The 288,358-nt window shown below is 38.1% G+C and overlaps 1 protein-coding gene across 2 annotated transcripts; it reads right to left on the minus strand.

Annotated features, from left to right (window-relative positions):
* Positions 1–48,839: 48,839 nt before the first annotated feature.
* Positions 48,840–223,516, minus strand: PARP8 (poly(ADP-ribose) polymerase family member 8). Of its 2 annotated transcripts, XM_026716400.2 has the most exons (27): positions 223,375–223,516; positions 222,460–222,561; positions 221,474–221,528; positions 134,479–134,516; positions 129,692–129,781; positions 126,974–127,044; positions 122,380–122,457; positions 115,004–115,098; positions 108,463–108,523; positions 106,110–106,200; positions 96,661–96,727; positions 95,430–95,555; positions 90,219–90,804; positions 87,657–87,710; positions 87,459–87,554; positions 76,366–76,458; positions 68,056–68,181; positions 66,544–66,609; positions 63,829–63,896; positions 63,079–63,127; positions 58,541–58,653; positions 58,309–58,381; positions 57,274–57,343; positions 55,769–55,845; positions 54,007–54,076; positions 51,288–51,372; positions 48,840–49,253 (listed from the first exon to the last, which is right to left on the minus strand). In XM_026716400.2, the coding sequence occupies exons 2-27, from the start codon at positions 222,548–222,550 to the stop codon at positions 49,151–49,153; spliced, it is 2,592 nt and encodes an 863-aa protein (XP_026572185.1). In that variant the 5' UTR covers positions 222,551–222,561; positions 223,375–223,516; the 3' UTR covers positions 48,840–49,150. The 2 variants fall into 2 exon arrangements, with proteins under 2 accessions (XP_026572185.1, XP_026572192.1); XM_026716407.2 differs by lacking the exon at positions 223,375–223,516 and having other exon boundaries at positions 90,240–90,804; positions 222,460–223,270.
* Positions 223,517–288,358: the final 64,842 nt, after the last annotated feature.

Raw genomic sequence — 288,358 nt, forward strand, 5'->3', positions numbered from 1 at the left:
CAGGGTGGGAGGATGGGCCAAACAGCAGCAAACACAGAACCGCTTCGGTGTCTGCTGCTCTTCAGAGCTACCGGTTCTACAGAGCTGGGCAGAACCAGTAGCATCCCACCCCTGGTTCCAAATGCAATACACAAGCAGAAGAGAGGAGTTTCAGTTTTAGTTTCACAATACCAAGCAGCTTTAGTACAGAACAGTTGAGCTAAGCCCCGCCCAGGCTCCTTACTGTCTCCTTGCTCACACAGTAAATACTGTTTTACTCTTCAAACAGCCCTCAGCTCTCTCACACACTGACAAGATGCTAGCCAGATGAATACTGATGGATGCCGGTAGGCAGATGCACAATTTTTTCCCCTTATTTTCCTCCCAAAAAACTAAGCCCAATCACATGGTTTCATCATGAAGCATGCGTAATGGAATTAGTTATATAATAATATCATTTGCTAAGAGTCATTTGCTAAGAGATGGGTGGCAAATAAGTTCAATAAAAAAATTATCAGATTTGTTGACATCACAAAGATAGGAGGGAATAACAAATGCTTCAACTGATAGCATTGTGATCCAGGAAGAACTCAATTCGTTGGAACAATAGGCAGAAATCAGAAAGAGGAATTTAATCAAGGACAAAATTGAGTAGAATCATACTGGTCAGCAGGACGTGGGAAAAGGATCTGAGGGCTTTGGCAGATCATAAGATATGTCAACAATGTGATACAGCTGCAAAAAATATCAAGATCAATAATAGTCACTGTTCCTTTCTATTCTGCATTGGTCAAAATATCTCTGTTTTACTGCATTCAATTTCTGGGAAAAGATAGTGACAAACTGGATGAGTGGGGTGCTGTGGTCTAAAGGTGGAGCTCTCGCCTCACAATCAGGAGGCTGTGAGTTCAATCCTAGGTAGTGGCAGATATTTCTCGCTCTGGGCACGATGAGAATATATCTGCTAAATATAACTCTGCGTTGGCGATAGGAACACTCAGGGCCAGTGAACACTCAGCTCCATTCAGTTGCCCACACTCCACCCTGCAAGGGATTATGGGGTCATTAAAAGATGATGATGATGATGATAGTGACAAACTGGAGTATGTCCAGATTCAAATAACAGAGTTGGAAGGAATCTTGGAGACACTCAAAAAAAAAGTTCTGGTTTTTTTATCTTGTTTTCTGATTGCTGGATAATTTTTTTTTTTTAGAATCTTTTGGAATCTTCATGGGAGTTTTGAGCTGACTTGATTGTTTGCGGGAAAAAGCAATTCTACTAAGGATGACTTTGATTTCAGTGATATCTCTTTCCATTGAACTGGGGGGGGGGGAGTTTCATTCCCTGGTGTCCCACATTTCCCCAACTAAAAGAACTAGAAGGATGGAGTATTCTTGTACAAGGTAATCCTTGGCTTACAATAACTTGCCTGCCAGGAAAGTTGATGACCTTTTGCAATCTTCTGACAAGCCAAGTCAATGGGGAAAGCAGATTCACTTAACTGTGTTACTAACTTAACAAGTGCAGAAAAAACAATTACTACCAACCAGCCTTCAATCGAGGACCTGTATACTGCATGAGTCAAAAAGAGGGCTGTGAAAATATTTACAGACCCCTCACATCCCAGACATCAACTGTCTCAATTCCTACCCTCAAAAGGATGCTATAGAGCACTGCACACCAGAACAACTAGACAAAAGGACAGTTTTTCCCCCGAATGCCATCACTCTGCTAAACAAATAATTCCCTCAACACTGTTCAACTATTTACAAAGTCTGCAGTACTATTACTAGTTATCCTCCCATTCTTCCTAATCATCCATCCCCTCCCACTCATGACTATATAACTGTAACTTTGTCACTTGATTTATACTGACTGTTTCTTAGTATGATTTGATTGCTTATTGTACCTATTATTAACCTGATGATTCTTGACTCTTGATGAATGTATGTTTTCTTTTATGTACACAGAGAGCATATGCACCAAGACAAATTCCTTGTGTGTCCAATCACACTTGGCCAATAAAGAATTCTATTCGATTCTATTCTAAGTGCATGATTCACTTAGCAACTTTGGCAAGAAGGGTGATAAAATGGGGCAAAATTCACTTAAAAATTATGAAATTAAAAATAATTTTAAAAAATTAAGATGTTATGTTTCAGAATACTGCAGAAGTAAGAAGAAGTTTGGTCCTGGAATGATAAAGCGAAAGGAGCTGGGAATAAATAATTGTGCAAAAAAGGAGGATGAAAGAAATACATTATATAATGTATATAAAGAAAAAAAGTGACAAGCAGGTTGTCCAACAGAGCAAGCAACAGTTAAACGATCTGAGAAAATGCTAAGCCAGATTGATTAAAAAAATGTTTGGAAGTCAAGAGGGCAAATCAAAGGAAATGGGATTGAAAAGAAAAGTAATGATGTTATTTGGGATGAAAATGAAATGGAATTCTAGAAGGAGTATTTTACAAGTTTGTAAAAGATTTGAGAGGTAGATTATATATTGGATTTTTTTTAAAGACCACAAATGTTAATCCCCAAGAAAAAATGTTGATGAAGGGTAAGTCCCAAATGCTATGAGAATGGTGAAAAATAATAAGGCTGCAATGGTAGGTAGATGATGTGACTGAGAAATATTGAAACACAGATCTAGCTGTTTATGGAATGTCTGTGACTTGCTTAATATGTGAGTGAAATCCCTGACTTTTGATTGGAGAATTATTGATATTGCTCTACCAAACAAAAGGAAAGGCACAAACTACAGAAGGACAACTTTGTTAAGAGCATCTGGGAAGGTACTTATCAGACTTCTTAATGAAAAGGTACAGGAAGGAGCAAGAAATAACAATTTGCAAAGAGCAATATGTTTCATACTTAGAAAGGATGTTCAGAATACATTTTTGGCGTTCAGGTCAAAACACACACACACACACACACACATGCTGGTTGATTTAGTAGACACATGATAAAATGAAAGGGCTTCAGTCATGAAATGTTTTGCGCAAACAGTGAGCTGGAATGTCTTACGTTTTTGATGAATGTGGTAAGATTGCTATATAATGAAAAACATGCATGTGTGAGAATAAACAAAATGCTTTGTAGATAGTTAACATTGAGTAAGGAAAAAGATGAAGATCTATAAAGACCTCTTGGTCCTCTTATTTAATTAATTTTTAATCCTACCTTTATTATGTAACTGAAGATGGTGAGCATACTTAATACTCCTTCCTCTTCTTTATGGACAAACACTTGAACTTATCAGCTGGGTACATGAATACACACATGCGCGCGTACACACACACACACACACACACACACACACACACTTCTGTAAGGAGATGATGACACCTTATTAGCTAGCAACCCAAATGATGCCACCAGTTTCACGTGGATTATATACTGCAATAATTGATACAAATCTATAAATCAATGCAGCAAAATTTGGAGCATCAGGAAAATCTAATGTAATAACTGCATGTTATATATAAAAGCTTCAACTAAAGCAAGGGCATACATTTGTGTACCTTGCTTACTAAGTATAGGCAAAAGAAGGGAGACTTTTTAGGATGCTGGTGGGTAGGTAGTGAATGGTATATGGTCTGTGGTGAGGAATGGGTGTAAAAAAAACCCCGAAAGTGGCTGTATGGGACAGCTTCTCTGCCACTTTGTTTTATTGAAGTTGATCGAGTTGATTATACCAAGAGATACATAAATATGAATGGAATTTAGCAGTCATGTTAGATAGAGCAGATAAGTCAGATAGAAAGGTATGGTGAATGTGTTCTGTCCTCATTACACATTAGTCTGTGTGCAGCTCGACATGCAGCTAAACACACCTATCCTCCAATAAAATAGACTGTGTGCATAGATCTGAATGTTTATTGAAAGAACAGGCTGTTCAAACTGGGGAAAATAGGAATGCATATAAAGAGAACCAAATACAAGATAGACAGTTATGAGTTACTGCTGAACATAACAGTTAATAAATACAACTAATCTAAATCTCACCAGCCATGCTCTGTGAGTAAGATGTAGGTTTGTCCTTGGATGACCATGTGCCACAAATTAAGATGGAGTCTTCTTTGCGCTTCTGCCTTCTCCAAATGCTAAAGGAAAAGGAGTCTGGCCAGTGGTGGGATTCAAAATTTTTTTCTACTGGTTCTGTGGATGTGGCTTGGTGAGTGTGGTGTGTGGCTTGGTGGGCATGGTTTGGTGGGCGTGGCAGGGGAAGGATACTGTAAAATCTCCATTCCCACCCCATCCCACTAACCCGCTTTCCAGCTCCATTCTCTTCTACAGGGCAACAAGATCAGCTGGGACTTGGGAGGTGGAGAATAGATGGGGCGGGGCCAGTCAGAGGTGGTATTTGCTGGTTCTCCGAACTACTATCACCTCTGAGTCTAGCTTCCCAGCATGCACTTGTTTGAGAGTGTAGGCTGATGGGTAAAGGGGTTGGGTCAGCTTCAAACAATATAATTGGTATTTGACCCTATCTGACCACTAGATGGGGCTAGAGAGCAACAACAATATATAAGAGTTAGATAGATAAATTTATTGTCATTGTACTCAGAAACCTGAGAACAACTAAATATATGCTGGGGCATGACAGAATAATATAAATGGGCTTGTATTTTCTTTTTCTTCTCTTTTCTATGTCTCATGACTTTAATTACTTTGGCCTATTACTTCTTACTCCATTTCTGAATTTAATGAAGTTTCCTTACCAGAAAGGAAAAGAGAGGGACAGGAATGTATGAAAAAGAAAAGGAATATCCCAGATGCTCAATGGATGAGCCTCTGAAAGCACTGGAATCTTGAAGGGAGCTGTCTTACCAAATAAAATGATCAGACCAGCACTTACCAAAATGAACAAATCCTCAAGTAATCCAATCCTAAGCCATTTAAAGGTGGAGTAGTTAAATCCAATTGTGTGGAAGGCATTGGTTACAGAAATAGATTTTTCCAGCCTGGGCAAAACATCTTTTCACTAGTATGCAAGGATCACTATGGTACCAGCTGAAATGTTTCAGAGCTTTCAAGGGTACACAAGCTCTGTGTAGTGTGATTGCACACAAAATGCATGATCAGCTCTGTTAGACAAATTAGCTGCATTTAAAGAATGTCAATATTGACTGGTTTTAATCTCCCTCCCTCCCTCCCTCTCTTAATCTAAACAAATTAGTTCAGGATTCACTGCAATGTGTAAACTTTGAAAGTGAGTTGATTCAGAAAGCAAACTAAGTTAAATTAGATAAATACACCCAATAAGTGTGATACTAATTGAAATGGTAGAATCCAAAACTTAGTTTTTCCTGGCAAGGCTCTTTTATTTTAACACCACAAAGATACTTATGATACAGGTGGAACTCACAAGTCCTCCATGGAAGAAAAACCTCACCTGTTAAATTTCAGCCTGCTTTATCTGTTATTAAAGGCACAATAGACTGTCACAATAGCTTCTTGAACTGTACCATTGTGGATTCTAACTGAAGGGTGATAGGAATAATAGGAAAAGGAAAGAAAGGAAGACAGAACTTCATCTGAAGAAAATGTCAGTTTATTGTAACATATGCAGCTCTACAAAATTAAGGTTTTTGAACTTCTCAAATACAATTGTGTTTTCAAGGGTCTTTTTATGATTGAGAGTTACAAGAAAATCTTTGATTCTCCAGATTGTAACATGCTCAAAGGGAGAGATGCCTTCCCTTGATTGCCTGTTGTGAAGTTAGGTCGTTATCCTTCAGAAATCACTCCGAGGGCAGCCCTGATTAATAGACTGATCCATCAAAATTGCTGGCTTTGGGTCAATGTCACATGGCCAGGCAGGGAGAAGGCCATGCATTATTCACTCCTCTTGCAAGAAGGGCTTCAGCCACAAAACATGAATGCATGATGGATGGAAAGGATTGAGATCTACAAGAGGACAAAAGACCCGACTTCCAGCTACATATATCCTAGCAGGTCAGAGGAAGAACTGACTTTCTGTCCCGACAAAAATCCATTCAGGTTTTTCCCAGGTTTATGTGGACATGGAATGGGTGACCCTTGCAAATTGGGCATCTGATTTCCTGGGCTGTTGTTCAAGAGCTGGAGCCTGAAAGACATTCCATGCCACTTTATGTATGTAAGGCAGAGGTGGGATTCAGCCAGTTCTGATCAGTTCTGGGGAACCAGTAGTGGAAATTTTGAGTGGTTCGGAGAACCGGCAAACACCACCTCTGACTTCTCCTGCCCCCATCTATTCTCTGCTTCCAAGTCCCAGCTGATCGCCTGGGTCTTCTTTTGTTGTCCTGCATAGGATAACAGAGCTGGAAAACAGGTCAGTCGGGAGGTGAGGGAATGGGATTTTGCAGTAACCTTCCTCCAGGAATGGGAAGGGAATGAAGATTTTGCAGTATCCTTCCCATGCCATGCCCGCCAAGCCACATCCACCAAGCCACACCATGCCCACAGAACCGGTAGTAAAAAAAATTGAATATCACCAGTGATGTAAGGATGTATGCCTGTACTACAGATCAACAAAATCATTTCACTTCCAAATGAATAGATCCTGTGATATGAAAATGATTCTGAAGCCAGATAGAGGAGATTAGCTGGACCTGATGAACAGACAGCCTGTCCAAATTGAAGCTGGCTTCTAACTGATCTCATGTCAATGCCGTAAGCTGCCTAGAGTAGCCCCTTGGTGAGATAGGTGGCAAATAAATGTAACAAATAAAATAAATATCCCATCTTGCTGAAATCTTGCTGGGTAGTTGGCAAATCCGGCAGAAATTTTTGCATCAGTTCTTCCAGCTTCACTCATTTGTTAGCTATTTTGGACAATCATACCATCTGCTATCAAGAAAAAACTTCCCAGCCATGAGATATGTAATTTCTACATGCTTCAAAATTCCAAGAGATTTATTAAAAGAGTTCTGCATGCCATCTGTTGGCTCATATCTTATCTGCAATTAGGATTATAGACCTACTTTGAAAGACAAGGTAGGTTCAAAATGACTAATGTTACATAGCACATGGAAAAAATGATAAAATATTTGCACGGATTGTCCCACCCATTTTTTATTGGTCCCTATCCACCTTTGGGGAGTGTGTGAGTAGAGCCTTTAGCTTTATATCTAAGACTGGATGAAAATTTCAACTCTAAGAAAAGTCACCCACCCCTGATCTGAAGCTGACGGTAAGCAAGGCACACAAGTGGGATCCAGAATTATTTCCTGTCCATAATAGATCCAATAAATTTTTCTGCTTTTAAAACTAATAGTACTGCAATATACTTTTCCTGTTACCAAGAGCTACAGCAGCTCAAGTTCACCTTGCAGCCTGTTGAATCAACATAAAACCTTGAAAAGGACAAGATACCATATATATTACCATCTCCTGCTATAGTCACTGTCATCAGTGCTGAGTGGCAATTAAAGCACCCTGCCAGGGCCAGACTGAATGAACAAACAATTCAAGCTGTCACAACAATTGTATTGTTGCCAAAGAAGTAACTGTGCAGTCTGAAAGGTGTGTCCTCCTGTGATGTCTTCTGTGACATTGGAAAGACAATTTGTTTACTTGCTTCTTTATCCTAAAACTTGTTTGTCAATTTTTTTCTTGGACAATTTTCAAAAGTGACCTATAAGCAAAACTAAAGCATTACGATAACTCTATAAATCAAAGAGAGGAATGGTTGCAACAACTGTGTGATAATTAAGAAGAAAAAGTGTTTCCATAATGCCTTCATTAGAAGATTCAGCAAGTGAACTGCTAATTAATTGTTTTTAAGCTGAAAGTTGAAAATTCCATTGTGAGATGTATTTATTTTTTTGGTATGCTGAAAAACAAATTGAGGAAACTGGAGGCTAGTTTATAAAGTCACCCACCAGTGCCTTATACAATTCCTTTAGCTTCAGTCTGCCAATTATTATTCCACTTGAACTCAGTCATCATCATATGTTTATCTGTTTAACCATGACAGATTAAATCCACTTTCTGGACCTTTAAAGTCACAGCAGATAGCAGTACCTAGCTAACCTTGGATGTTCTCGAAAGATCTAAGCATATAAACCTGTTAAAAAAGAGAGTGACTTCTAATTTGATGATAAAAACCAGCTCATTGATATTTATTACATCATCGAATACTGGTTTATATTGTAGCCATCCAATCAACGGATTTGATTGGATGTTCTAGAGACTCAGTCTTCAATGCAGGTGAATCTATGGGGTGAGGTAGGAGGGTCAAGAAATCAAGATGCTAACCATGATTGCATAATTAACCCTGACTTCTTTTTTACATGCTTTGTATGTGCAATGACATGTACAGTATATCAAAAGAAGTGTGGCTTTGATCATGATGTCATAGGGGCCATATTAATGTTTTTGATTCCTTCAATGGGCTATTTTTTGAGAAGTTCCTTTCTTTAGCAGTACAGCCTCAAAGGGTTTATCTTGCTTTATTTTGTTTTGATAGCTCTGGAGGTTTTGAAAATTGTTTCTTATGTATGGAGGCTGTACAGTTTGGTTTCATAAGCCACAGTTCTTCAGATTTGAATTTTGAAAATGGAAAGCAGCATAAAAATAAAACAAAGATATTCACTATGAATGTTGAGAGCCCACAGATCAGATGTTCTTTTCAACCCTTAGGAAAAGAAATGAGATCACTAGTTTTAATTTTCATTGTGTATGCATTAAATCTAGGCAATTGACCAAAAATATGGGTTTAATTAATGCTTGGACAGAGACTGGAGCCTCAATAACTATTGCTCATCATTCCTGTTAATATCCCTTTTTTAAAAGTACCTGTGTACATATCATTTGTATATGTGGAATCTCTGAGGAGGTCATAAGAACAGGTGAGGATGGGTAGCAATTATAGAAGCCCCAATATTGCCTTCTTCTCCATATGTCCCACAAACATTTGGTATCTGAAAAAGACAATTGGGTTTCTTCTCCCCAGGTTTTATGTAGTGAAAAATAAAGTGTTTTGTATGAAGTGAGTACTGGTGCAGATGTTAGAAAGTGTGAGCCAAACTCACTGTAGGCCATATGGCTGGTATTCTGTTCAACTTAATTCCCACTGGTTACATTTGTTAGCATATGTGTACTTGTTACTGCCTTTGTTACTTGTTATGTTAGACAGAAAAGGAGATAGGAAAATGGAAAACTTGTGAGATTTTCAATCTGATTTCCAGAGAATGCAATGTGCCATGTGCCGGCAGAAGAACTAGGCTTTTGATGATTATCTGCACTAACTCCCAAATATTTGGAAAACTGCCCAGGGAATAATCAACATATGAATTGTGCATGTACTGAATATATAAATAATGAAATGAATTTGTTTTCATGTTAGCAGAATTATTTGTTGTCTGGTTTGCATGTGTACAAATAAATAGAGAGGAATTAGTTCTGCTACAAAACTAAAAAGAAAGGATTGAGGAAAGCTATTTTAGCCCTGGGGTGAAATTGGCTGCCAACAAGCCTGTCTTGAGCATCCTGAGAGGAGTAACACAGCCACATGTCAAAATAGGAAGAAATACTCTCTGAACCATGAGGCCTTTGAAGGACTTATGTCCACAACAAACAATGGATTCAGCCAGCATCCACTCAAAAACCATTTATTAAGCATTAGGAGTTAAGCAGGGTCAGCTATGGTTAGTATTTGGAGCAGAGGTCACCAACCTTTTGGACCACAGGGACCACCAAACTCATAATTTTAAATCCCTCAGACCACTAATATGAATTTTGACTGATGGTGGCTTGCTGACATTGGTGGGAAAGTTGGTCCCATATTCCAGAGCAGCAGTAGTCACAGATCATCCCGGTGCAATGGCCTGCCATGGACTGGAGGAGCTGCTCTGGGATGACCAAAGGGCCAGTCCTGTGACAACTGCAGCTCTGGAATATGGGACTGACCTTCCCGCCAACATCAGCAAGCCACCCCGGGACGGATTTCCCTCCCCTGCCGTTGGTCTTACCTTCCAGTTCCAGCTTGCATGGCTCTACTCAATGTAAGGTTTGTGCTCAGCTGAAGGGTGTGAGCCAGCAGGTGGGCAGGCCATGTGTTCCAATGCAGCCTGGATTAATTACTTTGGGGGGGACTGCTTTGGGGGGACATTTCTCGGCCGATCACCAAAATTTTCTCACGGTGGTTTTCCCACCAGTGGCCCCCGACCCACCAGTTGGCAAGCACTGGTTTGGAGCTTGCCTGTGAATTCTAGCATTGTTGAGTAAACTTGGAAAATTCTGGAAAATAAGCAATGGTCAATCACTGAGATAGCACTACAGCATTGCAGTATGCAGTATTGCAGGCTAATTCTGCTAATTCTGCCAACTGCCATCAATCCGATTCTCACTGGCTCAAGGTTGACTCAGCCTTCCATTCTTCCAAGGTCTGTAAAATGAGGACAAAGATTGTTGTGGGCAGTATGCCAGCCCTGTAAACTGCTTAGAGAGGACTTTAAAGCATTGTGAAGTCTAAGTGCTATTGCTATTGTACTGTATGTAGGTAATCCTCAAAACTTACGAGCATTTGTTTCACAACCCAAAGTTACAACTATGCTGAGAAATGACTTACAATTAGTCATTGGATTTAGGATCATTATATCATCCTCACAGTCACATGATTATAATTTGAGTACTTGCATTTATGATAGTTACAGCATCCCGGGGTCAAATGATTAGCATTTGCAACCTTCCCAGCCAGCTTCTAACAAAGTCAAGGGGGAAGCTGGAACAGAAAGTGGCAAGTCCCAGTCACGTGATGTCCCACATAATGACCACACTGCTTAATAATGAATTTAACAGTCCCAATTGAGGTCATAAGTCAAGGACCATATTTATGAGTGTTTATTGAATGGTGTACATCCCTGCACTTATAAATCCATTATATAAATTATAAAATATATGCACTTACATACACACTAGCACATATACACATATACAGACACATACATTGGCTGTTTAATAAAATATAATATCAGTTTTTTGCCAATTCTATTCCTCTAAGTACACAGGCAAGGTTCCATTCCTTACCATAGTTATGCTTTGAATTAAAAGTAATAAAATGCAATTCAGTTTTTACTTTAAGAGTTCTAACCAAGATTGTGATGGTACCTACCTCTAGACCTTTTTCTTTCCAAAAGGAATTAATTTAAAACTATGCGCCTAATTGTTCTCTTATTTCCTTTATTTTATTTTATTTTTTTCTTTCTTTTTGTTGAAGTAGGGAGAAATCTGACAAATTTAACAAGAAGCTGCAAATTTTACTGTGGTATTTATGTGGTTTTTACTGTAGCCAAACAATGGACAATGCATCTGCCTAAAGTGATTTGGTTTTTAATTTGGTTTTATTTTATCTCTTTGTTCTCTTTCTTGTTAATGAGACTTTGATCTAAAATGAATGAAAACAGGACTATTGTGGTTGCTGATGGATGGCCTAGTAGTTACAGACTCCTAAAACAGAACCCTAAGGCCAAAGCTTAAATATTTGTCTGCAAATCCTGTTTTGAAATGGCTAGCATTAGTAGAGTCCTGAAAGATGGGTCACCCATGTTAAATATTCATGTGAACTGTATGTTAAGTGGAGTCTGATGTTAGACTCCACTCATTAATCCAGCCACTGGTGGGAAGAATGAAGATCCGTCAGTGGTTGGAGTATTGGACAATGCTGGCTATAAAAAGCCGGCGGTGGCTGTGGCTTACTGCTTTTTGACCATGCTTGAATAAAAAGTTTTGCTGGAAACCCGGGTCCTGATCCTTCCTTTCACGCCCATCTAACAACCCAGTTCTTCTAGAGTTAGGGGTGTCAAACTCAATTTCATTGAGGGCCGTATCAAGGTTGTATTTGATCCCAAGAGGCTGAGGGGCATGGCCAGGGGGTGTCACCAGCTCTATGTCACTCATTGAGGCTCCATTTTTGGCCACAATGACCTCCTGCAGCCCTTTGCCAGTAAAATGGAGCTCGTGGAGGCTGCATGCAGCCTGCCCAGGCTCCGTTTTCATTGGCAGAGACACCATGGGCCAGTCCATTGCTGTTTCCAGGGCAGGCCCGCGGGCCAGATCTAAGCGCCCTGCAGGCTGTATTTCACCCTACAGGCCTTGAGTTTGACACCCCTTTTCTAGATAGTGTACCAAGTGTTTGGGACATCAAGAATTGGATGCCCATCTTACAGGACTCTGCTAACACTAGCTAAACAGGATTTGCAGACCAATTCAACCAGTAAACAGGTTTGTAATTTTATTTCCCTTTTGGTGAATGCGGGAAGCTAAAGGACATAAAGGGAACAGTAATAAATAAATTCTAACACCTTAAGAAAACTCCCAAATCCATCCGAGGGAAGATAATAGAGGTGGAAAAAATGATCAATATGTTCTAGTGGAATTTGGGATGCAGGATTTTGGAACCTATTGTCATTCGAGGTGACTATTCGGGCATTCTCCATCTAGCAGTATGCAGCCTCTGGACTCCCTAATTGCAGTTAAATGCCAGAGGAGAAATCAAAGAAGAATTCCTTCTGTGGGGCTCATTCAGTGAAGGCAGTCAGGCACTGTGAATAAAAGAGATATAAAACAGGAGAAAGGCAACAACACAACCTCCTGTCCTCTTCCATCAACAGGACAATGTTAAAAAGAAGGGCAGTCTCGGAGATGGGAGGAGCTTGCGCCGTGGCGATACGGTCTGCAATCGAGCTCCTCGATTGCAGCCGATATCTCCGCCACTGGCCGGTCCAACGGACCTACGCTGTCCCGTAGGGACAGCCATCGTGAAGAGCATATCCTGAGGATTCCGGGGATACCGCAAAATCCCTGGAGAGCCCGGGTGAAGCTCTTCTTGCCAGCGGGCGGAGAGGCAGCCCCCATGCTGCTGAGGCCGGGCGACTCCAGACGGAAAGAGTTTGAGAAAGAGTTTGTCGGTTGGGTGAGAACTTCTTTTTTTTATTTAATTTTTTGAATTTGGAAAGTTTACTCTAATTATCTGAAGAAACCTGTGTGATTTTTGTTTTGTTTTTTGACAAAATTGATTTAGCGGCGTTTTTTTAGGGAAACGTCAAAGAGAGAATCCATTTTTTTTCTTTTCTTTGCTTTCGGACTCTATTGTTACTTATTGGATAACTGGACTGTTTTTCTTTTTTCTATATATTCATATGTTTTATTCTTTTTCTGGACTTTTTATTTTTATTTTTCTGGGCTAGAGGCTTCTCTTGATTTTGTTTGATTTTTCGGTGTTTGTTTTGTGTATTGCAAGACGGCTTTCCCTTAAGAGAGGAGGGGGGAAAGTGAGAACTATGATACTTTGTAACACTGCCACCTAGAGGCTCGGAAATATTTAAAAAAAAGAAAAATAGACTCTTCTTCTCAAGGACATCCCCTGATAAGATAGAGGAAAGCACTTTGTGGAATATTATTACAGGTGTCTTTCTGGATATACATGGCTCAGCTTTGAAGCTTGTGGGAAAGAGAAGGGAGTTATAATTAGAGCCTTGGATAATTAAATAGAGTGCAGTGTTGTTGTTTTTTTTTTGAGTTCTGCCAACCCCTTCACTAACATCAAGGTCTTGACTTTTAAGCTTGATTTATTTGCAAAGGGAAGCCTCTGAATTTCTTTTTTCTACTTATATTTTATTTTGATTTAACTGATTTTATTTTTTCTTTTGTCTATTTGGATCCTGTTTTCTCTTTTTTCCTTTTTTTTTTTTAATGTACATTAGCGGACTATTTCTTTTTCCTTTTTTAATTGAGGTTTTTTCTTTTTTCTTTTTTTTTCTGGCTGGACTAAGGTGTGGAATCTGAAGAAACTTATTTTTCTTGGTTTTTGTTTTGTTTTTTGTTTTTTCTCTTTTTCTTTTTCCCTTCTTCCTTTTTGGCTTTGTCTTGTTTATTATTATTATTGGGTTTTTATTTTTACTGTTACTTTTTTTTTTTTTTTTTTTTTGGTTTTTTTTTTTTTTTTTTTTTATTGAACTAAGGTCAGGAAGAATTTGAAGAATTTTCTTTTTCTTTTTTTCTTTTTCTCTCTCACTTTTGGCTTTTTTATTGTTGGCCTTCTTACCTTGGATTAAAATTTCATATTTCTTTCTCTTTTTTTTGTGGACTAAAATTTGAAAAAACTTGAAGAGTTGGAACCACTTAAAATGAGTAAGAAATTTATATCTTCGGGTGCCTCTATGTCTGCTTCTGCCTCCCCACCATCTGGACAGCGTTCAATTCAGACACTGTTAAAGCAAGATAAGGAGAAAGAAAAAGAACAAGAAAGAGTATCCTTCCAGATGATTATGCAAGGAATTCAAGATCTTAAGGTAAAAATGGATACTATTGAACAAAGAACAGGTAGGATGGAACAGATGATGGAAAAATATGAAGAGAGACTCCAAAATGTTGAAGAGGGAGGCAAACAAAGAGAGGAGAAAAATTGGAAATATCGACAATAGATTAATAGCGATTGAACAAGAAAAAAGTGAGATGTTGAAGTGGGAGTTGGATAGATCAGAATTTTATCTTAGATTCCAAAATATAGAAGAAGAAAAAGGACAAGATTTGGTTGCGATAATGGTAGGAATCTTGGCGGAGGCACTCGAGATAACAGAAGAGAAGATGATGGATGGAATTGATGAGATATATCGAGTTTTTACAAGATATGCGATGAGAAATAACCTACCCAGAGAAGTTCATATTAGATTTATTAAAAATCTTTGAAGACACAAATATTGCAAGTAGCAAGAGAGAAGCCACTGAAATACAAAAGTAAAGAAATTTTGGTTTTAAAACAAATACCTAGAAGAGTGAGAGAGATGAGAAGAGAATACCGATTCCTGACTAAAAGGTTATTGGAAAAAGAGGTGTCTTACAGGTGGTTGATTCCAGAAGGATTGATGTTTACGTGGCAGGAACAGAGACATAGAATTGATTCAATTGAGAAAGCAGAACTGTTTTGCGCAGAGGTTTTTGGAGGCAGAGAAGGAGGAGCAGGAAAGGAGGTCCCATCAATTGAATCTCAAGAGGAACAAATGGAGGTTGGAAAAGAAGAAGGTGCAGTAGGTGGACAAGTTGATATTAAAGATCAACGTGAGGCAAGACCCACGAGAGTGGTTAAATCTAAATATAAAACATAATTATGGAAGAAAAAAAATTGATTACAATGAATATAAATGGACTGAACTTAGCTGCTAAGAGAAGGAAGATTTTCCATAAATTAATGAAATTAAGGTTCGACATAATTTGTTTACAAGAAGTTCATATTAAAAAGCAACATGAACAATTGTTATTACAACCAAAATTAGGAAATTGTATACCTCTTTGACACAATCCAAGAAAAGAGGGGTGGTTTTATATATTAAAGAGGCCATTCCAGCAAAAATGATTTATACAGATGATGATGGGAGAATATTAATGGTAGAAATAATGGACAATAATAGAAAGATACTTTTGATTGCAATTTATGCATCGAATGATAAACAGGAAGAATTCTATAGAAAATTACATACTAAGACTGCCGAACTTGACTATGCTAATGTAATTATGATGGGAGACTTTAATGGAATTGTGGATAATAGACTTGACTATATTGCAACAACAGTAAAGCATAACAGGAAAACTCTTCCTAAATCCTTTTTTAAAATGATAGATGAATTAACTTTAAAGGACATATGGAGAGAAAGAAATGATAAATCTAAGCAATTTACGTTCTATTCAAATAGGCATTTATCATGGTCCAGACTGGATATGATTTGGATCTCAACAGATTTAATGTCTAGTATTCAAGAAGTAAATATTGAAACAAGTACTTGGGCTGACCATAACCCATTGACAATTGAATGGAAGGGACAAAGGAAAAGATCGAGATGGACATTAAATAATTCTATTTTAAAGGATAAGGAATTTATACAATGGATGGAGAAAGAATTGGCCTTCTTCTTTAAAGAGAACAGAAAAGAAGACACCTCAATACAGAATGTTTGGGACACAATGAAGGCCTATGTTAGAGGCTTGATAATAGACTATACAAGAAAAAAGAACAACAGGAAAAGGCGAACTCTTAAAGCCTTGGATGATGAATATAAGGGACTTGAAAAAGAATTACAGAAAATGCCACACAGAAAAGATGTTAAAATGAAACTGGATATAACTAAACATAAAATGGATTTAATAGAGAAAGAAGAACTGGCACAGAAAATTAGGAATGCTAAACAGAATTATTTTGAGGATGCAAATAAGCCAGGTAGATGGCTAGCATACAAATTGAGAAAGGAGAAAGAGTCGAGGAAAATACCGCAGTTAATAGACGACCAAGGTAAAATTTGTTATGGCAGCAAAGAAAAAAAGAGATTATTTATGATTTTTATAAGCATTTGTATAAGAAAGAAGACATTGACGAGGAGAAAGTTAAACAATACCTACAGAATGCAAATCTACCTAAGATACCCAAAGAGATTGAAGAAATGCTAGAAAGTAATATAACAATGATGGAGTTAAGTCAAGCACTTAAGAAACAAAATAATGGAAAGGCACCAGGTCCAGACGGGTTTCCTGTAGAATTTTATAAAATCTTTCAAGAATCACTGTGTATTCCACTGTTAGAAGTTATGAATGAAGTTATGTTAAAAAAGATGATACCTAAAACATGGTCAGAGGCTTACATTACACTTATTCCAAAAGAGGAGGCGGACCTACTGCAAATCAAGAATTATAGACCGATTTCTTTACTAAATGTAGATTATAAAATTTTTGCTTCAATATTAGCAGAAAGACTTAAAAGTACTTGAATAACTTTATCCACTCAGACCAAAATGGGTTTTGCCAAAGCGACAAATCAGAGACAATATGAGAGTAATTCTGGACACCCTGGAATACTATGAGGCACATCCTGAAAAGCAAATGGCCTTGATATTTTTAGATGCTCAAAAGGCATTTGATAACGTGAATTGAGATTTATGTTACTTTTAATGGAACAGATGGGCTTTGCTAGAAGATTTATTCAGGCAATAGAAGCAATTTATAATGAACAAACAGCTAAGGTAATGATGGAGGGAGAACTTACAGATCCTATTAATATAAGAAAAGGCACAAGACAAGGTTGTCCTCTTTCTCCCTTGATATTTGTATTGACTTTGGAAGTGTTGAATAGAAATATCAGAGAAGATAAAACTATAAAAGGAATGAAAATTAAAAAGGAAGAATTTAAACTACAAGCCTTTGCAGATGACCTAGTCTTTATCTTGAAGACCCTATAGAAACAGCCTTGAAACTGTTGGAAAAGATAGAGGTCTATGGGGAGGTGGCTGGTTTGAAAATAAATAGAGATAAAACAAAGATTTTGTCAAAGAATATGTTGCTGAAACAAAGGGAAGAGTTGTCAGAACTGTTAAAAATTCAAGTTACAAACAAGGTTAAGTATCTGGGGATATATTTGACATCAAGATGTAGTACATTGAAGGAGAATAATTATATTAAACTTAAACAACAGATAGCTCAAGACTTGAAAAATGGGAGAACTTACAATTGTCATTAATAGGAAGGATTTCAACAATTAAGATGAACATTTTACCCAGAGTCTTATTTTTGTTTCAAACAATACCAATTAGGCTTGGAAAAGAATATTTTGAGGATTTAAATAAAATTGTTTTGAAGTATATATGGCAAGGTAAGAAAGCAAGAATAAAGTTAAAGCTTTTACAGGATGCTAGATTTAGAGGAGGGTTTGGACTGCCTAATTGGGAGTTGTACTACCAAGCTGCAAACTTGACGTGGGTTAAAGAATGGATAACATTAAGGAAAACCAGATTGTTGACATTAGAAGGTCATGATTTGTTGTTGGGCTGGCATGCTTTTTATGGTACAAGGAACTAAAACACAGGGTATTTTAGAAGGCATTATATAATGGGAGTCTCTGTGGTTGAATTGGGAGAAGATAAAAAAACAGTGTTATTTGAAAATTCCAGTTTGGTTATCGACGATAGAAGCGTTTTCTTATCCTATAATCTATAAAAAGGAACAAACAGTTAACTATGGGGAATTATTAGATGAAAAGGGTGAACTTAAATCGATGCAAAAATTGGAAGAACAAGGTATACGGATGAATTGGTTTTCATATTTGCAAATATATTCAAAGTACCATGAGGATTCCAAAGCAGAGGGATTTTATGATAAGCAAACTGACTTGGATAAGATTTTGATGGGTACTGATGAAAAGGTGATTAAAAAATTGTATGGTTATTTATTGCAAATTAAGCTTGAGGAAGAACAAGTTAAAGAAACTATGATTGCGTGGGGGAGGAATTTTGGATATGGGATTGATTTAGAGAAATGGCAGAAATTATGGTCGCAAAATTATAAAATGACAATGTCTACAGCCTATAAAGAAAACTTGTATAAGATGTTTTACAGGTGGCATTTTCCCCGACAAGGATAGCAAGAATGTTTAAGAACAAATCCGAAAAATGCTGGAAATGTCATCAGAAACCTGGTTCATACTATCACATGTGGTGGACTTGTGAGGATGCTAGAAAATATTGGACTAAAATCCACATGTGGCTGGAAAAATGACAAAGAAGCATATAGACTTGAAACCGGAGTTTTTTCTATTGGGAATACTACCAGATACTTATAGTAAAGAGTTGAAATATTTGATTGTAAATGTATTGACTGCTGCTAGGATTGTATTTGCAAAAAATTGGAAAAATGAGAAAATTCCATTGCAAGAAGAAGTTGTAAAGAAAATTTTGGAATGTGCTGAGATGAGTAGATTGACTTTTGAAATTAGAGAGCAAGAAGATAAACAATTTTATTTAGTTTGGGATCTTTTCTATCAATGGTTGAATGATGAAATATTAAAATATAAAAGTTAGATAATAAGGAATAATAATGACTTTATTTTCCTTTCCTTTTATTGGTTTTTGATACTATATTTATATAATAGCTTTCTTTGTTTCTTTCTTTTTCATATTTGGGATAGAATTGGTATGATTATAAGATTTGTTTTAGAATAAAATATTTAAAATATAGTTATCTCATAAAGGCATGACCGAATAAAAGTTTAGTCAAATTTTTTCTTTTTTTTCTTTAATAGAGATACTAGGATTTATAAATTTGTATTGATAAGAGTATTATATAAAGTAACTGTAATTGTGACTATGAGGTGAATGCACAAAACCGATGGACCAACCGACTTACGGTGTGTACAAAAATATGGGGGAGCTGATACTTTTATGCTTTGTTGTTGTGTTTTTTATGTTAAAAAAATAATAAAAATTTATATATAAAAAAAAAAAAAAAAAGAAGGGCAGTCTCAGGTAGTTTGAGAATGAGATTTTTAAAAAAACCAAAGCCATTTTCACAAGGGAAGAAAAAAAGAATTCAAGAAAGAGCAGCACAGACATGTTAAATTTCCAGCTTGTTGGCTGTTTAGTATTCTAAATGATAAATTTTGAAGTGGGCAATGTGGAAAGCGCACAAAAAGAGAATTTATCCAAGAGGCAGAAGATATGTGACATGGATAAGAAAAAAAATCAATGAAGTTTTATATCCTTGGGTTGGAAAAAGAGGTTGAATGAACAGAAGAGAACTTTCCTGAGCAGTTCATGTATTCAGTTTATGTATATATGTTTTTAATATCTGGGTATATCCTGTGTATCTCTCTCTGTATATAATACCTGTATATTCATATACATAATCTCTCTCTCACACACACACAAAACCACACACAAATAGAATTTCAAGATACATGTAAAAGTCAAAATATATAATACCAAAATAAATGTATTGTCAACCTCTGTTCTCCTAGCTGTTTGGATGCATGGCAATTTTTGTTTTTTTTTAGTGAAACGAGTCAAGTCATTGTAGAGTATTAAATGCTTAATGCAGAATTCAGAATTCTGTTTTTTTAATATTTAATATTTTTTTATATTTACTTTTTCATATATGTATGGAACTATCAATTCACATTACCTTTTCTTCCCCATAGCTATATATTAATAGCCTGAGATTTTTACTCTGCATTTCAACTTCTTGTCCTTTTCCTTCACTTTAAACTTTTTGTGCAAAAGCTCCAGGAAAGAAAATTGATTTTGAGACTTTGAAGTGTTTCCCAGAAAATTAAAGTATTCCTTCCAATGTTTTAATTTCTCAATATTTATATTTAACAGCATTTTATAGGTAGCAGCCTAATAAAATCAGTAAAACAAATTGACTCCAACAAGCAAAGTAATAATGCCGCTAATAAATATATTTTTTATATTGCCTGGCACAGCTATCCATTAAAAAAAATCTGTTACCACCCACTGATAAACTTGCTGAGGAGTAGATTTTGTTGATTTTTTTTGTAGCAGTCAATAAACATGCAAAAGTGATTTAAACCAAAGTGTCGTAGATGGCTGTTTCCTGGCTTGGGAATCCTGTCTCTCCCAGAGCAGACAACCAATATTTTTTTCTTCTGACAGGCTTGTGAAAATTTTAATTTAGCGGATGGAAGCTCTTAAATTATTTATTGATGGCCATTTCTCGGATGATTTTTTTTTTTTAAAAAAAGGTCAAAGCTGTGGAAGTTGGCAGACTCAAAAATCTACTTTCCATTTCTAGAATTATCTTTATTATGAATAAGTTAATGTCCCAAATCTTGAAAGTCTGCCAAAGCAATTCTCCAGATCAACTTATACCTAACAAAATTAAAGCAGCATTACCTTGAGTCTCTTTCTCATACTTGTTTCCCCATTCCAACCCTACTCCAACCCCTACATCTTTTCTACAACAATCCTAAATTCTCTTCTATATTTCCAAGGTCTGCTAGACTTGCCATTACAAAATCTTTACTTTAGAAAGTGATTGACTACTGGGGAAGGGAGAAACACACACACAGAGTGTGTGTGTATTTCACTGGAGAGAGAGAGACAGAAAGAGAGAAAGGGAGGGAGGGAAGGCGAGAGAGAGTTGTACCATGATAATATGTTGTTTTGTGCTTGTTTGTGATTTTTTTCTGAATTTCTTTTAAGATTCTTGTCTGTTTTGTCTATTTCAGTAGAGTTCACTCTATTTCCTAGAGTTATTCAATAATTGCCATATATTTTCAGCCTATGCGGCTGTGAACAAGTAAAGTGGGATTGGTATCTGAAGTTGGGAATGGCAACTGCAGCCAGGCAGAAATGCTTCCCACCTCATTTCCTTCAGATGGTCATTCATTTACTCACAACTTCACCCACAAACATCCACACCAGAGGTTCCAACTGCCTGGCTAATTGAGTGTTTTCCAAGACATGCTGATGTCCAGATGCAGTGTCACTCCAGTCAGCTTACAAAAGCAAAGCTAAGACAGAGTGTGTGTAGGCATGTAGAAAAAAAGGGGGTAGGAGGTGGATGAGACCTCTGGAGATTGACAGATATTACAAGCAAGCAAGAGGACTATACCACAGGGCCACAAGCTACAGTAAGTAGCGTAACCTGGTGGGATTCCTGACTGGAGCATGACTTCAGAGATTAGCTGGAGGGCTGAAACCAGCAATGCTTAAGAGTGGAGTTTGGTGCTCGACTTGGAGCTGGGTAGCAACTAGAAAAGAAAAAAACACAGGAGATAGCACCTCATCCCAACTATTTTCAAGAACCTTTGGAAAAGGGCAAAGGTTGTATGCTTACCTTATCAACGTAGACTTTTGTCTGAGCTGAGTATTAAAAGATTGACTACAAAGGATTGAGTATTAAAGATGTATTTATATGGCAACAACAACTTTCAAGTCTTAGAAGGATAGGGTTGATGATGAGTTGCTGGTCCCAGTGCCGGGATGAGGAGTCAGCTGGTAGCCACCAGTTGATGAGTTGCTGGTCCCACTGCAGGGATGAGGAGTCAGCTGGTAGCCCACGCCTGGACTGACTGCCCAGACGGGCTTCTCTCGCAGAGGCAATGAAGACAAGGACACAAAGGCATGTTCTTGGGGAGGAAGCCCAGAGCAAACTTTGCCCCTCTCTTTTATTGTGCAAGTTTAGGGTGGCTGGTCCCAGTGCCGGGATGAGGAGTCAGCTGGTAGCCACCAGTTGATGAGTTGCTGGTCCCACTGCAGGGATGAGGAGTCAGCTGGTAGCCCACGCCTGGACTGACTGCCCAGACGGGCTTCTCTCGCAGAGGCAATGAAGACAAGGACACAAAGGCATGTTCTTGGGGAGGAAGCCCAGAGCAAACTTTGCCCCTCTCTTTTATTGTGCAAGTTTAGGGTGGGGTTTAGGGTGTGTGAGGAAACATTCCTTTTGGGTACATTTGACCATATAAGGCTATGTATTTGCATATTTGACCATATAAGGAAACTGACCATATAAGGCATACTGACCATATAAGGTAATACCTATGTTGACCAATCATAGCTTTACACGTGTTGTTGGTTGTTTTGTTACCTGCCTCACTATGTTGACCAATCATAGCTTTACACGTGTTACCTGGCAGGTATGGTATCATTGGATCATTGGGTGATATTGCAACATCTCCCCTGTTTTTATTTTGTTTTTGGGGCTATTTACTCACTATCCTCACTGTTATGTCCAGTCTAGGTCCTCCGACTCATCCTGTCATAGGTTCATGAGAATTTCGTGGTTCCCCTTTGGCAGCATCTTTGGTGAACTCGTTATCAGAGTCATCGGAATCTGAGGAGAATTGCAAGAGGGCCTTTTTCTCTATTAGCGCATTAATTTGTTTTTGTTTTGAGTATAAATCCAAATCAATTTGGCCAAATTTTCTTTTAAGGATTTCTAAGAATTTACCTATCACACATGGTCCAATGGTACATGCCAACAAGAGAAGGATAAGTGGACCAGCTATAGCAGATAACAATGTTGTTAACCATGGGGAAAGGTTAAATAGTCCTTGATACCAAGTATGTTGTGAAGCTCGTTCCCTAATCTGGTGTCTAGTTCTTTCATGGAATCTAGGACAACTCCTGAGCTATCAGCATAGAAACAACACTCTTCTTTAAGAGCAGCACATAGTCCCCCTTGTTTCAAAAACAAGAGGTCTAGGCCTCTGCGGTTTTGTAAGACCACCTCAGATAAAGAGGTAAGAGAAGTTTGCAAGGCAAGAATGGATTTTTCGACCCTTCTAAGATCTTCATCTATGGTGGCACTTAACTGGCGAAGATGCTGATCAGAAGTAACAAGGCCAGCTATACCTGTGGCCGTCCCAGAAGCCCCAATCCCAGCAGTACAGTTAGCATCAAAGCAGTTACTACTTCTCTTTTTGCCCTAAGGTTACATTGTCTAGGTTCTAGTAAAGAAACAAAATCTTCTGAGTTATATACATCAATTTTGGGAAACAATTGTACCTGAATACAAAATGATTTTTTGTCAATAATACATAATCATTTCAGCAAAGTCAAAATGTAATTTGGGGAAATAGGAAGAAATCATGGTGTAATTAGTTGTAGAGTTGAGTATTTGTCCATAAGCGTCCTTGATGACCCATGTGATGTTGTGTGGTTTGTGGGCGTTAAGGCTGGTGGATGTCCCATCAGTCCAGCGAAACGAACAGCCAAGCAGGAAGAAAGAGGAGTGCTGTCATCTTTTTCGGATGATGGCTCCGCTGGTTGTGGGCGGTGATATGGGCGGACACACCTTGCAGGAACCCAAAGAGTTCTGTCAGGAAGCTGGACTGCTGCGTAGCCTCGACCCCAGGTGATCAATTCGGCAGGTCCTTTCCATGCAGGAAAGTGGTCTCGAAGTGGGAACAGGTGGTTTAGTAAAGTGTCGAGACGCAGCAGACGGGGGGTGCCAGTGAGATTGAGGGGAAGTTAAGCGTATACAGACAAACATTCAAAATATTTTGTAATGCTGGGAGGCTAGGGGGCCCTTAAGGCCATTTGACCCCATGTATGGTTGCAATGCCAATTTTAAGGTTTGATGAGCCCTTTCAACAATAGCTTGCCCCTGGCTATTGTAGGCAATCCCAAACTTGTGGATAATGGACCAGTGATAGCAGAACTCAGAGAATTGAGAGCTGATATAGGCTGGTGCATTATCTGTTTTTAGATTTTTGGCAGTCCCAGTACTACGAAGGTCCGAATACAATGATTAATAACATGCTTTGACTTTTCTCCCCTTTGAGGGGTTGCCATGATGAAACCTGAATAGGTGTCAATAGACACATGAAGGTATTTCCAAGGGGCAAAGGTGAGAATTGAGTGACATCCATTTGCCATGTCTCACAAGCCTCTATGCCCTGGGATTAATCCCTTGAGAAAAGTTTTTGCTTGCAAACTGCAGAGAAATGCCAAATTGTTTAACCAGAGCCTTTTTTGTTTTGATGAAAATAACTATGACTTTCCCCTGCTAATAGAGGGAAGGTTGAGGCATCTTAATTGTCAGTTGCTTGTGCCAGTTCATACCAAACACAAGCACCATGAGTTTTAGAGCCATCAGTTAAAACTGTGATGGCTAGGAGTGTGAGGGAGGTGAAGCCATTCGATGATGCACAGCTTCTTTGTTTTGGGGGCTGTTTGGAAGAGAATAGCTGGTGTGGGCAAGATAGCCAAAGATAGCAGACAGTTAGGAATGATGCGATCAAGCCCTTGAGGGCATGGAATAGAGGGAAAGGGTTGCAATAACAAGAGTGGCTACTGTAGTGTTAACAGGAAATGAAAAGATCTTTCACCTCTGAGAGAGGCAATTAAGAGTGGATGAGTCATAAAGAAAGGGGCAGCGACCACCCCTTCCATGATCAAAGAGGAGTTTGGGATGATAGAAGTTGAAAGCAGAACAGGAAAAGCTGTTTGTGTGGAGCGGGCAAGTTGGGGAGATGTCAGGAGCATTGAAGCCATTGTTTGCCATTCAGAAAAGAGAATATTATGGTTGTTAGAGATATTCTCCAGCATGGCACGCACATAGGGTGACTTTAGACCCGTAGTTGGTGGTGGCAGATTTAAGATCTTTCATAAGATTCCATTCCATGGGGGCATACTGAGCAACTGGATTGCCTCCTGCCACTGGGGCTTGAAGGATCATGGGGAAGCAAGAAAGATCTTCTGCATTAATCTTCCATTAGCTAAAGCTTCCTGAAAGGTGTTACGAAGCAAGGGGAGGGGTATTAGAGGGAAGGAGTCAGGTTTTGTAAAGGAAGATTTTGAGGCTGAAATGCTGTAGAGGAGGGGAGGGGAAGGGGGAGAGGAATGCGAGGAATGTAAGGCTTTTGTTGAAGGGGAAGAGGAGGGGAGCGGGGGGTGTTTGAAGACAAAGAGTAGATGGGTGGAGTTTCTGTTGGAAGAGGAGATGGGGATTAAGGGGGAGGGATGAGAGGAATGTAAGGCTTTTGTTGAAGGGGAGGAGGGGGCGGGGGTGTTTGAAGACAAAGAGGAGATGGGTGAAGTTTCTGCTGGAAGAGCAGGGGGAATTAGACAAAGGAGCTGCTGAAAGAGCAGGGGGAATTAGGCAAAGGAGCTGAAAGAGCAGTGGGGGATTTGAAGAAGGAGGAGGGAATCTTGTTGATTCAAAGTTGAATCAGGAGAAGGATAAAAAATATCAATCGCAGCCATGAGCGCTCTCCAGGTACAGAGAATATGTGTGGCGCTGCCCGAGGAGGTTGATGGATCCATTTCCCAATTTTCTCCCATGTGGAGCGTTTAAGAGTGCCATCCTCGGAATAAGCTGGGCAATGTTTTTGAAGATAGAGGAGAAAAGATATTATAGCTTTCCTTGAAAGAGGAAAGACTGTCATGCCATTAGTTCTTTGCAGAGCATTGGCCTTCCTGACTAAAAAATGAAGTTCATCCACATGCTTGGACAGAACTTTGGAAAGTGGGGAGCCCATACTTACGAATGCGCTTTGCTGTTGCCCAGTGGCGTAGTACAGGAGTCAGGGCGACGCCTCCCTAGAAAAGGAGCACGTTGTGAAGGGGACGTGAAGGCGATCACGTCGGGGTCACCAGTTGATGAGTTGCTGGTCCCAGTGCCGGGATGAGGAGTCAGCTGGTAGCCACCAGTTGATGAGTTGCTGGTCCCACTGCAGGGATGAGGAGTCAGCTGGTAGCCCACGCCTGGACTGACTGCCCAGGCGGGCTTCTCTCGCAGAGGCAATGAAGACAAGGACACAAAGGCATGTTCTTGGGGAGGAAGCCCAGAGCAAACTTTGCCCCCTCTCTTTTATTGTGCAAGTTTAGGGTGGGGTTTAGGGTGTGTGAGAAACATTCCTTTTGGGTACATTTGACCATATAAGGCTATGTATTTGCATATTTGACCATATAAGGAAACTGACCATATAAGGCATACTGACCATATAAGGTAATACCTATGTTGACCAATCATAGCTTTACACGTGTTGTTGGTTGTTTTGTTACCTGCCTCACTATGTTGACCAATCATAGCTTTACACGTGTTACCTGGCAGGTATGGTATCATTGGATCATTGGGTGATATTGCAACAGGTTGACCCAGAGCAATAGGCATGTGCTGCAATAAAACATTTTGTAGAGATTTGCTATGCTGTGTTGTGTTAACTTCCTAGAAATCAAAGAACCTTCATACTGTTGTGAAGATTCTTTGAACAGAAAGTCTGAAATTCACTGGAGAAGTTAAAGATGGCTATAAAGAGTCAGGTGGAGCTATTGTGATTCTTGGACCCTGTGTCCAGCCAGCGGATAGGAATTGGATAGTTAGTTAGCAATTTGAGCTGTCCCCTTAAGGGAATGCATCATGGTAAATGTAGTTAAGGTATCCTGGGAAATGTAGTTCATGTCATGTGACCACATCCGTAATCCTGATTGGTCACTAAATTAACCCTCCATGGGTGGGGGAGGTTTCTTCACCCTTGCCTGAACTCATGGACTCCTGGTAACTGCTCTACGTCTACCGCTACAAGATGGGAGGAAAGGGATAAGGAGATAACCATCTTTTAACCTACGAGTCAGATGTGCAAAGCATTTGACATTAAGAAGAACTTCATCACAAATGTGAGTTATGAGGATACCTGATGAACCAATAATAAAGACTTTGTATGAATGTTTTGTTGAGTTTATCTAACTGCATCTGTACAGAAAACAAAATCTACCACTGTACAGAATACAGAACAGACCCTGTGAATAGGTCCCTTGTTTTGTGACTGGCTCATACTTCACTAGACCTGGATACAATATACTAGGAGAAAGACATCTTCCTGATGCAATAGGCTACCTTTTATATTTTGGAGAAATCCAAGGGAACAGAAAAGAGGCTACCACCAAGCAGGCCTCCTTTTCCTTGACTTTCTTATGGGAAAAAGTGTTTAGCTCACTCCCTTGGCCAATGAGAGTAGATCTGTGATTCTGTCCAGTTCAGATGGTCCCAAAGGTAATAAGGACTCAAGCCATAAAGGGTTTTTATAGGTAAGAATTGATGTCTCATACTGGAAGCATATGGGTAAACCTCGACTTAAGGCAGTCATTTAATAACCATTCAAAATTGAGACAGGTCTAGAACAGGTGCTTTACGGTAAGAGCTGCAGTGGCGCAGTGGTTAGAATGCAGTACTGCAGGCTATTTCTGCTGATTGCCAGATGACTGCAATCTGGCAGTTCAAATCTCACCGGACTCAAGGTTGAATCAGCCTTCCATCCTTCTGAGGTCAGTAAACAGGGACCCAGATTGTTAGAAGCAATATGCTAACTCTGTAAACTGTTTAGGGTGGGCTGCCGCATGAAATGTTATATAAATCTAAGTGCTATTGCTGTTTAAAGACCCAAAAGCTCTTCTGGTCATTGTAAAAATACACTCCTTCGTGGTCATGTGACACATTTCAGCTGTTTGGCATCAGACTTGCCAAACTTCCATGAGCCATGAGAGTTTTTTCTTGGTGATCTGTCATATGCAAGCAGTGACTACAGGAAATATCTCCAAGTGTGAAAGAACTGGATAATACCAAGAAAATGAATTATCCTGGAAAGACAACCTGGAAGTTGGATGGGTGAAGGAAGCTAATAGGTTAGAGAAGCAGCAGGACCAGAGGTGGTAATCAGCAGGTTCTGACCAGTTCTGGAAATTTTGAGTAGTTCAGAGAACTAGCAAACACCACCTCTGACTGGAGATTTTACAGTATCCTTCTCCTGCCAGGCTCATCAAGCCACGCCCATAGAAACAGTAGTAATTTTTTTTTGAATCCCATCACTGAGCAGGACCCATGTGCTAAATTTCCAGAAGGACTTGAAAATGCTCCCCGTTTGTAGAATTTTAAGTCAGTAAAGTGGATATAATCATGCTGTTTTTAAACTGCTTTTTAAGGAGTCAGGAGTAGAAAGAGGGACAACGTGAACGGACTTTCATTCTGATATGTTCTGATTCAGTCTGGGAATCAGGAATTGGATAAACATAAGGCATACACAGTAGCACAAGATGAGGGTTAATCTGAAATCAGATCATGCTTTTGCAGTCTTGAGTGCAGCTGACTAAGTTTGCCTGAGTTGAGAAACTAAGCAGGATCAGGCCTTGATAACACAGATAATACCAAGAGGGCATGTTAGGGTCGGAAATGAGAAAACAGCCCAGAAGAAGACAGTGCAAATCATTTCCATATGATTGCTTACATCAGGGGTCTTCAAACTTGACAGCTTTAAGACCTGTGGACTTCAACTCTCAGATTTCTTCCTCCAGTCATGTTAGCTTGGGAATTCTGGGAGTTGAAGTCCACAAGTCTTAAACTTGCCAGGTTTGAAGACCCTTGCCCTACATGGCGTGTCCATTAAATCACCAGAAGTCAAACCTGAGACCCTATGTTTTGTTATACTACTGTTATGTGTGGAAAGAACCTTTTTTTGGGGGGGGGGACTCATCATTCTCTTCTAACTGCAATTTCATTCCCCCTGGAGGATTTGTTTTTAGCTGAGAAAATCCTATAAATATCTATATACTGCACTACAGTAAAATCATATCCAATTTAGCAAAATATTCTATTTTCCTCTACCTTTGGCCTAAGTTGGTAGAATCCAAATGGTGTCAAACTATTAATGTAGGAAGGAAAGAGGGAAGGAGGGAAGGAAGGAAGAAATCATTAAAATAGAGGAAGGATTAAAATAGGAAGAAAGAGAAAACCATAAAATAACAGTACATTGATGCTCCATGATGGCTGTGCAGAAAAGAAAACCAACGGTTAACCTTTCATTGGTTGCCATCCATTCTCATGACCCCCTAATCATGGTGCTTATCATCAAGCTCTTTTGTTTCTCACTTTTCCTTTTCCTCCCAAAGAGCACCTTGTGCTTCAGGTCAAGATCATTCAACAATCTCACGTTTCAAATTCGCCAGCTGAAGGCAAGTGTCATGTTGTGTTAGATTTGAAGAATAGGAGGGTGCTCATCAATCAACGGTTTTGCAGGGTGCTAATCCTCGCCCCAGTTAGCTGATTTGGCACTCTGAATTTTGACCACTGCTCTGGTCAATCACTAAGCAGTTCTTTTCGACTTCATCACCTCCCTATTCTTGTCAAAGTCTCCCTTCCCCCCACAGACACCTAGATAAATAAAAGAAAGAGGTGGTGAGGGGAGGGAGGGAGAACAATGCCATCACGGTTATAACTACTGTGAAAAATAACATAGGCTCATTCATCCGTGAACTAAGTTAATGCAACACTTCTTATAACTCCATCTTTTCAACTTGCCTTTCTATTCGACGATCTTTTTCAAACAGATCCTTTCCGTAAAACTTTAGTAGTTAATAGGAACAATATAATCAACGGGGGAGGGGAAATATAATCATTTGGGGATATATGTGGCTATTCCCCCACCCCACGAGTATGTGTTTGTGAAGTTACTGTTGAATTAAGTTTTGTAATTTGGAAAAGAACTCCTTTGATGTATTTGTATATGTAAATTTGAAAAAGGGTTTAAGTCTCCAAGTCATTTTTCTCTTTAGGTACCAGAGTGAGAATCTGGGGGTGGTAATTGGTCATTTCTTTGTAAAGCTCCCTTGTGAAAAAATATTGATGTTGTTTCCTGATTATGATTTCCATAAGGAATTTTGGGTTGACTAATGCAAATGCATAAGTAAATAGATATGCCACACCGGGCTTTCTTTTATATTTTCACATTTGTTTGCACCAACTGACTTGATAGTTTATGACTGAAATCTATATATCATCACAAAATCTCCAGAACCATAAAGCCTACAAACTTGGAATTTGTCATGTATGTTCCTCTTGGCTTCTAGGTGCTCACTAAGAAAGGATTTTTCAAAGTGACCATCAAAGCATTAGTATTTCATATATTATTATTAACATGCTCTGATGCTAAGGAGTTCTGTGCCCCCTCCACACCTGAAAAGAAATCTGTTCCAAATGCAAAACACAAGCAGAGGAGTTTCAGTTTCACAGCACCAAGCAGCTTTAGTACAAAACATTGAGCTAAGCCACACCCAGGCTCCTTGCTGTCTCCATCTTGCTCACACAGCAAATACTGCTTCAGTTTTCAAATAGCCCTCAACTCTTACACACTGACAGGACGCTAGCGAGAGGAATACCGATGGATGCTGGTAGGCAGAATATTTTTTTCCTTAATTTCCTCCTCAAAAACTAAGCCTGACCTCATCGTTTCACAGCGAAGCACGGGTATAGAGCTAGTAGATTAATCAGTTGAAATAGATGATTCTTTAACAAGAATACTTTTATCATTCCATGACTATTCATTCGAGTAGGCAGGTAGTTCTTGACTAACCACCACAATTGCAACTGGAATTTCTATTGCTGAGCAATGTGGTTATTAAGCGAGTTGCACTTGATTGTATGGCCATAAGTGTTAAGTGAATCACCATGGTTGTTAAGCAAATTATGCAGTTATTAAATGAATCTGGATTCTCCCATTGATTTTGTTTGTCAGAAAACCCTTGTGAAGGTCATGAATGGCAATCACATGACCTTCAGGGAGCTCCAACTATTGTAAATATATGGCAGTTGCCAAACATTCAAATTTTGAACATGTGATCATAGGGACATGATGACAGTTGAACTGACAGTTGGCCATTAAATGAATGGTCATAAGTCAAGGAGTACTAGTAAAGCCAAGGGATTATCAGCTAACTAATATGTTCATAATATATCCTATTCTGCTAAGATTTTTGTTGTTTAAATTCTGTCCTGATTCAGGAGTATCCAGGAGGAGGAGGAGGAGGAGGAGGAGGAGGAGGAGGAGGAGGAGGAGGAGGAAGAAGAAGAAGAAGAAGAAGAAGAAGAAGAAGAAGAAGAAGAAGAAGAAGAAGAAGAAGAAGAAGAAGAAGAAGTAGTAGTAATACCACTCTATAAAGCCTTAGTAAGACCACACCTAGAGTACTGCATCCAGTTTTGGTCACCACATTATAAAAAAGATGTTAAGACTCTAGAAGTAGTACAGAGAAGATCAATCAGGATGATTAGGGGACTGGAAACAAAAACATATGAAGAATGGTTACAGGAACTGGGTTTGGCTAGTCTAGTAAAGAGAAGGACCAGGGGAGACATGATAGAGGTCTTCCAATATTTGAGGGGCTGCCGCAGGGAGGAGGGGGTCAAGCTATTTTCTAAAGCTCCCATAGGCCAGACAAGGAATAACAGATGGAAACTGAACAAGGAGAGATTTAACCTGGAAACAAGGAGAAACTTTCTGACAGTGAGAACAATCAACTAATGGAACAGCTTGCCCTGGGAAGTTGTGGGAGCACCCTCACTTAAGACTTTCAAAAGAGATTGAACTGCCATTTGTCAGAAATGGTGTAGGGTCTCCTGCTTGGGTGGGAGGTTGGACTAGATGATCTACAAGGTTCCTTCCAACTCTGATTATCTGTAATCTGGAAGAAGGAGAAGGAGAAGGAGAAGGAGAAGGAGAAGGAGAAGAAGAAGAAGAAGAAGAAGAAGAAGAAGAAGAAGAAGAAGAAGAAGAAGAAGAAGAAGAAGAAGAGGAGGAGGAGGAGGAGGAGGAGGAGGAGGAGGAGGAGGAGGAGGAGGAGGAGGAGGAGGAGGAGGAGGAGGAGGAGGAGGCATAGCGACCATGTGATCAAAAGCCCACCTTTTTTAACACCTTTAAAAAGGGGGCAGACTTTGATCAAGTGGTTGAAACTGCCATCTTAACCTCTGGATCTCCGCCCCTGGGAATTTCCTGTTCTTTTTCCTTTGCTGTTAAACTACTATCTATTAAGTCATATTTGTAATTATGTCAACAGCCACTACGTGTTAAATCAACTTAACTGAACCAAAGTATGTTTAGCAGTGTACATTTACATTATTAAGCAAGAATAAATCAATCACTCCTGTACTTCCGTGAAGTATAAGAGAGGCTACAGTAATTCAGCTTTAGCAATAAAAATGAAGGAGCACAGTGAAAAGAGGGGGGTAAGATTATATATAAAATTATATATAAATTAATAATAACAACAACAACCATCTTTAGAATTAACAATGAAGATACTGAAGATGTGCTATAAAGGTTCTGCCTTTTAGGATCAAACTTCCACAGTAAGCAAATAAACTGCCAAGAAATATGCCAACCAATGGGACCATCAGACAAATCAACCAGGAATTCTTACTCGAGGCACAAATGACCAAGCTGTAATTATCTGATTTTAAACACATTATGCAAAACTCAATTCTCTGGTGAAGATTTTAGTGCTGGGAAAGGGGGAAGGGAAGAGAAGAAGAGGATGGCCAGCAATAAGGTGGATGGACTGTATTATAGTGATGATGGGTGCCCAGATGGAATTGACCTGGGGGCTGGACTAGAAGACCTCCAAGGTCCATTCCAGCTTATTCTATTCTATTTCTATATTACTATACTTTTGAGATTGTTAAGAACAAAAAGTCAGATTTAGTTTGGTCAAAAAATAAGAAATATATGGAGTATAGTGACCTCTTGTGGACATTTAATTGAATGAAACTATTTCTTACTGGAGCCCAGCAAAGTTTGAAGAAATACTTTGGAGTTTGACCCACATAAGTACAGTCTCTCTTTGCTGATGATTAAATCAACCATTTTTTTTGCAGGCTTCTTGGGGGAATGTTGCTATTTTAAGAAGCTGTTCCTTAAAGTGGCCCTTAAATAAATAGCATCTTTGGAACCAAATTAATGTTGCATGTACAAGATCCAAAACATTTGTAATGAATAATTTTTGAAGTGCATACAGATGTGGAAAGTTTATTTGCTGTGTATTTAAATAACTAATTTTTGTTTGGTTTCAGTTGAGTTTTGCCACTAAATGGAGAATGTTGAACAAACAGGATGCCTTTGGGGATATATAATATTTTTGGAGGCAGTTCTAGAATTGTTGATAGTACAATCCACCATTCAATCTTCACCAATCTGTTGTTTTTAAGGTGAGTTGCATCACAGGCCCAAGCATTCACACCACTATTAGCTTAGACAACTTCAAAATATGGACTTCAATTCCCAGAATTCTTTAGCTATCCATCCATGCTGCTGGAGAATTCTGAAGTTGGAGTTTGCACAGTTAAAGTTGTCAAGGTTGAGAAACACTGCATTAAATAGTTACTGGTGTGCTGGAGTTACAGGAGTTGTATTAGGAGAGATAGTGGTTGATAGTTCCTCAGCTTTGTTGTTGCTGTAGCTGGAATTCCATGAGATCAGGAATGATTGCATTTTTGCCACAGTTAAAGCTTGACCTAAAAAGAAGCCAAAACCCAAATCTTAGAAAAACTATCCCACAATGATTTTGCTCTCATGGTCTGATATTTTTTCTTTTCTTTCTTTTTTCTTTTTTTCCTGGCTTCATCACACCAAACATGGTCATGGTCTGTTCACCTTGGGTAACAACTTGAGTAAAAACTGTAACAGAGGTTTATGTTGATGGATGGATCCTCCCCTCCATAACTTCTTCCCATCATTCATCTAGGTTCAAAAAAGGAACACAGTAGAGAAAGCCTACAGAACGCTGCTTCTGGAATTCTATCCATTTAACAGCAGTGACACTAGGAAGCATCTGTGTATGGAACAAAGTGGGGCCTGTGATGTGTGCATGTGTCTGCGCACAAATATATGAATTTTCTCCCCAGAAATTAATCAGGGTGTATTCATATGTGTGTTGTCCCTCCTACAGATTTGTGTGTGTATGTGTGTCTGTGTCTGTCTGTCTGTGGGTTTGTGTATATTTAAGATATACATATTGCAAGTTAATGCAAGTTAAAAGCTGATGAAATATCTAAAAAGTAACAATATGTCATCTGTCACCTTATGCATGCTATGCTTTGCTATTATGCAGTAACAGACTGCCATGAACTGTGGTGAGGAGGATGAGGAAGGTGAGGCTTGGGGAAAAATCAATGCAAAGATATAGCTTACTGATATAAAGCAAGAACTTTCTGTGGTTACACCTTCTTTTCCATGTGAAGATTTTCATTCTTTTTCTAAAGAAACATTTCATAATGTAGGATTCTAGACTACAATGGTCCTGTCTGAAGTTTCAGTGCCTATTAGATGCACGTTTATTTCATAAACAGAAGTAGGCCGCAAATATCCTGTCCTGCCGCAAATGCTACAAATATCACATTGCTCTCTTGCACTGATTTTTTAAAAAATGAAAATTGTTGTAGTGTGGGAAAGGAAACTATGACCTATAAGTACAAAATGTACACTTAATGAGCCACTAGAAGGTTGGTGTAATTTATTGCAGGAGTATGACAGCTGAAAATCGCCAGAATGAACAATCACCATTAGGCTGCTTTTGCACAATATTTAGCTAATCAGTTTGTGGTTTAACCAACCATGCAAATATAATTCAGTGTGACATGTAAATGACTGGTAAATATGCCATGTAAAGACAGCCCACAGTTTGTGGACTTCACTTGTTCTCTGAATATCTGCTGGGGAGAGTGATGGTCCAAAACATCAAGATGGCAACCATGACTACACAAGCAAAGCTGCCATCTTAACTTTTTTGACCCTCCTTGGAGATGTCATTGCTTGTTGCTGATCATATTCGTGAAGGATCTAAATATGGAAAATCCACCAAAACTCAAATTCTCTATGGATTTCTAATGAATCCCTAACCACTGGTAGTAGTTTTAATGCATCCTGAATGTCTCTGGTATTATTTCAAAGCCATTAAAAGTTTTTTTTTTTAAAAAAACTTGTGACTACACCTTATGTCAATGATTTTTTATTTTATTTTGCAGAGGACCTTTCTTTATTTTTCCTTACATTCTGTTTATAGATGTCCATATAGAGCAGTGGTGGGATTCAAAAATTTTTATTCCTGGTTCTGTGGGTGTGGTTTAGTGGGCTTGGCAGGGGAAGGATACTATAAAATCTCCAGTCAGAGGTGGCATTTGCCAGTTCTCCTAATTACTCAAATTACCGTTTCTCCAGAATTGGTTGGAACCTGCTGAATACCACCTCTGATATAGAGCCAATATATTAAAACACCCCTAATTTCTTCAATGATCTTGCATCCATCAAAATACATGGTCATAAACAGAATTTGGTGCTTCTCGTCCCTTGTAAGCTGGATCCCATAATAATAAAATACAAGCAAAATTTTGGCTTACAAGAGATTTAAGTAGTATAGTCAGATTTCAAGATTAAAATCAAGCAAAAATGAAGCAGCAGCAACAATTGAATAAATGCCAAAATCAGGAAAACTAGTTAAGATAATAATAATAATGCATTGCACATATGAACACTTCTCTTTTTTGCTTTTGTAATTTAGCTGTCATCATCTTCTATCCACAGAAGACTCTAACATTGCAAAGGAACTGAAAAAAATAAATAAAGCATAAGATACAGGATGGGAATCCCAAGAGACTATTAGAAATGACTGGAAGAAGCTCACAGCAGGTGTACCTCATAGATTCATTTCCCATCTTTGGAAATTTGCTTCTTTGGTCCAACAAATGAAAGCATAATGGAAGCTGAAAATGTAATGGAACTTCAAAAAGCCACGGAACACAATATATTAAAAAATAAATGAGGGTTTCTGAAGCAGAAAAATAAGTCTTAGCGACATGATAAAAAGAACAGCTTGATAAAAGGTAAGCTTGTAGAAACAAAACTTGCGTGAGGCCTTAGTGGACTAAAAATCTCACACAAAATGGTAACAAAGTGGATCCTAAGGGAAACAGTTTCTACTGAGTAGGAAAGTCATATTCTGGATAATCAGCAAATTTAAAGGACGCTCATGGACAGAAATTTAAATTCCAGCTACGAGAAGTTCCCTGAAGATCTGCTCCACCAGGAGTCCAAACAAGCAGAAGACAAAATCTCTGGTGTCAGTATCTGACCCAGATTGGATCCTGCAGAATTATCCTGGGACACATATCCTCACCATCTTCTGTTAAATTCCAAATCCCCATTAATTAGAGGTGGTATTTAGCAGGTTCTGACCAATTCTGGAGAACTGGTAGCAGAAATTTTGAGTAATTCAGAGAACCAGCAACTTCCATCTCTGACTGGCCCCGCCCCCATCTATTCTCTGCCTCCCGAGTCCCAGCTGATCACTGGCTTTTCTTTTGTTGCCCTGCACAGGAGAATGGAACTGGAAAGCAGGTTGGTGGATTAAGGAGCAGAGGTGGTATTCAGCAGGTTCTGACCTGTTTTGGAGAACCAGTAGCAGGAATTTTGAGTAGTTCAGAGAACTGGCAAATACCACCTCTGACTGGAGATTTTACAGTATCCTTCCCCTGCCACGCCCACCAAGCCACGCCCACAGAACCGGTAGTAAAAAAAAATTGAATCCCACCATTGGTGGGGAGGGAATAGGATTTTGCAGTAATCTTCCCCTGCCACGCCCACCAAGCCACACTATGCCCACCAAGTCATGTCCACAGAACTGGTAGTAAAAACTTTTTAATCCCACCACTGTCAATAATCCATTCATCTGCCATTATTCACATTTAGATTGTGGTTTTTAGATTTCTGACAGGCAGTTGTGGTTTCACAATTCCAGGGTCCATGGGATTCCTCAGAATTGGAAGTTATAAGACATCTGATCATAATATACCAGTCTGGGGAAGAATGATTTAAAATAAAAATTAAAATAAAACTTGGAAAGGAGAGGAGATGTAAGATGTTTCCATTTTAGAAACAAGCTCTAGTCATTCAAAACATGAATGTTTAGAATTCCCTAGGGCCTCACCTCCTGGCAAAAGCACAAATAACTGTTTGGTCACAGTTACATTTTCAGCACAACTACTAGGCACATTATACAGCATTAATTATGATGCTGCATATTTAATTAATATGATTAGTCTGCTCCAGCAATTAACCTATATATCCAATAAAGGATTTTGGTGTATGGAACAAATGTTTTACCTCTGCAAAAGAAAAACCAGAATAGACTGTAATTGACTAAAATTTATACAGGTAGATTATGCAGACAAACAGGTAGACTGCAAGTTATAAATAGTGCATAAGATTACTACTAGTAGTCCTTTCCCTAATTTCTGTTTCTGCCTAAATGCAAAACATTACGTTGGTTAATACTCATCTGCATATTGGTGGCTATGACCCAATGCTCAAATATTTCAAAATCCATCATAATGAGTCTCTTTTTTGAAGTTTCTCTTCCTCCCGAACTCCCATATTGTCCCTCTCCTCCTTAAATTGTGTTGTCTGAAAATTGGATGCATTTTTTTGTAATATCTTGTATACAAGTTGAGTCATGGCAACTGGACTTCTTTTCTTTTTGGTCCAGTTGCCATGACTTTACTTCCAGATTCTCAATTCTACTTGGATGACTTACTTTCTTCATAGACTTATGCCTTGTTTAAGTACAGGCAGTCCTCAGTTTGCAACAGTTCATTTAGTGATCATTTGAACTTACAAAGGCACTGGAAAAAGTGGCTTAGGAATGTTTTTCACATTTATGACCATTGCAGCATATGGTCACGCGATCAAAATTCACGTGCTTGGTATGTATTTATGACAGTTGTAGTGTCCTGGAGGCATACGGTCACTTTTTATGACCTTCTGTCAAGCAAAGTTATTGGGGAAGCCAGATTAACTAAATAATCATGTTATTAACTTAATAACTGCAATAATTTACTTAACAACTTTAGCAAGAAAGGTCATAAAATGGGGGGGGGGGAATCATTTAATAATTGTCTTGCTTAGCGACTGAAATTTTGGGCTTAATTATGATCGTAGATGGAAAATCCACATTGTTTAGGAGAACTGATTCAGATTTTTTTGAAAAAAGTTTTAGCTGTGTAGAAAGTCAACACTCACTCCCCCTCCTAGAAGAATGAAATATTTTGAGGAATATTTTAAAAAGGTAGGATAAAATTTTTCCCCTAAAAGAGAAATAAAAAAATCTGAAGAGAGACAGAATGAAAATATATAATGAAAATGTTAAAGAACATTAGCTAAGACAGATACCTGGGCTATCTACTTCCTTTCCATCCTTTTAAATACAATGTGTTTCATCATTTTATATTTGTGAATGTTACATCTTTGCATACCTGCTCACCATTTGGGGGCAGACTGAATTTAGAAAGATTCAAATGACATAAAGCTTACTAGATGACCTCAGAAGAACATCATAAAAAATTAATCTGAGAAATTTTCCATATGCTTTTTAAAGAAAAAACTGGGATTTAAATGTATTTCAGTGCTTTTTGTGCTATTCCTGCCTGTTATGAAATACTTACCCTATCAGCGGCTCTATGATTATATTTTATAGTGTGATTGCAAAGATGCTAGATTAAGTACCTGTTGGTCTGATCAAAGTAAATCTAAACTGATTTACTTCAGGTTGGCTTAAGGAAACTATTTTATCACCTTTCTCTGCTGCCAATGTGTTTTGTTTTATATAGCAATACAAAATAATGCTTTCCATATTGTCATGGTAAGATGAAGGGTAGTATAAATAAGTTTTCAGATAAATGAATAAGTGAAATGATCAACGTAATTATTACAATAGGTATTTACTTATCCCCAACTGTGCATGGTGAGCCTACCTTTGCAGAATATATTCATAGAGTTTGATAATGGCCAAGAGATTCAATCCCACTAGAAGCAGAACACCAGAAGATTCAATCTCACGCCCCATGCATTCAAATCTTTAGGTATGTCATGGGAACAGATTAATTGGCTGTTTAATAGGAAAGGAGCTGTATTGCAGTATCAAAGCATCTAACTTGTATGAAAAATATCCTGAGTTCTCTCTCCAACTTCTCCCAGTAGGATTGTCTTTAAAAATATTTTCTTTCTTTTTTTTTTAGAAAGGAGCAAAAAGGAAAAAGAGAGAAAAGCAGAACCTTTCACCTTTGATCACATGGAGTAGTACTGTACTGATCAGTCTTTCCATTACATTGGTAGAGATCAATTCATAAGAGGAGAGTGAACATCTATCATCAATTCAAGAGTATAAAACTGGAATGTTGCTATAATTTTATTATAAAACTATTGTTTTGTTTTGTTGTGTTCCATGGTGATTAAATACAGTTGTTCATAAAATGATAGATACCAAAATTTTGGGATATAATTCAGAATCACATTTCCATTTTAAATCTTTCCTCAAAACTGTATTAACAAACACCTAAATATTAAAGCAAAATGCAACAATCGTGAGATAAGAAGCCCATATCACAGATTAACTATTCCGTCCATTATTTTGCACTTCCTCCAAGTAGCTGACAACTAACCGTTTCTAAACATTCTCTATGGTATCCAATAAACGATGAAAAAACAGTTTCATCCTAAAATCATAAAAATCATAAAAAACCATAATTATAAAAAAACACAGTAGTAGTCTTTAAGACTATTCTAATTCTTTATTCCACAATTCTTATAACCCATATCCACTAATTCCTTTTAGTTTTGTGTGTCCACATGCATGTGAGTATATAAATTCTACACAGCGAAGAAAACCACACACACACTCAATTTCTGTACAGTTATTAGGAGGTTTTGGTGCTGTTAATATTTCTAGAGCCAACTGAGAATCAAAAGATGTGTTATTGAATATACGATCATATTACATTTAGAGACAATCCACATTCCTCTGATTGAAGTCCACAAGTCATAAAGAGTCCATATGTTGCGGTCCACCAGCAGCCTGCATAGACAACAACAGAATCAGACAGTGGGGAAGAATATGGGCAAGTCCAGAAGTCTGGGGAGGACTTGGATATTGGTCCTGCATCTGATACAGAGATGGGTCCAGGGCCATCTGGGAGTTATGTGCTGATTCCAGAGCCTCCAGAATCTGACAGCAGCGAGGCAGAGGAACAAGGGGAGCCTGTTCCCAGTTCACATGTACACAGAGCTGACAGAAGGAAAGAGCAGTTAAGACAAAAGGGGTGACTTGGGAGTAAGGCTTGAAGGCCTCTCCCATAAGATATAAAGAAAGTGCAAAGGGACAGGAACCTTTGGTGGAGGCAATATTGTTTGCTCTGCTCGGTTTGGAACCTGAAAGCTCTGTGGTGAATTTGTGTTCCATTTGGTTTTGAAAGACTAATTGGTACTTTAGTTGTTGGCAGCACTTCAAGAAAGATAAAGGTGCATTCTTATCAGACTTCTCCCCAAAGACTTTGGCAGAGTTCCATGGGACTATTTATAACTGGTTGAGACTCATTATGACGATAATTCAGTGTGAATGACGATAATTCACAGCCGTTAAACTAAAATAAAAGGGTTTTGGATTTAACATGTGTTTGTTGGTGCCTCAGGAAGCCTTAGTCAGAACACCATAGTTCCCCATCTTCAACTTAGTAGAATGGGAAAAAGATCTCTTTATGGAAACCTGAAAAAACAGTTATTGTCCGTTGGGACTATGCTGAGCCAGACTAACCAACCATTTCCTTTGGAATGAGGCAACTTCCTATATTAAGAAAGGGGGAAGTAATAATACAAAGGTATAAAAATTAAGAAGTAATGGTAAGGATGATAAGAGCCTTGGTGGCAAAGTGGTTAGAGTGCTGTACTGCAGGCTACTTCTGCTGCCTACTTGCAATTTGGCAGTTCAATTCTCACTAGGCTCAAGGTTGACTCAGTCTTCCATCCTTCTGAGGTGGGAAGACCCAGATTGTTGGAGGCAAATATGCTGACTCTGTAAACCGCTTACAGAGGGCTGTAAAGCAATATAAAGTGGTATATAAGTCTAAGTGCTATTGCTATGATAGACATACATTCAGAACTGATGTCTCAAGGTTTTTAAACTATTATCTCAAGTGTAAAAAGAGAACATTTGGGAGCAGCAGGGTAGAAGTTAAGCTAATGAAATGGGCTGTGTTCCACAGTATGCTAATGCATGCACACACACTCAAACTAATTAAGGTTAAAATTAACCTAGCATAGCATATTGTGCACAGCTTGCTTTGAATATGCAGTGCCTCTCTCTCTCTCTCTCTTTTTTTTTTCCTCAGGAGCTGGCATACATTGGGGTGGGAATTGGGTGGGTTGATGAGGCTGAGCAAATTTCTCAAAATAATCCTGAAAGATCCATGAGAGTAATTTGAACCTGTCCAGAGGTCCAGATTGACATATCACAACTCATTGAATTCCTTCAATTTGTTTTTCTTGCTGTGAATGAAACCGTTTTAGACTTCAGAATGTCTAAAACAATTTCTCAACCTTGGAAACTTTAAGATGTCTGGACTTCAACTGCTAGCTTAAGCATTCTTTGAGTTGAAGTTCAGTTCCTCTTAAAGTTGACAAGGATGAGAAATAATGGTCTAAAATCAGGCTTGCTTATTAAATAATTTGCTATGTTTATCTTATAGAACCAGATAAACAGCACATTAGAACAAAGTTATGATTTACTGAAAGTAGAATCTGCCTTGATTACAACATTATAATTGCTACACAGCTGAATAAATGACCTTAAATAGTTATAAAAAGTTAGTGCTGCAGAAAGTAAATATAGAAAATATTTGACTTATTTCCTTTCTTTGGAAAGAATTTTAGTTTGTATAAACTGTTAAATATCTGTAATAATTTGATGGCACCGTGGGCTAAAATTGGAAATTGCAATATATGTTAAGCACAAAATTCAATACAAGTTTGCTATTGGTTTTTTGTTGTTTGTTTTGTTTTTAGGAAATAAAAAGAAAGGAATTGTAACAGAAAGTAGCTACAATCTCTACTGTAAGCCATATCAAACCTCCACTATTTTATGGCTCTTAATTACTGAGTCTAGCCAGTGTAAACTCTGTAGGAATTGCAATCATAAATTTGAATGTTTACAAACCATTTCAATGTGTGAAAACCACCAACCTTGGAACAGTCCTGTAATTAATATATTATTTTAAGCAAATCTATTTAGAGCAGGGACTAACAATTTTGCCTTGCTAAAAAGGCTACAATTGACCTTAAAATTTCATGTTCAAAGCTGTACTCCAAATGTAAACTGAAGCTAAATGTAACTTGGGTTTAATATAGTTAGTAAAACACTATTAATATAGTTACTTGCCATGCCTTTATTTGATATTCTTATTGTAAGAATTATGTTACAGATTTTTTGAAAAGACTTGTGGAGCTGCTTACAAAATGCTTACTTCTGAACTTAAGATAGCTGTACCAAATCTAGGCTGAAAAAAATCTAAAATTCATAATGAACTGGTAGCAAAAGGATATGGAAAACTCTTAATTATTTGCTTTCATGTAGTGGTTGTTCAGATTTTTGCAATACAAATGCAGTTGGTCTTTTTTTGGATGATATTTCATAGTAATAAACACTGGGAAAACTCCTATTTCTTGAATTTTTAATTCAAGAAAGGTCAGAGATGCCAGCTAAGCAAGCAAGGATAAACATCCAAAAATAGCACTACACAATTCAGTACTATTTTCAGAAGCCTCTGCAAGTACTTCATGACAAGGAAGTCCATTGAAATACACTATTTAAAAGGCCTATTAAAATCATTCAACCAGGGCTAGACTATTTGCTTACTCAAACAGATCATGCAAGACAACCTAGCCCCAACTGCATATTCTTCAGATCTAAGCAACTTTCTCTACCTGCTTAGATTCGGACTAGATCAGTTCACTGGCAAGTGCAGGTGGCAGTCCAAATCTCAGACTGTTTTTCATCCAGAACAAGAGAAGCAAAAATGTGATTTTTATGTCCTCTGGTATCTTCCAGATTGCATAGGATCAACAGCTTGAGCTGTTTGTGTGTATAGCAGCCACCAAAAATTCAGTACTTGGAGGGCCATTATAAGGTTGTTGATGCTTCTAAGTTGTCAGTAGCCCAGTACGTTCAATTTAAATTGCAAAGTGTTCCTTGTATGGAATTCTTATCACTGGGTTTGCTATGCTTCTATACAAAAATTGAAAACATTCAAAATTGAAACATTTTTCTTCCTCCCATTCTAACTCCATTGCCATTTGTTTCATTAAAGATTACAACTGAGAAGTCCTTCAAAAATCTGTTTGACGATTCCATAAGCTGCTGGTGCACTTATTGACCTGATACACTTCTCTTGACATAACATATCTGTAAAAATATCACTTCATAATGCACAACATGAAATTGCTTTTTTCTGCATGTGAAAAATAATTCTTTACTGAAAAGGCCATGCTCAGTCAGGGGTGTCCCTGCTGAGATGATACACTTGTGAGATGACTGGAATACATATAGCATATTACAGATGGATTGAAGCATCTTTGTGGAGCAGAGGGGCAACTTCCATTAGTTTGAAGACTGACTAAAGCTATAATAGTAATCAGAATAGAGCTGGAAGGGAAGGCAAACTGTTCCACTGGTTAATTGGGTTAGGTGAAATGTCAATGCCATATTCCAAGAGTGAGTGAAACTAGTGGCTCTTCAGAGTTTTCAGAAGGCACAAGAAGAAAAGTTTAAGGTGCCAAATTTTACTCCTTCTCTTTCTCCAGTACAAAGAAACATAATTAGCAGAATATCAGAGTTGGAAGGGGCCTTATAGGTCATCTAGTCCAACCCACAGCTCAAGCAGGAGACCATATACAATTTCTGACAAGTGGCTTTCTGACAGTCTCTTCTTGAAAGCCTCCAGTGATGAAGCACCCACAACTTCTGAGGTAAGCTGTTCCATTGGTTGATTGTTCTCACTGTCAGAAAATTTCTCCTTATTTCTAGGTTAAATCTCTCCTTAATCAGTTTCAATCATTGCTCTTTGTCTGGCCTTTGGGTGCTTTGGAAAATGGTTTGTCCCACTCCTCTTTGACAGCCTCTCAAATATTGTAACATTACTATCATGTCATCTCTGGTCCTTCTCTTCACTAGACTAGCCATGCCCAGTTCTTGCAACCATTCTTCATATGTCTGAGCCTCCAGGCCCCTTATCATCTTGGTTGCTCTTCTCTGCACTCTTTCTAGAGTCTCAAGATCTTTTTTAGGGGGTGGTGACCAGAACTGGAAGCTGCATTCTAGGTGCGGCCTTACTAAGGCTTTATAGAGTGGTACTAGTACCTCACATGATCTTGATTCACTTCAGAGGTGGTATTCAGCAGGTTCTGACCAGTTCTGAAGAACCAGTAGCAGAAATTTTGAGTAGTTCAGAGAACCGGCAAATACCACCTCTGACTAGAGATTTTACAGTATCCTTCTCCTGCCATGCCCACCAAGCCATGCCCACAGAACCGGTAGTAAAAAAAATTGAATCCCACCACTGATTCAGTTCCTCTAGTAATGCAGTTTAGGATTACATTGGCTTTTCTCATCAGCTGGACATTTTGAGATAGAATCTGTAAACAGTGTTTCTGCTATTAAACTGCCTTAGTAATTTTAAGCTATGCAAACTTCAATTCCCAGAATTCCCCAGCTTAAAGTCCCCAGGTTTGAGAAACATTGATGTATAGTAAATGAAAAAAGCTCTACAACATTCTAAAAATGTCAGCAGATTTGTCATAATTTCCGGGCTCGTGTAATTTAAATATGCTGAATGACAATTGCAAATTCAATAAAATTTCCTTCCCAGCGGAGGTGCTGCCCATCTTGAATTTATGCCTGACATGAAATTGCAGAAAGCATTTAAGCCTGAAGGATACTTCCAATCCTTCTTATCTTTGGTAAAAAAAAATCCCTAGGTGTTTTAAAATCCCTTTACAAATTTGCTCCAGATTTCAATTTCTATTTGTCTTACACACAGGCATATATAATCTGTGTATCTGTAACTATGGGAAAACAGTAATTGCCATTTTCTGTACAGTTTATTAGTCTTCAAACTTGGCCATGTTGTACAAAACTGGAAACTGGGACACAGAAGCTGCAATATGTAATGCAGCACTGGTATAGGTCAGAGAAAATTTTAGCTCCTGGTGATAGGAACAGAAGCAGAGTCCCCCTGGATCATCAAATCCCCTGGTCATCTTTTTTCTACCACAAAGCAAATGCTTTTGGAATGTCCATAAATAGGATGCAGGCTGGAATCTTGTCTGACTTTTGGTCCACAGCATAAAAGCATCATGATGGTATAAAACATATAGCAGAGGCATAATGAGGCATATTATGTTTGCTCCAGAGAGACAAGTTATATATAGAAGACACATTTTAACAATGAACTAGAATGGGGTCCTAGACAGATGAACTGAGTTGATTTACAGAACACAACTAATTAAGGTTCTCACTTTTGAAATGCCATTGAGATCTGTGTTCTAAGAAGTCCTTGAAGATTGAAGAAAGGTGGCCCTCCTTCAGTGATTGTTTATATGGCTGATGGTTTATGTGGTACATCAATATGTATTATCATCATCTATATTTTGCATTGTTTTAATCTCTGTTATGAGAATTTTGCCAATAGTCCACTACTATTGAAAGTAGTAATGGCTAAACAATGAAATAAATAATCTGTTGCCCAGCTAATTTCTTCCATCATAGCTGTAAAATTGGTTGATCCTGCCAGGTATAGTAGTGTCACTTATCCCAAATGTGCTTTTTCAGGAGGCAACTGGACTTTGTTTTTTCTTTGAAGACATTTTGCTTCTCACCCAAGAAGCTTCTTCAACTCTGACAAGATAATGGGGAATGGAAGGATTTCTATTCCTTGCAGACAGCTGGTCATTTGCATCAATGGACATATAGGCCTATTCATGAATCTCAACTGCTTATAAAGATACTTTAGCACTGAATGTGTAGAATTTGAAATGTGTCCTCTTATATGCTATGTCGATATTTGCAATCCAGATAGAACTATAAGCCTGAATATGTCTACTGTTCACATACACACCTAACAGAACTACACGTGATGGTGCAGTGGTTAGAGTGCAGTACTGCAGGCTGCTTCTGCTGACTGCTGGCTGACTGCAATTTGACGGTCGATTTTCATGGGCTCAAGGTTGACTCAGCCTTCCATCCTTCCGAGGTTAGTAAAATGAGGACCCAGATTGTTGGGGGCAAAATGCTGACTCTCTAAACCACTTAGAGAGGGCTGCAAAGCACTGTGGAGTGGTATATAAGTCTAAGTGCTATTGCTACAAGTAGTCCTTACTTATTGATGGTATTTGGGATCAGAATTCCCATCACTTTATACATCATGTGACAGCACCACTTAAAATGCCAGTTCCAGTTACCATATTATCCTTCTTTCCTGTTAGCTTCTCTTATTGATATCTTATGATTATTATATCATTTTGTTGTTTGTTATGTACACTGAGAGCTCATGAACTTGAGACAAATTCCTTATGTGTCCAATCACACTTGGCCAATAAAGATTATTCTGTAGCCAATCTATATCATTGTTAAGCAAATCACCATAGGTCATTAAGCAGGGACCTTACATGATTGTGATTTCAGATTCTTTGTTGGCTTTCCCATTGACTTTGCTTGTGGGGAACCTGCTGGGAAAGTCACAAATCATGTGACTGCAAGACCCTGATATGGTCAGAAATTGTGGCCAATTGCCAAGCACCCAGATCATAAACATGTGCCCACAGGAGTGTTGTAGCAGCCAAAACTTTGAGGACTCGTCATAAGTATCGATTTATTGAGTGCCCTCACAAGTTTGAATGGTCACCGAGGGAATGGATGTTAAACAAGGAGCGCTTCCATTTAGATAGTTTCTGCTACAATAGTTATGTTCATCTTGTTTCTTCAACAATTACTATAAACATCAACTGAATCAGCAAACTTACTATCTTCCTGTCTAAATGTTCCTTTTATTTGACCAATATTTTTTTAAATATCACAATACATATTGCAAAATAACTATTTCCATGGGTACCAGTCAATAGAGGAGCACTGTCCTATTTATTGCACTGGTTAGAGGTTTACTCCCATTTTAAGTCACTTAAAATTTAAATATGTTAAATTAACCCTGTTGTTGTTTTTAAGAAAATAAATGGCAATGATGCTTCAAAGAAATTTCTCGTTACAGATTTGCCAACTAATTATTACAGGGTTTACTAGATGAAAGACGTTTTAGACGTTTCACTAGGCAACAATGATACTGGGTTTCTTATTTGCATTAGGAAAACTTCATTTTGTTTCCCATTAGGATAAAATTTTGTAGACAAGAATCACTGATAGTTCATGGGTGTCCAGACAAAATAGATAATAAGAACAAACACCCTCAGGATGAATGAGAAAAAGATGCTCACCATCCTATTGAGTTGACCTTTAGGTGTGATTGTTTTACGCAATTCAGTAACAAGACAGCAAATTCAGCTCTTAATGTGATAGAAGTTATATGTTGTTTCTCACATTCTTCAGAAATACATGTAATGCATGCAATGAGTAGTAGCCTTGGGCATAGATTCTTCTTTTGTGTATCAAGATCATTGCAAGTAGCCACAAATTGTTCTCTATCCTGAGAAATGCAATGAATCAATACAAACTGCTCTGTGTATGTATGGGTATAGTTCACACAGAGATTAAAAAATGGTGGGGAAAGGGGCACATATCGAAGGCTCACTAGCTGCCCCACTGTACAAATATATGCACAAACTACATGTTCCATGTGAAACAGCTCTGCAAATAGGATGTGATTTTTACCGTTTATGTGTGCACTGTGAAATTGAAAAGATTGCACAACCAAAAGCATGTTTTCATTGGGGGAAATAAAGAAAAAAATGGTAAAAGTTTTGCAATTAGGTTTTAGAACACTTGCACATTTTTGGTCACATGAATATTGCTACATATTTGAGGCAAAAATTCAGAATATTTTGAGCTGTAAAAAACTCAGCGCTTTGCCTATAATAATTTGAAATTTTCCTAAGGGTAGCACGGACAAGATTAGACATTAACTAAACTCTTATGCACTTACAGGGGGCAAAAAATGTCTTCCCAAGAATTTAAGAGAGATGCATTGATGGAATCCACCAGGAATGTTTTCTGTAAAAGATCCTTCATCTAAATTGGAAGTGTCAAATGCAAGGCCCAGGGGCCAAATCTGGCCCATGGGGTGCTTAGATCTGGCCTGTGGGGCTGCCCTGGAAACAGCAAAGGACCAGCCCGGGGTCAGCAAAAATGGAGATCGGGAGGGCCGTGGGTGGTCCTCCCAAGCTCCGTTTTTGCTAGCAGAGGGTTGCAGCTGAAAATGGAGCTCAGGCACTTATTTTTGCTATCAGAGTGCTCAGGAGCACAAAGGCACCCCTGACACGAGAGACATCAAGTTGGCCACATACCCCCATGGCCACACACCCCATGGGCCCCCAAAGTCAAACACTACCCAGATGCGGCCCTCAATGAAATCGAATTTGACACCCCTCTAAATGAATAAAACCTGTACAGCTTCAGATACATGCTGTTATACCACAATTAATAAAATAATTTTAAGCTAGGACACATATATATTAGGTCAACAGAACAGAAAGGTATTTTTTCTGTAATGTTCTGGATCCCATACATCTTTTGCAGTTAACCTTTCCCATCTTATTTATTAAATTTCAAGCAACTGATTTCTATGGTATATTAAAATGCAAATATTTTGGTAATTCCCGTCAGGTAGGATTCTACTTTTTAAAAAGTAGTAGATGCCTTTCTGTAGTCATCACGCATTTAGAAATATAGATATACAATAGTAAAATGATCCAATTCAAATCTTTAATATAAAAATAGCAGCACAAAAGTCCTTTTCAAAGAATGTTTATTGTGAACAATCAAAATTTCTGTTCAATTATCACCTGCATTGTATCAACATATCTCCCTACTTTTGGTGTATATATATATACTCCCTACTTTTGGTGTGTATATATATATATATATATATTCATAAATTTTTGTGATAAGAAAAACTAAGTAAGAAAAAAGTATTCAAAGGGTTAATTTGTTCAAGAAAAAAAAAAGAAATATTTTTTTACACTATGTCTTCTTCAGTTCAAAATCCAGCTTTGAGACTGAGGAAGGCTCCCAAAACACAAGAAGTAATTAAGAGGTCCTTTCAACCAGTAGCAGTTTGATTACCAATGACTCGGAGGATCTCTTTATGGATGCTTGGCTCTTGAGTGTTTATGCTTGTATCACCTACTTGGCCATCTTCATAGCTAAACAAAAACAGAAAGTTTATAGGAAAAAAGTGTTTAATAGTTTGAACTCATCCATATTATGATAGGCAAATTTAAAATTTCATCCTTTTTCTATGTAGCTTTCATTTTTGTTATCTTCTCTTAGCAAAGAAAAGAGAAGATGTAACATCAGATTTCTACATACATTGGTGAAAATAGAACAGAGAAGCAAGGTATTATTACATCACAAATTTGTGTCATATTCTGTAAAGAATGTTGCAGTAGAGCTGGGCTGTCAAACTCCCAGCCCATAGGTCGGATACGTCACGTGCTGGCCACGCCCCCGCTGAGTTTAGTGAAGGGGGAAAAGTCCAGATATGTCATGTGACACCGCTGTGATGACACGAGTTTGACATTCCTGCAGTAATGTCTGCAGGTTTTATCATGAAGAAGTTAAGTGAAGGGAGAAATTATCATCAGTTATCCCAAAGGCTGTTCCAATGATTCTTGCCTTGACAATAAAGCAATGCTGGAGTAACAGTTCTAGTACAAATGGGGTACCTTTATAGACTTATAGTTTCCTATCATTCTGGTCAATGTTACTGGGGATATTTCCCAGGTTTCTCTCTGTTGCTTCCTGACCAGTATGATTCTATGGAGATCTTTGATTGCTCCTGGTCTTAACCAGGAAGATAGAAGATGATCAGAGTAACAATGTTTTAATAGCATATGATGATAAACTTTTTTTTCCTTAAAGACAAATATTAATCTATATCCTGGACTAATAGCAAGGTAGCTCTGGTGGTTAGGATATTGGGTTGACAAACATTCAAGATCTAAGTGCTACTATATGGTGGGGTGAGCTCCTGTTCGCTCCAGCTCCTGCCAACCTAGCAGTTTGAAAGCATGTAATTGCAGGTAGATTGATAGGTCTTCAGTGGGCACATTAATGGGGACCTGAAAGGAGTCCCCAATTGGGCATCTTCTGGGCAATGGAGATGTCACTGGCTAATCCTTTTAACTAGAAGTGCTTCTGACATGAACACGAGCAAGCAACTGGACTTATCGCTACTAACATTATGTACATTCTATGTAAATATATGGATTTTTAGTCCTGGGGCACTTCTTTTAAAATGTATTAAACTTCCAAGAAACTTGTAAAAATTCAGAGAATTGATATTGTAGTTGTTGTAGTTTTGTAATTGTTACTGTATTGTTATTTTAGTTCTAACTGGGTTCTAATGATCCATATTTTGTCTCATTCCATATTCACTGAAAAATATTCTGCATTTAATATTGCCAAGAAAGATTATTTAGTGGTAGCTATGTCAATTAAAAATTATTGAAAAGTTTCTGAAATAATTGAGTCTTCTGAGAAAGTTTAAGTTAAATTAAAAGTATGGGGGAGGGGGACTGGAAGATTCTTAGTAGAGCTGTACATCAAATTTAGATGCACTCTTGAGATCTTGTATTACCATTAGCATTTTTAATCCTACCATAAATCTGAGAGCTCAGAGCAGCTTGCACAAGCATATCCTCAGTACAGTAACCTTGCAAAATATGTTAGCAGAGAGAGAGAGAATGACAGAGCAACTGAGGTTCATATATAAATGAGAACACGAAGGAACCTCTTGATCCAAGTCAGTATCTTAATCATTAAAAGTTATAAGTAATTTCTTTCTTTTAAAGAATCAAAATATAAAGGAGAACCTAACTAACATTTTCTGTACCATTTTCCATTCAATTGGACTTTAATTCAATACATGGAAATTTCTCTTATTCTGCAGTTATAGTTATTTGGTATTTTCCCAAGGGGGGGAACGACTCAAATTTCAGATTGGACTCTTGCTCAGTCAAACCAGAAGCATCTCTTTAGGTTAATTTTTTCTAAATACAATATTGGCTCAATGAAAAATTTGGCTAACTTTTTTTTCGTAGGCAGTTTTTAAACAGAAAGCAGTGTGGCTAGATATTAGAATATAATGAAAAGAATGATAGCATTCTGTACATTTTAGCATAATAATAAACTTCAATTCAGTAAAAATAATTCAACTGAAAAACCGCAGTACGTACACAAAGAAGAATCTCGTACACACATGATCAGTGTTGGGAACTACCCATATCTCCCCATGTTTGTGCAGATCCGGTGAAGTTATCACTAAAAGAGAGAGAGAGATTTGGGGAATGGTTCATATGTGATGATTTGATGCACTCAAAATAAAATGTATTCTAAATTCGAATAAGCAGGTTGATTATCAGAATCTGACATTCATTCACTTTATTAATTGCAGCCAAAACTCTTATGGGTGAATGTCAACTTTGTAAACATCAGCATTAAGGGCCAATGTAATTTATTACTTACTTCATTACATAGTGTAAAAAGCCCATCTGGTATAATGGTTAAGGCACCAGACTGAAAATGGGAAAACAATAAGTTCTAAGCCCATTTGAGGAACAAAGCTAGCTGGGTCACCTTGGGCCAGTCACTCTCTGTCAACCATAGGAATAAGGCTATGACAAACCACTTCTAAAATCTTGCCAAGAAAACTGCAGGGTATTGTCCAGGCAGTCACAAGGACTCCACACTGACTCAAAGGCAATAATAATAATAGCAACAATGGCTACACCTAACAGACCTGAATTAATCCCAAAAAGCTAAACAGGACTAGAACTGGTTGGTGCTTGATTCAGAGATCACTAGGAAATGCCATGGTAACAGACCAGGCTGGGAAGTTGAAAAAAGAAAGGAATGATAAACCACTATTATTAAAAACAACTATAAAGAAATGTTTAGATAATCCATAGGGATTATGATTTGATGAAGTTATTACTATTCACACTACATATCAGAATGAAAATAATAAATCAGATGACAAAAAGGACCTAATTCTAAATGATTGCTTTATTTTTATTGTCTCAGAATATTGGTGTGGTCTACATAGTTTCAGAGAAAATCATTGGAATTAAAAATAGGAAGATACTCTGCAGGATGCCAGCCATCTAGTTAATATTTGTAATTAAATAAACTTCAACAAATGAGGACAGGCAGACAGCATGGAAGAATAAAAGGATTAATGTTTCCATTAATGCTCAGATGTACCATGCTGGAGACCTCAAAACTAACAGCCAGATAGGTTACTGAATACAGTATTTCCTGTGAAATAATAAAATCTTTAACAGAAGTCTTCATCTAAAGATTAAAATAGCATAAAGAAAGTAATAAAAATTAATCTGCTACAGAATCATAGATGTGGAAGGGCCACAGAGTCCCATCATCAGTTCAGTGCAAGAACTGAAATCAAAGTTTCCCAGGATTCCACTTGAAGAAACTGAGTCAAGACTCTGGGGAATGGATTCTACAACTTGCAGTTATGAAGTTTTTTTCTTCTTTTTTTAAAAAAAGATTTTCAATTAGTTATCTGCTGTCTTGCATTTAAATCCTTTATTCCATGTCTTGCCTTCTGGAATGGAATGCCTCCTGGAATGAGTTTGATGTTTGTGTGTGTGTGTGTGAGACATACTGTGTATTTTTTTTTTTTCATTTTATTTCAAGCAATGCAATTAATTTTTCCCTATTCCATATCCAGGCCTAAATCTGCATTGTAATGAATCTAAATTTTTAAGTTTTTAAGAAGAGATTGGATAGCCATTTGTTTGAAGTAGTGTAGCGTTTCCTGCCTAAGCAGGGGGTTGGACTAGAAGACCTCCAAGGTCCCTTCCAACTATTCAATTCAATTCAATTCAATTCTATTCTATTCTATTCTATTCTATTTCTATTCCTATTCCTATTCCTATTCCTATTCCATCCCATTCCATTCCATTCCACTTTCAGGTATTTGAAAAAAAGCTATATAGCTGACTTTTTGTTCTGGTGGCTCAGAAATGCCCCAATCCCTCAGTCTCTTTTCATGGGCCATACTACAGTTTTAAGTTTCCAACTGCAGACATTCCTTGACTTAACAGCTGGTCAGAGTTACAGTAGATCCTCCCCCCAAAAGATATTCACAACCCAATATTGCAATGTCCCGTGTGTTCACATTGGGCACTTGGCTCACCATTATAGCTACCATATCTGTAGCATCCCAAAGTCGTGTGACCACAATTTTCAATGTTTTGTGCTAGTTTTTGGCATTTATGCCCAGTTTCCAGCAAAAAAAAGTCCATTGGGTATAATGACTTTGCTTAATGACAATGGGGATTTGCTTAATGACCAATGCAAAAGTGACGTAAAATCAGGTCCAGTTGCAGTTTAATGACTGCAACAACCAACAACCATAATTTTGGGCTCAGTTTGCAATTGTAACATGAGGACTACCTGAATTATCAATTTCTATGAATCTTAAAAAGTGTGGTGCTCAGAATTGGTAGAATATTGAGGCAATATATTAAAAGAAAGCAATAACTTGTTAAAGAGTACATTAATAATGTGTTTATGAGCACCTCTTTGATATTGCACCTGACCATCCTGGTTAGATCAAACATTACTGTAAACCTTTCCCTAATTCCACCTCTACTTTCTGTCCTGCATTTTCCTTTCTTCTTTTCCTGGTATGTAGGATGTAATAGATATACAGAAACACAAGTATAAATAAAAGATTTGTAAACCTAGAATAAGTTATACATAAAAATACAATCAACTAATTTTTTTTTTAAAAAATACGTGTTTTAAAACAAGTAAGTTAAAATCAGCAACATCAACAGATCATTTTTTATATAGTTTGAGATAACCGCAAGGAAACCAAATATAATTCAGCTATTTATTTTTCTTTTCTTTTTTTCCAGAAATGCTTACCTTCACATAAGGCTATGCATTTTAAATTTCGGCTTTGCAAAAATTGGGACTGCTGCCCCTTTTTTTGTAACTGTGAAAGAAAAGAAATATTGGAAGCATTATATTAAATATTTTTAAAATGCTTTGGTTCATGAATTATTATTGCTGGAATACTGATATAATCTCTGTAGTCAAAACCACAATCATTTGTTATATTAGTCATAACTGTCTATTCAAGACCTTGCTCCAATAATACAGATAATTTCTGCAGACATTATAGGGGCTGAATAGTTTCCTTTAAGGAATCTTTTTTCATCTGATGGGCCAGTGAAAGCTTCTGAAATGAGATTGTATCTGCTAGGACCATTTATATGTATGTAAATAAAATTCCCTTCTCCTGTCCTCTACCAGAGGCCTGGGAATATGGGGGTTCTTCATTGTATCTTAGATTTCCTAGTATTGCATTCTTCTGGATGTTCGAAGTTATTCCTGGGATCTGTTGGAGCCACTCTCCCACTTTAGAAGTCCAAATCCTGAGAATTCATACCACCACAGGAATCACTTAGGCCTTAACTCTGTATATCCACTTTAGTTCCTCCTTCAGACCATGGTACTTCTCTACCTTCTCATACTCCTTCAGCCTATGTTGCTGTCACTAGGCACCATTACATCTATCATCACTGTTGTCCTTTGGTCCTTTTATCTACTGCCACAATTGTGTGGTCAGTACCTGCCTGCCTGCCTGGAGCTTTTTATCCTTCGTGACTTTCTGGACTTAAGAAAACCTAGCCTGTACACTGTGCAGATGTTCCTCTACATAATGCCACCTGCTTGGTTGTGCTGTTCAGTGCCTTTATCTTATGTCTCCAAGACCTCTCTGCAGCTTAATCCTGTTCAAGCACCAAATCCACAGAAGACCCCTGCTTCTTTGGTGCTTAGTGCCTGTTCTTGTGTTCTATAATCAGAACCTCAGTGTGCCTTTTAGTCCAGTCCTTTCCAGCCACTGATTAGATTTCCCAATGTCTGCCTCCTTAGCTATCTATTGATGGTTCGTTCCATGAAGGGTCTTGCCATTGTACTTCATTTGCTTCCTCCCATGTCTGCTGCTACCTCAGGCATTTTCTCAGCAGCTCATTTTCGGGCGCCATTTCACCGATATGCTCCAGGATGCTCTGGGTTTTGTCCAGAATACTGGTTTTGATACTCATCAGACTGTGCCAGCTCCAGTCTTTGGGTGTTGGACTTGGGGTGGGAACTTATATGCATTACGAGGCAGCCCCCCTGTCCTCCTCTGGCCATCTCTCACTATAGAAACAGGGAATCTGATGACTGAGAGGGCCTATGTTTGATGGCATGGATCTTGTTCTTCCCACTAAGCTGGTCCTTCAAAATGTTTTCTCTTTCTCTCCCTCTCTCCTTCATCTATATATATAGCCTGCCACCCAAACACAGGATAAGTGAACTTTAATTATCTATGGAATTGTATGAATGAATGTGTCAGCTGCATCACTAGCTGCCAAATGTCTTTCTAAATCAAAATATATTAGTAGGTAGAATAAGAATAGAAGGACAGCACACACACAAAAAATTATGATATGTCCTTGTCAAATATTAATGTATTGGCTTTCTAGATCTGTCCTTCCTGGATGAGTCACCCTATGTGAACAAGGATGCTCTGGGGGTAGATTACCACTGTATCTGGCACCTGCCTTGAGCAAGGAGAACCATAAAAAAGGGGAAAAAAGAAAATTCCTTTTTTGAAGTGCTTCACATATTTCTTTACCTGTAATACACTGCTGCTTTTACTGCTTGAAGCAGGCTCATCTTTAGCTGATACCTTCTGCTGTTTCTTGTTCATCCCTAAAGACATTGGATTTACATCAGATATAGTGGTGCATAAAATACTGTATGAGAAGTTCTACTTCATATAGAGAATGCAGACAGGTATGAATGCCATTGATGATTCTCATTTCCAGCAGCCTATAGTTTAGTAGTTAAGTACGTTTATGTAGGCAACAATGATGACCCAATCATAACAGCGTTCTAAAACCCACTTCTGTTCCCCATAAATAATGGGAAGTTGCATGCTAAGCTCAGGTTAAAAATCAGTCAAAACCGAATTTCATATCAGCTGAGCCTTTATATAGTTTATATATAAAGATGGTTAAACTGTAGGATACCATACAATGCTAGTCTAGCTAATATATTTTTTTTTGTTGGAACCTGAATGAAATTTACTACTTGCCTTAAAAGACAAATGCTATTACTGCCCACTGCATCAGAAAGGCCTCCCTCCCCAGATTTTGCACCTGGTTGGGTCTCCTGTAGGAGCTAAATATAACATTTTTAGAGAGGGGTGTATTTCTGTCTCTTGTCTTTTGTATCAAACGTGTCAGGAGTCTTGGGAGTAAATACCTCCTCAGACATTGAGAACTACAGTTTCTAGCTAAAATGGCCAATAGTGAGGGATGTTGGAAATTGTAATCCAGCAAACATTTGGAATTTCAAAAATTCCTCATTTCTGCTGATATTCTTGGGACAGTAGAAAACAATTTGACATTTCTTAATTACAGCTGGAAGGTTAAATGTAATTAGTAAGGAAGTAAAACTTGTATGAGCAGACCCCTTGAGGAATCTTGATCTTAATTTATCCAAGCAGCTCATGGGAATATAGAGGGCAAATAGAATAACAAATGAATAATGTTGATGTGTGTAGATAAAATGACACGGCTCATGAAAACTGAGAGTTTAGCTACTGCCTGCTCTGTTAACTTCAGACTTCTGTTAGATTAATAACGAACAGCCTTGTATCAATTTATATTTTACCTGCTGTATTTATTTCAGTACATTCTCTGTATGAAAGATACCACCTACAGAACAAGAAATAGTTTCTGCATTCCACTTTGGAATTCAGCTACTTTGTTTCTTGCTCTCAGCAATTTTAAGATGTGTAGATATCAACTTCCAGAATTCTCCAGCCAGCAATACGCTGAATTCTAGGAATTGAAGCCTACACATTTAAAGTTGCTAAAGCTGAGAAACATTCAGCTACTTGACCTACTTTCTTCTACCCTATGCACGTTTTTTTCTCCTAAACTTTGGCATGATGCATATGTAGAATAAAGCCAGAATGGCCTTATTCAACAGATAAAATTTAGAAATGTAGGCATTTATTTATTTTTATTTATTAAATTTATATGCCTCCCATCTTGTCCAGAGGTGACTATTATTTACTTCCCCACTCACTGTAGTATTCCCCCAATGAACAAAGGGATTAATATACATCACCTGAGTAACCAAAAGATATGCTTGATAATGGACTAAGGTAAATACCACTTCCAAACATTGCACCATGGAGCTGAAAATTGAAATAAACAAAAAGCTAGTAAATTCTTCAATTGTTCCATTTTATGAAAGATAAACTCAGAATGTGGTTCTTCTGCTAATCTAAGACCAGTTTTGGCTGGTGGATATATTTGAATTTACAAAAGGCTTGCTATGGTGATTACGGCCAATCACAAAGCCTCTATTTATCAGAAAGCAAGGATGATGAGGTGCTACTCACACACACACACACACACACACACACACACACACACCCCATCTGACATCTTGATCGCCTCAAATTTTACAGCACAAGATGCTGGAAATGATGGCTACTCTATATGTTATTCGTTGAATGTGTTTTTACTTTACCATACTATGTTGAGATGTTAATATTGTATGTTTTAGTGTTTTGTGCTTTTGTTTGATTATACTGAATTGCCTAAAATATTGATGAAATAATAAATAAATAATAGAGGAACAGGGAGGCCATTTTTACTTTCTGTTACTTTTCCAGATGGTTCTCTAATCCATAACAAAACTCAAGAGAGTGAAAAGAGTTATCAGTTCAGTTCCTGGCAAGTTGTGCTCCTGTTAGTATAAGCAAATTCAAGGATTCCAGGTAATAATAACAGTGGTGATAATGTCAACCTGATAGTCATCTTTTCATTCTATGATATTCTACAAAACTGAAGATTATGTGGGAGATCAGGCTGAGCATGAGGGAGAGGTCAAATGTGTCATCAGTCATGAGTCTCTTTGTGCCCCCAAGAAATCCATCTAAGTCCAGTCCACCTTGAATTCCTTCTATTCTTATATCCTGCTAATTTCCCTTGGCCATTAGTTGTTCAGATTCTTGTAGGGAGCTTAAGCTTACAATTAATATTTATATCCATTTCAACTGCCTGGATCTCCTGATTTTCCTGGAGCTTGACAAGTTAGGCCTCTATGCCTTTCAAAATATTTTGATATATTTGCTACTTCTTCTTACTTCTTTACCTGCAGCCTTGTATTGGAAGCAACCACTAAGCCATTCCTCAGGATCGAGTGCCAGTTTTCAATGTGCGATCCACTTAAATACAAAAGACAAGAGAAGCAGAAATCAAAGGAAGGAAAGCAGTATGATTAAAAAGCGCTATCAATGAAATTAGGATGGATCTGTGTTGCTATCTCTGTTACTTGGTGAGATGAGGATTCAGAGATATATTTAGTTCTATTTTTTAATACTTACTGAAATGCAAAGGTACTTCCATAAAGAGTTTTAGCAGCTCTGAAATTGGACTCTTTGGCTGGTGGACTGCTAAGCAGAAGAAACTGGTGTGGGGTGTGCATAAATTTCAATTGCTATACAAGAACAAAAGCAGAAGAGGGTAGTTTTATATCAGTTTTGACATTCTCATGAACTTGTTAATTTTTTCGTTATTCTGTGGTTCAAGAATAATGTCCCTAACTACCTCAATTCCAACTACTGCTGGCCTTAAATGCAAGCTACTCAATGCAAGAAGCCTTGCGAATAAAATACCTGATTTTTTTCCTCTTACTAAATATGGCTAAATTTGACATCATATTTGTTTGTGAAACATGGCTCAACGCATCTCTCCCTGACTCCATTACCACAGTAAGAGACTATCATGTTTACCCATCAGATCATGAAATTCGTAGAGGAGGTGGTGTTGCTATCTTCTATAAAAAGTCCTTACATCTAAAAAACATCCAAGTTACTCAGGAGCTTGCTCTTCCTGAGACCATAATCAGTGAACTATCCTTAAATATCACATTTCGATTCTTACTATGTTACAGAGCACCTGATTATGACATCGAACATGTAAACAAGCTAAATACACTACTAACATGGGCAGCATCCTGCCCACACGCTTTTATCTTTCTTGGTGACTTCAATCTACCTCATATTGACCGGACCCTAAATGAAAGTACAACTGAACCCATACACGCAACCTTCTACAATGCTGTTACAAATCTGGGACTGGAACAACTAGTAACCAACAACACTAGACTAAACAACTGCTTCGATCTCATCTTCTGCAATAGTTTGAATTTAATTTATGGAATACAAACTAAAGAACCCTTTTCCAGCAGTGACCACAATATGATTGACTTTTGTCTCAACATACGCCCACACAAAAATCATCACCATGATGTAATCCCAATTATAACTTCAAAAAAGGCAACTATGATCTTATAGACAACGATTTCTCATCCCTTGATTGGCTATCTCTATTCACTGGATGCAATACTGTTGAAGACCATTACAACATATTTTTTACTTGAAGTCAAAAGAGCAATCAAACTATATGTACCAACAACAACTCCCAAAACAACAACAACAACAAAAACAGATTACCCATAACAATAAGGAAACTTCAATCCAAAAAGAGATCACTTTGGCGGAAAAACAAAACTGGTCACGTTGCCAACTTCAAAAGCCGATACAAAAATTTATGCCACCAGATAAAGACTGAATGCACCAATTATCACATTAAACAAGAGGAAAACCTTCTATGCACCAATTCTACCCACACTTTTTACAATTTTGTAAACAACAAACTAAAAGACTCAAGGTCCATCCCACCCCTGAAAGGACCTAATGGTAAAGACTGCAACGACGACACCATTAAAGCCAACATCTTTAACACATTCTTCAGCTCAGTATTTGTAAACAGCAATGGATCATGCCCAGTATTTCCTAGCCGAACCACAGATAACTACAATGATCTAATACATATCGATTTTACAGAAGACAATGGTGAAAAAGCACTACGCAATTTAAAACCATCTCTATCAATTGGACCGGATGGAATATGTGCCAACTTCTTAAAAAAGCTATCCACTGCTATAGCCGAACCACTAAGCATAATCTTTGAAAAATCTTTCAGGACCAGCTCCTTGCCTAACCTATGGTCACAAGCCACGGTCATCCCAATCTTTAAAAAGGGAGACCCCAGCCAAGTTGAAAATTACAGACCAATCTCTTTATGCTGGGTCACCTGTAAAGTCATGGAATCAATTATTAACCAATCCATTATCCTCCACTTAGAGACAAACAACCTACTCTCCAATAAACAATTTGGTTTCAGGAAAAAACTATCCTGTAATCTGCAACTCTTACACTGCAAAAACATATGGACTACACAACTCGATCAGGGCAAAGCAATAGACGCAATCTACATAGACTTCTGTAAAGCCTTTGATTCAGTGGTACACGACAAACTACTCCTAAAACTAAAATCTTATGGTATCTCTGGACAACTGCATAACTGGATAGAAGCATTCCTGTCAAACAGACAACAAATAGTCAAAATTGGGAGTGCCCTATCAAATTCTGTACCTGTCAATAGTGGTGTCCCCCAAGGCAGTGTTCTAGGACCAACTCTCTTCATACTCTACATAAATGACCTCTGTGATCATATTAAGAGCAACTGCGTTCTTTTCGCTGATGATGTAAAGCTGTTCAATACCACAGACAATACTGCTACCCTTCAAAAAGATCTTGACTATGTATCAGAATGGTCAAACAAATGGCAACTTCAAATCTCAACAAATAAATACTCTGTCTTACATATTGGCAAAAAAATCAGAAAATAAAATATAAGCTGAATAGTCAAGATCTTGTTGATGATCCAAGCTCTGTAAAGGACCTTGGAATACTCATCTCTAATGATCTAAGTGCTAGAGCCCACTGTAACTACATAGCCAAAAAGGCATTAAGAGTTGTTAACCTAATCCTACGTAGCTTTTTCTCTGGTAATATCACATTACTAGCTAGGGCATACAAAACATTTGCTAGACCAATACTTGAATACAGCTCATCAGTCTGGAACCCACATTACGTATCTGATATTAGCACAGTTGAGAAAGTCCGGAAATATTTCACAAGAAGAGTTCTCCACTCCTCTACTCGTTGTAGAATACCTTATGCCACCAGACTTAAAGTTCTAGACCTAGAAAACCTAGAACTATGCCGCCTTCGGTCTGATCTAAGTATGGTATATAAAATCATATGTTGCAATGTCCTACCTGTCAATGAATACTTCAGCTTCAACCATAACAACACAAGGGCACACAATAGATACAAACTCAAGGTTAACCACACCAAACTTGATTGCAGGAAATACGACTTCAGCAAGAGTGGTCAATGTCTGGAATACTCTACCTGACTCTATGGTTTCTTCCCTAAACCCCAAAAACTTTAACCTTAGTCTGTCTACTATTGACCTCACCCCTTTCCTAAGATGTCTGTAGTGGGCATGCATAAGTGCACCAACGTACCTACCGTCCCTGTCCTATTGTTTCTTTTATTTTTCTTATATGTACCCATTTCATGTATTCATAACTACGTATATACTTATACCTATTATCTTGTAAGCAATTGACAAATCAAATAAGTAAATAAATAAAATAAAATAAAAAGATAGAGAATAATGGATTTAAATCAAAGGTAAGAAGATTACATTTCAGTTTTTAGAAAAACTTTGACAGTGGAACCAATCAGAGAAAAAGAGGGTTATAAACCCCCTTTCCCTGGGCATGTTCAAAAAGCATCTCTCTTGGACATTTAATTTGGATCCTACACTGAGCAAGGGCTTTGCTTAAGTAGCCTCTTCCAACTCTAATTCTATGATACTATTCATTAGCCACAGACTTTGATGTGCCAAGGCCAAACTGTGTAAAAATTATGTTTGAAAACTACACAGTCTTAAATTGATCTTGAAAAAATAAAGAGTTAATCCTTCCTATCCCATACATTTACCTGGACTGAACTCTGACTCTGCACAGATACTGTTTGCTCCAAAGGATCAAAAATATTATAAATACTAATAAAAGACATGTTTTAAATATGGGGTTAAAAATTGAAATTGTCTTCAAACCAATAAGAGATGCTAATGGTTTTAAACAGATTGCAACTAAAAATCAGAGAGAACATTTTTTTTTCCTATATGTGATCATATTAACCTGGTTGTTCCAATAGAATGAATGAATAAATAAATAAATGAATGATGTTATAGAATCTGGTGACAAAACATCCATAGGAAAACCACAAGCTCTGAGAACAATGAATCCAATGAGCAACAATCTAAGGATGCTTCTAAGGAATCAACCAGAAAAGTGACTTTCTGGTTGCTATCTCCTTTTCTCTGGAATAATGTATCCCCAGAATTAAATCAGCACCAATACTGTTCTAGTTTAGATGTATATTGGGGAAAAGAAATGCCTCAACACTGAAAAATAATAATATACTTTCATTGATGATCAATACTTATGCTATAGTTTTTGTTTTCTCTTAATTTACAATGTATAATTTATACTGGTTTTATTACTTTGTACCAACTGCATATATTGGGAAGTTAAGGCATATTTTTCTAGACTTAAAGGATTTCCTATACTGAACAGTTCATTCTTAAAATCTGATATCATTGATATATTCAGCCAATCTTATTTTATATATAATCAAAGGCTGAGCCAATCGTATATTAGATAATCCAGCAGCACTGAAACACAGAAAAAGTTAAGAATGTAAATCCCTATAATTGTTTGTAGGGAAATTTGCTTCCTTTGAAAAAGCATACTATCCTAATTTTGACCATCTTTTATAGCCTGATGATCTCCACATAAAACTACCCCCATTACCTCTAGCTAATGAATAGAACCACAATTGAATAGTTGCAATTTTTTAAAAGATAAAGCACAGAAAAGCAAAATCTACTGACGCATATTCTTCCAAAATCCAACTTTTTCTAACATTAAACTTACCCTGTTCACAGGTAGCTTCACAATATGTGATCTATTACTGGAAATAACCCTGAAATAGAGAATATGTGAAACAAAATAAATCACAGTTTTTCAGGCTAGCCCTGAACACCAAAAAAGTACTGTTGGGAGTCTTTATTCCATTTCCCTTGTGAAGCTCAACTATTGCAAGATATATTTTCTCCCCCATGGTAAGCCTAGTTATTTGTATCAATCAAGTAAAAATTGAGAGTTTACCAAATCTATAGTAAGTCACAAAATAAAATGTACCTTATTGAATTCAAGGAACCTATCTTAGAGTTCAAAATAAAATGTATTTTGTACTCTGCTGAATTCAAGGAATCATTTTAATTATTTTTAATCAATATTTATAAAGGAAGGGCACAATCCATCTTCAATTAGCTCAGTGTAAATTTGATCCTTTCTGCCTATCCCCATCCAAGAAATAATGTTCTGAAACCCTATTTTGTGTTACAATGTCCACATGATCATTCAATGCCCCCAGTCCCTCATACAGACCATTTAATGCCCCTAGCCCCTCTTAAAGGCAAGAATGCTAAATGATTTTCCTATTACACCATATAATATCATAATGCATTGGGCTGATACTTATTATCTTAGATAGTAAGGAAATGGCACATTAAGGAAACTGCCCATCTTGTTAACAAGGTATACGAAGGGCTTATCAAAATATTTCAAAAGTACTCTGAATGTATTAAGCAGACAGCATATACATCTATGTAAGATCTTTACCACTGTAGTAGAGGATGCGCAAGAGGGTCTTGTTTGTCCATCTGCTTCTTTATTTCTAAATAAGGTGCCTATGAAATAATAACAGTACAATTATCAGCTAAGAGAATGCTGGAAACTAGATACAAACTAGTGTTGATCTTGATAATTCTACTAATCCAAGAAACTGTAGATCAGTTTAGCAAGTCACCTAAAGAAAAAGCTATCACTTTCCAAGCAGCTTCTTAAAAACTAGTGCCAAAACTCAGGGATCAATAAAATACAATACGTTCTATCCAGGTATACATCTTTGTAAAGCTCAGCTTCTAGGGACCCTCCATGGGCACATTCATGTAGTTTCTTTGGTAACAAGAAAAAATAAATAAATGGATTGTCACCGTCATCTTCTGGGATTTTTTTCCTGCCTTCTTAAGGTTTTTTTGGTAATTCCCCACTCAAATACTAAGTAGTATTCAACTGATTTTTTTTTTCAAAATTCAGCTGAATGTTTTGTGATTGATAGGCTTTGGATGAACTGTAGTTCAAAACTCTAGCAACAGTAGCATGTTTCCTTATAAAATTGCATCCCGTCACTGGTTTCTGGGATTCTTTTCCAACCTGTTCTCTGTAGGTGTTTTAAGAAATTTTCTTGAACCTGCTAATGCCATCCTTATTTTTCAGTGGTTCATTAAAAGTCAGAGATCGACCACTCCCGAGTTGCAATCCACTACCAGGCCATGGCCTGTTTGAAATCTGCCAGTGGAAGAGATAATCAAGCATGCATGCATAAAGCTCCACTTGTGCGAGTGGAAAGTGCTCAAGCATGAAGTTCCACTCGCGTGAATGGAGCTTCACACGCTAGCTCCCTCCCCTTGTGTTAGTGGAGCTTTTGAGTTGAAATTTGATCTTCACTATGCCTTTTATGAGTATAATTCACCCTTACCTACAAACGTCAGTGAAATATTACTTCATTTTAAAAATTACATTACTGAATGTAATAATGATTGAACATCCTCCTTGAGAAGCCCATCTTAGTGATTCGTTCGCAGGGATACCCCATAACTTTCTCACTTTATTAATCTTTGTAAAAAGACATTTTACAGTTGAACTGACTGATACCCCTTCACAAAAGCTTTAATAAAAAAAGTAGAGATAGTACTGACAGTAAACAAAATATGTTTACTTAAAGAGAAACATCTGATGGAATGAATGACTGCAATGTTTGCCAGTCAATACAATGTATACATCTTATGTTTTTATGAGCACAATGTTGCATGTCCTCAAGTCTGCTCTTCCTCCTTGGAGGCCATGAGTTCAGAGTTTTTGCTTTCTATTTTATAGTAAAAAGACTTCTTTTTATTGAGAAGAATAATTATTTGCACAAGCAATTGTTAAACATAGCTTGTTTGATCCTGGTATATTTCCAAAATAGTATCCCTATTCCTCAGTTATCTGACAAAGATATCCTCAGATGGTGAAAACCCTTGGTTAGTTTAAGATCAGATGTTGATTATCTTTTTGTCCTATCTGTGCTGAAACAAGGAAGAGATGCTTAATGTTGCTCATAAACTGCTAAAACCAAGATTGAGGTAAATTGGCGCATTGTGGAGATAAATTGGCGCATTGTGGAGACTATTCAAAGCAATTTTATATAGAATGCTTTCCAAGCAGCTAATATATACGTCTTAAAAACTGGTGCCAAAACGCAGGGATCAATAAAATACAATACGTTCTATCCAGGTATACATCTTTGTAAGTGTCACCAATAATACGATCTCAAAATCCTCTAAAATGGTATTTAGTGTGTTCCTGAATAGGATAAACTGGGGAATGGGTAGACAGAGAAAGAGAAGATAAATTTCTATCACATTGGGAAGAAGAATTTTATGCATAGCTTCTGTAGTACCAGCAGACTTATAAAGTTTCTTCTTGTTCCAACTCAAAATATTCTGTTCAAGGAATGTGCCTCTTCCTCTAATTTTCAAAGTATTGTCCATCCCCTTGCAGCTCCTGAGCTGTAAGCTACTGTATTCAGAGGGGGGTGCTTTTTTAGGGAATTGGGGTTTACTGTGGCAAGAAGGGCCAATAAATCGGCACATTCACAGTTATGTACTGTGGCCCAATTTTAAACCTTGAGTGAATGTCACCACATCTTAGTACATCATTTTGATTGCCCAATCTGAAGAGACACATCAAATTTAGCTTCAGCAGAACTTTCGGTAGAGTCACAATGTAACCCTCTTCCATCTCCAAATGCTCTTCTCCTGTTTCACTTAAGTGAACAAGCTTTTACTTGCAAAACCATCACTGTCGTTGCAGCAGATTGTCACAAATCTGTATTTTTCCCTTGACAGTTTGCTTTGGCTTGTTCCTAAGAATGCACACAAATAAAGAAATAAACACACAAAAATGCAGGAAGGGCTGCTGGCCAGTGCCATATTCCCCAGACAGCGAAACAATTTATTTACTCAGAGGCAGTCCTGTCCCTATTTTGAATGAAAAGTTCCTTGTAATGGCATATGATATCAATGGCAATTTTCAAGCTTGATCTGTCCATGTTCTGGTTCACTGATTTTATCTTGCAACTTGTTATCTACACAAAGATTATTTTGATAGGCTTTCCTATCATGCATGGCTCTAGTAAAACAATAACCACACAATGCTAAAACTAATCAACAGATGTATCATGTAATAGCAATTTAGAGCACAACAATTCATTTACATATTTATTTTGCCTACCTGTGTCATTTCTCTTATAGATGTAATGCTATCCAATGCTTTCATGACCCGGTCATAATTCTTCTTCTATGGTGAAAGAAATGAAATATTACTTTTCCCCATTGCATGTTTTAAATATATTAACTTTTAGATATACCTCTTATAATCATAGAATTGGAAAGATCCATTTAGTTCCTGAATCTAAGCCTCCACTGTATGCAGGCATTCAAATCAAGGAATCCATAGCAGATAGCTAATCTAAACCCCTGCTGGAATATATCTTGTGAAAGGAAGCCCATGACTTTTCTGAATAATTGGTTTCACTGTCACTGTAGCTAACATAATAATTATCTATAATTTTATATAGAATATAAAACTTATACACCATTAAAAGCCCTTAACTATATCAAAATGTTGTACACGTAACATCATCATGCAAATAATGCAACTGACATATTCGTGTCAACTGTTGTCATGATATCAGAAACAAACACCTCCATTGCACCATTTACACAAGGACTAATGAGGATACATTTCCCCAACCTTGCTCTCCCTACAAATAGTAAGATACTGCTTGAAACCACATGTGGAGATACTACTACTTTCCAATGGTTTAAAATCCATTGCTGATTATATATCAAAAACCTATCTGGAAAAAAATTGCTGATTATATATCAAAAACCTATCTGAAACTCAACCTGCTAACAGTATGTCTATCAACCAATTGTTGTAGCCCAAAACATCTGAAGATTATCCTCCTCTCCCAAACAGATGATATTTAGATGTTTTGAACTGAAACTCACACTATTCCTAACAACTGGTAATGTGAACTTGGGCTGCTGGAAATTCTAGTGTGAAACAACTAAAACCAGACTGGGGAAAACAAATAAACAATTGGGAACTAAAATTAGTGATAACAAATAATACGTGTTTGGTTTAGAAATAAAAATGAATGGGAGTATGTATAAAGTCATTTTTCCTGTATCCAAAACTCTATCTTGAAATAATTATTTCAGTATTTAATTATTCGGAACTAGATTACTATAGGCGTATGTTTGAAAACATCCAAATAGCTCGGACATAAGACATATTTTTGCTCCGAAATTTTACTTAGAAAGATTTTATGTCTTACAAAGGCCTTTGCTTGATATTTTAAAGTGCAGACGTAAGAATGAACTACGCCATAATGTGGTTTGCTTGGTTTTGGTTTACTGTATTATATGAACACAGTTACTGAGATCTGTAAACTATGGCTTAATACAAATCAGAAAAGATCTAGTTTAAGCAGCAAACACCTTTATAGCTTTGCCATAATGTGTGAATTGAATGTTTATGACATTTGATTAATAAATTGATACCACCTAAATCTACTGGTTTCCATAAGGAGTGATGCCATTGTAAGTAACCTCACAGGGTACATAATTTTTATCTAAGCCTTGATCTCAGTCATCTTCCAAGGATGTGAAAAAAGAAGAAAGCAGTATTCTTTGCCCATAACAATACCCCTTCCCTCCAAATACAAATGATACATACCCTGGGATTAAAGGCTAGCATCTGAGAGTCATTAGGATCTACTACTGAAGGATATGGCTCAAAAATGACAACTTTTCTTGGGGATTCTAATGCAGAACGGCACATAGATACTAGTAAGTCTACAACCTAGAAAAAAGAAAAGACAAAAGAAAGTTCAAAATGAAGACTCCCTCCCTCCAAAAAGTATGTAAATGATTCACCAATAGATCTGGACCAGAACCTTGTTAAAATTTAACAGGGTTTCAAATACAATTTGTACCAGCAGGACTGAGATAATTTATATAGAAGTTCTGGATCTGTTCTCCTGTAATCAGGGGTGGGATTCTACCAGTTCACACCTATTCACTAGAACCAGTTGTTAACATTCTAAGCAGTTTGGAGAACCAGCTGTTAGAAGAAATTACTAGCCTAATCCTGCAAGTAAGGCAGGAAGTAAAGACTCTGGTGTTGCTTACAGAAACTTCCTCTCCGTTAACCCTTATTACGTTCTTCGAAGGACTAGACTTCCTGTCTCAGGAACTTCTCTGGAGTTTTTTTCCCCTCCTTTGCTGGTACTTTGCTTGTGTGGAGTGACCATTCATAGTTACAATGGCACTGAAAAAAGTGACTTATGACCATTTTTCACACTTATGACTGTTGCAGTCATGAAAGGCCAGGGGAGGAGATGCGTGCCTCGATGTGAGTGATATTGAGTTGGCCATGCCCAGCCAATAACATGACCACCAAGCCATGTCCACCCAGTCACATGACCACCAAGCCACACCCACAAAACCGGTTATTAAAAAATTTGAATCCCACCTCTGGCTGTAATGTCCCCACTTTAACAGCAATTCAATAAGAGTGTCAAATGATGTGCAGGGGCCACAGGGCAGTGTCTGATTTTGTAGAACTTGCTTTGGTTCCTTTATTTGAGCAACTTCTCTTCTGGGAGCAACACACTTACTTCTTCAAATTATTAAAGGCGTGGTTCTGAACATCTATTCAAGGATTCAGATTATTCATTCCATAAAGGTACAAGGTGTATACCAACTGGTTTTCTTTCCTTCCATGTACACATATGACAAATTTTGGACTCCACCAAAATGTGTATAAAATGTACGTTTTGGACTCCACCAAAATGTATATAGTTAAAAATATGGGAGCTTCTGTTTATGAAATTGTGACTCAATGAATGGCATTGGATACAAAGTCTCTGTGAATGTTGAAAGGCCACCTGATCTGAGGCAGGATCTGGAGTCCAGTAATGGACGGATTGATCCACCAGAGAGAATCCAGGCCAACTCAACACTGGTAGTCCTCAACTTACAACTACAATTGAGCTTTTGTCCCATTTTACGACTTTCCTCATCACATTTGTTAAGTGACTCACTGCAGTTCTTAGTCACATGGTTGTTAATTGAATCTGGCTTCCCCATTGGCTCTGCTTGTCAGAAGGTCACAAAAGGGGATCCCATGACTCCGGGACACTGCAACCGTCATAAATGTCAGTCGGTTGTCAAGCATCCCAATGTAAATAATGTGATCATGGGAATGCTGCAACATCATAAGTGTGAAAAATGGTCATAAGTCACATTTTTCAGTGCTGTTGTCACTTTGAATGGTCACTAAATGAACTGTTGTAAGTCAAGGACTACCTATACACAGAACTGAAGTGAGATTGAGAAAAATGTTCAGTTCTCCCATAGTCAAGCATAGGAAATATGTAGATGACAAAAATAGTTTTCTCCAATCAAAATGGATGGAAACCTTATAAAATGTTTGAAAAATTATTTAGGCTAAAATTTAATAGGTATAAGTGATAGAGATCTGCTTTTTTAAATGGGATACACACACACACACACACACACCTTCTCATAAAATCATTATTCCACACCTTAACAAAAATTCCTAAATATGCTTGATACTATTGCTGCCCTTTAATAATAATTTCCTTTAAAAATGGTTTTATCTTAACATATACTAATCCGGTATACTTGCAATCTCAGACTATATGAGGTTGCCTTTGAAGATAATCTACAAATTTCAGTTGGTCTGGAATGCATTGCATGTGCGCTCAGAGGTCAGTTACAGTACTACTATGGTAGGTTAAACCAATGCTGCATGAGATGCACAGTTTAGCAATAAGTTTCAATTCAAGATGCTACTTGCTAGCTACTAAATCCCCTGTGGATGGAGGGGAATATCTTTCTCAGTATGTTTTGCCTGTCCTTTTCAGATAACCAGGGACTATTTGCTTAGCCATTCTCTTATGGCGGGAAATGGGCCAGTGTTGGATGTTCTCTATAGCAGGGGTCTCCAACCTTGGCAACTTTAAGACTTGTGGATTTCAACTCCCAGAATTACTCAGCCAGCTGGCTGAAGAACTCTGGGAGTTGAAGCCCACAAGTCTTAAAGTTGCCAAGGTTGGAGACCTCTGCTCTATAGCAGCTCCTGTCTACTGCAGTAGCCAGTATGTGTGAAAAAATAATTGCATTTTTAAAAAATATGAGTTATTTATTTTTGGAATCACTGAATATGCCAAATAAAAACAGCGTGTACCCATCTTTTTTTGAATGTAATAACTCCACGAATTTGGTATTTTATTTTCCATTGGTATTCCCACTATGGCATATCAATTGACCTCTTTAAATTCTGCATTAGAGTTTAATCGTACAGTCTTTTATTTGATCATATTTCAAAAGAAGTTAAAACAAGTCACAACAGATGTTTGGCATTTTGTGCTATATGTTTTTCAAATTTGTCCAAATTCCTGAGCATTCCACTTCGTTTTTGTGATTTAAAAAAAAACACTATACTACTTATTTGAAGATACTGAAATCAATGAATTTCTGAATGTTCTATAGAAACTGTCTTGAAAGATTTCACCTTAGTTTTAATCTTGCTCTCTATACAAATTATTATCTCTTCAACTGATTCCAATCTGTATTCCAAATTAAACTGCTTTATAATTGTATATTCCAATTCCAGTTGGAAGATAATGGACACTGTAAATGGAGCCGAGTTGGGTGTCCTGGAGTGAGGAGGATTGCCGGAGAACTAATAACTCCTTAAAAAACCTTGGTCCGGCTGGTAGCACCTTGTCAGGGCCCCTTTCCAGGGTTACAGAAGAAGATGGTCAACAGTTTTGAAGGCAGAAGAGAGCTTTATGCCCCAACAACAGATAAAATGGTAGAACCATCTTTTAGGAGAAGAGAAACTCTGATTTCAAATCTCCACTGGCTTGTAGCTATATCTATTATTGGAAAAGGCTTCAGGAGCCAACCTCGCTCCAGGAGTCAAAATCCAGAGCTGGAGTCCCGGAAGCAGTTTGTGACTGTGTACAAGCATGTTCTGGTAACTCCTGCGACGAAGCTGGAACTAATCGTATCGACTCTGCCATTCCATTAGACTATAACAGTGACGTGGAGAGGGGGGATCTGCTGCTTGGGTAACAGTTTATCCTCCATATTAAATTACCCAGCCCTCGTGCTCTGGAGAGGACACTCCAACTTTGCATACAGCATTGAAACAACACGAGAAGTGGCAGTTACTGGTTTCATAGCACGATACCATAGTCTCTTGAGACTGAAGGGTGCCAATTCAATTCAATAATATAATTGGAAATGTGCGGTATAGCTAGTTCTCTTTGTGCTTTTATATCTTGCAAAACCTTAAATTTAATCCTTAGTTCGGTTTCATCAAATAAAGTTAGTTGACCTTGCCCATTCATTTAATATCTTTTTTTTTCAATTCTTATTGAAATCATATGAAAGCTGATCTTTGTAAAAAATATTCATTTTTACTGACTATATTCTTCCCAATTTGAACAAGTCTAACTTCTGTCTTAAGGTATCAGCCATTGTATTTTTCCAAGTCTGTTAATAATTTTTCTTGAATTAGTTATTATATTTTGCTAAATAATTTCCCAGGTATTTAATTGGTTTAACAAAGATACTGAATCTTGTTATTTTCTGCAAATGTTGTTTTTCTTCTTCAGGTAAATCCCATGCTATCATTTGGGCCTTTTTATTGATCTCCCAATCCATATTTCTGTATATGCTCTATTATTGATTCTAAAAAAAAATCTTTGGATGGGTAACTCTTGAGAACAACACCATCAGCATATAATTTAAGTTTTATTTTTGATTTGCCAATTTTATTCTCTTGTCACTTTTTCTTGCAATATTTCTAAAGTGAACAGAAATAAAGGTGAGAGAATACAACTCTGTCTTGTCCCTTTCATTATAAAACATGTTGCTGTACATATTAATTGAATTTATCTGGTGGATAAACTACAGCCCTAAGAAATTAATTTGCTATACCAGGTCAGCAGTCAATGCACCTTGAAAAGCCCAATCATACAATTGTTCAGGATAAAAGATTGAGCAATAACATGACACAAATGACCAAACAGTCCATCTCTTCTCTCTTGCCTACATAAAACCATTCCTTTCCCATGCCATTCTGACTGGGATGATAAATGATAATACCGATTGGAGAGAAAGCCTGTCTATCTACCCTCACAACCCAGTAATTATGTAAAACTGTTTTAATTCTCTCTCTGGCTGCTTTGAGAAACAGATAGGACCTTCAGCTTTGTAAAAGCTGAGAAATAAAAGGCTCGCATCTTCATGTAGGTTTAAATATGATCTGATATGCACCATTATACATTCAATAAATATTTTGATGTGAAGAAGGGGAGAGGCTTCTGGCCTTCCCAGATGCATGCTTATTGATGGAATGATTCCCAGAAAAATTAATTAAACCACCATCTTCAGTTGGGTGCTTTCCAGATAGCCGGGGCAAGAATGGGTAATCTGTTGCCTATGGGCTCTTTTATCTTCTCTTTTGCTTTCCACATGTGTCCCCCAAAATGCTTTAAACCAGCAGTTTTCTCCCTTTTGTTCTTAGCAGGATTTGGTAGAGAAGAGGGTGAAAGGAGGGTTTTAGTCCCAGAGAAACACAGAAACCTCGAACATAAATCAGACAATTTCAACCTTAGGGTTTTAGAGTCAAAAAGAATGCAGATTTCCTAATATTATTTTCTTTGAACTTTGCTTTTTTGTCATAATACTGCTTAGTGAGGAAATCTGAAGCTCATAAAACGGTGCATACATCTGTAATCTTGAGAGGGTGTAAATAATAGTTTTGGTCTACAGTTAATTTTGCAATATGCTTTTTTGGTTAGTCATTTGTTTATCAAATTTATTTGCTACCCAGTTTGTGATTCAGGTGATTTTGCTTTTCCCTATGTAACAATGTGTGCATCATAAAATGGAATAAATGATCCCCCCCCCCCCCAACAGGATGACAGCAAAACTTTCTGCAACAGAAACAGTTAACACTTAAACTATTGTTGTTCAGTGTTGGCATTGTCCATATATTTTGATTTCAATTCCCAGAACTTCCAGCAATGACTATGTAGGCTAAAGAATAATAGGAGCTGGAGGCCCTACATCTGGAAGGTGCACTGTTGGGAAAGGCAAATATTAAAAATGTCAAAAAAAGCAACCTCCAGTGGATAACTATGAGAACTTATGTGTACTTTTGTGTCATCAGGAAAGACCTGTTGTTCTTGTTCTTATGCCTCCCCTTTTCTCAAAAAATGATAACGCTAATTAAGATTTGAGAGCTACATGGAACTCATAATAATTTATGACTTTTCTCCCAAGTATTCAGATGGGTTTTCAGAAGACAATGGCAAACCATTGCTGTATCACCAATGGATGAATAGGATGAAACCACATTGCCTGGATGCGGGGCAATGTTGTAAGCAAGGTTGCACTGTTAGTTTCTATTTGAGGACTTCAATTCCAGTGTTGAAGCAGCAAACCATGTTCCAGATATTGCATGCGGGAGTGATACAACACTTCTCCTATAGAGTGAGTGAACTGGATTGGGAGCTCAGGAATTGGTTTCAGCTTTTCTAATTTCTTTAGTGTAAGTTAACTGAATAGTCCTAAATATATTGTGCCTTCAAAATGGGGGCCCGAATTTAACAAGAATACTTACAAATCATTTCTTGTTCTGAACAAACCACTTCCAGAAAAAAGCATGAGCCAGAAATGGATGAATTTTCCCCGCGATGATTGGACATAAGGAGCCTGACAGAACTAGATTAGTCCTGTGAAGGACGGTGCTGCAGAAATCCATGTCTTTGTTTCTGTTTCCAAACTCCTGGTCTTCAAAAGTATTAGCTGTTCTCCTGGTTTCTAACCCCTTATTAGTAGCCTGCCTTTGTTTTGCCTGATTGACAATTTTCTGGTGTTTTGTTATTCATTTGATTTCATTTCATGAAACAAACTAGTGCCTGACCTTCAGCTACACAATCTGCCAACTGCCTTTAAACAACACCTTAATGCATCGTTGGATAATGCATTGGGGAAAAAAACCATCCCACTGAAAAAGCATCTGATTTACTTTATAAATGTTCAGACAATAGCCATGTTTCTGATATTCACTGTCTTTAAAAAGAACAATGTTAAAGTATTCCCTTTAATGTTATTAATAGTCCTTTTTGTTGGAGTCAATGATAAAATCCTGAACAAGCAATTTTGAATATTTCAGAATGCAAATGAAAGTTATTTATTTCTGAAATAAGTAAGAAAATCAGCAACAACCTATGAACAAAGATTACATTTAAAAATTATTTGTCGTGATATTTACTGTAGCACAGAAACACCTTAAAAGGACCGTTCAACAACTATTCAAACACTTGAAGTAGTAAACATATTTTTACTTCACGGAGTGCTGTGAAATGAATTATATAGTTTGCAACCCTTCCATCTTTCTGATAACACGTCTTTGATTTAAAATGATTCATTCAGGGATAACATTAAAAAAAAAGGGATTTGATTAATGCAACCCTCTGATTCCTCCTACAGTCCCAGATGGGCTCTGACTCATACCAAGGTTAGTTCTGAAATCTTTATATTCAGTCCCCTGGAGGGAAATAAAAAAGAGGATTCATTCAAAAAGGTCAGTGAGAAAGAAACATCAGGGAGCAAAATATATTTAGGCTGCCTTCCCTTCTCTCCTTTTCTCACACTTGGCATGAATGGGCAATCTTAATGCCAGTGAGCAAGTGTGGTTCAGCGAATTTGAGCATTGGATTACTTGCTCCTCCTACCCACAACACAAGGATACACAAGTATCTGTCTAGCCATAATATCATTGCTAGAAGGCAGCAGTGTGGAACTTGCAGCCCTTGCCAGGGTCTAATTCCAGTTGGTGGGAATTGTGGTAAAAGCAGCCCTAGAAAGAAACTGACTTCTCATTCCTGCCATCAGCATAGGTTGAGGTTGTCCTAAAGCTTACTCATCTGAAGGCTGCCTATCTACATACTTTTGATTCCTTGACAAAATTGGCTTTGGAGAACAAAGACATGGAAGAACTAGCACGGGGAGGAATGAAGAAGTTTCTGTGTGGTGTTGTAAAGGGAAGCTTGGATGGAATAGTTTTAGAATAAAGTTCTGACATACTGCGAGTGCACAGTACAATGATCTCCAGATCATTTTTGTTTGCTGAACAAAAGGAATACGAATGGAAAGCTTGATTGCAACACCTTATGGTAGCTGGGTCATTTTCCAGGATCATTCAGCATCTCAGGAAAAGGCACAGATGCTTCCAGGCAGTGAACTTTCATCGCTACATGCCCTTTGTAGCACCTTTTGGAGACTGAATTGCTGCACAGAACTAATGTATACATACAGTAGTCTTTGACTTACAACCAGTCAAAGTTATACCAGATCTGAGCCCCCTGCAAAAGGTACTTACAAACTCATTCCTAAGTTCTGATAGGCAGGCTCGGATAGGCATTCCCCACAGTGGAGTCAGCAACCGCTCCACATTTATGGCCATTTGCAGCATCCCATGGTCACATGACTTCGATTGATTACCATTTTTGCAGAAAACTGGCATTTACTTCTGCTCTTAAGCAAAATTCCCCATTGTAGACAATGGGTTCACTTAACAGCTACACTATTTGCTTAACAAAATTCACAAAATAGGTCATAAAGTAAGGTCTAGTTATTTGATGACCTGCTTTATGACCATCACAACTTACGACCTATAATCATGTATCTAATATGGATTATCTGTTACTGACAGAATACAGTTCTGTAATAAAAACATGAAAAGTTGTTTTACTCTAATTTTCATCTGCTGTATCATAAAAGTTTGGTGTTTTTGAAAAATGCCAGCTATCCTGTAAAACTAAGTACAATGAATATTTTGTACTAATCAAGAGACAATAAAATGAAACAAAATGATATACAAATTTTCTCTACAAAAGCAATTCATTCTGGTACAAGTAAATTATTTGAATTTTACCTGAGCCCCTGTTGCAATTTCATCTGCGGCTTCATTCATCACGCCTAGAGTTTGGAAAGCAAATACACACAGTTCCCGTTCACAGACAGTTGGCTAAAAGCAAAGGGGGAAAAAATGGTTATTCTTATATTTAGCAATCTTCACCAACCATAACATTCTACCCATATTGAGAGCATCGTTCCTAGAACGTCTATGTAATTTGTCCAAAGTCTAGTTGGGGCTCTGGGTGATGTAATTCCAACCAAGAAACTGATGTCTCGTACGTGTAGAACTGCCCCCTCCCATCCCCCCCTCTCTCTCCTAATTTCATGTGAAAAAATATTCAGTTTACTTTTTTTTTGCCTCTGAATTCTCATTCAGTTTAATGCAAGAAAATTAGCTTTCATCCGTTATTTCAAAAGGGACTAAAAGTTTGGTGTTATTCTTGTATTTTTACATTTATTTGCAGATTAGGTAGCTAAGAGCTGTTCTTGAATGTCCCATCTCTTATTGGACAATCACATTTGCAGTGGTCTGCGCACTCCCTGACTTTCTCTATTTCAATCCAATCCCAAGAGAAGAAATCACGAGGACATTTCTCCCACTGACGCTTTTGGAAATTGGAAATATGAAGAGTCAAGGAAGCCTCAAAATGTTTGGGAAAATGTGTAATTCTCCCCCTAGCAATTACTGGAAAGAGTATCCTTATCTTACACCAGCAACACTTTCAAGAAGTTTTTTGAGAATAAGATATAAAATTCAAAGCCTACTGTGCAAAAAGATTCGTAAAAAATGTTTGCAAAATTGTAAGGCAGATCTGAGCACACATACATACATAAAGTAAATCTCTGCCTTTGGGCTTCTCTCACTTTATTTCATCATGTGAGTAGGGGATAAAGCTTTTATCAGATAGCCATACCCATGCCTTTCTTGTGCCCTCATTGCTATCTTCTAAAAACTTAGAGGATGGAAGTCTGAGCGAGCAGTTTATTATTTCAGTTTGTGCTTCTGGTAACATTTAATGTCTAGGAACCCTAAATAGATAGTGCAGGCTCTCTGTTTTAGATATTTGCCATCCTAACTACTGGGTAAAGATTGTAGGAGAAAGTTAGAAAACACAGTTTACTTCTCCCCTTAATTATGGAAATGACTAAACACACAATTCTATCTTCTCTGACCCATTAATAAAGACTAATGACAAAAGAAATGAAAGGATAATCTTATAAATAAATGAAGTTGCTGCTCCTCACATTATTTGCTTCCAAGCTCATGATTGGAAGTGAAGACCGCTAGGAATTCTATAAGACTCTAATAGGCACAAATACTTTTCTGAGCAATATTCTTGGCATCAGGAACATTGAGAAATACAGAACCTGGTCAGGGTTCCAATTGTCAGTAAAGAGCTGAAGTTTAGAATAAATGTAGACTTCATTTACATCTTTCACTGTTGTTGCTACATAAAACTAGTAAAAAAGACACGGTCAAAGCAAGAAAGATTGCTAGCATTCAATAAATAAAGTCTAAGTAGGACACAATTCTACATTTGGCATACAGAAGTACAGTTCCAACTTTTGAGTTGATAGACATTCCTTGTGATGCTGAAAGAGCATTCCCCATCATCTCTACCAACATTTTTCAAATCAAAATGAATTTCAGCTAAAGTGTGTGATTTTCAAAAAGATGCCATTTTAAGAATCTTAGAAAGAGAGAGAGAGAGAGAGAGAGAGAGAGAGAGAGAGAGAGAGAGACTGCTCTTGAAGTTCACTTTATCCACAGAATAAAACAGAGACACAGATAATCCTGCTGAGTTCAGGTTGGGCTACTGCTGCTCATCTTATTTCTCTGCCATTTTTTTAAAAAAAGAACTATATTATATCTTATATACAAAACTGAATAGTCTACCATCATGAAGTTTTCTATGTTTTCACGTTACAAAGATAACCAGTGAATCAATCTTCCTTTTCTCTTTGGGTTATTTTTTTCTAAAGAAATGAAAGCTAAACAATAGTTTGTCCTTAGCACCATAGGAAATACAAAAAAATATATAGAAGGAATTTTCTTTCCTTTTTTTCTTTTAAAAAATGCTTCACTGGGCATGTACTTGCATCAACAACTTTTCCATCCATTTTGTTGGGAACATTATCCTGCTCCTCTTCCTCTACTTGTAGTCTCAGTGATTATATGATGATTACAAGACTTGAAATATTTTTGCAGTGATGGTTTTAGAAGGTCCATTTTCTTTCAAGTCCAATACAGCATTGCTCATTTGATATATCTCATCTGCTATGTTACATTGAATTAGGCAGCAGATGAGGCCTAACACTATCTAATTCACTGTACCATGGCCACTCTAGACCAAATGAAATAATGTATAATAACTTCACTGGCTCTCTTGTGGGCACATTTTAGGAAAGTTTGACTGATGCACTTCAGTGGTTCGGTCTTGAAGTTGTCAGCTAGAGAGCTGTCCACTTAATAGGGAAATGAATCCAGTATGTTTTACAGGCATGAAAGACAAAACAGGCACCGAGATTCACAATATTTTGGGGGAAAGTTACAGTGAGATGTAGAACATGGTATTTGAAAACCGAATGATCCTATTTCCAATTCTAGGTCCAACTTTGCACAACATACTGAAGAACAACTATGCATAGCTCCCTCGCTAGATAGAACTAGTTCTCATAGGACCTAATATCATCTGCAATTAGACTGCAGCCTGTGGGACATACTTAATTTATGGAGACTTTCCATTCAGAAAGATACTGTGTGTACACAAACTACTATTATAAACTATTTTTTTATTTCCCAAATCCTTATGCTCCTACATGGATTGTCATATAGTTGGACAAACCAATACCAGTTTGATTTGCCTAAGAAAGGTACTCAAGGGAGACTCTCCACCACCTACAGCACGGGTGTCCAACTTGATCATGTCATGTGATGTATCACAGTGTTTTTCGGCCTTTGAAGAGCCAGGGTGGGCATGGCCTGTGCGTGGAGTATATGGCCTGGGGTCCACCAGTTTGATAGGCCTGAACTACACCTTCAGCACCTTCCTTGCTTTCTTTAACATGCTCCAATCAAGCCACCAAACAGCCTTTGGGTAGGCTTGCGCAGGTGTATTCAGTTGGAGAATGGTATGTACTGAAGTTTTACCCATGTGAACATATCCTTGGGAAAAATTAGGGAAGCATACCGGGAATTTTTTTTGCCAAATTAAAGTACACTACTTACAGTCTTACACCATTAAACAATACTCTTGAGAACTCCTAGGATAGGCTGTTTCTCTTCGTCCCGCACAAACTTTGCGTTCTTTTGATACTCTAGAACAGGGGTGTCAAACTCGCATCATCACGGTGGCTCCACGTGATGTATTGGGACTTCCCCCCTTTTCGCTAAACCAGGTGTGGGTATGGCCAGTGTGTGATGTATCTGGTCCGCCGGCCACGAATTTGACAGCCCTACTCTAGAATGTACTCCAGTTGTACATTCCACAACTGTCATCTAAACAGGTTGTGTGAACCAGAATCCTATTGAAATCATAGCAGGCAATAATGTGATTTATTATGTGTGTATTATGTGTATTATAGTGTGTTTGCTTTATGTATGGAGAATATCCCTAACTTAAAGAGGAGAAATGCAACTCCCTTCCATAGGTTTTATTCTGGCTGGATTATGACTTCAAAATTTCTTGTTTTGTCCTCATTTCTGCCCTTGGAAGAAAAGGTATATATGCCTCTTCCTAGCTATGGAAGAGCAGATGCATGGCAGAGATTTTGAAAGAGAAATGGGGAGGGAGATTATGAAACTGCTTTTTGACTTCTTCCATTTTTTTCTTCATTCCAAAGATTAAGAAATGGAATAAAGGGACTCAGGCAAATCTTGTCACTATTGTCACCTCATGCAGGTGACAGGGGGACAGCTCCTGGTTTTCTATTTATTTTATATAATCTTTTAATCTAGTAGATTTTAGATCTGAGGACATAGAGTTTTGTACACAATTTCAAATGATAACAGAAAATGGTAAAACTTTAAAGCAGGACTAAGAAATAAGTTGAAAAGATATCCAAAAGGGAAAAGTAAGTCTGACATGCAACAGAAGTAAAATTCCAAATAAGATAAGGTTGTGATGACTTCTAGGCAACCAAGGGTAAAGGACTTATTCCAGTTTTAAGCATGCTACAGGGCATATAGAATTTTTCAATTTTCAATTTCCAAACATTAGGGGTGCTCAAAAGTTGTGACATGCCTTGGAGATTGTAAAGATATTTTGATTTACTTTAATATAATTTAGATATGCTTGGTGAATAACTGCATAAATATCATAACTTTTTAACATTTTGTTTGTTTCACTGCTATATGAAAGTCTGTCCTGCCTTCTCCTTCCCTCCCTGTAACCTCAGTTAATAATTCTCATCCATCATTAGACTGGGATGATTGCCCTTTCTATGAAGATGGGACTCTAATAGGCAGGATGGTGTCATTTTATATTAGGAGTAATTTAAATGAAGACTCGGATTTGGTTGCTAAGAATTGCCTTTTAACAGATCAAATCATTGCTATATATGATCAGTTTCTGAGTGCCAATTAAAAAAAAAGAGATGAATTAAAGTCTTCAGCGGAAAACTACATTTCCCAATCGGTTATGGAACTAAACAGCAATTTATATGTTTCCAAACCTACCTCTAAACCCATGTTTTGTACAGCATACATACTGTACAAAAATTCTCAGAAAAAAAAAATGAGGAAAAACTGATTTTGTAGAGACAGGAGATCCTAATTCAGGTTGCTGGTGGTTTTTCAAATGAGGGCAGATAACAGAACGAAGAAGCAATGAAAGAGAAAATTCCCTTTCATAGCTTCTTTGTTCTACAAGTATACTCAAATAAGCTTAAAGAAATTTCCTGGCTTCCCAGCAGGCATAGATCTAAAAGGATACTGTTAACTTTCAGGCAGTTTATTTTTCCCTCAAGTTTTCAAACTTAAGAACTTTTTAAGGAGGCTTTACATTCTGCCAATATGTGTAATTTAACAACAGCTGTATCCAGCCCTTGCTAATTTCTGGAAGGAAAGCCAAGCCACGGAGGATGGTACAAGCTCTAGAGCTCCTAAACATAACTATCCACTATCTGTAAGGTGGATAACTCCTTCAATTTCAAGGTCAGAATAGGAAGAACACAAGGAAAGAAATATCTTAGATGCAATTAAAGGAAAGATACAGGTTTCAGATGAGTTTTTGGAAGCTGAGGAAGATTTAACTCAGTTGTTTGACACTTTCTCCCCAAGGAGTGACAATTGATCTTAAAGCAAGCTTGAAACAGATACATCTATCTTGCAGCCAGTCACTGCTGTAATGGAGTTCTTAACATCTTACTTCTCTGTTGTTGTTCCTCCATGAAAATGTTGGTAAACCCAATCTCTGAAACCACAAAACTCCCCATAAACGAATAAAAAGTGTTCTAGTTGAAAACTATATTTAAAAAATTACAAATTAGAAAATGTCCAGATGATCAAGGTAGCGCAAATGTCACATAACTATTCAGAGAATAAGTCTGTACCTGATGATTTATTACAGCTAGCTTCCTAGGATCAGTCTGAACAACTATAGACACAATTTTCATCCGCTGTCTGTCAACCATGAAACTGAATGAAGCATAGGTTCTATGCTGGAGACACTGTCTCCAGCATAAACCCTAACCCTGGCTCCATTCCACAAGGAGCTATGACTTGCCGTTCCTTATCGCAAGTTAACTCTACCCACGGGAGCCTTGAATTGACTCTCTCTTATCAGCTCTCTGTAATCAACTTGGTGCTATTTGCCCTCAAGCCCAGCAATTAGAAAATGAGAGGGAGGGACTGAGTTTATTGCCACTGGCAGTAGCTTACAGATATGAAGTTTCCAGTATCAGATCGGAATTTTAGAATGAAGAAGAGCAGCAGTCACTATTTAGAGAGAGGAAAGCTGAATTTTGAATTTGAAATTTGAATTAATAGCTGTCTATATTGGAAGCATTAACAATGAAGTTCCAATTCCAGGAACAATTAACTGCCTAAATCTTCATCTTCTACTTTATTTCAGGCAGACTTATACAAACTAGACTTGGAAAATAGCTGTCTGGAAAGAGTCTACAGAAAGTGATTTGGTGAATTTGAGATAATAGCTTTACAAAAAGCCCAGCCAGCAGGAGAGGATGGTTTAGCTAAACTTGTGCTGGTATACCTATGCCCCAAAGTTAAAGAATAAAGGGCAAGCCACTGGGGCAAAAGGACGCAGTGACTCAGTGACTAAGCTTGTCAATCAGAAAGGTAGGCGCTGCGTAATGGAGTGATCTCCTGTTACTTGTCCCGGCTTCTGCCAACCTAGTAGTTAGAAAGCATGTAAAAATGCAAGTAGAGAAATAGGGACCACTTTGGTAGGGAGGTAACAGCGTTCTGTGCGCCTTCAGCATTTAGTCATGCTGACCACATGGCCATGGAGATGTCTTCGGACAGTGCTGGATCTTCAGCTTTGTAACGGAGATGAGCACCACTCCCTGGAGCAGGAAACAAGTAACATGTATGTATGAGGGGAACCTTTACCTTTACCTTTACCTTACACTGGGGCTTAAAGAAGAACTCAATGGCAAACTGAGAAATTATATCATGGGAATAAGGTATCTCATACTGGCAGTCTCTGACTTATGACTTCTAGTTTAATGATGTTTTGGAGTTGTAACAGAAAAGGTGATTTATGACCTATATTTGCACATATAACTGTTGCACCATCCCCATGGTTATGTGCTTGCAATTCAGGCACCTGGACATTGGTTCACATTTACTACCAATTGCTGCATCTTTTGACCATGATTTGTGATCCTTTTTACTGATCTCTATTTCTAAATTTCCAGCAAAAAATAGCAAAAAAATGCCCATTGGGGAAGTTGGATTTATTTAATGACATGACTCACTTAATGACCATGGTGATTCTTTTAACAACCACCGTAAAAATCTTAATAAAATCAGGTTGGACTTGATTTATAACCACAATGACGTACAATGGAAATTCCAATCCCATTGTGGTCATATATCATGGACTATTTATATACTGGCCATGAAATTCAAGATATAAAGATTTTGAACTTGCTTATATTTCATCCAATTCATCCTTTTATTTCTGTTCTGACTATTAGATATATTTAAAAATAATAATATTGGAAGAAATAATTACTTTGCATACCCAACTCATAATTACTTGGTGAGTTTAATGCTGAACTAGACCAATCCCTATATGTCCCCACCAGTTTTTCATTGCTGGCACTTGATAATATTTACAGATGTTCCAGTGAATCATTTGGACAGCTGATGTATAGTATCATTTAAAACCAGTTTGTGCAATCTGCTTGCAAAAGCCGAGTGTTATTATAATGGCTGGTTGCATGATCAGTCAGATGTTTAGTCTGGGTTTGACATTTTTATCTATCTCTCAAGTCCTTCCCAAGGACCTAGAATACAGATGTTTGTTGTATCGTGTTAAAGCTATACTAGCTTCAGTAGTAATATTCTACAATTATTCAATTCCTTCAGATATTTTTCCAATGCTCTTTTTTGGTCTTCAACTCTCTGGTGTACTTGCAACATTCCACACTGGCCTGTATTCCTTGATAAGTACTCTGTCAATATTGCTGCATCAATGAAGGACATGATTGATTGCCATTATTTTTCTGGTTTTCCTAACCTTAGCTTTTAGTACTGCTTGAACCTAGTCCACTACTCTAGCTGTGTATCTAATACCTGGAATTGCTCAGGTATTAATTACCTTGATGATATAACCTCCATTGAAATTGGACTTTAAGATGTTCTTTACTCTCATAATACATTCACTTCTAACTTTCTTCTTGACTTCAGTGTGCTTGATGTTGTCAGCTTGAAGGATGCCTAGGGATTTTCTTCATCCAAATTCTTGGTATTATTTCCTTAGGACATTTTATTTTCTTCATTTTCACTATTTTTTCCCATGTTGATAAGAGTGCCACATTTATCCAGTTCAAAATTTCATTGCAATATCTTGGCTGCTTTTACAGATAGCATTGAGCAGCAATTCGATTTTCCAAATACTTCAGAACATTCATATAAAGGAAGTGGGATTGCCTGGCAGATGTTTTTGATAGTCATGGGCTGACTTGTTCAGTACTGTTGACAAAGGAAATAGTGCAACAATAAACAGTAGTGGTGATAATGAATCTCCCTGAATGATTCCTTTCTTGTTAACCTTGTCTAGTCTGACGCCATTTATCAGGAACAGTGTCTTCCATTGTGCCAATGATCTCTGCACAAAACTTCTGATGTTTCTTCTGACTCCTGTTATTTTTAAATACATCTTTATCCAATCATATGTCTATTATTATTATTATCATTAAAAATAAGTCACATTAGTCATATAGACAGCCAGATGCCAAATCTTGCCAAGCTTTTTTTTGTGATACAACAATTCAGCAAGTGGGAATTAAGGGTGTGCATTCATTGAATCCAAAAGGAGACTGGAAAATAATAATGGGATTCATTTTTATTTAGTATAGATCTATTACAATTAGTCATTAAGGTCTAATCTTCAAATTCTCTTATGTTTGTAAGGTTATTTTATAAGGGGTCCTTGGTACTCTCTGAGCTTGATTGTTTTCTTGCACACTTTCATTACCTAAACTAGGTAACATTATCAGTGCACATCAGTGATGTTACCTAGTTTGGGTAATGAAAGTCTGTAAGAAAACAGTCAAACTCAGAGAGCACCAAGGACCTTTCATTTCAACTCTGAGCTACAGATATTATCCTTTATTTTATTTTATGCAGAACAGAGAGGGAAATCTTCCAACCCCATGCTTCTATGAAATTATGAAAGGCATGAAGTCAAGTTTCCTGCTCAATGCTAGAATCGAAATTACACCATGCATTATAGAAAACCATCCTATTATTTTTCCTAATTTGAAGGTAACGAGGGAGTGGAAGAGTAACTAAATCCCCCTCCCCCCAAAAAAATATCTTCAAAGCATAGGCCACTAGGCTTGTCCAAATCCAAATCTATTGTAATGGATGGAAATCCACTATCCATCAATGGTCTTTATTTGTTTTCTTCCTTCCTTAGATCTAGCTGTGAACTCTCAGGTCTTCAATTCCTAATCTCCTTCATTCTTATTCTGGGATTCCTTTGAAGCTGTTTATCTAAAGAGAAGGCAACAAGTAGCTCACTCTCTCTGTGATGTGCTAAGAAGCTGAAATAAAGCTCTGGCCTCCCTGAAGTTTCACACAAAAAGGTGTTCCCAATGGGCAGAAATGAAATGACTATAGCTCAGAAAGGTATGCTTGAACAGAGATGGAAAATGGCAGGAGAAGGTTGACAACACAACTGCTGTAAGTCTAGGTGGCTTTTCTTTGGAATAAAAGAGAAGTGAGAGATTTGTGGCAGGTTAGTTATGAAGGGGAATGCGGCGGCTCAGTGGCTAACATGCTAAGCTTGTCGATCAGAAAGGTCGGCAGTTAGGCGGTTTGAATCCCTAGTGCCGCATAATGGAATGAGCTTCTGTTACTTGTCCCAGCTTCTGCCAACCTAGCAGTTCTAAAGCATGTCAAAATGCAAGTAGAAAAATAGGGACCACTTTGGTGGGAAGGTTCCGTACGCCTTCAGCATTTAGTCATGCCAGCCACATGGCCACGGAGACATCTTCGGACAGCACTAGCTCTTTGGCTTTGTAATGGAGATGAGCACCGCCTCCTAGAGCCAGAAACTACTAGCACATAAGACCTTTTACTTATGAAGACCTTAAGATGCGTTATGGCTTCACCAAATCTTTCTTTTCCTCTGAAAGAAAACTTGAAAGCATTCCCCCCTTCCCCATTTAAGTGAAGGAACAAAATTGCAGAAGAAATTTTCAACAAAGCATTAGTGTTGAAATGTTATAATATTAATATTATAGTATTAATATAGAATTCTGAAACAGCCATCCATAATGCCAGGCCTGTCAAACTGGCAGAAAGGCAAAAAAAACCTATCCTGATATGTCACAATATGGCCCAATGTGTCATTATAAGGCCTGTGATGTGATCGGGTTTGATACCCTTGGATAATGCATTAACTGACTGAATGTGAGAATTCTGAACATCATATAGCTATCCCTGTTGATCATTATTTTTCCTTCTCTGAAAAACCATCATTTAATTTTCTTCAAAGACTTGAACCAAAAGGCAGGACTTCTTGCCCTCTCCAATTCTTTCAGTACCCGTAGAAATGCCTCATTTCTCTTTTCCATAGCATGTACCAAAGATACAATTTGAGGAGCGGGGATTTCACAGCATTTTTCAAGGCTGATCCAGTGCCTGTCTATGGTGCATCTATCTACATTTTCAGAAAGAGGGGCCACATACTGAGATTCAATGAATAAGTCATCTTGATAGATGGACTGAAACAGATGTCAAACTAGAGTTATGCTTCTACCAGCCCATCACACAAAACAGCCACCTAAGATGCACAGGCTCTCCTATCAGTACCACTTTGAGAAGATCCTGGGAATGATAGCTTGTGAGATGCCCTCAATCCTTCAATCCAAGTATTAATCAAATAGGACACTGCTTAATCCTCCCCACACACATTCATCTGCAAAGTTGCTAAACTACCTACCTATACACTATCTCAACTTGCGGTAAGTTATTACCACAGCAGAATGAACAAACTAGCTTAAGAGTTGGCAGTGATCGTTACTCGCACACACTAAAGTTCCAGGCTTATTCCATGCAATCTGAAATCCACAATAAAAAAGACTATAGCTGATACATAGGGGCATACATGCCTGCTTACTTCACTGTCCAATGTTCCTATACCTAATACTAAACTGACGCAAAAAAAATCTGATCTTACCTGTTTCAACCATAATTTTATTTCATTTTTAAATATACATTATCTTCTTTGCCTCAAATAAGAAGAATCACAGAATCCAAATGAAGAACATGACAAGCTTGCTAAATCAAACTTTAAATCACAGTGACAGACGAGATGAATTATAATTCTACTCTATCCTCCCCTGGAAATTTCTAAAAGGAGCACATGCATGTATATCACGCCATATTGCATAGTTTATTGAACTTACCCTGAGCATGGGTCCATTCTGGAATACATGTGGTTCATCACAAACTACACAATATTCATTTAGCACAGGTATCCGCTGCTCAGCAAATTCAATTGTCTGAGAACAACAGAAAAGAGAATAATACAATCTGCTTAAAATAATTAATAAGCAGCTCAACCTCCTCCAAGTTTGTAAAACTCATCAGGCATTCTGACCTACCTGCACAAGAAAGCCGTGGTCTCTTATTGGAACACATTTTGCACCATAATTTGGCTGTTTAAAAACAAAAGAAAAAACTAACATCAGGAATGCTGTAAATTGAATATACATAAGCCTTGATATAATTTAGTATTACCTATAATATAACGATTCAAACTAAATAGTATTCAGTTCCTGGAGGACATTCAGAACTATTTGCTATTTCACTGGAATTCAGTTGCATCTTTTTAAATAGTTCTCTACCCAGTGCATTCATTTATCAATGCACATGGGGAAGAAGTGCAAAATAATTCATTTGCAAGAGAGAAAAAAAGTGAAAACAATATGTCCTTTTCAAAATGCCACTTCAATATTCATAAATAATAAAACCCCAAGAGAAACTTAAGACCAACAGGCTGGCGTTTCTGTTGCCTGGTCTCCTATTGATACAGAGCTATCAAAAAAAATAAAGTCCTATGCTAATACAGTACCTGCTGTGAACAGCTTTGAATACATAAAATCCCATTTCATTACCACCATTGTTAATTAAAAAATTCTTGGACTTATTGAGAGTTTGGAGTTTGGTGAAAAGAACCAGTGTCTTAATACAGAATAATTTCCTGTCCTCTCCTGTCCTGTCCTGTCCTGTCCTGTCCTCTCTTTTCCTTTCCTCTCTTTTCCTTTCCTTCTTTATATTGGAACAACACAACCTGAAAGAAACCTGAAAAGCAAGGAGATATCAACGTGTTCAAAGAAAACCAAATGCAGAAATGATGACAACCTACAAATACAGAATGAGGAGGTATATCCCAATCACCTTAAAATGGTCTATAAGATCACTTGGGGGTGGGCAGAGGAACCACAAAAGAATTTGTGGAGGACATTATTAGGATAAGAACACTCCTGTTAGGAAGTGGAACACTTTAAGGTTCTTGTGGTATTCTCTCATTTCAGCTTTTCAAACTAATGTACTACCTCAAGTTTGCCCTGACATTACTATTCTGACTTTATGGAATAGTAATACGTATATATTATTGGGCCACAGTTGAATTAGAAGCTGTCAATATTCTATTAGGGATACAAAGACACTATTCCCTGTATACCAACATCTTGGTTTGTTTTATTTATTTATTTATTATTTATTATTTAACATGTTAGCCAGGGATCACCGAGGTGGCTGGCTGCCTCTGTGAAAGGAATTTTTCCGCGTGGTGTTATCTGTATGCATGGGACGCCTGAATGCTGGTAGGCAATCAGGGAAGCTGCTTTCTTGTCCCTTTTGCGGTTTATTTGCTCACTGGAATCGAACTGCTGAGCTGCTTACCTCAGCAGTATGCAGGCCCAGCATCTTACCACATGAGCTCCCATGGTCCCTCATCTTAGTAGTAATTAGTAGTGATTCTAGTATGGATTACCCAGCAATAATGTATTTCTAGAGAGATCCTTCTATTATAATTGAATACAGATTCCTGAAGTTCCCTCCAAGGCTAAATTGCTTTCTCTTAGCTGACTGCCTTCCAGAATAGTATTTCTCAACCTTAGCAAATTTAAGCAGTCTTAATTTCAACTCCCAGAATTCAGGGAGTTGGAAGTCCAGATGTCTTAAATGTTGCCATGGTTGAGAAACATTGCTCCAGAAGAATGACGTTTCCATTCACATATCCTATACACACTAATTGCCACAAAGAAGTAATAGTTTAGATCATGGGAATTTAAAATTGGATTGTTTAGTGTAAGACATGATACAGATTATTCAATGATCATTTCTGCTTTTATTGTAGGAAAGGTGGGCCATTTTATTTTTAGTACTAAACATTTTCCATTATATCCCATTATTCCCAAGAATTATAGTTTAATTCAGCAAAATTAGGAGTATCAAACTCAAGGCCTGTGGGCCAGATTTGGCCTGTGAGGTGCATAGAACTGGCCCATGAGGCCACCCTTCAAACAGCGAAGGACCTGCCCGCGGTGCCTCTGCCAGCGAAAACGGAGCTTGTGAGGGTCGCATGTGACCCACCTGAGCTCTGTTTTCACTGGTAGAATGCTTGTGCCATCACAGGCGCCCTGACACGACTGATGTCAAGCTGGCTGCGCCCCCTGTCCATGTCCCTGGCCCTCTGAGGTCAAACACAACCCTGATGCGGCCCTCAATGAAATCGAGTTTGACACCCCTGGTATAGATCAAGGACTGGTAATTCAGGGAAGGTTATCTATCAATCCTGAAAGTAATAATCAAATAATTTTCAATGAAATTAAAATGAAGTTTTAAAATGTGCAAAAAAAACCTCATAAACCAGCCTCTCCCATAAAATCTCAGGTCATTCATCAGCAAAAGTAAACTGGGCCATCATACTGAATTCTACAGTAATGCTTAAGGCTTACAATGTTTACCAAGTCTGTGGATATGTAGAAGGAAAAAAACATTTCTACTTTTCTAAAAGTTTCAACTTTTTTTAACGTGGTGAAGTTCCCTGAGCTTTAGCGGAATTGGTTCACACACCAAATTTATGAGCAAAGACACTCTGACTTCCTAGACGCTTGTGCATTTAACCATTCTATGTGGGAAGAAAAGAAAAAGCTCACAGAAGAAAACCGTTTACGCACAGCAGATGGCGATGGCGAAGATGTGGATGGTGTTAAGATACCAATAAGCCCTGAGGTAAGAGAGAGTCTCCTGCCCTCTGTTATTGTGGGTTCTTTGAAAAGTTCCATTTTAGATGATTTGGGGGCACTGGAATAACTCTTGCTGAGTAACTTGTGGTTCTTCAACCCATCTAATTCATCCATCCTAAGATTACTGGAATAAGACCTGCTTAAAAGTTTGTGGGGCTTCAAAGTACTGTTGTGCTCACATCGCATATCCCCAGAGCATGGTCTATTCAGCAGTTTGTGGGACTTTAACGTGATGCTTTCATCCTGCTTGATGGTTGCCGAGCAAGAGTGGTTCAACAGTTTGTGTGACTTAATGGTCATTGTATGTTCAGCCCTAGGATCACTGGACAGGGAGCGACCAAAGGTTCTGTGAGATTTTGCCACACAGGAGTCCTCAGATTTAACTGTGCTAGAACAAGTCCTCCTCAATAACTTGTGGGTTTTTGAGATACCATCTTGTTCAGGTTTCAGCTTTGATTTGTTTTTCCCACAGCCTGGTGGAGGATAACTTGGCGACCTTAAAGACAATCAGAGAGAAGAATTAATTAAGCGTACATGTAGGCCCTAGATAACTATGAGAAACTCCAACATGAACATGCTTTTCTTCAGCTTCAAACTGTAGGTTTTCCATATAACCAGTGTCACCAATTAAATCAGCGGCCCCCAACCTTTTGGGCACCAGGGAAAGGTTCCAGTGAGAGAGGTTTTTCCGCTGACAAGAAGCAGGTTGGTTTCGCATGCTGCCTACATCCCATGGATAGGGTGTCACTTGTTTGTGCGGCCCAGTTTCTGGTATGCCATGGTCTGGTGCTGGTTCATGGACTGGGGGTTGGGGACCCCTGAATTAAATGATAAAATTAGAAGCACTGGCTTTGATGCAGGTTTAAAACATATAGCAATGAACACATATACACACATCTCTTAATTTTTGATAAATTTGTGGAGCTAATTGTTATCGGATTTGGCAAGAATATAAACCTAGGAACATCAAAAATTCATTCAGTTGCATGCACTGAGTGGAAAATATTTCCCCAAATTTAAGATAGTTTTTTTGCATTATTTGTTTGGAACTTGCTGCATATAAAGTAGATGGAAGGTCCTCTGATTGGCTTATGATTGGTTGTGATGATAATGAGATCAATTAAAATAACTCTACGAGCAGCAAATAAGTTGGCAGTCCCAAAACTATAATAGGTGCCAGATTGTAGAAAGCCAAGCAGCGGACTAACTAAATAGCTTGCAATTGTTTTAAATATTTGTGTGTGTGTGTGTGTGTGTGTGTGTGTGTGTGTTCACATGTGCATGTGCGTGAGTCTTCAACTCAGTTTTAACTTTTAGTGGCTGCCTGGACTCTTTCCTGCAGTTTTCTTGGCAAGATTTTTGGAAGTGATTTCCATTACCTTATATTCCTTGAGCTGACAAGAGAGTGACTAGCCCAAAGTCACTCAGTTGACTTCAAACCAAAGGCAGGATTAGATCTCAAGGTCTCCCAGTTTCTAGTTTAGTGCCTTAACCATTACACCAAATTGGCTCTCAAATATTTGATAGTGAATACTCACCAAGCCTCTAACTGCAGTTTGTTACTTCAACTAATTTATTAAATAATAGAAATGAGACTTAGTCTTCCTAAGTCAAACCAATCACTCATTTAAATCAATGATAGTAGAACGGATAACATTAAAAAAGTTCTATCTGCTCCTGTCCTTTGTAAGCTATATTGATTATTTTGTCCAATGCCTTTTTTCTAAAATTGATGTTGAAACATTGGCTCTACAATATATCTTACATAAAGTCAGTGGTGGGATTAGTGCCTTGTGAGAAAACCAAAAAGGATTTAATTGTCCAATTAACTATCGTATAGGGATGGAATTTCACCTAAAATACATGCAGGCATACATACAAATTCCACCTGGTTAATCAATTCATAAGACCATCTAAAATAGCCCTACTACCCCAAAATAAAATGTTAACAGAATAACAGAAAGGGACCTTGGAGTTGGAAGGGACCTTTGAAGTCTTCTAGTTCAACCCTATACTCAAGCAGAAGACCCTATACCATTACAGATAAGTGGCTGTCTAGTCTCTTCTTAAAAGCCTCCAGTGATGTAGCATCCACAACTTCTGAGGGTAAGCCATTTCACTGGTTAATTGTTCTCTTTTAGGAAATTTCTCCTTAGTTCCTCGTTCTCACCTAGATTAGTTTCCATCCATTGTTTCTTGCCTTGCCTTCTGGTACTTTGGAAAATAGATTGATCTATTTTCCAAATTTTAATTTTAATTCTAAATTTGTTAAAGGTGAAAAGCTGAAAAATCTAGCTTGTGGTGGAGCTGTAATGGAATTCTGAGACTAGGTGCTTTTGAAATCTGGCACAACCAGAAGAGATTAACATTATTTGTTATATCTTCTAATGGGAAATAACCTTCTCCAAGGCAAGAGAGTATTAGAAAGAGGATCAAAGGCATCAAGGAAGTCCTGCCTTATCTTACTCACTGACTAATGAGAGCTAAAATATAAATTCGATAATCTAATCTTTCTCTTGACCTGATTAATGAGACTATGAAAAACTACCCTTTTGAGTTATATACTGCAGTTGGGAGACTGGCACAAACTGTTGGGGTTTGATACCAATGAACATCTCTCTCAAAAACTGATTGACTGCAGTGGTTGCTTTTATAGAGAGAAGCTAATGATATTTTTGCTAATGATATTTTTTCAATATTTTGGTGACACAAAAAAATCATACAAAATCAAAATCCTAGAGAAAGTGTATAGGGCTCTCCACATTTTCAAACTAGCAAGCCTTTTTAAACTGAAACAGTATGATTGAGTGTTGTAGAACCACTGATAAATTAATTTGACCAAGTTAGTGACTGTGTTGTGGAAAGAAAAGTCACTAAGGATTCCAAATAACATTACAATTGTCTGACTTTCAGTTAATCGGTGGAAAATGATGTTTATAAATTATCATATAGATAATATAGTAATTTCAAAAACATGTTTTCAATGTTTACTTTGTAGGAGGCAGAAAAGAATTTTTTTTTAAACTCTGTAAAATAGAGAGAAGTGATGCAACTTCTAAAACAGGGGTGTCAAATTAACATCTTCACGGCGGTGTCACCTGATGTATCAGGGCTTCTTTCCCCTTCACTAAACTGGGCATGGGCATGGGAAGTTTGACAGCCCTGTTATAAAAAATCCTTAAAAAAAAAGAATGGGTTGCCTGATTAATTGAAAACAGCTTTTCAGTTGGATGGTATTCAATTCATTAAACAATTAAATTACACAGCTGCCTTAAAAGTTTGTTAAATTGAACGAACAAAAGAGTAGAAACGAGGTGCTTCACCAATTATACAAATATCTATGTTCAAATATGAACACAGCTTAATAATTATTTCATGGTTCTGTGAATTTTCTCCATCAAGACACTAAGCAGATCAGCAACCCCCCTAGCAGTAAGATCTTACCAGATACAACTGAAAAATTACAAGTGTATTTTTTGTAGTGTCTACTATATTTATTGTGCTACTAATAGATCTCTGCAAGGCAGTGAGTGAAGGCCAGGGAAGAAAATCGCATGATGTGGATCTGCAGAACTTATTCTACAAAAAAAACAAACAAACCTATATTTCTCTTTAGTTGATGTGTCACATCTCTAGACAGTGTAAATTATTCAGGGACACACACACACATTGGTGAACACACATTTAAAATAAAGGGAACTACTGAGATATTTTGGACACACAAAATTGCATATTTTTTGAGATCTGTGAATATAATGAATATTAAAGGCTATTTTAAATTGGCCTAGAATTTCTAATAGCATAGGGAATTCCATTACAGGTATACTTTTAAAATCAAAGAGTTAGAATCTAAATGAAATCAGCTACAAAAACTGCATGTAAATCAATTTCTTTGGTTGCAGATTGTGTGTCTTGTGGGTGGGAGATGGCTGGTAGGTATTAAAAAAAAACCTGCAACATCTTCGCAGAGTAAATAAAGGTAAAGGTAAAGGTTCCCCTTGAACATACATGCTAGTCATTTCCGGTTCTAGGGGGCGGTGCTCTCATCTCTGTTACAAAGCCGAAGAGCCAGCGCTGTCCGAAGACGTCTCCGTGGTCATGTGGCTGGCATGACTAAACACCACAGGCACACGAAATGCTGCTACCTTCCCACCAAAGTGGTCTCTATTTTTCTACTTGCATTTTTACATGCTTTCAAACTCCTAGGTTGGCAGAAACTAGGACAAGTAACGGGAGCTCACTCCATTATGCGGTTCTAGGGATTCAAACCACTGAACTGCCGACCTTTCTGATTGACAAGCTCAGTGGCTTAACCACCGAGCCACCGCGTCCCTACAGAGTAAAAAGGAATGGACAAATGATTATTTTCTGTGCGGCATCAGTTCAGCCTTTGAATATAAATGATCTCGCACTAGGAAGTGTCAAGTGGAAGATACCAAGAAGAATGAGATTTTAGCTGTGATCCCCTCCAAATTATCCCAATCTATTAATAGAGACTCCAATTTGGGGTGCAGAAGTGAGATTACATCACCTTTCTAATACTGCTAATATTTATTTTCTTTGGAAACAACATCCAGAGAAATATTCACTAAATCAGAGAAGAACAGATAGAGGTGCTTCTTACTTCTCATTCACCCCAAACATACTAGTCTTCTACATTCTGGAGGCATTATCCAGGTTTGATCAATGGACATGAACTGTCACATTCTCATGTAGCAATTTCAGGATACGTCAAGGAATGAGCCTCTATTTTGCAAAGAAACTGGCAGTGCTTTTATCATATATAAAGAAGAGACGTTTTGGCAAACATCAAAACTGTTCAGAAATAAACACAACTACCAATCACTCCCGTTACACTTTCTTTTTCAAAAAAAAAATCAACAGACTAAGTGAACTATATTCCTTTTCTTTATCTGGGAGGCCTTGGGAGCAAAAAAATGCAAAATTAATTGCTAACAGAATGCATGGCAAAAGTTTTTTTAAATCCCAAGTTGGAAAAAAAAAGTCATCATGCTTGCGCTGAAAGTATGTAACAAGATTTCATTAAACCGTACAGCACAACTATCTCTCTTTTTTGACAAGGCAACAAGGTACACACATATCTGTATCACTTCCTCCTACCTGCGCAATGTAGAAAAGATGTGCAGGGGAGATTTCACTTTCTTTTCTGACAGTTTTTTGTTGTGCGTACTGTTTGATTTTTCTTTGCCATTTTTCCATTGCTGTGTAACAAATGTTTGCATAATTCTGCAAAATATGAAACAAACAAGTACTCTGAGAATCTGACTGGATAAAACAACCAATCAATCAATCTATGTAGTGCATGCATACCTTACCCAGAATGGAAATTTAAGTCTAAATTGACAATGGGAGTCCTAGAAATCTATGTTCTGTTTCAAACTGGATTAGGTTGATTGAACTGAAATGTTCTCACTGTTATACTTTCCTAGCAACCACTATATTTAGCTTTTATACTAGAAGCTAGTATAATAGTCTAGAATATCAGAAGGTATTTTAACACATCTACTGTATGCTCAAAGCTATCTGCAACTCTTTCAGCAGTTGGAGAAACAAGGAGAGAATTCAGAAAGGAGGATGCAACTTGCATTGTAGTCCATTTAATCACCCTTAATTTATCTCCCATGCTGCTGAATATAATCTATGGATAGCATTCTTGCAAATGATAAGGAATGGATTTTTCACTTTTGTAATCTATTCTGCAGGATATCACTATACTGATATTTCCTACAGCTTTCCATTCAAATCCTCACAGTTAAAATATCCGAAACCCCCATTCCAAAAAGTAAGAGGGTTCCTGTTTTAGGTCGATAAATAAGACAGGATTCTTCAGATCTACTTTTCTGTCTAAAGCATAAAATTCATAAATTTATCTCAAAGTGGCCTAAAAGTCTTGGCTTCTTAAATTTTTCAAGAGACCAACTCTAAGAAATACAATTTACGAATCGCCGATTTAGCTTTTGGGTTTGTTCATGCCCAAAACATTTGTATAAGATTGACCTTAAATATCCATTCATAAATTCTGAAAAAATAAAAAGACAAAATTATTCCAATTTGTTACAGTCATGCAAGGCATTATAATAGTCAAAGATAACTATTGTTAATATGGTTTATCTAACTGGAAAAAACTGCAAAAGAGTAATTTTTTTTACATAGATTATAAAACGAAATGGTAAATCTTGGTGCATTTTTAAGGGCTGTCAGAAACATTGCTAGAGTTGTTAATAATTCAAAGTGCATTTACTAGAAAATACTGTAGCCAGAAACAATACCTTGCAACTAGAAGCTAATACTTATGCATAACACATTCATGTCTCTCTTTGGGAAAACTTACTTCTTTAGCTGATGCCCCAGTCCAAATCTTTCTTTAGTAGAGATCTGAAATACATCAATGGTGGGCACTGTAGAATAAAAGATATTGTTGAAAAAACAGGGGCAAACATGTTGTTTAAAGGTTATTATTAATTGTAGTTTATGCTATAGTTGGGCAATCAAGGGCTCTAAAACACGAGGTGCTCCAATTCTCATTCAAAGATGCCCAGAGTACTCCAAGATTATAGTTCTAAATTTGGCAGCAAATATATATATATTTTCAGTAGAATTTTTAATCTTATTGGGGAGAAATTGATTGGCGGTTGAACTAGCCTCCCAGAATAATGCCGATTTGCTGTTCCAGGCTGCAGGGATTGGTGCTGCCCATCGCTGCTGCCGCCTCTGTGTGCCCCTTTTTCGGCCTCTGCGCATCCCGTTTTCGGCCTCCACGCATCCCGTTTTCGGCCTCCACACACCCCATTTTAGGCTTCTGCACATCCTGTTTTTGGCTCGTTCCAGGCACTGCCTGGAATGGGATGAAAACAGGGATGCGCGGAGGCCAAAAATGGGGTATGCAGAGGCACACTGATCCCCGCAGCCTGGAACAGCTAATTGGCGGTATTCTGGGAGGCCGATCCAACCGCAAATCAGCTGCTCGTGCTAAATCAGGCTGAGGCTGAAGCTGAGCAGGCTGTTTGCTGTTTGCTGCAAGAAGGCAAATTGCTGGGAGGCAGAAGCAGACTTTTTTTGTTTGTTTGTTTTTTTCCCCCAAAGCTAGGTGCGTCTTATGGTCTGGAGCATCTTATAGTGAAAAATATACGTCTCTGTAAGACAAAACATTATTTTCCAATCTGAACTCCTGCTGAGCCATTTCCAAATACTGAAAACCTTTTAACCTTGCCCTTCTGATGAAATTGCTACATCATCAGAGACATTTTCCTCATTGCTCCCAGAAGCTGTTAAAAAAGCAACCACCACCAAAAAAGGAAAAACCCCTAAAGCCTCTAATGTTTTCCCACTGCTGTTATATGAGCAGAATGAAGTACTAGATACGATTAAGGTAAATGATGTATTAGAAAAAATACTTAGAGCTGTGCATAACAATGGATTAAAAAAATTCCTGTAGCTTCCATGCTAGCAACTTTTTCCAGTAGTAACCACAACACATCTAGACAGCTCCAGTAATTTCTGGAACTGATTTGGAATAAGTTGCTTAATTGGACTCCACTCAGACAGGTGCTGAATCTCATACCCATTTTATACCCATTCCAATCAAATGAGAAACTCCAATTCCTACAATCTTAGTGCTCACAAAGCAATACCTCCTCTTCTCACTTTATTTGTAGGATAAAGCTTAAGAATGAGTGATGAGAATAATTTGCAATGATGTGTCCAATTCAAATTTGCTACTGAAACCAAGCAAATTATTCTAAGTTGAAATTTTGATCATAACTGGAATTCAGTTGTCCTAAAGGTGCTTTTTCAAGAACTCTGAAGAAGCTTCTTGGATGAGAAGCAAAATGTCTTCAAAGAAAAACCAGAAAGTCCAGTTGCCTCTTGGGACAACCATAACTTGGATGACTAGGAATCTCCATGGAATTCAGTTGGTTGTTTATCTAGGAAAGTTGTGGTCCACAACATCCTCAAATCTGACCACATTATTGTAGAGGAGAATCACTGGTCCTACCACAATACTGAACTCCTTAACTATGTCATTAAGTCAGGTTCTGATTCAAAGAAGAAAGAATGGCCCATAGAAACGTCCTGACATTTATCCTACATGGACCAGATTCTCCAGGCAGATTGATTTACAACCACAATTGGGGTGAATTCTTCTGTCCTTAAGCAATGCAATCATGAAGTGAGATGTGCCCAATTTAATGTTCTTTTTTGCATAATCATTAAGCAAACCACCCCAGTTGTTAAGCAAATCCAGCAGCTTCTCTTGACTTTGTCAGAAGCCCCAGGGAAGACCTGTAAATGGCAATCATATCATCATGGGACACTGCAACGTTCGTAAATATATGCAGGTTGCCAAACAGCCAAATTTTGACCAAAGGCACACTGCAACAGTAATATGTGTGAAGACCCTGTTGTAACATTGAGTGTTCATCAAATAAATGGAAATGAGTTGAGGATTACCTGCAGTTGACAAGTCTCACCAATTATGGAAGTCTTGTTCATCAGAGCAGAAATTCCAAAAGTGCTTCTTCAAGAGGCAACTGGACTTTCTGATTTTTCTTTGAAGACATTTCTCTTTTCATCCAAGAAGCTTCTTCTTGGATGAGAAGTGAACCGTCTTCAAGGAAAAACCAGAAAGTCCTGTTGCCTCTTGAAAAAGCACTTTGGGGGCAACCATGACCTGGATGACTCAGAATCTCCATAGACAGAGGCACAAATGATGATGCAGAAGAACTTGATTTTAATGATTGTTAACACTATTAAGTGCAGCAGCTCTTTAATAATGTTTTAACCTGAACTCCATATGGGATTTTCCACAGCAGCTCATTTATCAATTCACCTTACTGGCTTTTCTCTTCCCACACTGGAATCAGATCCTCTTTTCACTAAAGAGTTTTACTTTGCTGACTATACCACTCCCTTCATACCTGGACAAAAACCCTACCTGCCTGAGATGTTTGCTTGATGTAGAATAAAGCATCAAGACTTCTGCTTGTATTTCTCCAAAGCCTTTTTCAAGATCATTCCTATTTGACCAATGTGGAACAGGGGATGGGGCAATTACTTTTCGGACCTGTGGCAAGTTGTGGAGCAGGAAAGAAATGGTTGGCCCTTCTTGCATTTTTTCTTGCCATCCTCTGAATGTGTCTGCAAGATTGAAACTATTTCCTGTTCTTGGGCAATCATCGGGCTTGGAAGAGACATGGGGATATTTATTCCCTTGAAGATAAAGTGATACGATACCAACTGAGAAAAAGAGAGCAGCTTGGTTGATGAATCAGCCTATTCAGTGATGACAAGTTAGGCCGAAATGATTTGTATGAATGAGGGTAAATATATATGTCCCAGGTTAATGTGGCAGGATCCAGTCTGGGTTCATCACCTGGACCAGAAGTTTAGTCTTCTGAGCTTTTGCATGCATGCTGGAGTCCATCCTCGGGGAACTTCTCTCTCACTCAAATATATCACAAATTCTGGTGACAGAGAAGTTCTTTGAGGATGGGATTCAGCATGAGTCTGAAACCTCAGAAGACTAAACTTCTGGTTCCGGTAGGATGATCTATACATCTTACCATTCTGTATTTCAACTCTGCTACTGGATACAATTCAAAATCCACAGTTATGGGGTGGATGAAAACATCTGCAAGTTCTGTAAATTATGCAGATTCCAAACACTGGAACAGTTTCATATTCTTTCACTGAATAAGGAGTTAAATGAAACAGGAACATGATACGTGTGGTGACTGCCATTTTTAGTAGTTGGCAGGTTTGTACTTTTTGTGCCTATCAGATATATCTGACATTGGACGTTGTAGAATTTTATTTCAAGCCTTACTTGGCAATAAAATGAGTCTGACTTGCAGGGACATTGCCTGAAAACTTAATGCAGCTGTTGGAGAAATGAAAGCAAAGAAAGCAGAGAATACAGAAAGAGAGATAACAATGCACAAAGGCAATGCATAATTTATAAAACAGGCCATCTGAAGCAGAAACTTTTTTTTTTTTTGCTATCCTTTTGTGAGTATTTCATTGCCCATTTATGGTGTGTGCGATTATTATTAAAATTGGAAAAAGTATTAAAGGAAAAAAGAGCCCCTGGTTTGTTTTTAAGAAAAAGAAGGCTCTTCTTTTGGTGGTGGTGAAGTATTAATACTGCTAGAGAAAATTAGAAATCTGGGCTGAAAAGAGGCTTAGGAAAGTATGAAGTTTTAGGAAAGTATAAAGTTTCTAAAAGGAAAAAGAGCTGGTGTTGGAGCTGGTGGAGCTGGTGTTATGGAAGTCCTCTCTTTGAATACTTTTAAGGCTAGTATTGTATTTTTATGCAGATGTTTTTTTGAATTTCTATATTTGTGCAATAAAGTATGTTATATAACGATGGCATGTACGTATATATGTTATATAACTAAGTGCATGACCACGGTGATAACAATGAGCTCTTGTCCCTTGAAAAAAGTGTCCAATTATGAAAACAAGAGACAGGTTAGACTTATCACAAGAACACAGCTGATTTCTTTAATACAAGGGAGGTTTGTTTGGAAATCATAGCTAGATACTTTTAGAGGAACAGCATTGAATCAGCACTTGGATGTAAACAAAAACAACCTTCAGGGTTACATTTCAAAAATACTTGCATTAGTATAATTAGATACTGCAAATTATAACAGCTGGTTTAGAAAAAATTAAAAAAATGAAAATTAGTAAAAGCAGAAGGAACCATTTTATCAAGTCACAGAACCAATTATGATATTGAAATTTTGGTTTACTGCAATTAAAATAATAGCGTATCAAAATGTAAAACTGAGTGAAGAACAATCCTCTATAAAAGGCTTATAATGACTTTTATCTCAGCAAATATTTAAAGTGTTACTTAATTGGACCTAGTTTACTGAACCTCTAATGCCATATATTGCTATTAATGGAGAACTATAATTTTGTCTATTCTTTTGTTCTTCCTTGAAATATTAATATTTATAAATATATCTGTATACAAGTATTATTTGCATTCTTAATTGCTTGGCTATAATCCAAATCACCATAACAGCCACTGGAATAATCATATAAGAAAAGAAAATACTAGAGGGTTATATGCAGCCTTTTTGAAGTTTTGTTGTTGTTAAGGAACAGTATCAAAGAATACAATCATTTTTGCTGAAGTATCTAGTGATTAACCCTAATTTTTGCCTCCAGTAATCATACTGTACTAATTGGACAAATTACTTGCAGCCTCAGATGATCTAATGTTATACATTAACACAATAATTTAATATGTACCATCATAAGTGAATTATTTACTAAAAAATAGAAACAATTAGTCAAATCTTTATCACCAATTTCCAAACTTGACTCATGGCAATAGACCAATAGACCTCCTTGAGACAAGCTTGACTTCTAATTACTATATCCATGTAGTTCTCTTGGCAGGATCCATTTGCTGTCTTCAGGGAGGGTTTGGTTTTGTTTCAGTTTCCAAATCTAAATCCATTGCTCTAGAATTTTCATCCAAGCACTAACCAGGGTCAATCTTTATTAACTTCCAAGATTAGTGAAGGTCTATAAAGATCTTACTTAGGAGGAAGACTACCAGAGAATATCAGGCAGTTGATTAGACTGAGAAAATGAAATATGTCTTGGCAACCTTTGTGTGCACATGCCATGTAGTCCCCAGAACTTACTTACTTAAGTTATTTACTTAGATTTATATGCCACACTAATCCAAAAGGACTCTGAGTAGTTTACATTCCTCTCTTATAATAAGAAGGCTAAAAATCAGAGTAAACAAATGAAGCCATTTACATTTGGAACTGAAATTGTAGCTATGGACCAAGCACCAAACAAAACTCTTTAGCCTTCCATACTATGTTCCCATATAACACTTTGCCCAGTTCCCAATTTCTATAGATCAAATCTGTTTCAAAATCTCTAGTCTCTAAAATAGTATATGTGCTGGCAAATATATTTAATTGTGGGAGCAGCAGGGCTCAGACAAACTGGGAAATCTAAAACTCTTGGGCATAACCTCTGCCAAAGATATTCCAAGGCCTGACACCATCTGGCAGAAGGTCACCCCAGCCATTTTTGCAAATGTCTCTTGTCCTCTGGTTGCTACAAATCTGTTGACAGGCTCTTTGGTAGTTCCTGGAATGTCTTCATCTAAGCTGGGTGGCCCATGCACTGCTGTTAACTCAGGCTGCTTCTCATGTTGCCCAAACTTTGAAAACATCTCATGGACATCTAACACCACCATCCATTCAGTCCAAGGCTTCAAGCACTTTCCACACGTCATGTGGCCCAGATCTCAATCAATCTTCTCCTCTTTTCTCTCTTTTTTTCTTCTGCCATCCAATATACACCAAGCCCTCAAAAATCCCTACCTCATAGTTCCTTCATTTCCTGTTGCATCCAATCTGTTCCAGTAACTTTTACTGCACATTCATTTCCCTTTCAATAATTTTCACTATTCTGTTTTGTCTAGCTTCCCCTTCCAACGCTCCATACTATTGAGCTCAAAGAATATTTTCCTTTTAGATACCCACAATATTTTAGAAATCTTTGTATTACTAAGAAATATTGGATATCCTTTAAGCTGAAGTTATGTATAATGGAAAGCATAGCTTGTATTCACATAAGCACCCTGATTATTATTTTGGTTTTCATCTTCTCTTCTAGGATGGTGTAAAGTTTGAAGAAAAGGACATGGATGGGAGAGAGACATAGGTTCAATTTATATCACTCCTTGACCACTTTCACTCTCAGCCAACCTATTTCACAGGCTATCATTGTGGGGATAATATGTGGAGAAAATCTATGGAAAACTCCTTAAGCTCTTATAGGAATGAAGGGAATACCAATAAAATATTTATTACTGGCTGTACATTCATACCAATAGTTACTTCAAAAGCAAGCAAACAGGGATCAGGAAGACACTCCCGCATCAAATAAGTCCTTGAAGTAACAACCGTTGGTTTAGTGACCATTCTTATCACTTATATCTTTTATGTACACTGAACAGCTTATGCAATGAAGGCAAATTCCTTGTGTGTCCAATCAACTTGGCCAATAAAGAATTCTATTCTATTCTATTCTATTCTATTCTATTCTATTCTGTTCTGTTCTGTTCTGTTCTGTTCTGTTCTGTTCTGTTCTGTTCTGTTCTGTTCTGTTCTGTTCTGTTTTCTGTTCTGTTCTATTCTATTCTATTCTATTCTATTCTATTCTATTCTATTCTATTCTATGTCTGTGTCTATTTCTATTATCTGATAGCATTACACAAAAGCATTTAAATGATGTTCCCAGGACCCCTAGAGCTGTCAGGCCATCTTCAGGGACCATAATGAAGAAAACTCCTCCCTGACTCTTATTTAGTTCATTTCTATAGCCACCCATCTCACCCATTTCTATAGCTCCCCCATCTGGGAGGTAAAAATTCTAAAATTTGGAATATCAAATTAGAATTCTTACTGCAAATGGGGAACATGCTATTGCCCATAATTCATGGCTCCACTGGCCTTAGAAAAACACACAAGCTTGTAAAGTTCAGAACAAAACAAACAAACAAACACCAGTGGAACTGTTGACCTTTCATTAAACACACTTGCTAGGGATGAAGCCAAACAGGGGGCAATGTCCTTTCTCTGTTATTCTGAGATATATATGCAACCAATAGCTAAGTTCTTAAAGTTCCCTGCATGACTCAACTATTCCCAAGAAGACAAATTAAAATAGAAAAAGTCTTCTGGAGGGTCAGAAGCTAGAAATTGTTTGTCGCATTATTTTATAGGAAGACAATGTGGTGAAGGGAAAACAGCAGCTTCCTTGTAAGTAAGCCACAATTCCTGACTGTAAGTCTCTGCAGATTCAGGGATAGCTACGTGTAAAGGCTTCTCTGTAAAAAGGGCATGTGTGTGGCCTGGAGAAAAAGGTAGAAGAAACAAGAGATACCAGCAAACAACAACAATAACCACAAGAAGCCTGTGGAGGAAGCAAGACCTATATAAATAGACCGGCCTACCTTTCTATGCTATCTGGCTGAGATTCAGTTTATTTCACAGGCATAGAATAGAACTAATCCCTCATATTGGAAAACATTATTTAAGAGGAAGGAACCAGATGGGCTTTTTCAAACTTTTGAGTCTAGAGGAACTCTTGGAATATTTTTGGCCTCAAGGAACCTATACACCTTCAGGTTCAAATATAGGCCCAACATTACAAAATTATTTAGTTTTTACATTTGTGATCTGTCCATCTCTCTCAAATTGGGAGGTGTACAAAATAATGTTAAAATTTGAAACAGTACCTATAAATGTTAAAAATTTAGGAGGAGGCAAGAGTGATTGAATATTTTTAAAATTATTTAAAAGGTGAGGGGGTGGGCTGTTTAAACAGCCCCTTGGCTGCATGCTCCTTTGGGCTCCCCACATGAGGCTATGGAGCCATGTTTTAACTTCTTTTCAGAAGGCCAGGACAGTGGAAGCTTTCAAGAAGATATTGGACTGCCATCTGTTAGAAATGGTATAGGGTCTCCTGTTTGAGCAGGGAGTTGGACTAGATGACCTACAAGGTCGCTTCCAACTATTCTATTCTATTCTATTCTATTCTATTCTATTCTATTCTATTCTATTCTATTCTATTCTACTCTGTTCTGTTCTGTTCTGTTCTGTTGTTCTGTTCTGTTCTACTCTACTTTCATGTGTAGACTAATGCATACACACAAACACACACACAATTAACAGAGTTCTTAAAAATAAATAACTTTTTTCTTACTCTTGCTTCCTTACACCCTTCCCCCTGGCCTTTGTTGTGGCTCCAGCCACCACTGGTGCCCAAGCCAGGCAAACCCTGTGCACACACTGGACATGAAATGTCTCCTGTGCACACATTGGACATGAAACCCCTAAGCTGCTGCACCTGCAGAAAGGCTGGCATACACTGTTAAGGAGAGCTCCAGCATGAAGACCCTGTGATGTCTTTCTTCCATGCAGTCTCTCACTCCCTGTTACTCATCTCTCCTTCCCTCCTCCTTTATTCCTTAGCTCATGCACATTCCAGAGAGCCTCCAGAGGGTGGAGGCTTTTTGTTTGGTTTCTACCTTTTTCAAAAATAAGTTGTCTTCTTCCAGTAAACCTCTAGTGACCTCTCATTGAACTCCAGGGTTCACTGAAACCCTAGTTGAGAAATCTTGGGCCAAAGATTTCCAAAGAAGCAAATGCTTTTATGACAAGAGTTGAATGTCCACTGAGTCTGTTGGTGTGTGAGTATAACAAGCTTCAAACTGCTGCATTTTCTTTTTGGCATGATTTCTTTCTTTTTTAAAAAATGAATTTACTTTTGAGTTGGTGGTTAGAATTGCTGACACTCTAAGAGTCTGCCTTCTTTTCAAACCCAACATTGAATTCTTAAGATCTCAGGAGAATAAACTATAGCTCTACATTTTTGCAGAGTCTACTGTTTGTTTTCTTTCACTAATAAGACAGATCCACACTTCCTTCTCTACAAGGGACTTCCAATGACAAGGGACTGCCATTGAAATTTAATCAGAAGACAGCAAAAATTAATGAAGTTACCACTTTTCTTTATTAACAATCTGTTCTAATCGCTAACTATCCACACTGATTGGCTTTGGAGTATTGCTTATCTACCCATACAAGTTTTACATATTAAATAATTCTTAACAATTCAATGTATCTTTTTCAAAGAGTACAGTTATGTACCACCTTAGTGAAGAAAGCTCATCATAAACACTTAGAAATCATTATGAAGATATTATACAGGAAAAAGACAAATGTAACTTACCAGGTCCATTTAAATATTGTGTAAGTGAACAGTGCAAACGCACAATTATAGGCTCTGTGCGGATTACATCCCAGGCCACTGCAATCTCTTCCTGAATGAAGACACAACAAAACCTGTTAGCCATTATCCGCAAATTTACACTGGACTTTTTTTTAAAAAAAATTCACAGCTGGCAAAGGAATTGAAGGTCTCCACCTAAGTTCTTTTCTAAACTGACTGGCCAAGACAAATGTTGTATCAGCTACTATCTAATATAACCTTTTGGTCAGTAGTAGAACTAAAATGGGTCTTGAATGTGAACTAGCTCTATAAGTGGAAAGAAATGCCAAATTTGCATAGTTGTAACAGCATCTAAACTTTGTTCTGGAAGATTTGGTTCTCTCAGCTTCCAGAAATGAAACCAAACTCAACAACCATCTTTTGCACTTGGGAAGAGATAAGCTTTACAGAAAAAAACCACATGTTTGTGACAGTATAAATCACTGTAAACTGGGAATGTGCAACTTTTCTGAATCAGTAGTAACTTAATATTTGGGAGATAATAGAAGAACATCCAACCACACTTAGGGATTTCATTTTCCTCTGGGAAAAGAATTTTTTAAATGTTATGTTTGGTCTATCTGAAGGAATTAATATAGTTTGTGTATACTTTCCACCTGGCTAATTGAGAATACAGGATCCTACCACAGATCTTTAGTCATCACCTTCAGAGGTGGGTCTGAGGGCCACAAAATATGGGGTCAGGGACTACACTAGAGATTGGCCATCTGTGATGTAAGCAGCTGAGGAGATCAGTGTTCTAATTTAGATAATACAACTTCCATCAGGAATGGTTGAATCAGTACAAATCCATTCTGTTTTGAAGTCCATGTTTTCATTTGCATGGTTCTGACCTAGGCTTCCCCCAAAAGCACGAACCCTTTGTTTTATTAAACAAAGTTGAATTTCTTGCATTCACATTCAGCCAAAGGCCTGGTAAACAGTCTTTCAAGGGTATAACTCGAGGTTAACCACACCAAATTTGATTGCAGGAAATACGACTTCAGCAACAGAGTGGTCAATGTCTGGAATATTCTACCTGACTCTATGGTTTCTTCCCCAAACCCCAAAAACTTTAACCTTAGACTGTCTACTATTGACCTCACCCCTTTCCTAAGAGGTCTGTTGGTGCATAAGCGCACCAACGTGCCTACTGTCCCTGTCCTATTGTTTTTTTATTTTTCTTATATGTACCCATTTCATGTATTCATAACTATGTATATACTTATACCTATTATCTTGTAAGCGATTGACAAATCAAATCAAATAAAAATAAAAATAAATAAATATAATTAGGAGTACAGACCTTATCTAGCTTGGATAGCTGCCAAGTAAATATTTTCAAAGACAGTGCTGACAAGGAAGGACTCAGCACAGAGTCTCTGAGATGCACAGACAGATCTTCACATTGTTGCAATGAACAAATTGTTTCCTGCAAAAGGCCCCTCTCCTTTTGCTCCTCTTTTAATCTCTAGGGAGGGGCCATTCACCATCCACCTGTGGCTTTACTCCCATGTCGATTCTTAGTTCGTAATTGTTCTTTTCTTTTGGTAGCTCTGCACATGTGCAGGTTGGGAACTGGCTCCAGCTGCTCCCTCGCCTCACTGCTGTCCGACTCCGAAGGCAGCTGGCCACTGCCAGACTACCCTAGCCCCATCTCTTCCTCTGATGCAGAGCCCTCACCCAAGCTTTCCTCAGCCTCCAGGACTGGCCCATGTTCCTTCCCAACCTCCTCATTGTCCGACTCAGTTGCCAGCTCTATTAGCGGCCAGCAGGCCACAACATGCATAAGGAGCTTTTGTACAAATTTTTGCCTAATGTAGCATTCTTAAAATCAATTCTCTACTATATCTTCTTAATAAGGATAATGCAAAACTCTTATTTTTTACCACATACATTTTCCAAGCACGTTTTTTCTTCTCAAGAACACAACTATCCTGTTTTTGTATAGAACTTTCAGAAACCTTCAGGGATGTGTTCTTTTTCAGACACAACTGGGATAATGTTTTTATCCAATGAAATTAGTTCATTGTAATTCCAGATGTGTCACATAGGGCTTAGTTTAGCCAGATCTCACAAATGTTATTCCAAAGAAATCTAGGGCAGATTGCTTTTATAGGCATTTACCTTTGGAAATCATTCTGCAAATATTTACACTGAAAATAGAAACACATTCTCTCCATTCAAGAAAGGTTTATGAATTTTAAAAAAGAAGTGTTATCTGCCTATGAACAATTGACTTCATATCCTACTGAAAGACAGAGACAGCTGCTTTTCAAACTTCATTATACAACCTTGTTATTAGATTACTTACATCAAGAAAGCTAACATCAATATGCAGATCAATATCTACATCATCAATGGCTCCATATTCCCTGAAAGGAAAGAACATTACATTATATGTAAGTCTGATATTTTTGATCATACTTCTCAAGCTAACTGACTATGAAGAGCAGTTTAAACAGAAAAAGTGTGCTCTTATAGTGAAAGGGTTTTGGTTTGCCAATGGATTAGGATAAATAATTCTTTAGTGATAGAATAAATGTTCTATATGCTGCAACTCCCCTATTCATAGTTCAGCAAAACCATGAAGAGTGCATGCTAGTGAAAATAGACATAATTTGACTGGACGAAAAAATTGTCAACACTAAAGTGCACAAAGAATGAATGTGCTAATAAAATAGCATCTCTTCCAATAAAGAAGCTTTGAAAAAATATAGCCAATGAATATTTGCAAGTCCCATCCCTGAGGGAGATACACCTAGTGGGACCCAAAAGAAGGGCCTTTTCTGTGGTGGCTCCCTCTCTCTGGAACATCATTCCCCCAGAGATTAGAATGGCCCCCACTCTAGCATTCTTCTCAAAGGCACTGAAGATCTGGTTCTGCCAGAAGGCGAGGGACCCAGAGCAGGATGGAGCCCATCAAATGGCTCATGTGATCTGCTGTCGTCGGGGTGGAGGGTGGGAGTTGGGGGGTAAATTATTCATTTATTCCAGATTTTGTGTTATTGTACTTTATTAATTTGATACTTTTTGTTAGTTTTATTGTTTTTTAAATTTTTTTAAATATGGTTTAAATATGGTTTTTTGTAAAAAAAAAAAAAAAACCTCTCGAGTCGCCATGGGTGAATAGGCGGCAATATAAATTCAATAAATAAATAAAATAATAAATAAATTTGGAAATGTCATTTCACTGAATTCAATATTTGCTTAATAATAAAAGTTATGCCTACGGAATATTTGTAGCTCATGGTTTAATGTACGGTCCTTCATGCTGTGTGAGCTTATTAGATTTTTTGCAGACATTTCATTCCTAAACTAGGTAATATCACTGCACTGATGATGTTATCTAGTTTGGTAGTGAAAGGTTAATAATAAACATCAAGCAAACATAACTATTTTTTCAAGCTCATCAATTATAAATATTGTTTAAGCTCATCTGAAGAATCAATACTATATTCCCACAGACTTCATATACTACATAAGAAAACTAGAATTTATCTTCTAGAATGAATCTGGGTGAAACCAAGAGTTTTGTTATTTCTTCAAAAGAAAGAAATATTAAGTTTTCTAACTTCTTTGACAAAAAATTTACCTATCATTTTCCAAGGTAAAGGTATTCTCCTATGGATGCTGTCCAGTATTCAACAATTGCTATAAAAGCTATCTTTTATATGTAAGAAAAAGCTCAAGCTCTGGATAAAAATCCATATAACAGTAATTAGGCTGCAAATTTCTTAAGCTGTTAAACTCATTTAGAATAACAATGTTCAGCAAACACATTCTCTTTTCATCTACAACTTATGAAAGAGACACTGCTTTTGACATTTCATTTCAAGAAGGAAGGAACTTTGGTAAAAAAAATTCATGGGTGGTCTTCTTGCACTTATTCTAGTTAAAAGGCCAAATTGTGTGTGTGTGTGTGTGTGTGTTTGTGCAAGGGGAGGAGACAGTTTAAGTGTCCAATTCATCTCTGTGCAATCAGCCCTCTGGAAAGCTGCAGCCTTCCTGGATTCCTCATGTTCACTCATAGCCAAGAGAAGACACCATAAGCAGAGTCCCCTCCAATTTGTGTGTGTTGGGGGGAGGGGATTTATGATGTGTTGATAGATAGGCAATATTCAGAAAAGAACACCAGCAGCAGTTGCCTCTGCTATCATTTCTAAAAACAACAACAACCCCAAACAACATCATCAAGAGAATTTTAAAAGAAATTCTCAAGCTCCGGCAAATTAGGTAGAAAAGCAGACACCTCCATAAAATTTTTAAAAGTTGCAGGGCACTGCAACTTGTTTGGCACGGTATTAATTTTTGAATCTTCTTAAGAGTGTTACAGGAGTTTCCAAAACACACCAATCAAAAACTGGCTCACCTATTCCCAAATATCAGCCCCAGTTACAAAATATTCATAAACCAAAACTGGTTAAGTAGAGAGCATACACTATCATTTTCTCCCCAGAATTTTCCTTATTATCCTAGATTACTTTGGTTTTCTAAACATACTTCCAAATCGATCTCTGTCAAAGAAGACTTGCAAAGCCCATGAGTCATTCTTGTAAATACAAGTAGTCTTTGACTTAGGACCACAATTGACCCCAAAATTTATGTTGCTAAATGAAACATTCGTTAAGTGAGTTTTATGACCTTTCTTGCCACAATTGTTAAGTGAATCATTGCAGCTGTTAAGTTAGTAACACAACTGTTTAAAGTGAACCTGGCTTTCCCATTGATTTTGCTTGTCAGAAGATCGTAAGAGGTGATGACCCCAGGATACCGTAACTATCATAAATATGAACTGGTTGCCAAGCTTCTGAATTTTGATCACATCCAATGGGGATGCTACAACATGCATACATGTGAAAACTAATAATAAGTCACTTTTTTCAGTGCCGTTGTAACAGTCACTAAATGAACTGTTGTAAATCAAGGACTACCTGTACAGAAGTTGCTAGAAACTGGCCTTTTGTTTTGGAACATTTCAGCTTCTCATTTGTTTCTTGCAATAATAAAAGAAGTGCAGAGAGTCTGAGAAGCCTCAAGAAACAGCAGTTCCTTGCCCATCTCTTGTCTAAATAGAAATATCTTTATGTTACAGGGCTATGTCATGGCAGCTTGAAAAAGCACTGCATGTTATTGATGGATGAGTTGGAATGGAAAGCGGAAACGAGGCCTCCGATGAAGGTGACCCTGGTTTAATTTACAGTGATGTCCCAGTTGCCAGACTAGGTTATGGAAGTTGGAGACTAGCCATAAAACAGAATAAAAATCAATCAGTATTCAAGGGAGCATTTTTTTTTGACCACCAAGGAAGTTAAAACACATTCAACAGTTTGCACACAAGAGATGACTTCTTTTTTAAAAGAAGAAAGAAAGTGATGCTTCCTCATTTATTTGTTCCAAGCCAGAAGCAGTCAGCTTCTTAATGAATTGAGTCTCAAAAGACACTAAAGCTGGTACTGAAGAAGTTAAGCATGGTGTTTTTTTTTAAAAAAAGTTAAATTTACTTTCGTAACTGCAAACCCAATGGGAGCTTATTATGAAGCTATGTACAGTTTTTCAACCATAGCAGTTATCAGGATATGCAATTAAATGATTATCTTATTCATTTCCTCCTTGGACTTTAATCTCCAACATTCTGTATACTCAATGAATTTCCACTTAATTCAAACAGCATGTAATGAAAATATTTTCCCCCTGTCCATATTGTCTAAGGAGCTGGAATGTACACTCAATTTGCACGTCACAGAGCAAATGAAACAAATGAATGTTAAGGTAACTTTTGGTTCATTGAGGATCTGGATAACTGGAGTGAGTACCAATGAAATAGTCTTGGAAGGTTATGCTCAAAAACGGACAAATCATTCAGATTAGGAGAAAGACAAAGGCCATAATCTGCAATGATGTTATACAGCATGATTCTGGAATTCTGATGAGGACTACTCCATTGTAAGGTACACTATAAACCTGATCCATAAAGATTAAGTGCCATATAAAGCAAGTGGAAGAAGTAGGGTGGGCATTATTCAAGGGAGTTTTTGCAATCACAGTGACCATTTTTCCCCTTGGCAGTGATTTATTTTGGTTGATTCATGAGGAATACAAGTGTGCAATTATGTTTATAAATAAATGAATGTACTATATTATCAAAATTCTGGGCCAGCCTTTACATGAGAGTTACCAATTGCTGCAATCATGTGAAATAACCACTTGGCTAAAGAAGAAAGCCAGTTATATATAAGTCTGTTGACTTATACCGTGTTTCTCACAAAATAAGTCCAGGCCTTTTTTTTTTTTTTTTTTTGAGCCCCGAAAAAATGGCTATGACGTCTTTTCGTGGGTGAATTAACTTCTCCCCCGGCGCACTAGCTCCGTCTCCAACAACAGCATCTGAGTTGCTCCCGCTTTTCCCCCATCTCCGTAACAACAGGAAAAAAACGATTTTGAGGTACCTGGGAGCGCTGTGCGCTGTGTTTTGGTTTAATCCTGAGCGGCTGGGTGGGCGTGAGAAGAGCCAAGCGAGCGTCTCTGCTGCTGCTACCCTTGGTGCTCCAGCCTCAGGCTCTGCAAGTTTGCAAAAGTAAGGGTGCGCAGCCCGTTCCTGCATTCCAAGTGCCCAGGCCGAGCTGCAGCTGTCCCTCTCTCACCAGTGCCATCTCCAATAACAGCAGCAGCAGCGGCGGAAACCGTGGAAGTTACGGAGGTGGCTCCCCCACCCAAGAAGTGGCTAAAACGCTACCATGGTTCCCGCTGCTGCTGCTGCTGCTGTTATTGGAGATGGCACTGGCGAGAGAGGGACAGTTGCAGCTCAGCCTGGGCGTTTGGAATGCAGGAACAGGCTGCGCACCGGTACTTTTGCAAACTTGCAGAGCCCGAGACTGGAGCACCAAGGGTAGCAGCAGCAGAGACGATTGCTCGGCTCTTCTCACGCCCACCCAGCCACTCAGGATTAAACCAAAACACAGTGCACAGCGCTCCCAGGTACCTCAAAATCTTTTTTTTTCTGTTGTTACAGGGATGGGGGGAAAGCGGGAGCAACTCAGATGCTGTTGTTGGAGATGGCGCTGCTGAGAAAGGCGCCAGCATAGGTGGGAACCATGGAAGCTACAGAGGCCTGAGAAGCAGCTGAAATGCTGCCGGACATCCACACCAATGCCACCCGCCTGCTGACCCAGGTAAGGGAGCCCTCTGTGCTCCACCATGGTGTTAGGAGCGGCTGATGGTGAGGCGTAGCTGCCCAAGGGGCACTCCTAATGGCAAGTTCCCCTCCGTCTTCCCCCCCAATTTCACATGTTTTAAACTAGGCCTAAATTTGGGGGGAGGGGCTTAATTTCATTTTATGCCTAGAAAACATGCTGGGTCTTCCTATGTGGGGGGGGCGTATTGTTGGAGAAACAGGTATAGGTCTATTGACTGTCTATTGACAGTATGCTGAAGATGTTAGGCAGGAACTGAAACTGTGGGTGCAATCCTAGCCACGCATTTTGCAGGGAGGGAAAATAAAGGTCATTTTTAGACTCTATATTTATGATTTTTGAACTGCAGCCTCTAATAGGTCCAGGAAATGTTACCAGTTTCATGAAATGTTGGTCAGCCTCATTTACAGGAACAGAACTTCCCTTTCTGTCTAAATCTATTTAGGATTGTGGCTTTAAGATAATCATTTAACTGCAGTTAATATATTTAGAAAAAATAAACTGACTCACCTAAGATGGCAGTGAAATTAAAAAACATTTTAAATATAGATAGTCTTAACAATTACAATTTAAAAAGTTACTATACTCATCACCCAATTCAACTTTTGCTCTTTAAATAATCTCATCACTCCAGTAAATAATCTAAGGAACAGATTTCTCATAGGAGGCTAGAGTCAGCAAATAGGACTTTTGTGTAGTTACTTTCAAATTAGTCTCCTATTTTTAAAACAAAAATGAAGAAAAATGCCAATTTTTTTTAAGCAGCAATGAGTATCTAGATCTTGTTACTATAATTGCTTCCCACAATGCTTTGATGCACAAACAGTTTGAGGCATTGTGGGACATTTAAGTGGATTTTAGAAATGTTCTGATTTTTGCCCAGAATTTCTTCAAGCCTGCAACCAACTCTGCCTATATTGATTTGACTATTTTCCATTATAATGTCCAAATAGAAAACATTCTGTTTGAATGACTGCCTGGTTCAATCCCAGTGTAATTTAAAAGAAATTCAGTGCTTTGAGATGTGTCTCAAGTCAGCCTTTATATCACCTAGTTAGAATTATCACTATGAAGTAAAGAGAATTATATTTCTATTTAATTATAATTACATTTCTTTTGGGGGATGGATTGTTTAATACAAATGGCTGCCATCTCATAGCTAGAGTTGTATGTTCATTCTTTTGTTCTCATCAGGTTTCTGATGAAATGCTTTTTCTTTTTTGTTAAAATGTAATTGTCCGCAAAAATTTACTTTTCCTTGCTTGCATAGATATTCTTTCATATTGAAAGAAAAAAAATGAAAAAGCAAACATTTAACACCCTGAACTGACTGAAAGAATGAAGTCATTTAACAAAGGAAACCAAAGGACTGAACTCATTAGTCAAACCGATCATATTTGAATTTATTGCATGGGATTGGGACAATATAGCATATGTACTATGATTGGGACAACATAACATATGTACTCATATTTTAATGATTTAAACTAGCCCAAATTGAATCAGGTTTGGAGATTTGGACAGAATTGATTCAGATTTCTGAACCAGAAAAATTTTGGAGATTCTTCTGAATCAATTTGAACAAACCAATTTGGACACCCCTGATAGGAATGTAGGTAATTCATTGGATAGGTGATTAAATAGCAAAACAGACAAACCAACCTGAGAGATACTGCATTTGGCCCATAGATTTCTCTTACTGCTGCCAAGTCAGCTTCCAATTGTGGATGTTTGTGAAGTTCTCCATCATAACTAACCTGCAGAGGAGTGGGGAATAAGAAATATTTACTTTTAAGGTATCACAAATTCAGTAGCAAAGCTTTCCTTCTCCGATGTCTCATTTTTCTTTTGAGTGTCTAGTCCAAACATAAAGTTGCCTTATCTCAAAAAGTGTATCTATAAAAAGGGAAGACACTTAATTCTGCTGAATTAAATGAATGTTCATTTCCCCCCTCGGGAACTCATTTTGCTATATGGTGTCTTAGAATTCTGCTCCTACCTCCTGTATGGGAAACTCCAATGGATTCCTTAGTAGATGAAGCCAAAATTTTAACTGTTTCCATCAGCAACAGGAAGAGTATAAAAAGAACATCCCTTTACTATTGCTGCTCCTGGCAAAACTGTTATTCAGACTTACACGATCTGTCAACATGGCCATTGTGCTTAGTCCTCATGACAAACAAGATCATGTAATCTTTGATTGACTGTCTTCATGTAATAGGTGTAAACCAAGATAGCATTTAAGAACTCATTGTTAAAAAATAATCCTACATGGAGATGCTATATAAATGGTCCAAAAATTATTGTATTTCTTTATTAAAAAGACCAGAACTGAAAATATTGGTATCACAAATACAATACTAAGAATATTTTTATTATTTCATTCAGTACTGAACATGCATAACACTGTTCTAAATTGTCGTTCAGCTAGGCACAGTACATCACATGGATTCTTTTAATTTGTATTTACTGAACAACTACATCTAAGTTATTAAATTTGTTTATACTTGTGAAGAATGTTGGAAGTCACTTTTTAAGCATTTCTTTATTATATTATCTTTTTCTTTTTTCTGCACTTTTTTGTGTCTAAGTTTAGTTTGCTTAATATTAATAAATTGCATACTCCACAATAAACTGTCATATATCCACAGTATCCCAGGCAGTCGTTCATACTTCTAGTTTGTGTAATATTACTTAGGTCTAATACATTTATTTCATAAATATGCTGTTAGCCAGTGCTAAATTACCATTCATAATTTCATCTTAGAATTGACCTTCAGGATGTATGATGTTCTTTGTTTTTGTTTTGTCCTTATATATAAATAAAATAAACTTTTTTTTAAAAAAAAGGATGTATGATGCCAAGAAAACTTGAATAAGATTTCTTTAAATACCAATCTATTGGCATCTGAGTAGGAGACCTATATGATATACAGGTAATCCCCAGGTTACAAGTATTCCGAGTGAATATTCAAAGTAATGCAATAAGCACCCCCTAATGTTTACGAACAAGTTCCATAATTACAAATGTTGCAGCACCACAGCAGTTATTCGCTCTTACGACAACCGCAGAGGCTCTGCAGCACTCGCCCTGCTTATTCATGCTCCCGCTGGGTCTTCACAGGCACTCCACTTACCTTGCAAAGATCTCCTCTCTGGTTTTTTTGCCTACTTTGTTACTTCAGGCTTTTGGTGCATTTCTTGAGAAGAGAGGTATAACGTACTGCAAAATCATGCAAGATCAGTAGCATGAGATCTCGTGCTACTGATTTTGTATGGTCTCACACTTTAGGCCTCTATTCTCTTATGAATTGAGGTCTGGACATTTACAAATGGAAGGAAGGCGTCGGTCCTTCAGGCCTTCCCTCTGTTTGTTGCTTCCTTGCGGAAACCTGCAGGGAAATTACATCCCATTAGGCTTCAGCAGACCTTTGCAAAAAGCCTTTGTCGGCACCAGCGAAGCTTGGGAAGGGCAGACCCATCCTTCCAAAGTTCTGTTCCTACTAGCAAAGGCATTTTTCAAAAGGGCTGCCGAAGCCTATAGGGACATAATTCTCAAGCGCTTTGCCGATGAGAAAGGAGGCCCAGAATGGTTCAAACGGCCCTCTGGGCCTCCTTTTTTGTTGCAGAAGCCATCTTCAAGCAGTTTGGCAGTGAGGAAGAAGGCACGAAGGTGCACCATTCCGGGCCTTGTTTCCTGCCCCTGAACTGCTTGAGGAAGGCTTCGGCAATGAAAAAGGAGGCAGGGAAGGGCTGTGTGCACACCCCCGGGCTGCCTTTTTTGCCGCCAAACTGCTTGAGGAAGGCTTCAGTGACAAAAGGAGAGAACAGGAAAAGAAACAGGCTGGAGAGGAGACAGATCTTCATCAGGTAAGTGATCCGGAATGGCAGGATTGGGTAGCAGTGGTGAGAATGAGGTACTGTGGGTCAGTTGTCTGAAGCAGGTGGCCTGTTCCATCACCAGGCTCCCTTACCCATCCCAAGATACCTCAAGTGTACTTAACAAGCCATGCATTCGATTAGTGGATGTGTGAGCAAAAGGAGGGAGTAATTGCGTTCAAGGTATGAGATTCACTCCCCCAAATCCTTTGGTTATGAATGGAATGGGCAGGCTCCATTTGTAACCCAAGGCCTACCTGTAAATGGTTCTGACTGAAGGCAAAGACTATCAAATGCTGAAGTTGTTATCTGATGGTAGACTTAAGCATTAGCACTATGCTGGTCCAGTTTTCCCCTAGATAAGGGACCATTTCTTCCCATTTACTCTAGCAATATTAAAAATTTGCATTGATTTTATTGGAGTCTGAATGTTTAGCTTTTAGATTCATTTGCAAATTCCTTTAGGCTTTGTTGAAGCACTAGGTATAATGAAAGGTCTATACAGTTGAATGGTAAATTGCAACATTCCAGACTGGAATGGGAACTCTGTGTGTGCATGTGTGTGGTGTGTGTGTGTGTGAACTAGCAAGCTATCTGAAGAATTAAATAGCTGTAAACACCTGACAGCTGTCGACAATCCTGCAGTATCATATTTTACAAAGCAACTCAGTTTACTCAAGGCCACGGAACTCAAGAGAATGTATCTGTCCTATTAAAAGATTTCTCTATGGGTATAGCTTATCTGGTTTTATTCACATTGAATTCTGATTGCCAAGGACACCTACACAGAAAGATATATTACCAGATTTTAATATATTTTCCTCCCTATTCATGTTTAAATCATTGTTTCTGTTGAGTGTTTCTAATCTTTATATCTTGCCTCTTCAGAAGATGGTATCTGCCTAACAATCTGCATATTTCCTCTCCCTCCACCAAAACCAATAACCCTACAGAGAAGACGGGGCAAGAGAAAGCAATTAGATTAAAGTATCTAATCATCCAGGTATTAGCTGTCCCAAAGATATTTTTCCAAAAGGTAACTGAACTATCTTGATTTTTTTTTTAAAACATTTCACTGAAATGTTCTTTCAAGGAAAAAAAAAAAGCAAATGCAGTTTTGCTTTCATTTCCAGAAACATTATCATAATGAAAAGTGAAGTACTCAAAAAGATAAAAAATATCTCTTTTTTTGTGCCTGAAAAAATTGTACTTAAAAGTGATGTGCCATTAAATTGAGGCATGATATAGATTTCTGGTTGTTGTTTGTGAAGAACAAGGCATTTTTCTCTGTAAAACTCTGTACAGGTTTCTAGCAAGAGAAACAAAACTATCAGAGCTCAAAGCTCTTTTCTTTCTTACCGTCTCTGCCTTCTAATCTTTCAACTGATCGCAACCATTCATCTCTGATTAAATAAGCACAACACTTTAGTCAGAAAGATTGATGGAGCCATCTTATTTCCGTTCCTTATCACTTTTACTTGGCTTTGTTCTTATATCCATTTAAACCCATTTCTACATTAATTACAATTTTTAGAATATGTTTAAATTCATGATTATTTATGTCCATTGGTCAATACGTTTCACAGAATCCAATAGTATAAATGTTACCAGAATGATTATTAAAAACATATTACAGGAATTAATTTGAAAAGTGAGCCTAGAAAGCTGTTTGGCAGAACTCTGATTCAAAGGGCACAAGAGGTGATAGTGAAATATTGGAAATACGACCAGGCTTTATTTTGTGAAATGCAGACAAGAATTTTGCATTTTAGTGGATCATTGAGAAATGTATGAATATGAGAAAATATACTGAACATTTGCTGAACAGAACAAAATGCATGACAAACTTGATAGCCTTGGAGTACTGAATGCTTGGTGTGAATAAAGAATTGACATTTCTTACTGAATTCAATAAGAGAAATGGAGGTGTGTGTTTACAAATTAAATGCAAATGTTTCACACAGAAATAAGCCAAAGCTGTCTGGTGTCTCTTTGGTTGTTTATTAATGGGTAATTGTGAAGGAATGTTCACAATGATGTTAGACATATGTTGGTTGGGACTTGAATGAGCATGTACTTTTATATATAAATCATGACGTTGTTGCATGAAAATATGAATATTTTGCACTGAATGTTAGAGTACATGACACTATGAGCAATATGGGTCTAAAAATGAATATATCAAATATCAAAGTAGTTATGACTGCAAGGGAAAATGGAGTGAAAGTTATGGGAAAAAACAGCCAAGTAACTAAGTTTTATATGCTTTGATAAAATGGTTACAAAGGTGGGAAAATGGATGGATAATAGAATAGATTAATAGACTGTCTTGTTGAAAATGATAGCTATGCATAAGACTGTACTTTATTAAATGGAAGTGGAAATTTGGTGTGCCAGGAGAAATTTAAATGCAGCAGGAAGTGGTTATTTCAGAAGTGTGTGTGATAGGGCAAGAAGAGGTAGGGTCAAGAATGAATAGGATGATAAATGAAGGTAGATCAAATACAAAAATCAGTTTCAAAGAAGTACTCTGAGGTGGTTTGGTCACATAGGCAAAATGAATTATGATCAGATTTTAAAAGTAAACGTATGAAGAACACTGAATGGTGTATCAATGGCAAAAGACGACTAAGAAAATTGTGGTTTGATTAAGTTATAGAATAGAATAGAATAGAATAGAATAGAATAGAATAGAATAGAATAGAATAGAATAGAATAGAATAGAATTCTTTATTGGCCAAGAAATTTAAGGACAAAGGCAATGAGGTGCATGGTAGAGAACCTCAGGATGATGTGCAAGGATAGACAGGCTTAGAGAGTGCAATAATGAATGATGTTGGTGTAAACTAGATTTAACCAGATTTCTTTTCCTTTTATCTCTTACGTTCATTAATTTTGCTCATTACTTATGTTTTTTCTGGATTTTATATAACATTACTCACCCTGAAAAGGAGTAGCATGAATATGCACGCAAGTCTCTGCCTAATCAAGAATCTTTATGAATTTAATGGAACTAACTTCCACATAAGTAAATATTATTGGCATGTAAATGTACTTTAATAATAATATAATATTTGGTAATAAAATGGAGCAGGATTTCTACAACACTGTTTGAAAATAGAAGACACTTCTAAGTTACATACTTATAAAATGTATATATGACATCACAATTTTGGGAAAGTTAAGGAGCCCAAAATACAATTAAGTATGTTTTTATTTTATTATATTCCATTTGCATACAATCCTGAGAGGATTAAATCCAATTAATTCATACAAAAATTCCTCAATCATTATTAGAGATAAGCATACATTTAATTTAATTTCTTTCTTTTGGCAATTGTTTTGTTCTTTTAATCTCAATTTTTTTTAATTGATGAATTACCTTGGTAGGTAAGTTCATTAATAACCTATGTATACCACAACTTTCCCAAAAGTATTCCTAAATAGAATTAGCAGAAAGGTCAGCTCAAACAGCAGCTTACTAAGAAAAAAAATCTACCAGAATATTGTTTAAATTGACTTCTGAAGACTTCAAGTAAGATGAATCTCTTGAAATGGACAAAGCCTTCAATATTTAATTCCACTATTGAAAACTATGTTTACAAACATGTCCATGCAAAGTACAAGACAGAATCGATTTTCTTCTAGAAAATGAAATATATTCAGGAATTTGTAGGGATAGAGCAGTGGTGGGATTCAAATAATTTAACAACTGGTTTGCCCAGGGTCAGGTTGGCTGTCGTGGGAGGCATAGCCCATCCCTGTCCTCCAGCTCCACCGCACATGCGGGATGAGCCTCCCACGATGACCAACCTGACCCTGGGAAAACTGGTTGTTAAATTACCTCTACCCTACCTCCGCTATCAAAGTGGATCCTGAGTGCTGTGCTGCAATGGAGAAATGGGCAACAAAGCAGCCGCACGAGGGAAGGAAGGGGATCAGAGAGAAGAAAGAGGGAAAGCAGCCTTCTCCTTCCCTCATGCCAGCCTCTCCATTGCCTGTTTCTCCATTGCAGCACAGCGGCCAGGTTGCATTGTGATAGCCAGGTGGGGGTGTTGTTTAACAAATAGTTCAGTTGAACCAGTGTGAACTGGCTGAATCCCACCACTGGTCTAGGAATAGTCCTGGAGATATCCAGGTCATGAAAGTCATGCTTCTCTGAATGTTATTTATCGTTCTTCGATTCTTTGCATATAATATCTATATAAAATGTTGAAATTTGTTCCTAAGCTGAAATATCAGACACATATACTGACATTTTAAGGTTCACATTAATGAAGGATAGGCTAAAACACCTTTGGCTGACTTTTGATGAATAAATATTATTTAAATGGAAAGTAGGCTTTCCTAATTTTTGATCATGTACATACTTAAATTCCAAACATGCACATATTTTAACAGTAAAGATCAAAAGCACTCTAAAGCGTAAATATCACAACAGGAATCCAATTCACACTATCAACACTCTACCCTTTAGAAAGCAACTTGAGGACCACAAGTGCTTGGAACGGTAGAGGGCTGAAGTATAGATTTTCTTTCACTGCCCTAAGCAAACATACATAAAAATGCAATTCTGTAATATGGAATAAAAATCTAAATATGAACTAAGAACCTAGTTTATAATAAAATCAAGACAACAGTTTTGTACAAACTGCATAGTCCCCATTAGTGATGAACAATAACAATCTGGATATTGCAGTGATGAAATTAATTTTAAATGATAATTGATATCTAACTTGGATTCCCTAAAAGTTGATCTTTAACATTTAACTGATTGGGGGGAGGGGGGGTTCTTATGGCCACAAAACGACAGTTGCTTTTAGTATTTGGAGACAATCTCTAACAGCTGGAAATTCTACTAAATTGCGACAGCTGTTTTCAGAAACACTTTCTAATATAAATGCTTCTTCCTAAAACATGAATAAGCAATGCACATTCATTTGAATTATGAATCTGAACAGTTCTGAAGTGGTAGAATATTGTGAGCTATTATGGAAGTTAAGAGTCCACCTTCATTGGGAAGATTACATGTTATTGTGTAATGGTAAGAGGGAAAAAAAGAGAACTGCAGAGTAGGATATGAAGACTGTCCAACTTATTATGTGTAGATTCGATATTATATTTAAATTCCATCTAGGTGACTGATAACTCTTGTTTACCTGCCCTCCATAGTAAAACTCTTCAGAGTCATTGTCTCCTTCTGAATCTTCTTCAACCACAGTACCGTGTCTTGATTCCTGATTAGAAAAAAAAAGAAAGAAGAGGAACTGAGAGTTTTTATTTGATTGTGTTATTCCAGGCTACAGAATACTCCAGTTTCAAAAAGAAAGAAAAAACATTTCAGAGTATGCAGCACTATAGCTGTAGTCCTAAAATCGAACATATTTCTCTCCAGAATTGCGTGGCAGCTGCTCTATCTATAAATTGCTTAAATTTTTCCAGTAATTTTCACATTCTATAATCTAAGAGGTAGGTAGAGACAGAAGAAAAGACAAATAGTGGTACATAATTCTAAATCAAAGTTAGTTCATAAGCTATACCAGTTTTACACCCAATTAAAAGTAAAAGTTTATAACTTCCCCCACTGTCACCAGTCACATGATCCAATCACCACACAATCTAGTTATTGGGTGACTTCATTCTCCACCTTCCAAACGTCTGCAGCAATGTCCTTGATTCCCAGGAGAAATAATTTTATTTTGGCTACAGCAACCCAGTTATCACTACACCCCTCCCCTCCCTGGCCCTCAGCTCCAGGCTGTGTCAAGCCTGAAGCCATGTGAAGAAAAATTCCTCTAGAAAAGGCTACAGAAAAGAAAATGGCCACAGCCAGGTCAATTTTAGTGTTGACAGTAATGTAGTAATGACTGGCAGTAATGCAGTCATTCAGATGGTTATGTGTGATGTATACAGGAATGACTTTGAGGAACAAGGGGAAGAGATGCAACCTAGCGACTGAAGAGACAAGAAGGGGCAGAGTCTGCAATTGCTTAATGGTCAGAGAAAAAAACTTAAGAAGGACTCCTCCTATTTAATCAGGCTGTTAAAGGAGACAACTTGCAAGATTCTTTTAATGTAGCCCTACATTAAAGTAGAATTGGCTTATCTGGTTATGTTATTTATCTGGTTTACCTGGAGGGCTGATACTGTGTTATTACTTATGTGTCAATTCTTTGAACTATTAGATCAGGAGTTATATAAATTGTTTATGGCAATGCAAGAACAAGTGAGCATTGTTCGGTTATGAAATGACATCATTAAATGAGAAGCTTGACAGGTACGGAATTGTGGGACTGCACTTTATAAAGGTGATAATAGATATTGTAAGACTCAACATATTCATTTGGACCAGTTATGCTGGCAAAATTGGATATTTACTACTTTTAACTAAGTAATCTAAGAATAGTTTGGGACATGCAAATAAAGTGCTTGCGGCCACATATGTCCCACGGATTACCCACCCCTTGTTTAAATGTCCCCACCTTTCAAGCAGTTGAGATTAAGCAGTATGTCCCATCAAAAACTTGTCTGGGTTACCACTGCACACCAGCACAAAGTGTATTTTAATGTAGGAGAAATAGGGAAAAAGTTTGTGTTGGGAAAAAAAATCAAAGATCTTCAGATCCATTACTTGATAGGGCAGTTTGGATCTAAAGACTAAAATGAATGGCTATGAAATCCAGATTAAACCAAAGCTCTTTAACATGCTAAAGTTCTGACTTGCAGGAATGGTCTGAATGCACTGAGGAATAAAGTCATTGCAAATGTTTTGCTGTAGTTCCTGGATCTGTTTCAAAAGTTGTGCCCAAATTATAAATTTTAATGTTAAGAACCATGAGATCATTAAATATATGAAGACATTCATATAATTCAATTTGAATTAATTTAAGACAGATTTAATATTTGTCCAGAGACTCTGCCAACTTTCTTGAATACTGTGACCAGCATGTCAACGACAAAGACTAAAAGCTCAAAGTATTTTATTTTTTTTACCACAGGGGTCTCCAAACTTGGCAACTTTAAGATTTGTGGACTTCAACTCCCCAGACAGCATGGCTGGCTGAGGAATTCTGGAACTTGAAGTCCACAAGTCCTAAAGTTGCCAAGTTTGGAGACTCCTATTTTACCAGGACAGAAGGAAAAGATCTGTAAAATCAGAGTTGAATTGTGAAGTCCTTAGTGCACTCTGAACTTGGTTGTTTCCTTGCAGGTGCTTTGTTACTTGAATAGGTAACATTAGCACCACAAACACCCCTGATTTGATTTTAACTATATTTGCTTTTGATTAAATTTAAATTTAATTATCCTGCTTGTATACATTTTTTTCAGAATGGAGCCTTGGCAAATTATTCAAAGGTCAAATCTAAAAAGACTCTGGCCTAGAATGACTTTTGGAAAACATTATTTATACTACTGGCTATTAAATTAGAAAGCAACATATTCTGGGTCTACGATGTTCCTTCCATTACTGAATACATGTACAGGAAATGTTCATCTGTTGGTGTCCATGAACACAACTAACATGAGACAGCTATAAAAAGCTGTATTGCAAAAACATGAGCAATCTCATTTCTTCTGAAATTCTTTGGTAGGAATAATATACAATGTAACCACAGGCCTTCAAGAAAAGCTTTAAGGCTCATTTATTTTCCATGGCCTTCTGCTGAGTTGTGCTTTTTATAGAATTGTTAATGGTTGTGACTGCAACATTTTGGGTTCTTAAAATATTTTAGGCATGACAAGTTTGTTTTCTTGTTACATCTGTATTTTTGTTACATCTGTATGCTCTAATCTTCATATTTGCATAATTTTTAATCTTCCGAGGGCTTTTTTATGACAAAAGATGGCTTAATTTTAATAAATGAAAACTTACAAAATTAAAATAGCCAAGTAAAATATTTTGCATACTTAATGGGAAAATCTTGGAAGGAAAATATGTTTCTATTTATTTCTATTGAAATATTACTAATTAGCCTGTTTTCAGATTCTTTCAGATGAAATGACTGTTACACCCTAACAAATAATACGTAAAATGAAATTTGCTGGCAGAGGTTGATGATGGCCACCAGTATAGATTCTTTCAGAAAGAAATTTAATGAATTTGTGCAGAAAAGTTTAAGCAAGCAAGGATTAATTTCTACACTCAAGATCATAGATGCCTTTCATTACCAGTGGATAGGTAATATGAACTTGTCTCTAGCTGAATTGCAGGCACTTAGTTGAGTCTAGACCTTTGATGTTCAATTTCAATGACTTTGTAACACTGTTTCCATTTATGTTTAGATCATGGAGCCTTACTTACAACAAAGTGTCAAGCATGGATGTTGTCAAGCATTTCCCATCCCCCTGGCTATGGCAACTCGAGAACAGGTCAGGAAAGCTTTGCGAGTTGACAATGTTCTCGGATAGTGGTAAATGATGACTTGGGTGGCATCACATCAAATGGTGTGACTTATGTAGCAGATGTGTGTCCATCAGTACATAATAAATCTCATACTATAATTCTGGCATCATTGTAGTTTATTACAAATGCTACTATTAGGAGGATTTCTTAGTCATAGGAATTAAGACATATACAGATTCCAACAAGCATAAAAGTAGTCTGTTCACATCACAGAAGTAGCTTGGATATGATTAAAGTGGGTGTCATGCCCCTGGTAGAGACTGACTCTGAGGAAGAGGAGGAACAGCCAACAGGGAGTGAGAGTGTGGTTCCAGAGGTGGTGGAGAAGTCTGGGGAAGAGCAGAGGCCGGCTGAGCAGTCAGAGGAGGATCCAGGCCCATCCCCTATCCATCCTAGGTCACGCAGGGAGTAGAGGATAGGGAAAGTGAGGTCTACTCAAGAGGAGATTACCATGATCCTTCTTGTGGCTTGCAGGTGGGAGCTATGTATGTAAGTTTGCAACTGCGCAGTTAGAATTTGCAGGAGTCAATTTAGTGTTCACCTTGAAAAAGGTTTATCTTTGCTGCCATTCTTCTCATGGACTTTTCTCTCGGTTATTTTCTTGGAGTTTATGATTAGTTATCTTGGCTTGCTTCGGAACTCTCATCAATGTGGTTTGTTTTGGTTTTCTGTTTGCCTCATTATTTACTTTTGTGACTTTAAACTGTGCCTAATGAAACAGTGAAGTTAAGTTGAAGGCCTTACCAGACTTTTAATATATGTTTTGGGTTTTGGGTTATTTTGAGAGACTACGGTTCATCACAGTGGGATACATGTAATTCCTCACTGATGATGGTAATAGAGCCTGCCTTAAGTCATGACTTTCATAAAATGGATCATTCATGTGACCAACCTGATTTTACTACCTTTATTTTGTGGCAGTCATTAAGCAAACCACCATGGTCATTAAACGAATCTGTAGTTCTTAAACAAACCCATTGTTCGCAGTTGGGGGTTACGGAAAACCAGAAGTAAATGACAATTTTCAGCAAAAAAAACATTGTAAGTTGTGGTCACATCACTGTGGCATGATGCAAACAGTCATAGATACAGGATATTTGCCAAGTCCCCCAAAATGTGGTCATGTGACTACAAGAAGGAGGGGGTAGAAACCAGTACATTGGAACCAGATCTAAGTTCCTTTAGGGAAGCGCCTTTTGGGAGAGGGAGTCTGCCAGAACTTTAAACTGTCATTAAGTGACTAATCATAAATTGAGGACCATCTGTATCTTGGAAGAACCCAGTGTTGATTCCCTTTTTGTCCTGGCACTTGGAAACAAGTATTATCAATTTTTAAAAAGATACTGTACCTCTCCATTTTCTCTTTGTAACTTTGACTTTATAAACAAACAACAGTTGACATCATTGGTTTTTCGCAATTCTAAAGAAAAGTAAGAAAAACAATAAAATTAGCAAGCTAAAGCATTTCTGAAATGTATGTAAATACTTGTTATCCATTAGCACAGGGATGTCAAACTTGATTTCATTGAGGGCTGCATCAGGATTGTGTTTGACCTTGCAGAACCTCTGTGTGTGTGTGTGTGTGTGTGTGTGAGAGAGAGAGAGAGAGAGAGAGAGTGAGTGTGTGTGTCTGTGTGTTCCCGGGATGTGTGTGGCCATTGTGGGTATGACATGTGACTCTTGTCGGGACCACCTGGGCAATTTCCTGATGCCTCAGACAGTGAAAATGGAGCCCGGAGGTAGGCTTGAGTTTGACAATTCTGTGTTAGAAGCTCTACTCTGTTTGCCCTGGAATTGTCAGAAATTCGGGACATTAGACAAAATGGGTCTAATGATGATCTCTGTGACAGTGTATTCAAAATGTCACAACAAAGAAGGTTCCAATGATCTACCTCAGGCCTGTCAAACTGGCAGCCCATGGGCCAGATACGACACAGGCAGGCCACACCCATGCCAGCTCCATGAAAACAAAAAACATCATGATACGGCCCGCAATGCGAACGGGTTTGGCACCCCCGATCTAGCTAGATAATGTCATCTGACATGTATGTCAGTTGCCCTAAAAAATGTTAATCTTGTATTTTTGCAAAAATCTCTCCTTTCCTTGCACCACCAGTTTCTGCTGTGTTATTTAATAAATTACTTCTAAGAAAAGTTGCCATCTCATCCAAGTTGCATATTTTAACTCCCATTCATGTAAGAGTTAAATTAAACAAATGTAACATGACCTTTTATTTATGAGAAAAATACTGGTTATTTATTTACTTGTATCCCATTATTTTTTACAAAATGTCAAGGCAGAGAACATATCCAAAACACCTTCCTTCTCCTATTTCCCCACAATAACCTTGTGAGGTGAGTTGGGCTGAGACAAAGTGACAAAGCCACCCAGCTGGCTTTCATGGCTAAGGTAGGTCTTGAACTCAACAGCTCTTGCTTACTAGCATGACGCCTTAGCCATTGGATCACCCTTGATAAGAAGTCCAAATAAAACAAATAAACTTGCAAATAAAGAGCAGTCTATGTTTACTGGGGATAGACTGAGTTCTCTGAAATCATTTAGCATCATTTAGCGACTGTAAGTATCTGTAAGTATCAAGTGATCAAAGGACCATTTTACTATAAAGATGCTGCATTTCTCTGAAGCCATTCTCTTGAAAGAGAAAGACGAAGCCTAAATGTATGCTTACATATGGATAACTAAAAAAGCTACTTCTCAACAGTCCAGTCAAGGTTTGATGTTTTAGTGGTTAACATTCTTAAATTTGATTGTTTTTTTTGGCCAGGACCATAAGTACAGCTTAGTTGAGGGCAGAGGAAATGATGAGAAAGATCATGCCATCCTTTGTTTTCCTCACTGTGCCAGTCTTACATCGCATGAAGGTCTCCCCCCACTCTCCTTAGGCACCCAAAGCATCTCTTTCCCACTCCAGCTTGAGCTTCTGCACCCATCCACCTTCCTCGGAAAATTCCCTGTTTCTTAGCAGCAGTGCAAGTAAAAACAGCTCTAGCTCATATAATGATCATCTGGACTTTTCGGTTTGGGTAATGTGCCTCTTCTTGACCCTTCGTTCCTCCACAAGCTAAAAGGAAGATGTCAAAAGACAAAAAAGACTGTCCAGCTTGATCTCTGGGGAAACTTCCAGAGCATCTGAGGCCTTTGTTTCTACTGCGTATTGTTGGCACTTCTGATTACAGGCCACAGAAACACCCCTTGGGAATTACCAAATAATGGTTGGCTTTAAAAGGAACTACTACAACATCACTTCCACGAACAAAAAACTAGTGCTAAATTAGGCAAGATTAGAAAAGAAAACAAGTTAAAAGCTATGCCTACATCCTGGCCAAAACGATAAGAAAAAATAGTCCACATTTCCATCCTTAACCCGACCATGTTTGGTGACATATGTAATGATGTTGCCTGTAAAAATTTAAAATATGTAATTTTAGCCACCAAAATATTAGTCATCTTTGTCCATTCCATATAGATCATAAAACATTCTACGCAGTGGTTGGATTAAAATAATTCAACAACTGGTTTGTGTGAACCGGTGCGAATCAGCTGAATCCCGCCATTGGTTCTAAGGAGTCTAGCAGAATGTAAGACCCTAATGACTATTTTCTGTTTCTAGTTGTTCTATTTATTCTTAAGCTTTTTTCTAAGCCACACCTGCCAATAGCGACCATGTGCCTTGCTAGAACATAGGAATACATAAATTCAGTCTTTTTGAAAATCATACAAACCAATGGGCAGAAAGAATAGTTAACATGCTTTCCCCATTCTGGTTCTGCAGATCTATTAAGATTACAACTCTGAGGTCTCTTAGCATTGCTGAGATTTGATATACAAGGGAAACAGAAGGATGTTGACAGTTTTGTAGCTTAACAATCCATTTTTACTGTGGTATTAGGTGTGATTTCTTCTGCACTGATCAGCCTTAGGAAATAGTCAACATAACTTCCTTGGCTTCAGAAATGTCTGTTGGTGAAATCAGGTGTAGTCCAGCTGTAGGAGAAATACACTACATTCTGCCCGGTATAATAAATTAAATAATATAAAACATCACCTGTAGAAATTCGGTGGAAAATTACTGGAATTGGCTCTGTTGTTACTAGTACATCTTCATCATTATCTGAGCTGGACACATAAGTGTTATCTGCAATAAGGCAAAGAAAACACCACATTTAACTTACACAGAAACCTCTAAATCTTAGAGTGACAACAAGCTGAAAAAGCAAGCAACCAACAAATATCAATATTCACTGGTCTCATGGAGACCAGATTGTGGCACAGCATTAATAAGCCAGAGTCAAAAGGGCAAGTGTTGCTTTGCCTGTGATGAATTAATGATAAAAATGTATTCAATAATCAGTTTTATGGGTCTAGGCTGTAATCCATAATCCACTTAGCCAAGGCCTTAAACTATTTTTTTAACTGCTCATTGATTTTCAGTCCCATTTGGAAACCTGAACATGCTTTTTCCTAGCCTATTTCTCTTTCATTTGGCAACCATTAATTTGCTTAACCCTTCAACAGGCTGTAAAAAAAACCCAGAGATGCTGATTACCTTTTATTTACTTTATCTCATCTCCATCTCCGTGACCAATAGTGGGCAAGTGGCCATTATTCATCATTTGAACCTGGTTGTTGAACAAGAAAGTTGTATCCGCTTCCACCCGAACCAGAGGCTGATCAATTGGGGCTTTATTGTGGGGCATAGAAAGCTAAGTAGGCTTTGTTATAGCTTTAAGGTGTGTGTATTTCAATTCCCAGAATTCCCCAACCAGCATTGCTGGTTGGGGATTTCTGGGAATTAAAGTCCGCAGAACCTTAAAGTTCCCAAGTTTGAGAAGCACTAAACAGTTCTTCTTTGTAACTCAGTAAGCTCAGATAGACTATTTATTGGCTAGCCATTACTTCATGCTGTTACTCATTGAAACATACTCCTTAAGCTATAATGTCTCCTAAAGGAGTCATTGTGTTGTGTATTGTATTGATTCCCAGTAATGGAACTTTTAATCTTTGCACTGTGTATTGGAAAGCTTTTTAACTTTTTTTTTTAGAACATTGGCTTCTTTATCAAGCATATATTCAGTCAAGAGATGCAATAAGAATTCTAGAATATGCCTGCAGTGTGTATTGGAAGAAGGGTTTGGTGGCCATGGAAATGACTCCAAGGCCATTTTAATGCAAGCTTTGCCAGGAAAATCCCTTCAATGGGGGATAAAGCAAAGTGACTCCCATTCATAGAAATCACTATCATAAAACAGAGATAAGGAATCACCGTGCCTCAACTTTTAGTAGAGGCAGAGATCATCATCATTTTGCAATCTACCTTGACTATATTCACAGACAACATACAACACACATGCATTTTATGCAGAAGGATAGAACACATGTGTGTCTCCCTATTTTTACCTGCAGTGATAATGATATAGATCAGTGGTCTCCAAACTTTGCGGCTTGGCACCCCAGCTAGGAGGCAGAGGGAAACCAGGCCATCTGAGTGGCAGGCTGGTGCACGTGTGCATGTGCAGCTCAAATTGTGTGAGTGGTGGACCAGTGCGCATGCATATGTACCTGCAGCTTCACTGCAAGTGGAGCTGCACATATATGCACATGGCCCCACTGCTCATGCAAGTTGAGCTGAAAGAACATGCACATGTACAATGAACCACTGCGCACATGGCCTGGTTGTGAACAGGCCACGGCCCAATGGTGGCCCGCAGTCTGAGACCCTTGATATAGGTGGTATTTGATCTAAGGGTATGGTTATTTTAGCTGTATATTTATTTAAATGATTTATACAGCTGTCCATCACAAAATCATTGGTTATCATTTCCCCATCTGCAGCATCAAGAAAACCCAAATTTGGTGCAAATTTGGTGCGTAAGGAGCCTCTGAGGCGCAGTGGTTAGAGTGCAGTACTGTAAGCTACTTCTGCAGCCAGCTGCCTACAATTTGGCAGTTCAAATCCCACCAGGCTCAAGGTTGACTCAGCCTTCCATCCTTCCAAAGTGGGTAAAATGAGGACCCAAATTGTTGGGGGAAATATGCTGACTCTGTAAACCACTTAGAGTGGGCTGCAAAGCACTATAAAGCAGTATATAAGTCTAACCACTGTGCCATAGAGGCTCTTTATGCACCAAATTTGCACTATAAAGTGGTATATAAGTCTAAGTGCTATTGCTATATTAATTGAATGTATAGGCTTGTTGTTCACTCATTTATTCTTCCTCGTAGGTATACTTTCAGCTGACTTGGGAACACATACATCATTCTCTATTTAGCATGTTTTCTAAAGCCTATCCTTGATAAAACAGTATTCCTGCACAAGTAAAGCTGTCATTTGGGGGGCAATTATTGATCTATTGACCTGCTTAATATGATTAGTTAGTTTTTGGCTGAATATTTATTGAAGGACAGGACTGAACAGAAGAACCATTTGGCAGGGGATGTTGGATTTAGGAAGGCTGACATTACCACAGATCTGTTTCTGGTGCCATAATATCTGATGAATTAATCGCTTATTAATATCTGATAGTTAATCTCTATTTATGGTAACTACACTTTTTCATGAACCCATCAAAAGAAAACCAAGCACAATGACCTCTTAGTCCCACTGTTATTTAATCATTATTTAAACAATTAGGTAAACTATTTAAGCAATCTGAACTTTCCTTCTCCTAAAGGAAGGAAAGATGAAGGATAAATTTGCTAACATCTTATTATACACAGATAATGCAGCTCTCCTGCATCCTGTAAGTCTCAGAAGTGCCTTCAGGGCCCTCATGTAGTTCTTACAAAGAAGGAAGTTGGAAATTAATTGTCAAAACCCCCAAAATTATGACATTCTTTAGGAGACCTAAATTTCATGCTGGTAAATATATGGGCATAATTGAACAGGTGACATGTTTTAAGTAACTGAGAGTAATGTTTCATTCATCTGTCAGCAAGTCAATATATATTATATGTTCTGTTCATAATGCCCACATTCCCTGTTCTCATATTTTTTTATGAATCAAAGATGGTAATTACATTCCTGCTGCCATAAGGTTTTTCATGTAAAAACATTCCTATGCATGCACCAAGGACATGCTTATTATTTGTTTGGTTATTATTTGTTTGGTTATGTGCTGGTTTTGCTGGTGTGTGTATATGCTGCTTTAATATAGAAGGACTTCAAAGGGTTTTTATTTCCCTCTTTCAGTGAGAAGATTGAAAAGAAAATGAAAAGCAGCGCAACACGATAGCCATTAGCAATTACGACAGCCTATAAATTAGATCCTATTCTTGATTTTAAGCTAGTAGAACAGGTTCAGGCCACATTTTAAAGAGGAGATTCTAGGTTCCATGCAATATTAAAAATGTTTTCTTGTATTTTGAGATTTTTATGGTAAAAGTAGAACCAAAACCAGGGATAGTTTTATTTAAATATTGGTGACAATTGTCCTACCTCCAGGTGGGCTTACCCCTTCTAACTTTAGAAGTGGTTTCCAATTAGTATGAAAGAGAGAGCTGATTGTGATGAAACTGCTACATTTAGGGCTAATGTTCTAATGACAATAACACACACACACATGGAGAGGGGATTTGCACAAAAGACTTGAAACACACAGGTTTCCTTTTTGATGACCAGCCTTTGGCTCATGAACCTTCAGATAGTGCTGGACAGAATAATTGTCCTGCATTGTTTCCCCATCGATTTTCATTCAATGAGGTTGCTGTATACATTTCTCTCAAAAAAAGAGACTTTGATAACAATTCAGATGGGAGGAGTGTGATATTCTTGTGCTCTTTTACGAATGTCCAGGTAAGTCCTGGACTACATAAAGTCCTTTTATCTTTCCTTAGATATGGGATAGGACAACTCGCCATGGCCAACTTTCCGCAGCCAACTGACTGCTGCCAATTGCCGCCGGACAATTCAACCATTTATTTAATTATTTAAAATAATTAAAATTATTTTAGTTTCTGACACTCGTATTTCATTTTATCCCCACTTTTGCATCCTTTTCTTAATGATTTTATTCCACCGTTTCTTTGATAATATTAACTTTTGTCCCACAACAAGTTGTCCCGTAGCGAGTTGGCTGTGGCAAATTGACCATAGTGAGTTATCCTAGACCCCCTTGGATAACCCATTCACCAACTCAATTCAATCTCAAGGAAAATTATTTCAAGGAAATATCTCCCACTGAGCTATTTCAGTGAGTGGAGTGAGGGAAACATCTCCTACAACAACAACCCCCCAAAAATGTTACTAGGGAAAGCATCCTTTACCATCTCCAACAAGGAAGGCATCTCACAAATAAAGGCAAACGGGGGTTAAGGAATCAGACTCTTAATTACTCTGAGAAAGAAGGCAGAAAAACAGACGCCTCTCTTGCAAGGTAGGAAAACTTTTAAGAAATTGCAAGGCCATTTTCAACACCGTTTTATTTTTAACAATCCATGAAGATGAGAAATTCCCCTTTCTTCAAAGTCCACATGCTTTAGTTAGAGTTAGAACATTATCCCATCAGCAAAAGCCAAGAACATCTTTTTGGGTTGGTTTCCCCCCTTCGCCCTTTTGCCTCTATGTGATTTTACATATCCTTTTTAAAAAACTGATTCACATCAGCTATTTATATAAAAGCCTTTTTTAAAAATCCAGGCAAACCGCATTCTTTCCCAGATGCACTGAATTCTTACATTCTCACCCTGCTTAAGAGAGGAAGGCTAAAAAAGAGAAAATAAAGGGTGCAAATGAGGTGGCTAATGAAATGTGATTATCATGGAGGTGATCCCAGGGCACAGTAATGGAACGTGAAAACTATTTTACTGTCAGCAGCATAGAAAGTCACACTTTACCTGGGTAATCCTCAGAGACGTGCACCGAATAGGATATGCTGTTAAAAAGAAGAAAAGGATAAAGAATAACATAAGAGAAGCAGAAAAATAATTGTGCTGCCCACATTTATTTACAAATTTTGGACAATCCAACAAAACAGTTACTTTACCAGATTTCTAACCGCCTAGTGCAAAAATTTTTTTTAAAAAATAACCCAACAGGAAAGCTCTTCCAGATTTTCCCTCCATCTCAAAGAAGTATCTCTGCAATATAAAATTGAATTTTGGGAGGAGAGAAACAGAAAAATGAGAATCAACACTCAAAACGTCCAATTTTTGCAATATTGCTTCCCATTATCTGTCTCTATTTCTATTCCAAAAAAAAACAAAAAAACAGAATACATTTGCAATGTACAAATCACTTACAAATTATCTCTTAAGACTATTGAAGAAGTCCTTTAGGGTTACATCCCTGCAATTTAGAAGATTGGGTTTGCCTATTGCAGACTATAGGAGAAAGACTGCAATCTATTTTATGCAAGAATGATTTGTTCTATTGCTGATAATATCAAGTTGCTTAGCACCTTCAGGGTATTATTATTACTATTTTGACCAAATGGAGAAGCTATTTTGAAATGTGCATGGGATCATTTTTTTTTAAAAAAAGTTTCACACCAGTTCTTTATGTAAAAGAGTTCATCCATGATCTTAAGTCTTCTCTAATCATTTCAGGAATAGCCATGAAACAGAGAACTTCTTCAACTTTGGAACAGTTACAACAATCTTGGAAAGGGTGCTTTACCATTCATCCAGATGCCATGCCCCCACAGGTCACACGATTGAATTTCAAACGCATGGCAACTGGCTCATGTTTATGACTGGCTGCAGTGACCTGCAATCTTGTGACCATGATTTGTGATGTTTTTTGCTAGTTTGGAGTGGTTTTTTGCCAGTTTTCATCCACCACCACCACCCCACCCCCCAAAATCCATTCAGAATAGATTGGTATGTACAAGCACATGATTCATTTAAAGGCCACCATAAAAATTGTAACAAAATCTGGTGCAGTCACATCAGTACCTATGACTACCATGACTTCCAATCAAAGATTCAGGCTCAGTTATGGCAGTAAGTCAAGGATTACTTGTATTTGCAAAAAAGTATAAACTACATACTTATGTCCCAAAAGTGCTTTTTCAGAAGGCAACTAGACTTTTTTTTTTTTTCCTTTTGAAGACGTTTTGCTTCTCATCTGAAGTGAAGGGCCAATTCTAATTTTTTTTCTAGCTTCTTTTTGTATTTAGTGGGGCTAAGGTGGGAAGCAAGTGGGAGGCCCCTTAGGATGCAACCACTATCCACTGATAACCACAATCCTACTCCCCTGCATTCAAACAATATCGACAAACCAAGTGAGAGAGGATGGGACTCTTGGCAGGTTATATGGGTGGGAATGGAGGTTATTTATTTCCCAGAACATTTGGTTCCATTGCCATTTATATTTTTAAAAAATGTGGTTTTGAAAACTGACCATTTGGTTGACAAGTTTTGTCAAAAATGATCACAAAGTTCACAGACTACACAATCTTGATCTAAATCAATATGTTCAGAGCACCCTTATTAAAAAGTTGGGAAAGGCCATACTCACTGCAGCAATCCCATTTAAAGACTTCATAGCCAAGGTTTATTCATTTTTTGTTTGAAGATAGTTAGTCAAAAGGAACCCATCAATTTGCTAAATAATTAGTATGCTATTGAACTATTAGGCCATTTTTCCATTGACTTAACTAGAATTTGCTTTCCTGGTCCTTAAAATTTCTTTTTCTGCACTCTAGGATGGTAGATGTGAAATATCTCTAGGCTGGTGAAGACTTAGACAGTATCTCAATTCATTCTTTTCACAAGAGTAAACAGACATTCTAGTTCTCCCAGGGGACAACAGAGAATGAGGTGGCTGGATGGAGTTACTGAAGCAGTAGATATGAGCTTAAATGGCAGCGGACAGTAGAGGACAGGAAGGCCTGGAGGAACGTTCTCCATGGGGTAGTGATGGGTCGTACATGACTTCGCAACTAACAACAACAATAAGTTCTCCCAATCTCCATTCATAGGCTTTAGTTTCAAAAATGTAATGGTGAAAAAGAACTGCATTGCAAACGGGTCTTTATGTAAGAATGTTTATTCCCCTCATTGACACTCCAGAATAATTCATTAATAACAGTAATGAAAATAAATATTCCTAATCTATTAAAATGCATTTGTTCAGTGAGATTTTCAAAGATACAGATGACATTAAATCTAAGAATTGCTAAAATTTGCAGTAGCTTTTCTAAATAACACAAATTATATGGACTGTAAAATTGATGATACCCACTCTTTGGCCTAAAACTGCTGACTCTTTCTGCATGGGTTATTATACAGCTGCTGGGTGCCACCTTTTCCTATTTTTGCTGTTGTTCAGACTTGTAATTGCTTAGTTGGAACACTGTGCTTACAGTGTGTGTTTATTTAGAAATCCCACAGAATTCTATACGTTAAATATCAAGATAATGCATTGAATTTCCCTTCTCATCTAAGAAAACTTTGCTATTTCATTACCTGTTCTGCTTATTACACTCTGGATGAGTATAAAGCAGACAGAGCAACTCCACAAAGCATCCATACAAAGTCTTTTTTATTGGTTCATCAGGCATCCTTATCAACTCACATTTATGATGAGGTTCTTCTTATTCTGCCCTAGGTAAATAATGCTTGAAACAATTTTCAAAATATATTTGGGCACACTTGGACATCAGCTAAACAGATCAGCTATGTTGCTTGCAAAGGAGTCCAGATCAGCTATGCTGTTCAATGCAAAGAGCCAGACTAGATTATCAGGCTTTAAATGGGACAGTTCTACAGGTGGTCATTGACTTACAACCACAATTGAGCCCAAAATTTCTGTTGCTTGGTGAGACATTTGTTAAGTGAATTTTTTTCCCATTTTATGTTTCTTCCCACAGTTGTTAAATGAATCACTGAAGTTGTTAAGTTAATGACATTGTTATTAAGTGACCCTGGATTCACTTAACTTTGTCAGAAAGTTACAAAAGGTCATCAAATGACCCTGGGATCCACCATAAATATGAGTCAGTTACTAAGCCTCTGAATTTTGATCACATGACCATGGGGATGCTGCAACAGTCATGAAAAATGATCATGTCACTTTTTTCAGTTCTGTTGCAACTTTGGTCACTAAATGAACCGTTGCAAGTTGAGGACTAACCTGTATTTCTTTTCTTGATAAAAAAGTCAGTATCAATCTCAGTAAACAAATACTGTATGGAAATTTTCCTAATCAGAAAAAAAAAACCCTTTGCAATTAATGTTATTGAACAGGTCTTACAAATTTGACATCATAGCTCTAGTACAAGGAGTTGAGTAAGTCCTTATTTTCAGATGGCACAGAGTGAAAAATATAGAACATTATGCAATTCAAAGGAAATACTTTGGCTTGACTGATTTAATGGTGAACTGAAAGAAGACGGTATAAAATATATGAACAATCAGTCATGCACTGAAGATTGCACATCTTCATCTTTCTTACAGATTTTTGAGCGACGCTTGGGTGCTGAGTCAAAGGCAATAAATATTTGCATTTTTCACTAAGAATAATTCTCACAGCTAGCTCATCCATGTGACTTAACCACAAATGAACCAACAGCAAATATCATTTGTAAATTGATGCTTGAATTAGCTTGCTATGCAAATAAAGTGGTGTCAAGACTTTGTAATACTGTTACCTATGTTTTGCAAAGTTTCCATTTCAAAACTATCTCATTTGCAGATTTTCTTTTACCACCCTATATATTATTTAGGTTTTTTTAGTTTTAGTTTACTTTATTGTCGTTGCACCTCATACAACAAAATCAAACACCATCTTTGCACATCATGACCATGACCATGAAAATAAACACAAGCACATATCCTTCACCCTTCACACATTGAACCGGAAACCCCCGACACCACACCAACACTGCACTATACAGCAGAATTCAAAAGAGTTACTGCCCTGGGATAGAAGCTGTTTTTCAGCCTATTTGTCCTTGTTTTTAATTATTCTGTACCGTCTGCCAGGTGGTAATAGTTCAAAAAACAGGTTCCCAGGAGGAGACGGATCTTTGAGAATGTTTTGAACTTTCTTAAGATAGCGGGAGCTATAAAGCTCTTCCAAAGAGGAGAGAGGGCAACCAATGATCCTCTGGACAATGATGTTAACCCTCTGGAGTGCTTTCCTATCTGCCACTGTGCAATTGGCAAACCATATAGAGGTGCAGTATGTTAAGATACTCTTTATGGTGAAGCGGTAAGTCACCAGCAGTTTTTTCATTCAGTTGTTGTTTTCTGAGAAGTCTCAGGTAGTATAAACTATGCTGTGCCCTTTTGACCAGTGCTGCAATGTGAGCACCCCAGGTCAGGTCCTCTTTTATGGTAACACCCAGATTATATTGTATTATATTGCATTCCTAAATCATTCATTCAGGATATTTGTCAAATCAAAAAGTCTTATGAATGCACTTGAAAGGGTTGGCCACAGTGGTAAAAAAAGGACAAATGTCTAAAAATTATGCACTGCAAGTGAACTCCTTGGGAAAAAAAAAAGATCAGAAGTTAGTGCAAGGGTCTTCAAACTTGGCACGTTTAAGACTTATGGACTTCAACTCCCAGAATCCTGAGCTAACATGGCTGGAGAAGGAATTCTGGGAGTTGAAGTCCACAAGTCTTAAAGTTGCCAAGTTTGGGGATCCCTGAGTTAGTGGTAGGTCAGATATTGTTGCATGACTCTAAACCTCTATACATTCTGCCTTGAAAAATATTTAAGCATCATTTAAAGCAACTTGCTTGTCTACTAACTATATCTAAACAAGGATATGTTACAGTATCATTAGTAAGAATTAATTTCTAGAAAATAATAATACAGACAAAATTGAATGGTGGAAACACCTTCAAAACCATCAGAGCCTAAGGGGCCAATCCTGTGACAAGATACACTGCTGATACAAGGGGCAAGTTGAACTGGACAATTTGGACCAAAAAAGAAGAAAACTGGTGCCTATTCACTAGGCATTGCATCCTGGTAGTGATATTGATTGATTATACCTGCGCTACAGAAAGAGGGGTTTATTTCAAGTCAAACTGTCAAAAGAAGAAAAGCATGCATTGGATGAATATGTCAGAGACAACTAAGAGGAAGCACAGATAGAAGTTAAAAATTGATCTTACTGAATGTATTGGAAACAAAACATGAATAGTGAAATTATGAAATAAAAACATGAACAAAATGCTGGCAAGGAAAAGCATTACATGGTCAATTTCTATAAAAGATCAAGGACAAAATAGATAAAGATAAAACCTGGCAAAGGCTTATAATGGAATAAAGAAATGGAATTTGGTTGGTCAAGAGCAAACTATTTCAATTAATGCAACCAAGGCCAGAACTGACAAAATATCAAATGAATCAAAATACAGATTGTACAAAGAAACAGAAGAAACAGTTCATATGTTTAGGTCATGCAAGGAGATCACACAAACTAGTTATAAATGACACAACATAGCTGCCAAAATGATTCACTGAACATCTGTAAAAATTATCCTATGCCAGAAGTGTTATAAAAAAATTGGTGGGAACATTTAATTGGAAAATGAGTAGGTTAAAATATTGTGGGATTTCCAAACACAGACTGGTAAAAGTCTTTATATATAACTGCAATTGAACAGAAGAAAGTGTGGATAATTGAGGTGCACTTTCCAGAGAAAAGTGGAATAGAAGAATTGGAGAAGATCACATCTGAAAATCAAAGTTGAAAGATTATGGCATAAACCATAATCTTTAAAGGTTGATAAACATGTAGTGGTCCCAGTGATTACTGGCACACTTGGGTTTCATACTAAAAAAATATATTGGACAATGCAATCTGCGCATTGACAAAATTTCCAACTGCCAATTACAAAAGGCCACACTGCTTGGATCCGTACATATACTATCGTACATTACAACATCCTAGGTTCTTCGGAAGAGCTCAAAGGCCAACACCATCTAAATAACTAGCAGCTGTGATTTCACTTTGTTGTGTATATAACAATAATAAGGCATTCAACTCCTAGCGTGTGATTGGATAATTAAGTGCCCAGAAATAACAGGAGTTAGTAGAAACATCAGGAGCTTTGTGCAAAGATCAATGGTTCAACAGAAGACAGAGTTGCTGGTTAATGCAGTAAACTGGGAGAGATTAATATCAAAAGAGGAATCTTTCCAGAAGACTCATTTTCACCACTCCTGTTTGTCATTGTATTGAGTCTTCTGTCAACAATCCTGAACAAGCCAGGCCATTGTTATCAAACATCAAAAACATCTGCCAGACTATTGTAACTCGTTTTCATGGTCACTGAAGCTGTATGGAAAAACACTGTCTGAAATAGAATGAATCCTTGCTAAAAACTATCCATATATAAAGGCAAAATATTGCAGTGGAATTTGGACTGGTCAAATATTCCACCCTTAGCAACAACAGAAGAAAAAGATTGAAAACTGATGGGATCGAGATACCCTGTGGAAAAAGCACCAACAATCTGGATGAAGAAAATCACTACAAATCCCTCACCATCCTTCAAGTTGACAACTTCAGGCACATAGAGACAAGAAGCAGCTTAGAAGTGAATACATTATGAGAGTAAAGAAGTCCAAACTTAAAGAAATACCACTGGCAACTAACACCTAGTTTCAACCCTGAAGCTGACCTCGCCAAAGCCATTTTGGAGCTTCAGTGTTGCCACACTGGAGTGAGAGATAGGGAGGGGAGGATTAGAGATAGCTGGGGATATATAGTCAAAATAAAATACTTTCTCTTGGAGCCAAGGACGTTCTCACACCTGGCCAAAGGAAGGAGGAGTGATGTCTCCAGACCAACGGATGCTGCGTTATTGGCCATGAGACTGATTGTTTGGGATTGGGGGGGGAAACATTTACTTTTACTTAGGCAAAAATCAAGGGCCCCTTCAGAGTTGGTTTTCACCAAATATGTGCCAATTTGATATTTCCGATAAAGCTATTATTTGAGGAATCTACCTGCCATGGAGTTTTGCTTTCAGCAGACCTATTACTTGGAACCCTGACACCTGGATCATTCCAGTAATTAAATATGCAGCTGGAATAATGGATTGGACTCAAATAGAACTAAAAGTCCTGAATAGGAAAACCAGAAAAACAATGACAATGAACCAGTGCCCTTTATCCATACAGCAATGTTGATATAGTCTACTTACCAAGGCAAATAGTTGGACATGGAATGCTGCAACTATACCAAATAGTTCAAGAGAAGAAAAAAAGAGCATTGGAAAATATTTGAAGGACAATGAAGATGCACTGAAACTAGAAGACAGCAACAGACAGCAATGCTGCCTGTACAAAGAAACAGAAGGTAGACCTAACTAGTAGACTACTTAATTAGCTAGAAGAAAGTTGCAAGAAATTTAATTGCAAGAAGTTTGCACAAACTATCTATAAAAATGGCATGACAAAATGGCATCAATGGTGCATTGGAATTTATGCAAGAAATACCATTTATTTGCAAGCAAGAACTGGTGACACCACAAAATAAGTAATACAAAATGAAAACGCTAAAATGCTCTGGGAGTTTAGAATTCAAACATATAGGAACCTGCCACAAACTTAACAACTGTCTATAAAAAAGATTTAAAAAGTCTGGATAAATGGATGTGGCAGTACCTGGAGACAGCAAAAGAGAAGAGAAAGAACTGGAGATAAATCACAAAATACAAAAACCTAGAAATAGATTTAGAAAGACTGTGGCAAAAGGTGGTACCAATAGTATTAGAAGCCTTGCATGCACTCCTAAACCAACTGGAGCACCACTTGAAAACCATCAGCATTGACAAAATTATCACCAGACAATTGCATAAGGTAGTTTTACTTGAAATATTCTGCAATGATACTTTTAACACAATCAAACAATAACATCTGCCTAACCCAGGTTTTAGGAATGATTAGATAGCTGGATAAAAAATGCCAGATCCACTCTAAACATCCAGATGACTGTGTGACCAACTTTAATATAGGTTATGCAGTCCTGTGGATTTAAGGGGAAAAGGTACTTAGTAATATTCATGCAGTAGCTGTTGCAACTCCTTAAACTAAATGCATACTTTTCCCAGGATCACATAATCTGAGGAAAACACACTGCTGTTTTAAAGAATTGGAGGTCCTTGTTATGTGAGTCCCTTCCTAAGCATCTCTTGCAGCTTTTTCCCTTTGAATCTGAAGGGCTGCTACTACTAAATGCCAACACTAAAACAAGGACATTAAAGCAGAAGTGGGGGAAGAAGAAGAAAGGCATCACTGGAAGATAGAAGGCCATTTCCTACTTCGATCATTTGTCATCTTAGTTCAAATGACAGACAACCCTGACAGACAGCAGTTTTCCAAAGAGTTTGTCTTTTGTAGAAAAGCCAAGAATTAAACTGAGATCTCCTGCTAGCTCATGTATACATGTTATATGCTTCGTATATATTTAACACAGACCTAATCAGTGGTGGGACTCAAAATTTTTTACTATCAGTTCTGTGGGTGTGGCTTGGTGGGCATGGCAGGGGAAGGATACTGTAAAATCTCCACTTCCACCCCAATCCTGGAGGAAGGTGACTGCAAAATCCCATTTCCTCCCCACCCCACTAGCCTGCTTTCCAGCTCCAATCTCCTGTATAGGGCAACCAAAGAAGACCCAGCCAATCACCTGGGACTCAGGAGGCAGAGACTAGATGGGGGCAGGGCCAATCAGAGGTGGTATTTGCCAATTCTCCAAACTACTCAAAATTTTCGCTACCGGTTCTCCAGAACTGGTCAGAACTTGCTGAATACCACCTCTGGGCCTAATATATGGCTAATATAAGGCTCTGACTTAATCTCAGCATGGACTTGAAAGCCAATTGATTCTAAAAAATATTTCAACCTTAGCAATGTGGAGCTGCTAAAAAAAACTAGGAAGTATCTCTTCTGACAATTTTTTTCCTTCCTTCCTCCTTCAGAACAGAGGCAATTTTGTAAGGCCATTGTCCTTTGTCTCCCAAATCTATTCTACCATTTTGCAAGGTCAACATTGTTGGCCCTAGTATATCCATTTTCTGCATATACTGATGCTAGGGCTCTATGCTGTTGCCATTCTGAGACAAGAGCCCAATTCACTACACTACAGAGCCAGAATCAAAGAGGTTCTCATGGGTGGAGGTGGTGTGAAGAATATCTTGGTATGTCTCTTTAATAGTTTTCACTATAATTGAATAAACTCTGCCTTTTTCCATAGAGCTGTCTCGAGTGTCCAGGTTGGGAGGAGCTCCAGTCTCGGCTCTCACAGGCTGAGCTTGAGATTGAGGCACGCCTCTCACCATCACGTGGTCCTCCGGGCGCGCCCCAGTTTTTTGCTCAGCCTCGTGGCAGTCAGGCTGGTTTTCCTTTTGCTCCTGGTCGTTCTAGCACCTCGTGTTTTCTTTTTTTTTTGATCAACTTGGACTCTCAGACAGCGCAGGAAACTGAGGTTTGAGCTCCCTAGGGAGCCTTTTTCTTCTAAGGGAATTGTTTCACTATCCTTTTAAGGGAGAATCCAGCGCTTCGAGCGCTGCCCCCTCATTGCTGCCTTTTCGCTCCGTGCGAAGCTGCATCGCTTCTTTCCTGCCTGTTTTTGTTCTTTGGCCGTTTCCCCCACAACGCCCTCCAACCCAGGGAGATGCTTCCCTGCCTCTCCCAGGTACTTCTTGTGGCCTCCGGGCCTTTTTAACTTCTCCTGGGTGATAGCCGCCGCTGGGGATTGCCTCGTCATTGCGCCCTCCATTTTGGGCTCCCTGTGGCGTCAGCCATCTTGGGAGTGGCAGGAGTCGCCGCCATCTTGTGTGTGGCCGCATGGCCGGGCGCCATTTTTCAGAGGCCTATAACAGGGTTTTTCTTAAGGTTTTATAGGCAGACTCCGGACTGCCTATATCCTTGCCTGTTTGCACTTAGTTTCTATCAGGCTAACCAGGGTTAGTTGGCTCTGTAGCCCTTCCCCAGCAGGCGAGTTAGCAGCTCTGCCATCCCCTTCCCCGGTCCGTCCGGCAGGGGTAGCTGCCTGGCGTTCAACTTTTGGCTAATTGGCTTCTGGGCTAGGCCTGCTGTGCAACAGCCTCTATTTTAAATACACAAAAAAAATTTTTGATCAAAAGGGGGTGCTAAACGTGCGCTAGGATACCCGGCCTCTCGTAGGCCGCATCCAAACGTGCAACTGTCCGAGGACCCATGATGGCACTTTACTTTAAAATTTTTGGTTGGTAGCCCCAGGGACGCCTGCCACTGCTCGAGGCCTACCTGCAGGCCGCATTGTGTTTGATTCCTGGGCAGATCCTTGGAATGTCCAAATCCCTGCTGGTACCTTGCAATCCTGCCTTGGTACTCCTCTAGATATAGGAGTCTACTGGCTACACAGTCTCTCCCCAACAAGGAGGTAGCAGCTCCGCCATCCCCTTCCCCGGTCCGCCCGGCAGGGGCGGTTTTTAGCGTCCATCTTTGGCAATTGGCTTCTGGGCTAGGCCCTACTTCTCAACAACGTGCAAAGCACCTCTGTTGCCCTTGACCTAGGGGGGTGCGAAGCGAGTACTGGGTTTCCGGCCCTGCTTAGGCTGTGTCCAGCCTTGTTAATCACCTCACGTTAATCAAGAACTTTTCCTCCTTTCTCCTCTCCAGATGGCAGACGACAATGCATCTCGTGGCACTTCACTGAAGGCCAAGGCTAGTCTCACCACCTGCGCAAACAAGCACAGGAAACATCCAAAGCCTCTCAAAGGGATGCCCTTAGGCGACACAGGGCCCTTGAAAAGGAGATTGACAGACGCTCTAAGGAGTCAAGCTCTGTGCCTCTGGACCCTTCCAATCCCACCCTCTACCTCCACCCATCCTCCCCTCCTCCCCTGCTTCTGCCTCTTCATCGCAGCCTGGACAGGCCCCTGAGGCCACCTTCCCCCCGCTGCTGCAGGTCTGCGCCCGGAGGAGCCTCATCCACCCCCACGGTGAAATCCCGAAAATCTCAAACGAGCGATGGAGCTGGCCATCCGGCACGGGATAGCACAACAGTTTCAGCAGCTGACCGGTCTGGCCCCTAGGCCTGAGGCCCCGAGGCTCGAGGATCAGCAACCGCATGGTCAGGTAGCTCTCCACGGGGACTTGACCCTGCCCTTGGAGATGGAGGAGATGGAGGCCCAGGAACTCGGGGACCCTACCCTCTTTGGGGACGAGGAGGATCTCGAATTGGGGTCTGTCGTAGACAGTGAACTCCTGTCGGGAGCAGGCCCCCAGAAGGGGACATGTCGGAGGACGAGGGCCTCTCTCCAGGCCAGCCCGCGTTTCTGGGGCTGTTTAAACCACATCTATTTAGGTCCCTCCTGTTCAAGGCCAGGAATACCTCGGGCCTGAACCCTCCCCCCACCCAACCCAGCGGCATCGGGGTTCCTCCCGACTCCATTTTCTCCCAGCCTGTGGTGGAAACCGAAGTGATTCCTGTCCCACCCATATCCTCTGACATGGTCTCAAGGCAGCTAGCCTCCTCGGGGCCTCCTCCTCCTCCAACGCCCAGGACAAGCGGTTTTTCAATCTTGAACCGCAGTTCTCTACCTTGCTCGATCCCCCCGTGGAGCGAGCCCGTAGTAGGTCTGGCCTCCCGCTCAACTCCCAGCGAGTCCCTCGAAGCTCTCCAGCCCGAGGACAAACGAGCTGAACTGGCCCCTGCGCCGCGCTCATCTCTCTGATGCCTGGGCGGTCAGGGCCTCCACGGCCGCGTCTTTTTCACCAGAACCTCCATCAAGTGGCTCCAGCAGCTCAAGCAGCACGTCCCGCAGCTAATCTCAGAGCGCACCAGGATATTGCCAAGATCCTGGCCGCAGCCGAGTTCTCTGCAGACGCCACCTTCCAGGCTGCAAAATTCTCCACCAGGGCCATCTCGTCCCAGGTTACTGCCCGTCGCCTTCTCTGGCTCCGCCACTGGCAGCGGACGTAAAAACAAGGCTAAGCTAGCATCAGCCCCCATCTCTGGGGGAAGCTATTTGGACCGGTTCTCGACCCATTCCTGGCCGAGACCCGCAACAAGCGCAAATATCTCCCTTCTCTTGCTAGGAGGTCTGATTTCAGAGGTTCCTCTCCCTCTTCTCGCCAAGGTTCTTCCCGCTCTTCCTCCTTCCCCAGGTACTACCAATCATCTCCCTACAGGCCTCCTGACCGATCGGAACCAGACAGGTCCGGAGGCACCTCATCCAGGAAGCCCTCCCGGGATCCGGGAGAGGTTCGTTCCGTGCGTCCCGATAATGCAGTCGCCCCAGGTGGCTGCCCTCCCCCCCCAAAAAAAAGAAAGAAAGAAAGAAAGAAACAAGTATAAAAACGAGGAGAAGGAGAGCGAGAAAGCCAATCCTCTCCAGGCTTCTCGCCTAGTCTGGCTCCACTCTGACACTTAACTCCTGCAAAATCTCTTTCTCTTCAGCCTTCCCCAAACCGTTGGGGAAGCCTAATCCTCATATCTGCCTTACCTCTCCATACCAAGACTCCCTGTAGACCATACGGCTCCCGGACGCAGGCTCATAGTCTGGAGCACCCTTGTCCTCCTCACCTTGCCCCAGGGCATCTGGCTGGCAACACATTTATCCCCACCCCATGTTAGCTGGGATTCCTTCTCTGGGCCCCGCCCACAGCCTCATAATCCAGATACACGGACCCCTTGCCCTGGTCCTCACTACTACCCTTAGTTCCCTCTGGGGCGGTCCTCGGTCAGTTGGCTCTTGAGCAGGGCCGACCGCCTCGCTCTGGGCGGAACCAAACTTGGTCCCCACTAGCACAGGTCACAGTTTGGGAACTCCTTACGTCTCCCCTCCATCACTCTGACCTGGAGTTCTCTCAGGGGGTCCCCAACAGGGTCTATCCCATAACACCCTAGGGCGTCCCATCACCACCCTCGCAACGGTGACCCTCCGGTTATTGAGGGCGCCTCCCTCACTCTGGCTAGGTCTTCTCAGGGAACTTCCATCTCGCCTCTGCCCGGGCTCCTCGTGCCGGGTCCCTAACAAGGTTTTGGCGCGCTCTACCTAGTCTCCTTGCCCCACGGTCTCAGTAAGCATCCGTGGCATCCCGGCAGGGCTACCTTTAGACAGCCCCGTCTCCTTCATCAGGCCCTCTCGTTGAGGCATTCCAACCTCCGAGGGGTTCTCCTGTTGGGCGTGCCCTCCAGCGGGTCATCAGGGTTCCAGGAGAGGTCCCATTCCAGACGGGAGCCCGCCCGCAGGACTAGCCAAGCTTTGGTATGTCCCAACCTGGACACTCGAGACAGCTCTATGGAAAAGGGCGTTGGTTCTTACCTGATACGCTTCTTTTCGTAGAGCTGTTGAGAGTGTCCAGCCCCACCCGTGGCCGTCTGCTGTTCGACCGAGCAAACTAATATTTTTTTCCTGAGTAAGATGAGAACAGGACCTTCCTTCTCGTCTTCGCAAAACTGGGGCGCGCCCGGAGGACCACGTGATGGTGAGAGGCGTGCCTCAATCTCAAGCTCAGCCTGTGAGAGCCGAGACTGGAGCTCCTCCCAACCTGGACACTCTCAACAGCTCTACGAAAAGAAGCGTATCAGGTAAGAACCAACGCCCCTTCTAGTAGTACATACTGAGGATCCCACTCTGGAATGATTAACTTTCTAAAGATGTGACACAACCACCATTAGAGCCTTTGAGGGGCATATTAAACTAATTCTCTTGGGAGCTCATGTATCCTACCCCTGACAATTGAGTGTTACATGACTGTAGTCATCAAAAAGCAAATAAAAAATAAAAACAGTAAAAGGGATTTACAAGTTTATATATATATCATAATACACTGCTCAAAAAAATAAAGGGAACACAAAAATAAGACCTCCTAGATCTGAATGAATGAAATATTCTTATTAAATATTTTGTTCATTACATAATTGAATGTGCTGACAACAAAATCACACAAAATTTATCAAGGGAAATCAAATTTAGCAACCCATGGAAGTCTGGATTTGGAGCTACACTCAAAATTACAATGGAAAAAAATACTACAGGCTGATCCAACTTTGATGTAATGTCCTTAAAACAAGTCAAAATGAGGCTCAGTAGTGTGTGTGGCCTCCATGTGCCTGTATGACCTCCCTACAACACCTGAGCATGCTCCTGAAGAGGTGGCGGATGGTCTTTTGAGGGATCTCCTCCCACACCTGGACTAAAGCATCCCCCAACTCCTGGACAGTCTGTGGTGCAACGTGGCATTGGTGGATGGAGTGAGACATGATGTCCCAGATGTGCTCTATTGGATTCAGGTCTGGGGAACAGGTGGGCCAGTCCATAGCATCAATGCCTTCATCTTGCAGGAACTGCTGACACACTCCAGCCACATAAGATCTAGCATTGTCGTGCATTAGGAGAAACCCAGGGCCAACCGCACCAGCATATGGTCTCACAAGAGGTCTGAGGATCTCATCTCAGTACCTAATGGCAGCCAGGCTACCTCTGGAGAGCACATGGAGGGCTGTGCGGCCCCTTAAAGAAATGCCACCCCACACCATTATTGACCCACTGCCAAACCGGTCATGCTGGATGATATACAGGCAGCAGAACGTTCTCCACGGTGTCTCCAGACCCTGTCACATCTGTCACATGTGCTCAGTGTGAACCTGCTTTCACCTGTGAAGAGACAGGGCACCAGTGGCGAATTTGCCAATCTTGGTGTTCTCTGGCAAATGCCAAACATCCTGCACGGTGTTGGGCTGTAAGCACAACCCCCACCTGTGGACGTTGGGCCCTCCCACCACCCTCATGGAGTCTGTTTCTGACCGTTTGAGCAGCCACGTGCACATTTGTGGCCTGCTGGAGGTCATTTTGCAGGGCTCTGGCAGTGCTCCTCCTGTCCCTCCTTGCACAAAGGCAGAAGTAGCGGTCCTGATGCTGGGTTGTTGCCCTCCTACGGCCTCCTCCACATCTCCTGGTAGCGCCTCCATGCTCTGGACACTATGCTGACAGACACAGCAAACCTTGCCACAGCTCGCATTGATGTGCCATCCTGGATGAGCTGCACTACCTGAGCTACTTGTGTGGGTTGTAGACTCCGCCTCATGCTACCACTAGAGTGAAAGCACCGCCAGCATTCAAAAGTGACCAAACCATCAGCCAGAAAGCACAGGAACTGAGAAGTAGTCTGTGGTCACCACCTGCAGAACCACTCCTTTATTGGAGATGTCTTGCTAACTGCCTCTGCTTTCCACTTGTTGTCTATTCCATTTGCAAAACAGTATGTGAAATTGATTGTCAATCAGTGTTGCTACCTAAGTGGACAGTTTGACTTCACAGAAGTGTGATTGGCTTGGAGTTACACTGTGTTCCCTTTATTTTTTTGAGCAGTATATATAGGTCAGTCTGCAGTAGAAGCATATGAATTCAGCAACTGCGCCACAGAATTGTAGAATACAACACTGCACAAAAGGAAGCAATTTAAGAATCTCAGAAGTATTTAGCACTCAGCTCTAAAGATAGGCTTTCAAAATGCCACAGACAAAAAGAAAAAAAAAACAAGTTGGATGTTTTGAAAATGACATAGCACCAGTTTGCCCAAAACAAACTTTGGGCCATTAAAACTTAACACACAAAAGCTAAAAGTACACAGGGACAATTATGCAGATCTTCTTCACAATAATGAGCTGTGCTAATGAGGGTTTCTATGAAATTTTACCCAGATGGACTTAAAAAATGCCAGTGTGATCATATGGAGACTTTACAATTCTATTCATTCAGAAAACATTCTGCACATGTGGAAATGAACAAAACTTATACACTTGTACACATACATATATAATGTGATCAGCTACCTAGTACTATGATATTATTCCTTTCATATATTTTAAGCACTGTATAAGTATAATGGATGTTAACTCTTGCTGTATCTGATAGGATATAAACAACAGAACAGACAGTTTTCGTTTAGTGACTGCCTTGATTAGTGACCACTTGCAATTACAAAGGGGATGAAAAAGTAACATTGCAACCAAACTTTGCGTTATTACCTTTGCAGGTCTGTAAAGCAAAGAAAAGATGAAGTAAAATCATAAACACAGACACAGTTCACTTAGTGATTGTTTCACTTAACAAATGAGTTGCCAGCCCTAATTGTGGTCACTAAAAAATGACTATCCATATAATTGGCTTAAAAGACTGACCTCAAAAAGCAATAAGTGTAGATGGGTTGCTGAAAACAAGTTCAGACTACAGGTATAGATGGAGCAACTGAAAAGCATTACAGTGTGAGTATGACTTGCTTGTAGAGCACAGTTGCCAAACCCGTGATGTCATGTTATTGTCATGTGACGTATTGAGGCTTTCCCCCCCCCCCTTTGCTAAACTGGGGGTGGGGTGGCCGATGTGTGAAGCATCTGGCCCATGGGCCGTGAGTTTGACACCCCTGTTGTAGAGTGTCTGCATTGTTTTTTTCAATGCATGTGTGAAGACTGATGGTTGAAATACCGTTGCTTCCCTATATAATGAGAAAGTTAATAAGAATGAAAGCAAAACCACAGAAAGCAAAATTACAGTCTAAGTAATTCTGGGAAGATGTCTGGCGGAATTCTAACTGGAAAAAATAAATGAGGCAATTATTAGTAATGTTTGGGAGATGAAGATTGTGTCATGCAACAAAATATGGATCTGAAAATTAATGTCCCAAACAATAAGGAACTCATGCTTTACATAAAAATGCTGATAGAAACACAATAATACATTATTAGGAATAGACAAACATTAGTCAAAAGAAGCAAAAGTTGCTACATACAAGAACATCTTTTTGCTCGCTTTGTTATATATGGAAATGAGAGTTGGGTACACAAGAGGAAATTTGAATTCAGTTGACATGTGTTGCTTCAGACACATATGTGATAGAAGTATTTGAATCAAGAATGAAGAAGCCCTGAAAATATATGGATTGAAGACAAAAGTGGGTAATCAGCACAAAATAAGTTATGCTAGTGTGGTTTGGTCATTTAGAAAGAATGTGGATCAAATCACAGGACACAAATATGAAGAAAGAGTAAATGGGTTGAGTAGAACATGGTAGACTGAAAAAGCCAGGGTCAGAGTTGTTGGAAAAGACAAAAAGGTGAGAAGTTAAATTATAGCTTTGTTTTCTTTTGCTTAGTATTTCTCACTCCTATGAGGCACTTTGCATAGTGCTGCTCACATCAAAAGGGATAATATTGTAATACTGTTGTACATAATTTCCTGCAGAATAATTTCAAGCCTACAGCTATAAGAAAAAAGAAGAAAAATCACTCAGGGATGGAAGGAAGGAAGGAAGGAAGGGAGGAAGGAAGGAAGGAAAGAAGGAAGGAATACTTCTGCATAGGACTAATACAAACTAGTGTGGACATAAATAGCATAATGGATATCACTCAATAAAATAACTTCCTATATGACATCGAATAGAGCCAGTATTCCAAATGATGCTTTTCTCTATCATGACAAAAATCTAAATAAACTGTGCAAGCCAAGAGATAAACTTTATAGGAAAAAAAAACTCTGGTTAACAAACTTGGTTCTATACTTCGGTTCAAGCCTGGGTTTAGAGTCACTAGTTCAGCAAGTGGAAACTTTAAGTATACCAGCAGTAGCTCAACTTCAGCTGATGTACCAGTTGCAATCTTACCTGGAACAAGAGGCATTTACTACAATAACCAACACTTATACCATATTACCACTCAATTTACTGTCCTGCAATGCCCTTTATATAAATTGCCTTTAAAGATGCCTTGAAAGCTAAAGTTAGAGCCTGTGTGCTAACTAGTTCCTATTGTTGGAAACTTATTACATTTACAATGTGTTCCTGCAGTGGCTTTCAATTAGCTTCTGACTACAGATTTAAAGTTCTGATCTTGACCTGTAAAGTCCTTTTGTTGGAACCTGAATGCCTGTAGGATCACCTGCCCATTAACCTAGCTAAAGAAAAAAGAAACAACTTTTACTGCCCCACCAACAGAGAATATAAAGGGAAGTGATACCAGAAAGCCAGATTGGTATAGTGGATAAGACACTGAGCTAGAAATTGGGAGACCATGAGTTCTAAACACAAAGCCGGTTGGGTGACCTTGGGCCAGTAACTCTCTCTCTCATCCCTAGGGAGCAGGCAATGGCAAACTACTTCTGAAGTCTCTGCCTATTTAAAGATTCTGGCTGCAGCACAAAGTCCCTTCAAACACCAAGCTTTTCACTTCAGGAAGAAATAGGAATGGCATTATTTTTGTGTTACAATCAAAGGGCCCAACAGCAGTAGTTAAATTGGAACACTGCTTTATATTGTTAGATAAATTATAAAGACAGTCCAGGTACCAAGAATGAAGCAAAATATTGTCTAAAATATTTGTAGGAAATTCCAGATACCCCACTAACAAAAGCAATGTGTCAAAGACAATTGGACATAATTCAGAAAGCAGAAAGGGAAATGTTTCTCAGACTATGAGACGGACAATGGGAGCAACAGAGAAGGAGGAAATAAATCCAGAAGACAAATATGGGCCCTGCAGGCAACTATCATCGGTCAAGTGGTAGACTATGCCAAGATAGAAAGAGAGATGATATAATAATAGAAATCTAACCTTTTTCTTTTTATGCTCTCCCATGTTTCTGAAAATGTGATATACAAGGAAAAATTAAAGTCCCCACTGATTGCCATGAACAGCCACTGTGTTATCAAGGCATAGTCATTCTGTAGTTTGGGGAGGGGAGGAGGGTGCTATGCATTCTTTAGAGCAGGGGTCCCCAACCACCGGTCCCTGGACCGGTACCGGTCCGTGGATCATTTTTTACTGGGCTGCAAAGCTTGGGCACCGCCATCTTGTTTTGACGGCGCTTCCAGGTTTTCGGTTGCTTCCGGGTTTTTGGTTGGAAAGTGCTTCCGGGTTTTCAGTTTGAAAGCGGCGTTTGGGTGCTTGCGCCTTAGTTTCTTTGAAGGGTGGGGCGGCTTCGAACAAAGAGCCGTCCTGATGGCAGTGGAGTCTCGCATTACTCAGGTACCGGTCCGTGAAAGAATAAATAATCGTGAAACCGGTCCCTGGTTCAAAAAAGGTTGGGGGCCACTGCTTTAGAGCAGTTCTGGTACATTTTGTATTCACCATGAAATTTGCCCCCCATCTCATATAGACTGATATGTTCAAATGGAATTCATTCCATGCTAAAGCGTTGCTTTAGGAGAATGTTCGTTTCAAGCTTACTTCTTTTCAAAGACAAAAATGCCTTGGTCCAGAATGGGCATGTATGTGGCAATGATGGAGATTATAGTCCAACCACCCTGGAGAGAACTAAGTTCCAAATGTCTATGGAGATCTTCAGTCACTCAGGTCATGGTTGTCCCAAAGGTGTCTTTTCAAGAGGCAACTGGACTTTCTGGTTTTTCTTTGAAGACATTTCGCTTCTCATCAAGAAGCTTCTTGGATGAGAAGCAAAACGTCTTCAAAGGAAAACTAGAAAGTTCAGTTGCGTCTTGAAAAGCACTTTTAGGGTGCAAATATTGCCTTAGCTGATTATTTTGTTTGATGGTCTTGTGTTAAAACCATTTTACATAAATTTCTAGAATTCTTCCTCTTTGCAAACTGGCTATTGCTTTATGTCCAAATTATAGGTATAATTATATAGAGGTATACAGAGAGAGCCAGTTTGGTATAGGGGCTAAAGCTCCAGGCTAGAAAGCAGCAGCCTGTGAATTCTACTCCTGCTTCAGGCATGAAAAATGATTGGGCAAGTTTCGGCCAGTCAAGTTACTTTTTTTTCAACCTACCTCACAGAGGAGTTGTTGTGGGGAAAAATTAGGAGAAGGAAAAACATGTATTTTCACTGCCTTGAGTTATTTATCAAAATAATAAAGGTGGGGAATATATGATTACATAACATACATAAAATAATTTCAAATGCTTCCCCATATAAAGTCTTCCTGAGTAAGGTAAATTCATAGATTTAAAGTAAAAAAATATTCCTCTATGGGTTAGTTTCCCTATGTTTGAAGCAGGGAGATTTGTATGTCCGTGTACAGTAGGGGTGTCAAACTCAAGGCCAGGGGGCTGGATTCGGCCTGCAGGGTACTTAGATCTGGCCTGCAGGAATGTCCTGGAAACAGCAATGGCCCAGCCTGTGGTGCCTCTCTGCCAGTGAAAATGGAGTTCAGGGAGGCTACACAAAGCCCACCCAGGCTTGGTTTTTGGCTGCAATGACTGGCTGCAGCCGGCTGCCAGCAAAAATGGAGGCCTGGGAAGGTCACATACTCCATTTCTGCTGGCAGAGGGCTCAGGAGGTCGTCACGGTCAAAAATGGAGCCCCAACGAGTGACATTAAGCTGGCCATGTGCCCTGACCATGTCCTCCCGGCCCCGAGATCAAACACACATAAGTATCTCCTATTACTAATTTCTTATTAAGGGCGGAACAACATTCAAAATTCAAATTTGTTACTGCAATCTGAAGGTGCAGTTCAAGAATACCTTCCTAATTTGGCATGCATACAGTAATTAAGGGGGGGGGGGAGAAGCAAGTGATAATTGTTTCCCTATTCTTACTAAGAGTAAGCATTTTACAATAGCTATATGCATACCTCGTATTACTTTGGCACCTCCTGTTATAAAACTTGCTAATAAAATAAGCAAATTAAATTACAGCTCTTTGGCTTATGATCTATTTGTTATGTGGGATTAAGTGATGAACAAATTTGCCAACCTTGATATGAATATCAGGAAAGATTTAGCATATTTACCAGATGCCCCAAAGGATAAATTAAAGGTAAGCATAATAGATCTGATGGGAGCAATCGTGGGATGGAAAATAGCCTTCCCAAGAGAAAAGATAGAAGTGGCATCGTTCAATCACATTAAAACTGCAAATAGAAAATGCTCTTCAGAATAATTAGTGAACTAACTCAGCACAAGTAGAGTCCATGAATCAGGATGATTCCCATCAGGATGCTCCTTTTGGAAACATTGCAAGAAATTATTGTTCTGGAACAAAAATCTTAAAAGGAGAATAGCAATAGCTTCAGCAATATCTCAGCAATAGACAGAATATCATTTGGGCTCTGATAATATTATTTGTAATACTTGGCAGATGGAGGAGGATGAGTGGCAGAACCTGGGGGCGGAGTCAAAGAAGGAATCAGCCTAGAATCGCTGTATAGCCACAAATGGACTAGATTCAACCTCTTTGATTCTGCTGATCCTTATCTAGCACCCAAATAGTGCTGTTAATTGTGTATATTCCCGAGTGTGCATAAGCATGAGAAATAATAAATCAGGGTAATTGGAACTGAGTGGGAAGACAGCAGGAGGTACATGGTTTTCAAAGAAAATTCTTAGCCTTTGAGCACTGCAAGAGAATGGAAATTTGTGGTGACAAAAGCATAAATTCACCTTTTACAGAATCTGATTGCCTCAATGTAAAGTATATTAATTGATAGCCTTTTTACAGCTTGCTTTTTATTTTATATTTTTTAATATAAGAGTTATACTACCAAACACTGACGAAACGCTGCCAAGTTTTGGTAGCATAATCTTTCTTAAAAGGCTTCAGGAATGGTAATGGAGGACCATATGTGGTAATAGACAAAATAATACACTCCTTCAATCTTATCATACGTGTTGTTTCAAGCATCCTTTACTTTGCAATCAATTGCAACAAAACAAAGGGGAGAAGTGGGAAAGTTGATGCTTCTCTCCAATATCTCTACCATTTGCAATACATCTTTATTTCAATATTTGACCAACACAGAGTAATAAAAGGCAATGAAATGAACAACTATAACATAAAAACAGCCTGTGCCTGAAAAGCGTAAGGACATTAACTATAAAATTAAAATATGGAGAAGTAAATGCCATCAGACTGCTATAAAATTGAGATTTGACTACATCAATCTAAAAAAATTAAAGAAATGGCTACAGCAATAAAAACAAAAAAGCTGAATAAATGGCGGTTAGTAACAATAGTGTAACAGACATGAATTGGGTATAACCTCATTGGCTCTAGCTGGCAGTCAATAAACAGAAGATTTTGCACGCTGCTACTCAGAACTTGGCACCATTATAGGGTATGGGCACTGGTACCATCTTTCCCCAAAAATAAGATCTATCCCAAAAATAAGCCTTAGCTTGATTTTACATGTGTGCCTAATATTAGTCCTATCCTCAGAATAAGCCCTAGTTAAGATCCTACGCACTCCGTCCCACCATCTGGTTGCACGAGGTGGGGCAAGTTGCATTATGATTTATTATCTTTCCTGCTGGCTTCTCATAAGCAATGGGGAAGCTGCAGCAAGTCTCATTGAGATCCTCGCTTTCATGACAGCAACTGAGACTGGAAATACCATTGCTAAGAGGCATGGTCATGTGGTGTTTTTTTTTTTTTGACCCATGACCATGTTGCTTAATGATTGAATTTTGGTTCCAATTATTGTCATTAAATAAGGACCACCTGTAGTCTGTATGGCCTGGGTGTTTGGTAAATTACTTAGAAAATATGAATATTGCAATGTCTCTTCAGGAAGGATGATCCATAGTAGTAGCTACATTCTCACTTTCAGATTACTGAAGCAAAACTTGGGTCTTTGAAGAAGCAGGCTAGAAAGATTATTGATGTTCATCAACTCTGATGTTGGAGAAGACTCCTGAGAATATCATACCCAGGCAATAGCCCATAGTTCTAACCAAGGGTGGGATTCTACCGGTTCTGTCCACCTCTGTAGAATCGGTAGTTCTGAAGAGCAGCAGACAGAGAGCATACATAGAACCGGTTCTATGTCTGTGGCTGTTGTGGCCCATTCGCCCACCCGGGTTCTTACCTGACCTTTATTTCCTGATTTTTCAACTGCAGCTGCTTTGCGTGACACAGCTGCTGTTGAAAAAGCAGGAAAAAGGGCTTTTCCAACCGCTGCACACTTGCACGCAGCGCTGCTCAGCTGTCCGGGCAGCTCGGCAGAAATCGTAAATTGCACTCGCACGACTCACGTGACTCGCACACACAAAGCGCACATGCGCACGCAACTCAGAGCAACAGAACCGTAGCTATACCGGTCAGATCCCATCCCTGGTTCTAACTAGAGGCATTAATGACCAGGCTCAAATTATCTGACACAAAGACCCAGCTTTCTGTAGAACACACTCTATGCTAGGAAAGATGGAAGGAAAGAGAAGAGGATGACCATAAGCAAGGTGGACGGGCTCATGTCCACTGTTAATGGGTCCACTCTTGGAAGACCCAAAGAACCAGGTGAGGGACACATCTGCATAATTGTCACATTTAAACTTATTCAATACCAGCTCAAATCCTGCCCACCAACTACTGTTACCGTTTCTACACCACAAAAATCCATGTTGCCAAGCTTTCAAAAGGAGTACAGCACTTGATTTATGGCACCAGGTGAATTTTTTTTTTTAGATCCATTCTTTCTGTAATCAGTATATCCCAGTACCAAAGTTGGCTTATTATATAGATGAGGGGTCTGAGTTTTGGCTTATTATATAGATGAGAGCTCTCCAAACTTGTGGACTTCAACTCCCAAAATTCTCCAGCCAGCAAATGTTTGGGGACCCCTGATGTAGATGTTAAGAACACAAGAAGTTTGCATGAACAAAATAATAATCCCATCACTCTTTAAAGTGATAAAAACCAGGTGGAAAATTTTCAACCTTTCTCCTACAATGTACAGTATAATGATCATTTGCATGATAGTTCATTCCTGTTGTTTAGTTGTTGTTCTGGTTCTGTAATATTTACACTCCTTTTATTGCTAACAATTGAGCTGCAATTTGTTGTTCTTATTGTTACTGTTTGTAAACTATTCTTCCCTAAAAGTAATATATAAAATATTCTAAATACGAAATAAAAGATTATTTTGAAGTAAAGAAATAACCACAGAAACATAAACATCCAAATCTGATTTTTCAAGCTTTTCCCACCTACAAATAAAGCTTTAATTCTTGCCTTAGTGGGCCAAACAGTCTGGTGGAAAATTATAGTTAAGCAATAAAAGGAAATAAACAATGACATAAAACCAATGGAGCTTATTTGCTGTCTCATGTATCAATCACATTTTGGACAAAGAAATATTAGAAAAGATTTTAAAAAATCAATAGTTCCATAGCCATGTTCCTTAGATTGAGCCACTGTGGCATAATAGTTAGAATGCCAACTACAGGCTAACTTTGCCCATTGTCAAGACATTGATCCTGACTGGCTCAAGGTTGACTCAGCCTTCCATCCTTCTGAGGTGAGTAAAATGAGGATTCAGATTGTTGGGTGCAATATGCTGACTCTGTAAACCACTTAGAGAGGGCTGTGAAGCACTGTAAAGTAGTATATAAGTCTAAGTGCTATTGCTATTGTTGAGCATTTTTATTTTCTCAGCAGAAAACTTGCATTTTCTTTCTAAAGAAGGACCCTGGCTCCGAAGAGATTATTTTGCTGCATTGACCTAATCAGAATACTTTCTCTCTATCCTCTTCTATTCCTAAAGTAGCACGTTGCATTTTGGCTTGTGAGCAGTGCTACAGCTATTCCTGCATATACTTCAGAATGAGTACACATATGTTTTACTTGGTCGTAAAATATATGGAGTTGCAGTGTTTTAAACCTTTCTACCTTTACTTCAAAAAATATATATACCCCAATTTTAGTTGATGCTTTCTACTCAAACTTCTTGAACCTGAAGTGAAACTTGGCTGGAAATCTGAGTTTGCTATGCATTGTTGATTGTTGGCTTGCTATCTCAAGATGTTCAGTGTGGCAGAAATAACACACTCCAAGAGATGGATATATGTAAATGTGCAGATGTGTAGAATTAACGGGAGAAGTTATTTCATGATATTTGTGTTGAACAGGGATCTAGCTATCAAAACTCTGTATAAACATCATTACTTATTAGCACTGCATACATACACACCCACACATACAAATACACATACACCCACACCATAAACAATCCATTTGCTATCAAAATGACACTATAGAGCACTGCACACCAGAACAACTAGACACAAGAACAGTTTTTTCCCCAAACGCCATAACTCTGCTAAACAAATAATTCCCTCAACACTGTCCAACTATTTACAAAGTCTGCACTGCTATTACTATTAATCTTCTCACCACTCCTTATTTCCCAACCCCTCCCACTTGTGACTGTATGACTGTAACTTCGTCGCTTCTGTCCTTACAATTTATATTGACTGTTTCCTAGTATGATTTGATTGTTTATTGTACCCTATGACTATTATTAAGTGTTGTACCTTATGATTCTTGACTCTTGACGAATGTATCTTTTCTTTTATATATACTGAGAGCATTTGCACAAAGACAAATTCCTTGTGTGTTCAATCACACTTGGCCAATAAAAGAATTCTAATTCTAATTCTAAATAAGTGCATTGCAGTTCACTTGAAGGTATACAGCTTTCAAATTAGTTTCCCAGCTGCACTTCCTTTAAGGTCACAAATATCCATAATACAATCAGCATCAACTGACTAAGCATTTTGCTCACTGAAGAACTGGGGCTTTTCCCCAAAGTTTTCTACATATATTCTCTTCTCTCAATCATTTCTGTAATTTCCCAGACCCATCACAACACCTTCACCTGACGTGACCCCCCCCATCACAAGACCTACTGACCACATGATGCCCTTATAAGCAGAAGAACACTAGACATTCCCTAAACTCCACTGAAGATGTTACAAAACCAAATCACAAGCTCGGAGAATAAACCTCCACCATCATTTCCCAGTATGTTCTAAGTGTATAGCTTAAAAACAGTCAAGAGGATGGCTGTAAGAATGCAACTGAAGCCATTTTAAGGCACATAAAAATAGATGTAGGTTTGATCACGCATTGTAGTGACCAACTTTGATTTTATTTTATTTTTTTACAATATTCTTCTAACATCTCTGGCTGTTTCCTTACCTGGTGAGCAAATTTGAGAGGAAGGAAGGAAGGAAGGAAGGAAGGAAGGAAGGAAGGAAGGAAGGAAGGAGGGTTATATTGATGTCTAAAGCTTGCAATTCTAATGAGAATGCTACTTACAAGAAATGACTCTGCATACAAGTGTCAGGAGTTTGGACAGCTAATGTCATGTTTGCAACAGGAAAACATGCAAAATCTGTCCCAGAAATGCTGTATTGATTATTTTCAGTCATCCTAATTGTACAACACGAAACAGGGCTACATGTGGAAATGATAGAAAAGTATTGGCTGTTGGTTGGCATTCAGCCTAAAGTTTTGTTCTGATAAGATGTATACCCAAAGCAATCGTTAGCAATTGTTGTTTCAATCTAGCATATCTGATAGAAATTTGACATAATGAATTTATGTCAATGAAAATCATATAGATTAGCATCTGCTGATTGGCATATGGGTAAAAAAAGGAAAACTTAAAGTCATTATTCTGAAGGCTGGAAATGGATTTTTTTACCCCAAGCTTGTAATAATATATTCTCTTAGTCATCTAAGGAAGATTCTGGATGGGGCTAAATGTGGAAGGACCTTTTTTTTTCCTAGAGTATTTAGTGTATCGAAATCCAGGAACATTTCTTTCAAGTGGCAAATATTTGGCAACAGTGCCAAGGATTAAAAAGTTAAATACAGGTTCCAAAATTATGTATCAAATCCCATATATACCTAGGAAATGCTTATGCTACATAGGAAAGATATTTTATTGCTAGCCATGGAATTAATAAAGAAAGTAAAAGAATGGTTCAGTGGCTTTCAGTAATCGGTCCAGTATCATCAAAGGTGAATTCACAAGCAGACCTACTGAGGTAAAGAGTACTGGGATTAAAGAACTGTGGATGTTTTTTTCTCCGTGGGAGGATCCCCTACTTATTTTAGAGACTTGGATTTCTTAGTTTAAACTACTGCATAGCTCATTTTAAGGTTTAAATAATAGATAGTAGGCTTTCATTTGTTACCCACTTCAAGGAAGGCATATTTCTGCTGATGATGCAGGTGAATGGATTCTAAACAATAAAATAGGGACTGAATTGGGCCTTTGACCATTGGGTTATTTTCCCCTACTTAACCAGCACTGAATATATACCCTGGGTTCTACTGCTCCTGTTTTATAATACTGTACAGAGGATATATATTATCCAGTTTTGGTCACCACACTATAAAAAAGATGTTGAGATTCTAGAAAAAGTGCAGAGAAGAGCAACCAAGATGATTAGGGGACTGGAGGCTAAAACATAGGACAAACAGTTTTAGGAACTAGGCATGGCTAGTCTAGTGAAGAGAAGGACCAGAGGAGTCATGATAGTAGTCTTCCAATATTTGAGGGGTTGCCACAGAGAGGAGGGGGTCACACTATTTTCCAAAGCGCTTGAAGGCCAGACAAGGAATAATGGATGGAAACTGAACAAGGAGAGATTTAACCTGGAAATAAGGAGAAATTTTCTGACAGTGAAAACAATCAACCACCAATGGAACCTTCAGAAGTTGTGGGAACTCCATCACTAGACATTTTCAAGAAAAGACGGGACTACAATCTGTCAAAAATCGAGTAGGATCTGCTTGGGCGCGGGATTGGACTAGATGACCTACAAGGTCCTTTCGTACTCTGTTAATCTGAGTATTACCTATTGGAAAAACACTATTAAAACTGAAGTAATACTTTAAAGATTCCAACAATGGAGTGATTTTGGAGTTAAAACTTTCCAGTAGTTTATATCTACCTACTCTCAAACATTTTTCAGAGAGACTGAATTGCCTAATAAAGTTTTTCTTGTCCAGTTAACATTTGGGATTATTTTAGGATTGGTTTTCATTCTGACTGGGGAAAAAAATCAAAGTTCCCTGTTTGGCACTCTGCTTTAAAAAGGTCACTAACCTCTCATCATCCAATAGTATCATTAAACTCATGAGAGATAGGAATAAAGTATCTAGAATTGCTGCCTTGGGTAAAATGAAACAGTAAAATAGTACTCACTGTTTGCACAGGAAAATCAAGGTGAGAAATATACTTTTTCCATGCCATCATACTAATAGCAAAGGACCCAAAAAGGCTTTCTTAAAAAAACCTCATAATGAGATTTTTCTACTCGCATACATAATGACTGCTTAGCTAGAAGTCCAGCTAAATTTCAGAAGGACTGATATTTTTTCCACCTTTATGATTCATTATTTACTTATATATTCATCAAATAATACTTTTTCTACATCAAATGCAACAGTCCGCATATTCTCAATTACGCTTTATGCTCTCAATATTTATTATGTTCAACATATACTGTGACAGCTCAGTGCTTCACTGGATGTGACTGGGGTTAATCATGCAGACTATAAACATTTGCCAAACCATAAAAGTTTCAGAATCAATTCATAAAATTAATATCCATTGATCTGCTGTGTACAGAACCAACATATAGTGATTAAACTACTAGAACCTTAGAGAATCAGGTTTTAATTTCAACCCAAGCCATGGAAATCTTTCTGAGTTACTATGGCCAACTCCCACCTTTCAGGATAACAAGGTTACTATACTGTACTGTACAAAACAACAACACAAAATATGGAAAGAAATAATTGTCAGGCACAAGTAACCAGGAACAGGAGTTGAGCCCAGTCTTGGCACTGCCAAGTGCCACCATCCAGGATGGTCTAGATTGGTGTGAGAGACATAAAGAATGGTTTCTTGGGGCGGCAGGTATGACATTCCAGCAGAGTCAAGTTAGGCATTTTCTGATGTTTTGACACTCCGCGCCCAAAAGGTTAACCCTCACTGCTGTACATATGGTCTGTTTGGAAAAGATACTCCATCCCTCTCTGTTGAATGGGGAGATATCATCCATCTAAATGTAAAAAAGGACACTTTGTATGATCAGCTCCCAAAAAACAAGATTCCCAATTACTTTCTACACCCATTCCAGCTAGAGGAGCAATTCCAATTCACTATAAGAAAGTTGGGAACAGAACAGTACCCTCTTTTATAAAGACACAGATGCTGAAGACTGGGTTCTTTTTTCCTCTTTTCTTTTATTAATACACACACACACACACACACACACACACACACACACACACACACACACAAAAATAACCTGAAGTTTGGCTTGTGATAAAAAAAAATTCCGGCATGAGTGTTGCAACTTGCTTTCCTCTGAGCCAGGCCAATAATGGCCTACTGTTTTTCTAAAGGTTTGGGATTAAATTTGGGAGGGGGATGGTAGATGGGAATGCTTATGGGTAGAAGTATGAGAATTTCATGTGCCTGAGATATGATTTTTTCTCACCTTTTAAAGAGTACAGGTAATTCACTATAAGATTTCACTGCAAGGCCTTCTCCAGAACTTAGCATAAAAACAGCTTTTGCAATGTATATGCAGGAAACTTTTCTTGTATTGCCAAATCAACTACTAGAATTGCTAGAAGTGGCTTGTGGACATTTAAAAGTACCAAAGGAGATTTCCAGACAATATAAAATTGCTTGGTGAACTGAATGGGACAGTTTTTCATCTTATGAAGGGAACGACTTACTATAGGTTGCTTCACAAAATTGAATTGCAGCTGTATTTCCATACTATTTTCAAAAATTATAGCCCCGTATCTCTACAGTGAAATTCAGTTGTATATCAAATTTCACTGGCAAAATCTTCAGATACTTCAGAGCCCATAAAATGTGCCCCCGCCCTGCCCTAGGAAAATGTCCTTCTTAATTGGGTACTTAAATGGGTAGTAAAAATTTCCCTGAATTAACATTTATTTCCAAAGTGGCAGCATCCTGCATTTTAAAAACAGGACGACTATTCTTGTCTGTACTTTTAAACTAACAGTTAGAAAATAAAGTAAACAAGAAAGCCTTCCTATATTAATGGGACCATTGTCTTGCTAAGGTGAAAAGTAAGTACTCTAGTTAGCTTGACTCTTGATGTCTTAATAAGCATGTCTGGGCAGAGAGCCTAGCAACAATGAGGAAGTAGTTTGCCACTCCTTTCTTCAGGATATTTTTCAATATCTGAGGCACTATAATAAATTATAAGTTTATAAATGTTGACGGCAACCCAGTGGATGATTGGGAAATGTGAAGAAGTTTGACAATATTTAAAATGAGCAACTGTGGACTTGATTGGCAATATAAGTAAGATTCCATACAAAGGCAATATGTATATAAATAAAGAGGACATTAAAAATATTGATTGTTGTTTTGACTTCCAACAAAGGAAAACACATTTTCTTTTCCAGCAATATTGGTAAATAATTGAAATTAATAGTCTGCAAACAATCTTTCATTTGGAGGCACCAAAATGTTTGCACCAGCAGAAATGCAAACCTAGAAAGAAGAAAAGCAATACAATTTATTCACATCAGCAACACTTTGCAAAGCAATTTAGAAGCTAGAAACAATTTCTAATGTCTCAAAAAATCCTGTTTAACTTTCTACTAAACTATGCACCTGCAAGTTCTGAACACAAAACACTAACATAATTTAAATATGTACCTGAGCACGTGTTTTATATAGTGTCCTACACATGTGTAATAAAAGGTAGTGTACTTCCATTTTTTGCAAGAATGTCAATTTAAAAACTGAAGATAGTATTCTTAGGTTTGATATTGCTATCTAACATTGCTACAGACAGAACTGTCTATGACACCTGAATATTATAGCAATCTGGTTTAAAGTAACATAAAAGGCTTGGTTCTTTGAACACGTTAAAAGTGAAGTTTACTATCATACCTATGATTGAGTTGTTCATTTTAATTTATATTGCACCAATCACATGTAGAGTGAAGAAAGACAGATCTAAAATTCAACATTCAGAAAGAGGAAGGAAGTGAGCATGTGGTTATGCTAAGGTATAGAATAAGTTAGGTTGCTTTTTGACAGCTGTTGTCTTCCAGATATGCTGAACTACATCTTTTAGAACCCAGGTTTGGTAAAAAAAAAAAAAGAGAAAAAGAAAAAAGAAAGTTACAGAGTTCAACATTACCGGAGGAAGATAAACTGGGGAATACTGAAATTCAAAAAGCTACAATAATTAGAAAATGCATAACGCTAATAGGGGTTTTGAAGAACATAAGAGATGGCATTACTCAGTTACTCTGGGAGGCACTGTTAAGTCTATAGTAAACTGATAAAGATAGGGAAGAGTCATTTGAAGGAAAGGAACAGCATTTAGGTATTATCGAGAAGATTATGGGGATGGAAGGATAAACATTCAGACAGATAAGAAAAACATGCAATGAATCTTGGATAGATATAAAAGGATCAAGGCACAACACTGAAAACTCAGGCCAATTTATATAAATGCACATGTTTGCCTAGAGGAGAATGAAAAGGTTTATAAAGAACTAAAAATGAAAAACACTGGATAAGGTTAGTCTGTAAAAACTTTTTGAAGGATCAGAACACAGCTGATATCACACAGATGGCGTAGCTTCTTTTTCTGTAGATCCAGGACCATTCTGCTCAAATTACAGAAAAATTTAGCAAACGGTTGTTGATGAAGCTTGATGTAACTCAAAACTGGGCACTCTCTATCATTAAAATATCCTAAACAAACAGTGAAGAACTACATTTCAGACATTTTGTAATAAGGCATACCCTCTAACTACAATGGTGGAGAGATTTCTATTAAAATCTTATTCAACTATTATGGTACAATATTTCCATGCATTATCTTATTTCTGCATTTTTTATCAGGTTTTTAAAAATGATAAAGGAATAAAGGAAGTCTTTGACTTACAACAGTACATTTAGTGACTATTCAAAGTTACCACTACACTGAAAAAAAATGACTCACGACCGTTTTTCACCATTATGAACATTGCAGCATCTCCATAATCATGTGATCAAAATTCGTATGCTTGGCAACTGATTCATATTTATGACCGTTGCTGTGTCCCAGTCATGTGGATCACCTTTTGTGATCTTCTGACAAGCAAAGTCAATGGGGAAGTTAGATTCACTTAACAACCATGTCACTAACTTATCAACTGCAGTGATTCACTTAACAACTGTGACAAGAAAGGTCATAAAATGGGGCAAAACTCACTTCACAAATGTCTCGCTTAACAACTTTTGGGCTCCATTGCGGTTGTAAGTCAAGGACTACCTGTAGTTCTAAAGTGGAGGACCAGCTATACATTTAAATATTGGAAATCTTGTCCACCTATCTCTGTAATGTCTAATACAGGTAGTCCTCAACATGCAACAGGTTTGTTTAGTGGCCATTCGAAGGTACAATAGCACTAAAAAAAGTCACATGCTCATTTTTCACACTTACAGCCACTGTAGTACCTTCATGGCCACATGATTAGACTCTTAACAAGTGGTTCATATTTATGACAATTGCAGTGTCCTAGGATAATGTGCTCCACTTTTGCGACCTTCTGACAAGGGGAAGGCAGATTCACATGTTACCGATTTAACTGAAATGATCTACTTAACCAGTGGTGGCAAGAAAAGTTGTAAAACGGGGTCCAAAAGTCACCTAACAAATTTCTCACTTAGCAATAGAAATTTTGGGCTCAATTGTGGTCCTTAAGTCAAGAACTAAGGATACAGGATGGAGCCCATCAAATGGCTCATGTGATCTGCTGTCGGCTGTACCAGGGGTGGGAGTTGTGGGTTATTATTTTTTTATTTGGTTTTTTTTCCAGATTTTGTTCTACTGTACTTTATTAATTTGATTTTTTTGTTAGTTTTTATTGTTTTTTTTATTTTAAATATGGTTTTACATTCTGTAAGCCACCTCAAGTCGCCATGGGCAAATAGGCGGCAATATAAATTTAATAAATAATTAATAAATAAATAAACTAACTGTAGTCCCATCTAGTAAAATCTAAAATCTACTATTTCTTTTTTTAAAGAAAGGTCAGACTACCAAGAAGTTGTATTGGGTATCTCACAATGCCAGTTTTCAGAAACAGCATGGCTAGAAATAGTCTCATGTATGTATAAGACAGCAGAGATATTTTCAAATATTATTATGGTTCAAACTTGCTTTTACTGCTGAGATATTAAGACAAAAAATAATCAACTTTGAGGATTTATGACAACCTTTTTACAGAAATAATGTGGCAGTTGGGTGGGTTTTTTTAACAATTTTCCTAAATTGCTTTCTACCTTTCTATCATACCATAGATAAAACAAAAGAACAGGAGGGCTTGGAGAGTTCACTTATATCTGAAAGGATTATGTGCACATTAATCATTGTGCAAAGTTCCTAAAGAGCTAGAGAAGGCTGAATTATTGTCCTGAAAGAAATACTCCTGACCTCTATGAATTAAAAATTTGGCATTGCCATAAAAAACACATAATGAGATATACTCTTCTATGTCATGCTGTACAATTTAGTTATTCCCCAGAAAAGGGAAGGGAGGGTAGAGAAAGAAGAGAAGGAAGCCACATACAAAACTTTGTTCAAAGAATTGTAAAAATAAAATATTGAAACTTTCTAATGACAAATGGCCATTGATACAGTCCCTCAGTACTGCCTGTACCTCTTTCAATCCATGGACAGAACAGAGAACATTTAAATCCTCAGCACCACAATAACTCCTTCAATAAGTGAGCTAGAATCTTTCTAAGCCTGTCTTTTTAAAAACTACCCCGACTTGAGAACTAGAAATTGCCTTCCTAACCATCGCAATATAATTCAGTATCATCTACTGTACCAACTTTCTGTGGATTCGAAAAGGCTTTCTTTCTTTACTACTTGTTATCTTTTTCTTAAGCATCCAAGATGGAATCTGAAATTATAACAGTCCAATGAAAGATGTCTCATTTGACCCTGGTTGCGGTAAATGTTGTATGGAAGATAGGCCAGAATCGGCTCTCATCCGGACCTGTTATACAACTTCATATAGCTTGCAGGAGCTGTGGTGGTGCAGTGGATAGAATGCAGAATTGCAGGCTAATTCTGCTAATTGCCAGGGCTTCAATCCTCACCAATTTAAGGTTGACTCAGCTTTCCAAGATTCTGAGATCGATAAACTAATGACCCAGGTTGTTGGGGCTGATAGGCTGACTCTGTAAACCGCTTAGAGAAGGCTGTAAAGCACTGAGAAGTGGTATATAACTTTAACTGCTATTGCTGTTGCTACATACACAAATTCTGATTCAGAATTATCATTTACTGTTCACAAACACAGACAAACTTTTAACAAATGAATCATCCTGCCTGCACAATCCTGCTTGCACAGTGAGACATTATACCTTAAAACACTTTTGCAACCTCAGAATAAGTTCAGGTGAGGTCACCCAAACTTTTCTTCCCATTTGCAGCCATCAAAACATGCATTTATGACTTGCATATCATACGCCAGTCTACATGACATTGGGATTTAAAAAAAAAACAAGCATTTTGATTTATTGAACAATCTGTGCAAATTTTCACCCAATATGATATGGATTTTAGATTTTCATGTTGCAAATACTCAGCAAAAGTCAATTGCAAGTTCTTAATGACGGATATTGTCAAACCTGATTTCTCTGCACAGTAGTCCTAGGAAAAGATGTATGTGCAAAGTAGTGCTTTATACTTTTCCATCTCTTTATCCCTATTCCAATTGCTTAGAATATTCTTTTTTTTCATTTATACATTTTTCTTTTAACATATATAAGTATTTAATAAATAGTGTATTGTCTGGGTCATTTTACATATACATAATAATAGTAAGAATATTATTACTTGTATATAATAGTATTCTTTCAACTTCTATTCCCTTTGTTATATTTTTCTGGCAAAACACCTAACAAAAATATTTCTGACTTTAAATCTATATGTTTTCTCCAGCCATGTATGTATTTTCATCCTACTTAGAATATTTTTATCTCTTAATAAAATTTAGCCCTTTATGTTTGCCATTAGAATTTTATTGCAAAATTCTTCCTGAACTGCTAGCATAAACTGGTTCACTTCAACTGGCAGGTACAGAAATCACATTACTGAAACTGTTAAAAAAACCAGACCAGCAAGCAATATGTTGCACCTGAATGTCTTTAATTTGTTCTCTGTAGTAAGATACAACATGTTTTTGTTTAATTCACTAAATTAATGTTCCAAAAATCTACCAAAATTGTACAGCAGAGGTCATCACTGTGGGATCTACAGATGCCATAGTGACACTAACACCTCTATAATGACCCCTATAGAAGCCCAACACTAATGAAAAAACACATTTCTAAACATTAATGTAGAAATCAAAGATTTCAGCCATTCCTTGTAATCAGTGCCATTCCACTTAAGGGAACCTCTGAACTGGATCCTGCAGATCTTCCAGTGGATCCACCCATCTTGCTGTTGGTCATCCACTTTTTCTTTCTATTTTCACTTTTTCCAGTATTATTGGCTTCTCCGGAGAGCTAGTTCCTCACATAATGCTTGCAAATATGATAATCTGAGCCTGATCATTTGTGTCTTGAGTGAGAACTCTGAATTGATTTGATCTATAACCATAAAACATTAAGTCTCTATTGACTTGGATTAAAAACCAGAAAAAAAATTGTTTTCTAACAGTATACTGTTTCAAGCAAGCTGATGTTATTTTGTCAAAATAACCTGGCATCTGTTCGTACACTGCAAATGTCAATAGGGAAGGAATCTTCAATTATTTTGCTATACATGTGAAAGCTGTCTCCCAGATTCAAAACACAAATGTGTACAACTTGTCTCCTGGAGACATAGGAACTATACGTGAACATACGTGAACTGCAGGTTCCATCAGTGGGGAGGATGACATCCAAGTCATCCATCTTGTTTTGACAGAATGCATATAAAATGCACCGAAGTAAGAGTCCTGCTTTACTAATACAGGTGTGTGGTTCTATTATTTGATGGAGCACTTTTTGAGACAGAAACTCAGGAGAGGAAAGGAGAGAAGAGCCAAGACTGGGCACACTGCAATATTTAGATTCTTTTCAGTGCTGGTTGTTTTTTTAAAATCAAGTCAAAGGCTTAAGAGAAAAATAAAAATTAAATTTTGATTTTGGGATTCTTTGATAAGAAAAATATTGTGAAGTATTAATATTGTAATATGCATATTTTGGGTACAAGTTTAAAGTAAGAAGTTCTTATAATATACAGTATCTTGGTATCTGCACTAGAAAAAGTCAGAAGTTACTCTTTTTATATATTTGTTTTATGTCATTTGTCACCTTTTAAATTTCCCTCCTTTTTTACCCTATCCAATTTTTCACCACTCTGTTACTTTGCATTATATTTTTCTTCTAAAACTCAATAAAATTGTTTTCAAGAAGCCAAAGAAAGTAGAATATTGCAGAGAAAAAAATATCTGCATAACTTATGGAGATGTTCACAGCAAGACTGTATACATATTCGTTGGCTTTATTTACTAAATTACAAATGCAGGTGCATATATCAGCAACTGAGAACTAATGTAAATAAACTGAAGGAAATTAAGACCAATGCTAAATTCATATACATGTTCATATTCATGTACTTCAAGTCCAGCAATAACTTTAAACATTATGTTCGGCCAAAACACAAATTCTACATGAACCAAATTAGAAAAAGAAGAAAAAATATGAAATACTGCTTATGTATAGAAAAATGGGAACAGACCAAATTAATTGGAATAAAAATATACTTGTCATAATAAAGATTCCAAGTTTTTAATTCCCTGGGAGACCTGAAAAGGTTCATAATCAAACACCTTTTTACTGGTTTTTTTTTTTTAGCAATGCATGAATCTCCTAGCAATTTCATTTACTTTATCCATCACCTACTTCTGTATCTAGTTATAGTCAGGCAAATTCCAAATGGTTTTACAACTACAAATATAACACTTCATACAAAAAAAAGAAGAAGAAAGATTTGTCTACCTTTAATTGTGACAAAACTATACTAGATGAATAAAGTAACTAAAAATATATGATTTTGTGTAATAAAATGAGAAGTCCGTGTCAGCAAGTAAAATCAATTTGAAGTGGGACAACCTTTTCCATGTCAAATTGTGTCAAATCTGCAACATACTGTATATATCTTCAATCTACTTCACTTCCAAAATCCCCTTAAACATATCACAGACATATGTTTGAAGACAATGAAGGGAATATGAGTACAAAGAAACAAAGTCATAGGATGAAGAATTGACAGGTGCAGTTTTTATCCACAAGTAGCTATACTTCCAAGAATTAATCAGTGAGAAATTAAAATATCCTTGCTTATTTATTAAATAAATATCCCCCCTTTGGTAATGTCTGGGTCTGACCAGTGAAAATTTATGATAGCTTGCAAATTACCACTTCGAAAATGTTGGTATTGTGTAGAAATGTAAGTAAATACATACTGCAGATGCATTATCTCAGAAAGCCACATTACAAAGGGAACCCTTATTAGACTGTATATAGCAATTAAAAAGAAAGAGAAACAAAATGTTCTTATTGCAGCTTAGAGGCAAATTTGCTTGTTGAGGCATGAACTGATATTTCAAGCCAACACAGCAACCCACATATTGCCAGCTACGATGTTCACAGGGTCAGTGTACACAAGCAAGCGGAATATGAGGCTTCCTGTTTGCTAACTATATTTGCTTTGCAGAGAATGATGTATTTTGCGAGAGGCGAGGACCCTCCATAATATACAATGTTTTTTATAACAATGGTTGCTTTCATATCACACTGGGTCTGATATGATACAAACATAAGAACAATAGATTCCTCCTATATCTCTCCACAGATCTAGCTAGCCCACCAACCTGTTTGACCCATCAGCCAGCCAGATGCCTTCAAAAAAAAAAAAAACTTGGAAGCTCTTCCCTTGTAGTTAAGAGGTAAGCTAAAATTGAATTGAGGTATCTACCATATACAATGGAATATTATTATCTTATTTGTAGGCGGAATAAAAAGAGGCAGCCTGGTTTGGTTCCTGTGGAAGAAGAGACACAGAGTAGACAGCCCTTCTTCTCTGCCCCAGCCTTTACACAGGATAATAGCTGGACCACAACTGTACTCCAATTAAAAGAGAAGGAGGAAGAGTGTGAATATGTGTGTGGAGAGAAAAGATGTAGTTGTATGCAAGAGGAGAGAAGAAGATATTGCAGATGAAACAGGACGCAGGTCAAAATCTGTCACCTGCAATGTAGGCAAAAGCGTTTGTGAGATTCAGATGAAGCCTCCACACTAACTCTTCCAGAATCGCCAAGTCAGCCAGTAGCTGGTAACAGTTGCTTCTCCTCATGGCAAACACTGAAAGGCTGTGAGACACTAACATTTGCAGCAGTTCAGGGCAATTCACTGGTACTTGGCTGAAAACCCTAAAAGTCCAGCAAATCTAAGGTGGCTAAAGAATGGCTAAGAGGTAGCTATAACTGCAGTTGAGAAGTTTTGCTTACAATCTCCAACTTAGAAAGCAGCTAAGTTTACTTCAGTTATTTCATGCAGTTTAGGCAATTCAAGCCAGCTTGCAAAGGAGCAGGGGAGACAGAGGGGAGGTCAGAGGTACCCATTGGCTAGATATGCATTAAAGAAGAAGGAGGAGGAGGAGGAGGCACGATCAGGGCCACTATAGTGGCTTTTTTTACACATCCCTAGAGTTTATGAAAACCTCTCATAAAACTAGATAAGAAGCCTTAGAAATAAATACACAGCACATACAGAAATAAGTACATAGGTAAATAGCCATAGGTACAGCAATAAAATTAGAAATAATTAGGACTAATTAGGACTAGAAATCCTAATTTTTGTTTAAATAAAAGTTGCAAGTTTTGTATAATACAGAAGTGGGTAAACCTACCACTCTTGCCACTGGTCTGCATCATTCCCTATAAAAAGCTCCACCACGGTCCCTGTATAAAGAATTCTATTCAGCAGATTTACTTTTGGCTCAAATACATTCAATTTCCCAAACCTATGAAATAAATAAATGCATGCTGGAACTATTGGAAAGTCTGAAAAGAAAGTCCACATACCAGAAACACTCAATTCCTCTCAAGTGTAGAGAGATTCGAAGTTCCCTGGCACCCAGTAATTCCATCCACAAATGTTGTTGAGTCACTTGAAAATCAATTGGACCAGTGTAGATTAGAAGCAATTCATCATGTCAATATTAGACAATCTAGGAACATAAAACTATTATGGTTGCAGTGGCTGTCATTCCAACCTTAGTGTCTTGAGCTCCATATTAAAGATCAGGAGCTCTTGATTTATTCTGTCAGTTTTAGTTGCAGTAAGAGAAAGTGGCTAGGATTGCAAGAGTTAATTCCCAACCCCAAATTTAGTCAGGCATCATCTGAAATACCTGTTTAGTTTTGAGTGCCACAAAATGGAATGAATTTACATTAGGACTTTTTTTTTAGGCAGAATGCATACTGTATTTTGTAAAACAGAAATATTGCGGTGAAACATTGATACCTACAGAGGGGGCAGGAGCTAAATACTTGGCCTTCCCAGCATGACCGTCCTTCTGTCCATTCTCCATGGCTGTCCCCCTTTTCCTATCACAGCACATCGAATAGCAAACAACGAGTACCAACAATGCCTCAAGTACCAAATTCAACAAATCTTGAAGCAGACAATAACCAAGTTACCACTGTACTTGAAGCCAAGTTAGTAGGTAACACTAATTTCAGTAGGTGAAGGGGCTCAATTCTAGGTCTTATATTATTTAATATATTTAGAATTATTTGGATTTGTCATTAGAAAACATGATTACTCAATTTGAAGAAAGATGGCAAAATATGTATAGCACATTAAGTTCCAAAGGATTTTGAGAACATGACACATAGATAAAAATCAGCAAGACAAAGAGAAAATTGGACATTAGCAAGGAATGTATGTGTGTGTGTGAGAGAGAGAGAGACATGCAGTTTCTTCATAGTAAAAGCTACTCCAACAATGAAACAGGAGGTAGTGGATTCTCCTTCACTGAGCTCAGAATCAAAATACATTCTGAGAAATTGTCTTATATTCTGATTCCTAAAAATGTTGTGGGTTCAGTCACTAGGAAAGGAAGACGAACTTAAAATTTCTCCACCTAGTAAATTCTTTCTGGAGAGCTATTCATTCCTTTGATCAAGCAGGGAAGATCATTCAAGGGCAGAAGATTGCTGCCCCACAATATTAAAATGACACCAGCAGTTCTGGAGATATTTGGAGAGTGTTTAACATAAATAATACATTTCAGTCAACTGCTATAGTATTTTAAAATGTCATAATGATGGATATCATTTGTGATAAATTATAGGATACTGAAATGAAAGTTCCAAAGTTGGAAATTGAGTTTCTGGGGGCATTCAAACACTAATGAAGTAGAAGGGAATGATAAGTCATTGCCTGCCCATAATTTAGACCCATTTCTCAAATAGGTTGCTAGTGGGTAGACTGGACATTGATTTAAATATTTCAATAAAATTTCAATTCCACTCTCTCAGATGATGTCACTGGTCAGGGTACCTACAAGGTATAAGTACATAGTGTAGTCTGAAAAACAGCCATTTTCCTATCTTAATGGTATTGATCTTTGAACATAGCAATAGGTATTATTTACATATTTCAATTCCTTCTTCAAAAGTCAGACCCAGATTTCTGGGACTAAATCATGTACTAAAGGAAATATTGATGGTACTCAAGAATTATTCTCATATCCTTTCAACAGAAGGCTTATCTTTTCAAAGCAGCCAAATCTTTGGTTGAAAGCTGAAATGGCTTAGTGTGGTAATGCAATTTTCCTATTCTTCAAACCAAAGAGTAGCCCTTGGCATTCCTCTTTCATGCCTCCCATGTGTTTCTTTGGCATCATGTTTCTGTTAAGGAAAGAAGGGGTTCAGTGGTGGGATTCAAGTTTTTTTTACTACCGGTTCTGTGGGTGTGGCTTGGTGGGTGTGGAAGGGGAAGGTTACTGCAAAATCCCATTCCCTCCCCACCCCACTAACCTGCTTTCCAGCTCCATTCTCCTGTGCAGGGCAACAAAAGAAGACCTAGTCAATCATCTGGGACTTGGGAGGCACAGAATAGATGGGGGCGGGGCCAGTCAGGGATGATATTTGCCAGTTCTCCAAACCAGGGGTCCCCAACCACCGGTCCTCAGACCGGTACTGGTCCATGGAACAATTTCTACCGGGCCACCGGTTTGCTGGGCGCCACCATCTTGTTTTGATGAAAAAGTGCTTCCGGTGAGCTTTTCCGGGTAGAAAGCAGCGTTTGGGTGCTGAAAGAATCCTCGTGCCTTAGTTTCATCGAAGCGGGGGGAGGCTTCGAACAAAACTAAGGCACAACGATTCTTTCAGCACACATGGCAAGGCGAGCGAAGCGACTGTCCCGAAGCCGTCGTGAAGCCCATCAACACAGGTACAAAGGAGGAGTTGAAGGTGGCGGGGAGAAGTGGGGGACGGCTGGCTGGCCGGTCGCTCGGCTCGCCTTGCCATGCATGCTGATGCTGGTACTGGGCCGCGGATGATTTTGTGATGCCGGTACCGGGCCGTGGCACAAAAAAGGTTGGGGGCCACTGCTCCAAACTACTCAAAATTTCCACTACCGGTTCTCCAGAACTGGTCAGAACCTGCTGAATACCACCTCTGAAGGGGTTGAATGCATCTGAGTTGAAAAATTGGTTGAAATTTTCAGCATTAACAAGCAATAAAAAAGGAAATGAGAAGTTTCTTTTAACTGGTGTTTAAACAAGACAAATTGTTTTAATTTTAAGCATATTTGCTTAGAAACAAATCATTCTTAAATTTAAAGTTGCTTGCTACCCTAATACATTCATGGTTTCAACTTCTTTAAAATGTCTCCTGAATGGAGTTCAGAAGACTCCCAACAGGTTTACAAAAGTGTGTGGGAGAAATTAGATTTTGTACCTGAGCAAGCGTTCAGTATGCTGGTGGCTGCCCTTTCAACATTAGCAAGAAGGGAATGACCTGTTTCAGACTTCATATTGAGATATGGTCTATTTAGCTATGGTTTGTTGAACAAGACAGAACCGGCTGAGTGACATGCTAGGCCATCCATCAGAAGTGGACAAATCGAGGTTCCCAGATTGAATGCAGCACTTGAGACTGCAATACTTAGGGCCCATAGTCTCAAGTATGACTGCTAAGCTGGAAATCATGCTCCATTGATATAACTTATCAGTTTATATGATTTAACATAACTTACTTTGCATCACCTTTTTGTTCACTTTTTCTAAACCCCTCAAATTAAATTATGCATGGTCCCATCAATTAAAAAAAAAAGTTTGTCCACAGATGTCATGACCAACAAATCACAAACATGTAACTTTAATGTCTGAACCAACTACAAATGCTCAACGAACAAGCAAGAAGCTGCTGCATTAATAGGTACCTGTGGGACATTTGCTTGAATATTTTGAGGTTTTAAAGTAGAAAAAAAACTAAAATGGACTGTTTCCTCAATGGAGAATATTGATTGATTGACTGATCGATCGATTGATTGAATTTATATTGCCGTCTATTCACCCATGGTGACTCTCTATATCCAGGCTAGTTGGAAAAACTGAGACTGAACTGAAAACAAGAATACAAATAATCTAACTGGGCGATCCACACGGTTTCATTAGAGTATGTATCACTACATTAATACTGCAATATACTGTTCTTATTATGAAGTGCAGAATAAGTTTTTTCCTAGATAATTCAAAATAATGGTCTATGAAGACTTTCCACTTTATGATGTACATCATTTACATAAAAGTGGTGTCACCACATATAGTGATACATTACACACCAACATATAAATCCATTTCTATATGAGTCGGAAACCAAAGCAGAATAACCAAGGTGCAAGAGACCTTGGAAATCTTCAAGTCCAATCCTTTGTTCATATAGGAGATCCTATATCATTTCAGACAAGTGGTTGCCCATGTCCAACTGCTTCTTAAAAACCTCCAGTGTTGCAGCACCTACAACTTCTGGAGGCAAGTCACTCCACTGATTAATTATTTTAACTGTTAGGCTGGAAATTTCTCCTTAGTTCTATCCATTAGTTTCCATCCATTGCTTCCTGTTCTGCCTTCAGATGCTTTGGAGAATAGGCTGTCCCTCTCTTCTTTGTCATAGCCCCTTAAGTATTGGAACACTTCTATCATGTCATTATACCAGAAGTCAGTATCTGTCTTCAGGGAATGGGTAACACTCTAGATGCTGCTGAATTACAACTCTCAGAAGCAGTGCCAATGGTTGGAAATTCTGGAAAATGTAGTTCAGAACAGGGGTCGCCAAACTTTTGGACCTCAGGGGCACCAAACTCATAATTTTAGATCCCAGGGACCACTTACTGGTTCTGTGAGCGTGGCCTAATTTGTGGGTGTGGCTTGGTTGTCATGTGACTGGCTGGGCATGGCTTGTATGTAAATTGGCTAGCTCAGTCTGTCACATAAAATTTGCTTGCAAGCAAACTCACAAAATTAACTCACAATGTACCATGTAGGTAAATATTTGATTTTTTTATATAAAAAGCAACTTTGATCCAAAATCAGGCAAAGCAGGCAGATTGAGTTGCTCACAGAATCATTCAGTGATCTATCTATCTGCCATCAGCTAGCTCAGTCTCTCAAATTTGCTTGTAGTGAGTCTTCACTGAATTTGCTTGCAAGCAAACCTTCAGTCCTAAGGAGGTTCAGCTGTGCTTAGCTAGAAAGCAAGAAATCCAACTATTTCCTGCTTCCTAGCTAAATTAAATCTCCCAGCACAGTAGAACAGATGATGGTCGGAAAAAGGAAAAATAGCAATTTAGCAGGCAAGTTTGTGGGGTATGGAATGAGTGAGCGGGAAGGGTTCTGGTGGGCCATGTGGGCAGCGCAGCCTTGCGTTTCTGTGCAGCCTGGATTAATTGTTGGGGGGGGTGCTCTGGGGATGAGATTTCTCTGCGGCCCACCGGTTGGCGACCCCTGGTTCAGAACATTTGGAAAGCTCTAGTTCCCCATCTCAACAGTCTCAGCTAAGTTATTATCAGTATTATCATCACTAATGCAACCCCTGATATGTAGTAGTTATTTTTAGACAATATGCTGGAAAGATGGGAAGCTATTGATTTATAATAGCTTTAAATATATTAAAGAAAAACCTAAGCCAACTTTTTGTTTCAAAATAAGCCATTAAAAGTGTGTGTGTGTAATATATATATATATATATATATATATATGTTTTCTGAGGTTCTGCATGGTATTTATATGTAGATCTTTGGTTGTTGGGTTTTTTCCGCGTAAGATTCGAAGTATCTGAGGCAACGTTCGATGAAGTCTCATTCATCATCTTCAGGCTTCTGTCTCCAGCTCTGTGCTTCTCAGAGTAATGGAGATTGCAGCTGCTTCCTCCTTTTAACTGCCAGTGGGGGTGGAACTTGATTGGGTGGGGCTTGGCTGTGTTCTGATTGGGTGGGGGTGTTCTCATTGGTAGGGGGTTTGGCTGTGTTCTGATTGGTTGGGGTTAGCCGTGTTCTGATTGGTTGGGGCGTGTTCTGTTCAGGAGGGGGCTTGGTTGTGCTCAGGTTAGTTTTAGTTGCTGGGGGATTTGAGCTGGAGAGTTGTGATCTTGCTGTTTGGCTTCTAGTTCGTGGTCCTGCTGCATCTTCATAGTGGGTGTCAGTTTGCTTCATGTATGGCTCAGAGGGTTTGAAGTGGGTAGTGATGCAGCTGCAGTGCAGCTTCTGGTCCATGGTCGTTTCTCATTTTCTGAATGGGTGGGAGTCTGTTTTCTACATGGAAGTGTGGTGGTGGCATCTTGTGTGGCTCTCATGGGTGTGGGTCCAGTGTCCTTCTTCATGTTAGGTACTCGTCTGTTCATGAGGGCGGGTTTCCAAATGGCTGGAAGGCGGGAGGTGTCATCTCGTTTGTTCATGCTGTGTGGGCGTTTTTCTATCTCTATGGCTTCTCTGATTATTCTGCTGTTGAAGTGTTCGGTTTTGGCGATAGTTCTGGTATTTTTAAAATCAATTTCATGTCCTGTGGCTTTGAGGTGTTGGACCAGGGAAGAGGTCGTTTCTTCTTTTTTGATTGAGTTCTTATGTTCTTCAATGCGTGCACTTATTCTTCTGTTAGTTTGTCCAATGTATGTGTTAATCGAATTAGAAAACCAAGGAGTATACGAAATCCCCTGCACTGCCTGCCCTAACACATACATTGGACAAACTAACAGAAGAATAAGTGCACGCATTGAAGAACATAAGAACTCAATCAAAAAAGAAGAAACGACCTCTTCCTGGTCCAACACCTCAAAGCCACAGGACATGAAATTGATTTTAAAAATACCAGAACTATCGCCAAAACCGAACACTTCAACAGCAGAATAATCAGAGAAGCCATAGAGATAGAAAAACGCCCACACAGCATGAACAAACGAGATGACACCTCCCGCCTTCCAGCCATTTGGAAACCCGCCCTCATGAACAGACGAGTACCTAACATGAAGAAGGACACTGGACCCACACCCATGAGAGCCACACAAGATGCCACCACCACACTTCCATGTAGAAAACAGACTCCCACCCATTCAGAAAATGAGAAACGACCATGGACCAGAAGCTGCACTGCAGCTGCATCACTACCCACTTCAAACCCCTCTGAGCCATACATGAAGCAAACTGACACCCACTATGAAGATGCAGCAGGACCACGAACTAGAAGCCAAACAGCAAGATCACAACTCTCCAGCTCAAATCCCCCAGCAACTAAAACTAACCTGAGCACAACCAAGCCCCTCCTGAACAGAACACGCCTCCAACCAATCAGAACACGCTAACCCCAACCAATCAGAACACAGCCAAACCCCTACCAATGAGAACACCCCCCACCCAATCAGAACACAGCCAAGCCCCCACCCAATCAAGTTCCACCCCACTGGCAGTTAAAAGGAGGAAGCAGCTGCAATCTCCATTACTCTGAGAAGCACAGAGCTGGAGACAGAAGCCTGAAGATGATGAATGAGACTTCATCGAAACGTTGCCTAGATACTCGAATCTTACGCGGAAAAACCGAACAACCAAAGATCTACATATATATATATATATATATATATATATATATATATATATATATATATATATATATATATATATATATATATATATATATTACATACAGACGAGCACAATACAGAAGCCTGATGATGGCAGATGAGATTCTGCCGAAACATTGCTACAACTTTAAAAGCACAACTATAATGATGTGGGAAAATACCCAAACAAAGCTGAATACCATACATGTTAAGTACCCGCGAAAACTTAAGTATGTGTGTGTGTGTGTGTGTGTGTGTGTGTGTATCTTCGGTTATCTTCGAGTTTTCTCCCGCGTAAGATTGGAAGTATCTAGGCAACGTTTCGATGAAGTCTCATTCATCATCTTTACTCATTTACTCTGAGAAGCAAAGCGCTGAAGACACAAGCCCGAAGATGATGAATGAGACTTCATCATCAAACGTTGCCTAGATACTTCCAATCTTACGTGGGAGAAAACCCGAATAACCAAAGATCCACATACAAATACCCTGAGAACCTCAGAATATGAATATATATATATATATATATATATATATATATATATATATATATATATGTGTGTGTGTGTGTGTGTGTGTGTGTGTGTGTGTGTGTGTGTGTGTGTTTTCTTAAGTTTTCACGGGTACTTACATGTATGGCATTCAGCTTTGTTTGGGTATTTTCCCACGTCATTGTAGTTGTGCTTTTAAAGTTGTAGCAACGTTTTGGCAGAATCTCATCTGCCATCATCAGGCTTCTGTAGAGTGTTCATCTGTGAGTGGCAGATGAGATTCTGCCGAAACATTGCTAGAACTTTAAAAGCACAACTACAATGACGTGGGAAAATACCCGAACAAAGCTGAATGCGCGCTCCAAATAGCCATCTGCAGATATCCCTAATGATAACAAAACAACAAAATATATGTGCATAAGTAGTTAGTGGCAGAATCTGTGTCACAACGCAAATTTCATCATTTGTCCAAGCACCCCCACAAATGTCTATGCAATATAAATACATAAATGGTAAAACAATAGCCAGTTAATTTTTTTAAAAAATGAAGCAACATTGAAATCCAACATTTCTGTAAAAATAAATATTGAAAAATCATAGAGAAAGAGGAAGGTAATCTATGTCAGGACAGTAACCTCTTTTTTTCCTTGTGCACTGCCATTAACGCCACCGCTCAGTATAATTTAATGAACAAGAGAAACCTGCTTTTTATCTTGCAACAAAGTTGTGTATCCTTTTTTCAGAACAAGGATCAATTGGTCCTTGAAAAGCATATTGGCACAATACTACCCAAATTCTGGCTAGTATTGTGACAAAAAATAATATTAATCCAGTTTTAAAACAATATTTGAAAATAATTGGAATTATTTTTATCCTTCACTTTACATGCAATTGCCCCATTTCTGAGCCTCCATATGCACTGAATCTAGTCACAGAATTTCAAGTTCTCATAGCCAAAACAAGTGTTAGTGAAATACATTAACATCATTTCTTTCTTTGCCCAGGTGCAGAAGTCAGACACTGGGACTCTTAACTATCAAAAATTCCACTTAGTATTCTTAAAAATATATTAATCAACACACTGGACTGAATAATGACTTCTTTCCATTAAGGCTTTCAAAAATATTACATTCTATGCATTGTCTGCCACTTTTCTTTTTGGAAAAAAAAAACCTAAACAATCTCCATAATATGCAACTGAAAAGTTTTATCCATCTTAGATTCGTGTATCACAATGAACCACAAAAGACTGGTTTAATATTCATGGCCAAGCATAAGGATCTGAGTTTGAGATAATCTAAAATCTCAGTCAAGCAATAATGTCAAGTTCTTCTCGGCTGAGCTAATTTTCCCAGTATTTCCAGCATCAGTACTAGGGCTATTATTACTAGACAAAAGCTTCTTTTCTTTGCAATATCAGTTCAGAGTCACAGTCACATAAAAAAATTTCTGAGACGCAGAATGTTAAATAGGTAAGCAAAGCAAAGTGTTTGAATTCAAGCGTGATGACAACAATCACTGTGACAAAACAGTGTATTTGGACAACTCCGCAAACTATATGTATAGCCAGGAAAATAACAGCATTGCATTCAAAAACTCTAAAAGGCAACATGAATGGCAGAACACTGATGAGGGAAGGGAAAAATAGTTTCTAAATGTTGAAAAATGTTAATAAAAACCAAGAAGATAGACTGGCACCTTTCCAATTTTCCAGGCAATGAAGAAGGCGTAAGAAATTGCAAGATTTCAGCCACTAACAGTTATTTAGACAAGTGATGGTGAATGCTCTTAGGAATGGACAGAAATTTACTATACCCTATTGCTGTACTAATCATTTCCTCCCTCATACATTGTATATATAATATTATATAATAAGCATAGAATATATCTAATAATTCTTTTTCTGAATAGGCAGAGGTTGTGCTCAAAAGCCTAGTACTAACATTCATTAGTGTCTGATCAATGACCTCTCAGTGATCTAGTTGCACTTTAGGACTCTTGTAAATGTTAAGTGAGAATATGTTTCTTGAGATCAAAGGAGTATTCAAAGCCATGGAGCCCATGATCCCTTCATCGCCTTCTACTAGTGTTCATTGGAATAAGACTGCCACTTCCTCCCATTCCTTGTTTCAATCACCTAATTATTCTTCACTAATTGCCAATAATGGGAGTGACAATAGACTGATAGTCTATTTGATCAGCCAAGAATGAGAAGAAGTTTTGCAAGTCCAGTTCTTAATAAGTTCAGATTTAATTTCTTTACCTGAAATAAAAGTGCTTTGAGTTGCTTTCAAAATTTAATCAGGTTGTCCTGTTAGAATTCCACTACTAACTGAAAGAGTTGCAGTAGGAGAAAAATAAAAAAAGCTGGAGCCAACTCTTTTGGTGATTTATGTATCAATGTGATTCAATTAATCAAAGGAGGCTGTCTAAAGAAAATTAAACACTCTTTTTTGACATTTGGAAAAGTCTACCATGTAATCTAACTCTAGGAGAATGACAGTAAGTACAGGGTAGGCTAGAGAATCCTGGATTCCTTGGAAACTTCATCATTTTTTTTTCCTATTGCAACATTAATCATAATGAACTAACTTCAAAGATAATATCTACCTACGCTGTTTCTCCAACAATATGGCTTCCCCCAATAGGAAGTCCCAGCATGTTTTATAGGCATGAAATGAAATTAAGCCCCTCCCCCCAAATTAAGGCCTATATTAAAACATGCGAAATGGGGGGTGAATGGGGGGGCTTGCCGTTAGGAAGTACTTTTGTTGCACACCCAGATATGGTGCTGCCTGCATTGACCCCGATACAAAGTGCCCCACCAACGCCGAGGTTAACATCCAAGCTGTCGCCGCCCACCCGCCTAAAGATGCAAGGAGGGGGAATTAAGTCACCCCCGAAAAAACGGCCTAGCCATTTTTTCGGGGCTCAAAAAAAATAAGACCCGGGCTTATTATATGAGAAACACGGTAGTACCAAACATTTCCTTCAATTTAAAATAACCAGGGAATTTTGCATATATTATGGTCTACGTTAAGTTGTTTTTCTTTAGAAATGGGAGGTTTAATAAAAAATATACCAGTTCCACTTTTTTTGGGTGGGGGGAGTCTTACCTACCCTTATTTCTTGTGCTGTTGTTTATTTATCCTCCCTCATGGAGCCCAATATGGATACAGTGCATACAAGAGGGAGAAGATTATTTTGAAGATTACAAAATGAATAAATAAATATTATTATTACTATGTGATTATTATTGATGTTAATATTATTGTTATTATTACTATGTCTCAAAATTAATTGTACTCAGACAGCACACTGTTTATATAGATATTGAATTTTTTTTGTTTTACACTGTTAAAAGAGGGAGAAGATTATTAAAAACAAAGCAGCAATTCCAAATCTGGCTGATATTGCATTTTTATATTGAAAAGTATCGTGCATTTTTCAAGAAGTCAGACTTTCCCTTTATTTCCATATGAAAGGCTGGGGTGGTAAGAAGTAGAATTCAATTAGCAGACTCTATACCTCATTCTTTAGCACTGGTTCTATTCAAACATCTACATACAAAATTGCAATTTCTTGTGTTTGACCAGAGTTATAGGTTGTTCCAAATTTGGTTTTCAGTTTGTATTTAGCTCCTAGAGGACATCCAGAGCAAACAGTGAAATGTTGGTTTATTGTAATCCTATAAGAATGGCAGATACAGTAATGTAGGAGGAGAGTCATGGAAGGCTGTGGCTGCCAAAAGTTAGAAGGAATCATCTGGAAGAATCTTTTCAAGAAGTTTGAAAAAATGTTGTTAAGACTACTTCTAAAACGTAGCAATGATACCCTGTATTTCCTATGATGCTTGTACCAATCCCTGAGTGTTTTACACCATATAATTAAATGTGAAGTACACTCAGTCAAGACACACACCAGACAGCAATGCAAATTATATCAACATTTGCATAATCAAATTGACTTTTAAAGATCTGCAGCAGAAAATGACCAAATTATGCCATTCACTGTTGAGAGGCCCAGATGTCCATACTGATACAATACAATGTCATTTGTGCACCAGAAATAAACAACATCTTCAGAATGATTCACAGATCTTAAACATAAGTGACTGCATTTGTATCATATGGTTTCTGAGTTTCATAAATTCCTGATTGAATTATGCCACTCATTAATGTAGTTGTCCATCTGTGAAATGTAATCTTTATCTTGTACTATATTGCTTACTTCCAACAATTTATGAGCTATGTCTGAGAAAAAGATAAAACTTAAATTTAAAAACATTGTTTAGAGGCTAATTCTGGAAATTTTTATTGTGACATATCTACACTGGTCACTGAATATGCTAGCCTAGGGACAGGATAATAAGCATTTTGTTTAGTAGATGAAGCTACTTTTTAAGATGAATGATATATCAATAGAACTTCAGAATTGAAGCATAAACAAGCAAAGCAATATTTGAACGTATTCAAATTGCCTTTCTTTGCAAATGTTTGGTAATAAATGTTACTAAGGTATGACTGACTTCTTAACAGTTCTTTCCTTTTCTGCAAAAAAATCACTCCACTCAGACACCCGATTCTTTAACAATTTGCTCAACGTATCACAAGTCATTTAAACTCCTTCTGACCCATCCAAAGAACTAACCCTCACCCAAGATGTTTCCTTTAATTGTCAATGTCATTTGCTTTGTCCTTGTTCTTTTTTAAAACTGTCTTTGCACACATTTTTCACTTAGCTAAGCTTCCCTTCTGGCTGAAGGCAGCAGTGGACATGGTACTGAAATTATTTCTCAAAAGCTCTGGAAGCCATATCAAAGTAGCTACAAAATTAAACTATGGAAGTATTGGAAAATTCATATGCATTCTCCTTATCTCCTTCTGTATATTCTTTCTATGCTTAGACCAGGATATGAAATAAGTATTCACTTTAGGTTTAAGCATATTTTAACAAATAATTTGTATACTTGCTACATTTTAATTTCTTCCCAAATTATATCTGAGAATTGTAGTATATCTGGAGTAGTATTATGAGATTTCTAGTGTAGTAGCTTCTATGGCAAAAACTATACCTACAGCATGATTTTTTTCCAAAACAACTGATGGCATAGAACAAATATCAGTACAGATGGAACTGAATGAAATTTGAATGGACAGATGGATTTTACATGGTTCTCTTTGTTTGTTTCTAATCCAAGAGGAACAGAATGTGGTTTGAATAAAAGCCTATAAAATTTTGGAGAAATAAGCTGAATCCAATGAAATCAAGTAATATGAATACTCATATGAACCAGTAAGTATGTGTATTCTGAATCATGTATCAAATTTTCTTTAAAAGTATCCATGCAACCTCAAATACATCCATGACCAAGCATTCTTCTTTTGATTGTTCAATGAAAAAGATAAGATCAAGAGTGTCGCTCTTAAAAGAGAACCTTTTAAGGAGAAGTTCTACAATTTTGGCATTAGTGAGGATACAAAAATTAAATGAGGAATGGTTTCAAGTGGTTTTCAAAAAAAAAAAAAAAGCTATCGTGAGAGCTAGAAAAAGATGGAGGATGAAAGCCTTGGGCAACAAGAATGACATAGGAAAATTGAATGCTGACTTTCAACATGAAGGAAGACGGACATGAAGAAAAATGGACAATGAAAGCCTTAGGCAACATAGCAAAATTGAATGCTGACTTTCAACATGATTCAAGAAAGGACAGGAAAATATATTTCAAATAGAGAGCTCTATCAAACAAATGAACATAACAAGAATTAGAAAATAGACATGTTTTTATGAAGATCAGAAAACTCAAGATTAACCTCTTAGAGGCTATTGTAATGAAGGGAAAACAGAAATACCACTGTTTCTAATCTGTTTCTAATAGTCGAGACTCTCCTGAGTTAATATAAGCTTTAATATTATGAGATTTAGCAAAAGAAGTCCGAATGTCCCTAAAGGTCTTCATTGAATTAATTCAAAACCATAATAGGGGAAATAAGTATATATAAAATAATATATACATACATACATATATACATACATACATACATACATACATACATACACACACACACACACATACAAATGAGCTTGACAGTTTCACAAATACAAATTAGTAATGTACTGTTTCAAAAACTAAACTTTATAATATGGAAAACCTTAAGTACGGTAGCATCCTTAGAATGAAGAAACTGCAGCAGGTCAGGACAAACCGTATAAGGCATTTCTTTAAAATCCCTGTTCGCCTCTGAAAGATTACAATGCCATAAGTATTTTTAAAATTTCAAGATTTCAGTTTTTACATACAGTTTTATGTACATCTTAGCAGGTTATATAAAAATGTCTTTCTGCATTTGTATTTCAGTAATGAGAATGCCAGTGCATGTGGAACATAATCTATTATGAATAAGGTAATATTATTAAAGGAGGAGGCAGCACAATCTAAATTTCAGATTGTGTACTGTACATTGTAAACACTATTCCTTTCATTTCATGAAAGGTAATATATTTCCTGGCATTCTAAATTCATGTAACCCAAAATGTGAATTGGTATATACAATAATGGATTGAGTAGAGAACACAAATATGCTTTACTCCATCCTTCAAAAATAATAACTTGCCACATTTCAACATGTCTATGAACTTGACTTATATGCTATCATTTTCCTGAGAAAAATTTTCAAAACTCAATTTTATATTCTGCTTCCTCCCTTAGAAATCAAGTTCATGAACAAATAGACTAGTTTAATTTACTCTTATACTTATTCTAAGATAGCAATATAATAGAATTAAATTCTAATAAATATTCATACTTATCTCAAAAAAAAATATTCATACTTATCTTTTAAAAAATCATAATTTTATTTTGAGACAACTGCTATTCAGGCAATCAAATCAAAAATTTATCATGATTATTGATCAGAAAGCTGCTATTCGGTAAATTTGGGCATCTTTTAAACATTTAATTGTGTAGCAGTGTATTACAACACAGTAGCAACAGTATTACAAAAATATTTTCATAATATTGATTTCCGTATGTTGTATTAATTTTGATATGGTTTAAGATTAGACACAAATCTCCCACAGAATATTACAGCAGTTACAATAGTCCTTTACTAAAGAATAATACTGTCTGATCAAATTAATTGACTAAATAAAACCTGACAGTGAAGCAACTGAAGTCTTGGTCTTCATGGTATCCTTAATCTGATAACTATGTGTGATAACTAACGATATATTGTAGATTCCAAAGTCTGGTTAACAAAATGTCTGCAAGTGAGCAACCAAACTCAGAGAGCACCAAAAGACTCCATGGTTAACATCTCAAGACATGGTGACAAATAGGGTTGAGCTTCTTTATATTTATACACTGTACAAGAGATCCCACAAAGTCCAAATATTTGGTCAAGGTTTCAAGAAATCTACGAGATACTTTATCCCTGCACCCACTGTGAGTGCACCTCCAATCTATCTGTGCTTTGCCCTAATTGTAAAATTTTTGACAAGGGGTTGTTAAAAACTGTCATGAAGTCTTATATTGTCAAGGGAAAAAAATGGAACTGGCACATGCATAGTAGACGAACTGTTATCTAGCAGTAGCTTCCACTGCACAGATTGCCTATTACAAACAGTGGATTGGGGACCCTTGGTTGGACTGAAGGAGCCACACAACTGGGTGATGGAATGGATTGGAATCATGTTCCCTGCCCAGGAACTGAGTGGATATTACTGTATTTTTCACTGCATAAGACACACTTCTCCTCCCCCCAAAGTGGATGGAAATATCTGTGCGCCAGTGCCAGTCCTTCGGTGAATAGCAACAGGGCCATGGCGGTGGGGTCCATTTACAGTTCTGAACCCCACCTATTCTGTCTTTTTCATTCCCTGACTATTCTGTCTCTTTTCCGCAGTGTAGGAGTCAATAGGCAGAGCTGGCACATGAGAAGACACCTATCTGTGGTCCTCTCAGGCTCCACCTGAATTTTTTTTCTTGTTTTCCTCCTCTAAACCTAGGTGCGTCTTATGGTCAGGTGAGTCTTATAGTGCAAAAAAAATATGTTAAGTTTCTTTGCATTCATATGGATGGTATTTGAAACCAATTGACTAGTTAGAATATGAAACATCACTTTCTATTATGTGTATTTGAAACCAGTTCACAATATTAGTAGTCATGTTGCTGCTTGCAGTATTAGTTGCATGTATGCTTCAGTAAGCCAGTTTTTACCAATGACCACGTACACACTTCAAAAAAATAAAAACTGAAGAGTAATGAAGGCAGAAAAGCAAAAGTTGAGGTAGGCTTTGCTCACTTGATTTGGCACAATATACAGAAAGGAGGCAGTAGATTGCCAGCTGTCCATGGACCACAGTCTCATAGTCACTAACTACCCTGGACAATCTTAGCATTAGCACTCAGCGGCATTCAGCTACTGACAGCCATACGCAGTTCTAAGGTAGAGGTGGAAGTTGAATTAAGCACAGCATAAGTTACCATAGCAGATCTACCCTGTTTAAATAATCGTTTAAGGGAAGTGCTCTTAACTAAAATTCCTAGCATCCTAAAGCTTGTGTGAATATAGGAAACATTATCACAGCATGCTAAGCTGAAGGGGAGAGTTATTGGATTTTGTTCTACTTTATTTGCTGCTGTTAATGAAATAATGAATATAATTTTCAGACCAGGGAAATAGAAAGAAGAGCACTACATAAAATCTTAATAATAAAAGTCAGTTTGCACAAATGAGACAAGGCAGAAAATTGTTAATGATATTCCAATCAGATGAGAGTAAATGGAAATGAAGTTAAATCTGATTTGCTGTTTCCTTCTATCTTATTAACTTCCAAGGGTCAAAACAAAGAAACTCTGAATTCCTTGTCAAGAGGCTTTAGCAGGTTATTTCTATGCATTAAAAACTGTTTTCCAAATCATTTTCTATGCTATCATTAGCTATTCCAGCTGCAAATACTTTCATGAGAATTAGAAATTAAGCAAGATGAGATCACATTGCCAAGATACTCCTAAACATTTAACAGCCATTCATAGTCATCATCATCTTCTTCTTTTAACAATCCCATAATCCCTTGTGGAGTGGAGTCTGGGCAACTGAAATGAAGCTAGAAGAGTGTTTACTGGCCGGATGCCCTTCCTGTCACCAATATGGAGTTTTGTTCAGCAGATATATTCTCAGTGTGCCCAGAGAGAAAAATATCTGCCTCCACCTAGGATCAAACTCACAGCCTCCTGATTGTGAGTCAAGAGCCCACCACTAGGCCACCGCACCACTTTGACCATTCATAGTTATGATGGCACTAAAAATGTGAGTTAGGAGTAGACCATTGCAGTGTCCTTTTAGCCATGAAATCAAAATTCAGGTGCATGGTAGCAGGCATATATTTACAACAGTTGCCCTGACTCACTTAACAAACATACTGATGAGTGACAGAAATTCTGCTCCCAATCGTGGTCATAAGTCAAGGACCTGTACCTGTACTTGAAGGAGAATCTCAGATTGGAAAAACAAAGAGTTCTGATTAAAAATGTATCTAAATCTCTTAGCTGAACAGTTACAAAACTTCAAACCTCAAAATCCCAAAATGCCTCAACAATTCAAATGTACGAGGGCAAATAAATCCAAGAACGCAACTGGAACTTTAGGATAAACGTTCAAGTTTCTGGAGTTTTAAAGGATTGCTAAATGACCATCAAGTAGGCAGTTGAATCTGTTGGCAGATGCTTGTTTTATTGTTTCTACAATGTGTTTATTTTTACTGTAACCTATTGAGTGATTGCCTTATAACAAGAAAAAGCAATAATAGTCATTCGCTCATAAAAGTAACTCAGCTAGCCAACTAAAACAGACGGATAGTAGTACCAAGTCTATGTTCTGCAAATTTCCTAGATTGTACTTAAATTGCACACTATTTGTAGTTAAAGGACTGTGAATACTTTCTACAACCAGAACTTTAGTGTGAAACACTCCCTCACCCATCTTGCCTCATAAAAAGAACACTGAATAAATAACACTTTTTAAATGCGCAATCTGACTAGAGTCTGTTACAATTTGCTTTGGTCAATTTGCCACGGCCACCTTGCCATGGCCAACTCGCTGCAGAACAACTCAATGCGGAACAAGAGTTTCACTAATATCAAAGATATGATAAAATAGAATCATTAAAGAAAGGATGCAAAATGAGGGACAGAATGCAATTTTTTACTTTTTAGAGCAAAAATTAAAGTAATTTTTATTTTAAATAATTACATAGTATTGTTAAATTGTCCTTCAGAGTTGGCTGTGGCATATTGTCCCATTCCCATCTGGCTATGCCTGCTTCAAAACTGATTCATCTCCCAACTGCACATCACCAAAGCACTTCTCTCATCTTTGTTCAAGCAGCTCAACATTTTCAGGCTTCTGCACAATCTTTTAAAAAGATGTCATTGCTCATGAAGTCAATATGACTTTTAATCACCTATATTTTTTAATAATTTGTGCAGCAACCTTGAAAAAAAAAGCTGTTTTAATGCAGACAAAAGGTATTGTGCTCAAGTGAAGTCCAAAGTACAGCCTTATAACATAACGTGGTATCTACAGAATTCTTGGTCTCAAAAGTATTCATGGTCAGCAGTTCAGACAGTTAAATCCAGGACAAATGATTTACCAGTGGCTAATGCTAGTAGTAGTAGAAGTAGTAGCCCAAAAATATTGAGTTGACTTCATGGGCAAGACTGTAACATTTCTGCCTTCTTTTCCCTGTTATGATCTCTCTGAAGATAGGTTTCTTGGCTACTGGAAACTGAGAAGCTGGATTCCCTAAGAGTTTCAAAGAGGAATAAAAAGAACAGCCTATGAAAAATTGTACACGCACAGACCATCCCATAGGGTATATTATCCATTTAAGTTATTTAAGTTTTAAGTCAGATCACATAGCAATAGGACTAAGAGACTGCAGAAAAAACAATTACTACCCACCTGCCTTCAATCTGTATACTGCACGAGTAAAAAAAGAGTGCTGTGAAAATATTTACAGACCCCTCACATTCCGGACATAAACTGTTTCAACTCCTTCCCTCAAAACAATGCTATAGAGCACTGCACACCAGAACAACTAGACACAAGAACAGTTTTTCCCCGAAAGCCATCACTCTGCTAAACAAATAATTCCCTCAACATGTTCAACTATTTACAAAGTGTGCATTACTATTACTGTTAATCTTCTCATCACTCCTTATCACCCATCCCCTCCCGTTTGTGATTGTAGGACTGTTAACTTTGTCGCTTGTATCCTTACGATTTATATTGACTGTTTCCTAGTATGATTTGATTGTTGGTTGTATCCTATGACTATCATTAAGTGTTGTACATTATGATTCTTGATTCTTAACAAGTGTATCTTTTCTTTATGTATACTGAGAGTATTTACACCAAGACAAATTCCTTGTGTGTTCAATCACACTTGGCTAATAATACTGCTGGGTTAAAGCTCTGAATTAGGAAGCCATTGGGTTTTCTGCAGATACGTATGGGTGGGCAATTTATTATTCTCTCCCTTTTGAAAATATTAGAAACATATATTCATCTCTGAAGCTGAAATCTGGAAAATTCAAAATTGATGAAAATAAACTTTGTTTCACTTAATTCAAATTGCACTTATGGAATTGTGCCACCATCTTGGATGATTCAAAGGAGGCTTGGAGGAAATGCTGAAATTCTGTAACAGATGTATATCTCCTATTATAACTACCGCAAAAGCGTCTAACATCAGACGCCTTCAGTTTGGTGCAGAACATACATATTCTATTCTATTCTATTCTAAAAGAGAGAAATTATACTAATACACGCAATCCATATTTCCCTTCAAACAAGAAAAAACTTGCTCAAATACAGAAAGAGAAATTAATTCCTCAGACCCCTTTATAATTTAAAAAAATTTCCTAGTCTTGTAGCATCAATCTCTTTATGACTATAAAGGCATGGAATATCCAGCCCCATTATCCTACTGTTAATATCTAGAGTGTTGGTATATATTACAAAAGACCATAAGCAGCCCAATAAATCTCTGAAACCAAAATTACTGTATGGATTTCTTATCCAAAGGGAAACCATGTTAGCACATGATTATGTTATTTCGTATATCACTCTCTTAAGAAACAGTCATTTTCACTGATTTCTTCCTCAAAAAAAATGTATGTATTCTCCCATTCGGTTTATTCAGCAGATCACAAGCATCACACCCAACGTTAAAGATGTTACAGAAATCCCATGCTTACAAATTCAAAATTATTTGAATCTACCATCTTCCAATTTATAAAATGTGAATGATGTTCTGAGATGTTTGTCCTTGTACAAGGTCAATTTGATTAGCCAAACAAACATTCAAGACCCAGAGAAAGAAGCTATGACTTATGCTATAGATTTATGCCTGTTAAATTCAAATAATCTTCTGTAACTGATAAACTATTTTTAATTAAGAAGGGGGGAATTTCATGAAATAAATCTCCTGCATTAATTTTCTCCTAGAACTCAGTTTAAATGTGGTCCATGTAATCCCTATGAGCATGTCAAATAATAATTGAAATAAATTTAAATACATTTTATATATTATTTTTAGGTACAGCTATCCTGGAGATAGGTTAGGGCCCTGGGCACATCAAAATTGCATATAAATAGCTCCTTTTTTACAATGCAGTAGTCCCCAGAAGTATCATCTAAATATGATCCAAGCTCCAAGAGGGCCTTTTCCTACCTTTATGATCCCAGATTTTTCATTTTTATGATCCCATGCTTTTCAGGTTTTTCTAGTTTACCATGAAAATCTCTGAAGCACGTAGGGACATTACAAATGAGTCTTTCAGCATACCTAAATGCTATTTTTGTCCAACACATTCTGCAGATAAATTCCTAAATATTTATATGAAAGAACAATAGGTAAAAGGACAACGTTATTCAGGAGCTTCACATCTGAGTGGCCTAAAACGTATTTGTTCAATGAAATACTGGGAATTTCTAGCAAGATTGTGCTAAAGGTGCTTTTTTGAAAGGCAACTGGACTTTTTCCTTGAAGACATTTCAGTTCTCACCCAAGAAGCTTCTTCAGTTCTGAAGTTCAGTCAGAACAGAAGCAGCTTCTTGGATGAGAACTGAAATGTCTTCAAGGAAAAACAAAGTCTAGTTGCCTTTTAAAAGCACTTTGAAACAACTATGACCTGGATGACTGAGCATCTCCACAGACTTCTAGCAAGATTGTCATATCAAAAAGTTCCCAGAAGAAAGAAAAAAAGTTCATTATCTGATTCAATTAAAAGTACTTTCAATGGTACTGTGGAGGAACGTAACTAGAATCCCAGAAGGGAGGAACACCTCCCAGAGGACAAAGAGGCAGCAGGACCTGAAATGGCAGACTGACTGGGGTAAGATGGCCCTCCATAGCAGTCCACAAAGTATATCTACAGTTATGTAGATGAGTTACTTTAGTCTGCCAAGATTTTGTTTGTAGAAAACCAACAATAAAGAAACTACATGGAAGTAAATGTCTATGGAGATTCTCAGTCATCCAGGTCACGGTTGTCCCAAAGATGCTTTTTCAAAAGGCAACTGGACTTTCTGTTTTTTCTTTGAAGATGGTTAGCTTCTCATCCAAACAGCTTCTTAAAAAGACAAGTTGAAATCATGAGCTAGGACTTTAAATGTGGCAAAAAGGGTACTAGAAGGAACTAAGGATTGCAATTAAAGGAGAAAAGCACCTAGATTTGACTTACAAGTACAAAATGGAGCAAAATACTTTATGTTAGACATAGTGAAGATTATTTGTAAAACAATGGATCTGTAATTTAACTTCAGAAATTAAGTCTGCCATTACAAATACGCTATGTTTAAAAGATGCAACATAAAAGAACAAGTTTTATAAGACAAGACTGAGACTGATTTAAAAGTGTTTTTAAAATGACAGGCTACAGGAGCGATATCGGAAAAGATGCTTTTCTGGATATAAAATCAAACCAGTCTTAATAATTTCTGGATATAAAAATAACAAACCAAAGATGCAACCTGGATAATCTCCCTATACTGGATTTACAAGAGTCCTGTTAAAGTTTAATAGAATTTGTAAGATGGGAAAAGATAAAAATGAAAAGAAATCAAGTTCTAAGAGTATTTGAAGGCATTAAAGATCAAGATTATTAAAAGTAAAAGTAAGAAATATACTTGGTTTATTTAATTAAGGTTAAAATAGATAAAAATATATCTGGTAACTTTAACTAATTTTTGCTGGTTAGGATTGAACAAAGCAATTTTAAGGATTTGTTTATAGATAAAGAGTTGAGATATGGGAAGATTGTTTGTTGTATTTTATGAGACAGTCCTAAATTACTAAAATTGTTTATGCCTGTTGTTATAAAGGAAAAAGTCATTTCTATAAATAGTACTTTTCTTTTTCTTTACTATATTCGTATTTGTCTTTTCTACGTATTTTTCTATCTTTGCCCAAATTTCTATTTTTTATCTTCTTTTTCTTCTTGCATTTTTAAGTTGAATTATCTTTCTTAATTGTAAAGTATTTATATTAATTACTATAAAATAGCATTTTATCATAAATTCCTTTTTTATATCCTGATAGAGAATATAGTATAGGAAAAAAATGTTTCACAATTTCCAAGACATCAAAATATATCTTATTAGACAAGAACAGTTGACTGTCCAAGGATGAATATGACAACAGATTGTTAAGTATTCTGAAAAAAGGGACAGTAAATACTCTGTAATTCTCTAAAAAGCTAAGAAAAATGCAGATCAGACTGCATAAGGAAAACTTTTTCAATGGACCCATTTTACAGCATAAATTTTATGCATATGTGTTCAGAAACTATTGGACTATATTCCAACTATAAGTACATAGAATCTCAGAGTTTTAAGTCCACTGAAGAGAATGGGGTCTGTTTGCAAAAAAACACAAGGTTACATTGCTAAGACTGTGCTTAAATCTTTTACTGATATCATCAGGATCTAAGCAGTGCTTATTCTTTTCTGATTTGTGTCCTGGGTAATTAATCACAAGTGCATTGTAATTGCTACCAGCTGTAATAAGCTTGATGTTTTCTAGTTGGTACAGTTGTTGCTATGGCAATAGCTGTCAGTGTTATTGTAACCCTAGAATTCTGTGAAATCCATTAATCGAATAAGAAAATTAACAATACAGTATATGGGGTCTGAAATTTTGGGGCTGTCTAACATATCAAGCAACTCAGAAATGAAATGTTAAAATGCCTAACAAATCATTCTTGGCAAGAAGTTTCCATTTTCCCATTTTAAACCAAAACAAGGTATGATAATATGGGACATGAACACATACACTCTTACCTTATTTTACATAAATAAGTAAATTGTTTGCTATTTTTAACTCACTCAGTTGGTTAATGCTGAAACAGTGTTCAGCCTTCTCCATATAAGTTTTATTGGCTTCAATATCTCATTTTTTCTGTCCTGAAACAATGTTTTGCTTTTTTATTGCTGGAGAAACATTTTTAGAACTATTCATAGGGTCACAGACAAGATGGGAAACTAGAATTGTGAATTTGCAAGCAGCTGATTCAAATCTCGTCATTATGCTTTCCTCTCAATTCCCTATTGCCAATATGGGCATAATAATAATATTTTACAAAACTACAGTCAGGGTTGCACATTGCAATTAACTGAATCCTAACAAATGCAAAAAGTTAAGAGTTTTTCTATCAACAAATTCCCAAACTTTTCAGGTCTCGAAAAAGATAAGAGATAACTTCAAATCCAAATATTTAGAGGAGAACAATGATGTCAAGATATCACTTGACCTCTCTGAGGGGTACAAAATCAGATTTGAGGAATAGAGTTTAGATAGAACCATACGTGGCAACTAGTCCAGACCTCATTGACCTTTGCAGATTCTACTTCATGTCAATTTGCATATTCCAACAAATACAAGATTTTAAAAAACCTGTTGTATTTGTGATTTTATCCCACCTGATAATCTGTTCTTGATATTTCCAGAGCTCAGAGCTTGCCTTCTATAATGGAGTGTGTACTCTGTCCATAGACACTGCACAATTTAAATACAAAATGAGTTTGGTAGTGATGACAGACAACTAATTGACAAACAAGAGAAAACACTTGTTCAAATCTCACATAGCAATAGCACTTAAGACTTATATATTGCTTTACAGTGCTTTACAGCCCTCTCTAACTGGTTTATAGTCACCATCTTGCCCCCAACAATCTGGGTCCTCATTTAACCACCTCAGAAGGATGGAAGGCTGAGTCAACCTTGAACCAGTGAGAACTGAACTGCTGAACTGCAGGCAGCCGGCAGGCAGCAGAAGTAGCTGCAATACTGCATTCTACCACTGCGCAATGATGACATTTTAATTGGATGGAGGGTGGCCAATGGCCATTCACTCTCAACTTACACAGAATAATACAGGGAGTCTTACAACCACCTTTGAGCCCAAAATTTTTATTGCTAAGACAGACAGTTGACAGTTGTTTTCACTGACACTGTAACTTCAAACAATCACCGAATTCATTGTTGTAAGTCAAGGACTACCTAGATGTTCCCAAACTAGTCTGCTTCAGATGTGTTGGAGCACAACTCCTACCCTGGCCAAGGCATTAGTTTAATATATTTGGGAGGCATCTAATTGGGGGAAGGATAATTCAAGGAGATTGGAGGAAGCTGTTGTCAAATATATCTAAAGCTGGCTGGGAAATGTTACTTTATGAAATAATCTAATAGATAATAACTAGCTGAATCTATTTGAGACACACATGTAATATGTGTCATGTTCTATACATCACTTGAGCATGGATTTATTTGAATATATAAATGTTCAGTGTAATCATTAGGGCTGCCTCTGTCTATTTTTACATAATTTGTTTATGTATTAACCCAAGTATATACCATGGGACTCCACAGTCTTTTACTTTCTGCTCTTATTCTATGACATTGAAATTCCTTTGACAAAATTTATATCAATGAGAGTTTTTCCAAGATTCAGGATCATGTTCCTTGTATGTCCATTTATTAAAAATCAAAAAAGTTCCTGCAGTAGTGGGGAATACAACTCTGAGAAACAGAGAGATAACTTACCACCAGCTCAAGGCTCATGACTAATTCACATAAAAAATAACTAAAGAGTAAAGGAAAAGGAAAACAAAAAAGTAATTAGTTTCAGATTCACTTTTAAGAGTTTACAAATCCTTGGACAAACCACCGTAATGAGATTAAACAAAAGGGAAAGAAAAGCAGTCAGTGAAGTCTACCTCCCTTTTTATCCTCATTATTTTTCCTAATTATTTCCTCAACTTCCTTAGAAACCAGGGAAGAAAAACACTTCCCCATAAACACCCTATAGGAATCTCATTGCCTATCAAAACTATTACCTAATCATCAGTTGAAGCAATATTCTTAATAACAAATGTTCAACAGTTTGAAGAACTCTTAAATAAACTGATTAAAAACTCAAGCCGAAAAGCAGATGAAAGAAAAATAGATGTTACTGATGTTTAATTCATATTTGCATCAATTACATCTCTAGATGGAATGCAGGAGTGACTCTAAATATGCCAGTTAAGTCCTATCAGGTTCAATAGAGCTATTTGGTTACAAGATAAAGAAATAAGCAAATAATTCAGTCTGTTCTTCTGCCCCACTCTCATCCCTCATTTTCAAAAGTATAAACATATTCCAAGCTTAGCACTCAGAAATGTGGAACACAAATAAGGGAATATATCTTGATTATTATCAACATGCGATGCTGATTTTTGGAACCAAACGGTGGAGTCACTCAACAATCTAATGGTTATAGAAGATGAAATATAGCTCTGTTGAACATTCTTTCCTTCTGAATATTCTTGATCCACCCTCAGGCTTGTAAAATGGGAATTCCTAATGTTCGACAGTATGATATCTAATATCACAAAATACATCCAAAGGTCCTAAACATAGTAACTGGAAATAAATAGCATTTTTAATTTTGCTTGTCTTTATGCTTCGGATGGCCTTAAGCCATAATTTGAAGTCTTTTTTTCCTAATGAGTTTTTCCTTGAGCTTCATCCGCTGCCACCAGCTTCGACAATACAGACCTTGTAGCTTAATGACTGCAAAGTCTATCATATTTTACACCTCTTCAGGTAACCTAATTTCTCAAAATTCTCCCTTTGGCAGTATCATAAATCATTCTTCACTAGGAGCAAACAAACAAGCAGTATGATAGGAAAAGTATTTGAAGAACATTAAACAATTAAGGTTTCAGCAGCGATGGTCAGAATCTTATTCATGCTGAGTTAAATAAAGTACATAAATCTGCATGATGTCCCAAGGTGAACTGCAATAAAAATGGGCTAATATCCCATTTACCTTAATTTATTACATAGTTTTGAGTTAGAATAGAGGATCCAAGTTACATGACACTGTTACTTTGAGCCCCTATGAAATTTGCAATCCAACCAAAACAATATTAACTTCTGAATTTTGAATCTGCCAATACTTCTTGACAAAGTGTCACTTTATCTTCTATTATCATGCTAGAACTGGACTTGTTGTATGTACATTATTATTAGGTTCAATCCCCAACATCATCTACCTCTGCTTTGATATGTTACATATACAGGCAGTATTCTAAAGTCTCATTCACCTAAAGAATGCAGAGAAATTTTACCAAAATGATTCTGCCAATGGCTTTGACTAAATTAGATGAGTAACTTGGAACATAACTACCAAAACCATTTCTCCCATGTAACAGATCTTGATGGGATGGAAAAATTAAAAATTTCCATCAGGGTGAATAATAATCCTGCAGTTTTGAATATATTACACAGTCAACTCTCTTGAAACTGTTTCAGTTGAACTGAGCTTCATTAACTCGGCTCCATTCCACAGCACTTTAGACTAATATAAGAAATGTTCCCCCTTAGGCTACAGAGTACAAGAATTTTCCAGTTTAGCAATCCCTGAAGTATTGGTATTTTTGTTTTTCATTAGCACCACCCCTTAAAAGTTGCACCAATATTGTCACTTGAACGGATGGTGTTTATTTTAAAACAGGACACTTAACAAAATATGCTAAGCTTAACACATTTGCGTCAATAAGTCCTTCTTTAAGACACCAATCTAAGGTATCTCCTTGACTGAGATAATCTTTCTATGTATCATAAGGTTACCTTTATGATTTCATTTACAAGACTCTATTCAACAAAATTAATGTTCTGTTTCAAACTGAACCCATAAAGAACCAAGCATATCTTTTGCAGAAGCAGTTCTATCTGCTGGGACCAAGACAATGTGCCTTTTCTGCTGTGGCCCCCACCCGCTGGAAAATCATTCTCCCAGAGGTGAGTCTGCCTGCTTGCCTTCCAGAAAGCCCTTTAAAAAAGGTTTTTTTTTCATCAACCTTGTGGGACTCACTGTGAGCATGCAAGGTATCTGTATGATGTCAAGTGACTGTTTTTCTCACACAATAGTGGGTTTTACTTTTTATTTAGGATTCATGAATAAATGATTTAATTATTTATGATTCAGTGTTTTATGTTTTCTTTTTTAAAAAAACCTGCCGTTATATTTGTAAGCTGCCCAGTCATGTTTTTTAATATGGACAGCTATTCAAATTTTGCTAAATGAAATAAATACTTTTTTCTAAACAAATATACTTCCAATTGTAAGACTCATTTTGAACTATAATTCCATTTACAGAAATTAATTTGTACCTGCTATGAGTCTTTAGCTTAATATTAAGTAACAAATCATTACCAATGGGTGATTTAACTTCCTTTAATCATTTAATTAATTAATTTCCTCAAAAATAATTTTATGATATCCTATTCTTCAAGCACTAAGACTGAAACTTTTATTAAAAGGAAAATATAATTTTCACAAGTGTCTTCTCCAGCTAGCTCTGTCCTTTGAAATAGAAGAAAGCTGCTAAGAATGCATGAAAGTAAATCTGCTTCCTCAGATAAATTACATGTCTGTCATTTTTGTGAAAGCACAAAAACAAGAACCTGTCTCAAAAGATAGCAGTTTTAAAAAGAGAGAGAGAGAGAGAGAACAAGAGTCATATTGGTTGTACCACTGTGAAAAATTACTTGAGTTTTAAAGGGGGGGGAGGTCAAATACACCATTCCGTTATAACAGAATAAATCTATTACGCTTCCACTCCTCATATAACAAAACAGCAGAATTTCAGACCAAAGAATAATTTCCCTTCCATTAGGCTTACACTATTGTGAAGACTGAGGTTCCTTCTTGTGATATGATACAAAAGCAATTTTATGTTCCAAGTCTGCCTTTGCATGTTTATACCAACAGGAACAGTGTGTGCAGCTCCACTATGGTTATCTTTAGTGGGAAGCCAATTCTACCTATGATTGTTTCATATGAGCTGACTGCCTGCACTATAAGGAATCCAGCTTACACAAAAGAAATTGTGCATATACATTTTAGACTCCAAATATGCTAAAAGCATGGTGTCAATCATTTCACTTTCCACACCCAGGTAAACAATGCTCATCGTTGCCCCCCCCCAAATATTGGACTGAACATACAAAACATAATACCCAACAGAGCTACTGAAAATTGCATTATTACTGTCCATTGATTTTATCAAATATTTTTTCTGGCAGAGGATTTTTAGAGTTCCATGCAAGAATTTCCTATATTAGCTCCTTTTTGCCTTCAATGCAGTCCAAAGAAAACTGCAGAGAAAATATCCTTATTCAGAAGCAAATAATTAGGTCAGTCTTGCAAAAATAACATATTAGACATTTCACAAGAATTGGTTTAGTTTCCACTCGGTTAAAATAATAAAGGGGTTTTTTATACAAAAAGAAAAAAAAAAGAAAAGTCAAACAACAAGAGTTATTTTATGATATCTGAATATTTATGTATAAAGCTTTATACAAGTTTCAATTAAGTCTGACTATCCATGTCTTCTAGACTTGACTAGTACCCAGAAGTAAGAAAGAAAATCAGAATCTCTTTGGGTGGAACATTAAAAGAGTTAATATACATTAAGAATTACAAGACTTAACATATTTCATATATATTTCCTCAGAATGAAAATTAAACAATCAGAAGGCCAAGAGAAGAAATTGTTATGTTCTGCCCTAAAAAATTCCTTAAGTACACAGGTGAAGTGCTGGAGACTCACAGAATTTCTCCAAACCTCAAACCCAAACCCAATATATTACAAGCACAAGCTTTTTATTTGAGATTTCCTTCATTTGTATTTTTAGTCACATGTTTCAAACCACTTTTGGAAATTCTGTTTAGTGAGTTGTCCATCTGAACTAGAAAACTAATATTTGAGGGTTTTTTATATGTAATGTTTTATTTATAAATCACATATTAAATAACTGCTGGAATTTGGAACCTCATTCTTGCTTAAATTGAAATGATCAATCTTGCTAAACTACACTATCCTGCAAGGTAAAGGGGTTTTTTATGTGTTTTAATTCACATTTCAAAATGTATATTGCAATAACAAAGTGCCATTGACACAAGATAATCAAGATAAAGTATTGCCCTTAAGAGAAGCTATCAATAAGAGTTTAAGTAGACAGAGAAACCTGTGTTTCATTTCCTGCTCATCTCTTTTAAAGCTCTTTTCAAAGTCTTTTTTAAGCCATCACACACAGAGACATCTGATTTTAGTTACTGATAATCTTATCAAAATGTTGAATACAGTTGTTCCCAAATTGATGCTCCCTGGATGGCTTGGAATGACAATTATCAAAAATTCCCAGTCAGCATAATTACCACAGAGGATGGAAACACCACAGAAAAGCCAACTCTCCCAAGCTGAACTTCTAAACCATCTTTAAAAATAGCCTCTTATAGGATTGAGAACTCTATACAAGTCCTGCCTGGATATAATCAAGAGAATTATGATTTTACAAGATCTGCTTCCTCTGTTGAAGGATACAGTGGCAAAATCATCCAAGTCTGTTAAAATGAACCTTGGTATCTAACATGACTTGCACTTTCACAAGAGAACTTCCAAAATCCATTCTTTCTTGGGGAAGAATGTTACTGCCAGTGTAAAATAACAGTACTCAAGTCAGAATTAATATCAACTATTTAGTCTACAGAATTAGAGTGAATCCCCATGTATTGTCTGAATTTTCAGAGAAAAAACTTTTGACCAGGTGAACAAACTTCACAAAATTATTATTAGAAAAAACCCATGGGGTGCAATCAATTCACATTCAAGCAAAGTTTCATGGCAGACCTGTCACATGGAACTACAAAAATCACCACCCAAAAACCTCAGTAAACAATCTTGATCCATCTACTTCCATACTAAAATTAAGAACTAAAATTAAACTAAAATTAAACTTAATAAGGCAATTCTTGAAGATTGTATCAGCAAAACAAGATGCATTGTCCAAACTTTGTCCTCTCAGCTTTCACCTGAACCCCATAGAAGCATCCCCAGATTGCACTTCTAAATTTAAATTATGGCATTGCTTCTTTTCTGTTTTATCTCACCAAAGATTGGAGCTACATTTCTGCCCAAAATACAAAATAAGGCAGGCATGTGTCCTGCAGCTAAGAGGTCAACATTTTTTTAAAAAAATAAGGAGCAATCTCTGTTGGAAAAAAAGTGTTTCTACCTATTTTTTTCAGCCTTTTTATCTTCTTTCTCCCCTGCCTTTCATCATTCTGGAAATATTTTTCAGCATTCCTAACTCCCGGGAGCTAATTGAAGCTTGCTCTCTAAAAAGTATACCATGAACAGATGCTTCCATTCAGGATTGACTTTGCTGTCCCACTTGAGAAAGTTTGTTTGCTTATTCTTTATTACCTTTTGCTCTGCTATTCAAAATTAGCCTAGCCGCCCCATTTCCAGAGAAATGATTTCTTTATCAAAAATATTAGATTCAAATAAGTTCCTTTTATATATAAAAAAAGATTACCTTAAACATAAAACATAAACTCCCTCTCAGCTAATCTACCTTTGTAAATTCTTTGAACAAATAAAATGATAGATAGATTTTCCTAAATTATCTTAAATCCCTTAACAGAAAAGAAGGATTGACAGTAATAATGTATAAATATATACATTTGTACTCTCTCTCTCAAGATACAGAGAGAGAGAAAGAGAGAGAATGAGAATACGTTCATGTTAGGAATTGATAATATTCATAGTATTGAAGCAATCTGCATAAAAAATAATGAAGACTATTGTCCAGTTAACATTTTGATGCATTTTAATTTCAGTTTTTGCTTCCAGCGCTTATATACAATACAGAATGAAATTGAGTGGGATCCAAAAATGCGTACTTTTGAATTATTCATATCTCTACTCACTTTCCCTCCTAGTCCACATCAGAAGTAAGGTAGACCTAACAATACATTACAGATGGACTGGAATTTGTGATAGGGTGCAACAATAACTGAAGCATTGCAAGTTCCCTTATCATATTTAGCCCCATTTTCTCATCTGAAATTTTACCTCCACATCCATGCCTAAATTATACTTCTAATTTTACAGTATCCATGGAATACTTTTTCTTAATCAGAGAACCTGCATTTTTGGTATACTTTTGTTCCATTGCAGGTTCTAAAAATATGAGTAGCAAATTTTATTCCTTTTCAGTCTTTCTTTTTTACTTCAATAATTAAGAGGGGACTTACACATAATGCCAAATACAAATAAGGGAAGTACAAAACTACCTTGCAGGATAGTGTAGTTTAGCAAGATTGATCATTTCAATTTAAGCAAGAATGAGGTTCCAAATTCCAGCAGTTATTTAATATGTGATTTATAAATAAAACATTACACATAAAAAACCCTCAAATATTAGTTTTCTAGTTCAGATGGACAACTCACTAAACAGAATTTCCAAAAGTGGTTTGAAACATGTGACTAAAAATACAAATGAAGGAAATCTCAAATAAAAAGCTTGTGCTTGTAATATATTGGGTTTGGGTTTGAGGTTTGGAGAAATTCTGTGAGTCTCCAGCACTTCACCTGTGTACTTAAGGAATTTTTTAGGGCAGAACATAACAATTTCTTCTCTTGGCCTTCTGATTGTTTAATTTTCATTCTGAGGAAATATATATGAAATATGTTAAGTCTTGTAATTCTTAATGTATATTAACTCTTTTAATGTTCCACCCAAAGAGATTCTGATTTTCTTTCTTACTTCTGGGTACTAGTCAAGTCTAGAAGACATGGATAGTCAGACTTAATTGAAACTTGTATAAAGCTTTATACATAAATATTCAGATATCATAAAATAACTCTTGTTGTTTGACTTTTCTTTTTTTTTCTTTTTGTACTGTTTAATTAAATAAAATATAATCACACGAGAAGCTTCCTTACTCTGAATCAATTATCCAGTCCTTGTAGCTTGCCCTTTTCAACCCCAACTGGAACTGATGCTTCTCAGCTAAGAGCAGCTCTGACATTCAATATCATCCTACTAAGGGTAAAATGATCCGATGTTAAGTAAGCTGTATGGTCTACTACCAAACTATTTTTAATGACTATATTATTGCCAAATCTACAGCATTTAATCAATGAATCTGTTTATTCACTTGAAAGCTTTTGGGGAATCAACGGAAACACATTCCCTATGAATGTAGACAGTAGTTTTTATATCATTGAGCCAATGGCTATTAAATAGGCAGTGGCTTTTATGAAAATTATTTTGTCACAGTATTTGTATTTTAAAAAACTGCATGACAGGCAACTCTTACAGAAGAAATTTCTATTTTACTTTTCCACTTTCTTCTACATGATTCTTCTGAAGCAGTGTTTGTCAAATTTATAAATGTTAAGATGTCTAGACTTCAACTGGAATATTCCCCCTTGAATATTTGTTTACTTTTATGCAAGTACATATAGATTAAAATTGGTAAAAACCCATTTCTTCAACCAAATAACATTTTTAAGGTAACAGATTATCAGCAGTGGAAGATTGACTTTATTTTATGGCTGTTACAATTTAGGGATTGGGTTGTAGTGTCTCTCTAGGTTTAGCAAATGTGCTGATTCAGGGGGTCGGGGAATTGTCATGGGAGTGGGGGAATAGACTGCTGGAGAAATGAACTCCTTGCCCCTGTAGTAGCACTTGAACTATGAAGGGTACAACGTGCAAATGCTTGTGTTTCCCAGATAAAACTTGACTTCTTCCCATTTGCTCTTTTTCAGTTTGCTTAAATCACTTGAATTACATTATGCTAATACCTCACAAATGCATGTTTTCTCTTTTATGGTTTCCTATATGTTTTATTTGTTTAATTTCATTTTGAAACAAGTTTTGCTCTTGTAACTGTTTTAGCTAGTACCTCAGTTTCTAGGATAATAGCCAAGAAGATATGTTCAGACTCTAGAATACCTTTTGCATACTTGTATTATACAATAAGCTATAAATAAGAATTGATTGTGCCCATTTATCATATGGGCAGTTAACTAACTCGATTTCTCTAATTAGCATTTCTCTCTCTCAGTCTCACTCTCTGTTTCTTTCACCATTTCAATTTAACAATACTAAATACGTGATGTGTATCTAGAATGCAATGAAAACAATGACCCAGAAGTACGTACTCCACCAACTAGTCTCTTGCTGGCTATTGACCAAATACTAGAATCTTTGGTTGTTGTTGTTGTTTTGTCTATGTACATAAAAATGTTTGCTTTCATTCTGAAAAAAAAAACCAAGGAAAAAAAAACAAAGAAAAACAAAAAATCACTGAACACTCCCTTTGAATTCCAAGCAAACTAAAAAAAAAAAAGGATAAAAGAGGCCACATTAATTCCCATTTCAAGTTAACTGAGTGTGCAAAATATATGACAGTTCACTCCAACTTACCATTTATGGTTAAGTTTTAAGTCATAGCCATATCACTCCTGGACCAAAATCTAAAATGAATGGAGTACACAGTACCAAACAAAAACATGTTTGTGGAAGTCTGTTGGAGTCTACTACTGAATATGAACATGAGAAGCTCAGTCTTAAATGGCCACTTTTCTGTGAATCATGTTGCTTGAGTCTTTTTCTTGGAGAAGCCTGAAATGAAACTTGAAACTTTTGCAAACTAACACGCACACACCCCTAAAATAAAGCAACAGGCTATCCTCTCATTTGTGCAGCCTTTTTTTCCTTTCTGCATGTATATTTGATTTATTTAGATTTTCCCCCACAATAATATTGTATATTTTTATGGACAGTGTCACACAAAAATATAATAATTTAGCATTAATTTTATTAAAATATGAGCAATTGTGACAATGTCTGGTTCTCTAGAAATTTTAGGAAAATAATCTATTCCAGAAATGTTTAGCAAAAATAAAGAAGTGAAAGTAAATGTCAAAAAGCCCCATGATGTCATTCCAAATTTTTGCAAAGGGATTACAAGACTGAATCTTACTTAGAGGCACATATATGTATTTCCAAGAAGATGAACTCAGTTCTTCACATGACACTCTGCAAAAATAAAAACTCTCCTGTATTTAAATAAAGCCCAAGTATTTTTCCCAAGTAAATGTAATTTCCTTTTTTCCTAACCACACTGTTTCATGACTATTGATGATGTATATATCACCCATATGGAAATGACAAGGGAGGCAATAGTGGCAAACCACCTTTTTTTCCTGAAGAACTGAAAACACTTTTTTTCTTACATTACCACAAACTGATGGCATATATATATTTGTTATACATACTGAAAAACTATACAAGCTCTCTTGATCAATGAGGTCTCTGAAAATATTTGATTTACCATGGTAACCATGGCACAGATGATAGGTTTCTCTGTTTCAGTGCACTTAATCTGCTGCATGTAAGATCACATGGCAAATTCAATTAAGCTGTTGTAATGGATGATCCTTAAAAATCCTCTCAGTATCTCACTGACGACAAGAAAATTAGCAGCTGAGAATCCACTTATCCTGAAGTTGCTGTAGCAGAAAATCTTGCTCCAAAACATCCAAGAGACTACATATGTTATTGATCTGTCCAGGGTCCTGATACAAATTAGAGTATATTCATAACACTGCCTGTTCACCTGATCGTATACTAAAGATGAAGAAACTCACAGTTATGTTGGTTTCAGGGCAAATAGTTTTGCAGCAAGTTACTGAAAGTCACAAGAAGCAGCCACTGCTAAAAGCAGTGTGGGATGAGGCTTATCATGAAGAACACAAATGCTATTTTGCTAAAAGCATCATTTAGTATCAGATCAGAAAGTATTGTCAAGATTTACTTAACATTAATATCCTAAAGCAATGTTTCTCACACTTGGTAACTTTAACTCCCAGAATTCCCCACAGCTAACCGAAGTCTAATAATAATCAAATGTGCCATGTATGCTCTCTCTTCAAAGCATGAGAGATGGCTAAGAAAAAAATGTGATGCAGCCTGTTAGCCAATTGCACTGTTCTTATCATTCTTCTTGTGTAGAAACAGGAGAACACCACAATCCAAAGCTACTGACCAAGGCTAAAAAAATTTGCTGACAAAGCAAAAACAGCAGAAGAGGAGGAGGAGGAGGAATAATTTGATAGCCTCTAAGTTCTTATTTAGAACCACAAGAGAAAGGTACCCAGTTTAAACAGTACCTTTCATTGTTGTTTAGATAGGACCATGTCCAAATTACTGGAACAAGAAAAAAAATGATGCTGCTATGCAGGTATTCCTCAACTTACAACCATTCATTTAGTGACCATTTGAAGTTACAAGAGCACTGGAAAAAAAGGACTTACAATTGATCCTCACACTAACAACCACTGCACTATCCCTGCAGTCACATGATCAAAATATAGGTACCTGGACAACCTGCATGCATTTATGACAATTACAGTACCCTGGGGTCATGGTATCACTGTTTGGGATCTTCCCAACTGGCTTCCAAGAAGTCAATGGGGGAAGCTGGATTCACTTAGTGACTAATGATTCACTTAAAGCAGTGATTCACTTAGCAATCACAGCAAAATTAGTCATAAAATTGAGTGCAATTCACTTAAATGCTTTTGTTTAGCAATGGAAATTCTGATTGCAATTGTGGCTGTTGAGGACTAGACTTCCTTTCTCAGAAAATAATTAAAAGAAAAGGGCGGGTGCAATGCTGTTTCTGGAGAAGTGAGAAATACAGTTCAAACACCTGCAACCTAAACAGTCTTTAGTACAGGGGTCAACAACCTTAAACACTCAAAGAGCCACAAAGGTCCTAACAGGAAGCACCCCATTCAATTCTGGAGCCAACTGGAAGTCCAGTTCCCCCACCAGAGTCTCCTCCTAGCACGGCATCTTTTTTCCTCTACCTGTCCTATCAATTGTGGAGCCAACAGGCAACAGGGAGCCACAGCAGAAAGATGAAAGAGCCATATGTAGCTCCAGAGCCATGGGTTGCCAACCCCTGCTCTAGTAGAATCAAGTTCCCTATTAAGAAAGTAGTACAATTCTGCATCAAACAATGTACTACTATGCCTAACTACATAGGTAATAACTACACTGCAGCACTTCCCATAACTGAAAAATGTCTCTCAATTTTCTAAGGTTAAATAATTAAAATTATTCAAATGCCTATACTCTCTGTTCCATGTTTAGTGCCCAAATTACACATAAAATTATTCCTAACCTGTACATTACTAATTAGTTTTCCTAAACCTATAAAAAATGAACTACAATCAAACAGTTCCAATAATTCAGAAATATGAATATAGATAATTTTCTAGAAGGAAAAAATGAAATAGTAATCATTCAGCTCAACTCCCAGACTCTCAAAATAATCCTTCAAACCTCACAGCACATGTATTATTTATGATAATCTATGCAATTCACACACTTGAGCTACTCACAATGTTTTGCATTTTCCCTCCTTTGCATTTATTTTTTTCATCTTTATCCCATTTTTTTATTCATTTTTTCATATTCAAGACATCTCATACAATAAATCTTCCTTCTCCTATTTTCCCTACAACAACAATCATGTGAGATGGGTTGGGCTGAGAGTGTGACTAACTCAAAGTCACACAGCTGTTTTTGCATGCCTAAGGCAGGACTAGAACTCAGTCTCCTAGTTTCTAGGCCAGCACCTTAACCATTATACTGTCTCTATTTACTAACTACATTTCTAAGGCTGCCCAGATCAAACAATGTGAATCCAGACAATTTACTTGAAGTGTGTGGCTGTGATTTTGGAGCATTAAAGTACTTGAAATGAAAACTCTGCTATCTATATCCATCCAAGAAGGTGATTGTCCCACAATTTCCACATTACACTCAATATCATTTGGGAAGAAATGAGCATTTCAAGATCTGATACTAAAATTTCACTATAAAAGGCCTACCAGGGAAACATCAAAAGTATAATTCTTGATTATATGGTTGAATTTTTTCAGAATATATTACTTCATAAGAAAATTCCCACAAAATAATTCAGGATAAGAGGGACCATTCTTTCAAAATTTGCATTCTCTTCAGGATCATGTTGAACTTACCATGACAATGAATGGGATCAAAGCAACTGGGATGAAGGCAAAGCCAAAAGTGGAAAAGGCGAAACCATTCTTTTTTCTGTATCTTCCTCTTCCCAGAGAGGAAAATATCTCTCTTGGCAGAGATAGAACATGATAACCTGCAGGTTGGACAGATCTCTGCCTCTTGCCCAACATTTCAAGCAGGGGCTACCAACACCTGCCAACTTAATCTTGGACTTAAATATGTGAGTCAGCTCTAAAATTCTCCATCACAAGACAACACTCATGAAGTTGCCATGGTTGAGAAACACTGCCCTAGATTGAATATAGGAACTGTTACGCATAAAGTATGCATTCTTCCATATCATCTAAAATGTTATTTTTATTTTATATCGCACACACACACACACATCATATATGTAGTAGAAAAATGAACTTTGAAAACCTAATATTCTAATCACATTCTAAATCACATGATTTGGCAGAATGCAATACACACACACACACACACACACACACAGACGCACACTCTAGATAGATAGATAGATAGATAGATAGATAGATAGATAGATAGATAGATAGATAGATTGCATTTTTAAGGGTTTTGCTTTTGTATTGTATTTTTTTTCTATGTGAGTCTGTATACACACACACACACAAAATTCTTGAGGGCTCATACAGAAATACAACAGAAAGCAAAACCCATAAGAAATAAAGATAGAACCATATTGTAAAATACCAAGAAAATAAGATACTAACAAAAAATCAAATCAAGGGAAGGTTCTGTGAAACAAAAGGCTAGCAGAGAGGGAACAATCCTTTTCTTCACTGGGAGGCTGTTCTACCATGTTGATTCTGCAATGAAAAAGCAGTGCCTCTTTGCCTCAGACCCTCGAATTCCTAAAAATGTGGGATTTGCAATAAATTCTCCCTGATATAATCAATCTAATCAATCAGGCTGAAGCCGAATAGAGAAGCTGGTTCTGAAGGTAACCTGGTTAGGAAGACTTTATAGGTCCAAACTAGCATCTTAAGTTGGACCTGGAAACTAATTGACAATCACAGGTGGTCTTTGACTTTTGGTCACAATTGGGACCAGAATTTCTGTTGTTAAGCAAGGCAGCTGTTAAATGAATCGCACCCAATTTTACAATGACTTTTTGCCATGATTGTTAAGCAAATCACAGGAGATGGTAGTGAATCATGCAATTTTTTAATGTGAATTCAATTTTCCCTATTGATTTTGCTTGTGAGGTGATCGGATGACTTCGGAATACTACTGCTGCCATAAATACATTCTGGTTTTCAAGTGCCAGCATTCAAGGACCACAGCATGCTGCTGATTGTAAATGTGGGGATCAGTTCAAAATCACTCTTTTTGCTAAATGAACAGTGATATGTTGAGGATTAGATATGTAATGCAGATTCTGTCAAGCCAGTTGTATTATGTGCTCCCAACATCAGGAGACCTAACGGCCGTGGGCTGCTGCTTTATGAACTGCAATTTTTGAAAATTCTTTTAATGGCAACCCCAATTAGAGTTCATTACAGTAATCCAAAAGTGGGGTGACAAGAAATGAGCTACAATTGCCCAAGTCCTCCTGCTCTAGGTAAAGGGTGCAACTGATTCCAGAAGCAGCTCCAAGCCTATCCTAATTTCACTGAATTGCAGTGCACAATGAAAGACGTACTTGGCACTGTTCTTGAGATTCAAAGAAGTGCCGTAGGAAAACAATTAATACAAATACCATTAACAACTTGTGAAAAAAAGTCATTTTTATCCATCTGACACCAGACCATATACCTTTAAACCTATACTCAGCAGCTTCACCTATTTCTATCTTTTGACCCTAAGTTTTCAGATAGGTTATGGATTTCTACCTAAAAGACAGTAGCAATAGCAATAGCATTTAGACTTTACAGTGCTTTTAAAGCCACTCTAAGCGGTTTGCAGAGTCAGCATATTGCCCCCAACAATCTGGGTCCTCATTTTACCGACTTTGGAAGAATGGAAGGCTGAGTCAACCTTGAGTCTGGTGAGATTCGATCTGCCAAATTTCAGGCAGCCAGCAGTCAAAGAAGTAGCCTGCAGTACTGCACTCTAACTAGTGCACCACCATGGCTATAAACACCATAGAAATTAATCCACTTTCCTATCAATTGTGATAAAAAGATTCACCCATATCCAAAATTCACATCAAAGTCACATACTAGCCTGCATTTGTTTTGTCAACATGAGGCATAACATGTCTTTACATAGTCAACATCATCTATCATAGCAAAAACATCATTTGTTAATGGGCTCAAAATTTCTTCTGACAGCAAAAACCTAACTAATTTTCAAGAGTTTCTTTTTTGTTTTGTTTTTTTGAAGACCTGGCAGGTGGTTACAGCTGAAGAGAAGAAAAGCAGGTCCTTCTACCAGGTATGCCTTCAGGGGAAGGTGATGATCAAAAGGTGAAAGTAAAATAAAGTTCACAAACTTTTTCTTACATGTAGGAACAGAAGCTACATAATTTCAGATTTTTCCCCCCCATCGTTCCTCTTCATACACCTGACAGATTGCCTCTTGGAACATAGTCAGAAATGAAAAGTGAACTGTCTAACTTATTTTGAAATACCAGAATTCGGTCAAGGGAAATATAAAATAAAATCTAGACAACAATTAGTGACAGAGGAATATACTGTAAGCTTATTTATTCATTCACTTATTTATTTATATTAGTAAGATTTAAAGTAGACAAAATAATTTATGATTCTGAACATTGTAAGATTAAACTTGAAACAGAACTATGAGCAAATGATGAACATGCAATGGCAAAAATAATTAAAGTTTTATTGAAATTTGAAACAGAGGCAGAATAAATGATAGTATGATAAAGTGGATTTAAATTTTGGAGTTATAATATACAGTTGGAACAATGGAAAAATATGTGGCTGAAAGAATTTAAACATATACTTTGTTATAACCTTCAAAAGATTTTTTATAAAATGATGCATAGTGTTGTTGATATGCCACAAGACAAATTGTCTAAAATAAATAATGGAAATGTGAACATGAAGATATTATTTTGGTGGATGTGTAAAAAAATTAGAAAATTCTGGATTCAAATACATGCACTGATTCAGAAGATTTTAAAGATTAATATACAATCAGGGCTGGAGATTTTTCTTTGGGCAAAGAGTCGAAAACAAAAATATAGAAATTTGTTTTTGTATATGATAGCTGTGGTGAGATTATTGTATGCACAAAGATGGAATGATCTGACAGTGTTCATAATGGAGAAATAGTTGGTGATTTGCTCAGAAGGCTAATGTGACTTCTATGATCAGATAAAAGAAAGTATCTATATTTATTCTGACTGGAAAGATACATACACACATTCAGTCAGAAATAAATGTAAATTGTGTGTGTGTGTGTGTGTGTGTGTATTATAAAATAGATAAATGTGACCTTATGATTTATGGTTTTGATGATTAGACAGGATAGATTATTTTTGGATAACCTTCTATTGTATTTGGAAAGCTAGCTTGAATGTACATTACTGGCAAACACTCTTCCTCAAATTATTCACCTTCCATCATATTGAAACTTTTAATTGTCAATTTATATTTCAACATGCACAGAATGAAATAACTCCTATCTTATTGTAGCCTGCATAACAGTGATTTCTTCTAAACTCCTCTCATGTACCTAAAGAGGAACTCTCAGGAAAGAGACTAAAAATATAGCAACCTTTTTTAAAAGGAAGTTGAGGTCAGAGAATGTTTCTTGTTTGATTTTTGGGGAATCCCAACTTGTCAAAATAATTGAAGAAACACAAAGTGACCATCTGGACTGATAACAACATACTGCATTCTGGTTTAACCTAGAGGGGAAAATACAAGACTAGAAAAAAGGATTTTTAACATTAAGGGTTAGAAGTTAGAAAGCCTGGATTAACCCTAAAAATGTTATCTGGAAACTAGTATTTGTGTACATGCATGCATACCTTCAAGTCATGATTGACCTTGGTAGCTGCCTATACAAGTTGGTGCATGCTTCTGGGCACAATTATCAGAGGTTGTTTGGCGCAGCCTTCTTCTTAGGGCCAAAAGAAAATGACTGGCCTAAAGCCACCAAGTTGTCTTGGTGCCTAAAACAGGACTAGAACTCCCACGTTTTAGCCTAGTACTGTAACCACTGCTATATACCAAAATGGAGACTAGATGACAATTGGTGGGGCTCCCTAAAACCCTACTATAGCGATAGCAATGGCACTTAGAGTTATCCCGCTTTATAGTGCTTTACAGCCCTCTCTAAGTGGTTTTACAGAGTCAGCCTATTGCCCCCAACAATTTGGGTCCTCATTTCACCTACCTCAGAAGGATGGAAGGCTGAGTCAACCTTGAGGTGAGATTCGATCTGCAAAATTACAGGCAGCTGGCTGCAACAGAAGTAGCTTGCAGTACTGTACTCTAACAGAGGGACTGAGGTTCTTGATACTATTTCCTAAAGACTAAAAAAATTGCCTCTTATTTCTCAAGTCAAATTTCTCCACTTTTCTCCTTTCTATAACATTTCAGAGAGTGTTATTTTAAAAAGTCACCATGGGGCAGTAGTTAAAATGCAGTATTGCAGACTAGTTCTTCTGACTGCCAGCAGTTCAATTCTCACTGGTTCAAGACTGACTCAACCTACCTACCATCCTTCTGAGGTTGGTAAAAAGAGGACCCAAATTATTGGGGGCAATATGCTGATTCTGTAAACCATTTAAAGGGGGCTGTAAAGCACTGTGAAGCAGTATATAAGCCTTAAGTGCGACTGCTATTGCTATTTATCTGATAGAATTCGAGAAGACCACAAAGCTTTCATACTCTTTTGTGTTAATCTGATTCACCCTAATAAAAGTACCAGGCAAATGTTTCTCAACCACAGCAACTTTAAGATATCTAAACATCAACCCCTAGCCAGATGGCTGAAGAATTTGGGGAGTTGAAGTCCGCTCAAAGCTGCCAAGGTTACAAAAAAATGTACCTAAGCAAAGCAATGTTTGTAGTTTTGCTCTGTCACACCAACAATTCAACATCTTACACCTGTAATAATAAAAATGCATGTTTTGAAAATAATTCCTTTCTTTCTCCTGGAATGATACACCATTAGAATGATAACCATGTTTTAATTCTATGCAGAAGAATGAACCATGACTCTTAATATCACTGGATGGTTATGCACACATGCTGACCTTCTCTCCAAGAGATAAGCATGCATCCTAAGATAGAAAGGCTTAGAAAATGACAGCAATGTGAAATGCAACAATATAGAACAGCCACACAGGTCAACACAAATATCAAGAGAAAAATGAAAGTGTGCAAAAACTATTAACAGTGCATATTTCCAAGGTCTTTCTATACAAAGCCAAATTGATGGAAATAATATATAGAGCAATGACATGTCTGATAAAATTGCTTACTCCATTGCAAATTACAGTTATTTTTATTGGTTAAAAAGCAGTCTTCTTCAAGTCAAACCTGACTTCTTTAATATTTTGTTAGAATTTTTCTATACTATAAAAACATTAAAGAGTAAAAAATAAAAATATAGAAAAGAAAAAGAAAAAACAATTATCACATGTGCTCTTCTTTCTATCAAGTTATTGCCATGTTATTCTTTCCTCTTCCCCTTTAATCCTCTTTAATCCACCAATCCATAAATCATCAATTCAATTTTTTTCTTCTTTCAACAAAACCATATAAGGTTTTCACTCTTTTATAAATGTCTTTTTCATTTTTTAATCTGGCCAAGACAAGCTTGACTTCTGATGACTTCATGGAGACATTCCCGTAGTTTTTTTTCAGCAGCTATACAAAAGTGGTTTCCCATTGTTTTCTTCTGTGGTGAGTTTTGTGACTTCCTAGTCTAGGTTTCGGCCCTGGCATGGTCTACTGATCTCTTAACTTGTAAAGTAAGAGACTTGTAGAACTTATGCTGCTTTCACAATCATAAACCACTGTCAGCATTCTCGGCACTTACCCAGTTCATACATTATCATTCTCCATTCAAACATATCTTAGTAAACTGCTCACATGGGAGCAAATTACAGAAGTGATGCAATTGCAATATAGTGATTGACTAAGAATGTAAGCAGGAAAGTTCTCCTCTCAAGTCTCATTAGAATCAAGAATTAATTACATGGTCATAGTCAAGTTAGAGCCTCCTCTTGGGTTTAGTTTCCTATCTCCACCATGAGGTTAATCTCTTTTACAAAACTGAAAATTAATCAAGGTAGGTACATATACAGATAAAGAGGGAGTACTATAAATTCTCAAAAAGTGCGCATATAAACATTAAATTATCATATTTATCTATGTGAACCAACACTGAAGATGCTTTGATTTAATAGACAAGTGTCACTGTCCATTAAAGATGCAAGGAATGAAATTCTGGTTTCTAACTATCATGTCTAAAAACCAACTTTTCCCTTGAAAAAATATAAGGTTTCCTGCTTCAGCAGAGCTTTGACTAGAAGACCTCTTAGGTCCCTTCCAACTCTGTTATCCTGTTACTTTGTACATCTAAAACAAGAACACTAAGAAGCTAACTAAATTCTTAGGATTCTATACATCCATTGAAAATTTTGAAGACTTTTGATTTTAATAATCATACTGTGTTAAAAGTTCATTAAGTGCTAGTCTTGAGGGTTTCTATGAATCATCTTTGCATGACTGATGAGAAAGCAAATTCTGTGATGACCCAGGGTACTGCACAAAAATAACGAAATCACCAAAGTAGATAAAGTAGATAAAATTCCAAGTCTCCAACTTGGCCCACAATGTCCAATTATCTTGGGGGGGAATCAAACTCTTCCAAAAACACTCTACAAAGGGAAGAAATGCAGTCCAAACCCAAAATATAGATAAAGTTGAAATAAAAAACCCAACACAAACCACGCTGAAGTAATTAACAGACAGACCAGGATAATCTTGCAGACTTTCAAAAGATAACGAGGCACACATAGTTGGTAGGATGCCAAAACCCAGATAAGCATGTTTTGTTTCCAGCAACTTTGCCATGCACAGTTTGCCCTTTTAAACAGTCTTCCCAGCTGCAGCCTATGAAGGGGATCAAGGCCCTTTCCTCTCCCGTGAACCACCTTATCTGTTCCTTTCTGCTTGCCCTAGGATGTAGAAGGGGTGGGCTTGGGTCTTCCTCTGAATGCCCAGCCAGCCTGTGCCCTTCCCCGGTTTCATTCACAGCCACCAGAGCCACACTCCCTGTCAGCTTTTCCACAAATCCCTTGGAATCAGATTCTAACTGGGACATGACAAATTCATTAACTTCTTTACTTATAATATTTAGCTGTAAATTTGGCTTTAAAATTGTTTTGGGTTTTTTGTTTAAAACTGCAGTACCTGAGCTACTAGGTCCAACTACCAAATTGAGCTTTTTAACACCAAAGCTAATTTATTTTTCACTGAATAAACATGCTTTAATCCTATACTGCATTCACATTAATTTATCTATACACACACATAGGCTAATCTATACTCCACCTCAATTAAGCATATTAATTCATTACTTGCTCCTTACTACTTACCTTACTTACGAAGGATAAAGCAACATGTTTGAATTAAAATGTCAGTTTTATTTACTGAATGAATATACAAAAAGTATACTTAACAATCCAAAATCACACTGGGCTATCTGCTGTCTCCCAACCTTCACTAAATCTTGTAAAGTTGTTATTGAATGTTATTATTTTTGTTGAGGAAGGGGAAAATAATCAAACACGTGACTGTTTAAATAAATATAAGTGAAAAGAAAGGGAAACAAAGTGTCAGCCCAGACACAGCTAAATATACAGACATAACATAATGAATAAACATTTTCCAATGTAGACCTCAAGTTTGCAAATCAAGTCTTATACCACATCCACACCGTCCAAAATTTGATTTGGGCTTTTAAACATCCATCCATATTGAAGAGTCAATGGAGGTTTGGGGCCTCTACTAGGTATCTGCACTTGGTTTAACTCAAGAATTGAGAAATCCATCTTCTGAGGAAGACAATATTTCAGCAAAGCTAAATGAACAATTTGTCAAGACCTTTGGTGATGTCCCTTCTTGACATACAATGTAGATGGTTTTGAAGGAAACGTCATTTGAAGTCAGGTCAATAACAGCCAGAAGAACCAAAGTGGTAAATCAGCTACCTTGCCTTTACAAGTTCCTCTATTCAAAATTTAGTATTTAAACAAACAGCTGGCAGGAAATGAAAGGAAAAGAGTCCTCTGACATTACCTATTTAATTGATTATATCTATTCTGGCTGGAAAACTGCAGGTAAATTTCAACAACAATCAATAATAAACTAGATGGACAAAGAGATGCGTCTAAAGAAATTTCTTACATGGTACTGTATTTATTTGTGTTCAATCTGCTATAGCTCAAAAAGAGAAAGTTGGAATTAAAGCTGCTAAGAGAATCTCTGAAATAAAGAGTATTATTTAAATAATGATTCATGGACAAAGAAAGTCTTATTGTGCACTGGCCTTGTTCCCCAGAGTATGAAACTTTCATTCTGAAAGAGATTTAGATTGCCTTTCTCATTCAACTTGATTCAGGTAACTCTTAGCATTGTTTTTCTATAAATATGTATGGTTTGATAAGGCTGCCCGCTCCAGTTCAATATTTTTATTTTGCTGTTTTAGGATACGTGTATTTGTGTGTGTACAACCACACATATTGTATATGGCAAAGAACTTTCAATATTTTATACACAAAAGCAATAAAACCATAATAATATGGCCTTTGTGGAAAATGAGATGATGAATCTGCTTACGCTAAAGTAATGTGAGGTATAGAAAAATCAGGTATGCAAGGTATACCTATTCAATACCTTCTATAGAAGATATAGAATATTAAAAAATCAAGTTCATTGCCTTCCTTGAAGCTCAATGGGAGAAACTGGGTAATTTTCAGTGCCTCATGACTAGTTTAGCTAAACAGATCTCATGTTTTATGACTCCTCTTTTGATTTCCCAATTTCCCAATTCTTGGTGCAGCCCTCAAGTGATCTCTCGAATTGAGGTTCAACTTAAGCTACTTTGAAGTGTCAAATGCCTAGAATACCAAAAGATCTTGGAAGAAAAACTTAAGATACAAATTCTCTGAGGAAATTCTTCTATGTTTCGTTTTGTTCTAAAGCACATTTAAAGGCTGTCCAAAAAGAAAACACAGCAGTGCTGGCCTTGGACAAATATTGGAAACTCATTTGCATTAGTCATACCACTGCTACAAGAGTAATCAGCAGTTATCTGAAAGATAAGATAGCCTCTAGGCAAATTGCAGTAAGCTGGCAAGCTACCCCAAGCAGTGAACTGATAACTCCTCAATTACCACATGAGTTCAACAGCTCAGTGACTGAACCGTTAAAGAGAAAAGCAATATTAGTTACATCAGTATTGCTAAGCATACTTCATGCAAGGCTCCATAAGCATGTTCTAATACAAGCCCAGCTGTTCCCATGTCACCTACAAAATAGATGAAACAGATAGGAAGTCCAGTTTCGAAGTTGATGCATTTGGGTAAAAAAGAAACATCTATTGTGTTAAACAATCAGCAAGTCAAAACTAATCTCATCTACTGTCTGGTCAGTTCTAGGCTGCTGATTCAATAAAGAATTCCCTCAATGTTTCATAACAAAGTCAGCTTCTGACTCACAAGGACAGAAATGCTTTTGACCAAACTACCCATCTGAATCCAAGGTTCAAATGTACATACATCTGGAAATCTTAGAAGCAAAAGCTGATACTACTATATGCAAAATTAGGTGCATCACCCTAAACCTATTAAACATATACACACATCAATGGATTTAAGTAGATCTTAATTCTGCATAGAACGGAAGGGACCAGAAGTATCAACTGGTGCATGAATGTAGAGCTGCCTGAAATATATAGAAGATAGGCCAAGTAGATGAGATGGCAGATAATAGACCTTTGATTTTAACAAATTTTAACAAAGAGGTAGCATATATCAAAAGACACCATAAACTTTTTTCCAACCAAACCACTGTCACAATAAATACTGACCTCTGCTCTTGTTCCAACTGTAAAAGATAAAAGACCTGTGAATATTTTTGCTGGAAAAAGAGCAGAGGACAGCAATGTGGTTGTAAACATTTTCTTCTAGAATATTTCTCTTAAACCTACCATGGCCCTAAGCTAGCACACCATCTTTTTTCAACACAATGGATACAGACTGTAGCGACTATAATAGAACTAAAATAATATCCAAACTGTTCTATATATTTTATGTGTAATTTGTGTAATTCTATCTAATGTAAAATAACAAAGATAAGCAACCATTTAAATGATGAAAATGTTAAAATGTTCAGAGTAATTTGAATAACAAAGCATTGTCATTAAAAAAACTACAAATCACAGAAATATATATGCATATTTGTGTGATGGGGCAAAGTTCCAAAACCATTTCCAAAACTATGAAATTTCATCGGTATTTGATTCCTGTAGCGAGACGTGTTATATGCATTATAAAGTTCACTGATTCTATTTTTAATAACAAACAGTTGCTTTATTGACAAAGAATAAATAAACAGGTCCACACATTGCAATCTCCTTTTTCCACTGTGCTGTACTGTTGACACAGATCAAATTCCATGATTGGTAGCATTCAAATATTGTCTCTTGCTTCTGCTTTGTATCATAACTAGCTTATAGGAATTTTCTTTTCATGCCCCTGTTCCTCTACCATTTGTACACATCAAACATAATGCCTACAGTCTGCAGACTGGAAGGAGACAAAGAGGAGGAAGTGCAGAATCAATGAACCTCTGATGACTAATAATCACCCTATAGAACACCTGTTCCAGGCCAATATATCTTTGTGGGGGGGAAGCCCCAAGGCATTACTCTTTCAAAATATAGGCTACCTTCTAAGGGAGGGACAGTGAGACCACCAGTATCAACTTATTCTACACAAGCAGCTTACTAACAGCTTTTGTATCACCAGCCAGAGAAAAGAAATCCAACCATTTTAAAGGGAATTCATACCTTTTGGATCCTCCAATGTAGGTGAAGGTAAAAGTGGAATCTGCGTATCTGAAATCTGGAATACAAAAGAGATGTGTTGCTATTGATCAAGCTTGCTTGTTTGCCACATCTGTCTTGCCTGGTATGTTAACTTCCCAGCACCCTCAGCTCCCTCCCCAGTATGCACACATATATAGCATCAGAGATTAATTCAAGCGGGGAAATAAAAATAGCAGCTACCATCATCATAATATGAGGGAGGAGGACCCCAGTCTACCCCTCCCTGCAACAAGTGCTCCAGTGCTATGGCAACAACAAGGATTTCCATTATCGGTGGAGGCAACAGGCAGTAACAAGACAAACTGCTCAAGGCAAATCAAACATTATCAGAAATTATCTGAGGACAGTAACAAGCCAAAATATTGAAAATTTGAAATAAGGGGCCAGAGCGGGAGGGAAGGCGAGATGGGAGGAGATAAAAGGTAAAAAAGATAGAGCTATTTGTGCACCATATCACAAAGTCCACCCTAGAAGGTATACTTTTGACTAACACCTTCCCAGGCATGAAAAATATGATGATGGACGGACCCCAGTTTATTGTTCAAGGCAAAGGTTTAAAAACATGGCGGGAAATTGGGTGCATGAAAAAGACTGAGATGGATGGTGGCTTATTTCTTAAAGGTAAACCAAAATCCAATCTAACTAGGAATTAATTCACTAAGCCCCGACATCTAACAGTCCTCCAATTAAGCCACAATTAAGCCACAATAGCTACTTTATCTAGGAAGGGGTGAAGGGGGGGTTCGTCACATGCTTTGAAAAAAACCCAAGAAGAAAACGCCAAGGGATTCTCTCCGACCGAGTTCGGCTACCCTCCCATCAACACGTTTGGAGCCAACTCCAGCCACTGCCCTCCCTGGAGAAAAAAAGTCCGAAAGCAACTGAGTCGGGATAGGAAGGGGGGTGGGGGGGGGGTGAGGGGAAAAGACCAAGCTGGGAAAACTCACCTGCAAACAGGCAGTCCTTTTCCACCTTGCACTTTTGGATCACTATGTCAATATCCTTCTGAATCCTTTCTTGCCTTGAACACATCCCCATGAACTGAATCCCTGGGGGAAAGGGAAAAAAAAAGGAAAGGAAAGGAAAGAAAACCGCCTTGGGGATTCCTCGGCTTGTCTTTCTCTCTCTAAGCTCGTTTCCTTTGCTTCCTTTTCGGTGAAAAAGCGGCTCAAAAATGGAACCCTTCCAGGAAGACCGAGGGCTTTTAACAAGAAAAGAGAGGAAGCTCGCCTTCCTGGGTGCGCGCGGAATCCGGGGGAAATTGGCGTTGCGTGGCCAGATGTGCTCGCCCAGATGTTGACGCCAGTTTCCCTTCGGGCTTGGCAGTAGATTGCCAGAAGGGGCTCGGGGTGGGGGGAGCTTTCGGCGCCGGCAGTGGCTTGGGCTGGCTGGCTGGCTGGCTGGCTGGCGAGAGAGAGAGAGAGAGCGAGCGAGCGAGCGAGCGGACTGACTGGCTTGGGAAAGGGGAGCAGCCCGGAGCTGGAGCTCCACAACCCGGCGTCTCTTGGCTCTCCTGCTCCCCCTCCGCCACCGCTGGGCTGCTGGAGTGACGGGGGGAGGAAAGGAGATGAGGCGCGGCGGCGGCGTAGCACAACAGCCTCAGCGGCAGCTCCAGGCAAAGACAGAGAGAGAGAGAGAAAGAGAAAGCGAGCGAGCGAGCAAGTCACTCCGCCGCGCGCGCTCACGCACACAAACACACAAACGCGCACACACTCACACACACACACACACACACGCATACAGGGGCAGCTCCCCGAGAGGCCGGCACTTCTGCAGCGACGCCAAGCCGCAAACCCCTCCCCTAGCCGCCGCCGCCGCCTCTGCCTCTCCCAAGCCCCAGACATTCCGCCTGCTACGCGTACTGTTGCTTTTCCGCCCAGGAGTCCGGAGCGGAGCCGAAAGGCGGACGCCGAGGCGCGCTTCCTTTTTTTTCCTTCGCCGGAGCCCTTTGGGCTTCTCCGTCCACGGCTTCTACCGAAGGGAGGGGTCAGCCAGGCAGTCGGGGCAGCCGGTTAAATGGCTTGCGTGGCCTCCGGCGCGAAGGGCGGGGGGAGGGGGGAGAGGGAAATTAGCGAGTCTTTTCGCGGGCTGAGAGGTTAGGCCTGCGCGTGGCGGGGGTGAGGGGGAGAACCGAAGGCGAGACGCCGCAGGGAAAGGGCTGCGCACACGGGCGCAGCCCCCGCGCGCCCTTGCCTCGCGCCGGCTACCCACGGGCGCTTCACAGCGACGCTTTGCCCTCCCTGCTTCTGCGTTGTAGACTTGGCACGGCGGCAGTCGATGAGGCGGAGGTGGGGGGAGGTGGGGGAGGGTGGATAGCGACCGAGTCGTAAAGGTTCACGTTAAGGCGATGGTTTAGTTGACAAATTCTGGGCTGGGGAAGAAAACGGGCTTTTTGACCCAGCGTGGAAATCACTCGGTCTCACCTGTGGTCTCAGCCTGTCCAACGTTGCAGGCTAAAATCCTCCTTTGCAAGGTGGATGAAAAGAGGAAGAAATCCCCAACCTTTGATAAAATGGAGAACATTTTGGTATAATATAGGTAGTCCTCATCTTACGACTACAGTGGAGCTCAAAATTTATGTTGCTAAGTGAGAAATGTGTTAAGTCAGTTTTGCCCTATTTTACTTGCCACACTGCAGCGGTTAAATTAGCAACATGGTTATTAAGTGAACCGGGTTTTCCCATTGAGTTTGCTTGTCAGAAGGTTGTCATAAATGCGACTCAGCTGTCAAGTATGCAAATGTAAATTACCATAGGGATGGTGCAATGGTTACAAGTGTGAAAAATGGTCATAAGTCACTTTTTTCAGTGCAGTTGTAACTTCGAACGGTCACTAAACAAACTTGTAAGTCGAGGACTGCCTATACATAAAGATACAAATGAATCAGTATGATAACAATTACATCTTAATGTCTCCCTGAGGAAAACTAATATGTAGAGGAAAGGAATTTATGGGAATGCTGCAGGCAGATTTGCAAAATACTACGAGGTGAGCAGAATCCTAGACTTAAAATAATAGTGGAAGGCCGCAACCAGCCAAATCTAATGAGTGAATACCCTCTCCTATGTCTAACATCATTTTAGATAGAAAAGCTACATTTGGTATATTTACTTTATTCTTTCAGCATCTCAAGGTAACACACTTTGAACTCTTTGATTTTTCCCTATGGCTGCGAACTAAGTTGGACTGAGAGTGACTGACTGGTCCAAAATCATGGATTTGAACCTGGGTCTTCCCAGCCCTAGTTCAAAACTTTAAACCGGCACCCATTTGCATGTAGGCATCATCAGTCTGAGTCACTTAATTGCTCTACTAATTCTACAAATAGCTAAGCCAACCCAGGTGGCAGATGTGTTATGTTTCCATATGTTGCTGGGTTAATGTGGCAAACCTATGGTTGGCAGTTGAAGTTACATCTGTTTCAGGCCTCCATTATGAATGCACAAATGAGGCAGTTTTAGCTTCCTCAGTTTCTCATTTTTCCAGTTTAACTTGTCTTCTGTTCACATCAGTTTACAGTTAGAAACAACTCACACAAAACTTTATGCATCTCAGTATGCATTTCTTCTAATATTTGCATTTCCTTTTTTCCAATGTACTTTTCATACAGAGTTGTTTTATTTTTTTTATTTTTTTTGTCCGGATGCACTACATTTGTGTTTCTTTTCTATGAATATACTCATTTCTTTGTATGTTTTCCCTTGCTACATTCATTTTTAATGGAGAGCTGCCATCTCCTAATTAGACAATGTAAAGTCAGGTCAGATTTCTCAAACCACCACTACCCCATCTGAAACTTCAGAATCACAGCACCTTAAGATTCAGCTGAGATTTTGCATATGATACCAACACATTTCCTAATGTCTGGGTCTGTAAACCCATTTCACATTCGACAATTATCCTGAAGGGTTTATGGAAGTTTATACTGCCAATTTATCCTTCGGTAGATTTTTTTTCCCCCCTGCAATTCCTTGAGTAGCACAGTAGTTCCACCAACTTGGTCTGAGAAAAAGCTTTGTGTTCTCTAGAAAACCTCACTTTGCTTGCAGTATGATCCTAATCCAGCATTTTAGCCCCTGTATCAGAGGTGGTATTCAGCAGGTTCTGACCAGTTCTGGAGAACTGGTAGCAGAAATTTTGAGTAGTTCAGAATACACCTCTGACTGGCCACGCCCCCATCTATTCTTTGCCCCCCGAGTCGCAGCTGATCAGGCCTTCTTTTATTGCCCTGCACAGGAGAACAGAGCTGGAAAGCAGGTTAGTGAGGTGGGGAAGTGTTAGGAATATAAGTCACCTAACAGGTATTTGGGTTAGAAATATATAAACCAGGATAAACATTTTAGTACTATATCTTTAAGGGAATGCAAGAGCATGCAATTGGGTGTGGTTTCTCAAACAGCCATGAGATGGAGCAAGAAACCTGGGTTGTTTAGTCTTAGTCTCAGAAGAAAGTGTGTCTGAGTGAATATCTCTGTTTCCTTTTGTTGGAAAATATTGCCGTTGCTCCATTTCTTCTAATTGACTGATATTCATGAATTTAATGTAAGTCTGATACTGAACTGTTTTTGACACTGGAATTTCATATTTGGATTATCTCTGGATTGAAAAACTGACTGATTTGTCTGTGAATGACTTTTGGATTGCTTATTTTGGACTTTGCTTAAACTTTTCTGGAAGTAAAAAACCTACATTTACTGTACAGTGTATCTGTTTGTTCTGTGTGTATTATTCCAACACTACTCTGTATACGTCTCCCTGTATGCGCTCATTCTCCTAATGGGGAATTACCTCAACAGGAGGGAGTGGAGATGTTATAGTATCCTTCCCCTGGAGTGGGGTGGGAATGGAGATTTTACAGTACCCTTCCACTGCCATGCCCAAGCCATGCCGACAGAACTGGCAGTAAAAAAATTTGAATTCCACCACTGCCCTGTATCATAAATGACTAAAAAAAAACCTTTAGCATTCCAGCTACTCCAAATCTGATCATTTCCTGGTTTCTAGTTGGCAAACTGACCATGCAGGTGCGAGTCTGCCTCTAGGTCTATTTAGGAAGGTTGCTAAATTTAACTATTTCAATCAGAGTATGAGCTGAAGGGACCTTGGAGGTCTTCTAGTCCAACCCCCTGCTCAAGCTGGAGACCCCTGCCCTATATCATTTCAGACAGGTAGGTGACTATCTAGTCTTTTTTCACAACCTCCAGTGATGAAGCACCTGCAACTTCTGAAGATTCCTCTGGTTAATTATCCTCATTGTTAGGAAATTAACTAGGAAAAAAAAGAGAACATTTTTTTAAAGAACACACATTTTAATCAGAATGGGTTTTCATCAGAAAATTATAGGCATGTAAGTGAGGAGAGAGAGGTGAGAACATTAGGTTGTGACTCAGAAAAGCAGGCTTCAAATTCCTGCTTGCACATGAAGCTCATTGTGTTAGGCCAGTTGTTGTTTTACAACCTTGCCTATTATGTAATTTGCATTGTGTATATTATGTACATTGCTCTGGGCTGCAAAAGGAAAGATAAGTTGTGCGTTGCTGTTGTTGCAATTACCAACATGCATACGGTGCAGAAAAGGCTAAGGTATACCAAGTGGGAAGAGGTTATCAGTCAGTTTAGGATGAGGAATTAATTGGGTGTTTCCACCCCAGGCTAAACTGGAGGTGCTGTGGAAGTTCATGTGATGGAATGTGTCTACTAAGGAGGAGGTGATATGGACTACAGTAACTCAGCAGGTTCTCAGGAAGGAGGAAATATCCCAAAGAGAAGGGCGAGACAAGAGACAGCACAGTCTGGAGGTGAATCATAAAAGGAAAAGATTTAGAATCATCACTCTAGAATCTCACAGGGTACATCTATTAGCTTAGGGTAGAATAGTTTTACCCTGGCAAGATTCTGTCTATGTTGTGTAAGCAAATGAAGTAAACTTTGGCAGAAACTTTGTATCATTCTTGTACTAAGCCTGATGAGATGGATAGATCAAATTCCAGCAAGAGCTATTGTTTGCCAAGAGACATTCTAGTTTCAAAATTATACCTGTGTTGGTTTTGGAGAGTTCACTGCCCCTCTGAAGAAACAAGTCTGCAGAGCTTGAGGGTCCTGCTAAATTTGCAGTTTCTGCTAGAACCACAGGTAGGAACCATGGGGAGGAGATGCCAATTGTGGACCTATCTGTTGCCTTAGCAACAGTGACTCATCCTCTTTCACCAGGAGATTATTATAATGAGATCTAAATGGTCTGCTTCTGAAAATGATTCAAAAACTGCAATTAGGACAAAATGCAGTGGCCAGGTTTTTAGCAGGTGATACTCAAATTACTGTGTTGTTTTTCAGGAAGTTTACAAATGCGATTTACAGTTCTGGTTTTGATTTGTAAAGACCTACATGGTTATTGAGGGACGCGGTGGCTTAGTGGCTAAGACGCTGAACTTGTCAATCAGAAAGGTCAGCAATTTGGCAGTTCGAATCCCTAGCACCACCTAACGGAGTGAGCTCCCGTTACTTGTCCCAGCTTCTGCCAACCTAGCAGTTTGAAAGCATGTAAAATGCAAGTAGAAAAATAGGGACCACTTTGGTGGGAAGGTAACAGCGTTACATGCGCCTTCGGCGTTTAGTCATGCCGGCCACATAACTACGGAGACGTCTTTGGACAGCGCTGGCTCTTTGTCTTTGTAATGGAGATGAGCACCGCCCCCTAGAGCCAGAAACGACTGGCACGTATGTGCGAGGGGACCTTTACCTTTATATGGTTATTCCTACCTTAGGAACTGTTCTGTCCAAGTGGATCTGGCTGGACTGTGCGTTTGCTCTGGAAAACCTTGAAGGGCTTGATCTTCTCTGCTGTGGCCTTCTATCAGCTATTTAAAGTAGTCCAGACCAGGGTGCAGACAACACAAGGATTACTGGAACTCTGTGGTTATAAAGTGCAATAACAGATATTTTATTGGGAGAAAAAAAATCTTGAAAGCCAGCCATGGTATCCTCTGCTCCTCTTACACCATACAGAATCAGCAGATTTACGATGAGTTGCTTTCTCACACCTTCTCTCCCAGAACTGAATTATTTTCTTTCTGAATTGGCATCCGCACCATATGGTTCTTACCTATGGTTCTAGCAGGAACTTGCAAGTTCAAGAAAAGCCTGCAGTTATTTTCTTCCTTGCATTCCTGCTCCAAGTTTTATCTCTATACTCCTGTGCACCCTTAGAGGCACAGCTGCCACACCCTATTAGCTACCTGCAAGGAAGAGTTGGGCATTCATGACTAAGTGATTGGTTAGATTTGGTAACTTTCTATGTTTTATTGTTTAATTACATAGTTTTCCATTGGAGTTATTATTCATTGCTATCAGGGCTCAGATTGAACTGATCAGTATAAAATACCTTTAATAAAATAAATACACAAAAACTAGTGGTAGTTGTATTTTTATTATGGTATTTTATCAATTAAAGCAGGGGTACCAACCCCCAGCCTGCTGTCAGACCATAGCCCATTTGGAACCGGGCTGCCTAAGTGGTGGGCAGGCACATGTGTGTGTGCATGTGCACAGCTGCATTTGTGAAAGTGGCGTGTATGTGTGTGCACTAACTAAACCATCCCCACTTCCACCCGCACCCCAGCCACTATCTCCAATGGTGCACCGAGCCAGAAAGGTCGGGGGACACGGAATTAAAGTTTTCTATATAATAAAAGTGCTTAAGATTAAGAATGGATGTGTTTTAAACTTTTCATGTCTCTGGCATTCGCCTGCAACTAAAAGTCCAACAAAGCTTACTGGTTATTAATACAATGTTTGACAAACTACAGATATAAATCCATTTTATTGTTTTGTCTCTATCTAGTGAGATGATTGTTTTTCTAATTATTTCAAGTATGGTACAATATTATTGCAGGCAGGGCATTGATGGCCATTTAACTCTATTCTGTCTTCCCCTTTTCCCTGTTAAATCCATATATAGAATGATAGGAAAAAACTGAAGTCTATCAAAGTTTATACCAGGGATGTCCAACCTTGGCAACTTTTAAGATTTGTGAACTTCAACTCCCAGAATTCTCCAGCTGGAGACTTTAAGACTCCAGTCTGAAAGTTATCACTGTTAAACACCCCTGATTTATACCAAATAAAATATCACAGTACTTTTAAAAAAAGTAAGAAACTAATTATAATGTAAGCTTTCTATTTCTCCAATACATAACAATATTGCCAGGAATGCAAGTAAGAACATAGATATGGCTGAATTTTAAAAGCAGAAGGGAAAATGTAGAAAGAAAAATGAAAGACAAGTTTAATAAAACCCTAAGGACACATTTTTTTTTGCACTGATGAATTATTTTGTTATTTCATTTAATCATTGTTTATAGTTCATGCAATAACTGAAGTACTCTGTATATTAAATTACTAAAATATGTTTAAAATATGAAACTAAAGTGCAATTTGTAGCACAGCAATAATAAAACAGTCGTATGTTTTTTTTAAAAATTACACCAATTCTTAGATTGACCCAATCTAAAGCACCTAAATATTGGTAAGTGACTTTTTTGATAACTCCCTAGAAATAGTGTTGGGAAGATATTTTATTTAAGATAGAGTAAAATATGAAATGTACAAATCTATGTGTTTTCTGTTGCTCTGTCCTGTATTAATATTATTTCTAATTTGTATAATTACAATTTATTCAATTACTATTACAATTCTACACTCTAGTAATATTGTATAACAATGATTTCTTTTTACAAACACTGTTCTGCCCGAATTCCTCTCTGGAATTCCTTCTGCTATTTTATTCTGGTACTGGTAGCATATACTACTTGCACCTTTCAACGTTGTGCTTTTATACTTGTATTTTTTTTTTCCCCTTGCTGTGCCTCTGTATTTCTTTTTCTCTGAACCTTTATAGGAAAAACTCCTTTCATTGTTTGCTGGTGGCTGCAGAGCTTCAAAAACACACTGCTGCTTCTTTTTGTGTCTCCCACACCTGTTTAAAGATTGCAGCTTTTCTGGCAATCTGCCAAGCTGATGCTGGGGAAAAGGCTCAGATGGGAGGACAAGACGGCAACACAGATGCCTGCAACTTTGCTAAGCAGTCTGCTCTTCTACAGGAGCTTAAAACCTTTGGCACAGAGGTGGTGGTATTCAGCAGGTTCTGGCCAGTTCTGGGGAAATTTTGAGTAGTTCAGAGAACTGGCAAATACCACCTCTGACTGTCCCTGCTCCCATCTATTCTCTGCTTCCTGAGTCCCAGCTAATCAGCTGATTGTTGCCCTGCACAGGAGAATGGAGCTGGAAAGCAGGTTAGTGGAGTGGGAAGGGAATGGAGAATTTACAGTCTCCTTCCCCTGCCACACCCATCAAGCCACGCCCACCAAACCGGTAGTAAAAAAAATTTGAATCTCACCACTGCTTTTTGTAGCATGATTGGATATCTCGGTCTCATCAGTGAGAAATGGGATTAAATCTTCTGATGAATTCTAATTCAGGGTGGTTGTTTTTTTCGTCAATAAAGTCAGTTTCTTTTTTCAATGTGTCTTCTCAGAACAGTTCTGATTAGTGACATTGTGTTGAGAAACCAACATTTTTCCTGCTGGTTTTTTGAAACCTCTCAGTTTTCTGTTAAAATGTGTCCAGATAGAAGTTGAAAACTTTGTAGCAGGACTTTTTTTGACAAAACACACAAAGCATATTGGGAGATGAGCAAATATTCCTATTTTTTATTTCTTCCTAGAATTTTTACCATAGATGCAGGGTCTGCTTTTTTCTCAGATTAACCAAATATTGATGCATGGATTCCAACAGGAATTTACTGGTTGGCTTGTTACCTGAGCCTGCCCTTGTGGGCTGATAAAGAATGACTGGCCCAAGATTGGCTTTTGTGACAACAGAATTAGATGATATCTTTTTCTGATTTTTAGCCTGGTACCTTAAACACTAGCCCACCCTGGTCTCAACCAATATTCCCATTATGTTGCATGTGAATTTACTTGGAATTGTTGATGATATTATTACTGCTTTTGTAAATAGCTACTTGCTTTATCTTAAACTATATTTAATACTGTCACAAACTGTTCTTTTACTTATTTGGTATTTGGGCTCAGTTTTCTCCTGTTTATGTATCTTTATGCAAGAGATGAACTAGGGTCATCTAATTATGTTACAAAAGAATTACAATATAATTGTCTTTTTGAATTCTTTAGTTCTCCATCTAGCAACATTTTTGGCCATACTAATTGTCACCTTGGAAATTAAGAACTGCAGTATGCCTCTTTCACAGTGCTACCAGATGTGTCCTGCAAAGATCCAGATGACTCTTAGATGTTATCAAAGAGGTACAGGAAACTAAATCCTGGTAGCATCCAATGCTTGCCCATATTTATGCAGCGCAGATTTGATAGTTGCACTCATTCAAAGTCCAGCTCTTATTTCTCTCACACTTTTCGTCATAAGAAGATTCATAATGCTGATCAGACAAGGACCATTCCAGACCAGGATTCCATGTCACACAATAGTTTATCATGCATTTAACGCATGGACAGGATTGGTGATGTCCCTCTTCCACTGTTGTCCCCCAGCTTGTGACATTTAAGCCATGCTGCCTGTAAATCAGGAGGTAAGAAAGGGTCTGGATTTCAGATGCCATCAACTCTAGCATCTTCTGATAGCCAATTCCTTTTTAAAACCATGGAAATTGGTAACAGACATCAAAAATCACCACATATCACAACAATGCAGGCCATGGATAGAAACTTGCCACAACCTTAACTTCAGCAGTTGAAATTTTATTTATGGGAGAGCAAGGGAAAATAAGAGGCAGATTTTCTGCATAAACAGTTTACATATATCTTTACATGTCTTCTTTTATCTGCTGTTATTCTAAGTGAAAGAATCCAAAACACCAGTTTTCACACTGGGAAGTTCAACAGCTTTTGCATTAAATTGCAATGACATCCAAATGATGCTGTACATGTGGTAACACCCTCATGTAAAGGCTGCAGTAGTATTTGTGTCACAAGGTTTGTTGCAATTACAGTATTTAAGCTGCAGCATTTGCATGATTATATCATGACACACATTTTGTCATTTCCCAGCACAATCACTTTTGTGGCTGTTCATGGCTGCATTGCTCCAGGCTGCGACATCGTAATTATCTTTTCTTTTGTTTCCTTTCCCTTTTCAGGAAAACTTATCTGGGGCCTGAAAAACACCTTCTTCCATGACTTGAAAACTTGGTCGAAATCAGTGTTAACTCCTCAAGTTCTTATGCAACTCTAAAATCTGTGAATTCATTAATCTTATGCATAATTTGCTATCTTTATCTGTGACTGCTTTTGCTTTAAGCTGAATAAAGCTACATCAAGGAATTTTTCTGACCATATGAGTGACCCTTTTTACATCTTGTACAAATCTACATACTTTTCAGGTGTAGTTGATCAGAACTTTATCTGATATTCTTTTTTAAAAAAAAAAGATAAACGAGTAATCTTACCCTAGATTTGTAGAACAGCATGAAGGAATTGGTATTTTTTTCATTCAATCAGATCAGGGTGTCAAAATCGTGTCATCACTGCGGCATCGGGACTTTTTTCCCCTTCGCTAAACTAGGTGGGGGCAGGGCCAGCATGTGATGCATCCAACCTGCAGGCCACGGAGTTTGATACCCTTGATTCAGATGATTCCAATATGAAATCTGCCTTCATTTCAGTTGTTGTACTCTATTGACATTTTCATTGAATTCTCTATCTTGCTTCCAACCTCCCTCCCTCCCCTCCCTCTCTCTCTCTCTCCCCCTCCCTCCCTCCCTCCCTCCCATTTTTTTTTCTTACCAGTTACCACTAGCTCAGATTCCCTAAGCAGATCTTAGGGTTTTAAAATACAACACCAGCATCTGTAGTATTGCAGAAACATTCCAGGAAAATCCTTTCAGGGGAAAGTGGTGTCTGAAGAATTGAATTAGGAATAAGCATCAAATATGAAATGTTGACTGAATATTGTGGAGAAACAAAACGCAGTTATTGAAGGAAATCATAGCTGACAGCCAGGCATTTTGAGTAACAGCTTTTCATCCCATGCTTCCGGGCCACTCCTAATTTTGTGTTTTTTTATTTCTAATGGCAGAAAAACGCAGCTATTCTTGCTGGTTGGTTTGGGGCTTTGCCTGGGCATCTGGCTGGAGATAAATTGATCTAGCTGGACCGTGATCTGATCCAACACAGCAGTTCTGGCATTCATGAGCGTGTTTTTATTACTCATAACTACATATGTGGGCAGCTCTCCATACTTGCTCTATGCCTGGCTTCAGGCCAGTGTTCTTTGACCCCAGCTGAGGGATTAGTAAAAGTATTATTACTTCTGAGTCTCCCAGTGGCTGATAATAAAATTTAGCAGGGAAGCTGAATGGAAGTTATGGAAATCTAGTAGGAGAGCAGGAAGAAAACACAGGGTGTGTCTATGTTGGATAGAACAGGAAAAAAGTGTCAAATGTCTTATGCCACTCCAGTGAATGTATAATTACCAAAGTTCTTAGACTGCAGCCCACTTCATCAGATTAAGAAAGATCATATAAATTATAGTAATGCTATAAACACTGGCATATTCCAGTCATCCCAATTGGGCAGCTCCTAATGAATATATGCATAGGACATTGGAAATTCAACTAAAGCAGCTGATGGCAGTGAGGATGTGAGCTGCATGTTAGCACAGTGCAGTGTGTTGTGTAAAACATTAACATAACCAAATCAAGTGTGATGTATAAATACGGTCACTTATTTATCAAAATGTGTTAGGGGCTCTTAAGTATCCAACCAGGAGGGTAGAGCAGAGAGCATTCCTGGAGATTAGATCACTTTCTGATCAATAGCAGCCATGCTATTTTGGGAGTGTACTCGTAGAAGTTCAAAAAAATTGAATAAGACTGGGACAAAAAAAATAATCCTGCTATAGATTTATCCTAAGCTTTTTTTAAAAAAGGCATGTTTTTTCTAAATCACTATGGTCATTTTGCTGACCAAAAGATGTCAAACTTAAGATATCAAGGTAGAATTCCTGGCCATCAACAACTGATACAATAAAGGAGCAGTTGGTTAGCACTAAAATAGTTCATGTTAGCACTAAAATAGTTCATGTGTTCACTTGCATTCCTCTGGTGATCTATCATAATATCCAGGAAAGGTCATGCAAATTAAAACATTTTTTACCCTTTCAATTATGACATGACAGTTAATGATTCTGCTACAGCTTTCATTGAGGCATAGTTGATGGAAGGAATTTTTTTTTAAGGAAGACTGTCATTGTAAATTGATTTAAAAATGACAAGAACTAAGTAATGAAAGCATATGTTTTTACAAATAATACATAAATATAAATATTCACATAAAATGGTTTGGTTACTCAATTAAAGAAGCTAATTGTACTGTAAATAGCCAAAAATATATTAAGGCAATGTGCTGTTTCAACTCTATGAAAGCAATTCATTTACTTTTCACCAGGCAAGATGGTAAACCAATACAGTAGGGGTCTTCAGACTTGACAACTTTAAGGCTTGTGGATTTCAACTCCCAGAATTCCTCCCCCAGTCATGTTAGCTCAGGAATTCTGGGAGTTGAAGTCCACAAGTCTTAAACTTGCCAAGTTTGAAGACCCTTGCAAACTAGGATAGAATGAAGGGGAAGAGCTGATTAGAAGCAATGTAGGATGTCTAGTTAGTATTTTCTGATGTCATTGATGTTTTCAAATGCTTAAATAATTCCATTTTACCCCTAAAAAGAAACAATGATTGATTCTCTGTATCTTTATCTATTGACATAGATTAATTTTGATCAATTTATCATCCTATCAAGGTATAGCTTGCACCAATGAGTAAGTAGATATGGCTGATATAATTAATCCCACTAAAACTCTTCTTTCTGTGCTGTGTTTACCTTATGATTTTTTTTTCTATTTTGATTTATTGTGTTCATATGGCACCTGGTGTAATAACTCAACTGTTCTGTTGAATTCACTTTCAATTTTGCTATCCAGGTTGAAGTTCAAATGAAGTGATTTGGGGCTTTGAAAAATTCAGATTATTAGAAAGGATAAAGAAGAATCCCGGGAGCTTGCATTTACACAGCACTCCCAAATTTCATAAATAATGGATTCCTTAACTTGATGATGAAGTGATTTATTGTCTTATTCCTTTTACAAGAAACACTGTTGTCCCAAAATTATTTGAAAAACCGTGCTTTATTACTTAAAACTTTGTTTATATGTAAAACCTTTCAGAATCTGAGAGCTTGGAAGCAAAATATTTTCTACTGAACCTTCTCAATTTTTCTCAGTAAATCCTAAGTCAGTGGGTTTTTTAAATATTTTACATTGTTCTTTTACCAACAAAAGCCAGTGAACAGAAGTATGTCAGGAATTCTAAATTAACTCTTGGGACTATATTTTAACAAATTTCTTTTATTGCCAGGATCAAGCATAACAGTCGATATAATCATATCAAAGAATGGAACTGTATGTGAATTGGTTCCCTCAAAGGTTCTTATTTTTATAATACAAATAGCATTTCTATGGTTTCTTTCAACTATTGTGTTTCTGCTTTTCAATTCTAGTCAAAGAACAGTTCTGTTATTTCTGAAAGTTGATGCATGTGGGAAGAAATATCCATCTGGTTCAGTTCCAAGCTGGGAGAAAGACACTGGAAACATGGAGGCTGATTGGAAAGATGTTTTAATGATGAACAGAACCACCAAGCACTTGCGATTCTGGTTATGTGGACGACATGGAGTTGAGAGTGGGGGGCTTTTATACCTTCTCTTGGGCTTTGCACTTGAACTTCCTGTTCCTGTACAAGAACATATATTCTATTTGCTATTGTAGGGGTCATAGCTGGTTCTGTAGGTTGTCTGAGTTAGGTTTGATTGAAGCCCAGAGGTTAATGCAACTGAGATGATGCAATGAAGGAGCTTGTGTTCTTAAAGGGTGTTGGGAAATTCCTATTATGGCTGAGGGTTAATCCTACCTTTGTTCAACCTTGCAGCAGGCAATTTTTGCCTATGAATAGAGTTATCTCTTTATCTCTTAAGGGCTGACATGTGCTTTGGGCTATTAAGGAAGGTGGGGGCTTCTTTCCAAGAGCTTGTTTCTCCATTTCTTATCCAGGGAAATATAATATTCTGCCTTTTTCATATTTCTCAAAATATTTCATTCTTCTAGGAGAGGGGTGGGTGATACCTTCCTACACATGCAATTGTAATGGAAAACTGTTGCTGAAAAATAACTGCCTAGTGCTTTCCGGTAAGTTAGCTAAGTTAGAAAGGTGAAAAACATGTTTACTTAAAAAATAAGTAGAAAGTAGGATCTGAGAAGGCCCTTATTATACCTAGTCTACTCCTCTGATTACTGCAGAAACCTATTAACCTCCTACCAATAAATCCAGCCCCCTTTTGAAAGTTCCAGTGAAGAATGATCCATGATCTTTGCATTGTTATTGTTGTCTGGCAAATCTTCCTAGTATGTAACCTCTTTTATCTTTTAAAAGTCATTCTGCTGCTCAGTTTTGATTTGTTTTTGATAGTAAACTACTACTATCCCTCATTGCACATGATTGCCTTTCAGATATCCATGGAACACAATCATCTCTCTCCTTAGTCTTTCCTTTTGCAAGCTAAACATACCCAGCAATTTTCATCATTCTTCATAGGATTTGATTTTTTAACATATTTTCATCCTAGTTGTTTTTCTCCGAATCTGTTCCACCTTCTCCATGGTCCTTTTAAAGGGCAGTACTTAGAATAGACACAGTCTCACAGGATTCAGTGGAGTCATAGCCATTCAGTGCAAGATTCTTTAATACTAGAGCTTTTTAAAATATATATATGTAATTAGAAACATATAAGAAAAATTAAAATATTAAATTAAATTCATATTGATTGTTAACTAGGATCTAACTCATTGTTGGAAGGCTCTTCAAATAATTTTAAGAAAGCTAATTTCATTCAGAATACCATGATTAAATTTGGCTTACCAGTGGTGCTACGGACAAAATGCTGGATATTGTTGATATTATTACCACCATCCTGGTTGCTAGGTCATCATTCCCTCCACCAAAGCTCCTGATTTCCTGATCTTAGACAGAGTGAAAATCCTCTTTGGAAAAAGGAGAATTTTTCCAGTAAGGCTAGCCTTATTGTAATGCAAAGCAATTTGAGATGGCTTGGTCTTGAATGGGCAATTAAGACCTATTCAGTTGAAGAAAACTGCCATGCTGGATGCCTCTCTGAATGATGAGTAATGAAGCTGAATGGATAGACTGAATAAAAAGAATAGGACTAACACCTTAGGAAAGATAAAATGCAATTATCTATATCTAAGTTTGAACTGCAGACCTTGTAGCTGAAACATCTGGCCTGATTTTTGATGATGACGATCTTCTTCCTCCTCTTCTTCCTCCACTTCCTCATCCTCATCACATTTAATCTCTCTTATTATATACAAGCTCAGCCTGTAAAGGTAGTTGTGTGTCTTGCAGGTTACCAGCTTAGAAAACTGCAGATGGTGAGTCTCACCTTACAGAAAGCCATCTGGGTGACCTTGAGCCAGTCATTCTCTCTCAACACTACGAAGAAAAAGAAGACAGTGGCAAATCATTTCTGAAGCATTGCCTAGAAACCTGTAGGGATTTGTCCAGGCATTTGCCAGGAGTTGTTAATTTAATGGTAGACATGCACATGTGGACAGACACAGATATACACACACAAAATCATATCAACACAGCAAAACCATATTTAAAATCTCACTCCTTTGAAACATTTTGCTTATCCTTGATAGAAACCAACTTCAGATATCATGAAAATGTATTTTTATCAAGGACAAGTGCTTAGACCCTTTCATCTAGCATTGAAAGGATTGTAAGGTATTAATAGACACAAAATATTTGTGATAAAAATGCACAGAGAATTATATATTGCTATTTGTGTGAATTTATTATGAAAGAAAAGAAGAAAGTGGAGAAGGAAAGGGTGGAGAAGGTATCCATGCCATCAACTAACTAAAAGCAGATGATTTACAAAAATGTAAAAAATGAACAAAGAAGTTAATTCTCAATGAAAATGTTTAGGCTCTCTGATTGAGAGTTGTGTAATTAGACTCTCTCAATATACTTTACAAACCAAGGAGGGGAGAAATAGATAAGAAAAAGAATAAGATGGATCAGTATAACTATATGCATTTTGGGGAGATTTTCTTTCAGCCTGGGGAAAAAAACTAATGGTCTGCAACTTCAGAATTTATTATTGCAAATCAATCTAATTGAATTAATTATTGCAATTGGACAAAGGCAGCGTGATGATATCTCGCACATAGTCCTTTTATTCCAAATAAGTTTATGAAATCCATTTTAAGTTGTTTATAAAAAAAAAAATGTGAGATTTTAAAAAAAGTTTAAAAAAACATCTTCAAATGTTGCTTTTAATTTTGGACATTTTCCATATCTTTGGCTATGGAACGTTTCCTGAAATGCCTTATTTATTATTGATCATATTATTCTATTCTTTTCCAGGAATGGTGTGATGTGATGGCCTAGGGCAGGGCTCCCCAATCCCCGGTCCATGGACCAGCACTGGGCTACAGCATGCCAGCAGCCGGGTCACGCAAACAAGCAAAGCCCCATTGATAGGATGCAGACAGCATGCAAACCACGCCCTCTCCGGTCTGTGGAAAAGCCTTTATCTATGGAACTACTCCCTGGGACCCAAAAGGCCAGGGGCCACTGGTTTAGGGTAAAGATGCTCGCCTCCTACTCAGACGGTTGAGAGTTAAATCCCAGGCAGTGACAGAGATTTTCTGTGCAAAGAAAATATCTGCTGCGAACTCCATGTAGGCATCAGGAAGGACATCTAGCCAGCAAATTCTCAGTTCCACCGAGTCGCCCAACCCCACTCTCAAGCAAGAGTTTACAAGGTTTTAAAAATAAATATATATTTATTCTTTGTCACAAATCCTTTACCTGCCAGATACCAGGGAAGTAACATGTCAGTCTTGTTTTCCTTTAGAATAAATGGAGATGGCTTGGGATTCACTCTCAATGGTTAGTGTATTTAGATCCACACTGGTGCCATCATAGTCTTATGTAAATTGTTCAGTATTAATCTTTAAAATTCAAGCAGGCTTTTGCTTTCCCACCTGGAAAATCAATTACTTATTTGTCTAAGTGGTTGCTTTAAAAATTGCAAATAAATTAGTATATCATGAAATACTTGTTTTAGAATTCAGGGGAATATATGTAGATTATGTTACGTGCTTTTTCTAATCACCTCCTATGTTTTATTCACCATTAGTACAATTGCCTCAGTGCTTTTTCATTAGACTAGTCTATGTTAATCATGTATTGCTAATGTCAAGCACAGGGGAGCAAAGACATTTTCTTAAGCACATAAAAATATATATAAATAACAAAAGTAATAAGGATGTAGCTTAACGTTTACTTGGACGAGAGTCTGCAGAATTAGATCACATATCTCTTAAGGTTTGTCAGATTATTAGGGAGCAAACCTGTAGAATTAAATGTTGCTGAAGACTGTTCTTATTCATTGCCCTGTTTGATGGAAATATTTTAAGGCTATGCAAATCCCTTGAAAGTACCTTTGGAATCACAAAGGAAAAACCTTTTCCTCTTTTTTAAAAAATTGTTAAACCCATGGTGTCTTTCCTAGGCAGCTCCCATGATATATGCAGAGATAGCCGGAAGCAGCTGTATGAGTCTGAAAAAAATAGATCTTTCTGCTTTAATGTTTCAAAATGAGATGTTTTGAATGTACTTTTACAGCCAGTATTTTCCACCCAAAGAAAGGGAGCAGCTGCAAATCAAAATATATGAAATATTTCAAATTTTAGACTAGACTGGATCATGCTTTGTAATGTGCTGTGGTAACTTCTTCGCTTTAGTTAGGAACACGTATTTTATGTAATGAACTTAAAAAGAAATCCATAGGTTGGGTTCACAGAACATAATAGTGAAGGTTCAGGCTAGAAACCAGAAGCCTGGGAATTCTAGTCCTGCTTTAAGCAATTTTTCCTTATATTCCAGTGAGTTAGGGAGATATCTGTATGAGCCACTTTCAAATGTTGCCTTGTTGCGCTGGACTTAAAAAATATATATATATCTCAACCTCTTTGCCTAAGGTAACAGTTTGTGTATATTTCCATCAAGGCAGTTTCCCTTACACTCTACGGAGTGTCACTGGGCTATTGATCTATTTCCGACCTCATTGACTTATGTTGTTTTTTTCTGTACACAGTTCCAGCAATGTTTTTTTATATATATTCTTTTCCTCCAAGGCAATTTGCACTGCACTGCCTTCTTTCCTTTCCCCGCAATAATAGCAACTTAGTGAGAAAGGTTGTGTTGAGAAAGTATGACTGGTACATATTCATTTATTCATTTATTTATTTATTTATTTATTTGTCAAGCAATTATAAGAAAGCAGGTATGAGTATAAACATAGTTATGAATACATGAAATGGATACATATAAGAAAAAAACAGTAGGATACGGACGGTAGGCACGTTAGTGCACTTATGTACGCCCCCTACAGACCTCTTAGGAAAGGGGTGAGGTCAATAGCAGACAGTCTAAGGTTAAAGTTTTTGGGGTTTGGGGAAGAAACCACAGACTATTCCAGACATTGACGTCTCTGTTGCTGAAGTTGTATTTCCTGCAATTAAGTTTGGTGCGGTTAACCTTGAGTTTGTATCTGTTGTGTGCTCTTCTATTGTTATGGTTGAAGCTGAAGTATTCATTGACAGGTAGGACATTGCAATGTATGATTTTATATACTATACTTAGATCAGACTGAAGGCGGCGTACTTCTAGGTTTTCTAGGTATAGAGTTTCGGGTCTGGTGGCATAAGGTATTCTACAACGAGAAGAGGAGTGGAGAACTCTTCTTGTGAAATATTTCTGGACTTTCTCAACTGTGTTAATATCAGATACGTAATGCGGGTTCCAGGCTGATGAGCTTTATTCAAGTATTGGTCTAGCAAATGTTTTGTATGCTCTAGTTAGTAGTGTGATATTACCAGAGAAAAAGCATTTATCCAGTAGTTTCCATAGCTAACAAAGGGCTAGAAACTGAATCTCTCCAGTTCTAGCCTAACACTATAAACATCACACTAACTTTCAAGTTGTTTGAAAGACTATATTTGTTGATGTAACTCTGTTCAGCTGTTAAAATCCTTGATGGAAAATTCTTTCAATTTATTTCCACCAGAGCACATTCTTCAGAGATAGTCTGTAGAGATTCTCATCCAGGTCATGGTTGTACCAAAAGTGTTTTTCAAGAGGCAACTGGACTTTCTTGTTTTTTTCTTTTGAAGATGTTTTGCTTCTCATCCAAGAAGCTTCCTGTCAGAGCTGAAGAAGCTTCTTGGATGAGAAGCGAAACATCTTCAAAAGAAAAAACAAGAAAGTACAGTTGCCTCCTGAAAAAGCACCTTTGGGACATTCTTCAGAGATATGAGTAAGACTCACCTTTGTGAGTATTCCCAAGTTTTCCAACAATCTAGCAAAGGAAGTCAAACTATCCCTTTCCACCATCAGATAAACAATTCTTGGCATCCAAATAGATCTTTTGTTAGGAATTTTAAAAGACATGGACATGTTTTTAACTGAAGTTTTAAAATATGGCTTATTTTATTTTGATTATTCATTTTCTATTTGGTAGAATGACAAGATATAAATACAATGAAATAAAAGGGATAGGTAAATAAAACCTAAGGTATTTATTTTTTTTAATATTTGTTTTAATATTTATAATAATTCCATATTTCATTCATACAGTATGTCAACTGGGTACATATATTTTGTACTAACAATTGTAATTAATACTTTTCTTATCAATATAATAATAATCACATTTTATTTATAAGCCATTATTTCTTATATCTATTACTTTTATAACAATCTTAATTTATTCTTCTATATATATTTATCAATGGTTGGAAAATAAAACAAGTTAAAACTGAGTAGATGAATATTTTAACTTGTTTTATTTTCCAACCATTAATAAAATAAGTCCCATATCATGTAATATTCGGTTTCTTCCTTTTCTTTAATTGCCAGTGTTAATCTATTCATCTCTGCACATTCAAATATTTTCTTTATTTATCCCGGTGCCAGTATTTTATTGCTTTTTCCAATTCTGAGCAAATACAATCCTAGCTGCTGTTAATACATGAATAATCAAGTATACTTTTTCTTTGCTGTAATCTTCAGGTATCATTCCTACTAAAACTATTTCAGATTTAAAATCTATGTGTTCCTTTATCATTTTTTCCAGCCATGTGTGGAGTTTTGTCCAGTATCTTTCTGTTTCTGTACATGTCCACCACATATGGTAATATGATCCAGGGGTCTGATGACACTCCAACATTTGGCTGATTTGCCTTTAAACATCTTTGCCAATTTTGCTGGTGCAAAGTACCATCTGTAAAACATCTTATACAAATTTTCTTTATATGCTGTTGATATTGTTAACTTATAATTTCTTTCCCATAATTTCTGCCATCTATCTAATTCTATCATATACCCAAATTTTTTCACTCATGCTATCATTCTTTCCTTTATTTGTTCTTTTTCTAGTTTTATACCTAGTAAATAACAGTACAATTTTTAATCACCTTGTCTTCTGTTCCTGTTAGTATTTTGTCCAATTCTGTAAACTCCTTATGGATATTTTCAACTTTGATATCTTTTTCATATCTTGATTGTATTTGCATACATGAATACCAATACATATCAATCACTTAATTCAAATCTTTGAGCTCACCCTTTTCATTCAGTATATCTTTATATCTAACAATAGTTCCCATTTTACCAGTATTTGGATGTATCAGAGCTTATATTGTTGATAACCAGACTGGAATTTTTAAGTAATGTTGTTCTCTAGTTTTTTTTTCCCCATACTAACAATAAAGCATTCCTTAAGAAGTGTCTTCAGAAATAACCATGTATCTTACTTCTACCAAGATGATTAACCAGGATGATTAGGGGACTAAAAAACATATGAAGAAAGGTTACAGGAACCGGGCATGGCTAGTCTAGTGAAGAGAATGACTAGGGGAGACATGATAGCAGTGTTCCAATATTTGAGGGGCTGCCACGGAGAGGAAGGGGTCAAGCTATTCTCTAAAGCACCCGAAGGCCAGACAAGGATTAATGGATGGAAACTGAACAAGGATAGATTTAACCTGAAAATAAAGAGAAACCTTCTGACAGTGAGAACAATCAACCAATGGAACAGCTTGCTCTCAGAAGTTGTGGGAGTGCCATCACTTGAGACTTTCAAGAAGATTCCCATCTGTCAGAAATGGTGTAGGCTCTCCTGCTTGGGCAAGGGTTGGACTAGATGACCTACAAGGTGCCTTCCAACTCTGACTATTTGTTATCTGTTCTCCCATACCATAGAAATGCATGCAAACCCATTTGCAAATCATGTCCCTCCAATGTCGGCAACCTTGTATTTCTTAAAGTCATCCATTCTTTTATCCAAGTTAGTACTGTGGCCTGATAGTATATTTCCCAATTAGGTAACCCAAACCGTCATTCTTGCATCCTGTAACATTTTAAAATTAATTCTTGCTTTCTTCCCTTGCCATATATATTTCAATACTATTTTGTTGATATCTTCAAAGTATTTTTTCTCCAGTTTTATTGGAATTGTTTGGAACAAGTACAACATTTTTGGTAATATATTCATTTAAGGCAGGGGTCTTCTAACTTGACAGCTTTAAGACTTGTGGACTTCAACTCCCAGAATTCCTCCTCCAGTCATGTTAGCTCAGGAATTCTGGGAGTTGAAGTCCACAAGTCTTAAACTTGCCAAATTTGCAGATCCTTGATCTTAAGTATTTATCGTGATTGACTATATCTTTACATTTACTTTCTTTTGGACTACAGGCTACAAAGCAGTCAGAAAATAGTTGCAATGTATAAATAGCAGAAGTCAGGTCTACACTGGATGCAAATATAGCCTTCAAGACTGGTCTGGGGGAAAATAACACTGGAAAGTTTTAGCAAGCAATAATGCTTTCAAACACGAAGAAATGGTGATGCTCTTTTATTGCTATTGAAAATGCACAATTAAAAAAGAAAGAAAAAGAGACTGTTCAGATTGTTTAGCAGTCTTTTACACGCATAAATATTATGAAGGATTTATTTGTGTTCTGTATCCAAGGCAATTGGAGCATAATTTTACAGCATGGTTTCATAAGTCAGAGCCTTTAAGAACTTTCATCAGTCAACTTCCCACCGTCTTTTATTTTCTTCAGATGTTGACATTACTCACAGAGTGGCAAATAGCTTTCAGTCCATGAAAACCTTGTCAACAAATGCATCCATCAAACCTTGGGTTTGAGTCTGAGCAGTGACTACCAAAGGCAAGATCTTATGTGTTGCTGGGTTGCTCTCAAACATTTTCACAGGGAAGTTTCCACAAAACAATGAAAATTCTTATGAGCCTTTCAGAAGGCAATTGTCATTCACATCTATCTGGGAGCTCCTCCATCACCTTGACATTGTGAATTCTGCCTACCTTTGTCCCGTTTCCTCATAATTATGTTTTTTTTTTTTTAAAGTAATAAATACCAAACTTTTTCATGTATCCGTAATTAGAAACAGAATTTGGCCAGAAACATACACAGAAATCCAAATAACAATTAGTATTATGGTTGATCACACAGTAATCCAGATGTTTAGAGTAGACTGAATTTGGCATTGTGTCCAGCTATTGAGTCTTTTTGAAGGCTGGCTCCACTGGTATGGACATGTCCTGAGAGCAATACCTTCCATTGTTGCCAAGACTGCCTACCAACTAGACGTCAATGGCCGGTGACCTCGTGGGCATCCAAAACAAGATACTATCAACAAAGATATGCAAGCCACAGGCTGAGACGCAGCTGATTATGCAAAGTGGCATTCAACGATCTGAAAAGCAGACAGTTCACTTGCAGGAACACACTAGGAAGAAGGAGAAGGGGGAGGAAGGAGGAGGAGGAGGAGGAAGAGGAGGAGGAGAAAGAGAAGGAGAGGGAAAAGGAGAAGGAGAGGAAGAGGAAGAGGAACAAGAAGAAGAAGAGAAGGAGGAGGAGGATTGATTCTTTCCCAAAGACCTGGAATAGGCAAATGTTGTTGCTTAATAATATTAAAGGTATCATTGCAAGATAGAAACTGTTCCAAATAAAACTGCCTTTTCCAACTAATAATTATTTTGTTAGTGCTGATAGTGTTCAATGATGTTGTTTCAAACTGCACCTAAGGGCACCTATTACTATTGGTACCATGTTTGCTTTCTTTTGGCACATTCCTTCTACTTCTATTTGCAAGTTTTGCATTTTGCAATTTTCTCCCCTTGTTTCTCTTCTGTTCTTCTGTCTCCAGGTATTCCTACCTCCCCTATCCAGACTTTTTTTGTTCTTCTTATCAACAATTTTGTTCTTCTTATCAATGTCTTCTTTTCAACCACAGTTATATCTGATATGTTTTGAAACTTTAATCAAACTGTATTCAAAAACCTCACAATATGTTAATTTTTTTCAACAATATGTTCCCACCAATCTTTAATTTTTACAGATGCTCCACAATTCTGGCAATTGTGTTATGCCATTGTTTAGAATCAGTTTGTGTGATCTTTAACATGTGAGTGTGTGAGTATTATTATTATTCATTCCCTGAACAAAGTCCTGTATTTTAGCTCATCTTAATTTGCCTGAGAATGTTTGGAGAGACATCATTTGGGCTTTGTATTTAGATATTCCCAGGGAGGCCTTCCTTGATCTTTTTCTTCTTTGCTTTTTTCCTTCTTCAAGCACTTGAAATAGAAGTCAGTTTCTTGAAGAAACGAACTGTAGTTTTCCAGTGAAAGACAATGTTTCACTTACAAAGCTTTAGATCTAAGGAGCAAATCAGAAATCACATAGGAGCTAAACCCACCTTTTTAGTGGCTTTTAATTTTTCCTAATTGTTCTGGTATGTAAATGGGATTACCTGGAGAAAGGCCCTTTCAGAAAGAACTATTTTAAGGGGGTGCCTCACTTGAAATAGCCCATTTATTTCACCTCAAATGGGCAACCTGTGAATGTGGGGAGCAATAGCACTTAGACCAGTGATGGCTAACCTTTTCCACGTTGCGTGTCAAAAGTGTGTGTGTGCGCGCATGGGCACACACTCGTGTGCCTGCACCCATGATGCAATGCATGCATGACTCCTCCTGTGCCTCTGGACATGCGCACACAACCCTCCAAATGCCTCTGTGCATGTGCACACATCTCCCATGTGCGGGTCTCCCCCCACACATGCGCGGCAGTTACCTGACAATCAGCTGGCTGGCGGGGGGAAGCACGCATACGCAGCAGGAGTCTTCTGGGTGACCTCTCGTGTGCCAGCAGAAGTGGCGTGCCATAGGTTCACCATCATGGACTTAGACTTATATACTGCTTCACAGTGCTTTCCAGCCATCTCTAAGCAGTTTACAGAGTCAGCCTCTTGACCCCAACAATCTGGATCCTCATTTTGCTGACCTTGTAAGGATGGAAGGCTAAGTAAACCTTGATCTGGTGAGAATTGAACTTCTGGCAGTCAGCAGTCTACAATACTGCATTCTAAGCACTGTGCCACCACAGCTAATCATCACTAGCACTTAGACTTCGATACTGCTTCACAGTGCTTTGACAGCCCCCTATAAGAGTCAGCATATTGCCCCCAACAATCTGGGTCCTCAGAAGGATGGAAGGCTGAGTCAACTTTGAGCCTGATGAGATTCAAACTGCCAAACTGCTGGCAGCCAGCAGTCAGCAGAAGTAGCTGCAGTATTGCATTCTAACCACTGTGCCACTGCAGTTCATGGCAAAAGGCCTTAGTAAATAAAATTGGATTCAATGTAGCAGTGCTTTTCATATGTTCTTTTATTTTTCTTTCAAGGAGCTGAAGTTATCTTACAAGCCTTCCAGATGGTTTCCTCAAGACAAGAAAGCTATTACAGATAGTCCTTGACTTGTGACCACAATTTAGCCCAAAACGTATGTTGCTAACTGGGAAATTTTGTTAAGTGACTTTTGCCCCATTTTATGATTTTTCTTTCCACAGTTGATAAGTGAATCACTGTGGTTGTTAAATTAGTAACACTGTTGCTAAGTGAACCTGTCTTCCCCATTGACCTTGTCAGAAGGTCGCAAAAGGGGACTGGGACACTGCAATGGTCGTAAGTACACCACAGGTGCCCCAGCACAAGTTCATGCTGGCCATACCCACCCCGGGCCCCTCAGATCAAACACAATCCTGAAGCGGCCCTCAAATCGAGTTTGACACACCTGCTCTAGCAAATATCACAAGTTGAGGGAGATGGGTGGTCTAGAAACATGACATATAAATACAAGAAATGTAAGAATAGATCAGTCACCTCAGTTCTAGTTCTGATAATTATTAAGCTTTAGGAGAAGAAAATCTGAAAACAGGAAAGTCTTATATTTGAAATAATGATCTAAATACTTTCCAAATACCCAGGTATAAAACTCAATTAATTCTAGGTACCTTTAAAGCATATAGTTATGATGTAGATTTATTTCCAGGTGTAGAGTTTAGTCTTAGGATTTTGGAATAGATTTAAATATGAAATTTGCTTGATCCTTAAACATATATTTAGGTTTGGAGTTTTGATGCAGTTCTAGAACATTTTTACAGTTGTGATTGAAGTACAAGTACACTACAGTAAAGTACACAATATTTATTTATTTAAAAGTTTTGAATGGCCGCCCATCTTAAACAGAATTCTGGGTGGCTCACAACAATAAAAACCCCATAACAATAAAATCAGGAACCATAAACCATAAAAATGTAAAAATAAAAACATGATGCCTCTGTCATCCTCTTGGGATGCCTGCCAACCAATTCCAGGTGTCTTCATTTGATCCCAGCTCCTGGGTAAAATGCAGATATTGATAGCTTACTGGAGTGTTAAAAAGGGTGGGATCCTGCCAGATCATACAGATATACTAGCCAGTTATAGTATGTTTGGTGTAATGATTAAGGCACTGGGCTAGAAACTATGATGTGCGTTAGGCATGAAGTCATCTGGGTGAGCTTGGAGCAGGTACTCTGTCTCATCCTAGGAAAAACAATGGCAAATCTCTTTTGAAATCTGCCAAAAAAAAAATATTCCACACACAAGAGTTTCCAGGAGTCAACAATGAATCAAAGATGCAAAATCTCTCTCTCTCCCTCCCTCCCTCTCTCTCCCCCACTTTCTCTTTCTCTTTCTTGCTCTCTCCATCTATCCCTCTATTCCCCCCTTCTGTCTAACGAATCCATACATCTATCTATCTATTACTTGAAATGTATTTATAGATATCACAGAGAGAGAGAGAGTATTTATGTATTTATAGATATATCGCAGAGAGAGAGAATGTAGAAGAATGTTCAGGGAAAATCAAACCTTCTAACCTGTTTCATTGGTAATTTATTGGTGACTATAACTAGTTGCAAGAGAACGGTAAAAGTGCAAAGGTTGCCCCTTTAAAGAGTTTTCTAGAGAAAACCACTATTTTCATTCTGACTATGAAGATCTTGGAAAAGTTAAAGTGGGCAAAGCAGAATTTAAGAAATCAAAAGAAGATGCTAGAATAGAGATGAGTGACCATAAACAAAAGGAACTGAGCTAAAAGCAAAAAAGCTGGAAACTGCACTGCCAGAAGGTTAGATTAGGAAATTACTTAATCTTGAGTCAAGTGGGAAAGTGAAAGTAAAATAATGTAGTCAAGTGCTAAATGAATTCATCTCGTTTGAATCTTAGTTGCTATTATGGCTACCTCCTATACTGTAATAAAATATACTACCTCTATAAATGTTATTAAAGAGCTGTGTAATTGGGCCAACATCTCTAATGGAATGATCCCTTTAAGGACCAAGTAAAATGACCCAAAAGGATTCTTCATCAATCAGGATGTTGCAAAAAGCTGGGGAAAACAATGGAGACAGTAAGCTAGTCACCAAGCCTGCCACTGAAAGTCACCTTCAAGGCAGTGCTGGTAGAATACATGCTTCAGACAGTGATCAGTGTCAGGTTAATTATGTTATGGACGGCAATATGGCCTTCATTATTCTTTATGTCATTGACACTGTTCTTTGTGTTCCACCTTTAGTAACAACTAAATCTGACATCCTGATTTTCACCACCCATGTAATTGCTTTTTCATTCTCTCCATACAGTTAGTTGCCTGGGACTTTATGGAAGTTCAAAGAAGATGACAGAATGACCGAGAATAATGGATGATTTAGTCAAGGCAGTTTGGAAAACAAAAGACAGTCACTTGATGGCAGTAATGAGAAAACACAGAAAAGCTAAGTCAGCTCCTTTGCTTTTCACTCCTCCCTCTCACTGTGCAGGCAACAACTTGTGTGTCATGACAGCTCTCTTAATAACCACCCTTTCCAATAGATGAATCTGGGACTCTTTTGTTTATCTATCAAGCGGTCAAATTCTCTGTATTTGCTTGTCTTGGTGGAATTGTACTTAATAAAGCTGTGGTTTCTTTCAGGAACCAGTTCTAGCTTTATTTCCATCCATTCACATTTTCTCTCTACATGATTTGCACCGAGAGAGCATGCTTTAATTTTGTCTCTGCAGCAAGGTTCATGCAGAAGATTTTCCTTGCTTTTCAGTTGCTAACAGATGCAAATCATAAAATTCTCAAGCATGGATAAAATATAAGAATATTGGACTAAATCTTTTTTTTATGTAAGAAAAATACCGTAATACTGTGATTAGCGAAATAAGTCATGCTGAGTTTTTTATGAACTGTGCTGTGGATGTTCAACATTTTTCATTTTTATATAAATGACAATTTGTGTTATGTTTTATTCTGGTAGCAAATACAGAGTCTACTTCAAAATATAGCTTTTTCTCTCCCTCCCCTCATACATACACACACACACACACACACACACACACACACACACGCACACACACACACTAATAAAAGCTCCTACCAGTGTTCCCAACTATTGTAAAAGATATATGGAAATTGCAAGCAATAAATAATTGCATTCATTTATTTGAAAACCTGTGTGCCTGGTCTCATTATTTAGTCACAGTTTTCAGTAACAAATATTGCATTGCATTAAAGCATAAGGAATTCAAATTATCAATCAGATAATTCATACTAATCATGATGAATGATCCTATTAGGTGTGATGTAACTTCTACAGAGATGCAAAAAGAGATGCCAAAAGGAAAGATGCCTCATCTGTGATGAAATGACAGAAACACCTAGAAATGTGCTTTTGAAGAAGATCTCTATATTTAGCAAGGTTCATTAAATGGAAGGCAGTGCTTTTATGCATAGATCTTAAACCATATATGGTTTTAAATGTTTAAATACTTCTGAGCTATCATTTTAAAGAAAAATAAGAGCAGTAGTGTGGCTTTCTGTTTTCAAGGTCTGTGTAAATAAGAAATAAAAAAATAATCTCCTCCACAGGATATCTAAATCATCAAGTGTGAGTTTCTGCTGTATATATAAGTATTTTATGTCTACGTTTGTGCACTATGCAGTTTGTCATATAAGACAGGAAAAATAAATTAAAATTCAATCCAGAAAAGAAAGACAGATCATCGATAGCAAATCTCTCTTAGCCAGTGTGATTCAAATTCTGGTTTGAAGCCTAACAGTGCTTCTTCATCTGGCACTATTCAATTGTCAATTCCAACTGGTCTCTGCTTTCGGAAAAGATGTTAAGACACAATTTTATATAAGAACTGAGTTCAAAGTACTTGACTGCAGTTTTTGATATGTGGCAAAACTCGCCGAAAGCTAAGTGACTAAGATAAATTTTATTTATGACTGCTGAGGACACCACAACATATCCTATTAGAGGTTCTTCAAAATGCAGAAATAGTTTAATCATGACAATTGACATAATTTTGCAATAGTGGTGAATATTTGTAACTCAGGTATAGGGTGAGGGTGAAGGCTTGTTCTCAGAACTTGTGGGCTGGTTTCCAAACCTTTCGCTATGTGACATAGTAATAACTTATTTAAACTGTTAGCTTCTGCTCTATATCAAGTATTTTAATCACCATTTTCTGCTATAGTTTTTAGCTACTTGAAAGAAAAGTGGGGAAATGGTGGGAAATCATATTAAGGTGCTTTTGGTTCCCTGAACATATTGAAAATTTACTTTCTAGACTTAAAGAAAAGTCAGCATCTTTCTGCTCAAATTAAGTAATGTGGTTGTTATGGGGAAAATGGAGAATGGGGTATTATATAAGATATTTGAGCAGGTAGACAGATGATAGATAGATAGATAGATAGATAGATAGATAGATAGATAGATGGATGGACGGACAGACAGACAGACAGACAGATGATAGTATATGAAACCTTTTAAAGTGTTAATATGATTTAGACATTTAGTTATGATTAGAAATGTATATGTTGTATAAGTATCTGTATGTATACATACATCACAACTTTCTGCTGAAGAATTATGTTCAAGTACTCCTTTATTAAAAAGGAAGCAAATAAAAGAGGTATAAAATATAGAAATAAATAGTTACAACCAAACAGTATATATTGTGGTTGTAATATAAACTTAATTATAGGAGAAGTGAAAAAAACTGAGACTTTCTGTGAAGATATGCACAATATTTTCACAATTAAAGTAGGTGAGACAGGGCAAAGAACTGGATGGGATGAGATAAAAACTCATGTATTTTAACTCAAATGTAAATGTAGGTATTGAAGTATATCTCATATACAGTAGAAGCATATACAGTAGAAGCAATAGAGGCTATTCCCAAGATATGATGGGTACAGGAGGAAATGTCTTAAAAAAAGAAGCAGAGGGGTACCCATCTGAAACTTTTGTATATGTTCACATGTGTCCTGGCTCCTATATAGTATACAATAGTAGTACAAGTAGTCCTCAACTTACAATAGTTCATTTAGCAATTGTTCAAAGTTACAATGGCTATGAAAAAAGTGACTTATGACAGTTATTCACACTTATGGCCATTGTGGTGTCTCTGAAATCATGTGATCAAAATTCAGACAACTGGTTCATATTTATGACGGTTGCAGTGTCCTGAGGTCATGTCAAGCCAGTACATGCCACTCTTTGCTTAGGCCTATCCCAAACCTTAATTTTCAGCACCATTGGATAAGAATAATTCTGTGGTTTGGAATTGTTCCCTCTGAGTTGCTGAACTGGTTTCCTTTGCAAAGGTAGGGCTCTTCTGATGAGAATTTTGCTCTAAGGAAATGTTTGTTTGTTTGTTGTTTGCTGCCCTTGGGCCATATCAAAGTGCAGAGTTCCAGAAACAAACTATTACTGAAATTTGATAAAAGCAATTTAAAATGGAATTGGATAAAATACAATTTAAAATGAAATTGGAATAAAATACAATTTAAAACAAAATTGGAATAACATATGATTTAAAATGAAATTGGAATAAAATACAATCTAAGATGAAAATGGAATAAAATATAATAATTTAAGATCTAGATAAAATACGATAAAATTATATTTCAGTGTCACCCCTACAATCTACTCCAATCAGTCCAACATATGCAAATCTTAGCCAAACCATTTTGCTTAAGTACTGTGCTGTGTTAAATGTTATTCTCAGATTCTGGCCACAGATAAGACAAGTTGTTTTGATATGGGGATCCCAATGGATCATTCATTTGGTATATAGATCACGATACTACACCCAGTTTAGCGAAGGGGGGGGGGAGTCTCGATATATCACATGACGACAATGTGACAAGAGTTTGACACCCCTGTTCTAGACTATTATCAAGCACCCCAAAGCTTTAAGAGGCCTTAAGGTCTAAGATAAGGACCTGTGTCTTAAAACCTACTTGCACTGATATTACTTGGATTACATCTTCTGTGTATAGAAATCCTATCCAACAGTGTGTTTTCTGCTATAGGCTGCCACTAAAATAAGGTGTGTGAAGCTGTAAGAAAATGATCAAATATTTAATGGCCCTCTGTGAGCTACAAACAGATTGGAATGCATGAACCATAAACAACTATGCTACTGTTTCTTAAGAAATTCTTTAATTATGAAAATATTGTGCATATCTTCACAGAAAGTCTCAGTTTTTTTCACTTCTCCTATAATTAAGATTAATTAAGAATTAAACAAGGTTTACAGGAAATGGCATATTCAGGTCATACATTTTCCATTTGTAATCAATCCTCTGCTGAATGATCTGTAGCATTCCTACAACAAATTAACCAAGCTAAGGATAACCAAGACAGCCATAAATATCAATTAGAATATACAGTTCTTTAAATATAGATGAGGTTATTGGTGTTTATGAGTACTAAACTCTTGTATTGTTTTTGTGTTAAATTAATTATGAATCTTCTGGATTATACTTAACCAGGGTACTTAATTTTTGTGGCAGTTTTTTGCTAAGTTAGTAACCTCATTTGAGCAGTTGTTTTGCCTTCGGGATCAATTACCTTACACCACACAAATGAGAGAAAAGAAATCTTTATTTGTATAGCAAAAATTATTGCCAGCAACTTAAGTAAAATGTTAACGGTTATTATTTTATGACACAGGAGTGTAGCCTGAATCCTTAGATTCATATGTCTCAAAAGTCTTAAATGAAACTCTCAGACCTCTATTAAAAGTTATACATAAACTGCAATTTCAGACACAACAGAAAATGGAAATGTAGATGGAATAATCACATTACTTCCTGCCTGGAATCTGATTTTATAGGGTGCTTCACCATATTCCTGATCTGCCTTGGGTACACATTAGGAATTTGTGTGGTTCTGGAGCCTATGTTCAAAACACCAGTTGTCCAGCAAAGTGATCCACCAAACATTTCTACTTTTGCTATTAAGAGAAAGGACACTATGTTGAACATAGTTCAAACATAGTTCAAAGGATGATTTTCCTGAAGCCTTCCGTGACACAAGACAGTGCTTTGAAACATACAAGCCACTAATTAATTAACCTTAATTAATTGTAAACTAAATACAATTCTTTTTTTTTGTTTCTGTTTTGCCCAATTTACCACTCCTCAGAATGGAATGCTGGATGAAAACCTTGTATAGCATTGATATAATAATGTTCCCAAATCATCTTGTTAATTGAAATTAGTCTTAACACAGTTGCTGAAATCTAGAATGTCTAAAAAGTTTGATGTTAAGAAAAGACTATGGATGTAGTTTAATATTCTGCCTATAGAAAAGACAATGGCAGCTTAGCTAACTTTGTTAAGCATGAGAAGCTAAGCTAAGCTAATCCTAGTTAGTACTTAAATGGGAGACCCAGTTTCCATATTTTCAAAGAAAACAAAGTGGAAGTCACCTGGAATTGAGTTGGACATAAGAAAGTAATCAGATCAAGCAGGTAAACAAATTCCCCACTTCCATTCTGTTGAGCTCAGAAGGAAAGAGAATGCAGCAAATTACATATAGCTCAATTTGGTGTACCAGGCTAAGATTAATTTCCTGCCTGCAAAAATAATGTTTCTGCTACAGTGTCAGTGTGTGCCTGTTGCTAAGTATATAGTTATTATTAGGTTCCCCATAAAGTTAATCAAGGACTTCTGCTACAATTTAACTGGCAATTTTTCATGGTTAGCAGAATTTAGGTGTTCCTCTTGAGCCCTCAGATCCTTGTCTTCTCTCTCTCTGCGATCTGCCCCAAGTGGATTTGAATCCCTGCAGCACTATCGCCTCCCTTCATAGCAACCACTTTGCTAACCCCTCTTCTGTGACCATGAATCAGCATCCCTTCTATCTCTGAAACTGTCTAAATCCAGCTTTGCTTGCTAATGACTTACGTTTTGTATGATCTAACAACACTTTTATTTCTATCACTAAATTCCTCAACTTCCTTCCTTCCCCCTGAGAGAATGTGTATAGATGTTGGTGGGTCTGGTGAGACTGTGGGTGTATTCATTCATTCTGTAAAATGAAAAAGTCTGACTCACAGATGAACACCATACAGAAGCCTGATGATGGCAGATGAGATTCTGCCGAAATGTTGCTACAACTTTAAGAGCACAACTACAATGATGTGGGAAAATACCTGAAAACACACACACACACACACACACACACACACACACACATATATATATATATATGTTTTCTTCCAGTTCTTTCCTGGTGTGGGAAGCCGCCACTCACTTCCTGGAAGAATGAAATATTTTGAGGAATATTGAAAAGACAGAATAAAATATTCCCCCTAAAAGAGAAAAAGATCTTAAGGGAGACAGAAACTCAGAGCCCCAGCTCCCTGCTCCCAGCAGATGTTTTGTGCCCATTAAGAAAGACTGAGCCAGGCTATCTACAAAACAAAAGACCTTCAGCTCCGGATGATGGGATTATCTTTCAGGACATAATAGGATTCACCCACTACCATTTAGCAGAAGACACAGAACTCACTATATTGTACAATCTCCTAAAGGTATTTCCTTCATTTCATTATCCCCAGCAAACTTCAACCAAACCTGAAGTTCAGACAACCTATAGAGCCAACTATGACTCCTATATAACCCTTTTGTTCTTGTACAGGAACAGGAAGCTCAAGTGCAAAGCCCAAGAGAAGGTATAAAAGCCCCCCACTCTCAACTCCATGTGGTCAGTTACCCAGAAATATCCATGTGATTCTGCTTCATCATTAAACCATCTCTCCAATCAGCCTCCAGCCTCCATTTTGTCTCCAGTGCATTTCTCCCAGCTTGGAACTGAACCAGATGGACATTTCTCCCCACACTAGCCTTAGATTAGATACAACTGCAAGTACAATTTTATGTTTGAGAGATCACAAGACAGGATGGGAAACAATATTTACCATCTCCATTCTATCATGTACCGCTCTTTACTAAAAGTGTGCAGTTGAGTCCTGGTATTTTTCCAGTTGCTATTTTGCCATTCCCAAACTTTCCAGAGTTATCAATGATTTCCTTCTTTTTTTCAGGCAGCTAGACCTATTTTAGTACAGAACACTGGTCTTCAGTCTTTGCTATCTCTGCTTTAAAATACATGTCTATGTCTGGTATTTCACTAAAAGGGCTTCTGACCACCCAAAAACAAGCAAAGAAGTACAAGAGATCAAACAAACAACTTAATACATAATTCATACGTAACATACAAACAGAGTTCTAGTCCAAGCCCTAACTAGTTTTAACATTCCATCTTTTTTTTCTGTAGCTAAAATTTGTACCTCCCATTATGTTCTTTTCAATAGCCAAAAAGAGCTTAAAAGAGATGGGGAGTATGGAGAAGTAGTTGGAGTTTTTTTTCCCTTAAAAGGTTCCACAAAGAAAGTTTTCTCCCTTTGCTTTCCTGAATGGCTGAGTTAAAAATCAGTTGATCCAGGAGACTAGCATAATCCTGTTAATGTTTAGGCAAATAATATATGTTATTCTATTTATGCATTACATTTATTCATAAATATTCCCAAATGTATGAGAGCTTTACATTATTTATTGCAACAAATCCTATCCTATCATCCATTCTTTGATAATTAACAAAATGGATCTGCTGGAGCCCACAGTTCTCTTGGATCGAAACACAAATTGTTCTGTGAGTAGTTAAAATAAAAGAAAAAATGTTATATAGACATAAAATTTTATGTGAGAGAATATCATTTTAATGATTCTTTGTAAGCATCTATAAACCTTGGTGCTCTTAGTATCATTTTCCAGAAGGAGGATAAGGAATAAAGATGCTTAATCAATAGAGTTGTGCGCTGGTAATTAATGTGGCATCTAAGGAAGATTAGCATGGACTGGCAGTAACACTGACTTCCAAGAAATACAAAACTCTTTGACAAAGAAGATCAAATTTCATCCTTGTTTTGAGAGAAAAATCCTGTTGCCTCCATGGTAAAGACTGTGTAATGGTGATGGTAGGTTGTGACTTTGGAGTGGATCTGGGAACATTAAATTGAAATTTCCATATTTAAAGGATGGAAAACTGCTTGGTCTATCAAAGGCAACCACCAGTTACACAGCTGCAAGCCATATCAAAATTTGGCTGGTTGGTTCAGAATTTTACTAAGGAACCAGTTGATGATGAGGATGATCATGGTAGGGTGAGGATAGAAAATGGAGAGCGATACATTTTCATTTTGACAGCTCATAAGAACAAATGGGGGATAAAACATTAAGTGAGAAGGGAGTTTAGAGAGGGTTTCCTCTTCCAAATGAAGTGCCCCATTCTGAGTATAGGAGATTTGATTGTTAGTTACTCTGACTTCAAGCCATCAATGATGAATGCCAGGTTCTTTTGCAATAAGAGCTGATAATCTGGTGTAGATGAGCCATCAGACCTGGCTTGCATTATCAAAACTTGGTTGGGTAATTATGTGGCCCTCTCTGAGATTTGCCCTTGTCGGTTTTGGTTCTTTAAAACTTTAACCCAGTGTGTGCAAGATGGTGGAGAGGCTCAGAAAGTAATGGAAAGCAAAGTAAGCATTAAAAATTAAGAGCTAGATGAATCTTTGGCAGTTTTTCTTATAAATTGCAAGACAGCCTAGGTCTAAGACAGCATTTCAAATCATAAAAGCAATTCTTTCTTCATGAACTTAGTATAAACCAGGGCTGGAAATTCCTTTTGCAGTTTCCAAGATTCTATATTTACTCTAAGACTAGCATAGTAGATATCTGTAATGGTATGTGGGAATGACATTGGGAGATGGGGGAAGAGGGAGAGAGATAGAGATAGCTGCTGCCTAGGGAACAGTCAGATAAGAGAGGACAAAGCCCACAGCTACATAATAAGGAGAGGGAGGTGGGGAGGGAGAGAGAGAGAGAAAGAGAAAGAGAGATCAGAAGGGATATTCCCAATATTCTCAGGTGTAAAGTAGATAAAGATTTGTTCTTTCAAACTTGCAACATTGATATTATCCTTTCAGGTACACCAGATAGGAAACATGACCAGATGATGTCTATTTTTAAAAATAAACTTTATTAAACATTAAAAAGTATTTACCCATTACAAAAATGTAGTTAAAAACAGAACCAAGACGAAAGAACATAACCAATAAATATAAAACATGTGCATATACATTTCTAATTACTTAAAATGGTGTATTCCTATCAGATGATGTCTAATTCTACTTTATTGTAAAGCTAATTAACCAAATCTTGTGAAGTTCTTCAGGGGTAAGTTCCTCCTTCTTTCTGGCTAATCTCTGTGTGAAGCACTGAGAGATCCATTTCAAGTGAGAAGAGCCCAGAATTCACCTCAGAGAAGATATAGGGAAACCATTAACAAATCTTGAGCTCAGCCCAGGAAAACAAGAAAGCTGCCCTAACTTGACAGCCTTTGGAATAAAAGGAAGAGAAGGAGAAAGGCTGGCAAGCTTTCAAGATCCTCTTATTATAGCCTACATCAGTGAAGCAGAATATTTCTTATGGTGTTTGTTTTCTTGTCAGTCCTATCTCAAAGTCCTGATAGGTGCTATCAACATGGTAGTGATTGTCAGATGTGTATTTCCACTCTGGACTAAGCTGGAACTATCCCAGAATTTTTGAACTGATTAGTATAGGCTTCTGAAATCTGAATGACACAAAATAAGCTGCAGTCAAACCCAAAGAAGATTGTGATTGTTTTTAAGCTTCAGTGATAATGCTAGACTAAGTCATCTCCATCTGAAAAAAACAATATCTAGTGTGTATAAGTGTGTCTTTATGTGGGGAGGTCCTCCTGAACATATGGCTACTACTTGGCAGGTGTAAGCCAATGTTAGGAGGTTGATTGATATGACAGTTATAACCCTATATGGAGTGAAAGATCTTAGCCCTATTTAATCATCACTTACCTGGTATAATTCAGAAATATCTAACCTTTTTTCAGCTTTACTGATTCTACCTCTTCAAATAAGACATCTTACAGAAAAGAAGGATGGAGATTTGGAAATGCCTTTCACAGCCATCAAACTTGAACAATATTGAAAAACCATGGAAAGATTTAAAGCATGCAGTTAAGGCAAGGAGACCCAAGAATATGCTCAAACTAAAAGAGTTCAAAGCAGAGTGAAGGCTAAAAATCCAGAAGCAATAGCATGAATATTCCTGGCTATAGAAAGCATTTAAAAGGAGTTAAGAACTACACATAAGTAGTAAATATGATAGTATACTGCAATATGTCATCTAATTCTATATCATATGGAGGTTCTGCCAGTTTCTACTTGATAATTTAATGAAATGTAAAATCTGACTGGGGATACTTAAACTTCTGCATGCAATTGTATTGTGTTTTTCTCCTTGTTTCTTTTTCTGATTTTATGCTTTTTATCTTTTGTTGTTATATAAATTACTTGGGAACAGTTTTTGGAGCTTGGCTATGTACAGTAAATTAACAGATAACTAGATAAATACATGCTCTCAACTTCCAACTTGCTCACACTAGTACTCACAACTCTTCTGAGAACAAAATTTATCGCATCTTTCATAAAGTATGTTTTAAATCAGACAAGTCAGAGACATACCCTCTAATGATAGTATGAAGGGGTCTTCCAACATTGCCACTAAATGTCCATTTTTAATGTACTACATGAAAAGATTAAATTACCCCCTATTCATTTATATTTTCCCATCTGGGCAAGAAACCTTTTTGTCTTGGACATATCTTCCAAGGATAGATAGATAGGTAGGTAGGTAGGCAGGCAGGCAGGCAGGCAGGCAGGTAGGCAAGTAGAAGACAGACAGATATTTGGCAATATTTTAACATAGAGAAAGAGTTTGATGAAGTGTTTAAGGCTTCAGGCTCCAAATCCGGAGACTATATATATAGCTTCAGGGAGAAAATCTATATATATGGTTTCTAAAGGTCGACTTAATGGCACATAATTAATCATCATGACTAAATTAATAACAAAATATTGAATGAATTCTAAGGACAAAGACTCTTAATCAATTTTTTTTAAAAATACTTCTAATATGCATCTTCCAGTACACTACTTTCATAGCACTGCTGTTTTGATAGTCTCATCCGCACTGACAGGAGTCTTGTTGGTTGAGAGGTAGTGTGGAAGTTAGCAGATGAACTAGCATGTTGATTAAACAGAGCATCTTTATAGATTGTTTCAGTTTAATTGTTTCCTCTTTCCAATAACTCCATTTTGAAGAAAAAAAAACCCCACTCACCTGTTCTCCTCGAAAAGGCTGACAGCTCTTCTGTGTAGAGCAAGAAGCATAATAGATAACAAGGCCAATTTCACATTGCAACATTGAATGCAACTTCATTTTATAAATGGCATCTGGAATACCAGCTGTCCTAGTTTATATTAACTCCGCCATCACTCCATATTTATTTTGCTAGCCAGAGTGTTAAACATATAAGTGAATTTCAAATAATTGTTACTGCTAGGGAAAGAATATTTTAATAATCATTGCCAAACCTAAAAGAGAAACAAACTGCTGATAAATTATACACATAAAAATTTGAGGCAAACTGCTGACAATAGAACCACTTCAGCAATTTTTAGTGAAGCTTAAAAACAGGCAGTGAGCAGAATTTTAGATGCAGCTGTTATCTTACCTAAATAACTATTGTACTATTACATTTCCAACACCCAGGACATTATTTCTTTACATCTCTTGTCAATACTCAGTTGAAATGTCATGAAGCAAAGCTAAAATTGGCATAGAAAATTTTTATTTCTAGAACTCTTAAAGTTTAACCTGGGAACTTAATTTCATGAGCTCCTGCTTTCCCCCATCTCCCTTTTCTTCCTTCTCTTCCTTCTTCTGGAGTAAAAATAAAAAGAGTTTAGCCACCTCTTATTTTATTGAAGTGATGGATTTTGTCAAAGAAACAAATATTACTTTTCAGAGAAGTTAGGTACATTGTTTCTTTCAAAAATTGTTAAGAAAAATACCCTAGCTAGGTGCTTAAGTGTATGAGTAAGAGAATGTATGAGTAAGAATGAGTAAGAGAAGTAAGAAAGCTGGTATGGCAGAATATAACCAAGGAGAGGTAAAGGTGAAAAGATGACTAGATCAAAAATTTTGCCAGGTCTACTGTAAACATTTTGCTGCCTCTGGGAAAGGAGAAGACATTTTTTTCTAGACAACAGGGAAATGCAAGGAGAAAAAAAAAGGGATAGGAATTATTTACAGGAGAAGGAAAACAAAGAAGAAACATTCAATAGTTTCACTTCTACTCAGTTCAAATTTTGTTCCCAGGCACTAGCTTGATATTGCAATGCCAAAAGAGGGATCTGTTTTGTCATCCAAGAAAACCAGCCATCATGGCCAAAGGATGTAAATAATACAAGCTGTGGTCATATGGAGGGACATACATTACCAAGTGCAAGCATAAATACCTCCCTGAAAGAAAGCCCTTCTAATTAAGTTGGGCTTGCTATATAAATCAGGGGTCCGCAAACTTGGCAACTAAGAATTGTGGACTTCAACTCCCAGAATTCTCCAGCCAGCTGGCTGAGGAATTCTGTGAGTTGAAGTTCACAAGTCTTAAAGGTTGCCAAGTTTGGAGATCTCTGATATAAATAGATACATAGTTGTGTATTACAACTTGATGTATGACCAGTAAGTTAGCAACCATTCAAAGTTATGATTAACCTGAAAAGAGGGATTTATGACCTGGATTCAAAATTCAGATGGCCAGGCATCATTTATTGCCGTGTGTGTGTGTGTGTGTGTGTGTGTGTGTGTGTGTGTGTGTTATCCGGAAGAAGAATAGCTATCTTTATTTTACCCACTTTTCCTTTTTTTTCTATTGTTCTTCCATTCAATTTAGTAAATAAAAGGGTGGGGTTTTTTTTCTTTTAAAAATGTGGTGTCACATTGATTACTTTCTGGTTCCCTGGCACTAAGCCTGTTTTGAAGGACAAGTTACAAAGTTCTGTAGCAACTCAGCAATTTCATATTTGGAATTGAATTTGAAAACTGTCAGGTGAATGCCACCAGGATCCAGGGATGCAACTCACCCCAAATATTCCATAGTATCATCTTTTGGAGCATTTGCTGCTCCAGTTCCTTTCCTCAAAAAGCCAGATATCTGTCCTGTGTCACCTGTAGAAAAGGGAGGTGAACATAATCCATTTAATGTATTTGCTTCTCCCCATCTGTTTTGAACATCTCTTTGCCTTCAGATCCAGTGACAGATAGGCCTATAGTGCATCTAGGGCCAATTTGAGAAGGGGTATTAAGAAAGCAATGCATAGCTATAAGCTAAGTATTGAGGATCACTTTGCTAACTCCAATCCTCGACGCATGTGGCAGGGCATCCAGAATATAACCGACTACAAGCCTGCCCGTTTTACTCCCTCATTTGCTAATGTCGTTTCTTGATGAGCTAAATGATTTTTATGCTCACTTTGAAGGAGACAACCAGGAGATAGTCACCAAGATCAGACCCTCTGCAAACTTACAGCCCTTTACACTCTCTACCATTGAAGTCTGTGCTGTTCTGAGACAGATCAATACACATAAAGCTGCGGGCCCCGATGGCATTTCAGAAGGTGTACTTAGGGCTTGTGCTGAACAGTTGTCTATGGTTTTGACTGACATTTTCAATCTGTCTCCCAAGCAACTGTACCAACTTGCTTCAAGACCATTTCCATTGTGCCGGTGCCTAAACACTCCAAATCAGAGTGTCTGAATGACTACCACCCTATAGCACTTACACCTACAATCATGAAATGCTTCAAGCGGCTGGTCCTGGCACGTCTCAAAACTTGCCTCCCAACTACGCTGGACCCTTACCAATTTGACTACAGCAAGAACAGAAGTACCGAGGATGCTGTTTCCATAGCATTACGCACCACTTTAACACACCTGGACAATAAGAATACCTATGCTAGAATGCTGTTTGTTGACTTCAGTTCAGCATTTAATACAGTCATTCCCTCCAGGTTGATCACTAAACTTGGTGACCTTGGTATTAACACTACCCTTTGTAATTGGATACTGGAGTTTTTGACAAACAGACCACAACATGTCAAGTTGAATAACTCCACTGGATGTACATAAAATGTGCTATTGTTTCACAACATACATCATTTGAATTTATATTTAAATATAAGGCTCCCTCCCTTCTGACTGGTTGATTCCTAACTGTTCTTAAGCAGATTTAAATTATCTAGATATAAAGTTTCTTCCTTATGACTTGAACACGAATGCATACTGTCTGTGGACAATTCCACATCGTGGTCAAAGGTGTTCCTGTTTTTTTCTTAAGCCAATCCATTGCAATCCAGATTGGAATTTCTGAAGATAGCTAGGACCACAAAGGTTGACCTAATGGTTCTCTGCTCCTTTCCCTTTTTCTCTGTTTAAGGAAAGCCAGCTTTACCAGCAGGTCCCTGCATAGAAAAAGCTTTGCCTATATTTTTGTTTTAGGAATTGTCTTTTCTCATAAGCCCGCAGCCTTTTCCATTGCTTTCCCCAATGTTTGCACTCATGGATGCCTTGATGTACAGACACACACACACACACACACACACACACACACACACTTCCCACATTATCTCTTTTGAAATTTACACAGACTCTATTTCTTCTCCTCCTCCTTTCTTCTCCTTTTCCTCCTCTTCCTCCTCTCTTCTCCTTTCTCTCCTCCTACTTCTCCCCCTCCCCTCCCCCTTCTCCTCCTTTCTCCTGATGGTAAGGTTGCAATCTAGTGCTACAATAATCAAAGCAACTGAGCACTTTCATTCTGTAGAAAGTTAGCACCTACCAATCTCCTAGAAGAAAGAATATTCTAGGAAATATTACAAAGGCAGAATATTCTAGCTCCCTAGATGAGAAAAGGAAAAACATGTTCTTGGAAAGCAGCTCCCCTCTTTTTTAATAGTCCCAGAAAGACTGGGCCATCCTATCTACAAGACGAAAGGCTGGGCCAGCTTATCTACAACACAAAAGACCTTCGCCCTCAGGACATAATAGGATTAGCCCTCTACCCATCTCACCACATGGCACCTGGGAAGATTATATCACCCGGCAAGATTCAACCAAGCATGAGACTCAAGACAATCTACAAAGTTATCCCTGCATGGCCCTATGGGAGTCTGGCAACCAATCAGTGTAATTTCTTTCACAGGAACAGGAAGCAAGTTTAAAAGCCAAGAGAGGGTATAAATATATCTCATTCTCCACTCCACGTGGTCAGATATCCAGGACCTCAAACCAGGTGATCCTGTCCACCATTAAACCGTATTTCCAATCAGCCTCCATGTTTCCAGTGTCTTTCTTCCTACTTGGAATTGAACCCAGAGGACATTTGTTCCAACAATTCATAAGCTCCTTTGTAGATACATGGAAATTTGTTTTTTTTTTAAATTTTTTGAAGGAAGAACTTCATAGAAACAAAGTGGCAAGGCTTCTACAGTGCACCTTACAAATGTTTTTTTTTTTTAAGTAAATGAAAAATCTTCCCAGAACTAGAAGCAAAGGTTGGGGAAAGCAAGAAAACCATATCCAATCTGCAGCCAAGGATTAAATGGTTATATTGGGTAGTAATCAAATGCTGGAGGAGAGGAGATTCTGCAGCTAATTGGAATTTGGGGTGGGTATTAAAATGGAATAAGCACTGAGAAGCATCTGCTTTGAAGAATAGTTTTGAATTGAATGTGTGTATGTGGGAGGTGTAAATTTGCAAAGGGCAGAGACTGGGAGTTTCTGCACCAAGAATACAATGAGTTATCTGGGCCTGGCAGAAAGGGCAAATCTGCCTCATGGGATGGTATCTGATGGTATCCCCTATTGTTACAGCTTCTTTGCATACTTCTCTGGTTTCTTTTAGCTCTCAAGCATTTTAATCAGGTAAAAGATAGCCCTCAGTCTAAGTAACATTTTAACCAATAATAATGACTGCATCCTACTGCAATCAAGCATTGTAACACCCCCATCTTGGCAGAAGACTTTTGGCACTACCAAAGGCAACATCCTTTTTCAAATATTTGTAGGCATGAGCCTTTTTCATGACTCATCTCCATTCATAAAACATGTTCCACCCCTGGCCCTTTCTTACTGCTCTCATAGCACTACAGGTATCATATTTACATATTCATTTTATACTTATGTACAGTATGAATGTCAATAGAGAGGAAAACAGCATTTTAGATCTTGCTGTAACACAATGTTATGTTCAGAAAGGTTTATTTCATGCTGGATTTATTCTTTGCATCATATTGACAAGTGCTGTTTTGTTACAAACACTGTTTATCACAGATACAGATTTAGTGAAGGGCCTTCCAACCATTCTCAAATTGACAGAAGTCAGTGCCAGAATAAAAGTTGTTCATGTTTATGAATCGTATCTTCCTTCTGTTGCCTCAGTTCTGGGTTATTGCAGGTCACTTGAATTTTTCCAAAGTAATAGGCGACAAAGCCTTTGTACGCTAAAAATAGGTCTTAGCATAGGTGTGGCCAACTTACAATTCTGTGCAAATCCAGTTAGCGCTGCCAATTATGAGAAATGTTGGGAGTTGAGGTTTAGTAATATTCACCTATTTTAGAATCTCATATTACCCTTGACTTACTTTTCTAAGTCATCTGTAAAATAACAATTCAGACTTTTGTAATGAGTGATCTATTCTCCCTTAGCAACCTGTTGCCAAGGAAATTAGAGGGAAGAAATAGGTGGAAGGGAAAGAGAAAAGATAAGGGTAATCTTATCTACAATTGTGTCATATCCCACCTACAACTGAACTTCAGAACTTCTTATGAGCAATGTGATGAGCAATGTGATGACTTCGATAGTTCATCTCTGAGGAAAATTAGTCTTTGGCAGAAAAAGAATTTTGCTATCATTGTTCTAAATTTGTGGCAATCTTTGGACACTTTGTCCAAAGATTCAGAATCCTGAACCATCTCATCTATTCAAAGTGACTGAAAAGGTTTTTTTAAAAAAGCTTGACAAGGCATGTCAATGGAATGCAATGGAGGAGATTGGGGAGCGGTAGAAACAGTCATAACCCTGCTTTGTGCATGGGCAGATCTGTTTTAATGGTACTACATCTATATGGAGGGAAGCAAGCAGTACCACAAGGTTTTGTCTTAGGCCCAATGCTCTTCAGTAACTTCATAAATGACTTAGATGAGGGAATAAAAGGGAAATAAAGGGGAGCTCATCAAACTTGCAGATGACACTAAGCTGACAGGAATAGTCAGCATCCCAGAAGACAAGCTCAGGATCTAAAAAGATCTTGACAGACTTGAACAATGGGCCCTATCCAACAAAATATAATTTAATGTGCAAAAAAGCAATGTTTTACAGCTGGGCAGGAAAAACAAAGGTTCAAGTACAGATTAGGCAAAACCTGGCTCAAAAACAGTAATTGTGAGAGGGATCTTGGAGTCTCAGGGACAATCACTTAAATGTGAGTCAGCAGCCAAAAAAGCTAATACAATCCTTGGTTGCATAAACAGAGGCACAGAATTAAAATCATGTGAAGTATTAGTACCACTTTATAAAGCTTTAGTAAGACCACGACTGGAATACTGCATCCAGTTTTGGTCATCACATTACAAAAAAGATGTTGAGATGCTGGAAAAAGAGAAGAGCAAAGAAGAATGACTAAGATGATTAAAGGCCTGGAGACTAAAGTATATGAAGAATGGTTGCAGGAATTGCGTTTGGTTAGTCTAGAGAAAAGAAGGACTAAGGGGGACATGATAGCAGTATGAGAGGCTACCACAAAGAGGAGGGGGTCAATTTATTTTCCAAAGCACCAGAGGGCAGGACAAGAAACAATGGATAGAAACTAATCAAGGAGAGAAGCAACCTGGGATTAAGGATCAACTTCCTAAGAGTGAGGGCAATTAATCAATGGAACAACTTGCCTTCAGACATTGTGAGTGCTTCATCACTTGAAGTTTTTAAGAAGAGACTGGACAGTCACTTGTCTGAAATGGTATAGAATCTCCTGCTTGATCAGAAAGATCAAGATCATGTTAGAAAGATCTCCAGCATCCCTTCCAGCTCTGTTCTGATTATTCTGTTTTGGGTACCTTGGATAGACACAAAACTATCCCTCCACCTCTTTTATTACTTAGTATAACTCCTTCTGTGCCAGAATGTCAGGGTGCAGATGTTTCAAATAATCCCCTGGCCACAAAGATGGAATCCTTGTCTTTTAACTGACCAAAAACATTACTTCTTAATCTGGGTTCACTTTGATTTGTTGGCTCTTATCCTGTCCATCATTAACATCAGATACTGATTTAGAACCTGAACAGCTTCTTAGGATTTAGATAGAGAAGGGAAATACCTCAGGGACATCAATATCAGACATATATTCAGCAGGGTACAATTATGTTGTATTTTAACTTCACTCTGAAGTGACATTTTCTGCTCTTACTTCAGAAAGGGACAATTGACCTTCTTTTAATATTCAAGACTAATGTTTCTCCACCTTGGTAACTTTAAGGCATGTAAACTTCAACTCCCAGAATTCTCCAACCAGCCGAGGAATTCACCTGCTGGTTAGGGAATTCTGGAAGATGAAATCCATATGTCTTAAAGTTGCCAAGGTTGAGAAACACTGATCTAAATTCTCAATCTGGAAAAGTTATCATACCAAGCACTGGCTATTTTAGAGGACTTTTTGATTTGCTTATTAGCAGAAACCTCTAAAAATTAAGATTTTATTTCTTTTCTTTTTAAAACACTTTCTTGCATACTGGCACCAAATGTCTACAATCTTCCTTGTGTAATTTCAAACCCATGTTACCCAGCATGTGCTTATTATGATGAACAATTGGCTTAGCTGCCCATTCTGCTTCACCCAATTCAAAAACACACGTATTTTGCTGCACAGCAATTGTATCATTGTGTGAATAATTGCAATGCATCACCACATGTACAATCGGCTTTATTTGACATCAGCTGGTGTATCATGCCACTACTTTTTCTTTCTTCTTTCTCTCTTATGGGATTGAAGAAACTACTCTGAAAGTGTCCCAAAGGTGCTTTTTTTTTTTTTCAAGAGGCAACTGGACTTTCTGGTTTTTCTTTGAAGAAGTTTCGCTTTTCATCTAAGAAGCTTCTTCAACTCTGACTGGATGGTGGAGAATGGATATGACATCATCTATCTCCAATCTACAACACAGTCCTTTCAACAGTTCCAAGAAGGCCCCACACCAATTTGCACCACTCCAGTGACACTGATAACACAGATAAACCTCCAGGTGACCTCAAGGACCTGCTAAAAGAATGCAAATTGCCAGCTGTCTGTAAGGAATATAAATCCTTCCATTCCCCATCATCCAATCACAGCTGAAGAAACTTCTTGGAGGAGAAGTGAAACATCTTCAAAGAAAAACCAGAAAGTCAAGTTGCCTCTTGAAAATAAAAGCACCTTTGGGAGAACCTTGACTTGGATGACTGAGAATCTCCATAGATATTTACCCTGAAAGTGGCAATCTTTTTAAGGGCACCAATGATCTGAAATAGTGAACATATAGTTTATGAGGATAGGTGTTTGTCATGTCACTAGACCTTTGGCTGAGGCAAGGTAGGACAATGTAGATTAAAATACTACTTTGTCAAGCTAATGTAAAGGTGACAACTGCCTGTCCAGTATGGATAAGTTTAGAGGAAGCATCACAGATTCTGTGCCTGCTTCAGGAAGTGGGAATGGCAGTTTTATTTTGGAACAAGTTGCTACTTGCAATGAAATGGCCCTTTCCCTATTAACATTTAGCATACCAGTACAAACTGTGCTTTTACACTTGGCCTTTGGAAGGGAAAACTTCACACATGACTGGAAACAATATAAAAGATCCCTTGATTATTTACCAGCATTATGTGTTTTAATGTTGATTTAAAACGCTACTGGAACACTTTAGATATTTAAATATAAACACCAGAATTATACTAAACCAACTTCTGTCCACTTAAAAATTCACTGAAACATACAATTTGACTAAGAGTGCCTGGAATTTTACCTCTGCTTACAACTGATCACCTAGTAACTAAAGTTATGAAAGCCCTCCTTGTGGTCACAGGACTGCATTTTGAACATTCGGCAGCTGCCCCACATTCATGGCCATTTGCAATGTCTCATGGTCATGCAACCATGATTTATGACACTTTTTGCCAGAAACTGGTGTTTATTTCCAGTTTCTGGCAAAACCCAGCCCATAGCAAACAAAGGTTTCAGTGTCAGCATTCCAACCAAACTCTCCATCCCAAATTCAGCCCTCAGAGACAAAGTCCATCCAAGTAAGAATTTATAGAGAAGTCATATTGACACATCTGGGGAAAACCTGAATCTGAATTCCTGCATTTCCCCCCCCTCTATACTAATACTCACACCCTGCCTCTATTGATGACCCTCAGTCATGCTCTAAATATCCACTTCAAGTCTGAACTCCTGCCAAGTCCAGTCACTCCCCTCCAAACTCCAGCGACTTGACCTTGAGCTCTGGTGAAGGAATGTTGTTGTGGCTATCCTCCCTTTTCACTACTCTCCCGTTCCCACAGATTGCGCACTCCCTGCTGTGGCAGCTCTAAATCTGAATCAAGATGGATCCGGGGCTGACATTCACTTTACAACTACTGCATCATCTTAATGCCACCAGGAAAAAAAGGCCATAAATCAGGTTAGTTACTCATGACCCACTTTACAATCATCACAGTTTACAACTGTAATTGCCAGGCTCAGTTACAGTCATAACTCAAGGACTACGTGTATATGCATTTGCACTGTAAAGACAAATGTTAGTGGAAATACACTGACATGATGTGGCAATTATTAATTGCTATTAATGAAAAAAATGAAATTGATAGAGCAACATAGACAGACAAACAAATGAACAATCAGGTAAAATATTGTAAAATATGTTCACCTGACTTTGTTTAGGGCAAACAATGTTACTCTAATGAGACGAATTGTCTTTATGGTAGCAGCTTCATTTGAATTATATAAAAATAATTCCGGATGTATGTTGGTGAATCACTCTCTGCCTTTCCTTGTAGAATTATGACTCTGTTGAGATGTGAACTTCTCTTTTCCAACATAACAGGGGAAATGTTGTTTTCATGAGCTGAATCAGAAAAGCTATGCAGTTGGCAGGAAGACAATGCCTGGGAACCTACTTGATTTCCAGTGATTTTTGACGCATGTGCTGCCAGTTTAAGAATCTGACCTTTCCAGGCAAATTTTTATAGCCGCCAATACATATGCAAAAGGGGCGGGAGTGGGGATTCGAAAGCATCTGTTCAAACACCCATCTACTTCACCATACTGAAAACAGAGAGAAGCTTCCCATATAATCTACAGTTATCAGAAGAGCAAATAATTAACTGAAAAATAAAATGATTCACTACCAAATGCATTATTCTGCAAATTTATGGAACCTCAGCAACAGCATTACCATATGCGGGGTTGTTAATTTTGGTGGATCCCAAAACATGGAACTAGGAAAAAGGACAGGAATTAAGCAGTGGCCTTATAAACAAAACATTTGTGTTGCAATCTACAAGTTCATACCAGAAGGTTATAGGATACGGATTCAAAGCAGGAAAGCAGTTTTGGATCTAGTGCAAACACTCATGTTATATTTAAAGGCTCCTTCTTGTTTGAGATCCAAAGGCTACTCATGGATAAATACTGGGGCAGCCAACATTTTTATTGATTAGGGCTAAACAATATATAAATCTCCCTTTCTATTTTGTTTTCTTTTTCTCCATCAGTTTGGAAAGAAAGGGATTTATTCTGAACTTCAGCAGCATGATTCTACTGTCTTCTGCATCCCTTTATCTCAAAAGTTTTACCTCATGAGTTTTGTTGGGGGGAGGAGGACTATACATTGCTCTCTCTAATATACAGCATACACAATTTTATGGGCACTGTTTTATCTTAGGGAACATAATATGTCAATTTTCCCATGTTAGGTATAACATTCTATAAGTATTTAATAATGATAAAATTAATGTTTGTACCTCTAGATATATGTTATTAACAGTAATATTTGATCAGAATTGGGCTATACATGAAAAGAGAAAGCTTACAAAATTCTAAATTATTGTAAATAAATGTACAAGAGGGTTTCTTATATGTAGCAAATTTGTGATCCTTTCTTTGATCCCTAAAATAAGTTTTTTTTTTAATTTGGAAAGTTGTGTAAAGAGAAATTACAATGTTAAAAAAAAGAAAGAAACAGAGAAGGGTGTTCTTTGGATTTGTAATAACAAATGTGGGAATAGTACAAATGATTACTAGCCTGCAAAAAATAACTCAGGGTCTTTTCTTCAACCAGAACATCCAGAGAGATTTGCACAGCCCTTCTTTAATAATCAATAGCCAAAAGGATCAGAGGTGGTACTCAGCAGGTTCTGACCAATTCTGGAGAACTTGTAGCGGAAATTTTGAGTAATTCAGAGAACCAGCAAATACCACCTCTGACTGCCCCTGCCTCCCAAGCAAATACCACCTCTGACTGGTCTCTGCCTCCCAAGTCCCAGCTGATCAGCTGGGTCTTCTTTGGTTTCCCTGCACAGGAGAACAGAGCTTGAAAGCAGGTGTTAAGTTTGAGCAATGAGAGGCTGAACCAGAGCATGAGTGCAACAGTACTTTATTTTACAAATAAAGGGCTGACCGTGCTTTGCAAGCCTGGAACTGGCTCGCAGCAATCAGCAGCCAGTTGGACCCGCAGCCTGCTTTATAGCTGGCTGCTGGGAGAACTGACCAATGGGAATAGGGGAATAACGCCCACACAAAGTGAGTGGACCTGAGTGAGAACTCCTTGAGTCCTCAGGACATAACACCCCCTTCCCCAGATGCGAACACGCATAGTCCTTGAGGTAGATGGGGTTTGTGTTGGCGCCGGAGCGGCGCAACTCGGGAACATTGTCTGACTGTTCGGTATCAGTCTGTGACGGTTGAGCTGGCATAGTGTCGCCAACACTCTCTGGACTGGGCATCCTCGGAAACCACCGGGTTGGTTTCTGGAGTCAAACTCTCGTGGGTTGGATCCGGTTGATCAACTCTCTGGGCGCTGTTGTCCGAGTTTGGGCTGACCGGAACGACCGCTGGTGCAGACTGGTCGCTGGGTACGATGTGGCTGGGCGGCGGATGAGGCGGTTCCCCTTCGACTGGAGACTCTGGATTCTTGTTGGCAAGGGTGCTGAGGCGCCTTCTAAGCTGGTCTATATGTCTCCTCCAGACGCGACCATCCTCCAGCCTGACTCTATACGATCTCGGCCCGGTGATGGCGATGACCTCGCCTGGAATCCAAAGTGGGTCCCCAGCGAAATTCCTTGCGAATATCGGTTCCTGTAACACAAAATGTCTAACCCCACGAGAAGCGAGGGAGAGTCAGGGCAGTATTGTGGGTGCAATCTGTCCAATACAGTCCTCAGGCACCGCCCATCAGAAGTTCCGCTGGGGACTTATTGGTGACTGCACAGGGGTTGAGTGCTGGCTCATCAGGAACCGTGCGAGTTTGTGGTGCCAGTCATCCCTGCCAAACCTAGCGAGGGCCTCTTTGGTGGTCCTGACGGCCCTTTCAGCCAACCCATTACTGGCAGGGTGAAATGGGGCTGTGAAAATGTGGCGATGCCCAGGTTGGCAGCAAAACGGCTGAATTCTACTGATGCGAACTGTGGGCCATTATCGGAGACAATGGAGTCGGGTAGTCCATGTGTAACGAACAGGCGCGTTAACACGCTGGTGATTGCAGTGTGGTGGTCGTGGATAGCTGCGCCACGCCTATCCACTTGGAATAAGCGTCCACGACCACCAGGAACATCTTTCCATGCACGGGCCGCCAGATCGATATGGATTCTAGACCAAGGGGCGCTGGCGCCTCCCATCTGGTAGGGGTGGCGATGGGGGGAGCAGGACGGGATTCCTGGCAAATGCTGCAGGAACTTACCCAATTGACAATGTCCTCGCTTCTAGACCCGGCCACCACACGTAGCTGCGTGCCAACGCCTTCATTCTCACAATGCCGGGTGTCCTCGGCAACGCTTCCAGGACTCGGGCACGCAGCGAGGTCGGGATGACCACCGAGTGCCCCACAGTAGACAACCCTGCAAACTGGACAGCTCCTGCATGCGAGTCTTAAAGGGTGCGAATTTGTTATCAACATTGCCTCCCGGCCACCCCTCCTTACCCAGTCGAGCACCTGGGCGAGCGCTTGGTCTGCCTTGGTTTTGGCAGCGATGTCAAGGGCGGTGATGGGCAGGTCCAACTGGGTGATTTCAAAAATGGCATTGACAGGAGCTGGGTCTTCAGCCGGAGCGGTAAGGGGCAGCGACTGAGTGCGCCAGCATGGGATAGAGTTTTGCCCGGCGGTGGATAAGTTTGTATGAGTAGGCTGCTAGGAAAAGCGTCCACCTTGTCATCCGAGGGGAGAGGACTTGAGGTGTCTGTTTGTCGCCGGCCAGTAGGCCCAGAAGGGGCTTATGGTCGGTGACCAGTTCAAGAAGTGGCCAAAAGGAATTCGTGAAACTTTTTCACGGCTGCAACAGCTGCTAGGGCTTCCTTGTCTATTTGGCTGTATTTCGCTCCGTGGCCGAGAGCGTCCTGGAGAAAAAGGCGATGGGGGCCTCGGCGCCATTGGCGAGTCGGTGACTAAGGACCGCCCCAATTCCAAAAGGGGATGCGTCTGCTGCCAGTACTAAAGGAAGGTTGGGGTCGAATTGGATGAGCACTGCCTCTGACGTAAGTAGTGATTTGACGGCGTTAAACGCCTGGTCTTCTTTGTGCCCCCAGTGCCACGGTGACTTTTTGTCTAGTAATCTGTGTAGGGGTTCGGCTACTGAGGCTTTATGGGGCAAAAAGGATGCATAAAAGTTTAGGAGTCCCAAGAAAGCTTGTAGCTCCGCTTTGGAGGTCGGTGTGGAGCTTCGTGGATCGCCCTGACCTTGGACTCCAGGGGGTGAATGCCAGAGGCGTCAATTTTATAACCCAGAAAGTCCACCTGTCTAGTGGCAATGGCGCATTTTTCTTTTTTTAACTTGAGGCCATGCTGTCTGAACCTCTCTAACACTGCTCGCACTCTCTGGAAGAGTTGGGGTCTGTCCCTGGCCGAGACCAAGATGTCATCAAGTAGGGTACTACACCAGGGAGGCCCTGTAAAATCCGCTCCATGAGGGATTGAAAAATACCCGGGCAACACTTACGCCAAATTGGAGACGCTTGCATCGGAAGGCACCCTGTGAGTGACGATGGTCTGAAGTTCGCTGTTTGGTTATCAACAGGGAACTGTTGATATGCTTGAGACATGTCCAATTTAGCAAAAATACTGCCCGGTTCGAATGTGTGCAATAAGTGCTGAATGACGGGCACGGGTAGGCACTAACTTGTAAATATTTATTGATTGTTGTCTTGTAGTCCGAGCAAATTCTCAGGCTACCATCTTTTTGAGGTGTGACAATGGGCGTCTCCCACTTGGCGAAATCTGTTGGCTCAATGACCCCTTGTTTTAGTAGTTTATCCAATTCAGCGCTAGTTTTGGTCGAATAGCAAATGGAACTCTACGTGGTTTTAATCTGATTGGGACTGCCTGGGGGTCAACGGTGAACGAGATGGGGTTCCATTATAACACCCCAGCTCCTCGCTGAACACATCTGCGTAGTCAGCGAATAAGGAGTCAGTGTCTGAGGTTGAGACAGCATGGACTCCTGTTAACCCTAGGCCGAGGTGGGGAAACCAATCGAGCCCCAATAAGGTGGGTAGATTGCCGTTAACTACCACTAGAGGTAGGTGGCCTTTAAAAGCTCTAAAACTGACAAAGAACTTGCCTCTGCCGATCACGGGAATGGCCTTCCCTGGTAGTCCTTCAGACCGAACTGGCATCTCTGAAGCCGGGTAGTAGATAGGCTGGGGTGGAGTCTCTTGAGGGTGTTCCACGAGATTATTGAGAGCGCTGACCCTGTGTCAACCTCCATGTGGCACGGTTTACCTTCTAGGGAAACGGAGAGAGAAATTTTACTAACAGAGTGGCAAGTACGCCTGGCAAGGCGGTGCGTGCGACAGTTTAATACTTGCCTCTGTGGTCCCGAGTGCGAGGACGGGGTCTTTGTGCAGCGCCTTGGGGGCTTGGCAGACTCTCGCAATGTGCCCCTCTTATGGCAGTTGTTGCAAACGGCTCCTTTAAACTTGCAGGTGGCCCTTTGATGTGATCCCCACAGGCTAGGCACAGGGTGATGTGCTTGGGTGGACCGTGTATTCTTGTTTGGCCCCTACCTGTGACCGTCTGTCATTGGTGAGGCGATGGACATCGTTCTCATCGTTAGGCCTTCCTCCGCTTCCACCTCTTCGGAATGGACTGGGAACGCTGCTAGCTTGGCGCTTGGGCCCTGAATTTCGGTGGCTGAGTTCATTGCTAGCTCGGCTGCTAGGGCCTCCTCTACCGCTTATGCGAGGTTGAGGTCTTTTCTAGCTAGCAGTCGCCTCTGTAGGTTGAGATCCTTGACCCCACAAACCAATTGATCGAGGAGCATGTCCTCCAGGTATGTTCCAAAACCGCAGTGCAGGGCTGCTGTTCTGAGGGCGGCCATATATTGGTTGATGGTCTCCTTACTTGGTTGCTTCCTCATTCGGAACGTGAACCTCCTGCGATTTGTGAAGGCCTGGGAGCGTAGTGGTTTGTGAGGATCTCAAGCAACCGGACCACGGAACGTTTTTAATTCTCTCGGCGCCACGAGTGCTGCAGCGGTATCGTAAACGGTGGCTCCGCAGTAGATTAGGAAATAGGATTTTTTCCGATGCTCTCCGCATCCGACAGGCCGACCGCATCGATGTAATGATTGAAACGGTTCTTATACGATTCCCACTTCTCTTCGTCTGGTTTAAACGCCGGGAATACTGGATTGGAACTCATGGTGCTGGAACGGCTGGGCTACCTGGGGAGAAATCTCTCTGGGACTACGAACGCTCGTGAGTTACTAGTGATATCAGCTCTGGAGAGGTTTTTGCTACCCTCTCTTTCTCTCTCTCTGGGTTACCACGTTGGCTGCTAGCCGTTGGAGGTGTCTTGATTCGCGCCAAAAAGTGGGCGTTAGTGACTCTCTACAGCGCTGTGCTGTGATTCCTACTGGCTCGAAATTCAAATGACACCCGTTTGAATTTCGCGCCAAATGCAGAGCGGCTGCGGCTCGCAGCGCTTCACTTTCCCCGTAGCGAGGCTAACAAGCGGCTACAGACACTTCTAACTATTTGACTCAGACCGCTTTCTCTGGCTGCGGATCTGCGTTTGCTCTTTTTGATCGCTCGTTTCGCTAGCTGACCGCTCTCTCTGGCTGCGGATCAGCGTTTCCCTTGTTGCCAGCCGATCGCTCTCTCTGGGCTGTAGATCGGTGGCTAGTGACTCAGCGGTTGCAAGGTGCTTCTGGTAGCCATCCCATCCTCGTCGCCAGTGTTAAGTTTGAGCAATGAGAGGCTGAACCAGAGCATGAGTGCAACAGTACTTTATTTTACAAATAAAGGGCTGACCGTGCTTGCCAAGCCTGGAACTGGCTCGCAGCAATCAGCAGCCAGTTGGACCCCGCAGCCTGCTTTTATAGCTGGCTGCTGGGGAGAACTGACCAATGGGAATAGGGGAATAACGCCCACACAAAGTGAGTGGACCTGAGTGAGAACTCCTTGAGTCCTCAGGACATAACAGCAGGCTAGTGGGGTGGGGAGGGAATGGGATTTTGCAGTAACCTTGCCCCAGAAATGGGGTGGGAATGGAGATTTTGCAGTATCCTTTCCCTGGAGTGGGGAGGGAATGGAATATCCTTCCTCTGCCATGCCCACCAAGCCATTTTATTTATTTTTTTATTTTGTCAAACAATTATTATATAACAGGTATAAGTATAAACATGAGTATAAATACATGAAATGGATACGAATAAGAAAAAGAAAGAAACAATAGGACAGGGACGGTAGGCACGTTTTGGTGCGCTTATGCACTCCCTCTACAGACCTCTTAGGAAAGGGGTGAGGTCAATAGTAGACAGTCTAAGGTTAAAGTTTTGGGGGTTTGTGGAAGAAACCACAGAGTCAGGTAGAGTATTCCAGACACTGACCACTCTGTTGCTGAAGTCGTATTTCCTGCAATCAAGTTTGGTGCAGTTTATCTTTAGTTTGCATCTATTTTGTGCTCTTGTATTGTTTTGGTTGAAGCTAAAGTATTCATTGATAGGTAGGACATTGCAATATATAATTGTATATGCCATACTTAGATCGAACCGAAGGCGGCGTAGTTCTAGGCTGTCTAGGCCTAAAATTTCAAGTCTGGTGGCATAAGGTATTCTGTTACAAGTAGAGTGGAGGATTCTTTTCGTAAAATATTTCTGGACTTTCTCAATTGTATTAATATCAGATAGGTAATGCGAGTTCCAGACTGATGAGCTGTATTCAAGTATTGGTCTAGCAAATGTTCTATATGCTCTAGTTAGTAGAGTGATATTACTGGAGAAAAAGCTACGCAGGATTAGGTTAACAACTCTTAATGCCTTTTTGGCTATGTAGTTACAGTGGGCTCTAGCACTTAGATCATTTGAGATGAGTACTCCAAGGTCCTTGACATCAACAAGGTCTTGACTATTCAGCTTGTATTTTATTTTTTGATTTTTTTTGCCAATATGTAAGATAGAGCATTTATTTGTTGAGATTTGAAGTTGCCATTTGTTTGACCATTCTGACACATAGTCGAGGTCTTTTTGAAGGGTAGCAGAATTGTCAGTGATGTTGAATAACTTTACATCATCAGCGAAAAGAACGCAGTTGCTCTTAATATAATCACAGAGGTCATTAATAGAAAGCATGAAGAGAGTTGGTCCTAGAACCCCTTGGGTGACACCATTGTTGACAAGTACAGGATTTGATAGGATGCTCCCAATTTTGACCATTTGTTGCCTGTTTGACAGGAATGCTTCTATCCAGTTATGCAAGTATCCAGAGATACCATAAGACCTTAGTTTTAGGAGTAGTTTGTTAAGCTATGCCACACCCACAGAACCGGCAGTAAAAAAAAATTGAATCCCACCACCGAAAAGGATTATATGTCTGTATGCACATTGAACATGCTTTGTGGTGGTCTTGCCAACCGACAAGAAGAAAATAGATTTGTTCCAGTGTTCCTGTGCCATTCCAGAGCTTGCTGTTCTGGAATAGGATGTAAGAGAGTTTCCCCATCTTTGAAGTAAGCATAATGCTTGACATCAGTTGCAAGAGGAGCTGAATGAGTGTTGAGTGGGTTTGTAGATATATGTATTAATCTATCCTCATACCTGGAGGATTCTGGATAGATCGTAGAGTCCTGTCAAAAATTATTAAATATTAGGGCTTTGCAGTGCTTTAGATTCAATATCCAAACGTATTTTAAAGAAAACAGAAGCATAAACATATTGCTGATCTACAATAATCTGAAGCGGCTAAATCTTTTTTGAGACAATAGTTTAGCAGTTCAAAAGTCAATCAGGTATTCATGAGAAGGCAGGCAGCTGCTTTGTGGTGATGCCAGTTGCATAGCCCCATTAAAGATATAGGAAATAATATTAACACTGTTTTTTTTTAATTTCATTTACATTTTCACTTAATCACAGTTAGTGTCAGGTTTTTCCTCAGACTATACAAACACCAGAAACCTGAAGGACAGTATCTGAAGGCTGCAATCCTCTGATAAGTGTGCTTATTGAAAGAATTAAGGAAATTATTACAAAGAATGCCAGCAGCTGCCAAATATGAAATGCAAGCCCTATTTATAACAGAGGATGGATTCTATTCTTTTGCTCCTTTCTTGTATAATACAGTGGTCTGGAGCCTTCATGTTTTTGGGTGGGAATAGTGATAACCAGCCCTGCCTTGTTATTGCAACAGGTTAGCAACATACAGTTTGGTTAGGGTTAGGGTTACCAACCTACCTTTTGGACCACTGCTCTAAAATGACAAAGCCAGTTTGGTCTACTGGTAAAGGCACTAGATTAGAAAGCAAGAGACCATGAATTCAAGTCCTGACTTTTTCCAGGAAAGTGAGCCAGGTGACTTTCTCTCAGTCCAACTAACCTCACAGGGCTGTTGCTATGGAAAAATAGGAAGAAGGTATGTCGGATATGTTCACTGCCTTGACTTATTTGTAAAAATAATAAAAGGGGGGCAATAAATAAATAATGACATGGAAAGGCCACATGAAGCTGTTGATCTCAGATGTAAGTTCTGTTATAAAAGAAAGCATGCAATAAATCTTGGTATCAAAAATACTCAGAACTTAAATCTGTTCCTGCAACTTGTATTTGAAAAGGGGGAAAGCAAAAAAGATGATGGGATGGTATCTACTAATTATACCTATAATACCTGTATTTATACCTTTTAAAAAAGACTGAGACACACCTATATCCACATAATTTGAAGTGCTAGAAAAATAATTTGGGGTTCCAACTCTAGCCAGGGTTATGCAAGATTAAATAAAAATGAAGTTCAGATAGCCGTGAGGAAAGGAGAACTATTTATTCCCCAAAACAAAGAGGTTTGCTATGAGAGCAGCTGCAGAGAAAATGGGGTACAGAGGAGTTGTTTTGTAGGGGAGCTTGTCCTGGGTGTGGAAATGTGTATGTGCTGGTTCTAGGGTAACATTTGAAAAGTGTGGGTGTGTGTAGGGACATGTCATCTATGATGTTTATTCTTGTGAACATGTAGTTCCACTGGGAGACTGTTTTAATTCCATTTGTGTTAATAGATCTTCTCCTTTGATAAGTCTGGGTAACTTATTTGGGGGGGTTAAGGAAGTTTAAATAAGAGATTTTCCCCATTTGCATTTTTACTTGATTAACTTGGTTTCAGCTTGACTGCCAATTATCTAGTTGAGATGCTAATTCTCAGTCCATTGTGGATTGTTAATATTTAAGGAAAGATGGAGACAGTATATAAGGCATAAATTATATTTTGATATAAAACTTTCCATAAATGCTTAGATTCTGTCTGTTTGAGATCAATTAAATTTTCTTCAAGCTGAAGAATCAATTTTGAGCTAGAAAAGCATATGAATATATTTTAATTAAACAAGAGATGATGAACATACACACACTTTTATACAGGAGTCATGTTTTGACTTGGATAGCATTCCAAAGTTATATCCAGGGATGTAGACACAACTGTGCATTGCTGGAGCTCTGTAGGAATGAATAAAAGTCTAGGGCTCAAGTCTCACACTTACTTAATAGAAAGCAACCTTACCAGTGGTGAAATTCAATTTTTTTTTACTACTGGTTCTGTGGGTGTGGCTTGGTGGGTGCGCTTTGCGCACGCACGAGGGTTTCCTACTGACCTTCTCCTGCAGTCCTGCACTTCTCCCTGAACTGGGCTGAACCGATAGAATACCACCCTGAATCCTACTAAACTTAGTGGGACAGAAATTGGAGCATTTTTCTGTATTTATAAACTCCTCCCACTTTTCACTTACAAATGATACCATAATATCTTGCTATGGTTATTTTTACTGGTCCTCTTGTGAAACTCTTTAGACAAGCAAAATGTTGGTATAGAGAAACAACAGATCTGTGACGGTTCTTTGTTTTCCAAAGACTGGTCACATCATAGTATAGCACATAACTGTACACAATGCTTTATTGTGGCACACACCTTTCCCAGATAAAAAGCTGCTTCTCTGGTAACTCCAGCTTTTAGGCTTTGCAAGTTGATATATGTTATATATTAAACAGCTTTAATACTCAGTCCTTAAAACAAACAAAAGTCTCAAAGTCTGTAAAGTAGTTGATAATTATTGTATGTCTTCAAAAGTTCTTGTGTTGGTGGTGGGGTTGCACCTTACTTCATTGTCTAGTACCATGGTGGCAAACCTATGGCATGCATGCCAGAGGTGGCACGCAGAGCCCTTTCTATGGGCACGCAAGCCGTTGCTCCAGCTCAGCTGTGCCATGCATGCATACGCGCCTCCCACCTTCTAGCTGGTCTTTGGGTCTCTGCTATGTATGCGCAGGGGCAGGCCGTATGTGGGGTACACATACAGGAGTGGGGCACATGCACAGGAGGTGGGGCGCATGTGTGGAAAACATACATGCATGCACAGAGAACACACACATATTGTGTTTTGGGGATGTATGCGCATGTGTGTGCTTCAGGCACCGGTACCAAAAAGGTTAGCCATCACTGGTTCAGTTGCTACCAAACTCCAGACCAAGTTCTAAGTCAAAATCCAGGCAGGAAATACATCACAATGAGCTGCTTACCTTAACTTATGGTCCTAGCAATTGACTGATAGCTCTGTTGTTTGTGTACAAGTTATACATCGCCAGATATCACTTCCTTCTCTACATGTCTTTGTCTTCTTATCTTCTTCTTCTGCAAAAGGGGTAGAGAAACTTGGCCCTTTTATACTGAGCATGGCTAGCTCAGGAATTCTGGGAGTTGAAGTTCACAAGTCATAAAAGGGCCCAGGGTCCCCCATCCCTGTTCTACACACTCACACTTTTGTAGGCTAAAGGACTTGGATGGGTGGGTGAAGCTGACTATGGAATTGGCATCTTCTTAAAGGTGTGTGTCTCACTGAACAAGATGCTTAGAACTTGCCGGGATAGTTGCTTTGAGTAAAGTGGGGAGGGGGATGAATAATTGAATGAATGAGCGCATTCATTCTCTCCTCCTCCCTTCACAGTTTACTGTCTCAGGTTTCTCCTCTCCAGTTTCTGTGACTGTAAACCTCTATGGCCCTTTGAGAGAAAGCCTGAGCTGAGCCTATCTTTGCGGATGGATATCCCTTCTGCCTGGCTGCAGCTGCTTTCCCTAACCACAGACAGCAACCCCAGCTTCTTTCCCTCAGATGGTCAAAGCAATTTGCTTTCAGGGAAGTGACCAGGGAAGATTGACTGGCAAAGACACAGAACAGTAGCTTTAAGAAAAGAAAGTCCTGTACAACTAATTTCATCTTAATTGCTATTGATTCCTTTGTTTACAGAATTTATGTGAGCTATTAATTGTGGGTGCTAGTAAGAACTATGTTTTGTAGTACAGCTTGGCCTCTGGAAAGCATTCAGTTGATTCTATTCAGGGTCACTTAAAGTGGGCAGGGCCCAGATGAAAGTGCTGTTTCATAGATCACTTCTTCCACGGATATGTTCTTGGTTGGTATCTTTAAGGCATGGTGAAATGAAACTACCAGTCAGTATTGCTCCAAGCATTTGGAATAAATCAAAATTCCTATTCAAAACAACAGATTTTAAAAATAGTATCCTTCAGGCATACAGTGTGATATAGACTCTGGAACCCTGGGTGAAATTTAAAAGTTCTAGATTGCAAAGCTCTGGATAGCAAGGAGATTTGTAGTAGCATGGAGTCAATTTTCTTTGCCACTTTGCAGCCATCTAGTGGTTTTCCAGATTTTCCAGCCCAGAACTCATAGCCTTGATGTTTTCAAAATGGAAGACAATTCTTGGATCTGCTCGAGATCCTGAAAATGCTGGTTGAAGATGTTGCTTAAATTTAGTAGCTGGAGTAGTAAGGTTCTGCAGTGACCCACAACACACAGTTATATCCGATTGATGGGACAGTGCTGGCTCCTGTGTGAGGCAAGATGCTCTATGATTGGTTGCTGTCGAGGGGGAGTTTTCCCTCTCCCTTTTTTCTTCTTCTTCTGTGTGCCCCATGATTTACCTCAGGATGCTCCTTTTTGCCTGACTATCTTGTTTGGTGTATATTTAGATGTAAAATATATTTATTTATACAAGTTTGTGTCAGTGTCTTGGACTCCACTTGGACACCTACTGTGTAATTCCATGACAAATATTTGAGACCCACTTCAGTTAATTTACATACTTTGGTCACTATGTCACAGTTCCTATTCTCTACAAAGATTTTTTGTTCAGATTTGGGGCCTTGTTTAACTTTGCTTAATTGATCATTCATATATATATATATATATATATATATATATATATATATATATATATATATATATATATATATATATATATATATATATATATATATATATATTCTTGCTGTTTGGCTTCTAGTACGTGGTCCTGCTGCATCTTCATAGTGGGTGTCGGTTTGCTTCATGTATGGCTCAGAGGGGTTTGAAGTGGGTAGTGATGCAGCTGCAGTGCAGCTTCTGGTCCATGGTCATGTCTCATTTTCTGAATGGGTGGGAGTCTGTTTTCTATATGGAAGTGTGGTGGTGGCATCTTGTGTGCTCTCATGGGTGTGGGTCTGGTGTCCTTCTTCATGTTAGGTACTCGTCTGTTCATGAGGGCGGGTTTCCAAATGGCTGGAAGGCGGGAGGTGTCATCTCGTTTGTTCATGCTGTGTGGGCGTTTTTCTATCTCTATGGCTTCTCTGATTATTCTGCTGTTGAAGTGTTCGGTTTTGTAGATAGTTCTGGTATTTTTAAAATCAATTTCATGTCCTGTGGCTTTGAGGTGTTGGACCAGGGAAGAGGTCGTTTCTTCTTTTTTGATTGAGTTCTTATGTTCTTCAATGCGTGCACTTATTCTTCTGTTAGTTTGTCCAATGTATGTGGTAGGGCAGGCAGTGCAGGGGATTTCGTATACTCCTTGGTTTTCTAATTCAATTTTGTCTTTGGGGTTTCTTAGGATGGTGGATATTTTTCTGTTTGTGCAGAATGCTGTTTTGATGTTGTGTTTTGGAGGATCTTGCTAATTTTGTCTGTAGTGCCTTTTATATATGGGAGGAGGGCTTTGCCGTTTTCTTGTTCTCTGTCTTGGATTTTGGTTGGGGTTTCTTTTTGGATTAGGTGGGTAATCTTCTTTCTTTGGAATCCATTGGCTGTAAGTACGTTGGTGAGAGTGTGTAGTTCGGTTTTTTGGTGTTGTTCATCGGCTAAGCATTTTGTTCTGGAGATGAGTGTCTTGGCTACGGAATTGATCTGTGCTGGGTGGTGGTGTGAGAGTGCATGTAGATAGCGGTTAGTATGTGTTTTCTTCTGGTAGATGGTGTGTCCTAGGGAGCCATTGGATCTTTTGTATACCAAGACATCTAGGAAGGGAGTTGATTGTTGGCTTCTGTTTCCATGGTGAATTGTATTTTGGGGTGTAGGCTGTTGAGGTATGTGAGGAAGTTGTTCAGTTTTTCTTTCCCGTGTGGCCAGATTATGAAGGTGTCATCTACGTATCTGAGCCAGAGTTTGGGTTTGTGGTCGTATTTTTCTAGAGCTTGTGTTTCAAAGTGTTCCATGTAGAGGTTTGCGATGACAGGTGAGAGGGGTGATCCCATGGGTGCTCCTTCTATTTGTTTGTATTTTTGTCCATTGTAGGTGAAGTATGTATTGGATAGGCAGTGGTTGGTTAGATCTAGGATGTGCTTGGGGGGGGTTGTATTTGTTTTGGATGGCTGTCAAGGCTTCTTTTATTTGCACTTGGGTGAAGAGGGATATGACATCGAAGCTTACTAGTAGGTCGCTAGGTTGTAACCAATCAGAACACAGCCAAACCCCCTACCAATGAGAACACACCCCCACCCAATCAGAACACAGCCAAGCCCCCACCCAATCAAGTCCCACCCCCACTGGCAGTTAAAAGGAGGAAGCAGCTGCAATCTCACATTACTCTGAGAAGCACAGAGCCAGAGACAGAAGCCTGAAGATGATGAATGAGACTTCATCGAAACGTTGCCTAGATACTTCGAATCTTACGCGGGAGAAAACCCGAACAACCAAAGATCCACATATATATATATATATATATATACACACTGCTCAAAAAAAAATAAAGGGAACACAAAAATAAGACATCCTAGATCTGAATGAATGAAATATTCTTATTGAATACTTTGTAGTTGAACGTGCTAACAACAAAATCACACAAAAATTATCAATGGAAGTCAAATTTAGAAACCCATGGAAGTCTGGATTTGGAGATACACTCAAAATTAAAGTGGAAAAAAACACTACAGACTGATCCAACTTTGATGTAATGTCCTTAAAACAAATCAAAATGAGGCTCAGTAGAATGTGTGGCCTCCACATGCCTGTATGACCTCCCTACAATGCCTGGGTTCTGTATTACATTTATATATACATTTATATATATTACATTTATATATATACAGAATATATATACAGAAGCCTGATGATGGCAGATGAGATTCTGCCAAAACGTCGCTACAACTTTAAAAGCACAACTACAATGACGTGGGAAAATACCCGAACAAAGCTGAATGCCATATATATATATATTCTGAGGTTCTCGCGGGTATTTGTATGTGGATCTTTGGTTGTTCGGGTTTTCTCCCGCATAAGATTGGAAGTATATAGGCAACATTTCGATGAAGTCTCATTCATCATCTTCAGGCTTGTTTCTTCTGCTCTGTGCTTCTCAGAGTGAGAAACACAGAGCAGAAGACATACAGAAGCCTGATGATGGCAGATGAGATTCTGCCGAAACGTTGCTACAACTTTAAAAGCACAACTACAATGACATGGGAAAATACCCGAACAAAGCTGAATGCCATACATGTAAGTACACACACACACACACACATTTACAGACACACACACACACACACACACACACACACACACACACACACACTGTATATGTTCAGACATGAATACTAAGTATACAGTTTTGCAGCATTTAAATCTAAAGCAGACACAAAGGTGATCCTGATGTAGAAGAGGTGGCCTCTCTTGACTCAGTGTCTGCAGTAACTTGAAGAGGTCATGCCTTTTCCTGCATTTGCATGATAGCTTTTCTGACTCAAGAAAATGTGTGTAGAAATTCCAAAATTGTACAAGGAGGTGGTGACAGGGCAGCATCACACACTGTCATCGCTTCTGTAATGCCTCATAAATGCAAAACTTCTCCAGTTGGAAGAGCAAAATTCACTTGAAAAGTTCAGTTTGTAGACAATTTCTGAATCAAGTCACTTTCAAATTTAATGGTTAAATTAATTGTGAACATTAATGGTGGGAGTGACCATCAAATTTAATGATCAAATTAATTCCAAGGTGGATGCTTACAAATCAGTTTGATGGGCTTCTTCACTTGTGTCAACCCTTTCCCCTTTTTCTAAATCAAAACAATTATTTGAATCAACTTTGATTTTCTAAGCAAGCTGGTGATTCGGATTGCATCAGAACTAATTTACAGAGATGTGTTAACTATGAAATCCCAAAGATGCTCAATAATAGAAGATAAAAGCAGGACATAAATCTTTCATCGCTGTCCTCAGCCAGAAATGGACTGATATTTTATATAGGGACATAGCAAATTGAGCCAACCGGCAAGTCTGCAGACCTGTGTAGGCAGTGATAAATTGTCCTCAAGCAAGATTCTGGAACAGTGTTTTCATTCTAGTTTTTAAGGGGAAAGGAAGAAGTATGAGTCTGCAAGAGACAATATATTCAAAGGAGAAAATGCATACTTAATCTACAGTATCACTTTTGGCCTCAATAGAGACATTTTTTTTTATACTGTGAAGAAGGCAGCTGTAAGTAACCAAGACTTCCTATAAACCAGCACAATTACACCTCTACTATGCCATCTTGTGGCAATTAGAAATAGAAGTTGTTTTGTTTTGTTTCAGGTGGGATGATATAGGCACCTCTGTGGGTTTTTGTTTTCTTACATAGGAAAGTATTGAGACTGAAACCGCCGAACTATATTCCATGGAAATGGGAGAAAAATCGTGTATTTCTACTTTTTTTCTCATGTTGTTCATCAGCATTTGAATTAGTTGTTGGTTTCCTGACAAGAATGGTCAAGAACAATTTCTGTGCTTCTTTCATTTATAAACATATTTTTATTTTTATGTTAATTAAGTTAAATTATATGGCTGTCAATATTTGTATATTATTGAAAATGAATTTGGTTTTTCTATTCTTTTCTTTGGACCATTGTGTTACTATTTGTTTTTGTTGCATTTTTTGTTTAATAATGTGCAGGAACAGTCTGTATAATCATATTGTTTAATAATGCCTGGTTACAGTCTGTACACTCACGAACTGTCTTTAATAACTGTGGGATCTATCATGTACTTCCTAGAGAACAGGAGTGAGCAACTATGGCCCTTTATGACCTGTGGACTTCAGCTCCCAGAATTCCTGAGCCAGCCTTGCTGATTCAGGAATTCTGGGGGTTGAAGTCAGCAGGTCATGAAGGGACCATAGGTGCCCACTCCTGCTATAAGAACATCTTCCTCCTCCAGTTAACATAACTCTCACATTATAGCAGCAAGGCTCTTTGGGGAAGAGCCTTCAGTGGAAGCTGCTGAGATTTGGAGAAGTAATAAAAGGGTGTTCTGTTCTGTCATTTCTAATTAAAGCTTGAACCATTACCTCCCATTTGAGCAGAAAAAACAGGTTAAGGAAATTCTCCTTTTTCAAAATCATGCTAAATCTATTTCATTTTGTTTGTAAAAATAGCAAAATGTAGCTGGTGACAATGAAAACAAATGGCAGCCACATTCCTAACCTGCTTTTCAGCTCCATTCTCAGGGGGAGGGAGGGAGGAAGGTTGGGAGGAAGGGAGGGAAGAAGGGAGGGAGAGAGGGGGGGGCGGTATTCTGCGAACAGTAGCAAAACAGGGGTGGGAATTTTCCTGCAGACTTTTTTGGGGATTTTCCCAAGGTCTCTGTCTGCAGAGACCTTGGGAAAATCCCCAAAAAGGTCTGCAGGAAAATTCCCCACCTTGTTTTCCTACCAATCAATCGTTCTTTATTTAGGATCGCATGATACAATTTCCAGCTCCATTTTCAGGGGAAAGAGAGACTTTTGGCTTCATGCAAGGAAAGCAGCAGAAGTAGCAGAAGTCTGTCTTTCTCTCTTGGCAGAGTTTGGCAGAAAGACTTTTGCTGCTTTCCTTGCATGCAGCCAAAAGCAGAAGAAGAAAGAAGTGGAAAGAAGCAGCCCGGTGGCCAGGTGAGGTGCGTGGAGCGAGTGGGGTAAGATCTC

This window comes from Pseudonaja textilis, chromosome 2, assembly GCF_049901715.1.
Source record: "Pseudonaja textilis isolate UNSWEBS1 chromosome 2, rPseTex1.2, whole genome shotgun sequence".
NCBI classification, from domain to species: Eukaryota; Metazoa; Chordata; class Lepidosauria; order Squamata; family Elapidae; genus Pseudonaja; species Pseudonaja textilis.

What these genes read in the sequence shown, in the direction of transcription:
- PARP8 (XM_026716400.2), bottom strand. Translation starts at nt 222,550, where the DNA reads ATGGGGATGTGTTCAAGGCAAGAAAGGATTCAGAAGGATATTGACATA. An exon ending in TTTCCACCGAATTTCTACAG is followed by an intron (nt 127,045 to 129,691) that starts GTGATGTTTTAT and finishes ACTTTTCTTTAG; the next exon opens with AATTGCGAAAAACCAATGAT. An exon ending in CATATCTTTTGGTTACTCAG is followed by an intron (nt 55,846 to 57,273) that starts GTGATGTATATT and finishes CAATGTCTTTAG; the next exon opens with GGATGAACAAGAAACAGCAG.